This window comes from Eumetopias jubatus, unplaced genomic scaffold (assembly GCF_037043125.1).
Source record: "Eumetopias jubatus isolate StellerSeaLion01/CBP00866 unplaced genomic scaffold, mEumJub1_p1.0 scaffold_4, whole genome shotgun sequence".
Lineage (NCBI taxonomy): Eukaryota > Metazoa > Chordata > Mammalia > Carnivora > Otariidae > Eumetopias > Eumetopias jubatus.
Window position 1 is genome coordinate 119,376,451 of NW_028274810.1, and position 288,358 is coordinate 119,664,808.

Here is a 288,358-nt window from a genome sequence, read left to right on the forward strand (position 1 = left end):
CCCCCTTGCCACTTTCCTTCTCGGGGAGCTGCTTGCTGTCTCCTGGGTTTATCTCTAGGTGATGCTGTGGCAGCTTACTCTTTGTGTTCTTAAACCAAAAAAAAAAGGGGGGGTTTTCTGAGAGTCCCCTTTTTCTGATTTCTAGGTCTTTTTTCCCCAAGGCCCGGACATTTCCCCGAGAACAACTTGCTTCCATTCTCTGTTTTGTAAATCTGGTAAAAAAATTTGAAAGAAAGAAAAATAGTTCTTTATGTAATGTAACTGGAAGAGATAGGGAGAGGAGTTCGGAGAACTGTAGTATGGTGTTTTCGTGTGCACGCATGTGGTGTGCACACACTCCCCTGCAGAGCATGGGCTGTGTGTTGCACACACTCAAGCACAGAGCTTGTAAGTATGCTTAGATGGTTCTTAAATTCCCATCTTTCTTGGACACCAAGCAGTTCTGTGATCATGATTTGAAAGGGAATTTTAGAGGTGCCCGGCTGGCTCAGTCCGTAGAGTGTGTGACTCTTGATCTCAGGGTTGTGAGTTCGAGCCACCCGTTGGGTGTAGAGATTACTTAAAAAATAAAAAAATAAAATAAAATTTTGGGGGGCTGCCTGGGTGGCTCAGTCGGTTAAGCATCTGCCTTCGGCTCAGGTTATGATCCCAGGGTCCTGGGATCGAGCCCCGCATCAGGCTCCCTGCTCAGCGGGGAGCCTGCATCTCCCTCTCCCTCTGTCTGCCGCTCCCCTTGCTTGTGCTCTCTATCTCTCTCTCTCTCTCTCTGTCAAATAAATAAATAAAATCTTAAAATATATATATAAAAAATAAAAAATAAAAAAAGGGAATTTTAATCCTTACTTATGGAACCAGAACAACAGGAAAACCTGTGCTGGGAAACCAGAGGAGAGATGGGAGGAGGAGGAGCACAAGGGGTCGACCTGATCAGCCCGCAGCATCCTCCTACCACAATCAGGCTCAGCCCCCAAACCTTTTGTGAATAAAGCGGGGCTGGTGGAATGGTTTCCTGTGGTTCAGCACCCGATGAAAAGCACAGAGAACACGCTAAGGCAGCTAAAGAAGTAATCAAGATAAAGACCAGAAAAAGGCATTCTGGTTCTCTTACGCACAATTGTGTCTAGACGCTGCAGACGTTGCTGCTCTCTTCACGCTCCTGCCAGTGACGGTGCTCCGTGGGATGTTGGTTAACTATGGTTTTATGAAAACTCCCTTTGATTCATAAGTTTCTGCTGCTGCAGGAGATGTTGAGGGTGACAAGGACAGGGTGCTGTACGTGTTTGTTTTCCTTTCTCAGCCAAGAAGAAACCTAACACAGGAAGTGATTCAGGGATAGAATGATTCAGACCAGATCAAACTCAAGTTGGGCTGAGTATTTTGCTGGGACCAGGATATGCTGTTGTAACTCAGAGTTCCAGCGTCCTTTATCTTAGAATTCTGAATTTGGAAGGACAGCCTGGCCCCAACCTTGGTCCCTTGGACCACGCAGTCCAGCCACACCGTCCCTCAGTTACAGGATTTTGGTTTGAGTCTTTGCTCTTTATTCTGCGGTGCAAACCATCAGCAAGTTACTTAATTTCTCTGAATCTCCATTTTTTTTGAATCTCCATTTCTTTATTTGTAGTACATAAAACTACTTTTAACATTAAATGAGAAAGATGTTTGCAAAACATGCTCTGTAGACTTTAATGATCTGAAGAAATGGAATGTGGAGTTGTTATTCCCAGACTGTCTCTTTGGTATGGGAAGACTAATAGTGGCTAGCATTTACTGGGGGCTTACCATGTGCTCAGGTCTGTTGTTACTTTTTTTTTTTTGTAACCTTTTGTTGTAACTTTTGTAACCTTTGCTGTACCTCTGTTTTGCAGGAGAAGAAACTGAGGCCTGGAGTTTGAGTTATTCATTCAAGGTTACCAAGTTGGTAAGTAACGGCGGATTTGACCGTGGCGGTCAGCCTCAGAGCCTGTGTTCTTCACCACTTCACTGTGAAGAAAAATTAAAGTGGATGGTAATATCAGGCCAGGACATGGATTTCAGTTCAGTAGAAAGAAGAACCTTCTGCTTCTGTTGAAATTAGAATCGATGTGCTTTCTTTCATTCACTCCATGAATATTTAGAGAACCTACCAGGTTATCAGGTTAAATGATTAATTTAAATGAGATCCTTGGAGGGCAGGAGACACTCTCGGCCTCCTGTGATCAGTAACAGTAATAATAGTTGACAGTTATTGAGCACTGTTGAAGAGCTGACCCTGTGCCAAGAGCTTTGTCTGAATTATCTTGTTTAAATTTCAAGAGAAAGTTGAGGTTCAAAGAAGAAAAGTAACTTGCCCAAATTCACTCCAAATGCATGGGGTTGTCTTAGTCCATCTGGGCTGTTATAACAGAATACCACAGACTGGGGGGCACTAAACAGTAGAAACTTGATTCTTACATTTCTGGAGGCTGACAAGTCCAAGATCAAGGTGTGGGCAGATGCCGTGTTTAGTGGTGCCCGCTTCCTCGTTCACAGATGGCCGTTTTTTTCTGCTATCACCTCACATGGCAGAAAGGGTGAGGGAGCTCTCTGGGGTCTCTGGCATCAAGGATGCAAATCCCATTCATGAGGCTCCATCCTCAGGACCTAATCACTCCCGAGAGCCCCACCTCCTAACACCATCCCATTAGAGCTTAGGTTTCAACATAGGAATTTGGCGGGGACACAAACAGTGCGTGGCAGGGGTAGAGCCAGTATTCACATCCAAGCAGTCTGGATGGAGAGCCAGGGCTCTTAACTGCTGGGAGGCTCTCATGGAAAACCAATTTGGTGAGCCTCAGTGCCCTCTACCTCTGCCAGGCTCTTCCTTTTTCTGCCTCTTTGGTCCCTCGTCTTCCTGGTCTGCTCACTGCCCTGAGTTTGGCTGGCTACCTTCTGCAGAGCTTTAGCCGTAGAATGGTGATCAGGTGGCAGGATACTGTGCATCAGTCTCTCATGCACGCTTGTAACTTTTATGTTCATGGAGGTATAACTTATATACTGTAAGATGCACAAATCTTTTTTTTTTAAGATTTTATTTTTAAGTAATCTCTACACCCAACTTGGGATTCAAACTTACAAACCCAAGATCAAGAGTCACATGCTCTACCAACTGAGCCAGCCAGGTGGCACTTGATGAATTCTTAATATGCCACCCCACCTTGTCCCCACCCAGACAGGGCATTCAGTATTTCCATCTTTCCAGGACATTCTGTCATGCCCCTTCACAGTTAGTCCTGCCCCAGGGCTAACCACTATTCTGACCTACAGAAGTCCTGTCTCCATCCTATCATAGATTCCTGCTTCAGACTTATCTAGATCCGAATATACTTACTCAACAAAAACAAAGTACAGATAAAAATAACACATTAAATAGCGTGGGTGTTCCTGTCATTCCATCTAACAGGCGTCTCTCTTGGAGTGAGTGTGAATGAGAGACAGATCTGCTGTTCCTTCTGTCACTCTTTGTTCTAATGGCTTTTAGAGTGTGAGCATGTTGTGCCATCAAGGGTGTTTCTTATATTTATAGACTTTAATTATCCTACAACACAGCTCTGAAATCCAAACCAGCTCTTTCTTCTGGTACTCAACCTAAGAAACCACATCCAGTGCTGAAGGGACGCTGCCTGTATTGGACCTGTGTTGGGAGTTGGTTTGTCAGTCTCCATTGTGAGATCTTATTGTGGGATTTTCAAGGAGAACTTTGATTCCTTTCAGTTTTCATATTTGTGCTGACTTTGGAAGCTAACCCTTGGGTAAGCTGCCATTGTGATGTGGACAGAACTCAAGCCTGCGTAGGTTATGTTAGACTTGGAGACCTAGAACACTCTGCCAACATGGCGGTCTCTGCTGATTTGTGCGTCTTTCCTGACATGAACACAGAGTGGGCTGAAATAGAAGATGTGCATCTAGGGGAGCTCATCAGAAAGGGAATTCCACAAGAGTCAGAAATGAAGAGAGAATATTAAGCCAAATGGTTATGTGGGCTGAAGCCATGACCGCTTGTGGGGCTTTTGTACCCAGGAAAAGGCCATAGAGTCTGGGCGTTCTGATTTTAATACCACAGTGGGTCTGAAATGAGATTCGGGCTCAAGGTGGAGTTGAGCACTGGGAGCCATAAATATCACACTTCTTCATGTAGAGAGGCTAGAAAAACTCTACTGTCTGGCAAAATAGAGAGGAAGTTTGCCTTGAGTGGAAAAAGTCACCAACAAGAAATTAAAACCCATACGTAGTTGTGGAATCTTCATTTTTATTGTGTTTGAGATTATGAGACCCCCTCCAGCTGAAAAATGAACATAACAGCTGGTCTAGTGCCATGTTGATTCCCAGTGCAAACACAAAATCACCCCATAAGGATATTCAACAACCCAGACCTAACAGGACTCCCACAGAAAGAACTTCTGAGCATGAGTTCACAGTTAAAAAATATGAGCCATCCAGGAAATGAACTGCTTCAAGTTGGAAGTAATAGAACCATCTAAAAGAGAGTATAAAATAGCATATTTAAAATAATTACTGACTGAAGATGATATTAAGAGAACAGTAAAGAAAGATGAAAAAGAATAGGTTGATTTGTAAGGCAGCCAAATTCAAATGAAAAACAGTCACCCATTAAAACCCAACAAAAGGGTTAACTGACACATTAGATACAGCCAAAGAAATAATTAGTGAGCTGGAAGACAGTGGTAATAGTTTACATTTGTTAAGTCATTAGTGTGTGCCAGGTGCTATGGTGTGTACATACATGAACTCATTTAATCCTCAGAACGAAGTTAGAAGGAAGGCACGATCAGTATCACATGTATTTTATGGACGAGGAAGCTAAGGCATGGTAGTATATGCCACGTGCCCAGGGTCGGCTGGTAAGGATAGAGCTGGGATTTGACCCCGGGCTGCCTCGTGTAGTCTGGGGTCTGGGTGTGTCATTATTATCCTGTAGACTGTCCTCAAAAATAAGCACTAAACAATAAAGAGATGGGAATACACAATATTGGTAAAGAGATATAGAATAGAGAATGAGAAGCGGTTGCTTATATTTAAACAGACGGGCTGGGGAGAGGCAGTATTCGAAGACACAATGAAAAAAAAAAAGATGTCACAATGATTTGATGTCCCTTCAGATCTCCTCCAGTCCTTAAGTTCCAAGAATTTGTGACCAAGTCACAACAATTTGTGGCCCTACTGAGGGCAGAAATATTCAAAGAATGATGGCAGAGGCTCAGTTTCCACTGTAGTTTACACTGATGTGCTGATATGTTTGACAAAGATCTCTCTGGGGGGAAAAGACCTTGCTTTGTAGCATTTGCTGATTTCTGTGGTATAAATATTTCCCATGACCAGTTTCAGGCTACCCACCTGATGTCCCTGAACCCAGAATTGGGAAGAGATATGCCCACTCAGCTCTCTTGAGTTGGTGTGAGCCAGCTTCAGCACACCGGTGGCTCTGATGTGTATTCTGTTTTTTTTTTTGTTTTTTTTTTTTTTAAGATTTTATTTATTTATTTGTCAGAGAGAGTGGGAGAGAGCATGCGCATGCACAAGCAGGGGGGAGCGTCAGGCAGAGGGAGAAGCAGGCTCCCCACTGAGCAAGGATGTGGGACTCGATCCCAGGAGTCTGGGACCGTGACCTGAGCTGAAGGCAGACGCTTTAACTGACTGAGCCACCCAGGCGCCCCATGCATTCTGTTTTTAAACTGTGATTTCTGGGTTGTGCATCCCAGGGTAGAACTTACAGATGGTAGTAATGTCATGTGTGATAGCACAGAGGCAGGGAGAGACAATGGGACAAGAGTGGAGCTCTGGCTCAGTGCTCTCACGCCCGTACACTGTGGGTTTGTCCATTGGTAGGCTCTGCCTGGACCCTAGCAGTTGCCCAGTGCACGTGTGATCCACGGAAGTCCCATTTGCAGGAGAGGGGAGGAGAAGTCTTTGTGCAAGGTCATGTGGTATGCAGCAGAGGAGGTGAGAGTCACAGCAATCTTTCAAGTGTTTCAGAGCAGAGGTGACCCAGCTGCTTCTCAGAAATCGAGGTTATCTGGAAGGGCTCTCAAGCCTGTCCTGCCTCTAGTCCCTGGCACCTCTCTTGAGACCACATGCAAGTGTTCTGTCAGTATTAATTTTTCCATTTGTAGGACTCTTTGCTCTGGAAAGTTGGAGCTGTTTGTGGACCAAATGAATCACTGATGTGTTGAGAAACAGCAAAGGCCAGGAGATTGTGTCCTGCGGTGTCCTTTTCTGACTCATTATTATCTTCCCAACTCTTGTTGTGTATGCATCGGAGGGCTAAAGGACTCTAGCTTTGCTCCCTTAAAAAGGCCACCTTCAGGGCCTTTCTTAGCAAAAGAGATGTTCCCAGAGGTACTTTTCCTGTTGTTTCCTGTAGCCAGCCACATTTCTAACCCATCAGCGAGTGTTTTATGGAACAGACGCTTGCTCTCTTCTCTCTTCCTTATCATTTGGTAACAAATGCTGTAAACAGGTTATTCATCTCAAGAGGGCTGTTGTTACGATGTTGTGATTTGACCAGCTGTAATCCAAATGGGCAAGAGGACTGGAGTGAAAAGTTTATAACATCGAAATCACAAAAACGGACCTGAGTATTCTTTAAGAGTGTGACATCATCTGTAACATTCAGATGAAATTCTTGCCAGTGAGGACTGTTTGACATTGGCACTTTGCTGTGTCTCGAGACGCTGTTGTGGGCTCATTCAGAGAGTGCCCTTAAGTACTTTAAGTATCACTGGCCTTGTGTGATGGTGTTTTAGTTTACTGGGAGCTGGATGTATACCAGCAGTGTTCTCCTAACTCCCCAAATAGTAATTCTATCTCCCCTGCCTGAGTGCAGATGCAAAGTTGGTTTCACTGCTGTTTCTTGTATGAGGCCTTTCCTGGTTCCCCCCACGCTATGCTCCTCTTGTTCCGTGTAGTATTTAATCAAGGCAGTTATCTTACTGGCTTTAAATAATTGTAGCTGTTTGTAGCCAGCTCCACATCAGGCTGAGTGCCAGGAACGATGGCCTGGATCATCCCGCTTCCTCTGTGCATAGCCAGTGGGCAGCATATGTCGCAGCCCTTCAGAGTTCATTAGCCAGGATTCTTTTGACCTCCAAGTAGAGCCCCAACTTGAACTGCCTTCCACAGAAAGGGGATTTATGCCATTGGAAAGTCCAGGGATGGAGATCCAGGCGTGGTTTAAACGGTGTTGCGAAGGTTTACACAGTTTTTTCCATCCCTCAGCATCACCTACCATTTCTTTTTGGGCTGTGGTGGCACGATGGCTGTCAGCACTTCTAGCAGAAGGGAAAAAAAGGCCACTTTTCCAACAGTTCAAGAAAAGTCCCAGAATTGAGTCTCCATGTTTTTGATTGGTCTTATGACCAATCAGATGATGAGTCACATGCCCATCCCCAGACCAATTCCTGTCCTAGGCAAACGCGATGCTCTGATTGGCCATCCTGGATCAAATGCCCGCCCCCTGAAGGAGCTGGGGTAGGGTCTGCGCCTCCCAGGGCGCAAGGACTGAGGTGAGGGGAAGTGGATATTCCCCCAGGAAAGCCTGGGAACCGTTTGTACATGGAGGGAGGGGTGGGTAAAGCAAAAGCAAGGATGTCCAATAGGGTAGGTTTTTTAACCAGTGTTTACTCAGTGAATGAATTAACAGATGAATGAGCAAACAGGGGCGTGCTGCTGATTCTGTGAGCTGGTTATACAATACCCGGCATGGGGTTTTAACAGATGGAGCCTTTGCACGGAGGAAGGATAAAAGAGAGCCTTGAAATCAAGTCCTGTGAGGATGGCGTTAAATTAGTTGAAATATTTAACAAAAAATAGGAGACATATGAAAGCCGTTTCCAAACGTCTGAAGGGCCTTCCTAGAAAGGGAGCCTTTGCTGGGTCCCCACTTTATGTCTTAGGTGCTGGGCTAGACACTTGGATCAGCATTTCCCCACTTTTATTTTCATTTTATTGTTATTAGACAGTCCATTTATGCTCATTATAGAAAAGCCAAAAATGCACACAAAAGAGAAAAATAAATGCCCTCCTATAATCTTACCATCGAAGGCTCGTTGTTATTATTAACCTTTTTCCCCCTGTTTGTAGCTGCATTAAAAAAAATTCTGACTTAATCTTGATAATGGCGCTTGTCGGAGAAAGAACCTGTGGCTCGGACCGAGGCACTGGAACCCTTGGGCCGGAATTCAGCCCCCGTGTGCCCGCCTCAGAAGTCCTCCCTCATTTCTGGGCTTGGGTTTGCCTGCTACATAACCAGCAGCGTGTGCAACAACAGGGTCTTACTACCGTTCTAGTCGAGAGTCCTGCTGTCATCACTCCCTGTTCATCCACGCACCCCTTCATCCACGTACCCAGGAAGTCTTTTACTGGGTGCTGGGGGCATACTGGTGAATGAGGCGAGGCTCCTGCCCTCCTGCAGCTGACTGTCTAGCTGAGCTCTACCTCCTCTGTAAATGGTTAGATCAGCAGCCCCCAGGGCTGTGCCAAGGACTACGGATTCCTCCCGTCCCCCGCCTCTGTTGGGAAGCAACCAGCAAAGCAAAGAGGAACATCACAGCCAGAGGCCTAGTTGATATATGCCCTCCGCCTAGGATCCCTCTCCTGAAGGGAATGGGTGGATGTTGAGGGATGGGAGGCTCCGGGCATGCATTACCTCTCCTCACCCTTCCAGGCCTGGCTCTGCTGGGTAATCTGGGGTTTGGCCCATATTGTATACATATGATGATCCTATTTTTTGAACCCCAGACTAGGACTCCCCCTATGAAGCAGGGTTAGCCAAACAGAAGGAGGGAAATACATATTCCTTGAATGCGACCTTAGGTACTTTTGCGTGGCTCTCCTTGCCTGGGAAGGTAGGCATTAACATCCTCATTTTGTAGGGGAGGACTCCGAGGCTCAGTTGGATCTGTGATTTGAGCTCAGGCCTGTCTGATGGCTCCCAGTCCTGGGAGCTCCCTCTTCATGTTCCTCTGTTCCAGATATATCTGGGGAGTAGGGCTTTAAAAGGCTATGGAATGAAATGTCAGTTTCATTCCGTTCACCTATTTAAAAAAGTATTTATTGAGGGCCTTGTCCGGAAACTCTGTTAAGCCGGGGATACTGGCTGGCCAAGACCAATGAGGGCTCTTAGTCCCAGGGGACTTGAAGTCTGAGTCAAATTGTTAGAAGAGTGATGATATCTCTGCATACTCCCTTGCTCGGCGATTCATTGAGCCATGCACGTGGATGTGTAAGTTAGGGTGCTTTGAGTTGTAAGGGACGGAAAACCTAGTTCAGACTGGATAATTGATAGGAGCAGTTGAGTGATTCACAAAGAGGATAGGTTTCAGGCACACTTTGGTCAGGGCTCCGGCTTCATTTCTTGGTGATTCTCTGGCCTCCACACTTGTGTCTGTTGGCTTTGTTCTCAGGTTGACTCCCTTCATAGTAGTGAGAGGGCTGCTAGCGGCTTTGTTCAATGGTAGCAGACATCGGGAAGAATAGGTGTGCTCTAGAAGGGTAGAGGAGAGCTGTCCAATGTGGTGACCTGGCTGCTGGTACCTCTCAAACCACATGCTTGTTGGATCACATCCAGGGGAGGAAGAGCTACCATCTCTCCCCAGGGCCACCGAACAAAATTTCTGAGCTTCCCTCTGATGGGATCATCTCAGGACGCGTCCGTCGCAATCCATCGTGGTGGCAGAGGAAATGGGCTAACACTGATTGGCTTAGACCAGTCAGGACTCATCATCGCTGGAACTGGCAAATGAGGACCAAATGACTGAAGGATGCTGCTTGGTGGGAAGAATAGAATGGATGCTGAAGACGCAGCTACAGTCCATAAGGGGGTGGTGTGTAAGACATGGGTGTAGGAAAATGAGCGAGGTCCCTTCTCTTAAGAAAAGGCGGAGGCAGGGAGAGGAGTTTCTCTTAAAAAGCTCACATTCTAGTGAGCTTCCTGAGACTTTGGCAGTGATCAGAGGAAGGGCATTTACTACATTTACTGAACGCTAGGCACTTTACGTTTCCTTAGTTAGTTCTTAAAACGCCCCTGTCAAGTAGGTATTTCCATTTCACAGATGAAGAAACAAGTTCAGAGAGAGGCTAAGTCACCAGCAGCCACATGCCTAAGAGAGCAAGGTGTTTTGAGGCTGTGCATCCCACATTCCTTCCTCTCCTTTCTGTGATGGTTGTAGAGAAAATAGATGGTTACCAGAGACCCTACAAAAGTTCGTCTAATAGCACCTCTACAACAAGTAGGGCCTTGGGAGTAGTTACTGCTTTTCATTTCAGGCTTTTATTAGTGGAATTCTGCCTGCTTTTTTTTTTTTTTTCTTTAACTCTAGAGGGGAGGAAAACTCCTCCCCCAGGTCCAGATAAGCAACCTATAATTGAGCTTCTGAGAAGAGCAGAACCATTGTCAACTCACAATGCATCAGAAGAGATGGTTGCATTCAGATAATTTTACAAAAATGATTTCTGTCTGCTTTTAACTTTGCTGCCTGAGGCTTCCATTTGGTTTTAAAGTAATAGAGTAACTATTATGTAACCGTATACAATGTTTCTTTCCCCTGGGCTCAAGTTCACTCATGTGTTCAAAATACAGAATATATTTTTTGGTGAAGAGTTTATGTAAAGCCAGTGTGATTCCTAAATTAAACTGCCAAAACAAGGGCATGCAAGCCGGATTCTCTGGTTTTCTCCAGACTCTGCAGGGATAGAACATCCAACAGAGCAGGAGATGATTTACCAAAACTCACGCGTGTGCTGGTGGGGAAATGTCTGTGTTCACACTGCCCCCTGCACCTACCCTGCATGTCTTGAGCTTTGCTGCCCATGGGAAAGAGCACTGGTTTATTCATAGATATCCTGACCTCATTTACTTGCACCCCGCTGAACATGGTTTCATCCTGGGAGAAATTAACAAAAATGGGGAAATCAAAATGGTGGCTGGTGACAAGTTGACACATAAGACTTTCAAGTTAGATACTGTTTTTTGGAATTCTTGTGTCTGCCTTCCATTTTTTTCAGGTTATTACTGATGACAATGAATTTACCTATCCAAATTTCTATTAAATTGTCTACCACGTTTTGGGTCCTCTGGGATAGAGAGCCGAACAAAGCATACTCTCCGTTACCAGTAGTCTTCAGTGGTCCTCCTCTGGACAGATCTCCTCCCAGTCTGTCCATACCAGTATTTTGTTTGTTTGTTTGTTTGTTTTTTGGTTCTGATTTACTCTGGGCCTGGCAAACTCATTAAACTGGGCCTTGGAAAAAGGATGAAGTATAGAAGAGGAAACAGGAAAGTCCTGAGGGTAGATGCTTAGGCTTAGGTGTCAAGAGGGATTGCTGAGCTCATCTCGTAGACTCTAGAGGGTGACTACCGTGGTTGTCATTAGGACTAGTATTTAGGGGTTTTTTTTGTTTTGTTTTGTTTTTTTTGTTAACCACAGCATAACCTAACTCATCCTGACTGATGTGACCACCACTCTCATAGAGGGGGCAGGATTCCTAGAATCTGGCCAGCTTGTATATGTACTTGTGAATGCATGCACATGCAAATATATATAAGTATAGATATGGGTCTGGTGCCTGTATATCACAGTGGTTCTCAAACTCATCTGCATATTCGAATCACTTGGGGATCTTTTAAAGTTCCGAATCCCAGGACATAGTATAGATGAATTAATTCACCAACTCTGGGGGTGGGCCACAAGCACTAATCGATTTTAAGCTCTCTGGGTGATTCCAGTTTGCAGACAAGCTCAAGAACCACTGGTCTATGAGAATTATAATAATAACATCCCTATTATTATCTGAAGAGGAGTAGGGATAGTGGTAATGACAATGGTACTAGCCATCATTATCATTTACTGACTGCTTCCTATCTGCCGGGCAGTTTTCCTGGGTGTAGACCAAACATTGTCACATCTAATCCATACTGCAGCCCTGCCAGACGGCTCTGTAGGCGGTTGGAGAAGGAAAAGAAGGGGGTCATATCTTTTAAACTGATGTCAGCCACAGAGCTGCTTAATCCAGATTGTCAGGTACAGTCCAGAAAGATGGAGTTGTTGGGCTCATCCTGTTGACCCCAGAAGGACCACTGTGGGCATCACTGGGGCTGAGACTCAAGGGTTGTTTGTTACCACAGCATAACCTGGCCCATCCTGCTGGATGCAACCGTCCTTTTAACAACCACAGTGGATTCAGGAGTCGATAGGCAAAAGCACATTTTGCCAAGTTATAAATTGAGAGTGAGTTTATTTTGGCTTGTGGCTTAGAAAGAGAAATGAGTGTAGTAAATAAACCAAGCTATTAATCTTGGGTTGGTTGATTCATGCATCAAAATCACTCAGTGTTTCAAGGAATCAGGTTAAATAAATTAATAAAACATTACCTTGTGTGTTTGTGGTGCTTTTCTTAATGGGATACATGGTGCTATAGGAACGTCATACAATTGCTAGTCTTCGTGACACATCCTAGAGGGACTGTTGGGCATCAGTAGGGCCATGTGTTACTGTAAGGTAATAACAGGAGCTAAGTGATAGTGAAACGCTTACCCAACATCCATAGGGATGCCTGGCTGGAGTCTTGGTGGGTAGGTAAGAGTTTGGCCGGGAGGTGTGGTGGTGTTGTGAAGGGTGTTCATAGCACAGAGAATAGCCCGGGCAAAGGCAGAACAGCAAGAAGCAGTATTTATAGGAGCTCTATAATCAGTTTAATATTAGTACCAAGAAAGGCATCATTTCCCGCTCTTACGGGTGATTGAGAAGTCCCGTACAACCTGCATTTCCACTGTTTCTTTGTCATTTGGTACATGTCTCCTAACATTCCCCCCCCCCCCACTTTGGGAGAGATTTGTGTATAATGAAGGACCAAATAAGCATAATGCTTTAATCCACTTCATTTACCATAAAAGATCACACCAGACACCACACCTAATGTTGTACAAATGCTTATTAGTAGAGGTTTTTTTTTTACAGGACTCTGTTGATGTCTCAACCTTTGGACCCAACCATTGGAAATGAACTCAGCCCATGTCTGACTCTCACTCTGAGTCCAGGCCTTGGGGATTGTGTTCCCGGGAGACCCCTCTGAGCCCCTCTTGGGCCTTCAGTTCTCTTCAGTGTAAAATGTCGGATTGAAGGTGATTTCCAAGGTCACTTACATGTCTAAAATTAGGTGATTCAACAGGTGCTCATTAATGCAAGTGTCCTGTTAAATAAAAATGCTAAGTAAATACTGAAATGGATACTGCAGACATTTTCTCCAAGGCTGGGGATGTAGACAGACCAGAGCTTGGGCAAGGTAGCCTTCTCCTCTCTACTTTGGTTTGTGCATTAAAATAGAAGGAGGGATGCTTTCTCATTAAACCTGTGCTCTAACATGAAATCAGCACCAGGATTTTAGAGAGCAAGCTAGCTAAACCAGCTAAGCTGCTTCTTAACTTGGACCATATTGGTTCTCTCTTAGAAAGGTGGCGGGGTTTTTTTGGTTGGCTTTTGGTTTTTTAAATCATATGCAATATCTTTTCTTCTGTAGCCTCAAAACTTAAAACTTTTTCACACTGTAAGCTCATGTTAGACATCCCTATTGTTCTGAATTTCAGCTAGTTGGACCTAATCATTTTGGCCACTTGGGTGGGGAGGGTTTATATCTCACCTCCTTGTGTTGCTCATCTGTCTGGTTTTAGGGCTGTGTCCATGTTGGGAGTCTGGAGGAGGATGATGGCCCTAGGACTGGGATGACTCAGGCTGGACCAATGCTTGACCAGCTTGACCAGGTTTGACCAGCTGCATCTGTTTGAGTGCATGCCTTATGCCGGGACTGTGCCCAGCTCTGTGCTAGCACTGGGGATACAGTGGTGACAAAACAGCATGGGCTCTGCCCTTGTGGGGCTCCCAGTGTTTAAGGAAGTACACAAGTCACTGTGTGATTATAATTATGTATGGGCTATAAACAAGAAGCACAGAGTCCTGAGCACTCTCATAGCAGGGCATCTAACCTAGTTTGCTTAAAGTTCAAATGCATGGACATGATGAAGAGCTCAGGAAAGCAGCTGGGGAAGCTGGAGGCATTGAGTCATGTACGATCAAATGCAAGATGGGAACAGGTGGAGGGTTCAAGATTGAGCCTGCAAACAGCACTAGGGTCCCTGTGAGTTGATAAAGTTCAGGACACCAGGCCTTCCTCGGACAACTTCTTGCCCCTTCCCTTCTAATTCCCCAAAGCCAAAGGAATTATTCTTTCCATTAAAATCTCCAGGCCATATGTCTGTATCATTTCTTTGGCAGTTGTGTGTTGCTGGGTATTATAGTAAGGCAGTGTGTCTTTTATCCCCCAGAAGGGAAGGCTGTTTCCTATCCTCGGTGTCTCCTCCCACCCCAAAGTGGGTATGGAATTGTTGATCAGGTGGTTAATGAAAAGGCCTATAGCTCACCAGTTACCCTTAGTATGTGGGACTCGTCCTTCTTACATCCAGAGCAGCCGATCAAAAGAAGGCTTAGGACCTGTGGGAAGAATAACAGGTAACAGGCCCAAGTGCCCCTTTGTGCTCAAATTCACTAAAGCTTCCATCGATTGAGGCAATTAATGGGGGAAGCCTATCAACTTGGGAATAGTTTAAGAGATACTGGCTTGTAATTAAAAGTCCAAGATAAATCGGCTTTTCTTTTCTGCATCTTATTACCTAGTTTTCTTTCTACCCCTGTGATTCTGTTTCCATTAAGAGAGCCTTCTGTTCGCTTCGGCACCACCCGCCCTTCCTTATGCCCTCCTTCAGAGTCACTCCCCGCCCCCTTGGCCACTTCTTCAATTTGTCTTTTATCTTTCTTCTGGCTACGCACTTCCCTTTTTGAAGGCCATCTTTTTAAACAAAATTGTTCAAAACAATGAAGGAAAATTTAAAAAAATAATTCATCCCTACTCTCTCCTTTTAACGTCTGAGCCTATCTGCCATTTCTCCATGGGGTTACATATTGTATGTTAATGGCATTCTATTATATATACAGTTTTGTACTTTGCTCTTCTAGAATAGTCACAAATTTTCAACCAGCAAATATTAATTGAGCTCCTACTATGTGGCTGGGCATCGTTATAAAGGCTAGGGTAGATGCATCAGTGAACAAACCAGACATAAATCCCTGCTTTCCTTGAAGCTTCCACCTGGTTCATGGAGAGAGACAACATGCATAATACAAACTCTCTTAAGAGGTGACCACTGTTGCAGAAAGAAACCAGAGGATTAAAGAAGGTCGGGAGTATTTATAAAATATTTTCTCATGTTGCTACCATCTTCCTGTGTACTTAGGGGTTGTATATTGCCCTTGATGTTGATGGATTATATTTTATTTAGAGGATTTAGAGCCTTAGAACTATAAACTTTAAGTCTGGAAAGGACTTATGAATCATTGAGAGCAAATCCTTCGTTTTTGAGGTGAGGAAAAACAGGCCCAGAGAAAAGAAATGACTTGCTTAAAATTATACAGCCCCTAAGTGGCAAAGCAGGGGCTTTTAAATTTTAATTAAATTGATTTTTGTTAATTCTAGAGACAGTTCTTTCAGAACCCTGCTATGCTGTTTCCCTCTTGGGGGGAAATTGAATTTGTTTCCGGTTTTTATTATAAATAATGCTAAAGTGAGCAGCTTTATACCAATACCATCTTAATGAAAGCAAGTTAATAATAACAGTAATAATAATAAATAATAGAAGAGGCTAATTTTATCGAGCCCTTACATTTGCCAGGCACTGTGCTAAGTGTTTTTCATGAAATAACTTAATTCTGACCGTGAGTACCGTTACTTTCCTATTTTTCACAGATGAGAAAATGAAGGGAGTCAGATTCAGGTCCGAGTACTTAGTCACCATGATGGACAGCCTTCCAAGTTTGGGTACAAAAGCTGCAGATTTCAAAAAGCAAGATAATCAGTAATGCACATTTATTTAGAAACTTAAGAGTTTTCCAAGAATGTTGACATATTAGGTTTAACTGTATGTAATTGCCGTTCTTAGGGTAGAACGCGGGTGAATGTTAGCAGTTTCTTAGGTTCTGTCTGTTATTTCAGTTAATCCTCACAATAACAGTGAATTAGGTGGTATTGTGCCTGTTTTATGCATGAGTAGCCTAGCATTTTAGCTGGAGCTTGGACACTGAGTGGTGTAATGAATGTTTGCAGAGAGATCTGAGGAAGTGGGGACGGGAGGCAAGGAGAGCAGTGTGACCGAGGCCAAGTAACCAGCTGCTAATACCTGGCTCAAATCCTGGTTCCATGTCTTGGTAGCTTTGTGACCTCCCACGAAATACTTAAATTCCTTGTACCTCATTTTTCATCTGAAAACCGTCATTATAAAGATTGAGTTTATGAAATGGGTGGAAATCACTTTGTTCAAAACCAGCAGAAACAAAGCAATCGATGCGAAGGGGTGGTGGTAGTTCCTTCTGCCATGATGTTTCAAAGCAAACCCATCTCTTTTCTCCAACCGCGGTGTTTCTGCAAAATGCGCCAAGAGGCTTTTGAAAATGGCACGGATAACTTGATGACCCTTGACACCATTGGGGAGTCTCTTTCTTTACAGATAAACTTGTCCTCTCACCCGGTTGGGGTGCTATATAAAGATGGGTGGAGCAACAGAGATGAACCTCGGTTTGGGTGTTTGGGTCACCACAGGGTGAGGCCCAGGAACAGATGGCCCACCCAGCTGTTCCTCTCCCTCCCATTGTCTGATGCCATTTCTAATTTGACGACATCTTGCCCCCCTCCTTCAGGTGATCCCCTCCTGGGCCTGTGCATCTTGATAAGTTGGCCCAGCCACAGTGGGGGCGGGCAGGTGGGTGAGACAGCGAGTGCCCTTGGGCACTGAGCCTTCCTGCTGGAGTGGGGTCTGCTCTTCTGGTCTGCTTCACCAGGTGGGCCTGGGGAGGCCTTTCCTCCTGGAGGGGAGTGACTGTCAGAGCTGAAAATACGAAGTGGCTCCTGAAACCCCACCAGGGGCTGAAAGTGCTGCTGGTGGGAAAAGGCAGTGCATCCTGACGTGCCCTCTTGGGTTTTTCTGCAGCCATCTCTTTGTCTCCAAATGGGTCAGTGGGCTTTGCGCTGCGGACTGCTTAGGACATCAATAAACCCTGTGAGCCACCAGCCTGTCCCTCTAGGGAAAAACTGTCTCAGGGCGGGGCTGGGGGAGGCAAAGCCATGGCTTGCAGAAAGTCTCTTTCTCTTTTTACATTAAAATCTTGGCAAGAAACTGCACTCTTTATTTCTGTCCCCTGTATCAGCAGCAGATTCCTCTTTTTTTTGTTTCTTAAATAAAAATTTATTGACTTTAAATACTGAACTCCGAGGCATCATCTTGGCTTCGTCAGACGTCAGCTTTTCCGGTTGCAAACAATTTTGCTTCTGCAGTTGACGGGGACTCTTAATAACTCCAGGTGGTGAATGGGCGGTGGGGAGTACGGTTCTGTAGAAATACAAGCTCTAAAGCAATACAAACACAGAGGCAAAAATGGGAAGCTTGTCAAGAGGGAAGTGCTGTATTAAAACATGTTACCTTTATTGGCATTAAAGAAACCTCCCCTTTAGCTCAACATTAGGAGATGTGTTACATCCTTTATGGTATAGCGACAGGGCTGAGTGGTATAGAGCCTTTCACAACAGGGCAGCTGAAGTACTTTTATTAAGGAAAGGTGATTAAGATATACCGTGAGATGAAACGCAGCAGATTAGTTTAGAATATGAACCATTTTTATAAAAATATATGCATTATCTTTATATAGATATAGAAAAAAACACTTGGAAGGGTGTCCACATGGTGGGAGGTTGGATCGTAAGTGTTTATATTTACTTCCTTTTGCTCATCTGTGTTTTCAAATTTTTTCTGCAGTCAACATGTGTTATTCGTATAGTTAGGGTGAAAGGAAGGTGTGTGTTGGGGGCTGGGAACCTCCCTTTTTTACCCACTCATTCTGCATACTTACTGAGGGTCTCCGAGGAGCTGGGTGGGCACAGTGACGGGTGTTGGAGTGGGCAAGATAGCCCCGGCCTCTGGCTTCACAGAGGTGGTGTTTTCGTGGGAGGCTCTTTAAAAACATTTTTAAGGGGCGCCTGGGTGGCTCAGTCGGTGAAGCGTCTGCTTTCAGCTCAGGTCATGCTCCAGGGGGGTCCTGAGATTGAGCCCTGCGTCGGGCTCCCTGTTCAGTGGGGAATTTGCTTGTCCCTCTCCCTCTGCCCTTCCTTCCTGCTCTTGCTCTCTCTCACTCTCTCTCTCTCAAATAAATAAAATCTTAAAGAAAAAGAATAAAAACATTTTTAAGCTAGAAAATAAAAATATTTACAGGGTGTAGTAAGTACTGTGAGGGGAAAAAAAGCCAGTGACGTACAGGAACGAGTGACAGGATGTGGGGGTGGGGCGATGGTGAGGACCACTTGGAGGAGGTGACCCTTAAACTGGAAGGCCAAGAAACAGCCACTTGAAGAGGCTGGAAGGCGTATTGGAGGCACAGGGAAGGACCAGCTGTGAGAACTTGCCACCTTCCCGCAGGTCGCCCAGAGGGCTGGCCAAAGTGGATGTTGTGGAACTCCCCACTGCTGTGAAATGTTGCATTTGGGAACGTGACAGAGGCTCATAGACAGAGCCTCTGGGGAAATACGGCCCTAAGGACAACTTTATGACTCCTGAGAGGTTGGTTAATGTTTTGCTAGATAACAGGAGTGTCAGGAGTGTGTTAGGGTTTGAGTTGTTGCCTTTGTACTCTGTGGCTTTTGGGTAGGAGCTCTGATGCCATCTTTCATGCTGGACAGGCCTTTAGTGCTGCCCTGGGGATGCCCAGGCCTCCTTCCCCTGTCTTCTTCTGGATTCGTGAAACTATCGCCCATTGGTGCTCAGGCTTAAGGCAGGACACTAGAGTCTTAGTCCTTAGCCTTTGGACCCCTGGCCATCCTGGAAATGTTTGGGAGGGTGCCTCTTTCCTCAAGTATTCATTCCTTCCACCAAGAGGATGAGGGAAGTAGTTGATAGAAGTCCCTGAATGTTAGGTTGAGGACTTATACAGTGATTTTGAGTTAACTGCAGTAGCACTATTCAGAGTCCTCTCTAAGAGCAATCTGAGCAACGCAAATCAAGAACCATAACAGTGGTCAGATCCTTTAACCCAGAAACTTCGGTCCAAGGAACTCATGTGGAGGGTGTATATATAGATACATATCTAGATAGATAGATAGATAGATTTTTTTTTTTTAATGGGGAGAAACCAAGAGTACAGCGATGTCTATAACAGCAGTAATAGTCATTAATGACATTGTGCTTTGGGGCTTTGAACATATTTTCCTATATAGTACTTAGGAGAGCTTTGCAACATTCCTGTGAACGAGGTTCTTAGGCTGGTTTCCCAAATGGGAAATGAAAGGTTAGTGAGGTCACATGAGTGGCCCTGGTTCACTGGCGGATTCAGGCTCTGACCTCTAGTACATGCATTGTTGCCTGGAGGGTTTGCTGAGAAACTCAAGAAAATCATGGGAGTCAAGAAAGCATAGGGAAAGGACCAAGACCGAAAATCATTATTGAACTTAATGCATGCTTAGTTCCATCCCAGGTGTTTTGTAAATTTTTGCCAGGTTCATCTTTACAACAAACTTGTGGGGAGACAGGCTCTGAGAGGTTGAGTAACTTCTATAAGGTGTAGAACAGGATTTAGACCCTGGCTAGGCTGAATCCGGAGCTTTGAGGGGGTTTGGGCTCTGCTGTATTGTCCTCGGCATCAGGAGAATGAATTGCTGGATGAGTGAATAAATGGTAGGCTGATGTGTTCTTTTGCATAGCTCTGCAGTTCTCTGTGCAGTGCTTTTGCCCAATCGTCTCCCACGAGAGTTGCAGCTTCGCTGGCCCTTGTGGCCACACTTTTCCAACACCCTTCACCTAAAGGCTCTCTTCCCTCGCTCAACCCATCCCTTGCAGAGTGCTCAGAACCAAATGAGTCTAGGGTAAACCAGGCATGCAGGGTGTGAACCTTTAGTAACTGAAGGAAATGGAGCTATTTCAACATGATGCAATGTTCTGCAGCCATTAAAATGATAAATGTGACTAGAACTATGAAACAGTATTGGGAAACAGTTGCATGTATCTGATAGTAGTTGAAGCAATGTGCCTTCACATGGGTCAAGGTGGGAAGAGGACAGGAGTGAAAACTATGTGAAGGTACTGGGGAGAAACCAAGAATACAGCGGTGTCTATAACAGCAGTAATAGTCATTAATGACATTGTGCTTTGGGGCTTTGAACATATTTTCCTATATAGTACTTAGGAGAGCTTTGCAACATTCCTGTGAACCTTCCAGTGGCTCTGCTAAGCTAGAAGTGTCAGGGTCACGTCCCACAGCTTCTGCTGCTTTTTCCCCCAGATTCAACTAGTCACAAACTCCCGTAGATTCAACATCAGTATTTTTTTTTTTATTTAAAGATTTTATTTATTTATTTGACAGAGAAAGAGAGAGAGAGAGAGCACAAGTGGGCAGAGTAGCAGGCAGAGGGAGAGGGAGAAGCAGGCTCTCCCCACCCCGAGCAAGGAGCCTGATGCGGGGCTCAATCCCAGGACCCTGAGATCATGACCTGAGCCAAAGGCAGTCGCTTAACCAGCTGAGCCACCCAGGTGCCCCTAAACATCAGTATCTTAATTCTGATGCCCATTCTTGCTCTCCACTGTCAGTTTCCTAAAGCAGGCTCTCATCTCTCCCCTGGACTGCACAGCAACTTCAGTGGTCTGCAGGCCCCCATTCCCACTGTAGTCCATATTGGACGCTGTCATCAGAGTGATCTTGATATAAAACACAACTAATTATGTCTCTCCCTTGCTGAGAAGCTTCTGTTTACTTGCTATTGCCTTCAGGAGGCAAGTTCCAAATTCCATAGCATGGTGGTTGAGGAGATCCTTCACCATCTCACCCAGTCTTCCCTCCAGCATGTCATAAACTCCCCTTCCTCTGCCCATGTGCCTTCTCTTCTCATCCCTTCCCTGATCTCTTCAAGACCAAACCCATCCTCTCTGAAGCCTTCACAGCTGTCCCAGGGATTGTTGGTTCTTCCACTCTCCTAGATTACAATGAATCGTGCTGTGCTGTAATTATGAGGTCACAGCTCTTTCACTAAATCCTGAGCCCCTCCAGGGCAGGTACCTGCCCTGTCTACTGACCTCCACTTTAAACCCTCGGCATGGTACCTGTGACATAGTAGAGGGGCGGAATTGTGTGTTGATTGAATGCATCAGTGATTAAGTGAAACAATTTATTCTTTGTAATGTTTTAAAGTTGATTTAGTAATGCAATTTTCAAAGGAAACAGCATTTAAAGACGGCATCAGGAACTTCTGAAATTTACAAAAGCAGAGTCAAGTTATGTAAATGGAAAGCTTTGACCTCAGCTGAAATGGGATTACATTCATGCAGGATAACGAAGGAAGGATCGGAGAAGAATAAATTCAGCACTTCTCTTAAGGTCTTGTTTTCTATTCCTGTTTTCAGGATATCCCGCATGGGGTAATGGTCAAGCTTACGTGTGAGTTGTGACGCAGGCCAGGATGGGTCTAGGGCTGACAAAGAGAAAGGTGTCTCCAAAAGGGGCTGATCTTTTTTTTTTTTAAATGATTTTATTTATTTATTTGACAGAGAGAGACACAGCAAGAGAGGGAACACAAGCAGGGGGAGTGAGAGAGGGAGAAGCAGGCTTCCCATGGAGCAGGGAGCCAGATGCAGGGCTCGATCCCAGGACCCTGGGAGCATGACCTGGGCGGAAGGCAGACGCTTAACGACTGAGCCACCCAGGCGCCCCTAAAGGGGGCTTAACTTTATTTTATGGTTATCATTCATCAGTGGACTTTTCTTGGCTGGACTGAAAGCTCCCTCAGGCTGGCATCATATCTGTGTTGCTCTCCATAGATAAAATTAGGACCAGTGGATGAAAATTGTTGGGTATCAGATTTTTGCTCAGTGTAAAAGAAGAGGTTCCTCACAATGAGAAGAGGCTGATCAGTGCGGTAATGAGTTCCCCATAATGGGAGATATTTGAGCTAAACTGGATGGGGTCGAGAATACTATGAAAGAGATTTCTGCTTTTGTTGGGATATTGAGGTAGAGGTGTATGGTTACTCAGAGCACATATTTAAGGGACGGGGCAGGTGTATGAACTCTCTTCCTTGGTACAAATTGAGGATAGTGGGTTTCTACGGAACAGGGTTATTTAAGGATGGGTATCAGTGTGTCAGAAACATGGACCACAGTTCTTGAATTGTGAAGACCGTCTGCCAGCATCAATGTTGGCAAAAAATTGGCTCCCTCAGTTTAATTGAAACTGATGAAGATTATAATAGATATAGTATAGAACCCCTAAATCATCCTAAAGTATGATAATTAGGGCAAAAGTCTGAGGCCTAGGACTCTTGCCTTTAGTGTGTGCCTTCAAAAAGCCATCTAATCTGTGACTCTTTTAACACATTTCTATATAGTATGGCTCATACCATGTAGTCTCCATGTAACTCAAGAGGAAGACAAAAGGCTAAATAAGGTAAGGGTTGCTCTTCTGTATTTGGGGCAAGGAGTGATTTCTTGGCCACATCTGGTAAGGCCTGGATAGTTCCTGGCATTTTACCTATTTGACCAGGAGTTCATAATCAGGGTTTCATAGGTAAGCTTCCTGAGACCATAAATCCCCTGACATTGTATGCAAATTTGTGTGCATTCTTCTGGGGGGAGAAAACCCCCTACTTTTGTGGGATTTTCAGTAGGGCCCATGACCCCGAAATATTCAGAACCATTTACCTCCATGGTAATGATGTGCTCAAACCAAAAATATTCTAGAGAAAGGTAACATTGTAATCATTTACATTTAGTGTTAATGAAAAAATCTGAGAGTTTCATAGCAGGATTAGGATGAACCAGCTAGATAGATGTTCTGGTTTTGTATGTGAAGAGGGAGCATTTATGTTTAAGGGTGAAGGAGGATGAGGGAAATAAAATGCTGTGCCCTGGGCCACATCCAAGTTCTCTGACCTCCCCCCCCGACATTTTTTCTCAGAGCGGAACCGTAGAACAAAATCTCATTTATCTGAAAGAGCCATGCGTGGCAAGGTACAAGTCTCAAGTGGCGCTTGATTTCTGTCCTCAGATTGATCATTTAACACCTCCCCAGGGCGTCTCCAGGATACCATCACAGGCGATAACGGTGCACCTCTAAGCTCTGAGGAGCCTGCCAGCGCTTCTGCCTTAACGGGGAGCGTGAGTGAGGTTCAGTACCTGGCGGAGAGGGAAAGGCGTGCTCACCAGCCCAGCCATTCCAGGCGTGGAGAGTGGTGGGAGGTGGCGGCTTCGCTGAGTTCAGTACAGAGAGTCCTGATCTGCGAGTTCCGAGTTCCAGTTCCTGCTTTTCCCGAGCTCGCTGACCTGAGACAGCTCCCCGCTACCTCTGAACCTCAGTTTTCCTTCTGTAAAATGAGAAGGCTGCAAGACTCGGACCCACCCAGATGCCATCTCCGCGCGGATGTGCTGCCCCTTTAAGGAGGGCGGGGGCGCGGAGGCGGTGGCCGCGCCCCCTTCCTCTCCTCCCTTCGCCACCGGACCACCTGTCTCAAGCCTCGCCCCGCCCCCTTCAGGAGGGGCGGGGAAGAGGGGCGGGGAAGGAAGGCCGAGGATTTACCTTGCGGGGCGGGCGCGCGACGCATGCGCACGGCCGGACAGGTCCGCTGCGCCCTCACTTCCTGGCATTCCCCCCTCCCCCTCCTCGCCGTTACCCTGTACATCCGGGTCACTTGCCCTCCCCACTCGGAGCCGCCGCCGCTGCTGCAGCCGCCGCTTGGCTCGTCGCGGCTCCGCCACAGGGGCAGGTGCGGAGGGGCTCCCGGTCCGGCCGCCGCCGCTGCCCCGCTCCGGGCCCGGGGCTCCCTCTAGCGCCGCTGAGGAGCCGCCGCCGCGGCTCGAGGAGGGCGGAGGAGCGGGGCTGAGAGAGCCCGGAGGCTCGAGCGGAGGGTGAGTGATTTATTTTTACCATTTTCCCCCTTACCTCACGCCCCTCACTTTCCTGCCCCTAGACCCCGTTTTGGCGGAGAGGCGGGCGCGGTGGGGGCCGCGCCGGCGCGGGGCTTCCGCGGCCCCCGGCGCCGTGGGCCCGCCCCGGCGCCCACCCCCGGCGCTGCGGTTGCACCTCTGCGGGCGCCCCCCTTCCTCCGGCCCGCGGCTCCCCAGCCCCTTCCTCCGCGGCCCCGGCCCCGCCAGCGGCTCATTCATTCGGACCTCCTTTCTTCCTCCCCTTCCTCCCACCCGCAGCTCCACGCGCGTGCTCGCCGCGCCGTCCCACCCCCAGAGCCGGTCGCCGCGCGTGATCTCCGGCTCCCCGGCTTTTCCCCTCCCGCGTCGGCGCTCGCCCCCCACCCCCGGCGCCCACCTCCCTTTCCTCCTCGCGGCCGCCTTTCCTCCCTCCCTTTCTCCCCGGGCTCAGCCACAGATCCACACCCCCTTTTCCCTCGGACTCCGCCACGCCTCGCGGCGGCAGCCACTCCTCCTAGTCACCCGCGTGGAAGTTGGTGTCTTTATTGCCCCTCTCCGCCCTTCCACCTGCGCGGCCAGATCGTCCAACTATACACCGCGTTGACCACTTAAATTCCCAGCATTTTAAAGTCCGGATTCTCAGTCATAGGGTGTGGTCTTAGGGTGTTTCCAAAACACACCATTTCTACTTTAATTACCCAAATCTGTGACTGTCAAACTGTAGTGGAAGTGGCACTTGCTGTGTGTGTGTGTGTGTGTGTGTAACTCATGGCTATTCTAGGCTGTACCAAATATCTTTTTTTTTTTTCCTGGAGGGCTATCTATGATGGGTTAATTTTCTCAGAATGTAAAATTTGGCGGAAGATTGTTACTCTTTTCTACACCTCCACCTTCCCGCTCGCTTGGTTCCATGACTGATTTGCAACATTACCTGTTACTACCGTTTGTTGGTGAGACTTTTTCTCCTCTAATTTGTCAACAACAGTTACCGAGTGTCCCCTGGTGTGCGGAATACTGATGAAATGCCTGAATTCTTGCAGTACCACAAAGTGCCGTTCTGGATAAGACAAAGATTTTTGGAATTTGTTTACACTTTGTTCCCCCTCCTGCAGATTTATTGCGTTTGTCATCATTTTACTCCGTAATCTTTATGTGGAAAATGTGTATCAGTCAGTTTTGTGTTCTTATAGTCTTGCAGTTTGGCAGACTGACATTCCAGAGGAGTGTTTTATATAGCTGAAGGAATTTCAATCACTTCGGTCTTTGGGGACTTATTGCAAATCATTTCAGACAAATGTACCTCAAGAAAAACACACTGATCCTTTTAATTCTTTAATTGTATTTAATAATAGAAACAAGCTTTGTGTCTAGAGCACTTTGATAATTGGGGCTTATTTGATAACCCCTTGGTAAGTGTTGTAGTTGGCTAAAAGTGCCCGATCAGCATTCATAAAATGATATGATAGGGCCCCCCCCTTTTTTTCACGTGACCGTGGTAGTCTGTAATAATGAAGTCAAAGGAAGGTTTTTAGTCCTGTAGTGAACCTACCTGGATATCAGTATGATACAATTGCTTTCAACGTTAATATCAGCATTTTCTAATAGCCCTTCTGGGGAGCTAGGTATTAAAAAGGCACTTGGCCCTTTGTTCTCTTTTAGGTTTTGGATAACCACTCTAGCAGTAAGATTTCTTAACTCATAGTTAGGATTGCCTCTCTTTGGCAGAGCAATTTTGTTAGATAACATTTTTCAATTCCTTAAAACTTTTAACAGTTACATAGCTGCTTCAGAGGAAGCTCTTGGATCGTAAGATGCTGGATCTATATAGTATGAACTCTAGATCATTTGATAATTAGGGCTAGATTTTTTCTCCTGTGAAATTGGTTCATCAAAGGGAGACATGATTAGTAAATTGATTCTAGTTGCCCCAGCAAAAATATAATTTCAGATTTTAAGATTAAGCGAATGTAGTTTATTTCTGATAGATTACAGGTGATATTTTACATAATCAGATTTAGAATTTTTCATTTCTCTGAACTTTCCCCATAAATGGGTTAAAAAATGTGTTACATAGTGTCAGAACTTGAGAATTATTAAATTCGGAACTTGAGATTATTAAATTCATATTTGGAATGGTCATTTACCATAGTGAGTGACTGAGGAGTATAGAGGGATGCTTATTTTATTGCTGGTTTCCTTGGGGGAAAATACTGGACTGTCGCTTATATGAGGCTACTTAAATCATTAAGTATTGATGCACTTAACTGTTAGGGCCTATAATTTGCTCTTTCACTGTTTAAGGAAAACAAAATTACAATATTTGGAAATATTTAATTACATCGTTAGTGACATTCCCGCTATTATTTTTGGTCTCTCCTTTTCTTTTACTGCACCAGAATTTAGCCTGGTGCACAGTGGATACTCAGATGTTTTGAATAATTGAAAGAATGGCAAGGTCAAAGAGTTTTTGACTATAGCATCATTTTGTAATTATGTGGCAAAAGTTTTGGGAAAAATGTTGATTGCTCTCAGCTGCAATTTTCTCAAGTTCGTGTATTTTGAGGATTGCTCTCTTTGATTATTTAAAGTGCTTTGAGATCTTGGGGGAGAAAGTACAAAGAAAGTACAATAGGCATGTCATTTTGTCTTATGCTTTAGTCCATTGAGTAGACTTGTTCACTTAGAATGGATATTTGATATCTTCTCAGTATTCATGAGCAGCAGTCAATTCAGGTTATGTCTTGTGCATTTAAAGTCACCATAAAAATTCTTAGATGTGTAAGCTCATCCTGTATTGTGATCAGTTCACCAAAATGAGGTTAAATTTTCAAGAGGTATTTTTTCAAGTGGCAGAAATGGAAGGTATCATCAGTCATGTGACAGTGGTTATGTAATTTTTTTTTTTAATGATCTTATTTATTTGAGAGAGAGATTGAGAGAACGAGTGAGGGGGGAACAGAGGGAGAAGCAGACTCCCTGCAGAGCAGGGAGCCCAACGCGGGACTTGATCTCAGGACCCTGGGATCATGACCTGAGCTGAAGGCAGATGCTTAACTTACTGAGCCATCCAGGCACCCCAGTGTTTATTTAATATTTCAGCAGTGGTGGTCATAATGCTAATAGTAACTAGCACATAGTGTTTACTCCTTGCCGGGTTGAGTTCTGAAGAAATTCAGTCTTTACAACAATCTTGTTAGGTGTTAGTATTCCCGTGTCACAGACTAGGAAATTGAAGTTAAGTAATAACTAAAGTGACACAGATACTGAGTGATAGAACTTGGTCTTGGCTCTTTAATTATTATGCTGTGGTAGTGAACACCTACTATACACCAAGTTCTTTATATACATTAAGGTAGTTTTATGACAACCCTGCATGGTATAGTTTAATTCCTAGTTAACTACTCATTTTAATTCCTAGTTAACTACTAATTAACAGGAATAGCAGGCTCAGAGAACTTAGGTAACTTGTCCAAGTATGCTCCCAAGTAGGGTGAGGAAGGCTGGCATAAACCCAAGCCTCTGTGATCTGTAGTCTTTACTAAAATTCTATTTCAAAGTACTGATTTGAGGTCTTGTATTTTATATTATATATTTAGAAGGCATACTTAAAACAGCCAATCTAAAAACTTTTTCAACTGACACACAGGATGGAAAATGTTCACTTCTCTACTCTCTTGTGAGTATATACAGGATTATAATTTCCTGCTTACTAGCTGTAGCTTCACCCTTTTACCACTCATATAAGTATATTGGAATGCAAATGAGTGACATTTGTAAAACTTTTTAAACAAGGAAATCATTCTTAGAAGGTTGATTCTTTAAAAACACACGTTTCTTGTGACATAGCCTATGTCCTGATAGTGGTACCATTGGTGAGAAAGGCTTTTTTTTCAAAGATATTGGGTGATTTTGTTTAAGTAGAAGACCTTATGCAAAGATATATTTTTGTAGCTATTTAATTTATTTTGAAAAGATGACGTTCAGTGGTACTGTTTTATGCAACTCTGAAGTTTTCAATCCTGTGCAGTTATAGTCTGCCATGGGAGTAATTTCTACTTGATATATTTTAGTTGGTACAATATGTCTGGTATTGTATTATAAACCTAAACTAATACAGACACTTCACTGTGCTTAGAATATTTCTTCCAATCATAAAGTGGCATGTTCTCAGATAATTCAAGTTACACTGAATACTAATTCAGGTCAAACAATTTTAGGACATACTTGCTATGAAAAAAGTTATGACATATTCCCAGATATTATTGTTTGGGGATTATTTATGCCATTTCTCTGTTCTTTATGAGAGTAATAGAGAGTTGAAGGCACTAAGCCATGATTTACTAGGTGGGTCTTGAAGTGGACTTTTACAGTTTGCTGATTTGTGCTGTTATTGAGAGATTCTACTCATTGTAAGATTTTAGTATGTATGGACAAAACCGTTGCATTAAAGCCCTAATTTGCTTTTGTCTGATAGTGTGAAGATTCTCAGATTACCTATGAAATGGGAATAATAATGTCTCTGCTGTGTGCCTCACAATTCTTAGGAAATTTTTATATTAATTTCAATGCAGTGTGGTAGGGAGGGCAAAATATAATTTTATTAAATTAACACATTTCTTTTTTTGGGGGAGCACAGGGAGAGGGGGAGAGAGAATCTCAAGCAGACTCCTCACTGACTTGAGATTCTTTCTCTCCCTCTCCCCCCCCACTTTGCTGTCTCTCTCCAATAAATAAGTCTTAAAAAAAACAACTTGTTTTTGATAATGTATTTTTTGACAACTAGTGTAATACTTGGTATGTGGTTGTTATGAATCCCCCAAATAGTTAATGAACACATGAGCACGCTTATAATAACAGTGAATAAACTACTAGCAGTCCCTCCTTAGAGTAGAAGAGCGAGAAAAATAGACGATGTGAGTTCAGTGCTGTGTATTCCATAGGTACCTAATCTTATGAGTCAGGGTAAAAGCCCATGTTGTCATGCCCTTTAAACTAAAACCTGAGGAGTGGACTAGTAGTCAGACAAAAGGGAGAATGCGGGGCGCCTGGGTGGCTCAGTTGGTTAGGTGTCTCCCGTCGGCTCAGGTCATGATCCCAGGGTCCGGGGATCGAGCCCCACATTGGGCTCCTAGGGAGCCCTCTTCTTCTCCTCCCAGCTCCTGTTCTCTCTTGCTGTCTCTGTCTCTCTCAAATAAATGAATAAAATCTTAAAATAAAAAAGCGGGCAGGGGGGGAGAATGCACGGGCCTAAGATGAGGGAGAGGTAAAAGCTTTGAGATAAGAGAGGTCAGGTACATTTTAGAAACGGCTACTGGTTCTGCAAAGGAGGTGTGGGAAAGAGGTACACAGTAAGTAAACTGTAAGCCTGGCTGTGTGAGTTGTGTTAACAAGTTCAGGTTCAGTTTGGACTGAAGGCTATAGGGAAACCATTATAGGATTTTTTTTTTTTTTTTTTAGGATTTTAAGGGAGGGGAGAGTGAAATACTAGCTTGTTCTGACAGCTTTTGGAGAATGGATTGAAGATGAGGTAAGATTCAATACAAGCAGGCAAGTTAAGAGGCTATTGTTGCTAAAGTCCAGGAAAGAATTGATAGTGATCATGATTTGAGTACTGACAATGGAGGAATAGTATTAAATCCGTAAGATTTGATGATTTACTGGATTTAGGCTCTGTAGAGCCTGTAAGTTTGCTTCCGGTTTTCCCCAAAGGTCCTATTGCTACTTTTTCATGTAAAGTTGAGATGCTGTTGGGGCTAAGACAAAGCCGGATGTATTCTCGAATATACATTTTCAGTTGACTCTCTACATTGTTAGTTATGGAGTTGACCCATCCTAAAGTGGGCATATCAGACCAACGTGGATATTCCTGGGAGGTCACTATCCCTGGGCTTTGTCCAGGTGGCGTAGGGGAGCATAGGGTTCTGCCCCATGATGTACAGTCCATTTCCACCATGCCTTGAGTCCGCACCTGCATATTCCTACAGCTTCTCAAGAGTCCTGTGGATGATGACAGAGGAGACAAACAATGCGGGTAACAGCTCTAAGAACCCCCATCTGGAGCTATGACTGGAAATGAAAGAAAATCTTCTTTTATCAGCTGCAGTTCTCCTGGATTAAGCTCTTACCTACCTCTTTTGCAGCGATTCCTCAGGATTCCAAATAATTTGATTTAGGGAGAGAAGAGCCTCGCCTGACACTGGCAGTTGACACTTTACACTATTGGGTCCTTTATTTGGCAGAGAGAGTAGGTAAAGTTAATGACAAATGCTGTTTTTATAAGATAAGCCTGGAGGTTTGGAAGCTGGGGCACATTTGACCCCCTTTAAAAACTGCCCTTTATAGTATATCAAGGGGGGACCGTAGGTTAGAAAACCAAAGTAGGAATATCAGCCTGTGGACTCAAGAGGTCTCCATGAGTCAGGGATTCAGTTTCCACAAGAGGCCAGTAGCATGGTAACAATTGCTTTAGAGAAAGAGCATGCCTGATAGTTGTGTCCGGGAGGCAGAGTGCAGAACCCCCAGGGGCACCTGCAGGTGGAGACTGCCTGCCTCCCTTTGTCAGAAGCTCTAATCAATAAAATCATATGTCACAGAGACTTGTAACCAAAAAACGGTCATTAGGGTTGTGGGGCCCCAAAGGTAGTAGTATTTTTCTACATGCAACCCTTCCTGATTGGGAGAATCCCCTCTGGCACTTACATGGTGGGGAAGTACAACCATGTAACATATCAACTCTTAACTATACACTGGGATGTAGAGGCAGCAACAGGACATTGAACTGGCCCAAAGAGTCCTGTCCTTTCATCACATTCGTTTTTCTTCCCCTCTGTAAATCCTGCCCAAACCCTATTAATTGAATCTGGATGTTCCCTCTCTTCACGGGACCAGGCAGGGTGGTGATGACATGGGTGCCTATATCTAAAAGAACCTTAAAGCTTTGAGTCCCTCTCTAAAGTTCCCTGGGCAGCCTATTGGCTCTATGGCCTTCAGTCCTTCTTGGGAGTCAGGGAGACTTCAATCCCATACTTCATCATTTTTTTCTGTAAAGCAAAAGAGTTTTGGGGGTAGAAGTAGAGCAGGGTAGGAGATGGGAGCATGGAGGCAGAGAGCACCTCTACCAGCAGTCAAAGCTTTGTATTCCCTTTTGGTCATTCCCTCATAGTTCAATCAAAGGAACTTCTAATAATTTTGGTCCAACTCAAACTTCATTTTGGCAGCAAGGCCATCATTATTTACATAATCCATTTTAGTTTTAGGGATTCTGAGGCTCAGTAGTTACAGCCACATTGCCTTTCACCTGGAGACACAGGGCTTTTGCCCCATTGTCTTGGCATATCCCTTCCTCTGCCAGCCCAGAGGAGAGTGAACAACCACCAAGTCACCATTTGGGTGGTTGATTTCAGTTCCACTTTTTACTGCTCAGTTTCTAAACATTAATCCAACTCCTGTTCATTAACAGGTAGGGTGGTAGGGATCCATATTCTCCCCACCTACCATCAGGACCACTCTCAGATCCCAGGGTGTCTTCCCATTTCCTAGACCTCTGCCCTTGGGGGCCTTTATCCTCTGTCTTCTAGAAGGTCATGGGTGGCTCTGTCAGCATCCCATCCTTACTGCCAAAACTGTCCAGAAGCATGATGGTCTGAGATTTTACCCTACTTGCAAGCTAGTAAGTTACCATGCCACCTTTTCTTTTTCTTTCTTTTTTTTTTTTTTTTACCATGCCACCTTTTCATGGATGCTGATAGAAAACATGAGACTCCTGTGTAAGAGATGAAGGACAGTATTACTCTCACTAATAGCAGTAGCCAGAGCATCAGGATTCGAGATGTATTTTCTCCAAGGTAAATTGGTATCTGGTAACATTTACTCAAAAAATAATGACTAACATGTCCAGACATCTTTTAATTTGAAAAAAATCACACATGGTTTTTTAGGAATTTCAGGGACATTATGTTAAGGTGAAGCACAGGAAGACCACCTTGGGTTGCAAGGTATGAGATTGCTTTTGTTTATGTCATACAACAATTCTCTACTTAAAATTCTGGAAAATTCTAACAAAACAATATAAGCACATTTTTAATGAGGTGTTTTTTTTTTTCCTTTAGATCTTGGGACAGTATATATTTAGGGGCTAGCATAGGGACCCCTGGGTGGCTCAGTGGGTTAAGCATCTGCTTTCAGCACAGGTCGTGATCCCAGGGTCCTGGGTTCAAGTCCCACATCGGACTCCTTGCTCAGCAGGGAGCCTGCCTCTCCCTCTGCCTGCCGCTCCCCCTGCTTGTGCACATGCTCTCTCTCTGTCTCTGACAAATAAAATCTTTTCTTTTAATTACAAAAAATTTTTTTTTATTATTCATTTGAGACAGAGATGCAGGGGGAGAGGCAGAGGGAGAGGGAGAAGCAGGCTCCCGCTGAGCCAGGAGCCCGATGTGGGGCTCAGTCTCAGGACCCTGAGATCATGACCTGAGCCGGAGGCAGATGCTTAATCATCTAAGGCACCCAGGCACCCCAAATAAATAAAATCTTAAAAAAAAAAAGAGGGGCTAGCATAGTTGGAGGAAGGTTTAAACTTAGAATTTTTCATTTTTTTAAAGGGGATTGGGCTTCGTTTTATCAATCATCATTTTCTAACTCCTGTCCAGTTAGTTTCTGTAAACAAACGTGAGAAATGTTATTTCGAACTTTAACTTTGCTTGCTGAAAATTGTTACGTTTAAGCTTGTTTTGACTTAAACCTTTGATATGTTCTGGTATTACATATATATTATTTACCAAGTTGTTTTCTAAAGTACAGAAAAGTCAGCTTCATTTATTCTATCCATTTGGGTTAAAGTGTACACGAATGTACAGAGCTGGAAATGTAAAGAAATCTAGCTATGGTGGCGCCTCTTCTAAGTCGCTAGTGGATAAAAGCTTAATGTTTGAGAATCAAGGGCTAAAGCATTTTGGAAATACACTTTGATAATTGGGACTTCCTATATTAAAATGTGAATATAGTTAAACCAAAGCTTTTTATTTATAGAACAGTATGTTGAAGCAATAGTCAAAATATGTAGCCTGTGGTTGGCAACCCTTTGAAATGGGTGTGCCAAAGTTCCATTATAGTATGTGTCATAGTGACAACTGGCCAGTGTTCTGTCTTTGGTATGTGTCACTGACCCCTTCTTAGTAGTCTATTAGCATATTAAAAGTTCATTTAAGAACTTTAGCTGATTTTCAGTGTTCTTAGCAGCTTTTAAAAATCACGTATTTTATTAAAAATCAAATTTAATTTTTTCAACCATTCTCAGTTTGCCTAATTTGGGTAGGTAGATAGCCTGTGATTTTAAATAATTAAAAAAATATTTAAACATTTCAAATTTTCCTAGTTGAGGTATACAGGCAAAACTTTAGTGAAGTCCTTTCCCTGCCTCTGGTCTCTCAGATCCTTTCTAGGGTCTTATTTGGGTCTCACAAGTAAGAGATGAGTGAGCAATTTTCTTAAAAAAAGTATAGCTAGTTTACAGTGTTACAGGAAACTGTCTTCAAATCATAAAGTAGAGCTAAACAGGTGCTGTGAGACAGTTTATCCCAGGCAGTTATAAGTCACATGATTAGCAAATATTTTCTCCCAGTCTGTGCCTTGTCTTGTTATTTTCTTAATGGTATCTTTTGAGATGCAAGGGTTTTGAACTTTGATAGAGTCTAGTTTATCTTTTTCTTTTCTTTTAAGAATCCTGCTTTTGGCTAAGGTGAGCGCTGTGAATTGTGTAAGACTGTTGAATCACAGACCTGTACCTCTGAAACAAATAATACATGTTAAAAAAAAAAAAAGAACAGTAAGGGAAAAATGAAGGGGGGTGGAATCAGAGGGGGAGACGAACCATGAGAAACTATGGACTCTGAGAAACAGAGGGTTCTAGAGGGGAGGGGTTAGCCTGGTGATGGGTATTAAAGAGGGCACATGCTGAATGGCGCACTGGGTGTTATACGCAGACAATGAATCATGGAACACTACATCAAAAACTAATGATGTATGATGTAATGTATGGTGATTAACATAATAAAAAATTAAAAAAAAATCTTAAAACAAAAACTTATGATGTAATGTGTGGTGATTAACATAACACAATAAAATAAAATTAAAAAAAAAAAAAAGAATCCTGCTTTTGGTGCTGTGTCCGTGAAGTCTTAGTCCAACCCAGGGCCATGAGATTTATGCCTGTGTTTTCTTCTAAATGTTTTATATTTTATCGTTTTAGTTCTTATGTTTGGGTCTATGATCCATTTTTAACTTTTTTTTTTAAGATTTTATTTACTTAGAGCATGTGAGCGGTGGGAGGGGCAGAGGGAGAGAGAATCCCAAGCAGACTCCATGCTGAGCGCAGAGCCTGTCACGGGGCTCGATCCCACGACCCCAAGATCATGACTGTAGCCGAAACCAAGAGTTGGACACTTAACTCACTCAGCCACCTAGGCACCCCTAATTAACTTTTATGTATAGCATGAGGTGAATTTCTTAAGTTGATCTTTTTGTATGTAGATAGCCAGTTGTCTTAGTGCCACCTGTCGAAAAGACTGTCCTTTTCCCCCTTTGAATTGCCTTGGTATCTTTATTGATAATCAGTTGACCCTAGATACATGGGTTTATTTCTGGACTCTCTTCTCTGTTTTATTGGTCTACATGTCTTTCCTTCTGCCAGTACCACATGTCTTGATTACTGTAGCTTGTCATGCCATATTTTAATAGTGCAAATAGCATTCTTTTCTTGTAAAAGTATACGCTCATTTATTTTTAAAAATGAAACAAAATAAAAAAGTGAAAGAAGAAAGCAAAAATCACCATCTAAGTAGTCAGTGTTCTAGTGAACATCTCCCCAGATATCTCCTCACATACATGCATGTTGTATGAATGCACACACATCCTCCACAGTTATACATAAAGACACGTCAGTATTTGCCCCACGCTCATTGTTCTTGTGTACTTTTTGAGTGAATACATTTATTGTCAACTTTAAGAGAGAACTGATTATTTTTCTTTCTTCAGGCACTTCTGTAATTCTGTGAGTTTTTACTGACATATGCTTCTGAGAAGAGCAGAGATTCTTTGGGCTAAGAACTGAGTGCTTTTTTTCTTGGTAGCATGTTAATTGGAATTTATTTCTCACTTCATCTGCTGAAAGATGACTTTAAAACAAATTTTTTAATGTGTTCTCTGGGAATGGATGGCAGATTATGTGTGGAACATTGACAAAATCAATCCCCAAATCCAGTTTTAAACATTTAAAGTTTCCATAAATCTGCTCTTGAGCATTAGATTAACTTTTTGGCAGTTGTGATCATGAGTGTGAAACCGGTAAATATTGTATGTGTGGTGATAGAGTTTTATTTGCAGTCACATGAGGACTGATCCCCGCTGCAAGTTTGTTTTTGCCACGTTAATATGCTCTGTTGCATTTCGTGGATTCAGCCTGTCTGTAATCCTGGTAGAGCTCCATCCTGTGATACTTTCAGTAATCACTGTGGAACTGTGACCAAACCCTGAAACACTTCTCATCTTGAGTGTAGGTCAGACAGATCCCATGGTTGGAAACTCCCCTGACATTCACATGCTTCTTGTAGTATGATTTTTATAGGATGAATACAGGGCTTAAAGTTAACATTTAGACATGTAACATGTATAGGAGACCATAGAGAATTTAAAAGATTGAAGTTTAATCTCTGGCAGTGGGGAGCCATTACAGGTTTTGAGTTTGGGGAGTGACAGTGTGACAAGTTTCAGAAAGCCACCTTTACATTGGCATAGTGGAAATTTGGTGTTTGAAAAAGGCATGCTGAAATTCTATGGGAAACTGGATTGCTTGATGAAATTATGTAAATGGGGTGTTTTTGTACAAGATTTTAAAAAGAAAACTTAAATTGTCAGATGACAAATGGACTCTTTATAGAAAGGAAAACAGCATGCTAAAGTGTTAACTGTAGCTAACTATGTGGTGGGATTATGGATTTTTCTTCCTACTTTTTGTGGAAAATTTAGTAAAGTGCTAAATATATCATGTAATAAGATGTTAAAATGGAACTCTTTTATTCTGAGTTTGGCCCTAAGTTGAGAGGTGCACATTTCTAAAGAGAGTTATAAGCATACCATGCAGGCCTTGCAAAATAAAGAGCCAGAAAATGGATTTGTGACCTCTAAATACCTACCCCATCTGTTAGTATAAAGAATCAGGGAGCTGGAAATTGGAGTAGTTTTTGAATTGAGTTGCTGGAAAATGGAAAAGTGTTTTTAAACCAAGTTGTTAGTGTGCTAGGAGTTTCCTCTAACCTCCCCCCTCTCTTTTTGATGTGCTCCCCCTTAAGTACAGGAGCTTTCTGGTAATGATTTGAGAGCTGAATATGTAACTTGTATAGTTTAGAGGACACAGTGGGTTGATGTCTGTCTCACTGTGCCTGAGTGAAAGAGAAGCTATCTGCTGTGACAGTGCAGCAAAGCAAGGTTACTGTGTGGGTGGACTGCCCATCCTCCCTGAGTTCTGAAGGGGTACATGTTTCCCATAGACTGGATGAGGGGCACTAGTGAGAGGAAGCTCATAGGATCAGGGTGGTATGAGGCAGAGGGGGAGGAAGAAATGGCTGGATTTCCACAGGAGATGCATTATTTTGCATCAAGAAATTGTGGTGAGAGATCCCCGGTGGTGGAATGGGTGAGAGCTTCCAGGGAACTCCAGAAAGCATTCCTTGACAGGTCAATTTTAAATACTTCTTGAGCTGAGAGTGCTCATGCCCTCTAATGACACTTAACTGCTACACCCAGGGTTAGTAAGGTGGAAGGGAGAGCAGGTAAAGCACGGTGCTCCTGTCATGCCTAGGCACGCAGGCTGCAGGCAGAACTGGGACATGGGGAGAAGCTATAGTCCTGGATGACAAATTTTGACAATTATACTAAACTGGGTCTATCACTTTCTAAATTCTGACAGTTTTTATAACTTGAAAATGACCAAAGTCATAGGCTTGCCTAAATAAAAGTTCAGGGACATTAAACTGTCAACACAGAATAATTTTAAAGGACAGTGGTAGATAAAACACTGCTTTATGGTTACATCCCACAGGTTTTGTTTGTTCAGGATAATGGTTACAATTGTTTTTCTAATAAGAAAACTATCAATGAAAACGAATTTTTACAAGAAGAATGTGCCCATTGAGGCATTTTGTTATGGATAAAATATCATCTTTGGGACCAGTCAGATCTGTGCTTAAGTCAGATCAGCCCTTATTAACACTGACCTGAGATAAGTAAACCAATTTCTGAGGTTCATTTTCCTCATTTCCTTTTTATGGAAAGGGTAACATCATCTGTTTTGCAGTGTTATATGAAAAAATTACAGTCTATAGCAAAATGCGTCGGACACAGTAGGTATTCACAAATATTAATAACCCTCTTCCCTCCTTACAGCAAATGCTTCCTAAAGTTTTAAATATGTTCTTACTCTCCTTAATATGTGCTTTGCTTCTTCTAAATGTATTCCTTAAAAAAATACCAGATGGATTAGGGGACTGAGTATGACTACAGGATATTACCCAGAATGTAAGAAATGCTGGTTTTTAGTATAGCTAAAAATTGCACTTTTGATTTATGAAATATTTTCAGAAAGAATGAAAGGTAATTTCACATATGTGTTGTTTTTTTAGTGAGGAAACATATGAATTAGGGATCTAAAGAAACGGTAGGCCCAGGTGGAGAATCTTTTCATTACTGTTCTTGGAGCAGTTTAGAATATATAAAACAAAAAGGAAGGCATCTTATTACAGAGAAAACAGTTTGTAAAAATCAGTATCATTTAGTGTCCTTTTTTCCTCAAAATGTGTTTCATTGTTCTTTTTCTGGGAAGTTTTTAAATTCTTTATTAGACTAATATATTTTAAAGTGATCTTAGTATTTTGTCTTCTTTCTGAATGTTCTCTTACACTTTTTTAATGTTCATATTTTATACTTTGAAGCTTAAAATTTTAATAATATAGGTACCTCTTAAAAGTCTCAAAAAATGATTTATGTAATCTTTAATTTCAGAGTATCTTTACTGTCTATACTCTGAACCCCAAGTTACATTTGTAACACAGTTTTGGTTATTTGTAGGAATGGCTTTAAATTAGGGAGGGAGTTAGAGTTAGCTTTCTGTATGACTCCAGAATATTCTTTATAATTCATTCAAGGGTCTTCATTTAAAAGTTGGAGAAACTTACAAGGTAATTTGAATGGAAAGGGAATTCATTGGCATGATGGCAGGTAGCTCACAGAATTGGTGGTGGAGAGATTAGGAATTCAGGTTCAGAAAGTGAGCAGTAACCACAGGAGGGCAAGAAGCAGATTATGTTACAATTACAGTCTGGTTAGGACACGGTGGCACTGGTCTAGTTGCTATTTCTGTGAACGATTCTCAAGTATCCTGGGTCTTTGGACCATTCTCACAAGATAGGAAGTCATGGGAGTGGAGGGGCAGTATTTGTGGGCTGACCTTCCCTGACTTCCACACTTGTGCTCCATTGACCCTCCATATCTTCATTTGGAGGCCTCGGCCTGGCAAATTTAACATGGCCAAAACAGTTCCTAGTTTGGAGAAGTTTTTATCTGTTGATTTGCTTTCTATTCTTGTGTTTATGCTGTTTCGAGAATAAAACATTCAAATACACTGTTTTGAGCATGTAGCACAAAATAGTATGTATGCATGTTGACAATGATTTCAGGAAATGAGAGTCCCTTCTTATTACATAGAAGGCAACCTGATGCAATATATATACACACATATGCCAAAATCTGCAAATACTGAATGTTTTCCACTTGATTATCTCTGCACAACCTCTAAAAGTTAGGAGAAACAGTTCCACTAAAGGATTACCAGCCCTTGGGGTGCCTGGGTGGCTCAGTCGGTGAAGCGTCTGCCTTCAGCTCAGGTCATGATCCCAGGGTCCTGGGATCGAGCCCTGAGTTGGGCTTCTTCTCCCTCTCCCTCTGCTGCTCCCTCTGCTTGTGCTCTCTCCCATTGTGTGTGTGTGTGTGTGTGTGTGTCTCAAATAAATAAATCTTTTTTAAAAAAACGATTACCAACTCTTTTGAGAAATAAAGTTAACCTATATGATGTGATGCTTTTGTAGTTGTGTGTTATTGATGTTTTTATCTGTTAAACACATTCGGTAACCTGTGGCTACTAGTGGACATTTCATTTTTAGGAGGAAAGCCTGTAAGACATGTAAGGTTGTTTCTAAAAAGAGAAGAGAGCCTCCCCTCCACCCCATACCCACCCCCCTTCATTCCAGGAACTGTAGCATGTTGAACTATTTTAAAGATAAACACATACATAGATAATCTTTGATCATTAAAGAGTTAAAATAGTACATGTCCTTTTTTGAAAATGTTTTCCTGTCATCTGGTTTGTAAATTCAGACTTGAGTAGTCAAAATCTGGAATTATCTAAACTTCAGTACGTAGAAATAAAATAAGAGCAGACAGATTTAAGGTTCAGACATGCATGGCAGATGGAATAGTAGTTAAAAAATTGTGTGTGTGTGTGTGTGTGTGTGTGTGTGTTTAGTCACACTGAAAAATCTTACCCATTGTGTGTGAAGTTCTTGATGTTGCCTCAGTTTCGGTTTAGCAAGGCCTTTTTCTTAAGGACTTTAGTGTCAATCTATCATGAACCCCTTGTTAATAATCAGATAGCGCTTAAAATGTCTCTTTTAGGAAAAGAGAATATTCCCCTTTTCCAGGTTAGTGGATATGCTCATATTTATCCTAAAAAAAAGTTTACTTAATTTAAAGCTTACTGAATTTAAAAAATGTCTTTGAAAGTTGTGATGGTGGTATATTTTTTTATTATGTTCTGTTAATCACCATACATTACATCATTAGTTTTTGATGTAGTGTTCCATGATTCATTGTTTGTGTATAACACCCAGTGCTCCATTCAATATGTGCTCTCTTTAATACCCATCACCAGGCTAACCCATCCCCCATCCCCCTCCCCTCTAGAACCCTCAGTTTGTTTCTCAGAGTCCATAGTCTCTCATGGTTTTTCTCCTCCTTCCTCCAGTTCCCCCCCTTCATTTTTCCCTTCCTGCTATCTTCTTCTTCTTTTTTTTTTTTTTAACATGTAATGTATTATTTGTTTCAGAGGTACAGGTCTGTGATTCAACAGTCTTACACAATTCACAGCTCTCACCATAGAACATACCCTCCCCAGTGTCTATCACCCAGCCAGTCAAGAAAACCAAAAGACAACCGACAGAATGGGAGAAGATACTTGCAAATGACATATCAGATAAAGGGCTAGTATCCAAAATCTATAAAGAACTTATGAAACTCAACACCCAAAGAACAAATGATCCAATCACGAAATGGGCAGAAGACATGAATAGACATTTTTCCAAAGAAGACATCCAAATGGCCAACAGACACATGAAAAAGTGCTCAACATTGCTCGGCATCAGGGAAATCCAAATCAAAACCTCAATGAGATACCACCTCACACCCGTCACAATGGCTAAAATTAACAAGTCAGGAAACGACAGATGTTGGCGGGGATGCGGAGAAAGGGGAACCCTCCTACACTGTTGGTGGGAATGCAAGCTGGTGCAGCCACTCTGGAAAACAGTATGGAGGTTCCTCAAAGAGTTGAAGATGGTGGTATTTTTTTAAACATACCAGGCAGACTCAAACGTCGTTGCTTTCTCTGAGACTGTCCTCTAGGTATAGTTCAGTTATTCCCCTGTTTTCCCATTGCAGTTAATCCAAAGAACTCCAGTTCTACAGTATTTTAGCTATTGTATTGTGGTATTTATATATTTGTTTGTTTATTGAGAGAGCACGCATGCATATGGCGGGGAAGGGCGGGCAAAGGGAGAGAGAGTCTTAAGCGTGGCTCCATCTCACCATGCATGAGATCATGACCTGGCCAAAATCAAGAGGTGGAGGCTTAACTGACTGAGCCACCCAGGTGCCCCATTGTAATAATTTTTTACATGTCTTCTTAATAGACTAGGAGCTTCTGGAGGGTAGGTCTTGTTTTACTCGACATTTTACACTCTGCATTGCATAACATATCTGGTCTGTTGGAGGTCCTCTGATCTTTATAGAATTGCCATAAGGAAGCAGTTCACATTTAAGATTGTGGCAGAGCATTTTAAATAGTCTTTTAAAAATCTATTATTTGATTGCTACCAAGACAGCTGTGCAGTAATACCACATATCAGATGTACAATATCTCCCCGAATATACTAGATCTCCAGAGATCAGTTATCCACATTTGTTGCCGTTATTTTGTCAGCCTGGAAAAATCATTATCTATAAAACGATGGTGGACACATTAGTGTATTTTATTTAAAGTCTCTATCACTTTAATTTTTAATAGGAAAATCGCACATTTTTTCTAAATTTTTGTCAGTTACTTGCTACCTGTATATCGATCATTCCTTATCACTCATTTTTCCCAAACAAATCCTGTTAGCAGGGTGGCCAGTCTTAATGGGACCGTAACTCTGAACTAGTTGTATTTATGCCAGGCTGCTTACATATTTTATCATGTTGTTTGCTAAATCCACTCATTCCGCATTCGCACACTGGAGACTACAATGTTTCAAGTATTGTGCTTAGTTCAGGGGCTATAATAACAATGAACAGGCTGTGATAACTGCTTTCAGTCCTGGGAAAGAGCTAGGCATTTTGATGAGTGAAATGATGTGCTATGGGGCCCATTTGAAGATACTTAATCCATACTTGGGATATATTCTTCTTTCACACTGTCCTGTTCTCCAAATTTCTATTATTGTAGTCCGTAATGATAGTATAGTGTGGACAGAATTATTATGGACTTGTTACTTTTTATATGTTCAAGTATTATTTCCATAGCAAGTCATTAATCTCTTTCAGGATAAAGATTGTCTTATTACGTTGTATCATAAGCACTACTGGAGATACAAACTTTTTTTTTTAAGAGTTTATTTATTCATGAGAGAGGAGGAGAGAGAGAGAGGGAGAGAGAGAGAGGAGCAGAGGGAGAAGCAGGCTCCCAAGGAGCAGGGAGCCCGATGTGGGACTCGATCCCAGGACGCTGGGATCATGACCTGAGCCGAAGGCAGACGCTTAACCATCGGAGCCACCCAGGCGCCCTAAACATTTTTAATAATACTTGTGGAATTGACAAACAGAGACTCTAATATTCTGATGTTGGGCCCTTAGACCTACAAGGATGATAGGAACAGCACCTGTGCAGAGCGAGTAAGGTTGGCCTGATGGGATGGGTAAGACCTGGGAAAAGAGCCAGACAGTGTAATCGGTACCTCTCATTCTCTGAGTCTCTCAGTCTTAGGGGGGGTAGGTATTAGCTTCCTTTCTACAGATGGAGAAATTGAAGCTTTGAGAAACTTAAGATTCTTGGTGAGAGTTTAAACACCAATGGACTCTTTCTGTCAAAATACAGTATGTGTGGATGCATATTTTTGCTAGGAAGGTGATTAAATATTTGTTTTGGTCATAGAACTCTCTGGAATTAGGAGAGCAGTATATGACAACCCAGGCACAGAGCTTCTCTCTGAAGGTCCATAGTGCTGCTCCTGCTTGACATCATGCTGCAGTATCCTGAACTAAATGCTACACTGGCTTATGTTATTTGTGAACAACACAGATTGCCTTTAAACCAGCCAGATTTTGCAAATTACTTCTCTAAATTTTAATGACATGTTAAGAATTAGGAAATTTTAAGAGTGGGATGCGAGTATTGAGTTTATTATTATTACGAGTATTGAGTATTTGAGTTCTTAGTTTTTTTGTGCATATGTTGGTTTTTCATTCTAGTATTGGAATAGGCTTTTAAAAAAAATTGCATAGTTGACTCAAGATTCAACCATCTGTCTTTTGAAATTTGTGGTACGCAATTCAAACACAGAATGAGAACATGTTGGGGCACCTGGATGGCTCAGTTGGGTTAAGCATCTGACTCTTGATTTCAGCTCAGGTCATGATCTCCAGGTCATGAGATCCATCCGAGACCAGTGGGGCTCTGCACTCAGCGGGGAGTCTGCTTAAGATTTTCTCTCTTCCTCTCCCACACTCCCTGCTTGTGTGTGCACTGTCTCTCTATTAAAAAAAAAAGAATGAGAGTATGTTACACTTAAAACATGTAAGAGCATTATGTCTGTTTTAGCACTTTAGGTTATTGCTACTGAACACTTGTTTATGTTACATGTTCCCCAATAGAAAAAAATGTCTGTGGCAAATTAAGATGTGAAAACTTAGCTTTTGGACTTGGTATTTCCCAACCTTGAACTTGTCTGTGTTTTTGTTACTTTTAGGTATAATTCAGAGGTATTCTGCAAAGTGTCACAATTGTAGAGAAGGACCTGAGTGGATGGACATTGTATTCTTTGCTTCCAAAAGACACTGTTTTCCTTTTGTTTATGTAGGTTAGATATATTGATATTTGTATATAATTTTACATAGGTTGCATGTAATTAAAAGTGAGCAATCGCCTGCTTTCTTTTTCTTTGTTGTATAACTTATAATTTGGAGTGAACATTATTTTTATGCCTTGGCCACACTGTCATAATTCTTTCTGAGTTTGGATTTGCTTCCAAAGTTTTATCTGTTGTATTCTCAATGTCTTGAAATATATCCAAGAATTCCTGTTTTCCTTAAAGTAATCACTGTGCCCAGTGTGGGGCTCTGACTCACAATCCCGAAATCAAGAGTCACATGTTCCACTGACTGAGCCAGTCAGGCGCCACCCCCCAAAATTACTTTAATATGATTTTTTTTTTTTTTTTTGCTGGTGTTACTTCCTCTGGGACATCTTCGTCCTTTCATCCTTTTCATCATAACCACTTCATTTATGGTGATGAAGTTCACCCTGACAGTTCCTCTGACTGGCATGCTTAGTTTCTCTGATGGCAGCAGTGTCACATTCTTGCAGTTAACCCTTTCTTCCGTAACTTCATTTATGTTCTCTTAGAGTTTGACTTTCAGGGTTACCACTTCCAGTTTTTTGCTGCACTTTTATCTTTGTTGGCAAATTCCCTCATTTGGTTTTCCATTTTTCTAAAATGTCATCAGGTTTGTCACCAGGAGACAAGGGAATAACACAGCAACACACTTTGTAGTCTGTGCATGACCTAACAGATGTTCAGTGAACAGTCACTGATAGACTTGAAAGAAATGATGTGATTGGTCACTAATAATGATGTAAAAGATGGGAAAAGATGATAAAACCATTAAGCATTCTGTATTTACAGTATTTTCATCTTTAATTACATTTTAAAGAGACTAGACATTTTAGAAAAAGCATACGGGTATGGTTTATATATAGTAATGATGATGATCATTAAAACAGCATTATATTTACAGAGTATTTATTGTGTGTCAGGGACTGTTTTAAGTGCTACACATACAGTAGTAATCATGGTGTAAGAAGACATAAAAGCCTGAGATTTGTATTCACGTGTTTGAGTTCTAGTGTGTCTCAGACATGGATATTCTTACATGTACTGTGCTTGAGATAGAATGTCAAAATAGATAGCTCTATATATATATATTTTTAAAGATTTTATTTATTTATTTGACAGAGACGCAGCAAGAGAGGGACACAAGCAGGTTTCCTGCAGAGTGGGCTCGATCCTAGGACCCTGGGACCATGACGTGAGCTGAAGGCAGACGCTTAACGACTGAGCCACCCAGCACCCCAGATAGCTATATATTCTTGTAATTTTAATGTTAATAAGAGAAGTAGTGATCTTGTTCAATAAAACTGGCATTTCTGTTAATCTTCACACAATCTTTGAGGTTATTTTTGCTCTTTTACAGATAAGGAAAACTGATGCTTAGATAAATAAATGGAAATCTCATTTTACAAATAAAACAACTGCTCAAAGAACCTAATAATTAAATAAGTGAGAACTCAACCCAGGTTTATCTATTTCAGAATCAGTGCTCTAAACCACTTTAATTATATTATATTTATTTCCTTTTTATTATTAGGGAATATAAAGCTTTTTATATATGTTTACTGTTTTCTTGCTCTTACGAATTACCACGTTTCCTCTCTTGATATGATTTTTAATACATTATGTGAAAATTAAACATTAAAATATTTTGGATTTCCTTTATTTTTAATTTTTATATGATGTGACTCCCATCTTTCCATTTTAAATTTCTTACCATGCTTCAAATTACTCCTCTAAAAATAAGTAAGGTATTATTTTTGAGATTTAGTTTTAAGAAACTACACTCTAATCTACCTAGAATATATAGGGTGAGAAGGTTGTATCTCAGTTTTTCATGGGATTATTTCAGTACCATTTATTAAATAAAGTTTTCTTCATTGCCCTATATAGTGATTACTTTATACATTCCTCATCTGGAATATTCTTTTTGAGCCTTCTACCTCCTTTTCCTGCTTGTCCAAATCCTGTTCACTCTTCAAATCTATCTCAGCTGCCGGGGCTTCGTAAAATCTTTCCAATACCCGATTTCCCTGCTGTATCCCTACCTGAGATATCTTTTTTTAATTGCCACAGATCTATATGTAGATGTTTCTCACGATACTTCATTTTTTCCTTGAATGTTTTAATTGCTACAGGAAGAATAGATACTTCTAGAGAGTGCAGTCAATCTTTTTCATCCTAGCATCTCCTCAGGTATTTATTTTGGTACTATATACATAATAGACTTTCCAGTAAATACTTGGTGTGAGATTTTTTTTTTCTTTTTATTATTGGACCATTGTGATTTCTCTGGTCTCTTCCCCTGACTCTGTATCTGTATGAATTCCACTCAGTTTTAATTATTAATGTGTAGGACTGGTTCTTTTCTTCTGTTTTTAAAAAGATTTTTTATAGACTTACCTGTTTCTTTTTTTCTCAAATGGATATAGAATAACCTTTTCAAGTTCTTAAAGCTTACTAAGGGGGCGCCTGGGTGGCTCAGTCAGTGAAGCAGCTGCCTTCAGCTCGGGTTGTGATCGCAGGGTCCTGGGATGGAGGCCCACATCTTGCCTCGGCTCCCCGCTCAGCAGGAAGCCTGCTTCTCCCTCACTCTTGCCCCTCCCCATAGCTCTTGCATGCATGCTCTCTCTCTCAAGTAAATAAAATCTTTTTAAAAAAAAAATAACTTAGATATTTGCTGGAGTTATATAATAATGCAGTTTCATAATATTGTCTGATCTGGGAACGCGGTCAATAGGCCCTTTAATTCAAGTGCTCTTTTTCGGTTTCTCTGATGGCTTTAAGATTGCTTTGTGTATGTCAAGGGGAGCTTAAACAAATGGAATTGAATTTGATTTTATCATATAGCCAAATGAAGGAGGAATGCAGTGTAGGTTGCATAACCAGTTAGATTTATGTGTCATCATATTAAATGCTGCAAAGCTATAAATGTGGTTGACAGAATGCTCTGAAGTCATAGCTTTTATGTTTAATGTTTTGCTGGAGGCAAAGGAATTTTAACACTTACTTGAAGAACCTTTAGGTTTGCGGATTTTAGATGCCTGGATTATCTAATTTACATCCTATCTAATATTCAGTACTTATGGCCTGACATTTGATTTCTAAAGGTAAAAACAATTACAAGTGTTTTCTTATTTCTTGATTTATTAAGAATTAGACAAAACCAATAGAAGTTTTCCCCATGGATTTATGCAAGTGGCACCGGTTTTGCTCCTCTGGTTAATGAGAGTGGCCAGCCAAGCCACTTGTTTTGTTTATTTCTGGGTGGCTTTGGTCTGCCTTAGGGAAGGAAGTTTGTTTTTGGCAGAAAAAGCAAAAATGTGTTTATTCATTCCATTTGTAGTAACATTGATCCAAGAGGAGCTTTTGAGGAAAACCAGAATGGTTAGGCTTTGAACATAAATAGCTCCCATTCATCTCCTACCTGATAGAAAAAAAGTAAAGATTAGGATTAATAATATATAAATTATAGACAAATCCTAGAGCAAGAGTTGCAAACTGACATTTCATCAAACAAAAATTAACCCTTAGACTGTTCTTTTGGCCTACTGATTATTTCTAAAGCTTAATTAGTTGATAACATCTAAAAATTGTTTTACCTGAATATCCAGCCCCGGATCACCTGTGTTTTTAGCATGGCATGTTAATAGCCATGGCACCCCTTAGATTAAGCATAGACATTTGTTTGCCCTAGTTAGCCCTTCTAATGTGGCTCCACCCAACCCAGATGCATTTAACTTTGCAGCCCCTGGAGGCTGTTGGATTAAGAAGTAATAGTAGACCTAAGACTGCTAATGCAGCTGAACCCTCCACTTTGAGTTAACAGAAGATAGAATAGTAGGTGTGAAGACTTTAGGTAGAGAGAGCCGTAGTGGAATTTGGGACGTGTGAGAGAGAAGGTAGTTGCAGAGGAATCCAAGGTTTTTACCTGAGCAACTGGAAGGATAGAGATGCCATCAACTGAGTTAAGGGAGACTAGGTAGATAGGTTTAGAGAGGGAAGATGAGTAGTTTAGTTTTGACATGTTAAGTTTGAGGTATCTATTAAAACATCCAAGAGGAGATACTGAGTAGGCAGTTACTAGGAGATGGAGACAAATGTCTAGACTGGATAAGTAAATTTGAGATATGTAGTTGATACATAAAGCCATGAAATGAAATCACAAAGGGAGTGGAGGACCTAGGACTGTGTTCTGGGCACATCAGCATTTGGGGATCTGAGAGAGAAGTTCAGCAACAGAGGTTAAGAAAGAGCATCCAGTGAGTTAGAACGAAAAGGAAGGGAGTATGGTGTCCCAAAGGACAAGTGTCCTGATCTGGTTTCATCCCAAAAGCAGAGCTTGAGACAGGGATTTTTTAGGCAGATAATTTATTTGGGAACCTGTTAACAAGAAACAGAAGTTGGCGGGGTGCCTGGGTGACTCACACGGTTAAGTGTCTGCTTTTGGCTCAGGTCATGATCCCGGGGTCCTGGGATCAAGCCTTGCATCAGGCTCCCTGCTCAGTGGGGAGCCTGCTTCTCCCTCTCCCTCTCTCAATATCTCTGTCTCTCTCAATAAATCAATAAAATCTTAAGGAAAAAAAAAGAAACAGAAGTTGGAGAATTGGGGCACATGAAATCAGGGAGGAAAGAAAGTCAGTGCAAGGGTCTGTGATCGACCTGGTCACATCTCTGAGTACATGGGGCTTGATCCTGAGGAAGTCCTCTGAGAAGACACGAAGTATATGCCTCTGGATGGGAAGGAGGGGGTATTTATATACCAGATCCCATTCCCCAGTGGTCAGGGGTTGCTCATAGGGTGTTGATGTTAACATCTTCACCCTCCCAGGTTGGGGTTCGTACATTCCAGGATGGCTGAAGAGTTCCTGTAAGCATCTCTTAGAGCAAAACCTGTGAGCAGAAAGTGAGCCCCAGTAGTGCAGCTAAGGGGAGGTGCCTCAGCTGGAGTGAAATTGTGAGGCAGCATGTTAGAGGTATCCCATACAGCCTTGTATGTTCCATTAAGCACTTGTCATTTAGTCCATTCTACTGCTAAGTTTTCAAGATGGTGGCTGGCCACAATCACTACAGTAGACTTATAATAGGAGGGTTAGTGGAATAATGTTCATTTTTGCAGTCCTACACCACTCATTCTAGATTTGCCTTACCTTCAGCCAGCACTTGAACAGGTCAAGGCATTGTCCTGGTTCAGTGACACAGACCTTCTTCTCCAAGGGATCAATGCCTGTAGTTGATTTATCATTGTTGGGTCATAATTGTTGCAGCTGCTCATTTATAGTTATTACTGAGCATGGCAGCCCCAGTCGAATCCCCAAGGTTCTGGATAGATTTCCTCCTGTCCGCATTGTGTGGCAGCAGCCGTAAGTTGTTAGGTTCACTTCACAGGACTCCACAATATGGTAACCCTTTCCTTAGCATGCTGGTTCAGTAAGGAGTCCAAGATAACCAGGTGATAGTTGCTTCAGAATACTTCTGTGTCTTTTGGCAGAAACCACTGTTCTCCTCCCCCACTATCAGAATTTCTAATCCAGTGAACCTGAAGGTTCTCAATCCTGTTTCCATGTGTTGGTTCCAGGGCTTTTTCCTCCGTCCCTTCCTCCTTTATCTGTCAGAGACACAGCACCACATTTCAGCCTTTAGAAGACAGTGTAAGAGTCAGATCACTTACCATCTTGGAAGGCAGTGCCCCGTCCCCTCTAAATGTTACTAAGCACATAGAAATTATGTGTTTGCTAAGTCCAGGACTCTGGTCATAAAATAAACAATTAGGGAAAGAAATTTTTATGTAAAGGTGAGTAGTTACATTAGTCATTGTCCCCCCACTGTATGTGAACTCAGCTAGTTTACTGTAGTGGCTGTAGTTGCTTCTAGTTGTAAAGTTAGAATAAAATCATTTTGAAGATTTAATTTTATCTAAAATGTTTTAGGATTTGCAAATACCATAGTAGTATTAGTAAACCAGTCCTACAGAGGACTTGGTGGTTCCCTTGAGTTTTGCCAGATGTACGTCTGGCAAATAATAGGTTATTGTCATGGAATATAAGGATCTTAGTACCTTTAGCAAAACTGGTATTTTTAATACATTGAAAGGAAAAGAACGTAAACTATGATAATAGTATAGAAATATATCTCTTTTGGTAATTCTGGCCCCTGTTATAAGAATAAAGACGAGTGGGGCGCCTGGGTGGCTCATATGGTTAAGCGTCTGCCTTCGGCTCAGGTCATGATCCCAGGGTGCTGGGATCGAGTCCTGCATCGGGCTCCCTGCTAGGCGGGGAGCCTGCTTCTCTCTCTGCCTCTGCCTCTCTCTCTCTCTCTCTCTGTCTCTCTCTCTCTCTCTCTCTGTCTGACTCTTAGGAATAAATAAATAAAACATTAAAAAAAAAAAGAATAAAGACGAGTTACAAATTTTCTTCCCTTGCTGTTCCTGCTGCATGATATGATGAGATCTATGTACTTCTCTTGATAGAGATTGTAGTCTTTGAGTGTCTTGAGGGTGGCAATTAGGGTGTCTTATCTAAGCCTATTGGTATTTCCCAGGGCTTAACATAATGGCTTACTCTTAGTAGGTTCTCTATAAATAGTTGTTGATTTAATTCAAGGAGGTATATGTCCGTTGATATACATACACACACGTGTGTATAGCATATGTATGTGATATGTGATGGCATTCATAAACTTTATTAAAGTTAGTTTTAATAAAATTAAACATGTTTTAAAGTATAATATGTTTTAGACTTTCTTCCTTTTTCCTTTCTTTAAACAGATAGAAGGACAAGAACAGAATCACCAGCACTGGCTGAAGGTAAATATGTCTTTGGAGGAAATGATAATTCAGATAAAAATGAAAAGTTATGATTTAAAAAACTACATCGGCTCAATATAATTTAAGGAAGATGTTCTGTATATAATATTGAACTGCTAAAAATATCTTTAGGAAATACCCTATACTGTTTAGTTTCTTAGAGTAGGAAATAGTGGGGAAAATGTAAATTAATTAGAACTTTTTTTTTTTTACAGCTTTCTTTCAGTAGGAGAGGTATGTGTTTTTCTTTGAATTCCTTTTTAAGTCATTTTAGTTATCACCAGTATAGTAAACAGGAAAGGTCTAACCCATAATTCTAGTTGTTTAATATGTATTTGCTAGAAGGGAAGACACTTTTACATGCTTTCTTCAATAAGAATTCTAGCTGTTATTGATTTTGGTCCTCTTGAAAAAGTCTTAGAAGAACACAGTAGCCACCACAAAAGTTACTGATACAGGGGTCCTGAGTACTTAAACATTTATAATCCTGTAATTGTTTTAATTATAACAAGTTAATAGGTATTTAAAAATGTAATTTTTCTGTAGGTATATTTTGTGTTCTTCAAGTGAAAATGATCGGCTTAAAATCTCTTTCTGTGCTCTTTCTAGTTATAAAAAGAGATACTTACATTTCAAAACTTGCCTGTCATTTTACTAGAACTGATAAGACCGTTATTGCGATGGTCTTTTGGAACTGTAATTACCTCACCTGCTCTGTGTATGTTAGTGCTGGAGTTCTCAACCTTTTTTTTGTGCCATGGGACCTCTGGTAATCTGGTGAAGCCTGTGAATCCCTTCCCAGAATAATGATTCTAAAAATGATTCATGATTTTATGAAGTAAAACACATAAGATTAACAAGGAAATTAGTTATATTGAAGTACAGCTAACAAATATTAAAAATACAAATTTTTGATAGAGTAATATATATGCTTCTCACACTAGAGAATAAGCTTTAGCAACAATTCTGCTAAATACTGTAATTTTAAATAGTGTTAAGTTTGCAGTAACTCTAGTATAATATGAAAATACCTGTGATTTCTATTGATGATAAGTTTATAGGTATTTCTGATACTACTGTGCTTTGTTGCCTATAATCTTTATTGAAGGAATTGCAAAACTTCACATAGAGGTTAGTGAAAAGGTTCCCATCCAAGTTCACAGGTCACTGAATTCTTTCTCTGGACCCCAGATTAAGAACTTCTGTTAATGAAAAGTCAGACCTTTCTTCCTCCATCATATTTGAATAAGTGTAGTTTTTTATGTTCTGTATAACTAATCTTTTAAAAGTAGAGTTACATAGTCGTTTCTTAAGAAATATCCCAATGGTATAGGCTAGAAGTTCTTGAAATAGCTTTGAAGAAACTTCTGTTTGCTGGTCAATTATCAGAGAAACAGTGGCATATTCTGTGGAAAAGGTAGTCGAAGATAAGTGGTAAGCCTTGGAGAGTGCCCACCTTCAGAGAATTCACATTCTGTTTCAAGGAACATGAAATTAACATGTAAAAAATAAAATATCAGCTTGAGATGTTGAAAGCTTAATGAGAAAAATGTCATAATTTCCATAGGAAGGATGCACATCATAAGGTCTGATGCTTGTGTTATGGAATCACAAAAAAAGGTCAAGACTTGTAAAAAGTCACCAAATGTTTTACAGTTAATTAAGTAGTATGAACTGTACAATGATCATGTACCAGCATAAGCTAGGAAGAGCCTAGAATGGTGTCACGAAATTTGACAATTAAATGGTCATTCAGCACCTTGTCACCAACTACCAATAAAGGGACTGGAAGATCTGTTGAAGCTTGGCTGATAGCAAAAACAACACTATTGTTTTGAAGGGGACACGGTGGGGCGTCTGACTGTGGGGTATTTTTTGGTTGTGGCACTTGATTTGTTCTGTCAATGTGATCTGCCCGGATGGCATATTTCAAAGATGTTCTCAAAGGTTTCACTGTCAGGGTCGTTAGATTAATCACCACTTTTAAAAACTAATTTGCTGCTTTTGCCAAGTCCCCAAGTTTCTGTAGTTCTCAGTTTCTTCCTATAAAATTAGAGAACTGAGCTACATGATTTCAGGTCCTCCCATGAACCCTGTATTCTGGGCTGATTTTCTACCTTTTCTGAGACCCTTCACTTCCTTTCTCTTTCTCCCTACCAGCAACGTTTGAAATACGGTAAAAATACTCAAAGTTTTTAAGTAATTTGAACTTTGGTTTATATAAATATTGCCCTAGTAAAAGCTATACAGAACTTTAAAAGCTGTCATTATTAGATTAGTATACTTAGTTCAAAACGTTTTTATGATGTATACATTCTGCATTTTGCTCTACTGGAGTCTTTTTAGCCTTATAAGCGATACTGATTTTTAAATGTAGGAAGATTATTCGAGTACGTATTTTTAAGATTATGTGATTACCAGGAAGAGGAAATTTATATTTTGTTTTTGTATTCTGTTTGATTATGATAAGTTTGGAGGAGTTATATTTAAGAGAATGGTTTTAATTGAAGTTCAGGAACTGTTAATGTCACTGTACTGAATTCCTTTAGCATGCTGGGCTCAAACAGAAAGACCTGACAAATGGTAGGAAAATATTTAAGGACATTTCTTAGTTAGCATCTGTCATCTTTTTCTAGTCAATGTTGTTTTTCTTAACATTTTTTTTCTGTGAGAACTTTATTCCTAATTTAGAAATTTTAGTGCTAGTATTGAATCAATTCCTTTCAGGAAGACTTGAAAGTTTTAGTTTTCTTTACTCTTTTTGGCCAAATTATGTGTATTTTCATTTATGACTAAGAAGCAAATGGTGGCAAAATGGCTAAGAGAACTGTTAGGAGCCAGATTTGCCTGAGTGAGAATTCTGGCCTCATTTGTTGACCTTGAGAAAGTTACTTAATCCTTTTGACCTTCAGGTTGTTCAGAAGTAAAATGAGGATTGTAGTGCTAGACAACCTCCAAAATGGTGGAGGATTTTATAAGATAATATTGTGTATATATTACTTAGCATTGTGTGTGGCACACAGAAAGCTCTCAGTCACTCATTTTTACTTTCATTTAGTCCTCAAAATGTTCAGGGACCTCTGTAAGGTGCTTGGGATACAAAAGTTAAGTTATAGTCACACTCAGGGCAAGATGGTTCTGTTGCCTTTTGTTCCTTCAGTCTGAAATGTTTAAGAAGGTCCTTATGATGAATATTCCTGAATATCCCTTTCTGAACTTCATTCTCTTTCAGAAGCTAAATCCTCATAATTACTAGACAGGAGATAGCTTGTCTGTAATTTTTTGCATATGTGAGTATATGTATATAGTCTAATGGGTAACTTTCTTTTGACCTCAGTTTAATATATTTTAAGATATTTCAGTTATTTAATGGGTTGTCAAGTGGCATAGGGACTGTTCAGTTCTCAGAGGCCAGCGAGAACTGAGACCAGTGAGGAGAAATTAACAAATGGGCAAATAATCAGCTTAGTATAAGTTTTGTGTGATTCTTTGTAGGATTCATGTTGGATTAGTTGTGCATCATTTAATCATCAGCTGAAGTTCCTAAAAAAGTTTCTAAAAATTGAAGTCTAAAATTTTTTTATAAAGATTTTATTTATTTATTGGAGAGGGAGCACAAGCAAGGGGGTGGGGGCAGAGGGAGAAGGAGAGGCAAACTCCCCAGTGATCAGGGAGCCCGACTCCGGGCTTGATCCCAGGACCCCGAGATCATGACCCGAGCCAAGGGCAGACACTCGAACCGAGTGAGCCACCCAGGCGCCCCTGAAGTCTAAAATTTAAGTCATTTGAGAATAGAATGAGTCACTCCTGGGCATAGTCATGCAGAATGAAATATTTAAGCAGGGGCTAGTTGGCTGCTTCGCATGGATGTTGTAGAAGAGATACATCCAAAGGCTAGATGGTCAAGTTTGACTTCCATGTTAGCACATGTTGTATTTAGTCTGGGCTGCTATAAGAAAATATAGTAAACTAGGTGGCTTTTAAATAGCAGAAATTTATTTCTCACAGTTCTGGAGGCTGGAAGTCCCAAGATCAACATGCCAGCATAGATGGGTTCTGGTGAGGCCCATTTCCCGGTTCAAAGCACAGCTGTCTTCTTGCTGTGTCCTCACCTGGTAGAAAGAGCAACTGAGCTTTTGGGGTCTCTTCTATAAAGGCATTAATTCCATTCATGAGTGCTCCACACTGATGACCTGATCACCTCTCAAAGGCTTTAATCCCATTGGGTTTTAGGATTTCACATGTGAATTTTGAGGGGACACAGACGTTCATGTTCTATCTTTTATACTTTGATGTAGACAAGAAAGAGCTGATATATAAAGTTGGCATGGTAGCAAAACCAGACAAGAATAGAGAAAAAAATGATATGTCAGTCTTACTTATGAAATAATCTAAAGTGAAATATTAGACCAAAACATATTTTTAAATGACTATATAGAGTTGATACCAGAAATGCAAGAATGGTTTAACAGTAGAAAATGTAGTCATGTAATCTTACTCTTATAATCTCATATTTATAGATTAAATGAAAGAATGGTTGATATTATAAAGATGGGAGTTCTGCCTCAGAATGGTATGTGTATTTGCGTGTGTGTATTTAATGCAAAATCGAGTCAGAGTCCCATTAAGATTTTTGCAGAACTTGACAGTTACATGGGTGAACAAAGGACCAAGAATAGCCAAAGCACTTTTGCAGATGAATCATTACTTAAACGGTAAGCATAGACCACAAAGAAAAGTGGATTACATGTGACAGATGGTACCATAGACAAAGTTAAGACTAGGATACTGCAGTATTACAGATTAGGAGAAAATATTTGCCATGTGTATAAGCATCAAAAGATTGGTACCCAGAAGTCCTACCTAGAATTCCTAAAGCCCAACTGTGGGGGATAGCAGAGTGATATATCAGCTGGATTTGAATTAGGAAAACATACCACCCTGGGTATTTCAAACAGGGAATTTAATATAGAGGATTGGTTATGAAGGTATTGGACTAGAAGAGCAAAGAGGAAGAAGAGACATAGAGTGGCAAAAAAAAAAAAAAAAAAGTGGGATGATGGCTCTGCTACCAGAGATAAGCTGCTCCCTCCACTAGACTGCAGCCCACGGCTGCACTTGCTTCTGCCTCTGACTGGAGCAGTGCATACTGGCCTCACCTCATCTGACTGCTGTTAGAGCAGCTACTGGTCTGTCCTGGCCAGAGACGGAAAGCTTCTCTCTCTCTCCCCTGCCTGCTCACCTTCCAGTGCCTCTTACTGACATAACCTAACTAGCTGGCAAGGATGTCATTTACCGATGCTGGGCCCCTGCAGTACGGAGTACAGTGTATAGAAAGGGAGGTGTGGGAAAGATGGTAGAAAAATAAATGGCACAAGTTACAGAGGATATGAATATACGTTTTACAGGTGGCCGGGAGGCACATTTTTACTGATTGATAATCAAGAAAATGTAAATTAAAGCATCAGTGAGATATTTCACAATCTAAACATTTGAAGCTTGAAGTTTTGGAGGATGGGAGAGAGGAGAGCTTTTACTAGTGGAATAGTGAATTGATAGAAGTACTGTGGAGAGTAGTTTGGCACAATGTAGTAGAGTTACAGTTGCCCTTTAATTTCTAGATTGCCATCCAGTGGAAACTCTTCTGCGGGGGCACAAGTGTATGTAGTGTGTGAAAGGATATGTGTAAAGCATACTTTGTGGTTTTTTTTTTAAGATTTTATTTATTTGAGGGAGAGAGAGCACAAGCCAAGGGGAGAGGCAGAGGGAGAAGCAGACTCCCCGCCAAGCAGGGAGGCCAATGTGGGGCTTGATCCCAGGACGCTGGGATCATGACCTGAGCCGAAGGCAGACACTGAACCGACTGAGCCACCCAGGCGTCCAGCATACTTTGTTAATAGAGAAAAATTGAAAAGGCATTGCCCCTCAATAGGTGAATAAGTAAATAAACTGCTTTCTTTGAACCATGAAATACTGTACTGAGTGAACATGGATAATTCTCAAAACACCAGTGAGTGAGAAAAGTGAGTTCTAAAGGAATATGGACAATAAATCATGCAAATTGAAAAGCACAACAGTGCTGTGTTGTTTATGAATACAGACCTTCACGGTAAAAATTCTAAAATATGTTTGGAAAGGAAGCATACTTTAAAGATTACCTTAGGACATGGAGGAGAGGAAAGTTGGTTGGGAAACGTTGGGAGGTTAACTGCACAAAAACATAGGGAGGACTCTGAAGCAACATATGGCAAAATGTCATTGCTTTGATCTGGTGGTAGAGTATATGAATATTTTTTTTTTATGTTTAAATTATTTTCTAATTTAAAGAAATAGACAGCAAGAAGTACTTAAGAATCAGCCCCTCTGGGAATCCTTTGGTTAGGTGTTCCTTTTTCTGTATGTTCATTGTGTTGTTTGTATGCTTCTGTATGAAGCATGCCGCACCGTCTTGTCTCTTCCACTCGTCTGTGAACTCTTCAGTGCCAAATATTCAGTGTCTGTCACAGTAATCGGCAGACAGGAGCTAAGGAAAGGTGGTTTGATTTTGAACAGCAGCAACTATCACCAGGCACTGTAAACACCAGCTAGCTGTGGAAATACTCAAGGTTTTACATGTGTGAGGGTTTTTATTTAGTGGCTTATCCATGCATTGTTGCATGTGTATTGCAAAGCGTTCAGACACCTGAATTCCAATCCAGTCATTTTTGTTGGGCATCTTTGAGTCATATGTGTTCTTTGAATATCAGTGACTTTACATTTAAATTTTGTTTTTAAAGGGCACCTGGGTGGCTCCGATGGTTAAGCATCTGCCTTCGGCTCAGGTCATGATCCCAGGGTCCTGGGATCGAGTCCCGCATCGGGCTCCCTGCTCCTTGGGAGCCTGCTTCTCCCTCTGCTTCTCTCTCTCTCCCTCTCTCTCTGTCCCTGTGTCTCTCATGAATAAATAAATAAAATCTTTAAAAATAAATAAATTTTGTTTTTAAGATTGAAAGAGTGGGGGACAGGACAGAGGGAGAGGGTAAGATAATCGCAAGCGGATCCCCTGCTGAGCGCAGTCAGACGCGGGGCCCCGTCTTCTGGGGCGCCGTCTCAAGGGCCCTGAGATCGTGGCCGGAGCTGAAATCAAGAGTCAGACGCTTAACGGACTGAGCCACCCAGGCGCCCCTCTACATTTAATTTTTTTTTAATTATTGGTACATAAAAAAAGAATACCTTTATTTGTAAACGTGAAAGCCTAAAATCCCTGAATCCACCAGTAACTGAGGAACTGGAATGTTACCCACACCTTTGAAGTTGCCTGGTCCTAGGGCCCTGTCTCTCTCCAGAGATAACCAGTATCTTAAACTTTGTGTTTATCATTCACTTGCATATTTATATATTTTACCATACATGTGTAGGTATAATTTTTTATGAATTGCAAAATAGTGGTACTTTTTTTTTAAGATTTTATTTATTTGAGAGAAAGAGAGTACGAGCGGGGGGGGAGGGGCACTGGGAGAGAGAGACGCAGACTCTCCTCTGAGCAGGGAGTCTGATGCGGCGCCCGATCCCAGGACCCCAGGATCATGACCCGAGCTGAAGGCAGCCACCTAACTGACTGAGCCACCCACGTGCCCCTAAAATAGTGGTACGTTTTAAGAAAGTGAATTCACAGTACTATTTCTTGTTTAAAGATCATATTTTTTCAAGAAAAACCTTCTTAATCCTTGTAAAATAGGTAATTTGGGGGTTCAGTGTTTTTTTTTTTTTTTCAGATTCCCATCACCTTTCTGTACATTCTTAAACTACTTGCCTTGGAACTTTATATTAGCCCTTCTAATAACTTATGTCTTTACCTGATGTAAGGCATTATAGCAGGAAGCATGTCTTTGCTTTCTTGTTTTAAATTTGCAGCTCAGGCAGTAATTTGCGTTGGTGGTTTAATTTTTTAATAGCTGGAGGCATGGAAGAGTACTATTACTAGTAATCTCTGAATCAAGTTCAAAGATGCCATGACAATCTGATGTGGTACTAATTTATGATGGTTCACTTCCATTTAAGAGATAGTATTGGTCTCCTAATTTATTGTATTTATTGTACATGGCCAGGCATCCCAGTGAGTCTTTTATTTAAAATAGTGTAAATAAGGTTTGTCATTTTAACATACTAGATCTAAGTGTATCCACTAGATGTCAGCATTAGGAGAGATGCAGTGTAACATATGTAGAGTCATGGCCGAAGCAATGTGAGAGATTCAGTCTAACAAGTACTGACTTGGGTAAAGTCACATATTTTGTGGGAGAATCAAGACTAGAAATCAAGTCTCCCAATTTCCATTCTATTGTTTGTTTGTGTCACATTTCTTTAAGACCAGTAACTGATCTCCATGTGATCACTAGGCTAATATATTGCTCTTAACATCTGCTAGGGATTTATGGTGAGATTTTAATACTTCTGTTGTGGTGGTATGGCTGGGCACCCAGTAGTACCTGAATCCTGCTTCTTCTCCTCTACATTTTGCAAAGGAAGGAAAATCAAAGGATTACTTTATTAATAGCTACACTAGTATCTGATGATGATAGATCAGATATTGTGGGTAAGGTTAAGGATTAAGCTACTGTCTGAAACTTCTGTATCAGATTTCAACCAAGATAGCAGAAACCTTGCTAGGTATTTTTAAGAAGGGATTTAACATGTGGATTTATTTACACAAATGTTGGAAGCCTGAGCAAAAAAAGGATGCTGAGATGTGCATGTTTTTACTCACAACACTGCTGACATTAATTCTGAACTGTTTTCTAACACCTGTACCAAATGTGTGGGGCTTTTTTTCCCATACCAGTCAATTCTCCAACTCTCCAGATACCAACTGGGTATCCTACAATTCATTCTGATGCTGACTCTAACTATGTAGAGTTGGTGCACAGACCTCACAGGTTAAGGGCTTAGTCCCACAAGACTCCCCTCCACTCCAGATGCCATTCACAGGTCCCAGGCCTCCTGTACTCCTGACCATCCAGCTGTGAAGGGGCGGGGCTTGTTCCCATGACTCCTTCCTCAGGTTTGATAATCTGCTGTAATGGCTCATAGAACTCAGAGAAGCACTGTACTTACACTAGTACCAGTTTATTATAAAGGATTTTATAAAGGGTACAAATGAATAGCCAGATGAAGAGGTACATAGAGTGAGGTCCGAAAATGTCCTGATCATAGGGGCTTCTGTCCCCATGGAGTTGGGGTGTGTTTCCTTCCCAGCATGTGGATGCATTTACCAATCTGGAATTTCCTCAGACTCCATCATTTAGGGGTTTTTATGGAGGTCCCATTATATAGGCATGACTGATTATAAATCATTGGCCATTGGTGATCAATCTCCAGTCCCTCTACCCTCGCCAGAGGTCAGGAGGTAGGGCTGAAATCTAAGTGTGCCTTGGTCTTTCTGGCAACCAGCCCTCATCTTGAAGCTATCTAGGGGACTCATTAAGAGATGCTCCTGTCACCCAGCAAATTCCAAGGGATTTAGGAGCTCTGGGTTAGGCATGGGGGTGGGGTGGGATAAAGACCAAATACATATGCTGTTCTATCACATGAGGTAACTAAGATATTAATGGTAACCACAGGAAGCAACTTTCACTTCTAGAGCTGGGGGGAAAGAAGGGAAAAGGCAGGGTAGGCAGAATTTAGGACCTCAAAGGAAGAACTCTAGAAGACTGGAAGCTCAGACCTCTGGAGGGGCCAGGCACTGCAGTGCTGCTTGGCATTCCCCAGGAGCTGGAGCCTAGAGCCATAGCAAACTTTTGTTTGTTTTTTAAGATTTTAGGGGCACGTGGGTGGCTCAGTTGCTTAAGTGACTGCCTTCAGCTCAGGTCATGATCCCAGGATCCTGGGATCAAGCCCCACATCGGGCTCCCTGCTCAGTGGGGAGCCTGCTTCTTTCTCTCCCTCTGCCCCTCCCCCTGCTTGTGCTCTTTCTCTCACTCTCTCTGTAAAATAAATAAAATCTTTTTTTTCCCTAGAGGTAGAGCATGTGTGAATGGCAGGGAGGAGCAGAGGGAGAGAGACAAGCAAACTTTTGTGCTGAATGGAGAGCCCAATGCAGGGCCCAATCCCACAACCCCGAGATCATGACCTGAGCCGAAATTAAGAGTCTGATGCCCAATCGACTGAGCAACCCCAGGTGCCCCCAGATAGCTAGCTTTTGATGACAGGAAACGCTGACAGGACTTGAAAAACAGAGACCTTTTTTTCCCCTAAGTTTTATTTATTTAAGTAATCTCTACATTCACTGTGAGGCTTGAACTTAGAACCCTGAGATCAAGAGTCACATGCTCTTCCAACTGAGTCAGCCAGAAGCCCCCAAAGAGGGACCTTCTTTCTTCCCACCTTCCAATTTCCTTGTAGTTGGTGGGGCCCAGTGAGAAGCCAGCTGACAAAGTAGTCTAGGAGATAGACTCTTCAGCGTCTTAGTCCTAGCATTAAAAGATTACAGAAGGATGGGCTTAGTGGTGGGCATTAGTAGGTAAATAACTGTCACAGTCTGCCTTTTTGACCACACAGTATTCATTTATCTTTTTTAAGTACAGTGCCACCATTTTCATGCTTCCTTTTAGAATTCTAGTACTTGGATAGTGCATGCTCAGATGGTCTTAGAATCTCAGAGGGGATGCTCAGTCTACTTATTTTACCAAATGCTGTGGAACCAGGAATGGGGAGAGAGTTGAAGTCTTGGGAGCTTAGATTCTGCTTAAACATATTTACCACATAAAGATCAGAAAACAAGGAGGGGCAAGAGGAAAAGGGAAATCTTGGTTATGCCATTTACCTGTTGCCCAGTCATTGTCATTGTGCTAGAACAAAGATTCTGTTTAGCAGCTTCTCTTGTTGGGAAGAAAGAATTAAAGACGAAGGTACAAGAAGGTTAGGGTGTGATGTGCATTTGTACGGCAATCAGTGGAGCAGATAGTGCAATGTCAGGATAATTATTATAGGTGCTTTATTGGTAGGCTAGCTTGAGTTGGTTATTTCTCTCCATTATAAATGGCACTCAGCTAACTATTGGAGGTTTCCCACTTCGTGCCCAAAGTTGGTATGTTCAGTACAATCAACTGTTGTGTTTCTAAAGTAAGTTGTAACCATGTTAGAAGCTAAGAAGGAATTGTGATTATACCTTTCCTTTAAATTATTGTGTACCTGATTCTTCAAATAGAAGAAATGCCACTGGATTTCACCTATTTACAGTTCTTAACTGAATTCAGTAGGTATTTATTGGATATTTACTCTGTACCACTTTGAAGATTTACTTTGTGTGCTTGTATCGGAGGTGCATCAAATACATATTTGGCCAATTAAGTCAATATTCAGCTAAAGCCAGAGCCAAAAATCATCATAGAATACACTTCTGGGATATATTAATCAGAAACTTTATTGCAATGTAATTATTACAATGTTATTAATTTGAACAGTCAGATTTTAAAAGTTTGACCTACTGAAAATAGTTTGTTCTTGTACTATTGTCAGCTGCTCAATGACTCCTGGAGTCACTCTGCTGTTCATTTGCAATCTTAAATCAGCATTTGCTTTCAAATGGTGATGATGTAGTTTCATAGAAGTAGTTCTATAAACAAGACTTTGTGCAGTGTTTGAAGGGGATGGTGCCTGAATATTTTTAGAAGCAGATGTGCTAAGTGAGATTGTTGATACCATTTGAATTTTTTTTGAAGTTTCTTCTATTTTAGCTTGTACTTGCTGCTTTATGGAATCACTTGAGAAATGTTTATCCTTAATAAACCTTAGATCTAGAAATATGGCATTAGAGTTTTGTAACTAGCTTGTAGGATAGCAAAACTGAATTTCTCCCTGCCTTTCAACTTTGCATTCACCTAATTGCAACATTTGCTATATAGTGGATTGATTAGAAGGATCATTCTAGCATATGTCCTATAGTATTTTTGTAATTACTAAGAGTCTGCTAACTTATTTTTTCAACAGGTTCTGGTAGGTGAAGTACTTTGTTTGAAAGAACCATTGCTTATTAGTAATTTTGTTTCTGTTGGCATTGTTATTCAGAGTGTAATATTAATTTTTTAAAGATTTTATTTATTTATTAGAGAGAGAGAGACAGAGGCAGGCAGAGGGAGAAGCAGGCCCCCCACTCAGCAAGGAGCCTGATGCGGGACTTGATCCAAGGACCCCAGGATCACGACCTGAGCCGAAGGCAGACGCTCAACCGACTGAATATTAATTTTTTTTAATATTAAAGTAGATTTTTTAACATGTATTTAGCTGCTTGATTGAATATATGACAAAGCAATTCCAGAATCTCTGGTATATCCGGTGGTTTGTTTTTGGAGAGTTATGAAAGTGATTCACTATATCTTTGCTTATGCAAAATATATTTTGTTATATTACATTGTGTCATAATTAGTTTCTGAACACACAGCTGAAGAGTGTGAATGAATAAAGCTTAAGCTTGTGATTCCTCAGCTGCTCTTGGCCTTCATCATGTGTGTTCTGTTGTCATTGTAAATTGAATCATATTTTTCATTACTAATTTTCCATTCTGTTAATATTTCTTCAGATTCATGATTCATGTTGTATGAGAACCAGAAATTTCTTGGCAGACAAGTAAAGCAGAAGTGTGGTTGAATTCTCCATTAACCCACCATCTTGTCCATTTTAAAGGCTTCCCATTGCTTCTGCAGGTCTAAATGTCTGATAATACAGAGAAATATCATATTTAATATTAAGTAATGTTTTTATGCACAACAGAATATAATTCAGCAACATTATGTGGTAATATGTTTTCCAGAAGACTTTTTGCCTAGAATTTAGAGCTTGGATAAAGTCAAGAAGTTCTTTGTCTTCAACATTAGAATGGTTGGGAGGGGCGCCTGGGTGGCTCAGTCGGTTGAGCGTCTGCCTTCGGCTCAGGTCATGGTCCTGGGATTCTGGGATCAAGTCCCACGTCGGGGTCCTTGTTCAGCGGGGAGCCTGCTTCTCCCTCTGTTGCTCCCCCCTGCTTGTGTTCTCTCTCTGTCTGTCAAATAAATAAATGGAATCTTTAAAAAAAAAGAGCAAGGCTCATACATTCCAACTTCAAAAAAATATAAAAATAAAAATGGTTGGCAGTTTTTAGTCACCGTTTCGATAAGTTTTTTCACACACACATTTTTAGTCACTGTAAATTGGAAGGTATGGCTTTGTAAAGCATTCTTCTAAAATCGGTTGTGAAGTTTTTTTAAAAAGAAAAAGTATGTTTTTCAGAATCTCCTTTTCTCTAACGCTTCATCATATTTCTTTGAGTTCTTTATTCAGTTATCCGGGTTGAAGATGATATGGATGTTGGCTTTTCGGAGTTCTTATAAAATTTTGATAGCACAGGATCAACACTCTGTTTTTAATTCTTCTTTCTCAGATTTGAAGAATTCCCAAATAGGGCTTTTGGGGGAAGACTTATGGTCTAAAGGAAACTAAATAAAACTTAAACCCACATTTCCAAGCTTTTTTTTAAAAAAATGTTACGAATGCTGTTCAGTTTTACAAAGATTAGAATTATGATGTAGGCTAGTCTCCATTCTTACTTTGGAGCCATATTTATGGCTGTAGAAGGATATTATATTCTTGCTTAGTTAGGTGGGCATACTGTATAGACTTTTCGTGATATTCATATTTTCTGTCACTTTATTTCTCTAATTATTTAATATTTCAGAAATTCTTACTAGTTGCTCATAAGACTACTGGCTTTTACTGAGAGAGTGAGAGAGACAGTTTCTTCATTGATCTGACTGGGAAAACATGCATGCTTTCTAAAATCTCAGGCCTTTTTTTTTTTAAATTCAATTTTCAATTGTCAATATTTGTTTTCATTTTCCCTCCCCCTCCTTCTTGGAACACTTCTATAAAACTTTACAAATTTTTGTTTTCTGTATTTTCAATCATTTGTTTATTGAGTCAATATTTATGACTACCTAGTACATCCCCAAGCATTGTTTCAGGTGCTAGAGATAGAGTGCTGTCCAAAATAGAGCCCCTGCCATCTTAAAAGTTTACCTTGCAGTGGCAGACACAAATAGATAAAGGTACAGGTATGTTTAAGATGGTGATAACCATCAGTTTGAGAAGAGGAAAGAGGAAGAGATTTTACAGGCGTATTAGTCAAGGAAGCCCTCTCTGAGGTGGTGTGATTGAAGCTGTGACCTCAGTGAAGTACAGTAGCTTGCCATTTGAAGGTCTGTGACACAGCATTCCAGGCTAGGAAAAAAGCAGGTACAGAGGCTCCAAGGAGAAAGAAACCTTGCTTTGTTAGAGAAACTGCAACAGGCTGTTGTGTAGAGTGGTGGGAGATTGAGACCAAAGGGAGTCAGGGACAGATCGTGTAGGGTTTTGTAGGTAGGACCTGGTAGGAAGTTTGGATTTTATTTGATTGCATCTGTAAGCCATTGCATGTTTTTGAGCAGAAAAGGGATGTGGTTGATTTATATTTTTAAGAGATTGCTTTGCTTCTTGTAATAAAAAGACATTATAATAATAGGAAGCAAAAGTAGAAACAGGAGGCTTTCGAAGTAATCCCGGAAAGAAATGATGGTGGCAAGAACAAGACCGGTGTAGCAGTGAAGGACGTGAGATATGGGGTGTCTTTTAAGCTAATGAGAAAAGTGTATTGAGGAGGAGGAGAAAATGTCAGTTATGTCAGATGCTCCTGAAAGGGTAAGTGAGGTGAGGACTTGAGAATTGACCATTGGAGTTAGCATCATGGAGGTTATTTGATGACCTTGCCAGAACAATTTTGGTGGTGTAGGGTTGGCCAAAAGCCTGGTTGGAGAGGAATAAAAGACAATGACTGTAAGCAACTCTTCGTAAGGAATTTTGCTGCAAAGAGAAGCAGGCAATAGGGTGGGAACTGGTGAGGGAAATACAGTCAGGGAAAGTTTTTGTTTTAAGATGAAAGAAGGAACTATGGATGCCAAAGGGAAAGATATGGAAAAAGAAGAGCCATAAAGTAGAAAAGAAACTCCGGAGAATGGATTGTTCTAAATGTCAGATGAAGACGGGCACCTGGGTGGCTCAGTCGTTGGGCGTCTTGGGTCATGATCCCAGGGTCCTGGGATCGAGCCTCGCATTGGGCTCCTTGCTCAGCGGGAGGCCTGCTTCTCCCTCTCCCACTCCCCCCCCCCCCACTTGTGTTCCTTCTCTCGCTGTCTCTCTCTCTGTCAAATAAATGAATAAAATCTTTAAAAAAAAAAAAAAAAGTCAGGTGAAGAAAGTATTTCAGGAAGGAGTGAGTGATAAACTGGGTCAAAGGCTATTAAGAGATCCAGTAAGTTGAAGTGTGAAAATTGCCCTTTGGAGTTAGCCAGATGCAGGTTTTGGTGGTCTTGACAAGGACCAGCTTCATCGTATTGGTGGGAATAAAAGCCAGATTGGAACAAATTGAAAGAATGGGAGGTAAAAAGTAGAAATAGGGGCGCCTGGGTGGCTCAGTTGTTAAGTGTCTGCCTTCGGCTCAGGTCATGATCCCAGGGTCCTGGGATCGAGCCCTGCATCGGGCTCCCTGCTCCGCGGGAAGCCTGCATCGGGCTCCCTGCTCCGCGGGAAGCCTGCATCGGGCTCCCTGCTCCGCGGGAAGCCTGCATCGGGCTCCCTGCTCCGCGGGAAGCCTGCATCGGGCTCCCTGCTCCGCGGGAAGCCTGCATCGGGCTCCCTGCTCCGCGGGAAGCCTGCATCGGGCTCCCTGCTCCGCGGGAAGCCTGCATCGGGCTCCCTGCTCCGCGGGAAGCCTGCATCGGGCTCCCTGCTCCGCGGGAAGCCTGCATCGGGCTCCCTGCTCCGCGGGAAGCCTGCATCGGGCTCCCTGCTCCGCGGGAAGCCTGCATCGGGCTCCCTGCTCCGCGGGAAGCCTGCATCGGGCTCCCTGCTCCGCGGGAAGCCTGCATCGGGCTCCCTGCTCCGCGGGAAGCCTGCATCGGGCTCCCTGCTCCGCGGGAAGCCTGCATCGGGCTCCCTGCTCCGCGGGAAGCCTGCATCGGGCTCCCTGCTCCGCGGGAAGCCTGCATCGGGCTCCCTGCTCCGCGGGAAGCCTGCATCGGGCTCCCTGCTCCGCGGGAAGCCTGCATCGGGCTCCCTGCTCCGCGGGAAGCCTGCATCGGGCTCCCTGCTCCGCGGGAAGCCTGCATCGGGCTCCCTGCTCCGCGGGAAGCCTGCATCGGGCTCCCTGCTCCGCGGGAAGCCTGCATCGGGCTCCCTGCTCCGCGGGAAGCCTGCATCGGGCTCCCTGCTCCGCGGGAAGCCTGCATCGGGCTCCCTGCTCCGCGGGAAGCCTGCATCGGGCTCCCTGCTCCGCGGGAAGCCTGCATCGGGCTCCCTGCTCCGCGGGAAGCCTGCATCTCCCTCGCCCACTCCCCCGTTTGTGTTCCCTCTCTCTCTGTCTCTCTCTGTCAAATAAATAAAATCTTAAAAAAAAAAGTAGAAATAAAACAGGCAACTTATATGACGAGTTCTTGCTGTAAAGAGGATAGGCAAGATGGTGTATGGAAGACATGAAGCCTTGAGTAGGAGAACCAGGTTTCTCAGGAACAGGTGCAGAGGGCAGACTAAGTGGTTACGGATGAAGAAAGGGTAGAAAGAACAGTAGATGACTTTCTTTCTTTCTTTCTTTCTTTCTTTCTTTCTTTCTTTCTTTCTTTTTGTAAACAATGTAGTGAGGTCATTTCTTGCATGTGAGGATGGAGGATAGATTGTTAGAGGTGTGAGGAGATTAAAAATTAATAAAGCCTTGTGGAATGGTCACCTGGTGAAGTAGGAGAGTAGACTGATTGGAGATGCATAGTAGGATTGTGGGGCAGAACTGAGGATGCACTTCATGTTAGTGGCCATACGTTTAAAGTAGTGGTTCTTAACTGGGGCAATTTTGCTCCCTAGGAGATAATTTGACAACATCTGGAGGCATTGTTGGTTGTCACAGCTGGGTGCTGGGGTGATACCAAGTATCTAGTGGATAGAGGCCTGGAATGCTCAACATCCTACAGTGCCCAGGACAGCCCCCACAACAGAGAATTATATGGGTCAAATGTTAGTAATGCCAAGTTTAAGAAACCCTCATTTATAGGGAAGCTAATTGGTCTATTTGAGATTTCCCTTTTTCTCATCCCCCACCCAGAAATACGAAGTTTATAAACTGGATATGAAGCAAACTGACAAACAAATAGTAATTCAGATTATGTTAAGTATGCTGAAGGAGGAAGTTGAATGATGTGATCGAAGATAATGAGGTAGGGACAACTACTATGGATAAGGTTGGCAGACAGAGCCTGTCTGAAGAGGGGGCGTTAAGGTGGGTCCTGAAGAATGAAAAAAGGCCAGCCATGGGAAAATGTTGGGGACTAGCATTCTAGGCAGAGCCCAAAAAGGTAAATGAAATCACAGCATCTCTTAGGAATTTTCTGAAAAGGGAGTAAATAGTATATTAACTGTAACGTATAGTTGTGTTTCTTTTGGCTTCTTTTATTCTAATTAAAGAAAGCTGCTTTTGGGAAAATGGTCCAATGTATTAAGTGCCTTTTGTGAGCTCAAAAATATATTCCACAGACTCCAGGCCAGGAAGAGCAAGTACCTTTTCAGGTAACTCACCAACTTTGAAACAAACATGTAACATAAGAGCTCACAGTCACAAAATTTTACCATAAATACCGTGAACACTTGAAGTGACCTATATCTGGTTTCTGTGTGTCACATTTCTTCTTAGCTTATTTAGTAAATATTTATAATATTTAGTTTAATCCAGGGGTTACAATAATATAATTTGAAAGAGAATCTTTAGGTTTTTCCTTCTAAATTCAGATTATAAGACAGTTTATTATTCTAAATTATAATATTTATTACTTACTTTGAAATAGTGCCTCTAAAGTATAAAAAGCATCTTGGCCCAAGTTTTATATAATCTGAAAACTCTTTTATATGTCTTAGTGTCTTTTGTATCACATTCATTAATCTGAAACTTAGAAATGTTACTAGTCAGAACTTTTTTAGATGTAAATGACAAAAACCCACCTCAACTAAACAGGTAAAAAGGAAATTGGTTGAAATAAACTAGGCTATCTTACAGCCGGAGAAGAATCTAGCAACTAAACTGAGGGAAATGGCAGCTAGAATTCAGGAACAAATGGAATTAGAAATTCGTGACTTTAGGACACTTTGTGTAAAGCATGCAGGCTTTATCCTTTTGTGACAGGCTGGCTTCCTCTGTGGCAGGAAATATGGCTGCCACACACCCTGAAGCCTCATGTTCCTTGGGTTCTGCTACTGGGAACAGATCCTCTAACATAGCCATAGCAAATAGATTGCCAAGCATGGTTTCTAAATGTTTTGCTTCTTTTAACCCATTTAATGATTTTATGAACCCTCCGCAGTGGATATTAATGTTATGAACAAATTTACAGATGAGGCATGAGGAAATTAAGAAACCTGACTATAGTTGCAGGGCTTAGTGACAGAGCTGGGGTTTGAACCCCAGGCAGTCTGGTACCTACCAGACCTGACAGCTACCATATATCGTATTCTTTGAAATCAGAGGATGGAGAGGTTCTGTTTGTTGTGATTTTGGCTAAAGAGTTAAACCATGTAAAGAGAGGGATATGGTTTTGATTTATTTGTTTACCCTTATTAAAAAGATATGACAACTGATGATATAACAAACTGTTGAACTGTTTTCAGATCTTTGGAAAAATTCCGTGAGTTTTATTTATTTATTTAAGGAATCTGTACACCCAACGTGGGGCTTCAACTCCTAACCCTGAGGTCAAGAGTCTAATGCTCCTCCGACTGAGCCACCCTAGCACCCTGAATTCCGTGAGTTTTTGTTCAAAGAGACACGCATAGTGTGGTTTGCCTACATAGATTTTTCTTGAGTGCTCTATGGTAAAGAAACTTTCTGCATTGGACCCCAGTTGTACTACATTCAGTGTTCTCAACCGGGGATGATTCCCTCTGGGTACATTTGATAATATCTTGAGTCATTTTTGGTTGTCAAAACTCGTGTGTTGGATTACTGGTGGCCTCTAGTACATATTAGGCCCAGGATGTTGCTAAAGGTCCTACCGTGTGAGACAGACCTCTCTCCACGAAAGAATTACCCAGCCCCAGATGTTAATAGTACTGAGGTTGAGAAACCTGTACTAGATAAGCTGAGCCACTTTTGATTTAAGTGTCTGGGTTTGGGATGAAGAGATAAGAAATTCTAATTTTTGAGTACTTGTTGAGGGGATTAAGGTCACATTAGGCTAGGGTACCTTGAAAGAAGGACCAAATAGTGGAAGAAGTTTATGGAGGGGGGGTGTAGGAAAATGGAGGAGACAGACTTGGCCAATTTTGAATATTTTCCTTGAGGATCGACTGTATGCTAAGTAAAAAGGTAAGGAAACCTAATCTCCCTTCCTCCTGTACCTGATGATGATATCATAAGACTGATTTTAGGATAGCATTTCAGCAATATTCTTGACAAAAATGGGGAAGCATTGGCTTTGTCATTTACTCTGATTTATGATATTGAAATTCATTAATAAATTGAAGACTGGTTTATATTAAAGAAGTAGAGCTATTACAATTTGTTTAAAAGTGATTTTGTAATTTTAGGGTTGTAGTTACAATAGCCAACATTTATTGCATGCTTTCTGTGTGCCAGACACTGTTCTAAGTTAGAGCTTAATTTCATCGAACTCTCCTAATAATCCTTTAAAATAGTTTCTATGGTATGTATATTTTACTGATGAAGAAAATGAGTCCCAGAAAGGTAAACTAGCATCCTCAAGGTTTGACAGCCTGTCAGCTAGAGGTGGAATTCTGGTTTGATTCCATAGAAGTACACTCTTTAACACCGATGATGTGCTGCCTTTTCCCTCTTAAAGACAATTTCAGTCCTTTCTTGTGCTTATTTTCCAAGTGTAATTGAAATTTTGATACCATTAGGTAATTCTTTGTATATTTGGTCTCAGTTCTTGTTGGTAAAGGAATTTATATATGTTTGGAAACAGATATTCCATGTATATGTGAAAGCTTTTAAAAATTAAAGCTGTGAAATACTCTATTTCCAAATGGTTCCAAAGGGAAAAAACAACTCTTGAATAAATTTGGTAACCAATTTGAGGTCTTATTTGGGTGTGATTTTGGGAAAATGCTTATATTTTCCCTGTATAAAAAAGCCTAGAATTAAACTTTTTACAGTGTATAAGATAATTAAGATGAAATATTTCCCTCTTAGTTTTACTCTGTTTATCCATGCGTAAGACATTGTACGAAATCTTTCCAGTGAAATTCTGTGTAATAAGGATTTTAATATCAAAAATAAGATAGATTCTGACCTCTCATTGGAGGAATAATGTTTTAAAAGAGAGAGGACTTTTCAGTGTTTATCATTTGTGAGTAAATTTAACATTTGTGAATTTAGCATTTGTGAATAAATTTTAACATTTTCTAAGAAGTATGTGTGTCAATCTGCCACACTTTGACCTATAAAGCAAATAACTGTTATGCATATACTATTACTTCCTCTTTGGGAAGCTCAAAGTTAGATAATGTATGCCACTGTCCAGGGCGTAGGTGGAGGAAGGGAGGGGAATGGACAGCACAGATGGCCAGAAGTCCTAACTCTTTTCAGATTGTCTGTAATGGGGGTGAGTAATAAGATGTCTTCTTTCACTGATAAAAAATATTTTTACTTTTATGCTTTGTTTCATTTACATTTGCTAGCAGTTCCATATTTGGAGAAAAAAACAATTGAAACTGGGAGAGGGGAAGGTGTGGTGTGCCTGTGCTATCTATCATAGTCTGCCTTCCCTATAGTTACTGCCACTTCACAGTTTAAGCCTGGTTTCCTGGATGTTCCTGACACCTCCTTCCACCTTCATCCTCACTGATTCATGGCAAATTTGGGGGCAAGATTTATGCCAGTGCCTTAATTTTTACTGTTTTTCCTCTGCAAACTTACTAAGTTCTGGTGGTTGCTGGCTCCCTTTTGCTTGTTTGCTGTGTTAACTTCCAAGTTATATACTTTGTATGTTTGTGTATAGTTGATATTGTTGAATTATCAGTCTTTGAGTTAAATAATGAAAAATCTGATTAATTTTAGGAGTATAGAAGATGTAAGAAATACTGGTTTATGTGTGGTAAAACTTCTTAAATGGGTCATCAGTTGATAATTCCCTTCAGTCTTTAATGGTTAAATGTGGTTTGAATACTGTCTTCCTAGTATTCCCAATAGGGTTTGGTTCTGCAAGGAGGAAAATATCCCTGTTACTTAAAAATAATAGTTTCAGTTTTTACTTATTTGAGAGATCTATTTTTGATGTTAATTTAAGTTGAGAATATATGCCTCAAACATTTTAAAGGAGTAACACTAGCATAGATATTAATCAAATGTAAATATTGCAAGTTATATGTAAAAATATCTTTTTTCCATTCTTGCTTTATGTAACTTTTTTGATATGTGGAAAAGAGGGAGAGGGCTCTAAACTCAGAGCCAAATGTGCTTTTGTTGTTCCAAATTTTCAATGCCAGAAGTATATAAACCTGCACCTGTTGGTAATTATGAGCAAGCCAGCCTTTGCCGAATCCCAGGCCTCTGCTTAAAATTTTTTTTACTGGAACTAAATGATGTTGCCATTTTTATTTTTAGGTTTGCTGGCATGGGTAATCTCATTAAGGTGCTAACCAGGGACATAGACCACAATGCAGCACATTTTTTCTTGGACTTTGAAAGTAAGTCTCTTTAGCCCTTCACAGCTGGTGCATAATGGTAAAGGTGAAAGATGGTCACACCGCAGTGAAGGCTGGCCCAAATATTTGTTAATAAAATATGGGGATCAAACAAAGTTTGCATGATTTTTTTCTTAATCGTAGGCAAACATCACCATCATATGTATAATTCTTTAGTTTTTCATTTGCTAAAATCATGTTGAGTCTGTAGCCAGTGCTGTCCTTTCATTAGTCCATGAAGCAAGCAGCCTTATGATGAACATTCTAATAGTATGCCTTGGTGACTACGCCCAGCAATGTGTTTGCTCACAATCCTATGATAATCTTACAGAAAATCAGTATGGTGCTGCATATCCAGAATCAATACTTTAAACAACTTCCACAAATTTATTAATAATCCAAATTTAAGTTGGATGGAAATATATGCTTTATTGAATGGCATACAGGAAGTAAGTTGAATATTCTGCTATGTTAAGATGAAATGCAAAGGTGAGCTGTGGCCAAAACTCTTAATATTTGGCTTTGAAATAAATTTTTGTTTCAGTGCAATATTAAGCAAGATGACATGTGAATAATTCTTGATAAGAAATTTCTTTTTCAGAATACTAGCACTATTGGAATACTTAAAGAATTTTTCATTATAAGGCCATTAATGAAACTTGTCTTGGGAGAATTTTGAGAAGAATTAGAGCAACAGTTGTGCCATTGTGTACAGGAAAACCACATTTCACCTCTAGGTCCTACATACCAACACCTTGAGAACCCGGTTTGCTGTCTGCCAGAGCACAGTCTGGGTAACCTGAAGGACGAATTCATGGCCTAATGAACATTTTCCCTGTTACTATTTTTTAAAAAAATAAATTTCAGATGTTCTTTTTTATAAAGGGATATTTTCTCTTTTCTTATTCTTGTCTTGACAGGTACCTTAACATGGGGAATCTTCTTAAAGTTTTGACATGCACAGACCTTGAGCAGGGGCCAAATTTTTTCCTTGATTTTGAAAGTGAGAAGATGATTTTATATCTATTTCTCTTTGCCTGCAGTAGACTGCGTTTGTCTTGCACTAAATGAATGTTTCCACTTTGCCATCTTTTTAACTGCTTTGCATGACTGAGCTATGAATTGTTTGAGTAAAATTTCTGGTGCCTTCTAGAACTGGAAGTCAAGATTTTATAGATTAAATTGTGATAAAATGTTTTTACTTGAATTTTTGTAAGAGAGTCTTATCTCCTAGTTGGATGTTATTTTATAATTGGAGATACTCTAGTGAAAACATTTTTATGAAAAAATTTTGGTGGAAAGGACAACTGCTATTTTGGGATTTGTTAATAGAAGCAATATTTGGGGGAAAATTGATTGCAGTTGAGAAAAATTGACTAGGTGTTAATTACTCTATGTATATCTATTGAAGTATTTTAAATACAAATCTGTTCATGAAGGCCATTCAAAGCTCAGTAATTTGGGCATAATATTAAAAGGTAAGTGTGAACCTTAATTATTTAATCTTTACAGCTAATTAATTTGAAAAGTTAAACTCATTATATGTATGTATTTCAGGAATCCTTTTTTTTTCTAACTCTAAATAAAAAGAAAAATAATGGGTTCACAGACCTTTAAGTAATTTGCCTTCTGTTTGTTTTATGTTGCATGACCTATTGTAATATGGTCTAAGAGTGGCAGGTAAGTGTCATTGACCCCTGTGCATGTTGGAAAGCTTTTGCTTTTTGGCTGTCTGTATTGCTTTAGCTTATCTGGTTGTCAAATTGAGAACAATGATATTAAATTGGTTGTTTCACTGTGAATGTTGCTGTTTTAACTGATCATTATTAGAAAATTGTTAGGAAAGGGTGAAGAGATAGAAGTTTATAAGTTGTGTGATCCCATGCATTTTTATCTGAGATTAAAACATTTGAACAGATTTTTAAATTCTTAAAATTTAAGACCTTTTCTGGTTTTAAAAACAAAATAAATCCCTTAAAATCTATCCCCAGAGAGTCATTGCATTTTCCATCAACTTCAGTTTATGTGATATTATACAATTCATTCTATTTTATGAATAATTTATATATTTTTTCTTTAAACCAGGACAGTTCATATGAATCAGTTTGTAGCTTATCTACATTTTATTGAAATAATTTGTGGTCTCTGATTTTTTTTTTTTTTTTAATTCCTAGAAATGTTCTGTTACAGTTTGGGTCCTGTGTACAGGCTAGCAAAGAAGAGTAATGTGAATATCAGGACCATATTAAATTGTTGGGTTTTTAGGGGAAGATGTTATTAAATGAATATTAGTTTTCTTGACCCTTCTCAACAATTTAACAGTGCCATTTTAAGTGCATGTTCAGCATGAATTTTAATCAGCTTGGGGTTGTTAAGCAGAGTGCTGACTTGAAGATTCTTCTTTCAGATGAGGCAACTTACATTAGAGCTGTATTTTAGTTTGTTTGCATCTGTTTCAAACTGGTCTTGTATATTTTTCTGCTATTCTGTCTCCTTTTTATTCTGTCTCACATTCCTTACATTTGCAGAATCTTGGCTTTGATACAGTCAAGATCTTGTTCAAGACTTGGCACTTGATCTTTTTATAAACCTAGCATCATGTTGTGGTCAAGTGAGAAGCATGAATTTACTGTAGTATTTTAAATATTCTTTGGTCTTGGCTTTACAGTCTTTGGGGGTTTGAACCATTATCCTTAAAATTTAAATAGCTAATTTAGTGGCAGGAATAGGTTAAAATTGCTGACACCACCACCAATAACAACCAATAATGAAGTACTATACATGAAGTGTTAACTTATTAAAGGCAGATGTAAAGTAAAGGTGATACTTGTTGACCTTATCAGCCAATGTAGAACTTTCAGTTTGACACTGGATATGCCATATACTTTCCCAGAGTTTGCCCGTTGTTACTTCTTACGTAGGTTTTTAAATGTTTTCTTTTGATTCCAACATTAGAGTACTCTTAATCAGTTTTTGTTTCATCTATTGCATATTTGCTTCTTTTTGGAAATATGCGTTTGTAAAAGTTTATCTTATCATTAGACTACTTCAGTGACTTTAGCCCAAGCATGGGTCCTGTCTTGAACAGCTGTATAGCAGACTAGGAATTGTCAGTATAGTTGATTTGCCAGTTCCTTGTGATTACTGAGAATAAAGCCACATTCTTTTATTAAAGTAGCATATTTAATACTACATTGTTTGTTTCTGATTGAAGAATAATATTCAGGTTACCAGAGTAATTTGGCTTTACCATTCCTCCATTCCTCTTTTTTTTTTTTTTGAAGATTTTTTATTTATTTATTTGAGAGAGAGAGACAGATAGTGACAGAGATAACGAGAGAGAGCACAAGCAGGGAGGAGAGGGAGAAGCAGGCTCCCGCTGAGCAGGGAGCCTGACGTGTGGGCTCAGTCTCAGGACCCTGGGATCATGACCTGAGCCGAAGTCAGACGCTTAACGACTGAGCCACTCAGGCGCCCCTATTTCATTCTTACTGGTTAAATCTAGCTCATTGTATCTCCATGATTGGGCAGCTAGAGAAATAATTTCATACAGATAGATATACTGGCATTTTGTATCAAGTTGTGTACAAATTAAGTATTTTTATGCATATAAAACATGATCTAATGGAATCCTGTAGTTTACAGCATGAAGATGTCTTTAAATCATGACGCCTTTAGTTTACATGCCTGTACATACATGGTTTTTCAGTTCAGTTCAACAGACATTTATGGCTTGCCTCCTGTATGCCAACCAGTAGATGCTGAGGATTCAGAGATAACGAAGATACAGCACCTTCCTTTCAGGAGTTCTCAATATAGTAAGATAGAAACACAAACTAATAATTTCCTTGACATCCTTTACCACTCAAAAGTGTGGATCACAGGGGGTTAACTATACCTAGCAGTTAGTAGATGGGTTATCATGGAAGACTTTCTGATGGTAACCTTTGAGTTGGGTTGTGGAGTCAGAATGTTTTAGGGTAAGTTAGTGAAGGAAGGAAGGAACAGCATCTACAAAGCCCTTAAGGCATGAAATGACATTCTATATTCAGTGAAAATACTGTTATCTACTCTTGAGGTGTACTAGAAAAAGGGACTTCTTCTTAAATTGTACCTATATGATAAGATTTTATTTTAAGAATAATGGTTCAACTAAGATATAAACCCAGAATTGCCCCATAAAATTTGACAGCAGTTATGCTAATGGCAGCATATAAAAAGCACTGAATTGGGGGCAGTATAGCCTCTTGTACTTTTTGGAATTTCTTATTTGATAATGACATTTATAGCTCATTCTAATGGCACATCTTTAGCCTGAGTAACTACTGTATCTCTTAGTCCATTAAATTGTGGTTCTTAGGAGAAGAGGCACTTCTGTTTATTTTTATGTCCATTTCCAACCTGCACAGTGCTTTGTAAATGATAGAAGTTCAGTATCTGTTAGTTAACTTGACTTATCTCCAGGTAGACCAAAATAGGAGAGTAAATAAAGATGGTCGTTTGTAAATGAGGAATGGAATCTTACTTTCTCTGATTCTTTGTTAAAGTGCCTTTCCATTTAGTCATACATTCCCTCTAATTCTTGTGTCTTTTGTGTGACTTGTCCTCCGCAATCTTGTAAAACTATTGAGATCCACTCTTTCAGTTTAACTTTTTTTTCCCATATTACTTCTTGCATATTTTCAGTTGCTTTTGCCCTGTACTTTGAAATATCTTTATTCTGGTGGCATTTTCTTATATTTATTTTTCTAAAATGATGGAGGATTATAGTCATACAGAGCTAAAAATGCATAATAGTTTCCTTTAACTCATGCTGGAGGCGCATTTATATCTCTACCTTCTCATTCATTCACCAAACACTTGTTACAGAAAATCTACTTGGGACAAGTTTACATCCTGTACAGTGTATGTGCTATACACTGAGGTCCCTGCCTTGATGAAACTTAGGGAGATAGATCGTAAATATTTACCGAATGAGTGAGTGCAAGACTAAAGCACAATGGCCCCTTATCACAATTACAGTTTTTCTGTGACTTTCTTTTTGTTATTTTTTTTTTGTAGCTGATCTTTGCCCCCTTTTCTATTTTTTATAAAATTGTATAAAATTCAGATTGAAATTTAGCAATTATTTTCAGTGACTCTTAAATAGAAAACCAGTATGAAATTACGATTATTTAATTTTACCTTCAAATAATAAGAGCAACTGAAACATGCCTTAATTTCCCTTGAACAGCTATTAAAACTAATCTTGATGAGTAATCACTGCTCCTGCTCTAAGTAGTAGATACTTTATTTTGCATTCAAATGAATGTCCTTTTGTCACCTGGTTAAATGATAGTTTTTTTCTCCAAGTAATAAAATTTTTCATTCTTTGCCATGAAAAATCACAGTGACAAGTCTTGGTTGTATTATATGATACCATTTTTTGAAAAAAAAAATGCTTTATTTTATAATCTTTTCTCCCTCCCTAGTATTTCACCCTTTTGCATGACTTGCTCTCAGTAAAGTAGTGCTTATTACCTGTCTGCTACTTTCTGTTTGTCTTCATTTCTACAGCAGTCTTCAGCAGCTTTCAAAATTATAAATGTGACTTTCCTGTGACAGTCTAAAAATGTTTAATCAGTGTGGTGCTGGGTATTTTTTCCACCCTTAGGGGGAACTGGAATCTTCTCTTTTATTTTTAAATTTCTTGGTACTTACTAAACTTTTAATAATTATTAACCACTTCCAAGGTCTACTTAAAGCTACTTGATAATGTTTCTTCTGTATGTAAGTCTCAGTGTCACATTTTTCTGTTAACAGCTAGGTCACCACACCAAAACAGTTTAGTATTTTCAAACTTCACAAGTATCTTTTGATATATAATAGTCAAAATATTGTCCTTTGTCATGAATTCCCACTTCATGAATTAAAACTATGATATGTGTCTACTATTGATGTTATGTCTGTAGTTTCACAATTCCATATGAAAAAGTATAAAACTGCTGTTTGCATGTTAAAAAAGTATTTTTCTCTATTGCATCTGGTGTAAGTATAAAAGTTATGAGGTGTACTTTTTTTTAGTGTGTGTCTTTTAGTTTGGAGAATATGGTCTGGCTAAATGTGAGAAATTATTACTGCTAAATGCAAACCCTGATTTTTAAAAAATCATTTAGCTTCAGTATCAATATTTGCTTCTAGTAATACCTTTACGGCTTTGGACGCAGAGTATTTTTAATTTGGCTCCTCTTGTGTAATTATTTTGTCAGAGTATTTTTATTAAAAAAACAGATTTCTGAAAGGAGATTTGGAAAATAAGGGAACAGATACAAGAACACAAATTCTTGAGTTGGCTTTGCACATGAATGTTATCTATTGTTGCCATAGTACTGTTTAACTATGTTGAAGTTAAAATTTGGTACTCTGTTGATTTTTTTAAAAACTGGTATATTTTTGACTAGTTTGCAGCCTTAATAGGTGGAATTGAATTATGACTTGCCCTATGTGCAAAATAAAGTTACAGTTCTTAGGCATCTGGACTCCTAGTTTCATGTGTGAACTAAGTTTAAATTTTCAAAGGAAAGAAATAAATATATTGTATATTTGTGGGAAGGTAAAGTGGGTGCAGAAAAGTCTAAGTACTAGTTTTTATATGATTGGTAGACAAAGGGATTTATTAGAAATGTTCTCAGTTCATATTATCAATTTGGTCTGCCTCCCCTATCCCTGTAAGAAAAATATTTGTGTGGAGGAATTCAGCCAACACAGTTCCTCTTTCTAAAACATTATGATGTTCATAACGTTTATCATTTTTAGTGCTTTATGCCTTATCTGTAGAATCAAATGTGGTCTAATTGGAAAGATTTATGAAAAACTCCCATTTCACACAGATTGCCCATTTTTCTCAAAAAAAAAATTGTATTAAAAAAGAAACAAATGACCAAGTTATTAAAAACAGGGTTTCTGCTACCTCAAATTTAGGAGCGAGAAATCCAGATTTAGTCATCTATTAGCATATGCTCTGTGGCTAACACCACAGGTGGTGGAAGTGCCCATATGTTTGTGTTCCTGATTGTGCTTTTTATGACTGTAATTCTCCCTTCATTTTTCTCTCACTCAGTCCCAAGTATGTGGGGAGCCCGTTTTTGCTTTAGTATTTCAAAACTTCAGTGACAGTATTATAGCTGCAAGTATCTGGTTTTCAGTCTAGCTGTTCTGAAACAGTGTCATAATTTGAATTCCTCTGCACAGGAGTTTTGACCTTGTGCTCATCAGCAGAGAAGTTCATTGGCACAGAATTTAAAGTGGTCCCTAGTAAAGGGAAACATCTAACAACTATTCTTTTAAAATAGTTTTTATTCTATATTGAAACTCAAGTCATTAAAATGAACTTTATAGGAAAATAAAGTAGTTTCAGTCTTAAGGTGTAGATGAACAAGATATATTAGTAGGCTTTCCATTTCTGTTGCTTTAAAATAAATCATTATTCATGCATTTGCAGTTATTACTGGTAATGATTACTATAGTAGTAAAAGTGATTATTAACACTATCCCAAATTTAAATTTTGAATTACTGTTCTCAAGTTCATTTAATATACCAAGTCATGGTTTGTAACTTAAGATAAATAGTAATGTTTGATGGTCCCTTGCTCCTTTGTGATTTTACAAACTTGAGGCTAGCTATTCAAATGTAGAAGTATGGAAAAGTTATCAGTCTTTTCTAAGAAGTGCAAAGTTAACATTGAATAAAATGTGAGCCATCTTTAGAAATTGAGATTGTTCATTGCTTAGAGTTATACATGTACTAAAAAAATCATGTGACTGTAAATTTTTTTGTGCTTTCCTGCTATTTAGATGCCCAGCCTACAGAGTCTGAGAAGGAAATTTATAATCAGGTGAATGTAGTATTAAAAGATGCAGAAGGTATCTTGGAGGATTTGCAATCATATAGAGGAGCTGGCCATGAAATACGAGAGGTAAAGCATGTTTAAACATTTTCCAATAAACTAAAATTTACTACGTCCCTCCTCTTCTTAATCTCTCTTTTGTACATACTTTTGAATTCTCTATTGCATGTTAAGTATTATATTTAAAGAACGATCACTTGCATTATTCCAAAAGTGGTTGTAGTGATACAAGGGTAAAAGGAAAACAATGTTCTGTGAATATGTAATTTATGTATGTTAAAGAAAATTTTATTTATTTTTTGGTTGCTCTCACACCTGAAATTTACAGGATCCATGGGGGGTACTACTTATACTTTTTATACTTATTTATACTTTTGGAGAGGAGGAGAGAACATAACTTTCTGAGGCCTTGGGTCCTGCTAGTCTTATTTTTTCCATTCCTCCCATGCCTTCCGGGAGAAGGCTGCTGTCACCCTTGCAGTCTAGACTCCCCCAACTCTGTCCGATGACTTTACACCATGGGGCCAATCTTTGGTGTGGTCTCCATGATTTTCTCCTGAGCCTCTGAACTCATCCAGGTTTCTGTCTATCTCTTATTCCACTTCTATTTTTCAGAAAAAACTGTGTCTCCACTTGTTACCAAGACTAATGTCTCTACCTTTGTTCTGCATCTTCCTCTGGAACTTTACTATTTTAATTATTCCTTCTCTTAATTACATCTTCTATGTGTTTTCTTCTATTGACTTCTTCCCCTCAGAATATACACATACCCAGGTGTCCTCTACCACCCAAAGAAACACCCTAGCCTCTGGACCTATGTCTTTCTCATTACTGCATTTCTTAAGGGCATTGCCCTGCTTCTTCATTTTTTTCCCCACCCTTCTGCTTCTCTTATTCTTGTGTATAACTAACAGTGCAGAGGTTGTCAAGGCACAGTCTGTGGTTTTACGGTCCTTATCCAGCTCCATTCCTCTAATGACATTTGGAGTATTAGTGAACGCAGAATTAAGTGTAGGCATCAGAAGATGATTCAGGATGTTTTAGTTTTGGACTAAGGGGCCACAGGTTTTGGTGATTGACTGGATGTTTAATATAAGGGAGAAGGGGAGTTAAATGATTCCAGGGTTTCTGGTTTAGATTAGCCATTGGTGATATCATTAGCTTAGGGAAATCAGAGATAAGGTGAATTCCATTTTTTAACCTCTCCTAGCCTGGACTGTTTGTACCTTGAATGTCTTGCACACGTACACTTTTCCTTCCTCCACATCCCAGTAATTACTTCCCCCTTACTCGGCTGCCCCAGTGCTTTCAACACATTTCTTTTATTGAAATTTAATGTTGATAACTCCCCCACCACCTCCAGCTTGAGGAGGAGAGTAAACCTGGTTTCTTACTGATTTGTGTGTCATCAGCACCTAAAACAGTGCTTAGGAAGCACTTAGTAACTGTTGAAGAAATAAATACAAGAGCTTAGATGAATCTTGCCAATATCATTAGCTTAAGTGAAACCTTAAGATTTCAGTAAATGAAGGCATGTAACCCTTCCTGTGAAATTCAAGTCCTAAACATTTAAACATGTTTTGAAAAATCAAACATTTGTGGAAATGGAAGATTTAAATGATTAAGCAGGATCTTAATTAACTAATTGACAAATTCTTTTCCTATAGTTCACAACAATTCACAATTTGTTCTAAAAATGTTTTAGTGTCTTCATATTGATAATCAGTGCTACAAATTATTTTTAATTGTTCAGTATTATATCATTAAAATCTTTAAAATTTATTTTACAGTTGAATTCTGATCAGCTGGTTACAGTTGTCTCCCATAAACAATAAAGAAAAAACTATAGAGATATAGACTTTTACCTTTTGCCCTTAGGATTTTTAAAAAAAAACTTAACCAAATGAAGGGTAACTGCTTCTTTGTGGGAAGGCTCACTACAGTCTTTATATTGACTTAATTGAATGTAGTTGTCATCTTCTAAAAGACAGTAAAATGATAGAAACCTTACTTAGGAGCCATTTCAAAGAGGACTTGTAAAAGTTCCTGTAAAAACCAGGAACTTTAGATGCAGTGACCAAAGGTTGGAGTTCACCGTAGGACCCCTGTGGTCACCCAGTTTAGTGCTGTGGCCACATTCAGTGCGCTCGTGGCGTTCCATGGTTGGTCACACGGGAAAGTAAATAAATGTCACAAAGTTAAAGTTTACATAGAAAAATAACACTAAAAGGAAAGGGGAGAATCGCAGGAGATAGTAAGAGATTCACCTTACCAGGCTTTGAGACTTACTATAAAGGTACCTTCATTAATTCTTTGGTAAAGGAATTAAGGACAGAAAAATAGGTAAATAAAATAGATAAAAAGTATGTAAGCTAGAAGACTTAAAACGGCATTTAAATCTGTAGATTAAGGTAAGTGTGTAACTATTCAAGCATTTGAAGAAATTTTCACTGAGGAATGCATATTGATGTTTGGGTTTAACTCTATAAGCAGAAAATATTTCTGAATGGTAGGAAAACAAATTAAGAAAGGAAGGTACAAATAAAAGCTGATTATATACAAATATACAGAGAACAAATACAACTATGGTAACTGTCAATAGGAAGACTTAAACTAGGTAGAACAACCATTCTACCAATGAAAAAGCACAGACAATAGGAAAAAAATGTTCAGATTTACTAATAAATGCATATCACTGTCAAGCAGTTTTACTATATATGATAAATTGTAAAAGCTCAATATTGGTTTATGAAGGAACAGGTAGTTTTAATGCAAGTGCTAATATAAAATGGTTGCCATTTTTGGAGGTCAATTTGGCCAGTTGTAAAATGAGATCTATAAAATTGTACTTCTGTACCCGATTACATTTTAGAAAATACTCTCTGAAAGAGTATCATTCAAGAGCAAGGTAAATGTAAAAACCTATGCTGAGGATGTGGAATTTACTTACATTTTTGTTTAAATGGCATTTTATTAAACATGACTGAAATAGAATAAAATTTGATTTAATATAGAATCTATTAAACAAAGCTTATTCTCTAGGATAAACCACTGGTGAGGGAAATAAGAGCTCTCCACTACTGTTTTGATAGATCTATACCAGTTGTAACACTTTTGAAACTGAGAGTTACCATATCTGCTCCATGACAGTCTCACCGCTGACCTGTACTAAGCGTCCTTTGCATGTTGGGCTGTCTGGGTGCTGTACCAAAAGTGTCGCCTAACACAGTGAAACTGATGTGAAAGGAGAAGGAATCAGAATTACAGTGAGAACCATAACATGTTGTCATAAAAGAGCAGCCAGTGTCCCGGTTCTAAATCCAGGCGGGGCAGGGTCAGGGAAGTAGTTAACTCACTCAGTTTTGAAAGTGGGTAATGTTTGCCAGACCATTTTGATATTATGAGAATGAGCTCTTACTTTGAAAATAATTTTTAGATCTTGCAAGAAAAGTTGGCTATGCTTCTCAGGAAAAGAAAAGAAAATTTTAATTTTTATCTGTTTGCTTATTTCCTGAATAATTAACAGATTTTTACCACTTGATATAAAACATTGCTGAGATGGGGCTTGAGACTAAAAGAACTGTTTCGTATTTGTCAGGGTAGTATCACAGTCCCTTTGAAATATTCGTATTAATATGAAAGGATTGTTTTATGTAATGTCAGATTTTCTTTAATATTAAAATTCTAGGTAGTCACTTAAATGGGATTCACTTCAGAATCCTACTGTGTTTGAATATCATTTGGGGCGCCTGGGTAGCTCAGTTGGTTGAGCTTTTGACTTAAGCTCAGGTCGTGATCTTGGGGTCCTGGGATCGAGCCCTGCCGTCGGGCTCCCTGCTAAGCGGGGTAACTGCTTGTCCTTCTCCCTCTGCCCCTCCCCCTGCTCATGCTCTTATCTGTCTCTCTCAAATAAATGAATAAAATCTTTTAAAAAAACGTTTTATATAAAAAAATCAAGAAAATTTGCATGTAGTGGCAAGCTTATAAGGCACATTGTATAAATAATATATAGCCCATTTGTTTAATTTGTAGCTTATTGAGAGCATTCCCTAAATCTGTCTGGTTTCAGTTTTATTTTGCTTTCTTGTTTTTCAGTTTAGTGTGGATGGAGTCAGAGTACTAGTGCCTTTGGAAAATCTAAACATGTCGATACCTCTTGATAATGTTTATAAGAAGAACCCCCATACACTCCCCCATCTTGATTATGAGTTTCAACTTTCAGATAGCATGTTTAGCTTGTTTGAAGATGTTAGAGAAAACAAACCAGATTGTTGAAAAAAAAAAACATTTAAGTTCCATAAAAGATTAAGAGAAGCAAAAGAAAGATGAAAGCAAGAAAATACCTTTCTTTGGGAGTGACCCTCTATATTCACAAAAGATTGCCTAATGGTTTGAAAGACTGGTCGTATTTTATTGAGTATACCAGGGTTTCCTGTGTTTGCCGAAACCTATATTTTAATGTAAAAATAATACTGTTTTGATTTTTAAAACTCTAACTATTTTTATTCTTTGGATTTTGAAGGCAATCCAGCATCCAGCAGATGAGAAGTTGCAAGAGAAGGCTTGGGGTGCAGTTGTCCCACTAGTAGGCAAATTAAAGACATTTTATGAATTTTCTCAGAGGTTAGGTAAGTTGAAAGTTTTGTAATTATGACTTCCCTAGTGAAAAAGACATTTATTGATAAGGAATTAATGTAGAGTATCTTATGTTCACCTTGCTAAATCTGTATGCTACATAGGTACAGCAATCTTGTTAGACTGTAAGATTATAGGATAATCTTATCATCCCTATCAACCCAGGTCTTTAATTTATTTAGACCATTTCCCCAATAAATTATAACTTCCACAAGGAAATGTTTGAATTTTTTTTTTTTTTTTTTTTTTTGGTAGCCTAAAGGGTCCTAGTATGAGAAACACTTGGTAGAATTTCTCTCCAGCTATACAGCAAATCCTGTCCCATATGTGGGAACTAATCGTCAGGCCTCTGGGTTATTTAGATTGTTGTATTCTTAAAAATCATTGCTGATTATGGTTAGTTCATGGATCTAAAATGGTACAAGATGAGAAAATAGCAAGTTGATGTGCCCAAAGTTATCTAGGGAGTTATTAAAACAAAAAGCACTCAAAACCATTAGCTTTTTTCCTGGCAAGGGAATAATTACTCAGAGATCAGAATTATACCTTCCATACAGTGAGTCAGCAAAATTGGAATTCCCTTTCTTTTGAAGGAGGAGGAGGCAGAGCAGGTAAGATTTAGGCAGTTAGCTGTTGGAGTAATTTGAAAGACATAAGTTGGCCAGGTGTTAAAAATTGGCAATTATTTGGGTTCTGTGTTTTGTTGTTTTTAAGTCTCCAGATGCCTTGGGAAAAATCAGAGCTTAGGCAGTTGATTGGTCAGTCTACATCTCAGTTGGCTGGAGTGATCTCTGCAAAGCATCTCCGTGTCCACTGGTGTAGGGCTTGTGCTTTCCAGTTTGCAATAGGTCCCTGTCACTTCCTAGTTTTTCCTTTCTGGCTCTCCATACCTTCGTATTAGCTACTAGGCCACTTGGGTCTGCAACCTACTTGAAAGCTGAAGTTCAATTTTTTTAAAAACTAAGAGAACTGCTGTTTTTCCTTAGATGAAGGACTGTTAAAGGTACAGATCGTTGAGATAGAAGTGTTGGTATAAATTATCCTTTTCTTGCTAGAAATAAGAATCGTAGCTTATTTTCTCAATAGGGACAGTCAAGTTCTTTCATGCTGCTGACCTTTTGATCAAGTAGTTTGTAGTCTGTAGTTTTGTAACCTCATTGAACTGAAGTCTTTTAATCGTGGTTATCTTGATTCCTTCATGCGCTGCTAGTTCCTAGCTGCACATTAGAAGTTATATTGCTTTAGATGGTGCTCAGGCCTACTCAGACTCATCTTGGTCTCTTAGCATTTGCCACTGAAATAAAAAAGAATAATTATAAAATAGGCCAAACCATTCACGCTTACATGTTTTCTTATGTTTTAACTATCAGAATTAAATCAGGCTAGTGGTGTGTGTTCCGTTTCAGCAGAGTGGTATTATAACATAGGTAATAGCAAGAAGCTATCATTTTTCATACTCTGATGTGGGAGCCTGGAACTTTGATTACTCTAGGGACTTCTGTAGAGTTATGAGCAAAGTACAAATTTAATATAGGATAGTTTACTGCTCATCTCTTCGCCCGTAACCTGGTTAGTAATGTTTCCAGTTTCCTTATTGACAGTAACATATCCTTGTTTACATATGCTAGGAACTCACTGTTTCTTGAGTGAGTGAGGGATGAATTAATGAATACACACATCCTGGGGTCGCCTAGGCAGCTCAGTCGGTTAAGCATCTGCCTTCGGCTCAGCTCGTGATCCCAGGGTCCTGGGATTGAGCCCCATGTCAGGCTCCCTGCTCAGCAAGGAGTCTGCTTCTCCCCCTGCTTGTGATCTCTCCCCCCCACCCCCCGTCAAATAAATAAAATCTTTAAAAAAAATTAATACACACATCTGATGTATCAGATATGTATTGGGTATTTAGGAGAAGCAATAATAATGGATTTTAGGCTTTGGAGGCATAGCTTCCTATTTGAAATCTGAGGTTTACCATGTATTAGTTGTGTGGTCTTGACCACATGACTTAAATTCTCTGAGTTTCAGTACCCTATCTGGACTTCGGAGTCTGGTGAGCCATCTGGTTTATATCCACTAAACCTTTTGTCTCTTTTCTTCGTGCCTGAGCTACAGGTGAGGATAAACATTATAAATAGCCCACAAAGAACTACCTAACTGTTAAGATACATGTGGTCCCTCAGAATCTTGCAATCCCAAGGAGAGGGTGGTTGGCCTCAGCACCACGGATACACTGTGATGTGTACTCCAGAAGAGGGACCCTGATCCCTTGCCAGTTTGTAAACTTATAGAGAGGCAGGGAAGGGATCACTTGACTAATTTGGAAGATATACTGATCTTTGTTGACAAGGTTAGAGTCTTTGATTTAGGTGTGGATGGCAGTGTTGATAAATGCTTGTTTCTAAAGGGGAACTTTCCACAGGGGCCTCCTCTTAAACTAGGCATCCACTGGTTTCCCCTTATTGTTCTACTTTGTGGACTAATTTGTCTTTATTATTTCTCCCAGTTGGTCTCTTCCTTGTAACCTTGTGCACTGATCTACCAGCTAATTTCTTCTAGAATTTAGGGCTTAGTAGACTGTTAATTTCTTCTTATCACCTTTCCTAAGAATCCTAATCACATGGTTTTGTTTTAGGAGCTCCATCAGGAAGACCAATCCCTACATCATCTCCTCCTTGACCTCCCTTTCTTTCCAATTCAGCCAGAGACCTGAGCCATCTTCTGGGATCTTCTGTCTCTGATTCCTTTCTTGACACAGGGCATTATAGACTAGTAGGACTGTTTTGTATCCACTGAGTCTCCCAAGATGAGAGGCTGGTCTAGGTCCCCCAAAGGCAGATAAGCAGTGCCATTGTCTTGAGATGCCCTTTTTTCACAGATTTGCCCTTGAGGGCTTCAAGCAGAACAGAAGTTCTCCAACATGGTTACTGGCCATCCCAACTCAGCCAAGTGACTGGACTGCACTCCTTACGCGGGAGAGGGGGGGGTCTGCCATCCCCCAAAGTGGTAGAGCACCTTGAATGTTAAATTTACCCTGAGACTTGATAAAATTTAGGAAATGCAAATTTCTTTTTTTCTTTAACAGCCTGTAACAGTATTGGTGTGTGTGTTTTAACAGTTTTTACTATTTTCATGTCTCTTAAACTTTGCTTTCCACTTTATATTAATACTGACAGATGGAATGAATCTTGGGAGATGAGTAAACCATTTTTCAAAATAGCTAAAACGTGTTTTTCCTCTTAATTGACCTTCGCGTCCACTCTTGCACTTCTGTAAGCTATCCATACTCCTGCAGTCCATTCTACACATAGCAGATACCATGGAGTTTTTATAAGTGTTAATCTGATGGTATCACCACCCTGTCCAACTAGTTTCTGCAGGGACATTAGGATAAGACCAGAATACTGGATATGGCACATAAATTATATGCATACTGTTCTAGTCTTGGGTTCCTCTCTTCCTTGTGCTCTTTTCTGCCTGTATTGGTCTTCTTGCCATTCCTCTGCTATGTCATGCTCTTCTCAGTTCAGGATGTGGCTCACTACCCTGCTTGCAAACTCGTGCTCATCCTTAGTGCACACTTCACCCTCAGCCCAAATGTCACTCAGAGAGGTCTCTTCCTGAGCCTTCAACTAAGTGAGGTTCTATTTTTATATTTTTTCATTGTATCATGTGCTTCTTAACACACATCACAACTAATAATTTGTCTTCTCTGTATAATCACGCTCCATGTGGGCATAGGGAGCATGTCTGCTTTCATTTGTGTTACCCCAGTGCCTGGCACATGGTAGACAATCAAGACTTTCTGACTTGCTATAAAAAAAAAGATAAGAACTATCGTTTGGAGTTATTGTGTAGGTGACAGATAACATCTGTATAGTGTCTAGCTCAGTACCAGCACATATTAGACATATAAGAAGTACCTTCTATGTAGTAATCCATAGATTCATGTTTTATAAGGTTACAGAAGGCTAGGTAGAATGTTGCTTTATTTGAGAGGCAGTTTATTATGTATTAAGGTGGAAAGAACAGGGCTGTAGAGTTAGAAACATCTGGCATTCACTAGCTGTACCCTTGGGGGTCTAAAATCTTCGAAACTGAGCGTGTACCCATCAATGCCCATGTCCTAGTTGATGGTGAAAGTTAAATAAGAGACTAAGTCACGTGCATAGTAGGGATGTTAGTTCATAGTAGGATCTTCATAAATAATAGAGCTGGTATTTTTTTAAGTTAAGGGTTGTTGATCTGACAAATTTATTATTAATAAATATTTACTTAATAATCTGACATTTTTTCATTAATGTCAGATCACCATCTACTACCATAAGCTCCTGTTTTCTTTGAATAGAATCTGGCATTTTTTTCTGATTCTGAAATCTGTGAATGGATTAATTTGATTTCTTTGATTTTTTTTTGAAGTGAAATATCAATATTTCCATTTTTAAACAGTATAAGTCTAGCATTCCAAAGAGAGCACTTATTTCGAAGGGACCATGTACTTACGTAATGAATTAGAATATTTATATTGTGATTCTAAGATGCCAAGCTCTAAGACACTCAGGAAGCTAATTATTAAACCAAATACTTTGTTTCCTTTAGTATCTGAAAGAAAGCAATTTATGTTTATAAATAAGCAACATATTCAAAGTATGAGAAGTTGGTAATTTATTCCCAGCCATGTAGAGATTTGACTGTGTGGACACGATGCCACTGAAAAAGTTATTCAGCTGTAGGTAACCCTTACCGGTTCATAAAAATCAACACTGTGTAGAATGGTGAAAATAATATAAAATTTGCTGTTTGATCCTGGTATTTAATTTAGATTCATGTTCTGCGTTATTTTAAATTTGGGTTTATGGAATTATAAAACTGAATTGGTCCCTTTAAGTTTTTATTCTGTTAAACACTATTCAGTTTCAGTGATTATATTTAGATAATCTGGCTTTTGAAGAGACCTTATTTTTATGGGAACTAAAATCATAACATTTATAAATTGCTCATTTTTAAATAAAAATCAGTGAACTACAGCTTAATATTTTAATCTTCCTTTCTTTAGAAGCAGCACTAAGAGGTCTTCTGGGAGCCTTGACAAGTACCCCATACTCTCCCACGCAGCATCTAGAGCGAGAGCAGGCTCTTGCCAAACAGTTTGCAGAGATTCTTCATTTCACACTCCGATTCGATGAGCTCAAGGTAGGACTTTGTGCTGGCCCTGAGGTGCATGGATGTTGTGAGCCTTTCAGTGAGAACAGGAGGAAATCCCTGGAGACCTTGTCATAGTGTGTTTATGTGGTATCTGTTGGTCCTTAGTGAAACGTGGTAAACTGGATTTAAAAGTTATGGCAGGTCTTTTGATGTATTACATGTGTAGCAAATAGCAAATTACTCAACACTCAGTCTTCGTTTAGCTTCATTTTTTTTTTTTAAAGATTTTTATTTATTTATTGAGAGAGAGAGAGAATGGTAGAGAGAGAGCATGAGAGAGAAGAAGGTCAGAGGGAGAGACAGACTCCCTGCTGAGCAGGGGCCCGATGCGGGACTCGATCCTGGGACTCCAGGATCATGACCTGAGCCGAAGGCAGTCGCTTAACCAACTGAGCCACCCAGGCACCCCGTTTAGCTTCATTTTTAAAATATCTCTGGAACAATATTGACCTTTTCTAATATTATTTTTTCTTTTCTGCTCATCCCTAATTTTCAACATCCCTTCGTATAAAGATGTTAAGATATTTCCTTCCTTTCTTCCTGCCTGCCTGCCTTCCTTCTTCCTCTTCTATCTATCTTCCTATTTCCCTGCATACCGCCCCCCCATTGTTGGAAGGACTGAGTATAAAGAAATAAGTAGTAACTTTCATGTGAGGAGACCTGATCCACTTGAGGCTCTGTCACAGTAACCAGGTGTGAGGCAGGTCCTTCGACTTCCCAAGACTTCGGGGACCTTATCTGATAAATGGAAAAGGTGGATTCGTAATTACAGCCTTTTATGATTGCATAATAGGAAACTATTCTCCTTTTTTTTTTTTTTTAAGATTTTTATTTGAGAGAGAGAATGCAAGAGAGAGAGAGCATGAGAGTGGAGAAGGTCAGAGGGAGAAGCAGACTCCCCACTGAGTAGGGAGCCCAATGTAGGACTCGATCCTGGGACTCCAGGATCATGACCTGAGCCGAAGGCAGTCGCTTAACCAACTGAGTCACCCAGGCGCCCAGAAATTATTCTCTTTTATTAATACTTTGAGCAGAAAGGATTTGTATATAAAATTTTAGTCTGAGGATTGCCCTGTTGACCATATACACATTTATTGTAATAATTCAAAACAAGTGCCTACATATTTCTTGTTTTTGTTTATTTGGTAATACTGGTTTTTGGGAAACAACCTTTTAGTATGTTACCTAAAATTATTGAAAAGAAGAAGGGAAGTATACGGATCACGACTATGAAACAGTCTACATGGTTTATATGTTCAGAAGGACTAAGTACAATGTTATGTGATTTAGGGACCAAAAGCTATCTTGGGTGATGCCAGTTTTAGTTCTTAAATTGCTATTACAAATTAGGGAGTGTCACTTAACTAGTTAAAACTGTATTTAGGAGATTTTTCACTTAATTTTTACACTATCATTTAGCATGCATAATACATTTTTCATTTATAATGTCTTCTTTAGATGACAAATCCCGCCATACAGAATGATTTCAGCTATTATAGAAGAACGTTGAGTCGTATGAGGATTAATAATGTTCCAGTAAGTTAAAGCTTTGATTCAGGGGTATAGTAATGATAGCTGTTAATTTGCTTGTTCATGTGCTCGTCCATTCAAGTGAAGTTAAAGCTGATGGTAAAGTTGGTACCCCACTGCGGGCTGCAGCTGTGAGAAGAAAGGGCAGGATGCCGCAGACCACACGCAATGCTGGCCTGCCCTTCCACTGGGTCCCTTAGTCCCCACAACTCCTTCCTTCAGTAAAATTGCTATCTTTCCATACAACATTGATACTTAGAAAATTTCTCTGTGTATGCTCATTTTTATTTTTTAATTTTTTTAAAAGATTTTATCTTTAAGTAATTTGTACACCCCACGTGGGGCTCGACTTCACAACCCTGACATGAAGAGTCGCACGCTCTCCTGACCAAGCTGGTCAGGTGCCCCATGTGTATTCTCATTTAAATTGCACAAAAACTTCGTGAATTCGTAGTTGTGAGTTTTTTGACCCCATAGTCTTAGAATGGAAGAGTCCTGGAGAGAAGTTGACCTGGAATGAGAGGATACTAATGTTGGCAAGAGGCGAGAGCAAGGTCATGGGCCGTGAGCACTCCTGTGCCTGTTCCTTGGCTACAAAATCGCTCTTCTGGTTTACTTAGGCTTGATTTCCCTTGATTTCTCCTTGTCTTTACCCTTTTCTACCTCCAGGGAGTCAAATACCGTAAGTAAAGCCTTAAATAGAAAGAAAATATTCTCTTTTTCTTCGGGGATTTTGAGGACCTACATTGTGCTAATTGGTGTGAAAAATGGGGAAATTTCTAGGATCAGCCTTATAGCCTCAACTAGATAGTTTAATAAAGACTACATAAATCTGTAAGGAGTGGTAAGTGGCATAAGAGGTTAAAGAAAGTGCCAAAGGAGCGACTGGTCTTTTTTTTTCTTTTTTCATTGAATCAGTATTTCCTGAAGTGGCTGTTCTAAGACAGGCCTTGGTAGGAAAAGGATTTCTCTTCCATGAAGCATCTGTTATTTACATTACTTTGGTTTTGCGTAGACCAGTTCATGCTGTGAGATTGACCTTATCATTTGTCTTTTTCATACCCACCATGTCAAATCAAATCAAATCAAATCAAAACATGTAACACCCAGTCAGTCATCCAGGATAGCCATCCTGCTACCACCTAAGGCCAAAGACCGTAAAATCACCTTTGCCCTATCTTTCACCCTCAGTAATCACAGGTACATCCAGCTGTTGTCAAGTGAAGTAACTTTCACATCTCTTCCTCACCCCCCTTTTCATCTCAGTTCTTCTCTTCCAGTTGAGAGCCTCATTCTCACTCTCTTTGGCAGGCATTCTGTAGGAGAACTCATTTTGTGACCTATGGTCTCTTTCCTTTTTGGCACACTCTGCCTGACACCATCAGTCAGTTTGCTTTAGATAATTGACTTAATTGTTGTTCCTTTCTTCTAACATGCTCAGGGACCCCCCTGTCACATGCAGAAGAAAAATAAGAACTTAAGCTAGCAGCTAAGACACTCTGCGGTCTGACCCCAGCCTTCCTTCCCAACCTTGCTGTCCACCGGCCGTTGCCCCTGATTACACCGAACACACTGGATTACACTCTAGGCCACTTGAAAACATGCTCTTCTCCCCTGACTGGTTGGAATGCCATGCGTACCTGCCCATCATCACCTGCAAAGGCTAAGTCTTCAGAGTCCATTTTAGTTTCTTCCAGTCTAGTGTAGTCTTCCTCTCACCTCCTTTTTTGGTCATCGCCTCTTAGCGTGTTGTGGGTACCTGTGTGTTCCTGAAACGGAGGCCGGGGCAGCGTCCTCGTCGTCTCCCTGTCTTCCCTTGTGACAGGAGGCAGCCCATTCAGGTTTTACTCAATTGCTTAATATTATTTACCATATTTTAAAAGAGGTTAATCTTTCTGAAAAATAGCTTAGTATCATTTTTAACCTGTTTTTAAAGAATATTTAAGTATTATGTGTACATAAGGGTCTAAAATATAATTTAAGAGTATTTAATAGAGTAATTTAACAAGCATTAGCAAAGCAGGCACTCTGCCTAGGCCCTTCTTTTATAAATGTTATCAGATTTAACAGTTTATGAACTGATATCACATGCTGTTATTTTCCATGTAGGCAGAAGGAGAAAATGAAGTAAATAATGAATTGGCAAATCGAATGTCTTTGTTTTATGCTGAGGCAACCCCAATGCTGAAAACCTTAAGTGATGCCACGACAAAATTTGTATCAGAGGTAAGTAAGTGTTGCCTAGATAGCTGGTTACTCTTCGTGTTGTTCTTCTTCCTATCTACAGCCGTGGTGACGTCCGCAGGCCTGTGACGTTGCCATCTCTAAGTGCATACGCCCACATGCATACATCTGCCTGCCTATCGGCAGCTTCCCTTTAGATGTATAGTCAACAACACCTCAATGGTATCGTGGCCAAACCGAGGTCTTGGGTGTTTTCTCCCAGCCCTGCCCTTTCTCCAGTCTTTTCTGTCTTAATTAACAGTACCACTGTAAAGGCGAGTGACTTAGGGGTTATCATCCTGAATTCCTTTCTTTATCTCACTTCTTATATCTCCTCTGTGAGACAGTATTATTGACCCTCCCTCCAAAATAGACCCTGAATCTGAAAACTTAGCTCCTCTCTTGCTCTACCTCTCCAGATCGGCCCACTGTCCTCTCACCTCATACCTGGATTATGGCATTCGTGTTCCTACTGGTCTTAACTACTGCTCTTGCCCCGCTATAGTCCCTTCTCCAAAGAGCAGCCAAGTAATCTTTTTAAAAACCACATGCCCTTCTTTCTCTGTTTAAAATGTTTCCAGTGACTTTCCAGTCTCCTTAGGATAAAATCCCCCTACCTCATGGCCTGTGAGGCTCTGTCTGCATGTAATGGTTGTTTCCACTCAGCTACAATGTAAATGACTCTCAGGAGAGCAGGGTCTTGCTTCTCTTGCTTATAGCCATATCCCTAGAGCTTAGAACAGTATCTAGAATCTAGTCCATTTTTTTTTTACAAAATTAGGAGTAGGAACCAACATGTAAAGTTGTCAGTTTTCACATTATGTTAAGTTTTAAATTATACTTAAGTAATAACTATTACTTTCATTTTTTTCCTCCATACACTTTTACAGAATAAAAATTTACCAATAGAAAATACCACAGATTGTCTAAGCACCATGGCTAGTGTATGCAGAGTCATGCTCGAAACACCGTGAGTATTAGCTGATTCTTTTTCGCTTTAACAATCCTCTTGAAACAGTTGTCTAGATATGAACAGGTCTTATTTGGAAGGCGGAAAATAAGTATATCTGAAGTATCCAGTGTTACATATATGAACAATATTAAAATAATTTGGAGCTTAATGTAACTTCTGGTTAAGTAGAAAGTACGGTGGGTTTTCAGGTCCCTAAGGCCAGTCAGACTCACTTATTAGACTCTTTGGAATGGGGAATTTTGTGGTGCTCTTACGGAGATAGGGGAAGAGCTTTGCTGTTTTGGTTATGCTTCTCATCAGCATTCTCTCTCCTTTTCAGTAAGAACCTTGCCTTTTTGCTAGAGGACTAGAGTTACTCTTCTACTTATCCCTTTCTCTCAGTATTAGTTCAGTCTTTATTCATTCATTTATTTACTTATTTAGTTAGTTTTTCCAACACTAACCTGAATTCTGTGCTGGGTTTCCCTTCACTTTCAAGCCATTTATCATATATGCCACAATATTGTCTGGCTGGATATCTTATCAGTAGGCAGAAAGAATCTCTCCTGGGTTCCTAAATAACACGGTTTTATTAGATAACTTTTGTTTTTGTGTAGCTTTTCACTTTCCAAAGCAGTATTTACACATCATCTTATTGGAGAACCTTATGAAGTAGGAGGGCAACTATTCATTATCGTTGTCATTTAGGGGAGTGACGTCCGGGGAAGAGAAGGGACTTTAATGCCCAGTGGCCAGTGAGCCACACATGTCCTGGATGCCCAGTCCTGGTTCTGGGTGCTTTCTGCTATGCCATGCTGCCTTATATATAGATGAAAGTTCTATTTCCCTTTTTCCCAAATGAGAGAAGAATATGAGTGAATTTTAGTAAAATTAGAATCCAGTAATACAATAGTGTAAATGCTTAGATTAAGTTAGCTTCTAAATAGCAAGCATATTGCTCTGTTAAGCTAGTGGCTTTTTTCATCATGTTGATGGGAACAACCTTTACAAAGCTCCTATCCTGAAACCATTACTTTGGGGCTAACTTTTGATTTCTCTAAATTTGCCTCATCTCTGCCAAGCAGAAGGGGTGATACACCAAGGAGGGTGCATATAGAGATCAGAATATGTACATGATAACTGCTGCACCCACCTCAGTTCTCTGGGAATCTCACCATGGAGAAAGGGGGGTATAATGTTAGCATTCCTTTTAGAGATCAACAGGATACATCCTTCAGCATCAACTGAATGTTGAATCAGCTCATTAAGTAGTGATGTGTCTCATCCATCCATATCTTTTCTACCCTCCAGGGAATACAGAAGCAGATTTACAAATGAAGAGACGGTGTCATTCTGCTTGAGGGTAATGGTGGGTGTCATAATACTCTATGACCACGTACATCCAGTGGGAGCATTTGCCAAAACTTCAAAGATTGATGTAAGTTATATTGCTTTATTTAATTCCAAACTATTTCCGTAAGTGGAACTCGTAGGCGTTCATTATTTTAAGGGTTTATTATTATTATCATTATTTTGACAGAGAGATAGCAGAAGTAGGCAGAGCAGCAGGCAGAGGGAGAAGCAGGCTCCCCGCTGAGCAGGGAGCCCGACATGGGGCTCGATCCCAGCACCCTGGGATCATGACCTGAGCTGAAGGCAGCTGCTTAACCGACTGAGCCACCCAGGTGCCCCTCATAGGCGTTTATTTAAAAGAGCTGCAGGTTGCACTCTGTCACAGACCTCAATTTTATAGTTTCTGATAATGGTGGGCTTCTGTTGCCTTTTGTCTTGTGTTGGGTTTTTTACAGCCATACACAGTGGAGTAGAACGACCGGAGGACAGCTGCAGTCTTCTAGCATGCCTCCTTGTCCCTCTTGCTCCTCAGCAGTCCTGCATATTTGGCAATATAAGTAAATGATTAGACATAAGAAATTTCCTTTTGTTCTTTGACCAAAGGCCATTTCAAACAAAAGATTTATTTCCAGATGTACATAGAAAGTCAGTAGAGGTGCTCCTAGTGAAAAAAGACTATATAATATAGATTTTCTCCTCCCTTGTAATCATAATAATTTGTGGCTCTAGTCTGGGTTCCCACTTTGCTTGTCTCTATAGAAGTTCATATTAGGAATAAAGCAGGCTCCTGGTTTCTCTGTTTTGTAATTTCTTTCCTGACCCTGTTCATCAGAATTATAACCAGTATTTGGTGAGAATTGTCTTCCAGTTTCCTTTTCATAGCTAGCTCAGGCTCTCAGCATTTTGTGTCTAGATTACTGATGGCTAACCAGCCTCCCTACCTTTCTTTATTCATGTCCATCCTCTGTGAAGAGAAATGAGTTACCATTTATTGATTACTGTGTCTCAGGAATTTTATGCTTGTTTCCCACTTACCTCTGAAAATACTCCTAAGATGTAGACGTTATTTCCTCTGTACTAATAGAGAATCTAAAATTTAGGGAAATTACATAGTATAATCTCTAGTGAATTGTGGAGCGGGATTTTGAACCCACATCTCCATGGCTTCCAAAGCCTGTGCTCGCCTTTTCTTTTCTTTTCTACTTTTTTTCTTTCTTTCCTTTCTTTCTTTTGATTTTATTTATTTAGAGAGAGTGTGCGCTGTAGAAGGGGATTGGGTAGAGGGAGAGAGAATCCCAAGCAGACTCCACACTGAGCACAGAGCCGGATGCAGGGCTTGATTCCAGGATCCCGAGACCATGACCTGAACCAAAACCAAGAGGAGGACACTCAACTGACTGAGCCACCCAGGCGCCCAAGCCTGTGCTGTTTCTACTATACGTTTTCACAGTCGTCAGGCTCATCTTTCTTACATACCATCTTTGCTAAGTTGTTCCCTTTCTATAGCCTGTAACAAGTCCCTACCCCATTAGTTACAGTTGAGTCTTCCTTGGCTTGTGAGGCCCTCTGTAGACGCCCCTATGCTAGTCATTTCAGCCTTGCAAAATTCTGTCCTCAGCATGTGGTGAGCTTTATTATCTTTGTCAAGGTGTTTGTCTACTTGGAAAGGCTCCTCTGTTCCTTGGCAGCGTGTCCATTCTGTCTTCTCAAAAGCTGCTCCACGCCTGTTCGGAGAAGTCGTCCCTTAGCCGACCCTTCATTTTCTCATTCGTGTGCGTGGTGCTTCTGTTTGACCGATTCGGTTCTTAAAAAGTTTTGTTTGACAGAGAAACTGAAAATGACATTTGGGTAGATTTTTTCCCCTCTTTTAAGAAGATTTTGACATTTCAAGAATGTAATTTCTCATCAGTTCCATAGTTGGGCTAATTTAAGTACTACTGTTTTGAGATAATGAATGTTATATGAGAAAACAAACATTTTTATCTTTTCTGTTTCCTTTTCTCCTTAGATGAAAGGTTGTATCAAAGTTCTTAAGGACCAACCTCCAAATAGTGTAGAAGGTCTTCTAAATGCTCTCAGGTGTGTATATGTACATGTGCATATGTATAGAAAAAAATCTGTAAGAAAATGCTTCAAAATGTGAATAGTACAAAGGAAATACATATTTCATATTAGAAATGGGAAGATCTCATTTTGCTTACTGGCGATTTTGCTTTCAAATACTGGTTACAGTATTTTTACAATAAAGAGAGCGTGCGTGTCGGGGGGGTGCAGTCACATGAAAATAGCAGCTTTATTTCTTTGCCAAAGATTTTGGCTTTCATTTTTTTATTGTCTTGGGATGTTTACTTTTTAATTTTTTTAATGAATGTACAACATGCTCACTGTAAATAAAATTCAGTAAACATAGGAAAATTTAAAGCAAAATAAGGAAATCACATGATCTCACTATTTTTGAAATAAACCGCTATTAACATTTTGATATATAGTCTTGCAAAGCTTTTTCTTTACACTTGTAGATAGTCACAGCTCTGTGATGCTTATCTTTTTACAAATATAATACCATAAAAACACTTCTACGAAAACTAGCTCTTTTCCCTTAATATAGTGTGATTACATTTCTAGTTTCACAGATATGTTTATTACTTTTGTATATTTCTTACAGAATTTCTCGTAATAAAAGTAAAGCAGTTATTTGCTGTCTTTTCTCAGCTTAGACCGACTTGATGTTGTTACTGTAGCTCCTAAGAATGCTGGAATTTTTTTTTTTTTTTTTAAAGACAGGCTTCTTTTTCTTTTATTTTTTTAAGTAAGCTCTGGGCCCAGCATGGGGCTTGAACTCACGACCCCGAGATCAAGAGTCACATGTTCTGCTGACTGAGCAGCCAGCACCTCTTGAAGGCTGGAATATTAATTAATTAATTAATTTATTTATTTATTTATTTTTAAGATTTTATTTATTTATTTGACAGAGACACAGCGAGAGAGGGAACACAAGCAGGGGGGGTGGGAGAGGGAGAAGCAGGGGTCCTGCGGAGCAGGGAGCCCGATACAGGGCCTGATTCCAGGACCCTGGAATCATGACCTGAGCTGAAGACAGACACCTAACGACTGAGCCACCCAGGCGCCCCTGCTGGAATATTTTTAAATGCAAATTTCAGCATACTATAACATCTTGGACTTACAGAGATTTAATTTATAGTATAATTTCCCTAACATAAAAGAGAATTTGCTCATTGCTCAATTATTTTGTGTTTAAACACAAAATTACACAAGCACAGAAATATTTCTATGGAAACTTCTTGGGGTCACAGGCCATTTTGCTTTGCACTGTAGTGCACTGTAGTTCACATGATACACAAAAATGATTGCCAGTTCAGTATTAAATTTCTCACGTTTAATGAGCAAAACAGGTTGTTATTCCTCTTGAATGCTTAGTCGCACTTGGTGCATCATAAAGCAGAATTCTATGCTGTATCATTTCAGTTGAACCATCAAATGATTTTATTAGGATTATGAAAAGTATTCTGTAAGCAGTGACTACATGAGTAAAGGAGGTCAATTCTAAACAAATATAAGAAAGATTCAGGACCATAATATAACAATAAAAAGCCTCATAATGTCAAACTATTTCAACCATAAGCCTACAGAAACCATAACTTTTGGGAATTTTTTACTCTGGAGGTTTTTACAACATAAACCTCATTGGTTTTATCCATATTCATGGTATTGTGAATCTTTACCACTTGACCCCTTTCTGAAGACTCCCTGGGTCCCAGTCAGCCTGGGTTTTCTCCCAAGACCCTTCTTTCTTACTGTTGAGACATTGTGAAGCCAGCCAGTGACAGGAAACCTGCTTTGAAAAGGAAGAGGGAATCAAAGTCTAGGAGGGCCTGGTGTTGTTTCTTTTTATTTTTTTTTAATTTTTTTAAAAAGATTTTTATACTTAGAGCACAAGCAGCGGAGGCATGGCAGAGGGAGAGAGAGAAGCAGGCTCCCCACTGAGCAGGGACCCCAATGCAGGGCTCTATCCCAGGACCCTGAGATCATGACCTGAGCCGAAGGCAGTCATTTAACTGACTGAGCCACCTGGCGCCCTGGGCCTGGTGTTACATTTCTTTACCTTGCAGGGACAGTGCTCCACACATTAAAAACTCAGAGTTTGCTTTTGTTTTTCAGAATTTAAAGGTAATTGGGCCTCTTCTATTCTATTCTAGAATTAGAGCAGCAGCAGGCAGCGGGGCTGAGAGGTGGGATTGAAGTCTCACATGCAACAACCTGTGTTTGAGGGAAAGGGGAAGTAAAGCACCACTGAGGCAAGAGCCACCTACCAGTTTTCAGTTTTCGTTTCACGTATCTAATGGAAAGTAGAAAATGGAGGTTTTGTTGCAGAGATAAGTCTTGAACTGTTTTTATAAGTAGTGAACGTGTTGTGTGTCAGGTTCTTACTTTTTCACCTGGGAAGTTTTGTAAGGTTCATTGGTACACTTGATGCTTTATGGTAGTGGTCACAATTAGTAACATTTTTATATCACTGTACGTTCATAAACAGTTTCATATGTATGACTTTATTTAATCCACACCACAGCTCTGTGAGGTAGGTGATGTATATGAGGTGCTGGGGATGTCTCCATTGTACAGACAGTTACCTTGAGTTCTTGAGAGACTCTCAGATCATATAGCTAATAAATGTCGGAATCTGTTTTCACATTCAGGATTTCATTCTTAAAATCCCATATGCTTGATGGTATATCATTGAGCCTTAGGTTTCCTACATGACTGAACTCTGGAGTGCTTTGGAATAACTAGGAAGGAGGTGAAAATGCAGATCCCCAGGTCACCATCCCCCAGAGAGTCTCTCTCTTAGGTCTGGGGTGGGGCTCAGGCACCTCATTTTATAAGTAAACACCCTAGCTGATGTAATGCAGGCGCTTCGAGAAACACTGCTCAAACTAAATCACCGTAGCCCTTAATGTGCTTCACTTTAAGAGCAAAGGAGATACTATTTAAAAAGCATTTCATAATCCCAAAAGTGCTATGCAATTGTTGTTACTTACACCTCTACAGAATGGGAGATACTTTTGTGGAATTACTCTCTGAGTAACTGCTTTACTAGAGATGCTCACTCCATCATTTGCCTCAGAGCCAACAGTTAATAATTAAAAAATTTTATTTTTATTTTTATTTTTTTTTAAGATTTTATTTGTTTGACAGAGAAAGACTGCACGTACAGGCAGGGGGAGTGGCAGGCAGAGGGAGAGGGAGAAGCAGGCTTCCCGCTGAGCAGGGAGCCTGATGCGGGGCTCTATCCCAGGACCCTGGGATCATGACCTGAGCCAGAGGCAGACGCTTAACCGACTGAGCCACCCAGGTGCCCCAATAACTAAAAAATTTTCAGTTTTAATTGCATACACATATATATGCTGTTTATTTTGAATGCTTCTCCGTAGCTATTATATATAGTGCCTCCAACTTACAGTATGTGATTACAGAAAAGCAGCAAGTCATGCCTACATTTTACAGGTGGAAAAATGGAACCAAGGGCCTTGATTATGAGAGAGCAAGCTAGAGCTAGGAGTTAAGATTCAGTGCTAGATAACTGCATTCTTTATTAAATTTCAGAGTAAAGGTAAATAATGGTTGATTTTCTTCGGTAGAAAAGTCATAGCACTCAGAGGAACTTTAGTGTTATGCACAAAGTGAGATAATGCCATACGTGTCCATATGTTATTTTCATACATGTTAGGTGTTCCTGCCCTTTCTGCTCTTCCTTTCTTTTCTTTTTTCTTTCTTTCTTTCTTTCTTTCTTTCTTTCTTTCTTTCTTTCTTTCTTTCTTTCTTTCTTCTTTCCTCCCTCCCTCCCTCCCTCCTTCCCTCCTTCCTTCCTTCCTTTCTTCCTTTCTTGTTTTGTTTTGTTTTGGTTTTGTTTGTTTAGAGACAGAGGGGCAGAGGGAGAGGGAGAATTCCAAGCAGGCTCCACACCCAGTACACAGTTGGACACGGGGCTCGATCTCACAGCCCCAAGATCGTGACCTGAGCTGAAATCAAGAGTCAGATACTTAATCGACTGAGCCACCCACATGCCCTAATTCCTGGCCATTTCTTGAGAAGAATGAGGTGATGTGACAGGCCTGCCTCCCAGTCAGCATCGTTCAGGGCAAGGATCTGAGAACTGCTGGAAGTGCATGATCACATCCTGCAGAAGCAGCAAGAACTTGTGTCTGGTAGAGAGGAAAGCACTCAGAACTCCTGGAATGTCCCAGAACATTGCTGAGTAGTGGTACTTAAAACCATCTGTGTGGAAATGTTGGTGTGCCCCTTGTGTGGCCCTCTCCCCTATTCAGGCGCATAAAGGAAAGGGGAAAAAACAGAAATGAAGAGAAGGATGTTAAACATTTTTCTTTCCTGACATCAGTAGGATTGTGTGCAGCTAAATATACTTTATCTGCACTTGGAAAAGAAAACAAGGCTTTAGTGTTGGCTACATCACCTGCCACTTAATGTAAATATTCCTTTATGGATTGTTTTTCCAGCCTGGCTGCTTATTTTCTTGTCTTCCTTCCACAAGTACCAATTAATTGAGCACCTATCACATGCCACGTGCTCTGGTGTCTCTTTAGTAATATGTGAACAATTTGGAAGTACTTACAAGTAAAATTGTTGAGAATTTATCAGGTACTTAGTAAGTATATGTTTGTGTCCTTACCTCTCCAAGGATTTGCATTCAGGTGCTTTCTTCAATTTTTAAATTGATTTGAAATGAAACTAACAAAAATTGGGTTTAAATTTCTTGAAGACACAAAGACCATCTGTGTATACTTGCTTAAAATGATATATTCCTTAAAGATTACATGTGAAATTCTTATAAGCCAAATTAACTGATCCAGCATTAAGTTCTGTCTGAACTGTCCCACATCCACGCACTGAACATCTGTATCCATAGCTTCTCATCTGGTCCAGGCCTTGGTCATCCCTCCCTGAGGCCCCTGGAACAGCGCGCTGCTTGGTCCCTGTGCTGTTCCTCTGCTCCCTACAGTTCTTCCTCTGCAGCCAGAGCAGCCCTTCCGGAACCTAAGTGAAATCCCACCTAATATCCTCCACTGCTTTCACTGCACTTAGAATAACCTGTTTGTAAGGCCCCACTTGGTATTTTCCTCCTTTGCCCCTGGTGTGAGTATATTACCATCTGTCTGCCCTGCCAGGTCGTAAGCTCCTGGAGCAGAGTCGGACACGCAGGCTTACTCACTGACTTTGGGGCTATTAAAGGGCTCCTGTGGTGAATCTTCTCATAAACCAGTGATCACTCTTTTTATGATTCTTAGGTTTACATGCCTATAGCAAAACACATCTAGCTGGAAACAAGGCACTTAGAGTATTGAGACATTTTGGGATGTGACAGTTTGGGACTAGAAGGGAGCTCAGCATATTTCTCTGTAAAGGGCTAGAGGGTAAACAGACATTTTAGGGTTTGGAGCCACATGGTTTCTGTCACATCTACTTTGCCACTGTAGCAAGAAGGTAACCATAGGTAATACCGAAGTAAATCAGTATGGCTGTCTTCCATTAAAACTTCTTATAAAAACACTGAAATTTGCATTTCATATAATTTCCATGTTAACATGAAATATTATTATTTTGATTTCTTTCCGCATTAATTTAAAATTATTAAAATATACTTCACTCACAGCCCATACAAAAATAGGTAGTGGGTTAGATTGGGCCACCGGCTATAATTTGTCAATGCCTGAGATGGAGCAAGGACTGTTTTCCTCTGAGTGAGAGGTGCAGCTTGAGTGTTTCCTTTAGAATTTAACCACTTGTGACTCAGTTACAAAGTTCTTGGATCTTCTGTTTAAAAGCTGGTAGGGAGGCTAAGCAAGGCAGAACCTGAACCCAGCTGAAGCTAGAAATCAAGGGCACGATTCTGTGAGGGAAGATTGGCCTATTTGCTCATCTTGTAATACTAGAAACCAGTGAGTGCAGATAATGGTTTTTTTTAAATTCCCTAAAATTGCTGTTTTTGTTTGTTTGTTTACTTTTAGGTACACAACAAAACATTTGAATGATGAGACTACCTCCAAGCAAATCAAGTCCATGCTGCAGTAACAGCCGTGGAGTGCGCACCTGCTGTGGATGGAAGACAGTATTCTGCAGTGACTGGGAATGCTCAGTTTTTAGTGATTACAATTACTATCTCATGTACTCTTGCTTTTTATTTCTTGCCTATGTTCCCTCTTCCCTCTTTTTTAATCATGTTCTCGTTCTTAAGACTTCTTTTCTGTGCCAAAATCAGTAAAGTTATACTCTGAAGGGATATTGTCCTTTCAAACCGGCCATCTAAGGCAGCTAATTATGCATTGCATTGGGGTCTCTACTGAGAAAAATTCTGTGACTTGAACTAAATATTTTTAAATGTGGATTTTTTTTGAAAACTAATATTTAATATTGCTTCTCCTGCATGGCAAAACTGCCTATTCTGCTATTTAAAAACCCTCAATGACTTTATTTTCTACTGCCGCTTTTTTCATGTGCAGCCAAAATGAAAATGTTTAAATTAACTTGTGTTGTACAAATGGTACCCAACACAAACTTTTTTTAAATTAGTAAGACTTTTGTTTAAAGTTTTAAGTTTGCATTTGACTTTTTTTGTAAGGATGTATGTTGTGTGTTTAACCTTTATTAACTAACGTTAAAAACTGTGATGTGTGCGTAGAATATTACGTATGCATGTTCATGTTTAAAGAATGGCTGTTGATGATAAAATAAAAATCAGCTTTCATTTTTCTAAGTGTGGCTTGGTTTACTGGCGTTTTGTTTTTAAGCTTGTAAAGCCTTCCCTGTGTTATTTTAGTGGAGTACATACACACATCAAATACTTCCTCTTCTTTGTAATAGTATTTTTCTTCATTATTGTCTGTGTAGGTAGTTTTGATTGCTTTTAAAATCTTGCTAAATGCAGTAAGACCGTTGATCTTGTCATTAACTGCCTCGTACTCTTGATTGACTCTCGTATGGTTGCAGTAATAGGGGGAAAACTGCACTTGCCTGACTCACAGCCTCCAGGAGCAAGAGGGCGGCAGGAAGAGCAGCTCTCAGCACTGGGAGGAGCGTGTGCGTAAGAGGGGCTTGAAGCCACAGGCCTTGACACTCGTGGTAGAAAACCAGCGTGTATGTTATTTAAAGATCACAAAACCTTAATCATGAGATCGAAATGTCCTGACTGGGAGAAACAGCTTAAAGCTTGTCTAGTCCCACTGTGCTGGGGGTGTGATGAGTGTCTTGAGTGTCTGAGCTCTGGTGCATTTGAAGTGGAGGGAGTCCCAGAGGCTTCCACCAAATCCTTCTGGCTTAATAGTGCTGGGTCCTGATGCCCACAGTGCCACCATGGACTCCCTGCTGACCTCCTTGGCCTTGGTCTCACATGCTCCTGGTGCATACCCTGCTCTTCTTCAGCCAGGCTCAGCTGCCTGCAGTTTCTAAGTTGCATTGCGGCACCACACCTCCCTAACTCTGGCTGGTCCCCAAGCCTGCCCTTTCCTTCCTCCCTCATGTCCATCCAATGAGCAGCAGCTCTCATTTTTTAAGACCTTCATGAAGCCTTCAGGATAACATTAACCCCAGTCTTCTAAGAGTATTGTAATGGGTTAAATAGTGGCCTCCTAAAAGATATGTCTACCTGGAACCTGAAAATACAACCTTACTTGGAACAAGGGTATTTGCAGATAAAATCAAGGGTCTGGAGATGAGACCATCCTGAATTAGAGTAGGCCCTAAATCCAATGACAAATCCTTGTAAGAGAAAAGAAGGGGAAACACACAGCAAAAGGCCATGTGAAGGTAGAGGCAGATAGGAGCAGTGCATATTGACAAGCCATGGAACTGAGAATGGCTGGCAATCACCCGAAGCTGGAAGAGAGTCATGGGACAGATTTCTCCCTCCAGAAGAAGGGAGTCTCCAGAAGGAACCAACCCTGCCGCCGCCACCTTGACTTCAGACTTCCGGTCTCCAGGACCGTGAGAGGACACATTTCTACCACATTTGTAGTAATTTGCTATGGCAGCCCCGGGAATCCAACACCGGTATCTTGTTCCAACACCTCTACTTGACTGCACTTGTGGGTGGCTTTTCTGATGCTGTGAGAACTCGGATAAGAGCCATGTCTGATTTTTCCCTCAGTGCCCCAAGGATCCTGCGCAGTACCCAGATTGGAGTAGGGGCCAAGAGAATGCTTGAATGGAGTGAATGAATACAAGTAAAAAATAATGAGGCAGCTGGAAGAGAGAAAGCAATACTGGCCTTTGCGGTCAGAACAGCTCATGTTCTGCATATTGGAGAAGTAGAGAAATCTCTAACTCCAGACTGAGGGCTAGCAAACTGGTCTGCGGGCCAATCTGCCCACCTCCTATTTTTGTACAGCCTGTGAACTAAGAATAGTTTTTTACATTTTTACAAGGTTGAGAAAAATCAAAAGAATATTTCATGGCATATGTAAAGTATATGAAATTCAAATTCCAGTGTCCATAAATAAAATTTTATTGGAACACAGCCTCACTCACTTGTTTACATATTATTTTTGGCTATTTTTGCACTACAACAGCAGAATGGAATTCTTGTGACAAGCCATACAGCCCTCAGAGGCTAAAATACTTACTATCTGGCCCTTTACAGAAAGAGTTTGCCGACCCCTCTGCTAGTTACAAGAGCAGGTTTATTCGAGAACTGGGGGTGATAGAAGTGCAGTGCTGCAGTGTGATAAAAGGAGCCATCCCTGCTGCCGCGGATTTAATTTCGGGTCTAAGAGTTGCCGTTCAGATGGCCAAAGAGAAAAAATCGTCAACTTCCCACCTACCAAGTCTGATCTCTTATTCGTAACATCTGTCCTAGAGTGAAGGATTATGGGACTGACCATGGGCTCATCAAGAAAGAGGGCCAGGGTGAGTTGGCAGGGTCTGCCCTGCGAACTGGAGGGAGCTGGAACGCTGCTCCGCGTCGGTATATCTTAACGTCACTAGAAAGCCGGCCTCCTCTAGCCCCATCTCCCCTCGAAAACACAGTTCTGCTCAGTATCTTTCTGCTCCTCTCAGTCCAGTGCCTGTGCGTCTTCCCTCATGATACAAAGTACCCATTGCATCATGACTCTGTTCGCCACTGCCCCATTTCTACAGCCCTCAATGTGAATGACTAGAACATTTCAATCAGCTATTTTCCCCTTACAGATTGGGATTAAAAAGCACTCGACTATTTTAAGATTGCTCCAAATATTTTAGACTTGTCATAAAGATAGCATTTTTGCTCAAATCTAGGTCTTTTGAGTTAAAAATGCCATTCTGGTTCCATTTGAGATTGCAGTCAACTCCATCCCATAAATTCTTATGAAATAATCCCTTACCGAGCATATTTCAGGCTCTGTACATTGTGATGCATAGAAGGATCTGTGCATGAAGAGTCAGGAAACCCAAGCCACATAATTTCTTTGGAACTCTGCCTCATCAGTAAAATGAGAGAATTGAAACAAAATCTCTAATGTTTGATTCCACATCATATACTACATGTCTTGTATATACTATCTGCAAAAGGCAGTAGGAATGTGAACAGTTAAAACAGACTTTGGAGTTGGTGGACTGGAGTTTAACTCAGTGTGACTTTGGTTGAGTCCACGTCCTCATTTACAAAATGGGTAACACTCGAGATACCTACCCCCCTACAGTGGCCCTGAGGATTATGCCAGATAATGCCTGTAATGTCCTGTACGTATCAAAAGTGCTCGCTGTCAATCTCATTATGTCCATCGTGACATTTAACTATTAAAAACAATGCAGTCTATTCCAAGTGTCCTGTCCATTAACGTGTATTGTTTTCCATTTCTAGAGTAGCCAACAGTAACAGTTCTACTTCCCTCAGTCAGTGAGGGTGCTAGGCAAAGCTGCTCAATTTTAATGAACCCTTTAAAGATCCTATAACTAATAAACACTGTGATCCTATAACTAATAAATGGAGAGGCAGTGAACTGCCTATTTGAAATGAAAATTAGCAACACAATGATTTTTAAGCATCAAACTCCAGTGTACTGATACATTGCTTCAGTCAGTCTGTTCACAAGCACATCTGTATGTCTGTCAACATTTAGTAAGTACCTCTCCAGAGCTCACTTAGACTGTGTCTTAGGACTGTAATGATGGGTTCCGGGCAGGGCCTGAATGGAGGAGGGCAGCATGTTCTGGGTGTTCAGAGGGGGTATTCGGATAGAAGAAGCCACAGTAAAAGCAAATATTGGGTGTATATTCTCCATGGTGTGGTCTGAATATTGTGTTGACACAAAACACCAGGATCATTCAAGATTTTTTTTCTTTGAGAAATTCCTCAATAATGTGTGGTTATAGGAGAAATAATTTGTATGGCTTTTGTAAGTGTTATAGACTTAGGTTCAAATTTTATGTCATTCATATTTATTCTTCCATGCCTTTACCCAAATGCAACTTCCTATATGCACCATTCCACATTTTGCTTTATTCATTTAATATGAATTGGAAATTGTTCCATATTTTTATATAAAGAGTGTTTTCATTCTTCTTGAATGCTGTGTAGTATTCCATTGTATGGATGTACTATAACTTACTTAACCATCCCTCTGTTTGATGGACTCTGGTTCTTTCCAGACTGTTGTAAACAATGGTGTGAGGATGAGCCTTCATGCATGTGTGCAAGTATCATGTGTCTCCTTCACTTCGCGTCCATCACCCCTGGCCAGGCTAAGCTTGCTGTTCCTTGAGCACAGGGTGGTCACTCCGCTGTCCCAAGTCCTTTGCAGTGGCAGGTCCCCCTACTGGGATTGCGGGTGGGTTATGCCCTCTGTCTTTGTGCAGGTGTTACCTACCAGGGAGGCCTACCTTGACCCCTGCTGTTGAAAATGACAACCTCCCAGACACTCCGCACTACCCTTATTCTGTTTTTGTCTCTGCTTCACTTATCACTGAACCTGCTGTTCTAGCCTGGGCTGTCCATGGGAAGCAGAACATAAGCAAGGGCTGTGTGCTGTGGGGTAATTGTGGGAGGAGGTCCCAGGGAGCAGAACCAGGGGCCGGGCAGAGTGAAACAGGCCAGGAGGGAAAGTCAATACAAGGCTGGGTTCTCATGTTGGGACTCTGTGCCCCTGGCCCTTCTGGGGAGCTTTGTAGAAAGCCCCTTGGATCTGTCCTTCTGGAGGCAGACAAGGGTAGTATTTATCCACCAGTGCCCATCTGCGGTTGGTCTAAGGTTACAACAATAGCAGGCCTGGGCCCTGCTGTTCTTGCCACCCTTGTCAATCCTTCTCCCTCTGCCCTCAGACATATCTCCCAAAGTAGCACATTTGTCAGTGACACCTGGGAAAGTCATGCTGTTGATCAATGTGCTTGATCAAAGTGGAATCCTAGGGCATGTTCAGCTCTGAGGAGGCCCTAGATTCCCCTAAGCAGTGTCGGCAGTCTCCTACACATCATCATCATGGCGGGAATCAGCAAAGGGATCGTGGAACTTTTGTTTAGTGCCTGTGTGTCACACCCCGGATGGTCAGTTCCATTCGAGCAGGGCCAGGTCTGTTCCCTGCACTGTTGTATTCCCAGCGTCTAGATGTAATTAATTACTAGAATGATTTCAATCATTATACAGTACAGTTGAAGATACTAAGGCCTATGGGAAAATTAAGGGAGACTGGGCGTGCTGGGCAGAGGACCAGTTAGCAATTCAGTAGGGTGGACAAGGGTAGGTGTCGTAAAGAAGGTAGCATGTGAGCCGGGACTGAAGGAGGGAAGGCAGTTAGCAGTGAGGGTGTCTGCGGAAAGGGGTCCTGGATAGGCAGAGCTGAGAGCAAGTGCAGAACCCTCAAAGCAAAACAGTGCCTGAGGGGCAGTGGGGGCCAGGGAGGGAGGTGCGGTCAGAGGGGTAATGGGATCGCATCACATAAAGCCATAGCAGCCACCAGAAGACTTTGGCCTTTGCTCTGAGTCATCAGAGGGCTCTGAGTGAGGACTGATATAAACTGATATCTTTGGTAAGGTTTAACTCTAACTCTCTAACTGCCAAGAACAGACTGAGATGAGGCAAGACAGAAGCAAGGAGACCAATTAAGGAATTGCAAGAGGCAATTAATCGAGGCAAGAAATAACGGCAGATCATTGCAGTGGGTGTGGTGAGAAGGAATGAGATCCGGTATATAGTCTGAGGGAGAGCCACAGGTGTCCCCAGCAGATCGGAGTCAAGAATGATCCAAGTTTGGGGCTTGAACACCTGCAAGGAGGGATGGGGTGGGAAGGAAGTGGGAAGGAGGTGATTGGCACATATTTTGCAGGAGCAGGGAGATTATCTCTGGCTCAGTAAGCACTAGCATTTTTCACTAGTTGAGGGCTTTTGCCCTGAGATTCTGGCCCCGTTGGCCCAGTGCGGGAGTATTTCTCCAGGAGCATTAGGTGGCGAGACGCTGGGAGATGGGAGGGGCATGGAAGGTGGACACCAAAACGGTTTGGGTAGGGGAAAGACTCCACTGTATGGGTTCTGGTCCCCCTTCTGCCTGTCGGTGGCTTTATGACCCATTCTCCCTATTTCTAAGGTCTCACCTCAGACCTGGAAAAGCTGCTCAGGCAACACTGGCCTCCAGGCTGTGCCCTATGTGCTTTTGGGAGGTCCAAAGAAAGGGGAGAGCTGCACGGGGATGGTCAAAGGCAGAGAGATGCTTCTTCTTTCAGACCCCCATGGCTACAAGGCAGCTCCACTATCCTGCTCAGACCCCCATGGCTACAAGGCAGCTCCACTATCCTGCTCAGACCCCCATGGCTACAAGGCAGCTCCACTATCCTGCCTCCTCTGCTGGCCACAAGCTCACAGCTCCTGGGGACTCTGACTTAGCTGCTGAAAGGGGATTTTAGACAAGGGCCTTCCTGTGAGAACTGTTAGGGTGGGCTCTCTACAGGGTCCTACAAAGGGAGGAAAATAGTTCTGAGGGGCCACTGCATGTGAGCATGTTATTGAAGGGGTACAAACACATGGAGTGCTGGTTCACAACCCTCTTGGGAGCTTCAGCTTCCTGGGTATGATCTGAAACTGACCCCTGTAGTGAGAGGGCAGGGAGAGAGCCCTAAGAAAGCGGCAGGCCACTCCAGGGGGTTAGTTTTAATATCAGTGAAGGGAACTTACATACGGGTCTTGCGTTGGGCGGCAACAAGACGAATGGATCCCTGCATCTGCCCTCCAAATCTTAAAAGTTTATAAAGAGGCCCTAACTGTGCTCATTTATACACCATGTAGGTGTTTTCAACATCACATCACCATCTCAAGGCTATGTCCTTGAGACAGCCTCTGAGAGCAGGAAAAGCAAGCGTAACCTTCATTCCAAGGACAGGGTACGGGGTGAGGCAGAGCCTGGGAGTGCCTGGGTCCAGGTCACAGGTCAATTGGCAGTCACGTCTTTTTGATGATATTCTCTAACATGGAGATATTTTTACCCCTGCATTACAGGAGAGGAAACAGAAGTTCAGAGAGGTTAAGAAACTTGGCCTAAGTTCACACAGCTACCTGCAAGATGATTTGTATGAACGCATGGGAATAACACTGATGGACAAATGTTACCAAAATGTCAATACTGCTTATATCTGGGTAGTGGACTTAGGAGATAGAAGCGTTCTTCATACATTTCTGAGACTTTTGTTAATTTTTTTTTACAAAGGCCATTGTTAGGTAAGTTTTATCAGTGGAAAAGAACATACACTGTGACAGCGGCGCCTGGGCAAAACCAGGGGCTCTGTCCGGGGTTTTGTTTCGGCTGCGGAGGGCTCCGCCAAGTAAAGAGAACCGAGCACGGCGGTCCAGGACCGGCAGCCCCCAGGAGTCCTCAGCTTCTTCCTCTCCCTCGCCCTGCGCGCGCAAGGCACGCACACGCACGGACGCACGGACGCACGCGCACGCGCACTCCTTCACAGCTCCTCCACGTCACGGCCATGTCGGGTCGTGCGAGTTTTGGCGGAGATGCTTCCTACCGTGAAAGGACTCCGGTTCTTCGCTGTGCGGCGTCGCTGGCAAGTTCCCACCACCAGACAAGGCTCTGCGGAGGGCCCGGCCCAGGAGTCCCAGCCCGCAGGCCCGCGCCAGCCAAATGGAACTTTCCCCCATCTTCCTCATCCTGCGCCGGGAAAGCAGGCCGGGCTGAGCGTTAAGGGGAGACTGTCAGGTCCTCTGTGCAGCTGGGGAAAGGTCCTGCAGCTTCCTCCAGAGTAGCCAGACGACCCGTAATAGCCACGTCACGCAATAATAGCTGACAGCCGAGCACTGTCCTGAGCACTTTCTCTACAACTTTGAAGTCTTCGCTACGGTCCTGTGAGCTAGGGATTCTTAGCCCATTTCATAGGGGGTTAAGGTTGCAGGAGAGGGGAGTAACTTGCTACAGATAGAGCTACACAGCTGTCGGTGGTGGGGCGGTGGATGGAGCCCCGGTTCTTCCGGAAACAGCTTCTACTGCCTCTCAAGGAAGAATTCTGATCCAACGTGAGACTCTACACTAACGTGTGCCCCGCCCCCTCGCATCTGGATGGGTGACTAATGTCTGGAGACCAGTCCTGAAAGGGATGGAGGAAAGCGTGTGCGCCAGTCCTGGTGGAGCCCATAATCACCCATGGCTGCCTGGGCCAGCAGCTCCCTGGAGGCAGGAGGACTGGAACCCTGGGGGAGGATGTGGCACCCTTCCCAGCCACTGGCCTAGGGGGCTACGGGGCTGGGTGCAGCCAGCATCTGCAGCCCTGCAAGGGACCCCTAGAGTGCAGAGAGCTGTGGTACCAGGTCAGGGTCCCACATGAGTCGCTGGCTAGGCCCCTGCAGCTCCAGTCCACAGCTCTCCACCAGGCTCAGGGAGAGGGCTGCATCCTCACTCTGTAGGGATGAGAGGACTTCTAGTGGGAGAGAGAAGGTGGTTTCCTCCATCTGATTAAAGTTTGGCTCTAAGATACTCGCCACCTGCAAGGAACCACTCAGAATGAACAGGCAGGTCTCCCAGGTCCTGCATCCGTGGAACTCACCCTGAGGGTGGGAGCCTGGGGCCAGTGCTCCCCCCATCTCCCACTACAGCTGAGGCTTGGCAAAATAGTGTACCCCCAACACTGCTCTTCACACACTGGCTGGAGTCACTGGTTTCCAACACTCCCTAGTAGCTCCCAGCCTCTGCCTGTGCTGTTCTGCCTGGATTCTGCCTCCCACCTCCCCCATCTTTTCATCCATGAATTCATGAACTGCATGGAGGGGTCACCCCCTGGGAAATGCCCCTGAACCCTGTAGTTGGTGTCCTCATAGCCACCAAAGCCACCCCATAGCTGTCTGAGCTAAAGCAGGCACTCTCTGTTGTCACTGGTTTGCATAGTCCCTTAACCAGACTGTGAGGGGTGGAACCTCTTTCACTTTGTATTCTCAGCCCCAGCAGAGGGCCTGGTGGCACAAGGTATGGATTCAGTATAATCAATAAACCCACATGTGAGTGAATGTGGCCCACCCAGCAGAGGTTGCACAGGCCTGGGCACTCAGAAGTCAGAGCCAGGGAGTGCCCCCTCTGTGAGTCAGTGCTGATAAAGGGCTCTCAAGGGACTGCGGACCGGACCCCCGACAGACCACTTGGGATATTCCCCCAGATATCTTCCCTCCACACCCTGTCCTGGCCTCCAGGCTCTCACCAGCTCCAGCTGCTGGGGCATGATCCTTCTCTCCATGGACTGGGTCAGCAGGCAATGTTGGGTGTCACTGAGCACTGTTGAGAGATAGGGGTTGAGGGCCACTGAGCATCTGAGGCATCTTGCGTGTCTCCTCGTGGGCCCTAGTAACCCAGGAATGGCTGGGATGCTGGAGCCCTAAAGTGGAGACAAGCTCTACTACATACCTCTTGGGCCATCCTTCCTGAGAAGGTTCAAGAAGGCGGGAACTGTGCCTGCCCTGGAAGTGCTGAGCAAGTTGCCACCCCTTCCAACCCCTCAGTTTCCCTAAAACACAACCCATGAAGAGTGGATGGTGGGCTTCACTTTACGAAGGGTTTTCACATTAGCTCATTTGCTCCCCAGTGGCTTTGTAAGGTGGTTATTAGCCAGGATAAGGTGATTCCTCATCCTGTCAGGGGCAAAACTACAGTGAGAACCCAGGTTGGCCTGATTCCAAACATGAAGCTCCAATCTTGGGGAATAGCATGCCTCTAGCCCCATGGGGGCATCTCTGCCCCTCAATCTCCTTTTCATGCATGGGGAGGGACCTAATGGATGTTGGGCACCATGATGTACAGACATGTGTTCAGTAGATCGAGCATATGAGTAATACAAACCATAACACTTGCTTTCATGGCACTTATATTTCTGGCAGGAGGAGGCTGATGATAAACAGTAAACACAGCCTTGTGAATATTTGGGGGGAAGAGTATAGCGGGCAGAGGGAATGCCCAGTGCAAAGATCCCGAGGCAGAGTAGGCTGACTTGTTCAAGCAACGACAGCCCGGGGAGTGCCATGGCTTGAAGTGCAGGAAGCAAGGTGGAAAGTCGTGAAGGCTAGTGGGAAGGGGACTGCCAAGAGGCAGCTGGTGGAGGCTGATGGGGAGCTGTGGCCTCCGTGTGTGTGGTGACAGGGCCAAGGCCTTTCTAGTCAGCAGCACGAGCAGTTGGAGGAAGCACTGGGAATCTGTGGGCACTGCAGCACCTGTCCATCAGGGATCCTTCAGAGATGAATGGCTGCTACTTCACTTCTGGCCCCCAAATCTCATGGTGGTTCCTCTTTTGGGGGATTCTACCCAGAACCCAGAGAAGGAGGCTCTGGGAAATGAAGATCCCACCTTCCTAAGGTGACAACAGAACAGCCTGGCCCAGGCTTCAAAGCCTCTGTCCTGCCTGCCGCAGCACTTCCGTCCACACTGCAGGCCACCAGTGAGGGGATCCTATTTCTACCTCCCTCTGTGGGCCTTGCCTCCATTCTGGGTTGGACAGACACTCTCATGCTGTTGGTAACTCTGTCTATATTGGTGTGAGGTCTGTCCCCACTCCAGACTGAAAGAGGAGAGCGGCTGCCTCAGTTTTTCCTGGTGCCTTGTTGACACACAGTGGGTGCTCAGTAAATCATCACTGAAGGAAGGGCTGGAGCATCCTGCAAGGTGAGTGCCGATTACCCTCACTTAATGCGCAAGCAAAATGAGGAAATGGGGGCTGTGCTTTTCCATGCTGACTTTGGACGGAGCTTGGACAGAGAATCATATGTGAGTGGGAACGGCCTGGGACCGTCCAGAGCACAGAACAGACAGGAGAGGGCTCACTCAGAGAAGGTGGTCAGGGAACACAAGGGCTGCTGGGCAGGGGCCTTGGGAGGACTTCCCTCTGGACTCTCTTCCTCTCCACCCCAGCCCCTTGTGTATCCCTCTTACCCACAGGAGCTCCAAGAATGCAGAGGATGGCCCTGCCTTTCGAGGTCAACAGCCTGCCTGAGGGGTTCTGGACGGTGCTTAGGATGAAGCCCCCAGGGCCAACCAGCTGTCCCAGCACCCCAGTGTCCAGGGCCTGTTCCATCTGCAGGGCAGGGGCAAAGGGGAGCAAGGACAGGCTGTGGGTCTCGTCCTCTGCCCCCTAGCCCTGCCCCCAATCCTCCAAGCTCCTGTTCCCCACCCCCTGGCACTGTGCCCCCTCTGATGCCAGTGAGGATGGAATGAGCCTGGGTTCTGACGCCAGCAGTGCTGAGCCAGGTCCCTCATTTTGGCTTTAGTGAGCAAATGCTCAGCGAGTGTCTGACACAAAAGCTGGCACAGGCCCGTGCTTGGTCACCACAGGGCCGTCCTCACGCTGCCATCCAAGGTTGGGCGCTTCCGAGACTCAGAGCACATCCCTACTCCTGCTTCTCATTTCCCTGTTCCGCCCCCCTTTCCTGGATCCCAGTCCCCAGCCCCTGGTCCAGGCTATGGGCCCCTTACCGTGTCCTCGAGTTCCTGCAGGGCCCGAGGGTCTTGGAGCAGCTCTTGGAGGGCACTGAGCAGCGGGTGCCGCAGCTCTGCGGGCAGCGTGGCCAGGTCCTGCAACTGGACACCCACCTGCCTCTGCAGGCCCTGGAAGTTGGGCTCCTCACCGGGGGCCCAACTGTAGGCTGAGGCTGTGGGGAGAGGATAGGTCCGCCTGGGCGCAGGCCCCCTGCCCAGGGCTAGCCTGCCCAGTTATTCCGCCTAACCAGGAGGCCCTGGTGTCAGTCCTGGCCTGGTGAAGCGCCCACCTCATGCAGAGCCCTCTTGTCTGTGCCTACTTTTCATTCCTCCATCCCTCCCTCCCTCCGTCCATCCGTCCTTCCCTTCCTTCCTTCCATAAACATTTACTGAGTACCCACCGCATAAGCAGGTAGCAGTCATGAGTCTTACCCCTGCCTTTCCCTATTTCCTGCACCTCATTCTCCTTCCTCCTTCTCCCCCTCCTGCTCAGAGCCCATGCTTCAGCTGGAAGATGGCCCTCCTCGCCCCTGGACATGGGGTGATGGCATGGTAGAGGGAAGGGACCCCAAGAGCAATGTCAGGGCATTCTCTGTGGGAAGGGATGATTTCTGGTTGGTTTCCAGGCCCTGGGCAGGACTCCTTACCTCCACTAAAGTCTCGACCGAGCTTTCTTTCAGGCAGGTACAGAACAGCCGTGTGGGAGCACAGGTGGGGCAAAAGAGGAAAGTGCCTGAGAGGGAGGCAGACAGTTAGCAATTATGGGGCTCCTACGGTGTGCAGGCCAGAGAGCCAGGGGCCTCACAGCTTCATCTCCTGTGCCTCACAGCACTCTGTGGGCAGGCAGCATGAGCCCGTTTACATACGAGGATGCTGAAGCTTGAGACATTTGCTGACGCCTCCAGGGCCACACAGAGGGCAAATGGCAAAGCCGCCATTCAGACCTCAGTGCACTGGACTCAGGCTCCTGCTCTTTTCAGAGGGCAAGGGTGGCTGGATCCTCCTCCACCTCCTCCTCCTCCCCCTACCCAAGGCCAACCCTGCAGATTCAGTGGGCCAGATCTGAACATCAGAGCGGTCCCACCCTGGGCTCAGTCCCCAGCCCATCTCTGGGCTGCAGCATTGTTGGGAGAGCAAACCCCCCACCTCCCACTGGTTGCCCCTGGGCTAAGGATGGGCAGGACCGCCCAGTCCGCAGGATTCTCTGTGCTAAGTAGATGACACAGCCCTTTCTCCCATCAAATGCAACCTCTCCCTGACCTCCCCCCCACTCCTGGGCTAAGTGGGGCGCAGACTGGGTTGTAAGCCCTCCTGGACAGCAGACCTCGGGGCCCCTCCCTGCTCCTCAGATCCTTGTAGAGCTGCCAGAAGGTGGAGCTGTCTGGCTGAGTGCTCAGGCCACTGGGAAATAGTCTTGTCTTCTCTCGCTGCTCCACATGTGCAGGTAGCCCTGCCCCTCTGCCAGCCCTCCCAGAGGCAGTCCTGTCTTTGCTGCCCCTGCGCCTCCAGCCTCCACTTACCCCAGCAGTCCTCTCTCATCCCCAGCTGCAGCACCCTGTAGGCCAGGACAGTGCCCTGGGTGATGGTCACTGCCTTCTCTTTGGCCATGTGGCTCTGACCCTGGAGCTAGGAAGGAGACAGGGAGAACAGGACCTCAAGTCCACACAGGACTCAAGGACCAGCAGGAAGCTGTCTTCAGGGCAGACAGGAGCAGGGGACGGGGAGACGCAGGAGGAGGGACGGCATGGGTCTCTCTTGGTGATCAGTGTAGGGGTTTTAGAGGTTGGAGGGGAGAGGAAGATCCACAAGCAGGGGATGGGGAACACTCAGGCAGCAAGAACAGCAAAATAGGTTGCATACAAGATATTTCCAGAAAAAAACCCCAAGGCGTTCTGAGGTCAAAGCAATACACATTGGCATGGTAAAAGCTCTAAAAAGTCCCAAAGTAAAGAAACGGTTTCGTTTAGGGTTGTTAAGCACTGTCCAGAGTTTGGGGTACCGGCTTTGGGAAATGCTGAGCTGGAGTCATGAGGCACCGCAGCCGGATCCCCTCCAAGTGGTCTTTGAGTCATCCCCTCTCACTCAGAGGTGGAGACCCCGGCGCGGCGGGCGGGGGCAAGCCCTGGGAGGCGCAGGGCCCCCCTGCTATCACCCTACTCCCACAGGGAAAATGCAGTTTAAAAGCAACAGTAAGATGGGGCGGCTGGGCGGCTCGTTAAGTCAGTTAAGTGTCCCGACTCTTGATCTGGGCTCTGGTCGGTCATGATCTCAGCGTCCTGGGATCAAGCCCTGCCTTGGGCTTTGCGCTCAGCGGAGAGTCTGCTTGTCCCTCTGCCCCTCCCCCCACTCATGCGCATGCACACGCGTTCGCTCTCTCTCAAATAAATAAAATCTTAAGAAACAACAACAAACCAACACCTCCTTTCCCCTGGCACTTGTTTGGCCTGAATCCAGCTCCACGTTCTGGCCAGTGGGGTGCACACGGATGGAGGTGGAGTGTGCACATCCTTTTCTCCCTTCTGCCGGCTGCGTTGTGGACATGAGTAATGGGGCTAGAGCAGCCATCTCGCACCAGAAAGTGGCAGAGTGACAAAACAGAAAGAGCTAGGTCTCTGATCACTACGATCCGCCACTGCAGAGCCACTACCTTAGGCTCCTACCTGGACTTTCACCTAAGAGAGAAATCCTCTTCTTGTTTAGAGCCACCGTCATTTCAGGTGTCCGTCACTCACCACCAGGCTGGCTCACTGTCCTGGCCCTTCCCACGGAGAGTCCCCTGTCCCAGGACAGCCCTCGCTCCGGTAAGCTGGGAAGGCTGGCTACCCTATACTGACCCCAGTCCCATGACACACCTGGAGTCCCACAGAGTAAGAAATCAGCAGCAAATATGTAACCCCAAGATGGTTCCCTGCCCCTCAGCTACTCCCTCCCTCCCCTTATATTGTCCCCTGTCCTTCCCACAACTGGCAAGTGGAGTGAGGCTGCATATTTTAACATCTCAGTGACATCTCAAATAACCCTTGATTAGAAGGCCAGCCATCTGCTGGGTTCAGAGGTGGTATTATAGTGTAACCGGTTTGATTAAACACATGGGTGTTGGAACCAGGTAGGCCCAGTCTGGATTTTGGCTCTAGCACTTGCTTGCTGTGTGCTCCTGAGGAAGGAGCTTAACCTCTTTTCTTCCTTCCTTTTCTTTTTTTTAGAGAGAGTGAGAGAGAATCTCTAGCAGGCTCCACCCTCAGCACAGAGCCCGATGCGGGGCTCCATCTCAATCCTGACATCATGACCTGAGCCAGAATCAAGAGTCAGATGCTTAACCAACTGAGCCACCCAGGTGCCCCTTAACCTCTTTGAGCTCCAGGTTCAGCTCCCAGAAAACCTGACATATAGTACCCACCCTATAGGATCATCAGGAGGGATGGATGAGAAAAATCGATAGAGAACATTTTGTACTGTGTTCTAGCTTCTAAACAGTATTCAGCAATGGAAGCTAGAGATTGACTGATAGGTGATCCATACGCACCTGCATTCCTGTGAGGCTGAGTCACACTTAATTTGTGGGAGACAAGAGTCCCAGAGCCCCAGGATACTAGTGTGGGTCCCACACTTCCTATGTCACCATGGGGACCTGAGGCCCACAGGCACTAAATGACCTAAAGACTGAGCTGGTGAGGAGCAGATCTGGGACGTGGAAGGCACATGGAAGGAAACGGAGTGTCCCTGCACCAGTGTCTTCAGCAACTTCCCCACATTGCTGCCTAATCTCCCTTGGTTCTCCTCCGGGGTGAGAACTGGCAAACTCAGAGGGTCGAGTGACTTGCCTGAGGCCACACAGCTAGCCAGGGGCAGGGCTGGGATTTGTACCCAGGTGTGCCTGGTTCCAAAGCTGATGCAAACCCCCTCCTCGGTGATAACAACGCTGGCAGCACAAAGAATCATCTGGAGGGAGTTAGAAGATACCAGCCAGTGGGGCCCATTCTAGACTGATGAAAACAGAATGGGGCGGGGAAGTGTTGGGTATTTTCAAATAAAAACCAAAACAGAGGGCACCTGGGTGGCTCAGTCAGTTAAGCATCTGCCTTCGGCTCAGGTCATGATCCCAGGGTCCTGGGATTGAGCCCCGCATCGGGCTCTGTGCTTGGGATGGGGGGGGGGGGAAGCCTGCTTCTCCCTCTCCCACTCCCCTGCTTGTGTTCCCTCTCTCGCTGTGTCTCTCTCTGTGAAATAAATAAATAAAGTCTTAAAAAAAACAAAAACAAAACAAAAAATCAAAACAGCTTTCCAGATGACTCTAACGTGTCATCAGAATTGAGAGCCACAACACAAGCACCCAGGAATCCCATTCTTGTTTAGATGGGGCGATTTTTAGTGGGGCAGCCCTTTAGCAGGAGTTAGGGTGGAGTGGGAGCTCTTTGGTGGCTGCCAGCATCCCCAGCACACCCGAATTTGCACCCCTGGGGCACACCCTGCACCTTTAAATGGCCCGGCCCAAGGAAGACCAGCCGTCCTGCTTCCTCTGCGTTGCTGAGGCTCTGAAGCACGGTGTCATGCGTGGTCTCCACGGCCTCGGTCACCACATACAGGCTCTCCTTCTCCTTCCGGCGTTGCAGCTCCCTGAGGAACGAGGGCTTCGGGGTCCTCAGTTTCCTGTAAGGGTGTGTAGGGGTGGGGCAGGCTCCTGGGACCAGGCCTCCCCTGGTGTGACTGGCCTGGACTTAGGGACTGCTTGCTTAAGGTTGCTTGGGGGTGGCTAGAAAGGGAGAGAAACTGAGGGGAGTGTGACATCTGTCTTCTACAAGGTATAAAATGTCCAGACCAGAGGCCACCATGTGGCTTTCTACAAGCTGAGTTGGATAAAAGGCTTATGTTTATTTGGCCCATGAGATGTTCAGAATTTTTGAGAAAATATTAAAATTGGTAGGTTTCACACAAAAATCTCAATTTCTAGCTTCTCTGAAGAAATGGTGCCACCCAGCTCACAGTCCTGCCAGGTAAAAGCCCCAGCAGCTGCGGCTCAGCTCTAGGCAGGCTGGTGTCCGCAGTTAGCCATAGTCTTCAACACTCCCTATTGCCTCCCACTCAGCAGCTACCACGTTTCTGTTTTGTTTTTTTGTTTGTTTGTTTGTTTGTTTTCCATCTAGGTTGAAATATCTGACTTAAAATAAGCCCTTCTCACCACCCACCCCCTTGTCCCTGGGACCCTGGGCTCTCTGCTAATGGTGGACTCTCCCATCCCAACCCACTCTTCAGAGGGGCTTCGTTGGAGGTCCTCAAGCTGGCCGGAGCCTTGGGCTTTTCTCTCCTGCCCTCTGATCCCTACTCCAGCCCACAGACCTCAGCCAGGAGAGCCCCGCCGGCCTGGTTGGCCCACCGGACTCTCACGTCTTCATCAGAGTTTCCCAGGTGTGAGGGGAAACCATGAGTGTGTGTACAGTCAGTGTGGAGCTGTGGATCACCCCACTGTTCCCTGTCACCTGCACCGGCAGCCCGGTGCCCACACTCATGGCCCCTGTCACGGCTCCTGCCACCATCTCCCGGGTCTGGATGGATTGGCTCCGGTTCAACTCTGCGGGAAGAGAGGTCCAGGTGGCGAGCAAGGCAGGTTTGAGCGTGGCTAAGGCCTCAGCCCTGGGGTCCAATTTGGCCTCCACCACTTACTGGCTGGGTGTGACCCTGAGCAAGCCACTTAACTCTTGGAGCCTCAGTTGCCCCATTTAAAAAAGGGGAGGGAAGAGTGACAGGGTCTTCCCCCAAGGGTGGTTGTGAGGATTAACTGAGGAACTGTCAGCATGGGCTCTGACACACAGCAAGCACTTGACCCATGTTAAACCATTACTGTTGTTTAAAATTATCATTACTTATCACACAACTGGGGACGGGAGGAAGAAAAACATGGGTTCATCCTTCCCCTACATGGAGGATAGGTGTCCACGGGGTGTCTGGGCAGAGGCTGTCTGCTTTCTCAGCCACGCGAGTCTGTCTTTTTTGCAACACTCTGCTACCCACAGGCCCCACCTGAAAGTACCTGGGATGGGGGAGCTGGGCTCCAGTGCATCCATGAGGGAGAAGTCTGTAGGGATGAAGGGGGTGTCCCAAGGCCAGGGGGGGCGTCTGTGCTTCTTCCTCACCAGGCAGAAGGGGCGCAGGTGTGGGGCGCTGTTCAGGCTGTCGGCGGGCACCAGCTCCCCTCTCCTGCCCAGTTCTCTGACCACACTCCCGGCGTCCCTTGCAAACAGGGACGACATGTTCCTGGAGGAGCGAAGAGAGGGCAGGTGTCCTACAAGGCTGTGGGGACCTTGGTGAAGTCTCAGCTGAACTGAGTTTCCAGCAGAAGTGTGAGGAGTGGGGAGCCCTGAGCAGACTTCTCCCAGGTGCTTCTGACCCAGCGCTGGGTTCTGAAGTCTGCAGATACGTGGAAATCCCACGTGGTCAAAACCACCCTGGAAATAGCCTTTAAATCGCTCCCCTCCTGCCAGTGTGGGACCTGGAGAAGCTCCAAGGCTAAGGACTCCCTTCTTAGTTTTAGAACAGGTGTTCTCTTGGGAACATTACTAAATCTCTCTGCTCCTTGGTGTCCTCAGCTGTAAAGTAGAAATTTATTCATATTTATATAAGATATAGACAATCACTATAACAGTACATCCTCCATTGGACTGTTATGAGGACTAACAAGTTGATGTTGGCATATGTTGATAAGCTGTTACCCTTTGTGTTCTGGCCTTGCTTGCTTTGCTGAGGTAGTGGGTGCCCAGGTGGGCGGGAGGAGGGAGAGGAGATGGGTGTGGCATGAGAAGGGAACAGGGATTCCTCTCTCTCCTTGCTCCTCTTAGCACACATAATTGAGTTTTCTGGGTAGAGGCATCTAGAGTGAGCCTCTGTTTCCCCCTCCGGTGGGCCCCAGTAGCATTTTGTTCCTACGTCTTTGATGGAGTTTGCCATTTCTGTGAGCACCTTCCTGAGGTGGGCCCTGGCAGTCACCGAAGGCTTGTGAGCAGGGCAGTGACACTGCAAGCCGGTGCACGTGTTTTAGGACCAGCACTCACCGCCCACTGGAAAGAGGAAACTGCAGGAGCTTATGACTACCGTCCAGGGGAGTGGGACCCAGGGCTCCAGTGTGATGTGGGGGCCAGCCTTGTCTGCAGCCCCAGGGAAAGGAGGCAGCTGAGGGACCCGCTTCGCCACTAGGCACGGTGCCCAGGGCCCACGCTACTTTTAGGGCCCATGAAAATGTTTTAATTTACTTTAAAATCAGAAGAAAGAAAGAAGCTTTTAGGTCTAAGAGAGTGTCTTAATACAGAATATTAATATATTCGTCTTTATGCCAATAATCTTTTTTTCCTTTTCTGTCCAACTTAAAGTCAAAGAGAAACTTCCGTGTTGTTGGGAAATGGGCCAACACAGCCTTAAATGACAATATTTTCTATTTCTACGGAGGAAGGGGCCCCACAAAGTAACTGCGGCCTGGGGAAGCGCGGGCCTGCACAGGCCTGTAGGGGGCGCCAGAGGCGCGTCCACACGAGCGCGGAGAGGGGCGGCTGCGGGGGCGCCGAAGGGAGTTGGTGCTGGCTCAGGTAGTGACCGAGAGGACCCTGGGGGACCGTCTGAGGGCAGCGCCAGCGCCAGCTCGGAATCGGGGAGGGGAAGTAGACGCTCTCCAAAGGGTGGGGGGCGGGTGCAGAGAAGGACAGGCCGGGAGAGGCCGGGGGGGGGGGGAGGGGGGACTGCGGGACTGCTCTCCTGCCTGGGGCCCCCTCCCTGCCCCCCAGTCCCGCCACCCCTCCAGGACCCGGGATCCCCGGCCCCCACACCCACCTGAGGCCCTGGGTGGCTGCCCGTAGGGCGGTGGCTGGGTGACCGTTCCGGACTGTAGGCTGTGCCCAGCGCAGGAACTCTCTAGAACCTGCGTCTAGCACTACAGGGTTTCCAGCCCGGCCCCTGCCCCGGTGTCGTGGTACCCCACCCTCTCCAGCCCTGACCCTGACGCATGGGATGAACCTCCAGCTTTCAATAACGGCGCGTGGACTTACATTAATGCTTAGGCTTTGTGTTCTTTAATCAAAGCTGATCCGATCCCACCCCCTCTTTCCTGCCCCCCCTTTCTTCCATTGCTTCTCCCCAGAGACAATCACTTTAAATGTGTTGCTTGTTTTGGTAATTACCTCCCTTATTTCTTGCTGAAAGGGCATTCTTGAGATATAATTCACAAGCCATACAGTTCACCCCTTGAAAGTGTACAAATCAGTGGCTTTAGTATATTTACAGACTTGTGCAGCCATGACCGCAGTCAGTTTTAGAACATTTTCATTACTGCCCACCCTAACCACTGTGATGTACTTTCTGGGCTCTCTGGATTTGCCTCTTCTACGTATTTCATATGAACAGGATAATATAATATGTGACCTTTTGTGTCTGACATCTCTTAATAATAACCTTGCTCAGTTGTAGGCATTGTCCGTGGACTTACACCAGGGAAGATGAGGATTTAGGGTCTCCTTGGCTCTACACCACACCACAGGTCCCATCACAATTATGACTATGTAAACACTACTCAGCTCTTAATAAACCATAATTATTTTCCTTCTCCTGTAGGATTTTTGTTTTGTTTCTCATGGTCATTTTTTGTTTATTTTTCCTTCTATTTTCTATGTGTTTGTATCTAATTAAATCCAAACTGCCAGTTCCTTAAATCTTGTATTTAATATCTCAGATTCGAGGTATTCTATCAATTTGCTCTTCCTGGAGAAATCTCCCCCTAAGCCTTCCTATCTGCTCAGATGGGGACTACTTGTCCTTTGCCCCCCCCCCCCCCCCAGCTGTCATCCCGGGAATGCCCCTGTCTCTATTCTGCAGTAAGTCTTTTCCCTGTAGCCAATATCTTCCTCCTGGGTCTCTCTTCATTTTGTTGTATCACATCCTCTCATAGTTTTCTGGGAAATGGAACATAGACAGTAATTTTTAAAAATTTTTGTCTGAAAATGCCCTTATTCTACCTTCAAAGTTGATGTAGACTTCTAGGTGGAAATAATTTTCCATCAAAATATAGGAAGTCATTGTTCCATTGCCTCTGGTTTGCTATGTGTGGTTGTAATTTAAAGTTATTCTTTTCTTTTTCTTTCTTTTTTTTTAGAGGGGGAGGGGCAGAGGGAGAGGGAGAGAGAGAATCTCAAGCAGGCTTCATGCCCAGTGGGGAGCCTGAGGCAGGGCTTGATCTCAGGACGCTGAGATCTTGACCTGAGCTAAAATTAGGAGTCAGACACCTAACGGGACTGAGCCACCCAGGCGCCCCCTATATGTGATCTTTTGTAAATAACCTTTATTCTTCTCCCTGGATTTTTACTTTGTCCTGCATGTTCTGAAACATCACACAAATGTGTTTTGGTATGGTCCCATTTTCATCCATTTGTGTCAGGTATGTGATGGGCTCTTTAAATCTGGAAACTCATATTCTGGTTATGGGATATTTTATTGAATTATTTTGTTGATGGTATTCTCTCCATTTGTTTGTGTGTGTGTGTGTGTGTTCTCTTTTTGAGAACTTGTTTTATCCAGCTGTTAGGCTTCTAAATTCCTTATTTTTTTCTTTCTTATTTTTCATCTTGTGACTTTTTACTTTACTTTTTGGGAAAGCTCCTCAACTTTACCTTCTGATCCTTCTATTGAGTTTTTATTATTATAGTTTTAATTTTTTTAATAAAAAAACTAAAGTTTAATAGACATTGAAGGGGTAACAGTCACTTGTAGTCTACATTGAAAAGTAATTTTATTTTTTTAAAGAATTCATTTATTTATTTGAGGTGGGGGGGAGAGCACGAGAGCACAAGCAGGGGGAGTGGCAGGGGGAGTGGCAGGGGGAGTGGCAGAGGGACGGGAGAAGCAGGCCCCCCACTGGGCAAGGAGTCCATCAGTGGGGCCAGATCCCAGGATCCTGGGATCATGACTGGAGCCGAAGGCAAAGGCTCAACTGAGTGAGCTACCCAGGTGCCCGAAAAGGAATTTTAATCATAGCAAAAACATACTAAAAGAATTCTATTAAGAAAGAATAAAAATTATAAACATTTAATAACACCTAATATGTAGATACTTAAGATCCTAAACAAAAGTAGTAAAAGGGCCTTGAAATTTTTTCCCAACAATTCATCTCATAAAATCAATTTCTGAATAGCTCATATCCTTTGCTTTGGTGTTTTGTCTGCTATCAACCAAACATTAGCACAGTAGAAAATCACTTATATTCTTTTAAAATGCTTGGCATTATAATGTGATCTCATATCTTTCCTCAAAGTTTGCTCCACGTATTCCACATGTATGCAGATAAACATCCCTGCGCTGTTCCAGCTGTTCGTATTTGGGATTATCCGAAAGCAGACCTGGCATTTAGTCTCGCCAGCAGTTAAATGAGAAATCATGTGCCGTACATGGTCATGTTTTCTGAGGTTTCCTTGATCACAGGTGGAACAAACATTCCCGGCCATGCCTTTGTGCATTCGCAACTCATGTTCTCTTAAAAACTGCTTTCCACGTGTCCGACAAATGAACTGTTTTTCCTTAGTATGAACAGTGTAGTGTTCTCTTAAGTCGCCCCTCTGATAAGATCCTTTTCCACGCAGATTACAAAAATGCTTTCGTCTGTGATCTCTTTCGTTTTCTTCATGATGGCACTCTTAAACACATCCTGGTCTAGGCAGCTAGACATGTGTTCAAGCACTAGATTTTCAGTTTCAAAACACTGGCCACAATTAGGACGTTGAAAAGGACAGGCAGAATGTTTAAATAAATAACTGCTTTTGGGGGGATACTGTTTATCTGGAAATGATTGTCCCTAAAGTCATCCAACATTTCCACAGACTTATCTCTTACTTCTGACTGCTCATCAGGATTCTCTTCCATGTCCGTTTTCTCCTCTGTATTTCCTAACCCGTTCCTTGTCAGATCTTGGGGTTCTCCACCCCTTTGAGCATGATCCTGACGCTGCCTCCCCTTAACAAGGACCTGTCCGCATTTCCCACATGCACAGATATGATCAATGTGTTTGGCTAAGTAATGAGATGACAGGTCCTGCTCGGTTATTGTGAATCTGCACGGCTCACAGGATGCATTTTCATATCTTCTTGTACTGGACTGCTGTTGTTAGGGGGCCTCATGTTTTCTAGACCACCTCTTTCATCAGCATTTATCGACATCCGAGGTTTTAGAGTTTTCCTACCACTTTTCTTAATACCAATAACTTCTTCAATGTAGTATCTATGAAATGGCTTTTCAAGTTCATCTAATTCATCGTTGTTAATGGATTCATTACAGTCTTTATCAGTAACTTTAATAGTGTTAAAGTCTTTCAGTTTGTCTGTAGGAATATCTTCTGGCTCCGTCTTGGTAATGGTTCTTTTCCTCTCAGCAGCTCTGCTTTTTTCTTCGCTGGCTAGTTCAGACTCCGCTGTGCTACTCTTTCTGCTCACCATATCGTTGAAGTCGAATCAGCAGCAGCCTGGCTGGTGTCTCCTCCGTATTCGTCTGTCTGTGTAGAAAATGCTTTGGAAGGTTCTTTTTCACCACATTCAGCTTTGATAGTACCATCTTTTCCATCTCTAATATCTACTCTTTTGTGATAGGATCTTGTGTTTTGTTACGAATCTCTGTTAGTACAGGTTAGCACAGGCTCACCTAATAATTTTTCACAGCTAAAGCCAAATCCACAACTATCACAGGTAAAACTCTGTCCAAAGTGCCGTGACACATGTTCTTTTGGAGCTGATAATTTGGATGCTGAACTCTTTTTTACATACATCAAATCGTGGTTTGGGAAAATTGCCTAATTGTAAAGACTCCTCATCAAGCTCTTGATTGTGTGGTGTATTTACTGTTGAACTTGGCTCTGCACACCACCTGTTGGCTTCACTGCCATTTCTAGCCACTGTGTCTTACACCAAATATCATTTTTGCTGTTCACTTTGCTAGAAGCAGAAGATGAAAGTTTTGAACCAGAACAATCTGCATCCTGTATGTCTTCTAAGCACTCAGGAACGTTGTACAGCTGTAGGGAGTTCATTGCCACTTTAAACTGCTCAAAACTGGAGGGAGCAGTCATAATTTTACCTAAATACATAAATTGCAAAATGAGATCAGAACACTTGGCACTAATTTTCATGTTGCTGAGATTCATTTGTGCTGAAGGTTCAGGAAAAGCATTCTCAAAGAGGGGCTACAGACAGCCAGAACAGCTTTACGTGCTTCAAAGTAAATGCCATCGATTGCAGTACCACAGTCACACAGAAAACCCCACTCCCTTTGGTGGTTTAACTGCTGAAGGATGGAGCTGCGTGGCTGGGCTTTGTCATCATCTGTCAATTAGAGACCAGCTGCAGCAGGAACTGGGGCTGTGGAGGTTTTAGGGAGTTTAAGGCAAATTGGCCAGGGGAAAGGCGGGTGGAGGCGAGGGGGCCCTCGAGTTTTAATTTCTAAGACCTCTTCTTTTGTTCTCTCAGTGTTCCTTTTAATTGTTTTTTTAAGATTTTATTTATTTATTTGACAGAAGAGAGAGACAGCGAGAGAGGGAACACAAGCAGGGGGGAGTGGGAGAGGGAGAAGCAGGCTTCCCGCTGAGCAGGGAGCCCGATGCGGGGCTCCATCCCAAGACCCTGGGACCATGACCTGAGCCGAAGGCAGACGCTTGACGACTGAGCCACCCAGGCGCCCCTCAGTGTTCCCTTTAAAATAGCTCAAAATGCATAATTTGGAAAAGTAACATATAATGATCAATACACAGGTATAATTTTGGGGGGGTTAATTTTTTTTGAAGCAATTCTAGACAAACGAAAATGTTTCAAGAATAAAAAAGAAAAAAAAAACCTCTTGTTTTTAACATTTTACCACCTCTTCTTGGTCACATATCTATCTCTCTATCCCTTCATTAATCACCTTATTTTTTGATGCATTTCACAGTAAGTTACAGATTATCAGTACACTTCACCCCAAACAATTCATATTGTTACTAGAGTTCAGTGTTTGTTTACATTGTTTTGGAGTAGCATTAATATACAGCAAAATGCTCATATCTTTAGATACTATTTGATGAGTTTTGACAATTGCATGAACCTTTAGCAAGGTACAGATCTATCACTTCAGAACGTTCCCTCAAGTGTGCCGATCCCTGGCTCCATGCTACCCGGAATGGCAAAAGTCGTGGCCCTAGGTCCCCTGAGCTCATCAGGGGCACTCCCAGCATAGACTGGGGAGGGGCCAGGCCTCTCTGGACTGACTGCCAGCCACTGCAGCATGGAGAGGGTCCCATACAGGGCAGACAGGGGCTGCTTGGCTTCCAGATTCCAGGTTGACTGGGGCTACTCAGCTCCATATTCAGGCCACACTCCTGCAGCAGGCCATAGGTGATGGCCAAATCCTCATCCTGGAGTGGGGCAAGGAGCTTGGGTTTGAGGGTGAAGGGGATGTTCCCAGAGTAATTGAAGTTGGGCTCCAGGAAGCTCCTTACCTAAAATAAACAGTATCCGATGTTACAGGTCAGCATTTGAGGTCGGAAAGAGAAGATTTGTCCCCAAGAGGGTCATGCAGGGTAACTGAAAAGGACAAGAGCTTTGGAGTCAAGGGGGCCAGGAGTCATGTCCTGGTCGTGTCCTGTGATCAGTGTGATTGTGGACACATTATTGGAAAATGCTGAGCATTGGTTCCTCAGCTGCAAAATAGTTACGCTAACATTTCCCTTGTAGAATAGTGGCATCTGGAGTTAGATGTGTATACATGTACATACACGTGTGCAATGTGTGTATATGTATATGCATATGTCCGCACACACATACGTACTTATATATATGTATGAGGAGAGAGAAAAGAGAGAGCAATCCCCAAATGGTAACTGTTAGTAAAGCAGGGATATGACTCTGAGCCCCTGAGTTCCCAAACCTGGGTTCCTATATGGCTATTTTAGAACTGGGGGGGGGTAGGGGGGGACCTCTGCAGGGGTTGCCATGGAAACAGAGACCCTCCTAAGGTAGCCTCATACCCACTGGGTGTGTTTCCCTAGAGGCAGATGTAGCCAGGGATTTCCCAGTTGCCAAAGCAGGATCCTGTCTCCCTTCCTGGCACAAACCTCCATTATCTCTTTTTCCTCAGAGTCATTCTTAACTCTGATTCTTTCACCGTCTTCCCTGGATGTTGGCCGTTGGGGATTTCTCACCAGCTCCTGCTGCTGGAGCAGGATCCTCTTCTTCATGAACTAGGCCAGCAGATCATGTTGGGTGTCACTCAGCGCTGGGAACGGGGACATTTGGGGAAAGAGATTGGTGAAGAGTCATATTTTCCTCTCCCCACTGTGAACTAGGAGACCCCATAAGAGGGTAACTCTGAGGCAGAGGAATAACCCACTGGACTTGAAGGTCAAGTTCCCTGTACTGGAAAGTCCTCCTTCTGCTCTTGGGATGGTCTCCAGGATGCTCCATGGCATGGTCCAGAGGATGGGATCCCGAGGCTGGAGCCTGGAATAATCCCACCCACAATGATCTGTTGGATGACCTTAGGTGAGTCACTTTCTAGACCTCAGGCTGGGTCTCTGTTCACACAGTAAATTTATCTCACTAAAGCCCTCCAGACTTTGGAGGGGGGTGATGTGTGAGGATGAAGATCATGATATTTGAAGGGCTTTGGAGAGGTGGCATCTAACCCATGGATTTCATGAGGTCTGCAGGTCAAACTTGTGACTTTCCTACATTTCCCCCAAATCACCCTTACCCGTTATGGCTTCAGGGAGGTAAATGATGTGGAATCTTTCCTGGATCCATAGGTCTCTTATGTCCTCTTGCAACTCATTTACGATTTTGCCACCAAAGTCATCCAGAGGATCCCAGGGGATCCCATCCAGCAGGAGGAGACTGGTATTATTGGTAATATGATATTACTAGTACTACAAGGAGTATTTCTTTTTTGTGTGTGTTTTATTTATTTATTTTATTTTAATTTTTTATTGTTATGTTAATCACCATACATTACATCATTAGTTTTTGATGCAGTGTTCCATGATTCATTGTTTGTGCATAACACCCAGTGCTCCATGCAGAACGTGCCCTCTTTAATACCCATCACCAGGCTAACCCATCCCCCCACCCTCCTCCCCTCTAGAACCCTCAGTTTGTTTTTCAGAGTCCATCATCTCTCATGGTTCGTCTCCCCCTCTGACTTACTCCCCTTCATTCTTCCTCTCCTGCTATCTTCTTCTTTTTCTTTTTTCTTAACATATGTTGCATTATTTGTTTCAGAAGTACAGATCTGTGATTCAACAGTCTTGCACAATTCACAGCGCTCACCGTAGCACATACCCTCCCCAATGCCTACCACCCAGCCACCCCATCCCTCCCACCCCCCACCACTCCAGCAACACTCAGTTTGTTTCCTGAGATTAAAAATTCCTCATATCAGTGAGGTCATATGATACATGTCTTTCTATGATTGACTTATTTCACTCAGCATAACACCCTCCAGTTCCATCCACGTCATTGCAAATGGCAAGATATTCCCCGCTCCTCAGTGCGCCCCCAGAGAAAAGCAGTCACTCCCGTCTCCCCGGTCTCCGGCCGCTCTCCGTGCTCACCCGGCCTGTGATCGAGTGTTTCTATCTCTGGCACCCGACCCCGTGTGGAGTCTCCAAACCCAGCAGATCCATGCGGTGCGCTCCCACACCACTCCTCCGCGGGGAGGAAGGGGAGTCTCCCCGGATCTGCTTCTTGTTGGGTCCCTGCTGGAGGAGCAGTGGCCTGTGTCGTGGATCACCGTTTATGGCCACCCCGAGCTGAGAACCCGCGCCTCGGCTCCGTCTCTGCAGCCGGCTTCCCCGCTCCGATACCTGGGAGCTCTGCCGCACTCAGGCACCCCCGGTCTCTCTGTGACCCTGAGGGTCCTGAGACCACACTGTCCCGGGAGGGTTCCACCCCCCGCTTAGCCACTGCAGCGACGTCCCTCCGCCGAGCCAACTTCTAAAAGGCCCACTTTTGTGCTCCGCGGCTCTAGCACTTTCCAGAAGCGGCCAACGGAGGCCCCCCCCCCCCCGCCGTCTATCCTCCCGAATATCACCTCGGATTCACTTCTCCGCATGCCCTACCTTCCAGTAAGTGGTCGCTTTTCTGTTCAGAGAGTTGTTGCTACTCTCCTGTTCGATCTCCTGTTGAGTTCGTAGGTGTTCAGAATGGTTTGATCCCTATTCAGCTGAATTCCTGAGACCAGACGAAATCCAGGTCTCCTACTCCTCCGCCATCTTGCTCCGCCCCCTACAATTAGTATTTCTAAGTAATTTTGCCTGTGTCCTTTAAGTCTGTAAGTGATTAATGAAGGTGGGAGGCTAGGGTGCTTTACCTGCGCCAGGGGATTCCTAGCAGCTTCAGTATTCGGGACTGCACTCGCTGGCCCTGTCGTGCCTGGGGCCAGTGTCCTGCATCTCTCGCATCCTCCTCTTTCCCCTGGCATTGCCCCATTCCTCCTCCCCCATGTGCCTTGGTAGCAGTATCTCCTAAACCTGTCCCCGTTACCACTTTTGATCAGCCCTAGGTAGCTGTAGGAGCCCCTCACCTCATCCATGAGGTTCTGCAATGCCTCTCGGTTCCCAAGCATGTTCAGGATTTTATGGAATATGGCATCCTAAGCATCCTTTGAGAGCTGGGCGAGGGCCTCCGTTTCCTGGAAAATCTCCTCATGTAGGTGCTCGAAATCTGCCCTCAGGAATCAGCAACAACGAGAAAATGGGTACAATTCTTTGATTAGAACATTCCTGGGATGATCAGCCCTTCCCCATCAATAGGAGCCCTTTTATCAACCAAAAGCATCTCTGTGGATGGCATGTTTGAGCTCTGGGAATAGGCTAGAAATAACAGACTAGCAAACAGACAATCATAGTGATATGAAATGGGGGGGCTAGAACACAGGGAGCAGAGATGGGAGATTCTGGAAAGGGGTCATGGGAAGTGGAAGAAAATGACCAGGTGCTCATTTCTTGGACATGTCTGACATAAGTGGATTCTAATGTTGGGCTCTTTGAGATGAGGATCTTAAGTGCCCTGGGCTCAGTTTCTACATCTGTTAAATGGGGATGTTAAAAGGATAAAAATGTGTTTATGTATGGAAAATGCTTGGGGTAGTACCGGCTGCACATGAGCTGTCCTTCTTACTGTGTAATTCTGCCTGTATTGTCTGTATCCATAGAGAATTAACCAAGGAATTGGGGCACCTGAGTGGCTCAGTCAGTTGGACATCTGCCTTCGGCTCAGGTCATGATCTCAGAGTCCTGGGATTGAGCCCCACATCAGGCTCCCTGCTTAGTGGTAAATCTGCTTCTTCCTCTCCCTTTGCTCCTCCCCCTGCTCATGCTCTCTCTCTCTCTCTCTCCCCTCTCTCTCTTAAATAAATAAGTAAAATATTTTTTTAAAAAAGAATTGAGGAATGGATTCAGTGGCTCTCTGCTTTTGCTAGCAGACTTCAGGTGGCCTCAAGATGATCTGAGAGGCCAGTGGAGTGGAAGCTGCAGTGAATAGGCATTTCTGTTTGGTTCACTGCTGTATCCTCAGCGCCAGAATAATGCCTGATGCCCACTAAGTTCTTAATAAATGTTGGTCACAGGCATGCACAAATGAATAAAAGAACGAATAAGCAGAGCTGACCAGAGCATATATTTGGAAGTAGAGCTCGGTTTTCTGAGTTGCATGGAAACTCCAATTTGGGTTCTCGGCTTTGCGGCTCCCTACCCTGGAGGCCCCTTAATTCTCTCTTAATAGACACTCACCTTGCGGGAGGACTCTCCATATTCTTCCTGGAAAGAGAAACACAAGTGATCATCTCTTTTCTCATGCACGAATTTGCTTTTGAGACACTTTGGAGGGTTCTGTCCTCTACCACTTCCTCTTGCCAAACCTCTTCCTGCCCCAGTCTGGGTCCATCCGTCCATTCCCGTGGCCTTCCTGAACCCTTCCTTTTGCACAAAAACTAGGGCCAGACCCCAGGGCCTTGGTAGCAAAGGCCAGGGCAAGCTGCCCTGCTGACCAGATGTGTGCAGGATGGGACCCTCAGCCTTGCCTCCAGCAAACACATACCTGTTGGGGGGATGGGACCTCTTCTGAGGGTGTCTTTTAAAAGAGAAAATACATCCCACCCAAGATTAGCTTCTGAAGACATTCAGTTTCTCTGACCTTCGGCCCCTGACTTCCTTGACCCCCTCTTTTCCATCTGCTCCTGCCCTTTGCCCAGGGGCCAGATCTTCCTGCCTCAGGTAAGGACAGCAGAGGCAATCATGGGGGGTTTTGTGCAAAGTGGTCTCATGGAGGGATACAGTCCCACCTTCCTGCCTCGAAAACCACCCACTCACCTGATGATGGTAGGAAACTCCCAAACCATTTCCCTGGAAAGAGAAACAGAAGTGCTCATTCACAAAGCCTTATTCTCCTCTCCCCTTGCCTCCTCCCCACCGCTCTCCTTCCTCTTCCCAGATTTCTCCTCCTCTTCTTCCTACCCGTGCCCCTCCCCCCCGGATTTCTTACCTCTTCCCACTACTTCAGTTGACTTGGTGCCTAGGCGCATGGAGACCCAGGCAGCACCCCCACAACCCTATCTCAGTGTTCAAAGGAGAAAGGTGACTTTCTTTGTGCCCAGAGGCCTGTGCCAGGGTCAAAGGCAGCGGAAAGGAGGAGGTGGTGGAGGAATCTTGCTGGAAGGGTTTCCCTGTGGGTCTGTGGGGGCTGAGCCCTATGCATGGCTCTTACTGGTGCCAAAAGGGGTTCAGGGCTCAGCAGTATAGGCAGAGAACCTGCCCAGCTCTGGAGCTCACCTTTTGGAAAGGCTTTTTTGTTTGTTTGTTGTTTGCTTTTTGTTTTTAAGATTTTATTTATTTGAGAGAACAGAGCGAGAGAGCACAAACAGGGGTGAGGGGCAGAGGGAGAGGGAGGAGAAGCAGGTTCCCCGCTGAGCAGGGAGCCTGCTGTGGGGCTGGATCCCAGGACCCTGAGATCATGACCCAAGCCGAAGGCAGACGCTTACTTGGCTTATTCACCCAGGCGCCCCTTGGAAAGGTTTTGTGCTTGTCATCTGCGATGAATGTCTGGATGGGAAGAAGTCAGGCCAGGACAGCTGAGGTTATTCCGGCTGGACTCTTTCATATCCCTGCACCTGCAGCCCCAGACTTCCTGCTCCAGGCCAGCTGTGGCAGCTCTTCTCAGTGGGGCCTGGAGACCCCTCCCATCGTAGTCCCCCATGCTGCTGGCTAAAACTCAGAACCCCTGACCTGACTCTGAAGAGGACCCTGGAGCCTGCCTTTTGCATAAGCACCTTGGTTGATCACTGTGCTCTCTGGCATTGGAGAACTGTCCCTGTAAGGTAAAGGTAATTGGCTTTGTCCCTCCTTCTTTGGGTAGGATTGTTTGTGCCTGGTGCCCTTTGTCTTACTCTCCTGAGGTCTCCTCCCTTGCTTGTTTCTGCTCCCAATCCTGCCCCCTTCCTGGGTGATTTCATACTGCATATAAGAAATGCTGAGCCCTGGGATTTGCCCAACACTAGGATTTAAGTGTTGGGCCAGGGACCAGAGCCTGTGAAGGAGGCCCAATAGAAATGATCCCATAAAGGAGATCCCAACGACCAGGGTGTCCTAGTATCTAGGGGAGAGAGAGCTCCAAGGATGGAATAGTCACGTGTGTGTTCTTGGTGACATCCATGGAGTAAATTCACTGGGAGACCGACTTTGGTGGGTTGAGGTGTGAATGCCAGGGAGGGGTGAGTGCACAACGTGTAAATGGTTCTTTAAGGAAGCGGTCTATGAGGGGACAGTGGTTGGGAAGAGGCGGTCACTAGAGGAGACACTTGGGTGAGGGCATTTATGAGAGGACAGGGACCTGATCTGGTTGTCAGGTCACAGGGAAGGATGACTTTTGTCAGTCACCTCACCACACATTTATCGCTACTTCTCACAGCCACTCTGGAGACGGGCTCATTTCCATCTTATAAACGAGACGGCTGACAGAGTCTGATTTTCTTTGAAATTGCACAGCCAGGGCCGTGACAAGTTACTGAACTGTTGTACACTTACGTTCCTCTCTGATTTGTCACGATGATTACAGTAGTTCAGCTAAGTCCAAGGTCTGCTGCCCTGGGCTGCGCTGAAGGTTCCTTCTGGTCCCCGGAAGCCTGGAGTGTGTAAACAGCAAGTCCCACTCGCCCCCTTGTGGACCTGGTGTGACTTTCAGGCGCTGCTGTGAGAGCCTTTAACTTGGTTCAGTTCACGCTTGCCAACACTTATAAAACATGAAGTGTTGTTTTCTCCCCCCTCCCTAAATATATTGCACGTTTTCATGTACCATGAGCTTGATAGCACTAGCATCTCCTCGTGGCCTCAGCAGGAGTCTCTGACCTCTCAGAAATGTGAGTCCTGTCTTCGTTTGTATCCCTCAGGAGAGAGCAGCTTTCGAGAGGGGAAGGAGCACCTGCATGCACCCAGTCACTGCTCTGCCCGTTCATGGAGGAGGCCGGGGACATTTCCCAGCTGTGGGGGTACACACACCCTACCACCCACCGCCCCCTCCCAGTGCGCCTGAAACCTTGCTGCGGGGAGATACAGACACAGTCTCCCAGGTGGAGAGGGACAAAGGGGGACCCAGACAGAGGTGTCCTTAGCACTGGGCAAAGTGCAGCTCCAGTCCCACCCTCTCTAGTCATTCAAGGACTCACTCAAGCCACTCTCAGCAGCTCACATGGGGGAGCCACAGGTGCTCCCCAGGTTACCCACAACCGCAGGTCAAAGCCTCTGGGATATCAGCATGATCCCAGGCAAAACTGCAGGCATAATGCCCTAGGAGCATAATGCAGGGTTTTATCTACACCTCCCCCACCCCCTCACCAGCCTCAGGCCCCCAGCACACTGACACTCTGGGCTCTGACTCCACGGGGGGGAACCTTCTGTATCAAACAGCAGCTGCATCCCTGGGTGGAATGGTAAGTGCTGGGGACACAACCAGCTCAGAGTCCTTGGCCTGTCCCTTCCCAAATTGAAGTCCCAGTTAGAGGTGAGCCTGATACAGCTGGGGTCCAGCTCCTCAAGGATCAGGGAATGCCCTCACCACACACACACACACACACACACACACACACACACACACACACACACTCTACTCCCTATAGTATCCTTATGGCAGCATTTTATCATGGAGCATCCTGGTGTCACTTACCTCTTGTCAATGGCAGTAGATGGAAGGAGCTAAGCTCTCCAAACACACATAGTCAGTGGACTTTGCTTCTGAAGAAAGACCAGCCCTGCCCAAAGCAATTTTCTACAGAGGGGTAGGGAGAGGGATGGGATTCACACTTTAGACGGAGGTCAGAGACTCTGTTGAGGGCAGAAGGAGAAGCTACGAAGGGTCATGGAGAATAATAAAGTGCTTTTAATTTAAGGAGGAGGAAAATGGGGCGAGTGGGGCTTGTGGACACACTTCAGGCCTAAGGATGAAGAGACTGAACCTTTACAGTGGCCCAGTGCAGTGACCACTGGATTTACTGGATCTGACTTAATCCTCATAACAGATCAGAAAGGAAAATAATATGCAGAACAGCTTGATAATTTGCTGTAGCACTTGCTGTGTGACTTTGGAGGAAGTTAGAATGCCTTTATTGAGATTCAGCTGTTGGGGAAATAGAATGAAAAAGAAATTCTTCTCCTAAGCCAAGGAACCTGCCCACCAAGGTAGTCAAGAAAGAAGAGAGTGTCATTACCGAGTCAGTGTTAAACTGGAGAGTGGTGCACATCATGCAACCCATTTGGAGATTGCAAAGAGAAAGAAATTTCACTTTTTATTATAGCCATGCAGATACAGCCAATTTCATACATACTGGCAAGATAAATGAAAACTAGTTCTCCAGGAAGCAGGCTTCACAGCACCATCTATCACACAGAATTATTTATCCTGACTTTACCTGGTAATTGGGGTGACCACCTCTGTTAGTTAATTAGCTTTCCCTAGAAGAAACGCAACTCTCCTATTTTTATGAGGGGAAGTAGATTTGCAACTTGGAGGGCGGTACCCACTGAACGTGGGCTCCCGTCCTTCCACGGCAACTGGGAGGGGTGATACCACTTCATTTTTACCATTCAAAGAGTGGTTCTCGGGTCCTTGAGAAAGACATTCCTGAGTCCTAAAGCTGAGTTTTCAAGAGGATGTATATGTATTTCAAAGAGAGGAGAAAGTACTTCAAATCACTTGTTTCCTAAAATTAGCATTCCAGTAATGAGACACCTGTCAGTACGAAGCGCGTGGTACGCCCTGAAGAGCAGAAGGCTGGAGGGTGCGGGAGTGTGTGCAGGGCAGTGCGAAGCGGACCTGGAGGTTGGAGGAGGTTTCCTTGGGCTGCGGGAAGGGGACTGAAATCGAGGGATGAGGCAGGAGGTGATCTGGGCGGGGGAACATATGCAAAGATAAGGGAAGTGTGTGTTCAGTAAACTGGAAGGTCGTGGGGTTGGAGGCGGAGAGGCAGGATGGTGGATGAGGCTGGAAAGAGAGGCAGGGGCCTGACATGTCGGGGGCTGTGTCCCTGAAAACCCTGCAAATGGGACCGTAGCGGCTCACTGAAGCCGCTCTCGGCAGGAGTGCAGGGGTCATCAAGGATTGATTTGCACAGAGATATAATTCATAGTACCTAAAACACACCCTTTCTGCGCTTTTTATGAGGTTCGGCAAATGCCTACAGTTGTGTCACCACCCACCCCAAGGACCCTTGTGGCTTTTTGTAATCAGCCGGTCTCCTGACCCTCAGCTCCCCGTAACCACTGATTGGTTTTCTGCCTCGGCATGTAAATGCGGTCCTACTGCGTGCACCCTTCGGAGTTTGGCTTCTTAGCGTCGTGCATTTGAGTGTCATGTTTCATCGTCTCATCTTGTGATGTACTACTGCTCCGTGTATCACTTGTGTGTCTTCCTTTCTGCTGCTGAGGACGCACTTACCTGCTCACCAGTGCGGGACGTTTCAGTTGTTTCCAGTTTTTGGCACTTCTGCATAAAGACTCATTTGTGCACATTTTTCTGTGAACATAGGTTTTCATTTCACTTGTAAACACTTAAGAGTTGGACTGCTGGGTTGTATGGTCTGTGCTCTTCAACGTCACAAAAAATTGCCAAATTGTTTTTCGAAAGTGGCTGCCGTATTTTGCATTCCCAGCAAAGTCCCGCCGTCTCCGCACCCTTGATTGCGCTTGGCCTTGCCATGTGCTCTGATTTTCGCCGTTCTCGCGGCTGCGTTGTGGTATCTCCCTGTGGCTTCAGTGTGCTTTTCCCTGATGATGGATGGAGTCGAACACCTTCTCCCATGCTGGCCTTCCACCCAACCTATGGATCTTCTTTGGTGAAGTATTTATTTAAATATTTTGTCCATTCAAAAGTTTTTTTTCTTATTTAAAATTGTGATGGTTCTTTTTTCCCCCCCATTTTATTGAGATCTAATTGACAGCACCGTGCACGTTTAAGGTGTGCAGCATAATGACATGACTTACATCTATTATGAGATGATGACCACAGTGAGTTTAGTTAACATCCATCATCTCCTATAGATACAAAAAGAAAAGAGAAAAACACATTTTTTCCCCTTTGTGATGAGAAACCTTAGTATTTACTCTCTTCACAACTTTCAAATATACCATAGGCCGGGACATTGGCTGGCTCTGTCAGTGGAGCGTGAAACTCTTAATCTCGGGCTTGTGGGTTCAAGCCCCATGTTGGGCGTAGAGATGACTTAAAAAATAAAATCTTTAAGAAAATACTGTACGGCGGTGTTAGCCATAGCTATGTTGTACATTTTATCTCTAGTACTTATTTATCGTGTAACTGGAAGCGTGTACCTTTTGAACACTCGGTTCATCCAATTCTACCTGTCTCCCCCCCCCCCCGCCCCCATCCCTGGTTAACACAAAGCTGATCTCTTTTTTCTGTGAAGTTTTTTTTTTTTTTTTTTTAAGATTTTATTTATTTATTTGACAGGGAGAGACACAGCGAGAGAAGGAACGTAAGCAGGGGGAGTGGGAGAGGGAGAAGCAGGCTTCCCGCGGAGCAGGGAGCCTGATGCGGGGCTCGATCCCAGGACCCCGGGATCATGACCTGAGCTGAAGGCAGACGCTTAACGACTGAGCCACCCAGGCGCCCCTGAATTTTTTTTTAATTCCACATATAAATGAGATCATACAGTATTTGTCTTTCTCTGTCTGACTTACTTAGCGCAATGCTCTCCAAGTCCATCCATATTGTTGCAAACAGCAGAATTTCATTTTATGACTGCGTAATATTTGTGTGTGTGTGTGTGTGCCCCACAACTTCTCAAACTTCTTTACTCATGTATCTGTCAGTGGACACTCATGTTTCCATGACTTGATTGTTATAAATAGTGCTACAAGAACATAGGGGTGCAGGTATCTCTTCGACACAGTGTTTTTGTTTCCTTTAGGTAGATTCCCAGAGGTGGGATTGCTAGATCCTATGATAGTTCCACTGTTAACTTTTGGAGAAGGCTTCATCCTGTTTTCCATATTTTTTGTACCAGTTTACTGTCCCACCAACAGTGCACAAACCCACCAGTACTCGTTGTTTTTTGTGTTTTTGACAATAGCCGTTCTGACAGGGGTGGGGTGGTATCTCATTGTGGTTTTGATTTGCATTTCCCTGATGATGAGTGCTGTTGAACATCTTTTCATGCGCCTACCTGTTGTCCATCTGGATGTCTTCTTTGGGAAATAGTCCTTTCAGATCTGCCCATTTTCTCATTGGGGGTTTGGTTTTTTGCTACTGAGTTGTAGGAGTTCTTTATATATTTTGGATAGTAACCTTTTATCAGAAATATGATTTGCAAATATTTTTTTCCATTTTGGTGGGTTGCCTTTTCATTTTGTTGACGGTTTCCTTGGCTGTGCAGAAGATTTTTGGCTTGCTGAAGTTCCACTTGTTTGTTTCTGTTGCCTTTGTTTCTGGTGTCAAGTCTAAAAATTCATCACCAGTACTCATGGCAAGGAGCTTCCCGCCTTGTTTTCTTCTACAACTTTTATGGTTTCAGGTCTTACAGTCAAGTCTGTAATCCATTTTGAGTTAATTTTTGTGTGTGGTGTAAGGTAGCGGCCCAGTTTCATTCTTCTGCACGTGTTTCTAACAGTGTTGCAGAGACTGCCCTTTTCCCCAGTGTATATTCTTCGCTCCTTTGTTGTAAATTAGTCACCATATATGCTTAGTTTTATTTCTGGGCTCTCTATTCTGTTTCATTGATGTATGTGGCTGGTTTTTTTTTTTTGGTTGCTTTTTTGTTTGTTTGTTTGTTTTTTGCCAATGCCTACTGTTTTATTATAGATTTATAATATAATTTGAAATCAGGAAGCATGATGCGACTAGCTTTGTTCTTTTTAGGATTGCTTTGGCTACTTGGGGTGTTTTTGGTTCCACACAAATTTTAGGATTATCTGTCCTATTTCTGTGAAAAATGCCATTGGAATTTTGATAGGGACTGCATTGAATCAGTAGATTTCTTTGGGGTAGCATGGACATTTTAACAATATTAATTTTTCCAATCGTGAGCATGGAATATCTTTCCGATTTTTTGTGTCTTCTTCAATTTCTTTCATTAATGTCTTATAGTTTTCAATGTACAGATCTTTCACTTTCTTCATTAAATTTATTCAAAAGTATTTTATTCTTTTTGATGGAATTGTAGATGAGATCATTTTCTTAATTCTCTTTCTGATAGTTTGTCATTAGTGTATAAAAACACAACAGATGTTTGTGTATTGATTTTGTATAAGAGATGTTTTTTTCCCCCACCGAAGGCTCTTGGCACCCTTGTCAAAAATAATTTGATCACGTTTGTGAGGGTTTATTTCAGGGTTCTTTATTTTAGTAGAAGATACAGAAAACAAATAATGTCTGGAAGTCTGACATCAAGGCTCTTGGGGAGAATCCTTCCTTGCCTCTTCTAGCTTTTGGTGGTTGTTGGCAATTTTTGACATTCCTTGGCTTGAAGATGCATCACTCCAATCTCTGCCTCTGTCTTCACATGACTTCTCCGTTGTGTCTTTGTCACTGCGCCTGTTCTGATAAGGGCCCCAGTCATATTGGATTTAGGGTTCAGTCTAATCCACTGTGAACCCTTCTTCACTGAGTATATCTGCAAGTATATCTGTTTCTAAATAAGGTCACATTTCGAGGTTCTGGTGGATGTGGATTTCCGACTGAGCTTTCCTGACCTTAGGGGTGTGAAGATGGGTGCATATCTGTATAGGGTATGGTGGAGGTTGGCAGCTGACTGAAGAGGTAGGGAGTGCCCCACTTAAAGCACTTGAAAATGTTGCTGTCTGCACACATACATGCACAAACACACACACACACAGAGCTGTTGAAATTGGGCTTGTAGGTGGCCAGCTTGGGATCCCTCATGGGCCAGAGCAACAAGTTTGTCCCCAAGTAAAATGAAAAGTCACTGGAGGCTGTGACTGCTGGGTGAAGCAACGGATTGGAAGGGGGGCAAGCATGGGAGTCGGGAGAATATTAAAGAAGTTTCTCTAATTGTCCGGGCACTAGATGGTATATTTGAAAAGATAGGGGCCTGAAAAGTGAAGATACTTGATTGTAGTTTAAATAGATCCCAGTAATTGGGGGTAATTTTTTTTTTCTAACTTTATTGGTCTATAGGGATCACATCTTTGTTGGCTTACCTATTGAATGGTAGTGACTGGTAGTATTTTCTCATGAATTTTCACTTTGTGCCAGAAGATGGCAGCATTGTCAAACAGCAGGAAGCTTGCTGGCGATGCCGGGCACTCTTCCCTTTCTTTGCTTTGGGACCTAGGGAATGAAAGGCAGTCTTCCTCTCTTCCAGCTTGGCTCGGCTGCCTCCCCTCCCCCACTCCTCCATTCCTTCCCCTTCCAGCTTCCTCCCTGCTGGGTTAACATGGAATAGGCTGGGAGAAATGGGGCAATGGCTGAGGGGGTTAACACTGGGTTCTTTTTATATCCTCACAATAGAATCTTCCTCTTAAACCCTACATTGATTGTATTATAAATGTCCCCCTTAAAGATCTCTGGGAGGTAAGACCTGAATTATGGGGAATTTAGAGCTATGTTCAATGTTTCAGAAAAGCTATACCTTAGTAAAATATCAGCGGTGTGTGCCAGAACCATTATGGATTCTGTGATAAATCTGATTGTCTCATGCTGCGCAAAAGCCCAGATTAAGAGTTTTGAATGTCTCTTAATAAGCAGCGGTATATTATTTCTAAATAAATTCAGCCAAGCAATTAGACTCTTGGAAAACTTTGGAAGCTTGGTCAACACATGTGAAAGCAGAGGGGGCAACAATGTGGGGTTCACTATTGTGATGGAAACAAAGCTTGTCTTCACACACTTAGTAGAGTATTGTGATTGGTTAGTGGGGACAGCTGCAAGAATCTGGGTTTGGCGGTTGACACCTCTCTAGCTTTGTGACCTCTGGAAGAGAATTCAGATTCTCTGAGTTTCATTTTTCTCATTTATTGAAGTGTTATTGGACCAAATTAAATAATGTATGTCAAGAACCTACCACAGTGCCTAGCAGGTAGCCGATACTCAGTAAGCTTTCCTTGAAATAACTAAGGGCAACAGTAACACATTAAGTTTGGGAAGCCTGCCTTGTACTTGACCTTGTGGCCCTAGGAAGACTCAAAAGCAGTGCATGACAAGAGGAGTGGGATTCTCTGGTCTGGGACATTTATTTTATTTTATTTTATTTTTAAAGATTTTATTTATTTATTTGACAGAGAGAGAGAGACAGTGAGAGAGGGAACACGAGCAGGGGGAGCGGGAGAGGGAGAAGCAGGCTTCCCGCGGAGCAGGGAGCCCGATGCGGGGCTCGATCCCAGGACCCTGGGACCATGACCTCAGCCGAAGGCAGACGCTTAGCAACTGAGCCACCCAGGCGCCCCATGGTCTGGGACATTTAAATTACTATTTTAATTTTGAGGTATTCTTAGGCAATTGGGCATATTTAAAAATGTCCCCTCTGTTGGGAGTGGGGTGATAAGTTCCTCGGACTCCGGGCTAGACACTCCTTTCCTTGCTTACTTCACAGCATACGGTAGAGTACACGGTATCCTTTGTTAAAAAGAAATGCAAACATCAGTGGGTCTTTGCATTTGAATCCAGTTAGCCCTCCACTGTCTGAGGTTGTCCTGGAGGGCAAATCTTGCTTTTAATCTGCATGGCCCTAATTGTCACAGAGGAAATAAGGTAGTGATTTGCCACCGTTAGTCACTCTCATTTCTACAGAGGCGTATGGCCTGCCCTAAAACTGATAGTATCCCGTGATGATGGAAATGGGGAACATGTGAGCCTGAATGTGGGCCATGTTGCTGGCAGGTCTTCCACTTTGGTTCTCTTTGGGCCAGCAGAGGGCAGGCGTGCCCCCCACCTGTGTCCTAGGTGTTCGTGGAACACGGGCAGCAGGACTTCCCATCCTAGCAGCTCAAGACAGCTCAAGACAGAAACGTGCTGGAGGGTTACCCACTTCACCGGGTCTTTGTATCCGTGAGCTCCCTTGAGGACATTGCTTCAGGAGAACGACAAGAAAATCCCCAAGTGGGGTCTGAGACCCACCGTTGCCCCGGTGTCCTGCGCTGTAACGCTTCCTCCTTCTCGGGGAAGGATGGACTTCGCAGGCTCTGCCCTTCGCTGGCCGTTCTTACTGCGGATACGTTGTATTCCTTGTACGCCTTATACATTCCCTCTAGTTGGAGCTCCTTTCCAGCCCAGTACCCAGTAAGGGAGGAGGATTATGCAGCTTCTTACAGCACTGTTTCCACAGTTTCTAATAGTTCCTTTTCATTAAAATTTTTTAATGGTCTTTGTTTCTATAAAATTCAAGTTAATAGTTCCTCTTTAAATAATTAAGCTCGCTCATGGTTCTTTGTTTAAAAGTCTCTTTTACTGGTGAAGCATGCTCCTGTTTCCGGTGTGTGAATCTATAAGTATAGGTTTCCGTAGAGGATTAGGGACAAGCTTGCCATTAAACGAGTTGCTCCCCATTGTTTACTGAATGCACAGAAGATGCCAGGTGTTGAGGATGCAAGAGTGAACAAGACACCCTCAGGGAGCTTCTATTTTAATCAGCTGTTCTGTCCAGAAAGGAAAAAGAGGTTTATCTATTGCCGCATAACGAATCACCCCAAGACATAGTGGCTTAAAATAGGACACATTTAATTTATATTTCCCTGTTCCTGTGGGTCAGGAGTTTGGGAGTGGCCTTCCCTGCGTGCTTCTGGCTGGGGGGTCTTTTGTGCCATTGTGCTGGGAGGTTGGCAGAGGCCACAGTCATCTGAAGGCTTGTTTGAGGCCAGAGAATCCGTTTTGAAGATGGTTCTCTCACACTGCTCTTGGCAGGAGGCCTCAGCCCCTTACCACGTGGGCCTCTCCATAGATGGCTTGAGTGTCCTCAGGACATGGCAGGTCGCTTCCCCAGAGTGAGTGATGCGAGAGAAGGAGAGAGGGGAAAGTTTCAGTTTTTTTCTATGATGGAGTCACATGCTGTGAATTCTGTCACATTGTATTTCTTAGAAATTAGTTAAGCCCGACTCCCACTCCTGCTTCATCTTCTGAGGGGAGGAAGACCGAAGAATTTGTGGACTTATTTTAAAACCATCACATAAATATATAACTTTGTGTGTATATATCTTCCGAGGCCATGACTCCTCAGGATGCAAAAGCAGGCCTTGTGCCCAGATATCCATTCATTCGTTCATTCTTGCATTCATTCAACAAATATTTATTGAGCACCCACTACTTGCCAGGAATCCCAGCACTGAAACATTTTTCTTTGTTTCTTTATTGGGTCTCTGGGAAGAGTCAAAAATACTTAACAGCTTCATTAAAAATTTGAAAGGCTATTTCCTAGAGTAACCCAGAAATAGACCATCTAACCAAGGTGAGGGTACATTCCAACCAATTGCAAATTAAGTGTGCAATTGTACGTGATTCAAGTGTATTCTGGGTCACTTTTTATTTTGGAAATTCTTCTTCTTTTATAATGGTTGCCTAGCAGCCAGAGCTTTACTCAGTTCATACCAGGAGTGTTTGAGCTGAGTTGCTTAATAGCATTAAAATTCACTGGGTTTCCCAAGTAGAAGAGAAACTGCTGGATGCTGAGCCTGGATGGCCACCTGGCGGGGCCGAAGGTGGGCGTCGAGGCGGGAAAACCCTGGAAGGAGCAGAGTTTGCCTGGGGGAGGGGGAGGATGTGCATACGTGGCCGTTATTCCTCCGTATAGGTGGCGAAAAATGACATGATTTATATCGGAGAAAAGATAATATTTGTTTTCAGATGTCCTTGACACTTGCTTCGGCAGCCCCTGCAATGAAACGGGAATGACACAGAAAATAGAACATGGCTTGTTTGTAAGTTCCTCACATCTGTGAATGTTCTACAGTTTTATGATTAGAGGCTGTAAATTTTAGGGATGCTGGTACAGAGATAACTCAAATCCAGCTGCTTCCCAAAATTTGCACTGGCCCCAAACAAGGAAATCTGATTAGGATCCTTTTTTATATCTTTTGGAATAAATTAGATCCGGCAAACATCCACTGAGCCCGTGCCATACACAAGACTCTGGATGAAGTGCTGTCACAGTGCAAAAAAATAATAATGTTTGGACCGTCTGATTCATTCATTCAATCAGTAAATATTTATTAAGGGTACAACTTGCCAGGTACTTGGCTAGGCTCTGGAAATAGAGACATAAATAAAATTGATCTATTCCCTGTCCTCATCGTATTACATTCTAGTGGGGCTCATGACGTAGTGAGGAGGAAAGAAAAACTGTAGCTCTCTTGAGGAAGGAGGGAAAAAAGACTCCGGTAGACGGCGAGCGTTCTGACAGGTGCACGGGAAACCCAGGGCTGCCAGAATCCGAGTTTCTGCATGCTTTGCTGGGAATGCCATCTTGGATGTGTGGATTTTTATGTCACAGACCTGTTTACAAGCACTACCAGCCCAAGGTGTCCAATGGGACCACAGGAAATGAAACAAAACCATAACACCCTCCCTCCCGCTCTCCCTCCCAGTGATTCTGTCATGAAAGCTTCATCTCTTTCCAAGTTTCTTCCTCTTATTCAAGGAGAGCTCTGAAATTTCTCATTGTGCTTGTGAATTGCCATCCCTGGACCCTGCAGGGCCTTCAGTGGGGCATCATTAGAGGCTTGGGGACAGAGGAAAGACATTGTCAGAGATATTTTTAAGACGAATTGAAGTGGAGTGACATTGGAATTAAGAAAATCCATTAAGAGGCATATAGGACAGATGTTTTATTCTATTTATCTATCTGTCTATCTGTCTAGTTAGCATTCCTTACCTTAGGGTATCAGCTCCTCAGTGGTGCTTTGGGGAGCCATCCCTCCCACTTGTAGACATTATGATTTAGATGGAAACCCTCCCCCACCCCCCACCATGGCTGGGGTCAGTGGACTGGGTCTGACTGTTGAGAGTACACACAGCACGTTATTCTCGAGCCACAATTATCACTTGTATAGGATGTTTGCTGGGACAGTGGATGAAGCACCTTGTCACCAGTGGCGTTGCTAATTGGTAGGATGTGAGCCCAAAGCTATGTTTGCCTTTACATGAGGAGAGCCTGACTGAGAGTGAGGTCAACTCAGCGAATTTGAGCAGAGCTATGGAGAGTGATATTTGGTAACAGTGAGGCCCTGGATTCAGCCTTGCCTGAAGCCTGATTTCAGTCACATTAGCCAACAAACTACCTTCTTTAGTAAACGTAGTTTAACCTGGAATTTCTGCCATTTTTGCAAAAAGAGCCCTTGGTAATACAGCAGAATACTTAATACAGGTGAACAATAACAAGGCTTTAATAAAGTAATTGAAATTAGGGAAGTTTTTGAGAAGAACTGTAGAAGAATATGGTGCATAAAGGAGAGAGGGAGGAGCCAGTAAGGTTTCAGCTTCTTGATGATTTAAAGGATGGTCGTGTTCTTAACTAAAATAAAGAAGTCAGGGGGCGCCTGGGTGGCTCAGTCGTTAAGTGTCTGCCTTCGGCTCAGGTCATGATCCCAGAGTCCTGGGATCGAGCCCCGCATCGGGCTCCCTGCTCAGCGGGAAGCCTGCTTCTCCTTCTCCAACTCCCCCTGCTGTGTTCCCTCTCTCGCTGTGTCTCTCTCTGTCAAATAAATAAATAAAATCTTTAAAAAAAATAAAATAAGGAAGTCAGGACAATGATCTGGAGTGAGACAAAGTCGGGAAACCCATCATAGATTGTGTTGAATTGCGAGTGCTGGCTGGGCATCCCGTCTGGCAGCTGGACATTTAGGACTGAAGTAGAGGAGAGAGACCCTTTCTAAAATGGGAGGCAGTAATTAAAATAAGTAGTGGTGAAATAACCAAGGGAGGGCTTGAGGGTGGGTGTCTAAGTCTGCTGGGACTGCCATAACAAAATGCCATAGAGGGAGTGGCTTAATAAAACTTTATTTTCTCACAGTTCTGAAAGCTGGAAGTTCAAGATTGGGGTGTTCGCACTGTCAGATTCCTGGTTTGCAGACTGCTGTTTTCTTGTTTTTCCTAGGTGCTTGTGCATGGAGAGAGAGAAGAGAGAGGGAGGGAGGGAGAAGGGAAGGAACGTATCTTTCTTTTCTTATAAGGACGCTGTCCTATCAGATTAGGAATCCATCCTTATGACCTCATTTAACCCTATTGCTTCCTAAAAGCCCTATCTCCAAATATAGTCATATTGGGTGTTAGGGCTTCAATGCAGGAATCTGGGTGGGGGGGGACACAGTTCAGTTCATAGCAGGTATAGACCCAAGGAGAGGTCCCAGGTTGGGGATTTAAGAGCAGGAAGAGGAATGAATGAAGGTGATATCTTGTCGCCATGATTTTGTGTGTGGTCCTGATTTCCTGGAATCCATGACTTTTATGTCAGTCACTTCTTTAAGACAGTCCAGACGGCACCTCTTCCAGGCAGTCCTCTCTGTCTGTCCCTCACAGGCACCTGAAGTTGGGCTTCTTAATGCCTGTTCCGGTTTCCCACCACACCTACCACATTTTATTATCATGATGTCTGTGAGTTTGCTTCTGCAACAGACGTGGCTAGGATTTCAAACCAAATCTTTCTGTCTCTAGAACCCATGCTTGTCCCATTATGCTTTGCTATGGTGATTTCTAGCCCTACTACGGTGTTACACAATTGGGGACCTAAAATGAAATGGTGAATATGAAATTGCCATGTAAATTATAAGTTAATATGTGAATATAAGCTGACGATACTGTTATAAGCCTGTAATCAACTGTGTGTGTGTGGTTAAGGTGGCATCATTGCAAATGTATGTAATATTTGTGCCTGTGTTCATTAATATGTAATAAATTATGTATATATATAAACACATAATATCATCAGTGTTTTACGTGTTTGGAATTACTCCAAGCGTCTTCATGCACAGCATCTGTGTGAGATGCACGATACGTGTATGTGAGTGTGAATGTGTGTGTACTTATCTCAGTACTCAGGAAACAATGAGGTTACTGGCTTTTAAAATGTTCTCTGTTAAACAAGAATTTAGGCCAAAAAAGAAACGTATGTGCTATGTCCTGGTATTGGAACGTCATAAGTACTCACATTCATAATCTCGGATGTTGATATTACTAATAGTGATTAATCGTTACATTGAGTTGGTGGTTTTTAGCCTCTTAAAACAGGGTCATGAGCCTATCCTGCTCATTTTCACTGCAGCCCCGTGAGGGTATCTGATTTCTGTGTTGGGAGAAGCACAGGCTTTGACTGTTGGCTCCTGCCAACTTACTGGCTTTGCTGTCTTTCTTTCTTTCTTTTTTTTTTTTTTAAATTCTCCTGGTACTGGGTAGTGTGTTCTGTAAACGTCATTTGGGTCCAGTTGGTTGATACCATTGTTCACATCTCCTGTATCCTTCCTGTTCTCTCAACTACTGAGGGATGGGTATTGGAATCTCAGAATATAATTGCTGACTTTTCTATTTCTCTTTTTGGTTCAGTCAGCTTTTGACTTTGCAGAGCTTTTAGTGGCAAATGGTGGGAGAGATAGGCTGCATTCTGCTTACTCCATTGTGCCTGGCTCTGGAAGTTTTCGCTTGTCTGTTTCTTCTATTAGATAAAAAGTTCATGAGGCAGAGGCTGTAGGTCATGTATGGGTGTTCTTTTCACACGGTGAACTGGGCAGCTGTGTTTAAGGGTGTGGCAAAGACCTTCACCTGCCATCATGAACTCCTTTTCTACCCTGAAGATGGACACTTGATTGCCCCATGTGGACACAAGTGCAGTTTGTATGGATGAAATAGCACCGAATGCATGAACTTTTGGCCACTTTTAGGGAGAACATTTGAGGTTTCATTCACAGAATCCATGGAAACAGAATTGTCAGATGTTTTACTTAAGACTAGCAAATAATTAGTACTGAATAGATTATAAAATAATACGATTTTATGGGAAGAGAAGTGTTTTCAGAACCTCCACTCCCGTGAACGTGCCCCAGGCACTGACTTTTTGACCAGCCTGCTCATGGGTGATGCTAATCAAGGTGAGCTCAGGTCCTCCCTGCTCACACTTGGGCCCCATGTCCATCGGGGTAGGTGTCTGCCATTATCTGCACTCACATCTAAACCTGTTGTCGCGGCGCATCACGAGCAACGTGAAAACGATGCAGAGTGTAGTGACTGTCTCAGTCTGCTGGGGCTGCCGTGCTCAAGTCCACAGACTGGGTGGCTTCAGCAACAGAAAGTGACTTTCCCACAGTTCTTTTTTAAAAAGATTTTTATTTATTTATTTGAGACAGAGACAGAGATAGTGAGAGAGAGCGCAAGCGGGGACGAGAGGGAGAAGCAGGTTCCCTGCCGAGCAGGGAGACTGACGTGGGGCTCCATCCCAGGACCCCAGGATCACAACTGGAGCCGAAGGCAGACGCTTCACCGACTGCGCCACCCAGACTCCCCTTTCTCACAGTTCTTAAGGCTGGAAGTCCAAGATCAAGGTGTTGGCGGGTTTGATTTCTCCTGGGGCTTCTCTTCTGGGCTTATAGATGCCTGTGTTCTCCCTGGGTCCTCACGCGGTCGGCTCCTCTGTGTGAGCGCACCCCAGGTATCTCTCTGTGTCCAAATCCCCCTCCTCTCCTTCTTCTCCTTCACCTCCTTCTGCTGCTGCTGCTGCTGCTTTTCCTCCTGCTCTTTCTTCTTCTTCTTCTTCTTCTTCTGAGATTTATTTATTTATTTGCGGGAGAGAGAGCGAGTGCATGCATGAGTTGGGGGAGGGGCAGAGGGAGAAGCAGGCTCCCCGCTGAGCAGTGAGCCTGATGATGCGGGACTCGATCCCAGGACCCTGGGATCATGACCTGAGCCCAAGGCAGATGCTTAACTGACTGAGCCACCCAGGCACCACCTCAAACCTCTCCTTTTTATAAGGACATCAGTCGGATTGGACTTGGGCCACACGAACACACTCACTTTAACTTCTTTAAAGCCCCTATCTCCAAATTAGTTCTATTCTGAGGTACTGGGCGTTAGGGCTTCAACACATGAATATGGGGGCAGGGGCACAATTCAGTCCCTAACAGTGACAGAGTTTAGAAAAATAACAAATAATAGGGTTGTACCGGTGACAAACAACATGAGTGAAAAGGACAGAAAATGTCAGTAAGTGTGCAAAGAGAAACTTTGAAAAGATGTAACTTCCTTGTGGGTGCTTTTCACCTTGGACTGTACTAACTCCAGAACTGTTTCTAATCAATAAATGTTTGTTGAATGTGGTACTCCCCAAGGTTTAGTCATTCCTGTGCCACCTTTAAGATTTTTTGCCATATCCTTATAAAACCTGTGCTATGGGGCGCCTGGGTGGCTCAGTCAGTTAAGCGTCTGCCTTCGGCTCAGGCCATGATCCCAGGGTCCTGGGATCGAGCCCTGCATCGGGCTCCCTGCTCCGCGGGAAGCCTGCTTCTCCCTCTCCCACTCCCCCTGCTTGTGTTCCCTCTCTCGCTGTGTCTCTCTTTCTGTCAAATGAATAAAATCTTTAAAAAAAGAAAACAAAACCTGTGCTATGATTTAATTGAATGTTTTTATTTCGGTTGACTCTCTACTTTTATATGAAGACATCTGAAGACAAAATTTTTGTATCACTACCACAAATGGCAAATCAGCATCGCTTACTCTATACAGATGACAATGATAAAAAATGTATGCATGACATAAAACATTATTAAAGGCTCTCTTTCTGGCTGGGCACAAAGTATGTGCTGGTTGTGACCTTTGGGAAAGGCTGATTGGATGAATAGTTGGGGGATGGATGGATGGATGAGAAGAAACAGACTGTTTATGTCTGTCCGTTGAATTAAGAGTTACCGAGTGTCTGGTCCACGACGGGCACCAAATCGTCTTGCATCACAGAGATGGTGGAACAGGTGAGGTCTAGATCCTCATGGTGCTTTGATCCTAGCAGCTCATGTGAAGGAGGGGAACCAGCCTTGACCCCAGAGTGGGTTTGGATGGGGCCAGAGCTGGGTAGGAGGACAGCTTGAAAGGATGTACAGCGGGGAAGCCGTTAGAGATCAAGGCCGGCCACCAGCTGCTGGGGACTGCCTCCCTGTGGCAGCATCCCGGGTTGTCTTCCCCTTCAGCTTGACCTCGGCCGGGATGGGTAGTGTCAGCTGCTTCCTGTGATGTGTTTGGAACCATCTCTTAGTAATATAACTGTCTGTTCCAAACATCTTTGCTTAACGTTTAGTGAGAGCCTGACCTTTTTCCACCCAAGGCCATCACTTATATCAGTGGCCTCTGTGTGTGCTCTTAGCTAGAATAAATCCCCCCTGAGTCAGGGGCAATAGATCATGGGCTCCATCATTTACGGCCTATAAATTAAGGGGTGGCTGGCAAATCTGGCTTCTGTGCCTGGCTGCTCACTCCTTAGATACACAGTGTCACTCTTTTATCGGGGGGTAGTGGGGGCAGGCTGTTTGGTCTCCTTCTGAGCCCCCTGAAAGACAGTATTTACGGGCTATGGAAATACCTTCACCGCATGTTTATTTCTTTGAGACACTCTGCCCCAAACTCATTGGCTCCTTGTTCCTGCCTCTGTCCCGAGCTGTCTGGGCATTTAATGGCTTGGGTGGTGCGCTCTCCACATTTCCAAGGCTTCTCAGTGGTAGCAGAATACGCTTTTAAAAACCCCACCACACCCAGAGTGTTTGGGGTTTCATAATGGCAAAGAGTGGCTGTCCTCAGCGCTCTGAGGTTGCATTCCTGAGACAGGGTGTTCCTCGCTTTCCACTGAGGCCACAAAGCTCCATTGATGGCTGGGACCCTCCCATCCCTGCTCCTCGAGAGACTGGGCACCACTCTTGGGGCTCCTGCCTCCTCACTTCACCTACAAGAACAGATGTGCCACTGTGGACTCTTAGATCTCGGGACGAGCGTTGACTTTATAGGGAGATTGTTCTCAGAGACATCTCTGCCAGGCTCAGATTGTGGAGAATTGTGCTGTCTCCGTATTTGAAACTGAAGTGCAATCACGTATGCAGTCCCAGTTTGTCTTGGTTGAGCCCAAAGATGCCTCGTGGTAGTGGTGGGGGATGGGGGAGCGGGAGGGGTCGAGCCTGCTGGAGTCATGGGATGGCAGAGTGGGAGGTGTGTTAGGGGTCGTCTGATGCAACACTTTACCAAATGCAAGAACCGCCCATCCAGCGGCAGTCTGGGCGTGTTGGGCCCTGCCTGGTCGCCGGCCTTGGTGGGCTTCTTCTGCCCGCTGGAACCTCCCAGCCTCCTTCATACCTTCCCCCTGTGCCAAGCTCTCAGGACCCCTGCTTGTCCCGAGGCAGGAGAGCTTTAAGAAACTCTAGATGATCTGGTGCATGAGGCTCAACTTCAGGTCCCCCTTGGGCTCTTCCTCTTTTTTTTCTTAAGATTTTATTATTTGACAGAGAGAGAGCCAGAGAGCACAAGCAGAGGGAATGGCAGAGGGAGAGGGACGAGCGGGCCCTGCACTGAGCAGGGAGCCTGACGCGGAGCCCGATCCCAGGCCCCCGAGCCGAAGGCAGACGCTCAACCATCGGAGCCGCCCAGGCGCCCCTGGGCTCTTCCGCTTGCCTCCCATTTTTGCCCAGTCCCTGGGACGAAACTGTCCTGACTCCAGGCTCCCACCCCTCTTTTATTCTCTGTGCCAAGTCCTTGTTTTCCTGATGTAGATACTTCTGAGCCCTGCCTTGCCCTAGTGACATCTTCTCCCTGGGGCCTGACACCTTGTCTCTGAGCCCCAGCCCAAGACTCAGATCTTGCCGGCTGAAGACAGTGCTCCTTGAGCTTCAGAGTATAGACTCTGGCAGTCCTCCTGTACTTCAGAGTATAGACTGCTCCTGGTTTCTTGTCGCTGTGTTCTGTCTTCCATGGCCGGTGGTCACGCTGAGCTAGCAGCCATCCTGAGTGAAGATGCCCTGCCCCAGAGTCAGCCTGCAGGTGTGGATGCCTCCCCAGGACTTGCAGCTCAGCTCATGCACAAAGTGTCCGACTTCAGATCCTGGACCCCTCTACCATCTGCCTGTATCATCCACCTGCAGCTGATCAGGGTATTCATAAGAACCTAGTAAAAAATGAGAATGAATCTCCTGAGGTGGGAAATTCAGTTAACGATAAAATGTGCCTCGTATTGAATAAATACTACAGACCACTTTGCTGTGTACTTTACATGCGTTAGATCCCCAAAGCCTGTGAGGTAGGCGGTGTTATCATTAGTAATATTGCTGCATCCAGAACACGGACGCTATAGCTGGGGCACCTAGCTTGGAGTCCCAACTCTGCCATTTTCCAATTGAGTCCCTGGGATAAGCTGCTTAGCCATTTTATGGCTCAATTTTCTCATCCATGGGGAAGGACTAGTCCTGACCACCTTAAACGGTGGTTATGCATCTAAAGCATTTAGAACCATGCCTAACCAGGCTAGAGATGTGGAGTCACTTGTCCAGCAACACACAGTGAGTGGTAAAGCTGGGACTTGCAAAAAGGCCCCCCGGCCTGAGGCCTGGCTCTTCCTCAGCCTATCACTGCCCCCGTCCTCGGCCTTGGAATTTGGGAGATTACCTGGGTGATGCCTTAGGTGGCACTTCTTGGCAACAGTCAAATGCCTTGCTCTCATTGATTTTGAACTAGTCACTCTTTGTCTGTAAAGACCATGTTATTCATCTGCTTGTCAAGAAAAAACCAGTGTCTCTGGCATCTCAACTAAGATCATGGAATTGGCTTTGGCAACTACTTGCATCTGGGATCGGGCTCTGCCACTTCCCAGCTGGGTGATCTTGGGCAAGTCAGCAAATCTCTCCCCCGTCATTTTTCTCCTCTGTAGAAGAAAGAGAATGACATTTACCTCGCAAGGCTGCATCCAACTCCTTTCGATGACCTGAATCAGAGCAGGTGTGAAAGCACCTTGTAAACCTCTTTGCATTCCACCTGTCTCCTCTGGGAAGTGGGATGGTCATAGGTGCCCTGCAGAGGGGCTCTGTACATCGCCTGGCCCACGGTGACTGCCCAGCAGCTTCAGCTGTCATCGTCACGGTGCTTACGGCGTCCTATGTCAATGTAAGCAAGATCTCGGTTGCTTTCCTCTGCTGAAGCGTTTCACCTAAGCCATCCCTACAATTACCCTCCCCTCCCGGCTCCCAGGCAAATGCTTGAATTTGCAAGATTGTTGCCCAGCGTTAACGTTAGCGCACAGAGTATGGCTGTGAAGCAGATTTTTCCTGTGCCTACAGATAAACTAGTCTCCAGGGAGCCTCAAACCTGTGACCCTGGCTTCATTAGCCCTGTGAACTGGCTGGCCCAGCCTGCCCTTGGTAATAATTCCTGCCAGGTCACAAAGAATATTTTACCCCATGAGCCTTGGGTTAATACCAACCTTTGACCCTATTCACTTAAAAGGTAATAAGCAACAGAAGCATTCATTCATTTATCCAGCAAACATTTATCAAGGGACATTCTTGAGTTTCTTAGTTCATCCCAACTCAGTGTACCCGCTGCCGACTCTTTGAGGCTGCGCATTCTTGCTGAGATAAGAACAAAGTCAGGTATCTGGGTTTCCTTGTCTTGGGGCCATTCATCACCTTTTCTCTTCTCTCCACACCCAATTGAGTCAGGAACTCACATTAAAAGGGCTTTGAGCTGATGACTCTGAGAAAGCCCAGGACCCAGATTCCCTTTCCTTTATGATCCCATTAGCAGGCTGATGGGTGACGGCCCTGGGAGGGAGCGGAGCGCAAGAAAGCCCCGCTGACAAATGCAGAACACATGTTCGCTGTCGCAAGGATGTGGCACTTCCTTTACACGTGCAGGTCTCCTTAATTCAGTTCAGTCCAGCAAGTTTTGGGTAAGTGCCCGATTGCTCATTTATTCAATGATTTATTCATTCATCCATCAAACATTTTTTAAGTGTTGTGTACAAGCGCTGCACTGTGCTGCACGCTGGGCTAGAGACAAAAGCAATCTATAACGCTCACCCCGCCTGCATTCTGATGGGAGACACGATTTGCATTTGCAAATCACCCAGAAAAGACTTGCCCGCACAGGGGAGAAGAAAAAAATATTTATTTCGTCTATCACTCATGCATTAATGCATGAACACGTCCTTATTAATTACCAACAGTGGGTCACGCAGTGTGCTAGATGCTGGTACCCAGAAATGAGCAACAAGGTACTGCTTCTACCGCCAGGGTGGTGCGGAAGACTGCCTTAGACTAGCTGATGAAGGAACACCGCTGGTAGGCTGAGGTCTCAGACGCGAGAAAGAGATCGCCGTGCCAAACGTGGGGAAAGGGTCTTCCAGACAGAGGGAATGGCATATGCAAAGCCCTATTGTCGAAAAGAGGTGGACATTTTCCAGGAGACATTTAGAAAACAGGCCAGCAGATTGGATAGTCACAGTGGAAGGGGGATGAGATCGGAGAGCTAGGAAGGGACCAGATAGTGCAGGAGTTTGGATAGATCGACCATCCTTCCCTCCCTCCCTCCCTCCCTCCCTCCCTCCCTCCCTTCCTCCCTTCCTCCCTTCCTCCCTTCCTCCCTTCCTCCCTTCCTCCCTTCCTCCCTTCCTCCCTTCCTCCCTTCCTTCCTTCCTTCCTTCCTTCCTTCCTTCCTTCCTTCCTTCCTTCTTCCTTCCTTCCCGGGTCACAGAGAAACTGTTGAAGAGTTTGAAGTTGGGCATCATCCTGGTTCAATCTGCTGTGTGTGTCTCTGGCATGTCAGGCTTTTTGCCGAGGACGTTCCTATTAAAACAAATACCGTGAGCTTAGGAACTCTTCCAGTGCTATTTTTTTCCCTTTCCGGGAGCATCAGCAAGCTGAATGTAACCAGTTGCTCCAGTGCGTGGGATAGGAAAACATGCTTCTTGAATGTCTGGAGGGGGAGTTCAGTGAGAGTTGGAGACAGAAGTCCTGTGGATGGTATAAGACTTGTGTGAGGTTCTCTGGGATTCGGAGAATGGGGAGTGCATCCTGGGCAGGGAGGACAGAAGAAGCTTGAGGAAAATCCTTCCTCCCTCTTTCTTTTCTCTGTACATTGTTTCTTCATTTGTTCTCCCCCACACCCCTAGGGAGCAGGAATGATTATCCCTATTTTCAGATGGGGAAACTGAGGCCCATAAAAGTAATTAGCCAAGGACACTCAGCTAGTTGGTGGCATGGACACTTGCCTGGAGTGGGAAGGGTTTTCACATCTCGGTGGTGTACCAGAAGGAGAGCCAATGGTTCTACAGCTGGAGAGGGGTTTGTGTTAGAAGAGCAATTTCGGCCATTTTTGTCAGCCGTCGGTGAAGGATGGCATCCCACAGCTCCATCTGGCAGTGCTTGAGTGAAGGCTAGGAGTGGGCTGTGTGGTGGCGGTAACCCAGCTGTCTGCATGGCCAGTGCTCTCCCACGGCTGCGGCTCTCACCGTATGGGCATGTGACCCGTGCAGGTGCACAAAATCCATGCTTAGAAAGGCCCCGTGCTGCACTTAAAGCTGTGTTGTCACAGTCTCAAAATTCTTACTAGTTTTATCCTTGAACTTGTACTTTGAAAGTGGATCTAATGGGACAATGAAGCATGCACAATGTGATGTCCTTGGTGCTTTCGTGTTCACACGTAGTGTTTGTGGTGCGCACTGAAGTCTGATGGGCATGACATGTGGGAGGTCAGCATGAGTCCGAGTGAGGAAGGTGGACGTGCTGTATCTACGCCTAAGGAAGTGGACGTGCCGATGGCCTCAAGAAGCCAAGCCTCCTATTTGAGCTAGAACTTGGGTTGAACATAGAGAGAAGGCAATGACGTTCTAGAAGCATGAATCGCGGAGGAAGAATCCAACCCTCTCATATCCATTGTTGTGTTACTTCCTGGTGTTCACCAGCCACTTAGGCCCAAAGTGATGGCATAGAACGAAAGGTGTAGATAGGTCATCCCGTAGTTCCTTCCTTTATGTCCCTCCTTGTCATCTGGGAGCCAGGGGCAGAGCGTTGGTAGAGTATGTGTGAATCCTTTACTTTTGTAAAAAGTGCTAGATGCTGTTTCCACCATGCTGGCAGGAATGGGACACCAGCTACCAAATTTGAATTGTGTAGTTTCAATGACTCTTCACGAGTTCAGTGTGCTTATATTTGCATTTAAAGTTGGCATTGCACGATACAGAGACAAGTAGTTCATGCCAGTTAAAGTTTTAAAATTTTTCCCTAAGAATGATATTAAATAGCAAATAAGAAAACACCACGACTAATTGAAAGAGAGGCCAGGAAAGAGGAAAAAGTTTTATATTTTAGTTGCTGTAAGGACACTTTTTCCTTCTTTTTTGAGCAAGGGGCCCTATATTGCTCTTTTGCACAGGGTCCCGCAAGTGATGTAGCTACCCCTGCACTCAGGGGTTATTTGATCAAATATTTTTGCAGTGTGTCACCTGAACAGCCACCTGACTTATCTGGGCTGAGAAGCCAGCAGAGCTGCCTTGGCGCTTAACCACTGTCTGATTGTGAAACCCTTCCAAGCACCGGGCATCCAGAGACAAATAGATCAACAGGGGCTGCAAGTCCCTGCTCTTCTAGGAATTTATGGTTTAGCGAGGGGAGCACAGAGCAGGTGCCCTATTTTGTCTTGGCTGCTGTGTGTCCCAGAACCGAGTTCCTCGCTTGGTACATCGTGGGTGCTCCATAAAGACTTGATGAATGAATGCATGAACATGAAAGCATCTGACTACTATGGCAATGGGAGGGTTGTTGTTAATGGGGGCGGGGGTCAGCGTGTGTGCTAGAGAGAATGCAGCTTTCCAAGGACAGTCAGAGCAGCCCACACAGACTCTGCTCTGTCCTCATGAGTTTGGATTGATTTTTCTTCCATGCGTTTTTTAGGGCTGTTGTACGGTGTCCTGCTTCTGTGTCTGTCCAGATGAGGTTTTATCTTGGGAGGAAGGGTAGACGGGTTCCAGAAAGCCAACTTCATGAATTTAAAGGGTTTTCTTCATTCTGAGATGGTGTTCTTCCTTCTTGTTAAAATGTATTTTTGGTGGGGAGGCAGCGGCAGGGTACCACTGCTGGTAACAGTGATGGCTTATAGGATTTCTCTGTGTGGCCGTCAGCGTTCTAAATACATTACATCTTCAGGAACCCTATGAGTAGATACTGTTATAGAAGGAGAAACTGAGTGCAGAGAGGTAAACAGTTTAGGCCTGTGTCGTTAGGAGAAGGGGCATCTCAAGAATGCGCAGAGTGTGTGGGAGAAGCAATAAAAGGACTTGGCTCAGCCACGAGACCAGGATGGGATTCTCCCGGGCTGGGGAGTGGAGACGGTGTCCGCAGGCTCCAGAGCAGTGAGGATCCCGCAGCACACCAGGGAGGCAGCAAGACCCATGGGAGGCAGAGCTGGCTGGTTGTCACGGAGCTGCGACCCCAGACTGCTGGCGAGGGATTCCCAAGGCGGAAGCCTGGCTCAGAAGCAGCAGAGAGCTGTCCAACCTGGGGCACTTGGGGACAGGGACAAGGGCGTCTTTGCAGTCCCCCGAGTGGACAGGGGATCATGAGCGAGGCCGACCCCCCCGAGTACTCCACAGCACATAAGACCTTCAGAACCTTGAAGTGACCCTAGTAGGGGGGCATGCCCAATGACGGCGGTGGCAGAATTGGGGCTTACCATGGAAGTTGTTTGCTTATGGTGCCTTGTTTGTGTGATGCCAGAAGGAAGGAGCAAAGAAAGAAGGAAGGAGGGACAGAGGCAGGGGAGGTGAGAGGAAGGGAGGAAAGGAGGAAGGAAGGTGGGAGGAAGGGAGGAAGGAAGGAAGGGAGGAAGCCGGGGAAGAGAGGAAGGGAAAAAGGAAGGTAGAAAGGAAGGGAGGGAGGAAGCCGGGGAAGGAAGGGGTGAAGGGAGGAGGGAAGGGAGGGAGAGAAGGTGGGAGGGAGGAAGGTGCAGTGGGCAGGGGGTGGAAGGGAGGGAGGGAAGAGGGAAAGGAGGGAGAGAGGAAGGTGAGGGGAAGGGAGAGAGGGAGGGAGGGAAGAAGGGAGGGAGGAAGGTAGACAGGAAGGGAGGGAGGAAGAGAGGAAGGAAGGGCTGAAGGGAGGAGGGAAGGGGGGAAGATGGAAGGGAGGGAGGAGGAAGGCAGGCAAGGGAGGAGGGAAAGGAGTGTCAGCCCAGCCTCCCCGGGGCTGTCCCCTCTCTCCTGGTTGCCACACTTCCCTCAAGAATGGCAGTGGCCTCAGCTGTCTCGGTGGGCGTGTGAGGGAGAACAGGGCTGTGTGCTGTCGGTCATGGGGAGCAGAGACCATTAGCAGTGGTGACTGATTGCAGGTCAGAGCGCGCCACTTTCGTGTCTATCACAGAAGCCCTTGAAGCCTCATGCTGAATTGGAAACCAGGTGCCCCGAGGACAGAGCCCAGGCCTGGGGCCCAGGGCGAGGTCGATGTCATCTTGGCTTTAGACCATGGGCCGACATCTTGGGGCAGATCGCGTCTCTCTCGACCCTGTTTCCCTACCTGTAAAATGGGGCTGAGCAAGATGATTTTGTGCAGTGGGGGTGGGGAGGTGGTCCGTTTCCGGGGCTTCACTTGTTCTGTGCTCGTCCGCAGTGAAAGCCACGCCCTCGCGTCCCACCGCACCTGTCCGCGTCTCTTCTAGGGACCGGTGGTGGCGAGTCACGCGTCTCTGTCACATCGTCCTCGAGACCTTCCTTGCTTCCTTTAACCTCCTATGTCTTCACCTTCCAAGTTTGTTCCGGAGCTGTGGGGACGCTGGCTCACGTCCTGCTCTGGCTCCTTGCTTCCCTCCTCCCGGCAGCCCGACTCGTCTCACCCCATTCTTCTGTGCATCTCTGAGGAACGGATCGGACAGTCTGTATCATGCCGGAGTGTTACTTCTGTAACTTCTGTAATCGAGTTATGCAGTAGACACAGACACAGATTAGTCATGAGAGGGATTTCTTCACTCCCCACCCCCCCACCTGCCTTGGGCACAACTGATTTAAAACATGAACGATGTGTTCGAACCGACACAGGTCTCTGATGGAGCAAAGCACAGTTCATATAGGACTTTGAGGGAGACCAGGCACTTCAGAGGAATGTCCTCCCTCCAGGAGGCTAATGTGGGCTCCCAGGTCAGAATTCCTCGGTGACCTATCCACATTCTCCTGCCACTTGGCCTACTTCCTTCGCCAGCTCTGAAAAGCACTTACTTGCTCTATTTCTCCTTCCTGCCAGACCACATATTTTCATGATGCCTGAGAACTTGTGGAAGTCTTCGGGGCTCTCTCCCCTGCCACGGAGCCTTGGTGGGTAAGAAGTACACTGAGATGAAGTTCTTTGGGGTCAAGGCTGGATCAGAAGGGGTTGGGGTGAGGTTGGGAAAAGACCCAGCCTAGAGAAGAGAGACTCGAGTCAAGGGATGGAAGAAGGGGAGCTGGTGGGGCAGGTCCAGAAAGCAAAAAAAAAGTAGAATCCAGCAGGCAAGACCAATGTCAGAGAAAGGTCCTGTTGCAGGCAGGTTTTCTCAGGTGTCTCGTGAGGTTCACAAGCCGAACCAGTACCTGCTGGCTGAACCGTTGGGCTGGCCCGGATGTGAGGGCAGCAGCTTGGAGATCTGAGAGCAGGGGCGCCAGCACCTCACGCTAGTGGCTGGTCTGAGAAAGGAGGCTTGGAGAAAGGAGTGGCCCTTCAAAGCATAGTCTGGGAACGATCCCCCTAAAAAATGACCTGAGGATTCTTGTGAAACATGCAAGCATCCTTCTGTCTGGACCTATGAGATCCGTGATCCTTATGTACGCTAGAGGTTCAGGACCAAGGTGAACTTGGGAGGAGCAGCCCCCAAATGGTCTCTTGGGGGACATGAGAGAAAGGTCCAGGACAGGCCTGAACTTGAGCTCAAGCAGAGCTGTAAGTGGAGGAGGTTTGGGGCCCGCAGCAGGCTGGTGGTGGAGCGTCTGGACCCGGAGGAGCTCTCCGTCTCACGTAGCACCTGGGAAAGCACACAGCGCGGCGCCTGCCACACACACCGGGTGCCCTGGGAATGTGTGACCCTCCGTGTGGGTCCTGGGACGACTGGATGAGTGTGTACCGGCCTGACTTCCAGCTACGCCCAGAGCTCCCATGGCCTTTCTGCAGTCCTCCAGCCCAGGGCCACCTTCGCTCAGCAGCTGTCTGGCATCTGTTGCCACCCCTGGCCCACGCTTGTGCAGACCGCAGTGCCCGCTCTGTGCCCTGGCCTGCTTCCAAGACCCCGAAGCAGATAGGCCTCCTCTCAAAGGACAGTGCTGCACGGAGAGGTGATCTTAGCCTGCCCCTCAGCTGGGCCCAGCTGTTTCTAGCTTGGGAAGGCCCTTCGTTTGTTCTGGGATAAAACTCGATGCTTGCTTCAAGGTTCCTAGACCACCCAGGGCTTCAGGCCGGTTGGAAGAGGCCCTGGAGATGTTCTTGGCTCTGGACGCCGTCGTGGGGAGGGGAAGCAAGGGCCAGCAGCAGCGGTAGGGCAGCGCTGGGAAAGAGCATGGGCCTTGGAGTGGAGTTTAGAGCTGGTCTGACTAGTGGTTACCTTGGACGTGTTGACCCTTGGGCATCAGCGTCTCATCTGCATTATGGGAATGACAGAACTATCTCAACAGGTTCTCGTGAGGACGAAGTGAAAGCATGTGTGTGCGCAGTGACTCCGCTCTGTCTGCAGAACGATGGGAAGTGCGGCTCATTCCCGTGACAAAAGGCATGCTGTTGGCTGACCGTGTGTGCGGAGTCTGGAGGAAGGGCCTCAGGGAGCTTGCCTCTCAGCCTGCCGTGGACGTCTGTGAGCCCCTCGACCCTGATACCCCCCTTCATTCTTTCCCAGCGCCCCCATGGTGCACCCCTCTCTGTCTGTCTCACTGTCCACCCAGAATTCACTCTGGTTTCGTGAGTTCTATCTTGCTCTCCTTTGATCGTGTTTAGGGGCGAATGAACACTTTACCTCCTGTAAATCCCTTTGGTAGCTAGAGGTGGGGCAGAGATGGAGAGGGGTGGGGACTGGGGGGCTTTTCTCTTGTCTTCACTCTTGTAGAGTGAAACATCTACAAGGCAAACTTTCTTGTTTGCTAATATTGACCATTGACCACCTTTTACTGCAGAATTCCGGTAGGTCATTTTTTAACGAGGATGCATTTTTCTTCTTCTTACTGGAACACCCTCCCAGGAAAAGACTGGGAGGGCTGAAAGACACCCCCCCACCCACCCCGAGTCTTCTACGGTCTCTAGTGCAGTGTGGGCAATTAGCGTCTGCTAGCCATCTTGTAATCGGCGGAAATGATAGTAGCAGTGGTATTTTCAGTGGGTATGTGAATGTTCTGACCTTCTTTCTCTAGCCTTCCGGACTAGGGTGAGGTGATGGTGAGCTGGTGGGCTGATGACAACATAACCTAGAGCAGAGGGCAGACTCTCAGCCAGGGGTCTCTGACTCACAAGCAGGGGTGGGGAATGTGGCTGGGTGGAGCTCAGGTTATCAGGAGGCCAGCAACAGAACCCAAAATGTTATCTCTGGCGAACACAGGGTAGCTAGGTCAGTCCCAGCCTCTGACAACGGAGAAGTCGAGTACTTAGAAATTTGTGTACAAGTGAACACCTTTAATCGAAGTGCAGAAAAGCTAGAGCCTTCAAATAGTCAGCTGTTTGCGGGGGGAAGGGCACTGTATTTTTCATGGAAAGAGCGATACGGTTGTTGAGTGCCTACCTTGTAGTTTTGTAGCCAACACTTGAAATCATTATCTTTATTTGAGAGATGGAACAATGAGGCTCAGAGAGGTTAAACAACTTATCCAAAGACACACAGTAATGTACAGAGGCAGGATCTAAAGCCCAGGCCTGGTGCTCTTTCAGCTTCATTACGCTGTCTTTCAAAAGAGATGCATTGTAAGGAAATACACTTTTGTGTTTATTCAAATCTGTACTAGTTTTCTACTCTGCTGTGAAAAGTTGCCATAAGCTTAGTGGTCAGTAATAGCATAAATTTATCCTCTTATAGTTCTGGAGGCCAGAAGTCCAAAATGAGTCTTCATTGGCTAAAATCCAGGCTTCCATTGCTTCTGGAAGTTTCCTTGCCTTTTCCAGCTTCTGGAGCTGTCCACGTTCCTTGACTCGGGGAGAAGGGGTCACATCACCAACTTCCTCCTTCCCTCTGTCATCATATCACTTCTGTCTGTGACTCTGACCCTTCTGTCCCCCTTATAGGGACTGTGTGATTGCACTGGGTCTGCCTGTTAATCCCAGATCGTCTCCCCCCACCCCCCCCACCCCAGATCCTTAACTTAGTCACATCTTCACAGTCTCTTTTGCCATATAAAGTTCCAGGTGCTGGGGTTGAGGACATGGATGTCTTGGGACCGTTATTCTGCCTGCCACGATATCTAAGTAAGGCGTTAATAAGTCAGTGCCCTCTCAGGGTAATCTCCTCCCCTCCTAACACCTATAATCTGTACTGTTCAAGACAGTTACTGTCCTAGGATGAAGGCCCTTAGGACTTGCCACATGGTAATAATTGCTCACATTTATTAAATGTTTATCATGAATCTGGCCCAGCTTTAAGCTCAATACCAGCTTTATTAGGTTGGTACTAGTATTACCTGCATATTTCAGGTGAGGAAAATAGTAATACGGAGAGGTTAAGCAGTCTGCCCCAGGTCACTCAGGTCGGACGTGGCAGATGGGAACACCGCTGTCTGGTCCCAGAGTCTGCGCCCCTGTCCAGGAAGCTGCCTCCCATGGCTGCGAGCTCCCAAAGGACGAGCCTGAGCCCGGTTCACTGGCTGTTGTCTTCCCGGTGTGGGTCTGTATGCTGTCTGACCACAGTAGGCACTAAACAAACACACTGTATTAATGAAAGCATAAAACCCCAAACACCGATGATTTGGTAGTTTCTGTGAGTGGAATCATTAAGTGAGAGCAGAGAGAAGAGGAATTAGGTATTTTGGGCATTTTTGCCTACCCCACCAAATCAGACCTTTTCTTTTATGCCAGAAATTTCTATTATCTGAGTGTTGTGCTTCACAGATGATCTAGTATGGAGCAACCCTGAGGCTGAGGTTGTGGTCATGACTCATGGGTGTGCACTACAGGCTGGAGACCAGGCCCTTCAAACAATGGGTAGCGAGGGTCCCCCGATCTCCTCTCTCTCTCATCCTGGCCTTTGCCAACCGCTTGCTTGGTGATGCCAGTTCTGTCCTGCCCTCCTCCCTTGCTGGAGGCAGCTGTTAGGCTCACATCTGTTTACTTGGCTGCAGTCCAGACCCAAGAATCATATTAGTTTCAGTGCTAATATGAAACCAACCCCGGGAGTTTGGGGCCCTGAGCTCCCTCTCTGGGAACTCTCAGCCTCATATACTCTGGGGCTCTCAGCAGGTGAGCTAGGAGAAGAGAGAGAATAAAACACATCCCATCTTGGAGCTACAATCAGAGGCTCAGATGTGGCAGTGTTGCAGGGCCTGATCTTGTGTGTGAGCAGGTGGGGAGTCCCGTATGTGGAGGTCACAGAAAGGGGCAAGGAAAAATCTCGCTCCATATAACTTCTCCCAGGGGGCCCTGGGGAGAACCCTTGCTCCCGTGATAGGCTTTGCCTGGCTAGGCTTGCTTATTTATTTATTTATATTCTGCAGATACTCTCTGGGAAGATACAAAGTTTGAGGATGCTAATTACACCCTTTTTTTCCACTCTGTGTCCAGAGCTTACAAAGAAGTGGAGAGACAACAGGCAGTTGGAGGCAAGACAAATCAACTTAATTACTGTTAAGAACATTGCCGTGATGTCCGCCCCAGATGCTCCTCTGCTTGGTGGCAAAGCCCGTGATCTTGTTGGGTGGACCTGAGTCTCCCCACACTGGCGGCAGCATTGGCCTGGGACCTGGGAGTCCATTGCTATTTTTTGCTACAGAAAAGGCTTAAATCGCACCCTGTCCCACTTGCATTCAGACCCCAATATCCCCTGGTATTGTGTTCGATTCTTAATTCTTTGTGGCCATGGGGTAGTGGAGTGTTTAAAGGGGGCGGGGGCGGGGGAAGGCACGCCTGGGTTAGGCTGTTGCAAAGGTCTGGGCGCCTCTAAAAGCCGGTGCTGCCCGGTGATATCATCATGCCCAGCAGATGGCGATGTTACTGCGTGCAGGAGGGGTTTGGGCGGGTGCGCGCAACGGCCACCACCTCCCTTCCCAGAAAAAAAAGTAGCAAACTGGTGTGGTTTCTTTTCTTTTTTTTTTTTTTTCTCTTCCTCTTTGAAAAATGGGAAGAGAACTTTCTAAAAAGGATGTATACTTCTAAGCTTTAGGTAGGATTTAAAACAAATTTGAAAGAAGCCACATTCTCTTCTCAGGCTTCTGTGGTCGTTCCCCCTCTGCTGGGGTCCCCTGGATCTGCAGCCCTTCTCCTGCCACTTGACTCCTTCCCTCCTTCCTTCCCTCCCCTCGTCCCTGCCGGTGTTGGCACCGCTTCATTTATTGAACAGCATGGAATTTTAAAACAATGTAACATAAATTAGGGAAAATCACATTTGTGCTTGTCAAATGCAGATACGATTCTATTTCAAAAAATGCCTGAAAAAAAAAAACAACAACAACAACAAAAACAAGACCAGAAGGACGTATGCCACAGCGTTAGCAGTGGTTTCCACGGTTGGTAGGTGGGATCTCAGAATGACTTTTTTTTTTTTTTTTGCATTTCATTGATTTTATTTTTAAATTCAGCATCTAACAAAATTGACTCATTTTGGTGTACAGCTCTGTGAATTTTAGCATTTGTATAAATTTGTGTAACCGCCGTGTATGGCTGCTTTCTCTGGTCCTTTCCTTCCCCGGCCCCTCCCTGCCTGACCTGGTTCTCCTACCGCTCAGCCCACTCCTCCCTGCTCCCCTCTGGAGCCTCCTTCTCCAGGTGCCTCTGAAATGCTGGTGTTTAAGCCTTTTTTTTTTTTTTTTTCCAACGGGAATTCCATCCCAGGGGTGCTCTTCCCACTCCTGTGGATTCCGTTAGGCACCTTCCTACTGTCTCCTGGGGTCTGTCTCCACTCTAGACCCATCTGATCACATCCCTTTTGGACAGCACCATGTGTCACACATCAAGCTCCTTTTCTCTTCCTGCTGTGGGTGTGTCTCTCGCATCCAAAATCTCCGTCAAGGGTGACGCTGGAAACCTGGCTTCCCAAGCTAGACCCCTCAGAGGCATTTTCACGCTGTTTCCACTGCCTCCCACATAAATCAACAGGCCGACCCGTGTGTGTGGTGTCTTTGGCAAACCCCTTGATCCACTGCCGCCTCTCCATCTTCCTTGTCCTTTGCCCTGACCTTGTCTTGCCTGGGTCGTCTTGAAAACCTAAGTGATCTCTTAGGTCTCTGGTTCCTCTTCTCTCCTGTCCGTCCTTTCTGTTGCCAGCCTGGGCTGCCACTGAAACACAGACGATGTCATTTCACTCCTGCGTGTAAAACCCTTCCAGAGCCACGGGATGGCATTCAGAGGCCTCCTGGTGACACCCAGGACTTTCACAACGGCCCCGTGACACTTCCTCAGCCCCATCTTCCTCTGCTGCCCCAGCCCACCTCCGAGCATGGGCTCTGTGGCCCCGGCTGGGGCGCGCTGAGGACCCCTGCACGTTCTTCCACCGGGCAGCCTTCCCCTCTGTGGTCCGTTTAGTTCAGAATTTCCTCTTCTGCTCAGCTGTTCTTGGTGCTCTCGGGAACATGGAGTCGCTCTTTTGCATTCTCCTGCATGCTGACCATTGGGAGGTGTGAGTTACTCCCCAGAAGCAATCAGAAACCACAGGACCTTGATGATAGGAGGAAGAGTCAGAAGATAACAGGATGATATAGACCAAAGGAGGCTCCAACTAGGAAATGGGGGGAAAACAAAGGTTTAAGGACCAGAGCGGGGCGCCTGGGTGGCTCAGATGGCTAAGTGTCTGCCTTCGGCTCAGGTCATGATCCCAGGGTCCTGGGATTGAGCCCCACGTCGGGTTCCTGGCTCAGCGGGGAGCCTGCTTCTCCCTCTGCCTCTCTCCCTGCTCGTACTCTCTCTCTCTCTGTATCTCTGTATCTCAAATGAATAAATAAAATCTTAAAAAAATAAAGACCAGAGCGGGGACGAGGAGAGCTATCACAGGATGCACGCTGCTTGAGTGCCAATAATGGCGCTGTGTGGTCCGTCTGGTTTGTCTTCCCAACAACCAGAAGCATCTATTTTTCAGATTAGGAAGGCGAAGTTCAAAGCGTTTGGGTAACTTGTCCCAAATGATACAGTCGGTGTCAGAGGCAGTTTTGTGTGAGTCTAAAACCTCGTACTTTCCAAGGAAGGAGCTTGGCTGGCAGGGTGCTCCCCGGTGCTGCTTGGAAGGGAGCAGTTTCTGAGTCTGATGCATCTTTCCTTCAGGGGTGTCCACAGAACCCTGAAAACCCTGCAGGTCAAATGAGGGGCCATCTGCTAATGGTGTGCCTCCTCTGTGGTAGCTGCCGTTCCACAGAAGCCTCTTCATTGCTAGGCTTCTAGAATGCCTTGGGCCAGGAAAGGTGTCAACACAGGCTCTGCGGGGGTGAGGGTGGTCACTGGCATCCAGTCTCAGACTGGAATAAGGAGCAGGGCAACAGGGACCAGAAGCAAGACCACCTCCTGGTCCTTCTGAGTCACTCCTGGCAAATGGTGTGGGTTGCCAGAGCTCTGGGCCCATCAAGTGCAAGAAAAAATCCAGGCCAGGTTGAGAAGGACGGGAGGACAGAGAGTAGAAAACCGTCTGTGCTAGGATTCAGGAGACCTGGATTCCAGGTCCAACACTCACTAGCTCTGTGGTTTGAGCAAAGAACTTAATGTCTCTGAGCCTCAGAGGCCCTCTTGGTCAAATGTGGATCATAGTGCTTACCCCACACAGGAGGATTCACTGAGAGTGTGCTGTTTGTCATCTGCGGATGCCACATCTGGTTCTCCAGTAGCCCGTGAACTCCTGAGAGCGTAGAACTATCTTCTTCATCTCTATCTTTTCCATTGAAGAAAAGGAACAGTTAACAGGGCGCCTGGGTGGCTCAGTCCGTTGAGCGTCCAGCTCTTGGTTTCAGCTTAGGTCATGATTTCCGGTCATGAAATCGAGCCCCGTGTTGGGTTCCGCGCTCAGTGGGGAGTCTGCTTGAGATTCCCTCCCTCCCTCTCCCTCTGCCCCTCCCCTGCTTGTGCACGCTCTCTCTCAAATAAATAAATAAAAATCTTTTTAAAAAGGAAAGGACGAATTAGGAGACAACGTGTTAAGCGTGTCATGGCTCTTAGTAAGTACAAAGCTTGCTCTTTTAGGATTCTGACAGTAATACTCTCCTATATTCGGTAGTTAATGAATTCATATTCATGATACTATTCATTTTATTCAACAACTATTTTTTGATCTCTTCCTATGTATCAGGCAGCATGTGGATTCTTGACAGTGATGACAAAAATGAGCAGCAGCCTCTGTCACTATGGGATCAAAGTATGGGTGAGGGACATGGTCATTACGAGGACACACACATGGACACACACGCACAAGTGCTCGTCAAGTTCTGAGAAGGAACACACCCAGGGGAAGTGGATGAGTGGGTCTACGGAGGGCGGCGTATCTCATCACAGAAGAGACCTGAGGATGAGTGGGGCTGGCGGTGGGGGGCCGTGGGCAAGCAGATTCATTCTAAGGTGGGTGTGTTCAGTTTCACTCCAGGGAGATCAGTTCTGGAACAGCCATTTATTAGGAGAGCTTCATAGCATGTGCTCCAAAAGGAATTGCGGAGTGAAGCTGTCAGGCTTGTGACAGTGACAGGCAGGCTGTCATAGGGCATCCATACGACTGATGTCAGGTTCCCCCAGAGGTCCCGGGACGGGGAGCTCTCTGCCCGGGGTCTTTGGGCCTTGTGCAGGAGCTCCAAGGAATGAAGACTCCCGTTCCCCATGGCCTGCCCTCCACCCTGGCCCAGAGGCATGGCTGTTCGTTTGACCTCTCCTTCTGCTGTGTGTGTGTGTGCGTGTGTGTGTGTGTGTGTGTGTGTGTGTGTGTGTGTGTGTGAAGACCCCCACTCCAAACTACTGGCAGGAGGCAGCCAGGAACAGCTGGGGACTGTTGTTAGCTTCTGGCAACGTGCTGAAATTCCTTCCTTGTGGATCCTGTGCCTCTGAACTGCTGGGGGCCCCTGACTTGACCTGAAGTTGAACTTAGCTGAAGGGTCCAGGGCTAGGAGTTGCCTCCATGTCAGGCCTGATAGCAGCATGAAATGGCACCATCCTTCTGAGAAGCCGAGATGGCCTTGCTAGCCATTCCTGGGACGGGAAGACTATCAGAGGCCAGGTATTCTGCAAATCCGTTCTTGTTTTCCAAGGGCAGGACGGCGTGTGAGAGACTGACCAGATAAGACTATTGCTTTTGTTCACAAACACCCCAGGAGGTCCCCTACGAGATAGCAGCTCCTGGTGGGGATGAGGCAGAGAAGGGTGGTTTCAGATAAGACCCTGGTTGGAGAGAATGGCTGTTTGCAAGGGTGGAGGTGCAAACATCCGTTAATGGGTTTGTCCAAGGATGAACTTTCCATTCACAGAACTGGAGAATGGGGACTTGCAGCAATTATAGTCTTTTTAAACCTTTTTTTTTTTTTTTTAACACAAGTACAAAGAGCCCAGGAGAGAATAAGTGACTTTTCCTAGATCACAGAGCAAGTCAGGGATACAGCTCTGTAGAATTTGGAGCCTCTGCCATGGAACCCACTGCTTTTTGTACTATACAACCTCTTAACCCCTGTGTCCCAGTATTTTGCGTTTCCCTCCTTTTATCCCTCTATACATTTATTTGTTCATTGATGAATCCGTCTGTCCATCTATCATCCATCCATCCATCCATCCATCCATCCATCCATCCAACCAGACATGCATTCCTGTACGTGTTCGCTCATCAACATTTATTAAGAATACAAAGATGGTCATGACAGCTCCTAAAGGAATGGGTAACGTCACGGAGCAGACGCCCACAAGTGTGGAGCAGAGCAGCATGGAGGAGATGAAGAGGGAGATTATCATGGTGAAGATGGAAGCCTCCACGGGGGAGATGGTCTTGCCCCTAGCTGTGCCTTAAGCAGGAAAAGGAGCGCATTTGTTGAAGGAGACAAATGCTTTGGCACAGTACCTCTAGAGGCAGCAGGAAGGGTGGATTGAAGAAGATCGAACTGTGGGCACTAAAGAGATGACATGACAGCTCATCCAACAAGCCAGCAATCCATGCTCAGTGTCTTCTGGGGCCATCTGTGGTGTTGGGCGCCGTGGGGGTGTCAGGATCGTAAAGGTCTCCCCTTTTCTGTGAGGAACCTGCCATCTAACGAGGGGGAAAAACAAGCGTACTCAAAACAACAGAAGGCAAAACGAACATTGACCCAGAGCTTGTGAGCGAGGGATTCTAGCTGCACTCTGCCATTTTCCCACATGGTGTTTTGCGGCCTAGACTTCCTCAGCTGGGAAGTGGTGAGACCGGGCGCACCCTCCTGTCCTAGCGAACAGGAGTGGACGGTGTCCGGTCGTGAGCCTCTTCGCTCTTTGTCCTGTCACCGCGGAGCTCCATCCTTCATCTGTGACGTTGGAGGAAGAAGAACCACGGCCCAGCGAGAGCAAGGACTGTGTGGGACAGCTCGGCGGTGCCTGCGGAGAACAGATCTGGAGCAAGTGCTCCTTCTTTGCCCCACACCCCATCGTTCTGGCAGAATGGAGAAAAGTAATATATATGACATCCTGGAAGGGAAATGCCCTCATGGATGCCCGGGGAAGCGCACGTGGGTTGCTACACAGGAAGTCTGGAGGCTCTTGACACCGGGCCCTGGGCCTCTCCTCGTGTCTGCTCTTTGTCCCTGTAGTGAGCTGTGGGCAGACCGACCCCTGGCCCCAGAGAATCCTTCCCGGAGGCACACGGAGGGCACCAGGCACAGACATAGCGACAGACTGCCCTTGCCTCTCTGGGGCAGCCCCAGCACCAGGCAGGCTGCCTCCTTCCTCCCACAAGGACCCGTGAGCCTGTTCCGTGGGTCGGAAGGTGGGTCCGCCATAGGTGAAACTCGCCACCGCCGGCAGCACGTACTCTCCGCACCACGTTCCCCTATTCTGTTTTGTTCTTTCTTCTCCATTGTTGTCATGACCACCTCCACTGTTCCTGTCTCTCCGGACCTCCCACTCAGTTTGTGCCTTTACTGCTTCCTGCTCCGGGCTCTGGCCTCCCTCTGGCTCCCCTTCCCGGGCACCTTCCTCCCCGAGAGGAGGATCCTTTCGGCTTCCATCACATGAGGAGTGCAATGCAGGTGAAAGATGCAGAGGACTCCCAGGGGCAGGGAGGCTGCTGCCCCTTTCCTGCCTGGACTTTGTTCTTGAGGAGATCTTCTCTGCTCTCACTTTGTTTTTATAGGGACGATGATTTCGTGGGTTTTTTTTTTGTTTTGTTTTGTTTTGTTTTTTTCTGCAGAAGGATTGCACCTGCCTTTCGAGGCAGTGCCTGCACTGAATCCAGCCTTTTCAGCTTGTCTACGGCGAACTCTTTCAAGTATAACGTGTGATTAAGAACATGGACTTTCAATCCAGAATGTGTTCCAATCCTACCTCTGCCACTTACCAGCTGTGGGATCTTGGGCAAGTTACTTAACTTCTCTGTGCCTCTGTATTCTCATCCCTACATGGGGAATGATGATATTCCATACCTCGCAGGGTTATTGTGGAGGTTAACTGAGATGATACGTACAAAGTTCTTAGAATTTCACCTAGCGTAGCAAGTCCTCAATCGGTATTACCCATTCCAGAAACTTCCATCCTAGCTCAGTCTCTTTGTTAATGGCTTTGGGTGTGCTTTTGACTTTTCTGCCTCTGATTTCAGATGCTCTTTTCACCTGCCTGGAATGATGTCTCCTCCCTTTTGCTTGTACCCAGAGTCTCCTTCCACTCCCTGGCTGAGCACACTCAGGAAGCAGCCGGGCCCAGGCAGGCCCTCATTCCCGCTCCAGGTCCATGACTGAGTTACCTTTAAATTTTTTTTCTTTTTCTGCTTGGAACTATTACTGGACTATTCTTAACATTTAGATTGCAAATGCACCTAGTATCCTGCTCACCGCCCTGGGTGTCCCTTGAGGGAAGAGGCTGCACAAGCATGTCGAACTTGACTACAGTTTGTCGTGAGTCCCCTCCGTGCCAGAAGCCTCACGTGGGGCCCGGGGCCCGGGGCTTACATCTGCTGGTGCTTCATTGTCTTTTCCCTCAGGCACAGCAGTGGGGGGTGGCCCAGGGCTTTGAGGCCACAGCTCTCTTGATAATGTTTATTTTTTTTTTGCATCTCTATTTTTGTGTGCTAGGCTCTCTCTCCCTGGCTTGGGCTTTTCCTGGCTGTCCCATTGGTCAGGCTGGAGGCCGACACCAGCGCCTGGGTCCAGACCTGGGGCTGAGCAGATAAGGGCTCATTCTCAGAACCAGCTCGGTGGTAACTGGTGGGTGGCTTCTCCTCTTCGTTTTCTTCGCGAAAACACGAGCCTTGCAACTGTGTTCCAAGAAACATTTTAGCAGTCCTGAGTGCTAGATGTTTCCTTACCTGAGATAAGGCCTGGGTGTCAGCCCTCAGGAAGGAGAAAGGTAGAGTGGAGAGGAAGATTTCGCAGACACTGACACAATCTCCGGCTCAGTGGCCTGGAGGCTGGACCGCCTGGGCATCCCCACCCTTCCCAGGCGCGGACCTCCTGAGAGGTGTCGGGGCTCTCGCACCTGGAAAGGGGCCCCAGGGCCGGCGGTGGCCGTGCTCAAGGCCTCACGGTGGGGATGGGTGGCTGTGGCTGGAGCAGACGGTCCCTGGATAAAGTTCCGAGTCCAGCCTTCTGGTCCTGGCTCTCAGTCGCTCCCTGAGTGATCCTGAGCATGCCACTCCAGCTCTGCGGGCCTCAGTTTTCCGCCTGCAAAGGAAGCGCGTCCTGTCAGTAGTTTAAACGTATATTTTTAAAAAAGCATCAAAGTGCTTTAAATTTTTTTTTCCAAAAAATAATCATATGCATATTCCAAGTTTATAAGATATAAAAAGAGCAGTTTTGTGTGAAGGAGGTAGGACTCCCAGGGTCCTGTCTGGCTCTTTCCTATCATTCTCTGCTCCCGCCTGCATTCCCCAAAGCTCCTCCGTGCAGACTTGGCTTCCCCAAACACAGCTTGAACCCCCTGGACTAGTTCCTCTCCGCGGTCTGTTCTAGGTCTACCCCACACTGCAGTGACGCGCCCCCTTCCATGGAAATGGAAGAGCAGGGCCTGGGGGGCAGGGGCGAGGTTAGGAATAGGTACCCATTATGACCCAGTCACAAACTGAGCAGAGAGGATGCTGGCCAGTGTGCTGGTTGAATATTAGTCACTTTTTGTCTTAGAAACATATGTGATAAGATACCGTATTAATAGTATTGTGTTCTATTAGTAGTACTATGTTGTATAATGTATTTTAAAGTACATTCTTTGGGTCCCATCCAGATTCATTTGAATAAAAATTTGGGGCTCTTATTTTGAACGGTGTCCACAGGAAATGGGTAAATAACAAGAAATAAACAACCCTAAGTGAAAACATGAAAACCTTTATTCTGGATTTTTGGTAGGGTGACAGTCTCCTGGAGGAATGGCCAGAATGAGCTGGGACTTGAGTTGACTCTGCGCACAGTCGGGGCAAGAATTACACCAATAATATAATGAAGGGCTAACTCCAGGATAGGATAGTTTCCATGCCTAGCAGCCCATGAAATAGGTGTGTTTCTTAGGGCTGTGTTAACAAATCATCACAAATTTAGTGGCTTGAAAAAAACCTCCAGAAATTTATTTTCTCACAGTTCTGGAGGCCAGAATCTGAGATTAAGGTCCCAGCAGGGCCACACTCCCTCCAAAGGCTCTGGGAGAATCCTTTTTTGCCTCTTGCAGGTTCTGGTGGCTGGCTGTAGGCATTTCTTGGCTTGTGATTGTAAATCCTATCTCTTTCTTTGTCTTCAGGCAGACTTCCCTTTTCCCTGTGTCTTCTTCCTTCCTGGGATCTCTCATGGAAGATCCTTGTTGGATTTAGGGCCCACCTGGATGATCCAGGGTGATCTCAAGATCCTTAACTTCCTTACATCCGCAAAAGCTCCTTTCTCAACCAAGGTCACATCGATAGGTTCTGGAGGTTACGATGTGGACATATTTTGGGGGGGGGCACCATTCAGCCCACTGCAAAGTATTAACCCTGCTCTTAGGTATGAGAAAACCGGGCTTCGGTTCATGCAGGTCATTGCCCATAGCTGCTCAACTGGTGGGCGGCAGACCTGGGCTAGGACTCCCCCTGAAGCCTGCTTCATGCTCCATGTACTAAAGAGCATTGTGGAACGTCAGGGAAGGGACCAGGCAGATGTAGGACAGTCCCTACCAACCCAGCTCGGAAGGCCCTGCTTTGCCTGCAGAGGGTGCTCCAGGTCAGTCTGTTACGGAGGTGGTTATGGGTTCTGAGGCCTCGGCCTGAGCTTCTGGGAGGTGGCAATCTGACGTACCTGTCTCTGTATCCCTAGCACAGTGCCGAAAATGTTGGGTAAATGAAACTGAATGCCTGTGTGAAGATACTCTGCCCACATGTCCGCGTACCTTCATTGTGTCTACAGCGTGTAGTGGGTGGGAGTACCTCAGTGCTGTGGGAAAGGCTGTGTGGGGCCAGAGCTCCCTCTGGGAGGCCCAGGGCCTGCCTTCCCCACAGTCTCCTGGAGGGGCTTCAGATCGGTCACTCGGCCTTGCTTTCCAAGTATGTAAGGTGGTCTTAGTAATACTCAGATTTCCTACAGATCTCACCGGGTGTTTCTGTGTTATGTTCATTTAGTGGGCTGGGTGTCGGGGTGGGTAGGGGAGCATCCTGGCTGAAGGCAGGAGGAAGTACAAGATAAAATTTCCAAGCCCCTTCCAGCCCTGGGGTTTTGGGAAAAAATTTAGTCATGTTTTACACCACCAGATGTAAGCACATATTGTAACTGTGGGGGCAACATGAAATTGAGGACAATCGTGCTCTTTCACGTTGATGGGGGCAAGAAGCATTCTGTTTAAACTGTGATCAGAAGGATGGAGGTCAGACAGAAATCCCTTTGTGATGGCAGCGGATCTGTTTCATGGGAACGGGGCCCGAGGCCGGCTTCTCAGGGGGCAGTTTGGTAGCTGGGAGGGCTGTGGTGTGCAGAGGCAGGGATGAAGGGTGACGAAACATTTTGACATAAGGAAAGCTTTCCAGAAGTTCAGGCCGTGAAACCTTGTAATGGGTGGTTGAGAATTGAGATGGTCCTGGAATCAACAAAACAGAGGCCAAATCCTTAATGCTCTTCTCTTGATTTGGAGGTCTTTCTGCCTGGTAGAGGGCTGCGAGGCCTCTTATCACTGCAGCTTGGGCCTTGGAGTCAGGCAGACTGGGTTAGGTTCCTCCATTGTCAGTTACCCGTTGTTGACCTTGTACAAGTTACTTAACCGTCCCAGGGTGCTTGGCTGTAATAGTGATACTGATGCCTCGCTCCTGAGCTTAAGTGTGAGGATTAGATGAGTCAGGGCATGTGAAACACTTAGCACCATGCTTGGCACACAGTAAGCGTTAAGAGGCTCTGACATGTATGTGTGAAACCCTGTCATCCTCATCTGTGCCGTGCGGACAGTTTGGAAAGACTCCAGGTTGGGGCAGGAGAGCCTCTGTGCTGTTAGATGACAAATGCTGTCTGTGTTTCAAAATGAAGGCAAATTGAAACTTGATTTTTTTTTTTTTTTTTTTTTTGATCAAGGCAAGGCTTAAGTCAAGGCAAGGCTTGGTGGAGCACCACAAGTCCCGTTTTCTGTGATCGTGGGTGTCGGGTCAGGGTGTTGGATGCCTCTGCTCCCCCTGACTTCCTTCTGCTGCTTTGGTGACTGCCCGCAGACAGGCCAGCCTCCCAGTCATCTGAAACAGAAGGCAGGAATTCGCAATCTGTTCCAAGCTGGAAGTGACTTTCATGTGATGGGGCCTCACTGCTCTGTGACTCTGTAACCAATTCTCCCAGCACTGGCGCCTCTCCAGATGCCTGGGATGTAATCAGTTGACCAAACAACTTCAGGTCCCATTCAGGAGAAGCCTGTGTCTGGCTTCTGGTCCAAGAGCTCCCAGCACGTGCAAAACACAAGCCCCAAGTTTCTCTATGTTTTTTTCCCTGTTCGTTTCAGGCAGCTCTTCTTAGGTGAGAAACCTACAACCTAAAATGTCGAAAGAAGTTAAGGTAGGTTCGGTAGAACAAATCAGGGCTGGACATCGATGACTGAGGAGGTCACCCTATATGGCAGATGTTCATTTTTTATTGCACCAAAGTAAACGGAAATGAACTGAATTGCCTTCCACCCATTTTTGTGAGCATGTTGGGGACGTTCATCGCCTCCAAGGGGGCCTTATAAAAGGAAAATGGCCCTGGGAATCCCAGTGCTGGCTTCTGGCGCTAGCTGGGCTCCTAACTCATTGTGAAACTCTGAGCCGACCTCCTAACTTCTCAGGAAGTCAGTTTCCTTATTTCTAAAATTAGTTGGCTTCAGAGTTTCCTTCCCTATTTAAAATTCTTTGATGTATTTTCTAGTGTTAGATAAATTCTCTGTTGATAGATCTGTAAAGGAATTTATAAGGATCTCTTATGTTTGCATAGTGCTTCATTGTTTCATTTGTTGTTTAGAACCTTCTGAGCTTGGCAGAGCAGGTTGTGTTAGCCCAGCACAGAGTTGAGGAAACTGAAGTCCAGATAAACTGAGTGTCTTGGCTTGGCCATGACTTTTTGGCGGGTGAACGGAGGAGGTGAGAACGAAACCCAGACCTCCTTATATCTAGCCCAGAATTCTTCTCCAGTCTTGACACGTACGATTGTTGACAGAGCAAGAAACCATATCTGATCCCGGCTGTCTCCATCAGAGGCAAAAATCCTCCTCAACTTGTTCTTCTGGATAATGGTCATCAGCTACCCCAGGTGGCTCTTCTTGGGTTCTTATTTGGAGTTCAGCTTATGATCAAATGTGCTAATGTTAAAAATTCAGATTTTCAAGGTGAGTCTTACGATCAGGCATGAAAAGTCCACAGGGGTATGTGGGAGTTTCGGTTGGAAACGAGCTTGGTGGGCATCTCTGCTCCACCATTAACTGGCCACTCATTTACCTTTGTTTTTACATCTTTAAAATGGGTGATGCAATATCCAACATTTAGGATACTCAATACATTAATTCTCTTGCTCTCCTCATGTCATCTTACTCATTTGAGGTGAAGTTTTGGTGCTCATTACGGTTACATCATATAGGAACATAGAACGACAGAGTGGTTATGATATGTTGCTATGGGAAACAAATGATACAAAGTGGGGTGTTTTGTATGTACTTATTTTTGTATAAATAATATTTGTGAAATAGGGACGCCTGGGTAGCTCAGTCAGTTAGGCGTCTGCCTTTAGCTCAGGTCATGATCCCAAGGTCCTGGGATCAAGTCCGGCATCGGGTTCCTTGCTCAGGGGGGAGCCTGCTTCTCCCTCTGCTTGTTACTCCCCCTGCTTGAGCTTTCTCTCTCTGACAAATAAATAAATACAGTCTTTTAGAAAATGTGAAATAAGGTAAACAATGAAGAGAGAAGGATTATCATGTGGATTAATAATGGTTTTTGTATAAATGGTGGGACAGTAAAAAAGTGCTTTTTACTTCTTTTTGCTTTTCTGCTTTTCCTTAAGTATATACACTGACCATACGTTAAGGTGGTAGTTTAAAAAAGTTTTACCTTTAAAGGTGTACAGGTGATGATTTTATTTTGTTGGGGAAAAATTGGACAACCGATGTACTTCCAGGTGGTATAAGACTCATTCCCAAATATTTTCAAAACAGACACAAATTGTGTCATCCGCAGTAATTGCTAATTAACCCTCTTTTTGTTCAATTAAGACAGCCGCTCTCAGCTGCTGGTGGGTCAGTGGAATTGAGGATACTGCTGCCAAGCGCAGTTGGGGCCCGGGCTTCACATCTGCTGCTCGCCTTTGCCAAACAGCTGTGTTCCGAGCAAGCAGCATGATGACACTCACCTGCAGGAAATGTGGGTCGTGGCGTTGGTCTGCAGGCTGGGGGACAAAGAGCTGACAGTTCCACTCCAACAGGTGGGCCAGCCAATCGAGAACGGGCTAGAGCAACGCAAAAAAATGTCTGTTGCTCTTAGTAATGCGTGAGGGTGACCCAGCTGTTGGATAAGAGCCTGGGCAGGATGCTGTTGCAGTCTGGCTGAGAACCCACAGTCCCCAGGCCCTGGACTTACAACACGGAGGATCCTGACGGGCGTGTTCCCCAGAAGCCCTGGAGCGGGGCTGGAGAGAGACGGAACCACAGAGGGCAGAAATGGCAGACACACACAGGGGCGCCAGTTGAACACACATGTCGCTGCTCGAAGGTGTATTTTTGCTGCATTCTCTCTCAGTCTCGTCAGGAGCAGAGAGGAGTACTTTCTTTGCTCTCAGTAAGCAATAGCTCCAAAACTGAAAAATAAAAGAGCTTTATTTCATACACGATTGTACATTTTTAATTTTTGTATTTAAGAGTACTTAATTTTATGGTTGAGTTTTGTTTTGTGGCAAGTGGATACTGCTTTTCCGTCTCCGAAAGTAACAGTGTTCCCTTCAAAGCATATTGATTTAAATAAAAAAGGGGTCACTTACAATGTTATTAATATAGTTTGAGCTGGAATTGGCAAAAGTCTTTAAAGTGTATGCAGACAGTTGAAATGTGGGCAGTACTATTATTCAGGGCCTGGCACGGAAAGGCCTGGGATACTGTTGTCTCACCTGCCAATTGAGTGAATGTAAGTCAGCAGCTCCCAAACCCGTCTGTATGTTGGAATCACCTGGAAGGCCGGGGGCGGGGGGCGGGAGGCGGGGGGCGGGGGGTGGGGGGTGGGTAGGCCTTCAAAACTACTGTCGCCTGTCTCCCATTCCCAGAGATTCTGGTTTGATAGGTCTGGGGTATGTCCTGGGCTTTGGAGCTTGTCAACGATCCCCAGGTGGTCCTCATATCAGGCTCCTTGGGACCTCCTGCCACAGCACATTCTTTGATGTCCCCAAGACTTAGTCTCCTTGTCTACAGTATGGGCATGTTGAGTGTCTGCTCTACAGGATCTGCTCTGGCCTTTGTGTTCTTAACAATATAAGCAAATGCCTTCAAGTGAATGGTTTAACATTTTGTCTCTGATAGGGATTGCTGGGCAGGATGAGTCATCTAGGTTCTAGATGGAGAAGATGTCAGGGCAGGTCTAGTCCGGGGCTGTTGGTGCAAAAGGAAGAAGAAGGTGGAACAGAAGATGGAGAGGAGGGGGTGCCTTAAAGAAACTCTCTCCGCCCCAAGCCAGCTTCACTGATCATTCATATTTTCGGATAGAAATGGTATGGCATGGGGCAGAGCTAAGATCTGGATCTAGGAGGTATGGGCTAGGCATAGACAAGCCCCTGTACCTCTTGGTGCCACAGTTTCCCCATTTGGAAGCTGGGGGGGGTGGACTAATTGGTCAGTAAGGTCCCTTCCATTGTGTATGGGGTAATTGAAGGCTCCTTTCTCTCAACTGTGTATGGGGTAATTAAAAGCTCCTCTCTCTCGCCCAAAGTCCTTTTTTGGCTTTTTGCCAATGGAATCCCCCAAGGGCCAGTAGATGGCAGTAGAGACTTTTGAATTGGGATTTTAGTGCTTCTGGCCCACCTGATTAGGCCTCCTACCCTGGCAATGCTGGGAATGCTGCCCCAGAACGGTTCTCTGCTGCTGAGCTCAACAGCTGCTGTCTGAATGTACTCATTTGTGAGCCACAAAGGGGCAAAATTTAAAGGAATAGTATTTCTTTGGCGTTCCCAGCCCAACCAGAGCTCGGCACAATAGGACCAACCTGGTGCTCAGAGCCCTGTTACATCAGACCTCCCTTGGGTCTGATGATATTGGGTCCCTCTTCCTACAGTGATGCATGAGTAAGGGAGCGTGGAAGAGCACAATTGGACTTTTGTGGTAAGAGAGAAACTTGGGCCATTTTTAAGGCAGAACCAGTTTCTGGGAGGGACTTAAATGTGTATATTACTGTATAGTTTTAAAGGGCATTCATATATGTGAACTCATTTCATCTTCGAAGCAACCCTTTGAAGTCGGTAGAAACAATTTTCAGCTTTGATTGTCAGGTGAGGGAGCTGAATCTCAGGGTAAATGGGAAAGGGATTTGTTCAAAAGCATCTTGCTCTAAGGAGGTGATTAGAAACTCGAACTGAAGTCATTTGACTCCTAAGCCCAGTCTTCTTTCTGCTGATGGAGGCACGTGGGCTAACGTGTCTCACATTTGGATTCCTGGAGGAACTTGGGGGATATACATTTGATAAATCTTCATCATTCCCTTACTGTGCGTCAAGCACTGAACTGTGTTCTGGCAATGCAGAGATGAAAGATAAGTAACTACCCTTACCTATACGTACCGCTTTATATGTTCTAGGGGCCATTCTAATTACTTTAAAAATAATCGCCCAAAATAAAGAAAGAAATAGCAATAATTGTCAATTTCCTTCTTCATAACAGCCCTTTGAGGTAGGTATTGCTTTAACCCGATTTAGAGGTGAAGAAACTGAGACACAGAGAAATCATGAAACTTACTCCAGATCACAGGGTAAGCAGAGAGGCGGGGATGCAGAGGCAGATAGTAGTGTTCTCACTGTCTGTCTTTTCAAAAACACCCCCATCGAGATATAATTCACATACTCTTGCAATTCGCCCATTTAAGGTGGACAGTTGAGTGGATTTTAGTATATTTGGCGGAGATGAGAAAACATCACCACAGTCCATTTTAGACCATTTTTTATTACCCTAATAGGAAGCCTTGTTTCCATTAGCAGTTGGGCAGTGGTGTTCTCAACGGCTAGATGCTATATTCCATCTCGGTGGATGAAGCATGTCATTGTCTTTTGTCTTCCAGGAGCTGTGCAGGCACTTCGAGAGATGAGTACATTGCAATGCAATCAACATGACAGTAGTCGAGGCCCAAGGAACACGCGGCCTGCAGCGTAATGCAGAGCTTCAAAGCCGGGACTTCTACCTAGAGAGGGAGAGAGAATGGTTTTCTGTATGGGGCCCGAGTTTTCTGTTTGTGACTGAGCTGTAGGTTCATACTCCTGGAAATTAAAATGTGATTTGTAGAGGGGACACTTAGCCTTGTATGCCAGGGGTTAGTGACCGTGATGGCATCAGATTAGCTAGAGAACCTTCAGTTCTTGTGGGAATGTGCTGGACGGGGTGCAGTCTGGGGTGAACAGAGGTAGGTTAAGAGCCCTGAGCTCCTGGCATGTGGGTTGCTACCAGGAAACTCGGTTGGCTTCCCTGTTATCCCCGGGGTCAACCTGGTGTGCTAAACTTTTCCAGCGGTGAAGCCGATCTAGGATAGGCCTTATCTTGGGAGTTGCAGAAACTCTCAAGGAGCAGCCGGAGGACCAAGGAGCCCACAGCTGGGTTTCACTTGCTCCGTCTATAGTGCAGCCTCAGCGTCTCAACGTTTCCGGTGCTTATGAAGATCCCTACCAGCTGGCTCCAAACACAGCTCCGAGGAGAGCTGTTTCTGGGAGGACTCTGAAGCGTTTCAGCTTCAGGAACGATGAGAAAAGTGCAGTCGAAAGTCTCATTTTCATAACTTCACAGGAATAATAATAGCAGCCATTGGTGGAATGCCTTCCAAGTGCCAGATGGTATGTTAAGGATTTTTTGCTTATTTCACTAAAATCTCCTGATAAACCTGTCAGGGCCCCATTCTTACACCGACTCTAGTGGAGAGGAAGATCGGAAGTGGGGGAAGCAGTGTGCCCCAGGTTCGTAGAGCTGGCACGCTAACCGGACTGCCCAGCTTGTCCTGGTGTGCCTGGGATTTTCCTGGTTTCCAGACTGAAAGTCCCACGTCCCAGAAATCACCTCGGTCCTGGGCAGGCGAGGACAGTTGGTGGGCCTAATACCCAGGACCATTGGCTTCCCTCTGCTGGGCCTGCCACCTAGGTGCTGAGGTTTCTTTGGCTGCTTTCTTGACAGCAGTATGTGGTTTGGGCTCCCCTTCAAAACCTACTTAGGGACGTGCCATGCTCCTCCCTATCTGTCCCTGAGTGCCTGCTCCCTGGCCCTGCTCGGAGCCTTGTCTCCTCCCAGCTGTTTCCTGGCTCCCTCACTTGCCTAGTTGTTCTTGTTTTGAGGCAGGCCCTTTACCGTTTATCTGAGTTCCAGCTGAGCCCCCTCCTAGCTATGCCTCTCGGGGAAACCACCTCCCTGGAGCCTTTGCTTCTTCCTCCAAGGCAGGATGCCTACTGTACTACCCTCTCAATGCTGCTATAGAGCTTAACTTACATGCAAGATAGGAAAATTGATTTTAAACCTGAAAGGCATTGTGCACATTGGCTGCCATTACTGTTGGTGACTTCCTCCTTGCCCTGCGTACCTCAGGAAGGATAGGATGAGCTCAGCGACTGTGTGGACCTGATTCAGCATGGGAGCTTTTGGTGCTCGCTGGTCGGGCTACCCACGCCTTCTGCGTCCTCGGTTTCTTCTCTGCATTTTGTGAATTGAAATACAGGGTTTTGTGAGTGTCCAAGAAATTAGCTTGCGGCTTGCCTAGTCTTGCGTCTGGAGTGGCTTCAAGCTGGAAAAGCTTGAATCGGGAGTCTTCCAAGTCAGCCGTCAGACCCAGCACTTGGAACAGGGGCGCACAGTGTTGTCAATAAGTATTGTGGCAGGAAGGGATCAATGAACGAACGGGGGACAGCGGGTGCTGAGTAAGTGATAGTCTGCTTCATGAGGTTAAAAATGCTCAGTGCAAACAAGCGCTTTCTCACAAACCACCCTAAATTTTTCCTAGAGCAAGGTGGCTTCAGAAGAAAGGCATCGAATGAAAAGTGTAAAAACTGACGTGGTCCCCTCTTCTTTTCACACGTTAGCTTCTCTTGGCTCTGGCCCTTGCTGCTGCAGTCCTGCGCTGGCCTATCGCCTCTCATCCACTGAGCACAGAAATGAGCCATTTTTGTTATATCTAGTTTAGAAGCATTTATAGAGGTTGGTTTTCCCTCTTCTCCACACCAATCCAGAACTTGTGGCCATTGTCAGTTATTTCTGTTATTTCTTCTCTTCTCACTTGTTTCCCTCACCTCGGGGTCCTTTGCTGGTTTTTTTCTTTTTCCCCCCAGACCTCTTATGTTGGAAGGCCCTGGGCCCCATACCCGGGCCCCCTTTTTCTTAACTACGCTCCGTCCTTTGGTGACCTCATTCGGTCTTTTGGCTTCAATTATTATTATTTTTTTAAGATTTTATTTGTTTATTATTTAGAGGAAGAGTGCACACATGTGGGAGCAGGGGCAGGGGTAGAGGGAGAGAGAATCTCAAGGAGACTCCCCGCTGAGTACAGAGCCCGACATGGGGCTCCATCTCAGGACCCTGAGATCATGACCTGTGTGAAAATCAAGAGTGAGATGGTTAGCTGACTGAGCCACCCAGGTGCCCCTTCACATCTCTGTCTCTGGTCTAAACCTCTCTTGAACTCACATAATCTATTGCCTACAGGCATTCTCACTTGTATTTTTAATAGATACCTAAATTCCACATGTCCTGAACTGTTCTGATCAGCATCTGAGCCAGCACTCCCAGTGGGCCCCTCCTGTGCTCATCCTCATCATCATCTCAGCCAGGGGCAGCCTTCTCGCTGTGCAGGCCACACACCTCGGAGACATCCTTGACTCCTCTTTCCCTCTTACCCCCACTTCAAATCTGCCAGAAACCCCCCAGTTCAACTTAAAAATACCGTGTTTCCTGGGTACCAAGATACCGATTATGTCACCTTTTAATATTTCCAAATTAGGAATGTGTCCCACAAACTGGCATCTTAAGCTCAATGAGATACAGTGTATCGAGAATTTGGTGATTGTTCGGCTCTTCACTGTTAGCAGGTCGAAGTCACCGTCATTTCCCACCTGGATTGGGCTCCCTTCCTCTCTTTGCACAGTCCGTTGTCTATTCTCAAATGATAGCTAGGGCAACTCATTTACAGCATAAATGAGATCAAAACCTTCCAGGGACTTCTATCTCATACTAAGAAAAAGCTGGTGTTCCCATAACATCCTAAAGACTCTGTGACCCAACCCTTCTTTCCTTTCTGATCTCATCACTACTCTCTTTACCCCTCATGCATGCTGCCCCAGCCCCACTAGCTTCATTGCTGTTCTGCAGGAAATTCAGACACGTTTCCACCTTTGGGCTTTTGCAATGGGTGTTCCTACTCCTTAGCGCACTCTTCCCTCAGATATCTGGTTGGCTAACGCCCTTATTTCCTTCAAGTTTTGCTCAAACATCATCTTATCAACGAGGCTTACTTCGACTGCTCTAATTAAAAAAGATTAAAATTGCAACTGACCCCTTACCCCAGTACTTTTCTCCCATTCTCTGCCCCCCCCCATAGCACTTAGCACCTCCAGCATAATTACAGTTTACTTGTTAATACCTAGCTTCCGTTACGAGACTGTCAACTTTCACCAGGACCAGAGCTATTTTGTCTGTTTTACTTACTGAAGTATCGCAAGCACCTAGAGCAGGTACTCACAGATATTTGTTAAATGAGCAAATGGCTTTCAAATTCAAGAAAAGCAGCAGTGATCAGAGAATGAGAAGTCGAGCGCACAGACTTGTCAGAGACTCTGGTGTGATTTCCGTGATGACAATGAATGTTTTCCCTCCCTTCCTTTCAAAATAAGACTCCCAGAGCTGAAGCCATTATTGAAAGCAGCGGTGGGGAAAGGGGTGGGAAAGATGGCCCATGAGAAACTGCCAAGCCAGCGACTTAAGTGAGCTTAGGTAAGTCAGAAGCTGGGCAGCCGTGTGTGACTTTCATTAATCATCCTCTTCACACCACATCAACACAAGTGATGACTTTTTTCTGCATCTGTTGCCTCCAGTGCCATGATATATGGCCTGAGAAGGGTCCTGGGCACTAATTGTTGAAGAACCCAAAAAGATGAATGCTCACATCCTGGCCTGTGAAGGAAGAGGGAATCATAGTGAAGGGTGGATGGGCTATACAAACCTGTGTTGGCTTTGGCCTCCCAAGCCTGACCTGGCTGTTCTCTCCATACAGGGGCCTGGCGGCTGTTAGCCAGCAGAAGAAATAGCCCTTATGTATAGATTTGTGCCCCCTTGGTTGCATGGCTCCCTAAGAAGTCAATAGAAGAAGAGGACCGATGAGGGCAAAGTTATGAGATCAAGCAAAAACAGTGAGATTTGGAACCCCTCTTCTGTGCAAACCTTTCTGCTCTTTCCCTGACTTTCTACCCCAACAGAGGGCTCCAGGTGAGAGTGTGTTAATATAGACAGAGATGAGAAATTGGATCAAGAGTCTCATTTTGCCATTTCCCACACCCTTGGGCAAATTATTGATTCTGGTTTTCCCGTGATTTATAAAGTGATAATCTCTTGCAGCTGTATAGAATTGTAGATGTCACAAAATAGCTCTCACACTTATTAACTAATATGAGCCTCTCAATACTGTAAGGGCTGGAGGGGGGATATAATTATCTCTATTTTACAGATGAGAAAATCCCCACGATCCAGAGAATTCAAGCCAGTTGTCTGAGGTCACAAGGCTAGTAAATAGAGATGAAATAAAAATTCAGCTCTTTGTTTCTTAGTTCAGTAAATTTTTTAAGAGTCTCTTAGGCATTTGAATCTAACTCATTGACGTTGAAGTTGAGTAACCAGTGATAACCCTACCAAGGAAAGATTTCCTTAAAAATAGAAGATAAAGGAAGGGCATAAAGACAATGGTTGACTGAAAAAGGTGAATCCTGTTATACTTCTTCATTCATTCATTTCACAGGTTTCTTTTGAGCATCTGCTTTGTGCTATGAACAGTTCTAGGTATTTTACATCCCATGGCATCTAAATCTTGAAATAGCTTTGTATGGTAGGGAATAAGATATTTCAAGTGCTGCAAAATTTAATCACCCCATATGGGTATTCCTTATGGCTAGTGAATAAATCATAGAGAGTTTGTGGTTCCTAGAAAAAGCCATGCCTTTGTTCATGCTGTTCCCTTCATGTGTGATGCCCTTCCCTCATGGCTAGGGGAGCAGAGCATCTACCTCTGCTCCCCTTTGAAGATTCAACTCAAGCATCACCATGGATGAAAACTTCCTTGATGCCTCACCACTTCTCATAGAATTGACAGGTATGAACTCTGAACTCTGCAGACATTGTCACATATGTGCAGTCCTTGCCAACATTGGCTCATACATCTGTCTTCCTCTACCAGGCTCTGAGCATCTCAACGGAAGAGATAGTATCCATTCAGAAACTAGAAGCAATCCAGAAATAAGCATCGTTTTGAAATTTGTCATTATATTATTTTTTAAAGACTTTGAGAGAAAACGCACGAGTTGGGGGAGGGGCAGAAGGAGAGGGAAAAGCAGACTCCCTGCTGAGCAGGGAAACTGGGGCTCCATCCCGGGACTCTGGGATCATGACCTGAGCCAAAGGCAGCCACTTAACTGACTGAGCCACCCAGGTGCCCCAAATTTTTCATTATATTATTGTCTAACATATACTTAAATACATTATTTTTCTAGATTTGAAATCATGTAGTTTTATTTTCTCTTTTCTAACAAAGGTGGATTTTCCCCTACATTTTAATGCTTCCTAAACTGGGACATATTTTACAACCAGTATTATTATTAATATTATAGTGTTTATCAACACCCAAATGTGATGTTAATTTGGCTAGTGAGTCTTAAATTGCTACCATCTGGAATTAAAGGAGTACTGTGTGTGTGTGTGTGTGTGTGTGTGTGTGTGTGTGTGTGTGCGCGCATATACTGTATTTTCCCAAATATATATGTATTATTTTCTCAAATATACATACATATATGTATATATTCATCTATTCTGTAATGTGTAGTAAACCACATAATATTATATTGTGAACATTTTCTCATGACAGTAAATATTCCTTGAAAACATAAATTTTAATGGCTGCCTAGTTTCCTACTCTATGAATGAGCCACATATTCTTTGATTACTGTTGGCCCTTGGAACTATTTCCAGTTTTTTCTAGTATATGTGTGTAATTCTGTTATGAACATCTGTGCCCCTATATCTGATTGCATCCTTCGATAAATCCCACAAGTAGCATCACCCACTCAAAGACAAACACCTGTGTAGACTGTGTGTCCGGGACACGTTGTCTGAGCTGCCCTTCCCCGGTCCCCGCAGCTTTGGTCTGCCCTAGTGCCGCCTTCCAGGGGCACAGAGAGAGATAGATGGTAGTTATAGACCCCTAGGTGGCCGCCTGAGGACACTCAAACCTTCTTCTACAAAAAGCACACCAGCCGTTTTAAGAAATGCATGGCACCCCTATCTTTTTTGTTTGTTTCTTTTATTTATTTTTAAAAATTTATTTATTTTAAAGATTTATTTGTTTTAGAGAGAGAGTGGGGGGTGGACACAGAGGGAGAGAATCTTCAGCAGACTCTGCGCTGATCGTGGAGCCCAACACGGGATCTGAGTGGAAACCGAGAGTCGGACACTTAATGGACTGCACGACACCCAGGTGCCCCGGTGTCCCTATCTTTGAGCCCAAGTTACTTGAGTCCTAAAAGCCACAGGCTCAGTGTCGTCCCAAACTCTGATGTGAGGCGGCTATGGGAGCAGCTCATCCAGACTGATTTGGACCAATGAGAAATAATGAAACGAGGGAGCAGCAGCTTAAGTTTTCTGAAAGTGTGTTCCATTCCGGCTTTTAAACATTAAGTAAGCACCTTCTGTATGTTGGCAGTGTGCTGGTTTGGGGAATGGAATGCTGAAAACGACCCAACTCTTACCTTTAAGAGGCTCGGAGATGAGCGGGGGCGTCCGAGTGGTAAGCGCATTATTTAATAAAGTATCACAACTGTTTTGTCGGGTTGACAGATGACGGCAAGGGCAAGTGGGAGGCACAGTTAATTGCAGGCGAGAGAAGAGGAGGTTCCGGAAAGGTGGAGTGAAGCTGGAGCCAAGACTGGAAAGCAGAGAGGCGAACACACAGAGATTGCTGAAGAAAGGTGATTTTCTTGCCTTTTGCTGAACTACCAAGTACCAACTCCCCTCAGCATTTTTCCTGAAGGCCCAATTATGCTTTTTCCAGGGAGGACACTTTCATATACTCATCATTTTAACACCCTGGCCCAAGGGGAAATGCAGACCAATGGCTGCCTTTTTTTTTTTTTTTTTTTTTTTTTTTTTTTTAGGTTGGTCAATGAGAGTAAAGTGGGCAAATCTCAGAGGCTGGGATGACACTGATTATGAATGGCTCCTTCTCCCAGGATGAGAGGATTGCGCCTTGCCCAACATATTTTTTGTCCTGTAATAATTCAGTTTTGCTAAGAAGGCAGAAAGGGAGAGAATAACTTTCTGGAGAGCGCCCCTGAGGTGTGGGAGCAGATGTGAACATGAGTCTGAACAGTTTAATGAGCCCGCGCTAGGGGATCACACCCAGTAATTTATGAGAAAATTGATAAGACCTTCCTCATTCAGAGGTCACTTCTCTGGCCACCTTGGCTATGTGACAAACACCTGAGAACCAGGAAATGGGCACAAAAAGACTCAGAGATGTCAAAGCTAATGTTGAAAAGCCCATGGAATAAAGCAAAAATGCTTCCTGGCTTTGGTGCAGAACTTATTTTTTCTTACTTAAGAAACAGTTCTAACTTGGCAATCTGGTTTCCCAAGACACAGCAGATTAGATACAGAAAATCAAAAGTGGGAAGAGGAAGGGGGTGCAGGGTTCAGCTCAGGCAAGCTGCATCAAATCCAGAGGCCCTGGCAGAGAGCCACCGGGAAAAAGTAAGAGAAAATGCAGCAAGGGGCCATTTTCTGGCATTTCATGGAAGGACTACGGTGTGCTGTAGGTCACTGATTCCCGTGGCTGTAAGGTGCAATGCGTGATGACCCTTGGTCACCGAACAGGACTAAAATTATATTTAGTGTCCTCAATTTATAAAGCCCAGAGAGGTGGGACACCTTTCTTTTCAAATAGCTAAAATATTTAATTTATACTTAAGTTTTTTTTTTAAACTTGGAAAACCAATTATTTGAAATTCCTCTTTCTTAGTAAAACTAGGTTAACGAAATACTAGTGTCTCAAAAGGCAGCTACTGTTAAGGAGCAAAGGAGAAGTCTGTGCGTAAGGAATCTACGGGGCATGAGAAAGGAGTGAGTTATGGCTTCATAGAGGTTTCCAGGGAGCACAGGGGGACCGCAGTTTGGAGATAACAACAGAGGTCAAGTCATGGTGGGCTTCGTATGGCAAGGGGACACAGTGCAGGGTGTTAGGAAGGGGAGTCGAGTAGGCGGATATATATTTAAGAATAATCATGTTGACCACCACAGGAGGGAGCATGGCCTGAGTGTATTAGACATTTGACCATTCTGTCCATTCTCCAGAATGGCACTTTGCCCCTGGCTAGAGTGACTAGAGAGATACCCATTTCTTCCCTCGTGGTCTGATCAGTACTTGGGTGAGTTTGGATACCCATGTAAGCATCATGACATGGAGCTCCATCCACTGCTGGTCCTGTTACCTTGGATAAGACATTTCTCCCCCTGAAACTTCCTTTTTTGATCTCTAATATGGAGACCATAATCCTTGCCCTTCCTTTCTCATGGGACTTTTGTGAGGATCAAATAAACAAGGGATGGAAAAGTGCTTTATAAAACAAAGTATTCTTTTTTTTTTGCCCCTGTAAAAAAAATATCTTTTGTAGTGCCAGGTCCTGAGCTGGGCATAAAATAGTGTGATAAACAGACTGGACTCACTGAATTCTGAAATCCTACTTGGACCTTATGTTGGATAATCTTGGTTTGCCATCCACAACCACTTTCTGTCCTCCATCTGCTCTGTTCTGGGAGACTGAATTCAAGGAACTGTATCTCCTGGGCTCCTTGCTTTCCAGCTTCTGGTTGGGTTTTGCCAAGGGAAGGAACTAGCTGGAGACCAGAGGGCAAGAGAAGGAGAGAAGCCAGGGTATCTTGCCATGATTTGGCAGGAGCTCTGTTCCATCATGGAAGTCTTGCAGCTCCTGTTGGATGGTCCCTCTCCCATGGTTTAACTCTCACTGGATTTTGGTAACCCATCCTTGTCAAGCCTCAGTTTTGCCAGTGGCTCACCACTATTGTTAGACTCTGGGCCGTCCTCCATTTTTTTCTGGTTCTCACTCTGCCCACACCTTTGAAAACAGTCCCTTCATGAAAGCTGTCTTCCATTTCTCTTATGAGTATATCATCTGTCTTGTGATTGGACTCTAGTTTATGAAGATGTTATAGGACCTTGTAGAATATCTCAGTTCAAATTCACAGGAACTATTAAAAAGGCTTCTTTTGTGGTTGAACTTTCAACCAGTTTCAACCAGGTTGGGGCTTCTGTACTGCTTCCAGTTCTCCCTAAGTCCGTTTTATTGGAAATGTGTACATTCTCTTCTAAAAGCCCCACCAAACCAAGTATCCTTCTCTTCTTAAACATTATTTAAAAAAAAACTTTATTGAGGTATAATGTCCATGCAAGAAAATGCATCTATTTTAAATTGACAGTTTGATGCGTTTTGAAAAATGTATATGCCCATATAACCACCATGACGGTCAAGATATGAGCATTTCCATCACTGTGTGAGATTTCCTTGTGCCCCTTTCTACTCAGTCCTGGCCCTAGGCAACTGCTGATCTGCCATCTCTCCCTATAGATAAGGTAGTCTTTGCTAGTGACTCATATTAATAAAAATCATACAGTACTTAGTCTTTTGTGTTTGGCTTCCCTTACTTAGGATAACATTTTGCAGATTGTTCTGTGGCATGTATCAGTCATGGTTCTTTGTTATTACTATGTGTTGTTTCATTTACCCACTGGTGGCCATTTGGGTTCTTTCTGGTTTTTGTCTCTTGTAAATAGAGCTAATATGAACACTCATGCGTAGGTTTTTGCATGAATATGTTTTCATTTCTCTTGGGTAAATATCTAAGAATGGAACTGTTGAACTGTATGTTAAGTGCATGTTTAACTTTATAGGAAAGTGCCAAATAGTTCTTCAGACTGATTGTTATCATTTTACACTGTTGCCAGCAATGTGTGAGAGTATTCCTTACTTCCTTGTCAGCACTTAGCATTGTCCGTCTTGTTAATTTTAGACATTCTAATGGATGTGTAGTAGTGTCTCATTGTGATCTTAATTTGCATTTCCATGAGAACTAATACTTTTGGGCATTTTTTTTCATGTACTTGTTGGCCATTTGTATATTTTCTTTTGTGAAGTGTGTCTGCTCAGATGTTTTGCCCCCTTCCTCCTTTATTTTTTCAATGTCACTATTTTGCTTATTATTGAGTTGCAAAGTTCTTTATATATTTCTGAATGCAAATCCATCATCAGATATATGTGTTGTAAATATTTCTTCCAGGCTTGACTTTTCATTTTTTCAGTGGTATCTTTGAAAAGCAGTTTTCAATTTTGATGGAGTCTAATTGATCAATTTTTTTTCTTTATGCTTCATGATTCTTTTTTCCTAAAAAAAATCTTTGCCTAACCCAGTGCTTCAAAGATTTTCCCTTACATGTTGTTCCAGAAGTTTTATAATTTTAGTGGTTAAATTTAGGTCTATAATCCATTTCAAATTAATTTTTGTGAATGATGTGTGGGAAATATCAAGGGTAATTTTTCCTATGTGAATATTCAGTTGTTCTAGCACCATTTGTTGAAAAGAATATTCTTTTACCATTGAAATGCCATGACTTCTTGGTCAAACACTATATGCCAGTTTAAGGAATCTTTTTTTTTTATAAAGATTTTATTTATTTATTTGAGAGAGAGAGCAGAGTGAGAGAGAGAACAAGTTGGGGGTGAGGGGCAAAGGGAGAGGGAGAAGCAGGCTCCCCGCTGAGCAGGGAGCCCGACGTGGGGCTTGATCCCAGGACCCTGGGACCATGACCTGAGCTGAAGGCAGATGCCCAACCGACTGACCCACCCAGGTGCCCCAAGGATTCTTTTTTTGACTCCCTATTCTTTTGCTTTGACTTCTGTGTCTATCCCTGTGCCAGTACCACACTGTTGTCTTGATTACTGTAACTGTAAATTTCTTGAACTCAGGTGTTACCAGTCTCCAACCGGGTTCTTACTATGACTGTGCTGACTATTCCAGGTGCTTTGAATTTTCATATAAGTCCTAGAATCAATTTGCCAGTTTTTACAAACAAAAAAGTCTGCTAGGATTATGATTGGAATTGTGTGGATCTGTTGATCAGTTTTGGGGCGAATGGCCATCTTAACAATATTGAACCTTTCAATCTGTGAACATTAGCACATCTTTCTATTTATTAGGATCTTCAAATTAGAGTTTTCAGTGTACCAGTCTTGCATATAGTTTAAGTTTATCCCTATGTATTTCATGTTTGTGATACTAACATAAATGGTATTTTAACAGCTCCACCTGCAGTTATTTGCTGCTGGTGTATAGGGTACAATGTATTACTATTATTTTTTAATGCTGACCTCCTACCTTGCAACCTTTCTAAACTCCCTCATGGGTTCCAGTAGCTTGTTATTTTTGTAGATTCCTTAAGATTTTCTTCAGTATGATCAGGCCATCTGCAAAGAAAGACAAATTTACTTCTCCCTTCTTCTTCTTCTTCTTTTTTTTAAAGATTTATTTATTTACTTGGGAGAGAGAGAGCACATGAGAGGGGAAGGGTCAGAGGGAGAAGCAGACTCCCCGCCGAGCAGGGAGCCCGATGCAGGACTCGGTCCCGGGACTCCAGGATCATGACCTGAGCCGAAGGCAGTCGCTTAACCAACTGAGCCTCCCAGGCACCTCTACTTCTCCCTTCTTAATATTCACGTTTGTTGTTTCTTTTCTTAACTTTTCGCAATGCCTGTTACCTTTCATAAAATGTTGATTAAAAATGGTGAGAGCTGACATCTTTGCCTTGTTCCCAAATGTAGAGGTAAACATTCAGTCTTTCATTTTTATGTATGATGTTGGAATAGCTTTTCACCGATGCTCTCTGTCTCCTCGAGGAATTTACCTCTATTCCTGGTGTGTCGAGAGTTTGTTGTTGTTTTTTTTTTTTTTATCATGGGCAGGTTTCAACTTTTGTCAAATGTCTTTTCTGCACCTATTGATTTGGTCATATGTCTTGTTGTCCTTTATTCTCTTGACATGATGAGTTGAATTGATTAATTTTGAATTTTAAAGGGGTTTTGAATTCCTAGGATTGCAGTTTGTAGATCCTGTATTAAATTCCTACCAAGCTAAGGTCCCAACCCCTCTTTAATTCTATTTTTTCGAACCTACAGTTGCACCCATGACATGAAATGCTACCATTTGTATGAAAGAGACCAGCTCGAGTTAGGTACTCCTCATTGTCCCTGTGGCACTCTGTTCTTCCTTTTAGCAATGCATGTTTTACACCAAATGCCGATTGTTCCTTTCCTTTTTCCCAACTAGATTTGAACTTTCCAAGAGCTGAGACTTTGTCCTTTTATTTCAGTCACCCTGGTGCCACATATATGATAAGTTGAGAAGAAGAAGAATAGTTAGGAGCAGGTACTTTGTCCCTATAACTTTTCTTTCTCCCCCCAGAACCCCACTAAGTTGGCCTTCTTAGTCCATCTTACAGATAAGGCTCAGAGAGTTGAACTCCTCTGTCCCAGGCCACCTAGCTGGTAGGCACAAATCCACGATTTGGAGTGTCTTCTCTTTCCACCTGTTGCAGAATCTCTTAAGTGGTAGGCTATTAAATAATTATTTGTCAACTGATTGGCTGAATGAGTAAATGAGTGAATGAGTGAAAGTAGCCTTTCCCCCTTTTTTTCATGAATGGAACAGGTCCACCTAATGAGAAAAAAAAAATCAGCTTGGAAACTGGCATGTTGGCAAGGCATGAGGGAGGGGAATGGCAGGGGTAGGGAGTACTTGCTAAAAAAAAAGAAAAGGAAGTGTAAACTATAAATTTACTTGACAGTGTTGCATCTCTGCGGCTCAGACGTTGGCCACTTCATCTTGGCATGATTATTATATAACAGGGGGATGGAGAAATGGCCGGAAAGTATTGCTTCCTATTACATAACCCTCACTGTGTGCCTGACAGTGTTTCTGATAATGGGAGAACAGAAAGTGTGCCACTCTCCGAGTGAAAGACTTCAAGCTTCTTGCAGTGGGATTGGCCTGGTCTTCAGCCGTTTAGAGCGTTAGAGCGGTGACCGATTTCCTCAGCGGCCTCGGCCTGTCTCTCCCATCTTGTGTCTCCGCACGCCCTGCCCCCCACAGGAAGTTTCCTGTATTCGCATTCCTTACAAACACTTTCCATATCTTCTAACTCCAAACTCCATGGTCCTTTTGAGCCCAACGAAGGATTTCTGGTGGACAATGCGCTGAATTACTGGAGTTTTTGTCACTAGGTAAATGGGCCCCAGTTGAGCTGGGCTGCATATTTTTGCTTCCTCACCGTTTAGTGTTGTGGTGATAAGAACTCAGAACAGTATTTGGATAGTTCCTACTTGTCTGTTTTACATGTTTCAAAATGTGGCGTGAAACAATAGGCATTACCTACCTGGCGGGCTCTGCGGTGGCCTCTTTGAGGATTGTCCTGAGGTGAGCCGTCTTGCCGGTCAGTTAGGGTCAGGCTTCAGAGCACCCAAATCACTGGTGCTTTCTGTTTATGCCTCTCCCTTGTGACCTACACAGATTCGGCTCAATGCCCAGCAACTGTTCTGTGTCCATACATCAAGCCAAGTGAACACATGCTTGCATCCTCCATTGTCTCTAGTCCTACATGCAATCCTCCAGCAACTTCTGCTGGCTCCACCGCCTCTAAAATCCCTCTGTTCTCCTACCCCAACATGGAAGCCACGTGCCTGCTTTTCCTCCTTTCGCTTTGCCATCTCCAGTGCAGTGGCCAGAATTAATAGTTTCAAACTTGTAAATTAAAGCATGCCACGGTGCTGCCAAAAACCCTACAAACGCTTTCCAATTGCACTTAGAAGATGCTGCATGATCTGGCTCTGTGCAGTCTTTGACTTTATCTCCTACTGTTCTTCTTCTTCTTCTTCTTCTTCTTTTAAGATTTATTTATTTATTTGTCAGAGAGAGAGAGAGAGAGAGAGAGCGCACACAAGCAGAGGGAGAAGCAGGCTCCCCGCTGAGCAGGGAGCCCGATGCGGGACTCAATCCCAGGACCCGGGGATCATGACCTGAGCCGAAGGCAGATGCTTAACCCACTGAGCCACACAGGCGTCCCTATCTCCTACCGTTCTTGTTCAGACATGCTGGCCTTCCTTCTGTTCCCTAGGCACACTCTGTCTGAGGCTCTATGTGCTAGCTCTTCCTACTACTTGGAAGGCTCTTTCTCAGGATCCTAACATGGCTGGTGTGTCAGCAAATGTCATCTCCTCCCTCCACCCAATCTAAAGGTGCCTCTCATTCTCTCTCATTACACTGCTTTATTTTCTTCAAAGACCTCACTTTTGTGCGTCCACAAAATGCCTTTTGTCTCCTCCACTTACGTCCATGTTTATTGTTTGTCTCAGGGGTTGGCAAACTACCACGGGTCAAATCAAACCTGCCTATTCTTGTAAATAAACTTTTGTTGGAACACAGCCATGCCCATTTGTTTATATATTCCCAGCGGCCGCTTTGGCTCTGTAAGTACGGAGCTGACTAGTTGTGACAGAGACAGTTTGGCCTGCCAAGCCTAAAATATTTGCTTTCTGGCCCTTCACAGAAAATGTTTGCAGACCCCTGTTCTCTCTTTCTCCACTACCTGCTGTCTCGCTCAGTGCCGGTTTCCCAGCTGTTCTCTGCACGTGACGGTGCTCCGTGAATTTAATGAATGTGGGAACATAGGACATTGTGTTTTTGACTCTGAGTGTGTGTATCTTTTGAGCCCCCGCGGGCAAAGGAGAACCAATAAGGGCCACGTCTATGTTTATGTGCACAGGCCTATTCCTCTGTCTGGGAGGGAGAAGGCAGTGAGGCAGAAAGGACATCATGCAGCTTTTGTGTCCACTCAAAGCAAGCATTCCAGACCCGGTCCTGTCACTTAGTTTCTGTATGACCTTGGAAAAAACCCTCAACTTCTTATGCTTCAGTCTCTTCATAAAAAAAGGAGAAAGTGATACCTCCTTTTTTGGGGAGGCCATGGAGTGCTTAGCGGACCGTGCTTAGCTTTAAATAAATGCAATGGGTCCAAAGTACAGACACTGCCAGGTTTGCCGTTCAGTTCAATTCAATCAGCTGACCCAGTGAGACGTTTAGTGAGTGCCTACTGCCCTCCAGGCACTATGCTACGTTCCAGGAATGTGGAAACTATCCAAGAAGAGAGCTTACCAGCTCTCCAATTCCAGGGTCCCTCCTGTGTACCAAGTTGAGTGTGACATGCTGGGGCATGCAGAGACAAAACAAGACACAGTCCCACCCATGCAGGCCTTCTGATGTTACAGAAGAGATCAGAGCAGCTCACCTGCTACACCTTAGCAATGGAAGGTTGTTAAGAACCACAAGAGACACGCAGGCACCAAAGAAGATCTAAAGAAGGAGATAGGACTACATCAAGTTTATTTTTAGGTTCGGACAGAAAGACCCACAGTATCGTAAGCCTTTTTTGTTTGTTTTAAATAGAATCTCCAGGCCCCTCTGATTTTATTTTTAAATGGCTTTTATTTATCTATCAATTATTCTGATATCTCAAAACTTGTTTTATTCCTAAGTAGGTGAGCCATATATAGTAAATTAAAAAGTAATAATACAAAAGCCTAATCTTATTGTAGCTGGAGGGGAAAATAGGCAAATGTGATTATGGGTAGCACACCAACTTTTTTTCTTATATAAGAAGAAATCTGAGGGATTGGCTTTGGGTGTGATTTGGGTTAGTCACATGTGGCTCAATTAGGCAGGCACATCTCTGTCTATGTCTTTCACTCTGGGTTTTATGTATTAACTGAAGTACTGGTATGATCTTGGACATGGACACTTCTCAAGAAAACTCTATTTAGTCCCTTTCTTTTGAGAACATATCAAATGCCTGTAGATGTAGTGCCAGGACCTGAAGATACAGAGATGAACAGTCAGTATTTTAAAACTCTGAATTCTAAGCTCATTACATGCTGTCTACCTTTCTTGTAAATGAAAAATTAAGAAAATCAAGAAAGCTGAGCAGCTCCAATCTCTCACCCATTCATTGAGCACAAACACTGTGTGAGACACTAGGTGTTGGAGAAACAATCAAACAGGGTCCCTGCCCTCTAGGAACTTAGTGTTTTGTGGGGATCTGGATTGGGGAATAGTCAATTGCTGCAGAATTTTTAAAGTTCTCTGATTTAAGTTTTATGATTGAGAGTCAGTATATTATAGTTCCTGGGTTCAGATCCCGGGTTCACCTCTGACAGTCTGACCATTGGCAAATTATTTAATCTTTCACTATCTCTGTTTCTTCATCTGTAACATGGAGATAGTAATAATTCTAACTCAGTCTTGTTAAGAGGTTCTCATGAGAAAACCATGCTTGGCACACAGTAGGTGATTGGTAGATGTTACTGATGATGGTAGGAGTCATAAGGAGCTCAAGGAATATAATGTAGTGGATGGGGTGCACAAAGGTGGGTTTGCCCCTTTTCAGAAAGGATCCTTCCTAAAAATTTCCCTTGAGTTCTTCCCTTGAGAATGATGTTTGCCTCCTCTGTCTTGGATCGATTCTTTGTGACATCCATTCACTCATTCTCCTTGTGCTTTGTTTCTTTCTTTTTTTAATTTTTTAAAAATCACTTTTTTTTTTATTATGTAATGTTATGTTAGTCACCATACAGTACATCATTAGTTTTTGATGTAGTGTTCCATGATTCATTGTTCGCGTATAACACCCAGTGCTCCATGCAATATGTTTGTTTCTTTATTTCTCTCTCACTGGATTTCCAGTGAGTCTAACAAGTCCAGCAGATTTCTGATTTTGCCCCGTGGCACACGTCTATGACACAGAAGTGGCAGCAGCTATTTAAAATGTTGAGTGGTCACTGTGTCATTCAATTCCCATTGAGAGAGTCATTTGAAACTTTAATATTCTCTAGATGGGGAGGAGTTGTGGGAAGCATACTGTATTTGCTTTGTATGCAACGGGTAGAGAGTAACCGTAAAGTATGTTAGCTCCAGTCATAGTTTATTAAGCCACGGGAAAACATGATTTTTTTTTAAAGATTTTATTTATTTATTTGAGAGAGAGAGAATGAGAGATAGAGAGCATGAGAGGGAAGAGGGTCAGAGGGAGAAGCAGACTCCCTGCTGAGCAGGGAGCCCGATGTGGGACTCGATCCCGGGACTCCAGGATCATGACCTGAGCTGAAGGCAGTCGCTTAACCAACTGAGCCACCCAGGCGCCCATATGATTTTTTTTTTTTTTATATTCTATACAATTGAGTTCCATATATTTCTAGCAGGCAATGACAGAGAAGAGAAAATGTATTCATTTACCGGGTTGCACCTGTGTGCAGGAGGCCTGTAGAAGACACTGAGGATCAGGTAGTAACTGAGATGTGTTATGTCTCTGCCCTGACGGAAACAGAGAAGTCTAGTCTATGTTGTTGGTGGGTAAGAAAAACAAAAGATGTTCATTTACTACCTCCTGTGTTGAACTCATAGGTAATTTTTAAATTCAGTCCAATCCAGTTCAACTGATTTCAGTTTGGTTCAACTCATTATTGATTGCTAACTTAACCTGATCTACTCGGAGAGTGGTCCAGTTAGAGTTGAGGCAAATGTGCCTCTGGGGGCTTCCCAGGGACTTGAATCAGGTAGGGGAGTCTCCTTGGATTACAAGAGGTGGAAACCCAACCCCCTACAGTTTTAGGCCAAAAGGGGAGTTTTAGGGATGACTTACATAATTGAGGGGAGGGCAGCATGTATTCAGGCTAAGGATAAGTGGACTGTCACCAGAATTTGCTCTCCTTCTGTGTTCTCTCTCCTCTCTGCGTTCCAGCCTCACCCTCTCCTCCTTAGTCTGGCTCTTCCACCTAGTGAAGGAGTGCAGCACTGGAATCCCGCTTCCCATCACCGGAGAGCACCCGAGGCTTTGTCTCTTAGGTCTCTCAGGTCGTCAGATACCAGGCAAAGGCTCTGATTGGCGCAGCTTTGGTCGTCTGCAACCGACCATCCAGTTCATCAGATGCCTGAATTGACTTGCTTCTATAGTTGTCCTATAGACTCCTGCTGGCACTCACACAGGATGCTGACATGTGGGACAGGAGAGGTTCCCAATTAACTTCTGATTATGTAATGAACCGCTTATCTGGTTTAAAAAACAATGCATATTGACTCTAGAAAATTTAGAGAATGAAGTTTTAAAAACACAAAGAAGCACACCGTCCAGAAACAGCTGCAAAGGTAGTTTAAAAAAAAACTTTTAATTTTGGAATAATTTTAGATTTACAGAAAAGTTACAAAGATAATATGGAACATTTCCATATGCACTTCACCCAGCTTCCTCTAAGGTTAGCATCTTGCATAATCATGGTGCCTTTGTCAAACTAAGAAATTAAAATAGTACCCTACTGTTAACTAACTCAAGTAGATTTCAACAGTTTTGCCACTGATGTCCTTTCTCTCTCAGGGTTTAACCTGGGACACATTACATACAGTCATCCTGTCTCCTTTGTCTCCCTTGATCTGTGACAGCTTCTCTGTCTTTCCTTGTTTTTCATGACCGCGACAGATGTGAGGAGTGAGAGTCAGGTATTTTGATGAATGTCCCTCAGTTTGGATTTGTTTGATGTTTTTCTCATGAGTAGATTGGGGTTATAGGTTTTTGGAAAGAATACCACAAAGCTGAAATGCCCTTTGCATTACATCATTTCAGAGGTGCATGCAATCCACGTGATTTATTCTTGATTGAAGGGTTCTCCCCTGGAAGTTAACTAAATCTCTCTTTCCAGGGATGCCTGGGTGGCTCAGTGGGTTAAGCATCTGCCTTTGGCTCAGGTTAGGATCCCGGGGTCCTGGGATCAAGTCCCACATCAGGCTCCTTGCTCAGCGGGGAGCCTACTTCTCCCTCTGCCCCTCGCCCTGCTCATGCTCGCTCTCTCAAATAAATACATAGAATCTTTAAAAAAAAAAATCTCTCTTTCCATATGCTGTTCTTTGGAAGTGAACCACGAAGCCCAGCTCACGCTCAAGGAGAGGGCAATTAAACTCCTCCTCCTGGAGTGGGGGCTGACCTATGTATATTAACAAAGGTAGTTTTTAATATAAATTCTTTTGACCAAAAAAGAATTATAGTGCACGTGCTTTTCTATAATCTGCTGTTTTCCTCTTAATAATATAGCATGAATGGATTTCCACATCAAATATTCTTTTATAATGTGATTTTTAATAGCTATTCAGTATTTAGCTGTCTGGATATATCAGAATTTAACCCGTTTTTTAGTTTGGACATTTAAATTGTTTCCAGTTATTTTTCTTGGATATTATGAAAATCATTATGATTAACATCCTCCTAGCTAAATCTTTGTACAGTTACTTATTTCAAGGTAAAAATTTGAATAAAATAGATGTATCAAAGCATATGCATGTTTAAAAATTTGCAGGTATGGATTGCCTCCTAACAATTACCTCTGCCTGGTTTCTGCTGGTTTCTCACAGGCCTCCGTGGTGGGAGCTGGGCAGGGAGAATGTGATGAGCAAACGTGGACAGGGCTGCCATTATTCAGGGCGGCTTGAAACAGAAGAGGTGAGCATGAGGGCTGAGCTCTGCTCCTCATTTACCAAGCTCGAGATCATTTATTAATGCTAAGGATGGCACCTCCTTAATGAGGACAGCGACACAATTTATTTTTCCATTTAAAAACATTTTATTAAAATACATATCGCAAGGTAAAACACACATTCGAAAAAGGTGTATAGAACAAATTTAACTATTATAAGTAATTTTAGAGTGGACATGCACGTATCTCTGTTCATACTTACGGTTAATGGCAATGGGCAAATCAGGTTCTTTTGCTGAGCATCTGTGCCCAAACGTTCCGGTATCAGTGTCCCAGTCTTCCCTTTCCCCAGCGCACGTAACCATTATCCTGGGTTTAGTGGTAATCACTTCTTTGCTGTTCTTTATTTATATTTTATTTTTATTTTTTTAAGATTCTATTTATTGGACAGAGAGAGACACAGCGAGAGCGGGAACACAAGCAGGGGGAGCGGGAGAGGGAGAAGCAGGCTTCCCGCCGAGCAGGGAGCCCGATGCGGGGCTCGATCCCAGGACCCCGGGACCATGACCCGAGCCGAAGGCAGATGCTTAATGACTGAGCCACCCAGGTGCCCCCTGTTCTTTATTTTTAAAGTTGTAAATAAGATACACCTTATGGCAAAATTAGCAAACAATGTGGAAATTTACAAAGCAAATATTGAAAATGTCTCCCAACAGGGGTCTTCTCCCCAAGGGTGTCTTTTATTAACCACGGGGTGTGTACTCTCCTGGGTGGGTGCTCTCCAGTGGAACTTTCTGCAGTGATGACACATTCTGTTTCAGCACTGTTGAACACAGTAGGACCTAGGTACGTTTTAACATCGAACAGTTGAAGTGTGGCCAGTGTGACTAAAGAACTGAATTTTAAATTTTATTTAATTTTAATTAATTTAATGTTTGGTAGGCTCCTGTGGCTAGTGGCTACCATATTGGAAAACATGGCTGTATGTTTTTAAAACCCTTTCTCTCATCCTGGCATGTGGGATCTTCACAGAGTTGTATGTTTGAGGAAACGTACCTCTCGGCAAGACGAAGGTGTCTGGGCCAGCAGTGGCAGCGACCCCTTCTTGACGTCATGCCCTCCACTCTTTCCGTACTGCCCTTCTAGACATAATCAACAGCACTACAAAGGTCAGCTGGGCTTGAGTTGTTTTTTTTAAAGCATTTGTCTCAGCCTACAGTCTCAACTGCAATTTAAGCAGCCCGCTCAGGGTGCTGTGTGGTGTGGTTTCAGAAAGGATGGGTAAAGGTGAGGCCTCCCCTCCCCCAGTGGCCTTTTTTCTCTGGGTCTACGTTTCCAGGCAGCTATTTTTGAAAGCTGAATTTTGCAGCTCTGTAGACTCGTGTTATCGCCAAAAGGATCTTACTTTAAAAATAATCACTATCTCTTTTGTTTGTCTTTTGAGACAGAAAAATAAAAACAAGGAGGACAGTTCCTGTTTGAACATGAATTAAATAACATCTTCTGAAATCACGGCTCATGACTTCCTAATTTTCTGTCATCAGGCGCGTGTTGAAAGAGCCTGGACCAGGAGTTACCAGACATGAGTCCTGGTCCCAACTCTGCCCTGGTGGCCTGGGATCATCTCAGTAAGAATGGTGAATTGGAGACTCAGGGACTGCTTAGGAGAGCCCCAGTGGCATCATCTAAAACACTAACATTTATGGATCCCTAGCCTGTGCATAATTTCATCTTGTGCCTAGGTTTTATCACACAACTGAAACTGCCTCTTCATTGGACAAGAGAGCAGAAGGGAGTAATACTTTCTTTGGCAACCTAAGCTCTTGGCAAAATCACCTGCTCACGGCAGGTGCTGAAGTGCGTGTTCTATTGAAAACAAGAAGAAAGGAAGGAAGGAAAGGGAAGGAAGGCAGGGAGGGGAGAAACAAGCACCCTTGTTACCCATGAATTACTTTCCATACCTTATCTCATACTTATTCCTTTCTACAGTTGGGTAGGAGAGGTACGAGCCTGTGAGGTCGAGTAACATGTTGAAGGCCACACAGCCACCAAGGAGTGGAGTCTCTGTTCTTGTGGCAGCTCACAAAGTTAGAATCCAGATTCCCAGAGCTTTGTTCTCATTTCCCAGGTTGTTAAGAATGGTGAAATTGGTGTCTTTGCTGAGTACCTGCGACCCAAGCAAGCCCCACGGGTGACTTGAGAAAGACAGAGGTTTTAGATCAGTTCTTGCCTGCAGCCCTTTCTCTTTCTGACGTTAAGCATATCTTAAACCAGGTTCCTGGGCTGACATTCTCATGCATATGGATTTAGGAGGGGAGCAGCTTTCTCAGCAGGCCTAGGGAAGTATATTAATTTCACAGAGCCCCCATCCCCCTACCCCCCAGCAACTTGGAGGGGCCCTCCTCTGGACCATTTAATCTCATCTTTTGTCTGCATTGAGAATGGGCATTTCCCCCTCTTTAAATATCATCCCCCCCATCCCTCTCCCCCCTCATCATACTCTTTGTTGTAGATGATCAGGCCAGGAGGGGAGAAGGCACTGGCCCACCAAGCTTGGGAAAGGCCAAAAAGGAAGGATTTGCAGGAGGTGACCCAGCCTTGGGGTCCCCTGAACTCTGAGGCCTAATCCTCTGTAATGGCCTGTGTTGGAGAGTCTTTGTGAAGCCTTTGAAAGGAGGTACGCCTGGGAGGGGCCTTGTCCCTCTTACTCACGGTTCTCAGAGGGGCTTCGGTTGCTTCTAATGAGTGGGTGGGGAGAGGACACACCTAGCTGGAAAGCTGCTGTCTGCCACAAAAATGGGGTGCCAAGAGAGGCAGCAAGATTCCCAATGTTTCAGGTTGTGCCCCTACTCCCCTCCCCTTTGGGACACCCCCAGGCCTCCACCCTGGTCCTTTGTAGGAGCCACGGGAACCGATACCTAGATTCCCAAACCTGTAACCTGGACTGGGCGTCACAATCCAGGTCTAGCAGGGATCAGAAATAAGTGACTTATTTAAAAAAGAAAAAATTCAAAAAATGATAAGCTAAGAAAAGAGCAGATATTTTCAGGTAGTAATGTTTTTGGGGGCAGTATACTGTCACACAGCCTGGGGTTTGAACCCAGACTTCATCTGGCAGAGACTCGGGTCTCTCAGTTTGTAGTGAGAATGGGAGCTAAAAATTGCTGGCAAAGTATAGGTTCTTACCAAATGGTGGCTACTGAAGGAGTGTACGTAATCACCTAGCTCTCATTTCTTGTGTGAAGAAAGCAAGTCCCAGAGAAGGGAAGTAACTCGGGGAAGGTTGCACAGCAAGTTAAGAGCAGGGCTCAAATTAAAACCCTTTCCTCTGGCCACTGGATCAGGGCGCCATCAGGGGAGCTCCGTAAGCAAAGTCCATCTTTATTTTTATGTATTTATTTATTTATTTATTTTTAAAGATTTTATTTATTTGACAGAGAGAGACACAGCGAGAGAGGGAACACAAGCAGGGGGCGTGGGAGAGGGAGAAGCAGGCTTCCCGCCGAGCAGGGAGCCCAACATAGGGCTCCATCCCAGCACTCCGGGATCGTGACCCGAGCCGAAGGCAGACGCTCAACGACTGAGCCACCCGGGTGCCCCCATCTTTATTTTTAAAAGCCGGATTTGTGGTGTGCACAAACTGGGAAATGGCATTTATCACACATGCCTGAGAGATGAAAAAAATGACTGCACATTCCCTTTGGAATATTGTGATCATATTTCTGGATGGTGTTTTCTGTGGAGCAGAAATGAAAAACCGTAATTTCTAACCCAAGAGCTGACATGCTGGGTGGTTATTACTGCTTCAGCATGGAGGGGTGTAGAGATGAGCTCTGTTTCTGGAAAGAATTAATTGGATTCAGAAGAGAGCTTGAATGAGAGCTAGAAAGGAGCTGTCTGTTCTTGGAGTCCGAGACCACCGAAGTCAAGGGGATCTCCATTTTGTTAGAAATGAATCTGATATGGTTTCTTTAACTGAATTCTTGACTGGTTGAATTTGGGGGGGGTGTCTTCCATTTTGTATGATGAGTCAGATACTTTGCTCAGTTGGAGGTCATGAGAGACTTTTCTGGAGTTTAAATGACTATTGATATGACCATTAAGTAATATATATTAATATAGCCATTAATAAAATTGGCAATGCCTTGCCCTCGCATGATCTCCTATAAATCTTGTGAAACTTTGAAGAGAGAGGTTTTTTAATCACTTGTATTTTTCAGATGAAGAAAGAAAGGCTCAAAGGTAACTTGCCAGGTATCATTAGCCCAGGAAGTACTATGGTGGGCACTGGACATAAGTCTGAGATGTGAAGCATTCTCTGAACTCACCTCAAGAACACTCAGGCATGGAGTTGGTCAACCCGCTGCTTGCTTGGGGGTTAGGAGAATAGAGTTCACCCTGTGCTTCAAGGTAATAACTCTGGTGGCAGCTGACTGATTTTTCTCTTATGCAAGCAGCCTGGTCCCCCTTCTGCCACTCCTCTCTCATTCAACAGAGGGCAGGTATGTCTGCACATTGTGGTCTACACATTCCCCTCCTATAACCCTTTGTGAACCCGATATCACCTTAATTTAGCCACCATAATGGAAATTTTTCTTTGCTCCCAATTCCTGGGGTTTTGGTTCCTGCTGTGTCCCCTGTTCCTATCATTGAGGTTCAGCTTTGCTCCAGTCATTGTTGGCTGCCATTACCCAATGGCTGTACCCTTTCTTCTTTGCTAACAGAACTCTGATTTTCCTCAGGTGTCCACCATCTATGGCCATCAAGGGAAGTTGGCCCCATACTCAGGGAGTGACTGACTCCTCATTGGTCCAAGCCAGTTATCATGGGACCAGTCCACTTCACAGTGACTGATTTAGGTGTGGGCTTGTAACTCATTTTGGCTAATGAGACATGAGCAAATGATGGCTCAGGGCCTTGTGGAGAAGGTTTTCCTCATATTCAGAAGGGAACTCTGGGTGCCGTGCTGCTGCTTCTGGATGTTGATGTGCCTACCTGTGATGGCTAAGCTGCAGCCACTGTTTTGGGGACCACAAAGGGTCTGAGCCTGAGAACACACTGATCATGGCAGCATGGAAGGTTGGAGTAAGCCGAATCCTTCATGAAGGCCCCACGGAATTAACCAACCTTCTTAACATCCCTCTTTCAAGCATTCCCTTAGTGTTCAAGCCAGTTGGATTTTTTCCCCCATTACTTGCAGCCAAAAGCATTGTCACTGATAAAGTATGACCTCTCAATAATCTGTCTACTTCCCCAGTCCCTTCCTAGGACTTTGCTTTCAACCCTTCCAAACTCCCCATTTCCTGAGACCCCTTTCTTCCCAGAAGCTTAACCCCATTTAACATCCCAGGCAGAGGAGCTGGGAGTTGGGCTGGGGAACATTGAAAGGTCACAAAAAAATGCCGCCCTTCTACTACTTCCTCTTGTGTCTCACAGTCTGTTTACCCACACCAGTTGCTTGAATGTCTTTTAACTTTAAAAAATGCTACTTTTGGGGGTGCCTGGGTGGTTCTGTTGGTTAAGACAGAACTGACTCTGGATTTCAGCACAGGTCATGATCTCCCGGGCTGTGGGATTGGGCCCCGTGTCGGGCTCTGCACTCAGTGTGGAGTCTGCTTGAAAGATTCTCTCCCTCTGCCCCTATGCCCACTCTCGTTTTCTCTCTTAAAAAAAAAAAAAAAGTGCTACTTTTGGAGCATGGACCTTGGGTAGAAAACATCACTGCCCCTGTTATTTCTACCTACTGTTTTTTCAAGGAAACATTTGCCTAGAATTTTAACAAGTCCTGTTAGAACGCAGTACCTTCTCCCACCCTCCATGCATCTTACTGCTTTCTCACTCTTCCTGGTTGTGCACGCGGATAGAGCGGTCTACCCTCTGATGCATGTCCTCTCCTGCCCAATGGGTCCTCCACTGTTACCTCTGTGCTAGGTGCTCTTGCTGCCCAGCCATTTATGGCCTGATGCCAGGTATCTCCCATCTACCTCTTCTGACTGAGAGAATAGGCTCAGTTCATGGACTTGTGGGCTCATGGATTCAGTCCAATTCATGCCCATATGTTGAAGCCCTAACCCCCAGTGTGACTGTATATGCAGATGGGGCCTTTACAGTGGTAACTAAGGTTTAGTGTGGTCATAAGCATGGGGGCCCTAATCCGGTATAACTGATGTCCTCATAAGAAAATGACACCAAAGATGCACACACAGAGAGAAAAGGCTGCGTGAGGACACAGCAAGAAGATGGCCATTTGCAAGCCAAAGAGAGTGGCCTGGAAGAAATCAACCTTGCTGACACCTTGATATTGGCCTTCCAGTTTCCAGAACGGTGAGAAAATTAATTTCTGTTGTTTAAGCCACCGAGTCTGGCATTTTGTTCTGGCAGCCCCAGCAAACTCATGTATTGGTCATACCTCATATTCCAGATCTGATCCCTGGGGTTTATCAGATATCATTCAATTCATTCCTTCATTCATACTTTATCAGTCAGAAAGGTAGTAGAACATAGTACGGGATTGCCCAATATGTGAGCCACCTGATTCCTAGTCCTGCAAGACCGTCTGTGAAGAATGGCCTCTGAGGTCGTACAGTACATCACACCCCTATTTGCGGATTCATAGTGTTCACTTTGATAGTAAAGATTCTGAGCAGTACTGCGGGAGAGAAACTTGTCTGAGGTTATTTAAGTGGCCATTTACAGCCTTGAGACTTGACTCTGTATCTGTCTCTTTATTGACTAACATCTATTAATATCCATGAAGCTTGTGGGGAGAAATGCAGAGCTTGTTTTTCAAAGCAAAGTCTTAAGTCAGGTGGTTCTGCCACATAATTCGTGAAACTTAGTTTTCCCATCTGCTAAGTGAGGCTGATAGTCACTATCTGGGTTATTGCTTTGAGGATCCAGTAAGAGAATCTACGTAAAGGGCCAACACAGTATCATTCCATCTCTGTTCCTTCCTCCTCTTCATTTATTCAGAAATTCAGTAATTACAGATTTATTGAGTACGGAGGTGCACAGCTCCCGCTGGATGGAAATACTCTGAGTGTCTCCCTTTCCTTCTGCTCTGAGCTGTGCTGAGGCCTTACAGACTTGGGAGAACCCAAGCCACTCCTCCTACAGCTTTCCCCTGTTCTGTTTTTATAAATGACCTGATTCCAGGACTTCTCTGCCTTCACGCTGGTCACTGGGAAGCCAGGCTAGCCTCACACCTAGAGGGTTTAGGTGCTGGGTGGGTAACCTGGCTTCGTGGAACGTGCAACTCAAAGCTTGCAGGGGCGCACCTGGGACCAAGGAGCAACTTGCCATGTTAACCCAGAGCATCAGCCATGTCAGCACCAGACCAGTCAGCTGTGGGTCTCTTGGCTTGAAAGTTCTGAAAACCCAAGGCCTTTTGTAGCTTTCATTTGGCAATAATCAGAATTAACTCCCTGTGAGTAGGTAATGTTCCAATTGAATCGTAATGCAGAGAAAATTCCAGTAAGTCAGAATTTACCAAGAGAGTCAGTTCTGCCAAGGACATTCTGTGTGAGAGGCTCTGTGTTCAGACTTTTACTTACCTTGTCTCATTTAATCTTCACAAATGACCCAATTATCCTCATTTTACAGATGAAGAAAAGGAAGAAACTGAGGCACAGGGAGGTGCGTGTGCTCAATCCACACATCTCTGAAGTCCTAGAGCCAGCATTTGACTATGGGCAGTCTGACTCCAGAGTGCAGGCTCTTCTTCACCACTGTGGTCTTCTCCATCCAATTAATTACTACCTTAAGTTGACAGATGTGGAAACTGAGGCTCAGAGGTGAAATTATTAGACCAAGCCACACAGCTAGTAAATGCCAGAGCCAAAACCTGATCCCAGCTCTCTGGCTCCAAAAGTGTTCACACTTTTTATAGGGGAACAGCTCCTCCCTGCCTGTGGTTCCACACGTGGCACTGCATGTGTAATATGTAGGAGCCGGCTGCTACAGCCCTGTGGCCCATGATTCGCTAGTCCCCCACCTACAGGTGATCTGAATAGAGCTGGAGTAACTTGCCACCACCACATCCCAGGCCTCATCCCACGGTTGGCCTCTGGCCTGAAAAACCCTTCCCCTGTCCTCACTAAATTCTTCTCGTCTCTCAGGTCTCAGATCAAATGCCACTTTCTGGGGGTGGCTTCTCTGGTCCTCCAAATGAGTCCAGTATCCCCTTTGGGAGATCTATAGAGCATCCCTTAGTTTGCGTTCTCACTTTTAAATTACCTACCTGTGTGATTATTTTATAAGTACCTGCCTTGCCCTAGATTGTCCACACTATGAGGCCAGAGCCCACAGCAGGGTGGTAACAGTAACACCTCCCATGTTTAATTCAGTTTTTAGCCTATAGCTAAAAATGGTAGTTATTATTCTGTATAACAGATATATCTGTGTCGCCATGTATGTTTACATATATACATATGTGTATATGTAAATACACACATATATAAATACACACATATTTAAACGATACTTAAATGTCATTAGGTCCATCCCCTTCTTCCTCCTAATGCATCAATCACAGAAAGGTCAATTAGTCGTGGGATTGTTGCAGCCCCCTGATTACTTGCTCTTGCAGACATTGCTAATCAATCACCATACTCTTTTCTCCCGAGTGTCTGGGGAGCCTCAAAACCCCTCTCAAGGCATTGCTCCAGGCAGCCATTGTTGATTAATTGGACTTGGCCCCCAAAATTAAACTTGCCCATCCCAGAGGGGGAAACTATTCTCATGGATTCCATATAGTCGTTTAATCCTAGTTTTCTGCAAGAATTAAAAAAAATATAGGGATGCCTGGGTGGCTCAGTCGTTAAGCGTCTGCCTTCGGCTCAGGTCATGATCCCGGGGTCCTGGGATCGAGTCCCGCATCGGGCTCCCTGCTCCGCGGGAAGCCTGCTTCTCCCTCTCCCACTCCCCCTGCTTGTGTTCCCTCTCTCGCTGTGTCTCTCTCTGTCAAATAAATAAATAAAATCTTCAAAAGAAATATTGATGTTTGAGGTCCTATTCTAGAGATTCTGATCAACTGGGCCAAGAACCACTGGCTGGCCAAATAGTGTGAATTCTGGCCAGTTCTTGTTTGGATTCCGTTTTCCCTTGTGTCATTTATTTACTTTTAAGTGTAGTATATAATAACTCCACAGTGGCAGATACAGAATTGAGGGCATTGAGGATACGGACATGATGGAAAGATCGGTTTCAGTTCTCAGTAGCTCTCACACTAACACAGGAGACAGATTGGCATGAAGAACTCTTTTTTTTTTTTATAAGATTTTATTTATTTATTTGACAGAGAGAGACACAGCGAGATAGGGAACGCAAGCGGGGGGAGTGTGAGAGGGAGAAGCAGGCTTCCCACGGAGCAGGGAGCCCGATGTGGGGCTCGATCCCAGGACCCTGGGATCATGATCTGAGCTGAAGGCAGACGCTTAACGACTAAGCCACCCAGGTGCCCCAAGCATGAAGAACTCTTAAATGAGGCAGATTGTTAGGAGTTCATTTATAGGTGCCTGAAAGCACAGGGGAGTGTGTAGCAGAGGAAGACAGAGAACTTCTATGTGGGAGGATCTGGAAAAATGGTCTGAAAGGAAGTTGGAGTTGCACTAATTCTTAAGGAACAGGTGGGCTGGGGAACCCATGGTGAATCCAAATCGTGGAAGACTTTGAATGCCAGACAGAGCCATGTGGAGTCAATGACGTAAGGAAAATGATTTTCAGAGTTGATCTTCAGGAAATAAACATTGGCAGCAAGATGGAGGCTACTTGGAGAAGGGTGGAAGAGGAGGCTTGGTGCAAAGTCTCTAGTCTTAATTAATTCATGGCGGTGGCAGAAGTCACATACGTGAATCGGAGATGGAATGAGATTTTGGCAATAGGGGAGAAACATTGAATATGACTCAAGGAAAAATCTATGAAAATTAATTGTATACTTGCTCTTATTGCTTTGCATTACATTGTGAGCTCTTTGGAAAAAGATTTGCATTCCTAATCTGGGCCAGGTACTGTGTCAAATATTTTACGTAGAGCTTCTGATTAATCCTCATAACAATGCCACAGAATTATTTTCACTATCTGGATGAGGATCCTGAAGTTAGAAATATATTAAATCATTTTCCCGGTGTTACACAGCCAAGAAGTTGCAGAGTCAGGATTCAAATACAGATAGTTTAACCCTGGAACACAGGCATTGAACTGTGTGATGATTCTTTCTTAATTACTGCTCTATTCTGTAGTTTTCAGCCAGGGAGGATTTTGTGCACCTCACTCAGGGGAGACATTTAGCAATTTCTGTAGACAGTTTTGGTTGTCTCAACTGGAGTGGGGGGGATTGCTTCTGCATTTAGTGGGTAGAGGTCAGATATGCTGCTAAAAATCCTACAATGTGCAGGATGGTCTCCACACCAACTCCTCTCCCTGCAAGGAAGAATTACCCAGTCCCAAATGTCAGTGGTGCCGAGGTTGAGAAACCCTGTTCTATTTCTAGGGCCTAACTCAGTGCCTGGCTCACAGTTAGTTGAATGTTTGTTGAATTAAAGAGAACTACTGGGAATATGCATTCATACTTCTGTACTTATATAAATTTAAATTTATGTGAATATAGCTCCTTACAAATATATACATTCTTTAATCCTGATGTATTCTCCTCATCACAGAAATTTCACTGTGTGTGTCGTCTTTATTTCCTCTCGAATCTGTAACTTTGGGGCAATGTTTCTAATTTATCCTATTCCAAGTCTTACCTCCTGTAATTATGGTGTCTCCTGGCTTGGCCATCGTCCCATGGATTGGAATTTCATTTTAAATCCTGCAGTTGCCAAGCTGACTTAGAAAAGATTTGGAGGTTTTTGTGTGTTTTTCTTTCTTGTTCCTGCCCCATCCTGTTGGAATTCATTGCATCACCCTATACTTTCCTAGCGAGGGGCTTAGCATCTGCTTCAGGGGATGGGCTGCCAGTGAAACTCCCTGAGTAATCAGATCCATGGCTCACTGAATGAAGTGGTTGTGGCTGGCCACCTCAGTTCCCATCCAGAAGGCCACATATTCCTGAACTTGGGTGATGTGGGCTTGGAAAGTTCCATCCCTTGTTGTAAACCAGCTGAGCTTTTTGCATATCCATCCATGATTACGTTGCCCTGTATCCAATTTCCAGCTGACAGCTGTTCCTCAATCTTCTCCTTCCCCCAGCCCCCGATACACTCCAGGATTTCCTTCCTTCCTCCCTCCATCCCTCCCTCCCTCCCTCCTTCCCTTCCTTCCTCCCTCTCTCTCTTCTTTCTTTCTTTCTTTCTTTCTTTCTTTCTTTCTTTCTTTCTTTCTTTCTTTCTTTCTTTCTTTCTTTCTTTCTTTCTTTCTTTCTCTTTCTCTCTTTCTCTCTCTCTCTCTCTCTCTCTCTCTTCCTTCCTTCCTTTCTTTCTTTCTTTCTCTCTCTCTCTCTATTTCTTTCTTTCTTTCAAGTGATAGCCATTCTAGAGCTTTTCTCATTTCCCCAGTTCCTAAATTCCACATTTTCAGTCCATTCTGTCATAGTTGCTCTCAGTGCAGCTGTGATTAGGGAGAGGGATACCCAGTTGCATTGCCTGTTTTAGCAACAGGGTCATGATTAGGAAAGAGCTGGGGAGTAAGGGAGTCCTCTAGAGATGCCTCTAGATGAGAGGTCAGTTAGTGTCTCCAATGAGCCCTAAAGTCTGGTTGTAGGGGTGGTTGGCCCAGCCAAGATTCTTTAAAGATGCCTAAGAACAAACAAGTGAACAGAGAGAGTCCCTACAGTTGCTCATACCTACATCTTTACTTCCATTTGACCTTCATGACCATTTACGTTATTGACTACTGTTGTATGTCATTCGTCTACTGTGATCATGGGTTGAAGTTGAGGTGATTCCCTAAGGACCACTCTCCCACTTATTGCTCCAGATGTGATTTTGTTTGATAAGCGATGATGATCTCAGTTAGGAAGCATTACATTGTAAATAACAGGAAAACAACTGGCTGAAAAGTTCAGAGACAAAGCTTCAGCCTCACAGAATGCTCTCACTAAAGACTTGATTTTTCCCCCCACCTTTCTTCCTGACTTTACACTAAGTCTGGTTCTTTCTTTGTTCCCAAGATGCATACCAACAGCTCCTGAAGTAACACGTCTTCTTGCCTCATCCAGCAGATGTGAAAACTTCTTACCCTGAGATTTCTCAGCATAAGTCTTGAGATTCATGCTGAATTGGCTAAGGTTATAGAACTGCCCTGGATCAACTTTCTGGCTAGGGGGTGAACTGGGCTGAGTGGCACGGCCTAACTTATGAACTCTATGCCAGGAGAGCACGTGGAAGTCAGGCCATTAGCAAAGAGGGTGGTGGATGGCAAAGAGATAGCCAAGCAGTGTCCATTATAAGACTTATGCTTGGTCTCCTTGACATTTGAGTATCAGCAATGTATTAAAATACTACTTTGACCAATTGCCTTCCTTTGTATTTGAGGAGTCTCTGCCACCAAATTCCTGACCTATGAAACCCATTCACTACCACTGTCTGCATGGCTGCCGCCCCCAAATCTAGACCAATTCTTTCCAACAGGGCAGGAAGGGTGATACGGTTTTGATAACAATCTTAACTTTAAAGCACCTACCATTCGGAGAAATACTACTAGTGCAAATGCATTTGTGAATGCAACCGTTCATATTCATTCCTTTATTTATTCTAATATCTTTTTACTCTTCACTCTTGTGTCTATATATCCATCCCATTGGAAAACATATATTAAATATCTGCCATGGGCCAATCACTGTGCAAGATCCTAAGATCCAAGGATAAACAGCATACTAAACTCAAGGAGTTCAAAACAAAATAAGAGAGACGGGCACATAATTAACAGTCATAAAGGATTTTTTCTTTTTGGTAAAATTATTAAAAAGTATTTAAAAACAGCTACTTCCCTCAACTCCAAACCACTGTGTTCTGTGTGCGTGTGTGTAATGTCTGTGTATGTGTATGTGTGTGTATTGCCAGTCAATTTCCATTTCCTACCTACTTTCCTGGTCTAAATGTCCTCAACATGTCGCTCTTCCTCACCCTGTTTGTGACTGCTGTCTTTCTTTTACTTGTTGAGGTCATCTTGTCCTCTCCTCCCAGGATTCCGCAAACTTAGCAACAGAACCAGACAGTGTCCTATACACCTACAGTTGCCTGAACAAATACATGGTTGATGACCAGAAGAACATTGGTGTTTTCTAGATAGTTTCTCAGTTTCACTGGGGCATAGATTTCTTACACAAGGAGTTTTTGATTGTACGGTTGCTAGGAAAGGGAGACCTATATTTTTCTTTAATTGAATTTAGATGTTTTAAAAGTAAGCTCTTTGCTTCCTTTCTCTTAACAAAAAATGTTTCCCACATGCTTTAAGGGCCATAGGAGTCCCATAGGAACAGCCATGTGGGGGGAAGGGAGAGAGATTTGGCATCAGACCGGCCTAAATTTGGACCCCTGATTTGCCATTCACTGGCTCTGCTACCTTGAGTCTTAATCTCTGTGAGCCATAGACTGTTTTCCTGTCAAACAGGAGGAGCACAATTCCTACAGCACAGACAGTGGAGAGTTACACGTTAGGTGTGTGTGAGAGCACGTAGCACAGCATTTGGGGTGTAGCCAGCTTGCTTGTGGCTCATTTCCTCCCTCTGTTTCTCCTGCCCTGTTTCTTTCTTCCTTTTGACCCGAACAGTCTACTGTCTGTATAAGAATGGGTCACAGGGTCATGGGGGGAGGGGGTGAGAAGGCTTTGGGCAGGGACTTTTAACATGTTTTTAATGCTGCCATTTGTCTTATGACGTCAATGATTATATGGCTTTTTAAAAAAAGTTCTTAAAAATATGCTGCCAATATAAATTTTATCATTAATCCAGTATGTTGCCATGAAAGTGAATATAGCAAATGACGGACTACTGTCATCTCAAGAAAAGTGACATATTCTGAACACATGTAGCTAATGAAGCTCTCAGTGTCCTGGTGTGTACTTGAGTGGCTTGTGATGTTAGTAGACCCACAAAGAAGTAACCATTGTCATCAAATGTAATGAAAGAAAACAATATTTATGCAGCCTCTATGAGATAGGGACCGTGCTCTGTGCTTTCTGCCTTCACATATATTTTTTGATCCTCCCTAATCAAATACCCCAGATTCTTAGGCTTCAGTGTCAAGGGAAGAATGAGCTATTGCTGTTGCTCTTGCAAGCTTTCTGTTTCATCACTGCTCTCTTTAGCAGTTGTGGGAAATCTCTCCAAAAAAAGCCAGGCGTGACAATTAGTAATGCTTCACACACAATGGGCCTATTTGCAGATAAGGTTACAGTTTGCTTCTCCCATCCATCCCAAGAAATGCAGACTTTTACATTGCCTGTTTATTTATCTGGACTTTCACTTCCACGTTCATTATACAAAATCTGAATTCATAACAATTTCCCAAAAACCACTCTGTTTACAAAATACTATACTCTCATCAATTACGATTTTGACATCTTTTTGACTGCTTTCCGACACATAAGACAAATTCTATAAATGTAGCTGATGTGAAAGTTCTGTGGTTCTTGCCACCAAAAAGTCTCCTAAATTCACCCACATGTCTCCGTCTTCTGTGCTGTAGTTCTGCTCACTGTGAATTCTCACACTGCGTTGCTACAATAGTGAGAGATTGCTTTGAGTCCTCTGCCACGTACCAGACACTGTGTGAGGTGTTTTATATGTATGATTGCACTTAATTGCTCCCGAGAATGTCTTCAGAGATAGGAAGTATTTGTGAACCTGTCTTCAGACGTGGAAACTGAGGCAATAAGAAGTTCAATGTTTTGCCCACAGCATGAAAGTGACATAGCTAAGATTCAAATCCTGGCAGTCGGACTCTAGGGCTCATGCTTTGGACCACCACCTGCTTTTATCACCTCAGCTTTTACTCAAGAGTTTCCTAATTGGTTTCACTGCATCCACTCTTGACCTTCTAGGAATCTCCACCCTGCAGCTTGTTCTAAGCTCATTCCGATCATAACATCCAAATCCTTGAAACTCCCGATGCCTTTCCCCTGCCTTAGGTATATAGTCCAGACCCATCATGGCCCACAAGGCTCTGTGTGTGGTCTGGCTTCACCTTCTCTCCAGCCTCATCTTACTATGGTCAATTTTACTTTTTTTAGGACCATCAGCTGTGTGATTATGTAGTGGATTATGTAGTGCTCTGCCCTCCTGCAATGGCCCTGGCGAAAGCAGCTTTCTACATGGATTTCTCTCCTTGTATACTTGAATTCCGAGATTTAGATATTACTGGCATTAGACCTTGATGACTCCTCCCTTGTTTTCTTCCTGCCTCCCTGATTCTTCCTTTTCATCTCCTTATGGGCTTCTTTCCTACTTCCCCTGTACCTCAGGGGGTCTACCTCCAGTTCCTGGTCCCCCTGCAACCGCCCCCAACCCACACCCATTCTCAACATGTAAAGTTTACTTTGGTTAAGCAAACGTAACGCTGCTGTGGATTGTTGCCAAATACTATTCTCAAACTCCATGCCAGGATTTAGATTCTTGTATTTAGCTGGTTTCTAGATGTCTCTTCTGGAAATGTACACAAGGACTTCAAATTCAACAGGTCCAAAGCAGTGTTCATTGTCTTCTCTTGAAAGCTGCCAACTACTCTTGTATTTCCACAGTAGATGGTTTTTCCATCTACCCAGTCATCTGTACCAGAAACTTCAGGGTCATCCTTAACATTTCCCTTCCATTTGCCGGGTCAACTCAATCTTTAAAATGCCTATCTAGTGTGCTTTGTCTTCTTCATTCCTGTTCTCTTTGACCTGGTTTAGACATATATTATCTCTTATCTGAAATATTGGAAAACCACCCTAATGGTTTACCTTCTTGTTCATTCTCCATTCTATTCCTTGCAGGAGGAATCACATCAAAGGGCTTAATTTAGTGTCATCAGTGTCTCTGAGAAGCAGGAACACCCCACTAAACTAGAAGTGGCATTGATAGACCATCAGTGACGTGGTGATAAAAATCACCTGACCTAGTCCTGACTACTTCACAGAACCCTAGCAATTTCTAGGTTAAGACTGACAACAGCAGTGGAAAAAGCATCAGGACACTAGCTGCCACCACCACCTTCCTACAACAATCTCTAACATTTATGGCACATTGACCATGAGCTGGACTCAATTCAAACCCGATGTATACCTTATTTAATCTATTCATTCATCTGAAAGTGACTTTTGATGTAGCAGTGGATTTATAAGGAACTCTATACCTTTTTAAAAAAGCTGTTATTTATTTGACAGAGAGAGAGAGAGAGCACAAGTAGGGGGGAGTGGCAGGCAGAGAGAGAAGCAGTCTCCCCCCTGAGCAAGGAGCCCAGACATAGGACTTAATCCCAGAACCCTAGGGTCATGACCTGAGCTGAAGGCAGAGGCTTAACCAACTGAGCCACCCAGGCGCCCAAGAACTCTATACCTTCTTAGCAAGACTCAGATTCTCTTTGGAAATCCAACCTCATCGGAGGGTGCAGTTTTGGGATTTTAAATCAGTTGCCCTGGCAAGGCCAGTGTGCTTTCCACTGGGACTTTAAATCTTAAAGGATGACATAGAGTGGAACAAATTTTGGGGGCTTATTTACTTTCCTAGTGGCATCTCTATGAGATAGTTTAGTAGTTTTTTCAACCAGACCCTGAATGCCAGGCTGATTCCTGTCCTGATGCATGTTCTGTTTCCAAGTCTGGTTCTCTAGCCTCTAGCCTTCTGTCTGTTCTATGCACTGATTAAATATCTTGCTAACGAATTCTTCCTTGTTTTTTTTTTCCCTCTTCCTTCTTTAACTTCACTTAGCCAAAGTGGGTTTCAATTGCCTGCAACCAGAGAAACCCAAGTGTTGCCAAAATCATCCCACGGAAAACCTGTTTTGTTAGAGGTAGGAAAATTGAGGTCTCCCTGTAACTTGCCTCAGGTCACCTGGGGAGTTAATGGCAGAATCTGGACTCAAAGGATATTTTATCATTCCTGGTCTAGTGTTCTTTAGAGTGCACAGTGGAGCAAGAGTGATCCTTCGGCCCAGAATTCCTTGAGTTTGAATACTTGGTTCCATGACATGTTTATCTGTGTGACCTAATCTCTTTCTGCCTGGGTTTTCTTCCTCGTAAAATGGGGAGAATAATAACACCTACCCTGTCGGGTGACTGTATGGATTATATCGCTTAATTCTATACTCCATGCCATGAAGTCTGAATGGACAGTACCTGGTACATAGTAAGAGAGAGAGAAATGTAATTACTATTGTTGTAACTTTCACTGCACCCACTGGCCGCTTCAGGAATATTGTTGTTGTTCTAAATAGTTTGTCTTGCAGCACTGGTAAAGGATGTTTTAACTGTATTATCCAAGTCTTTCTTAGTTAGGAAAGTCTAATTCATCTATCCAAAGTGCCCCCTCCAGAGATCACCAGGAAGGGTGCTGGTGGCTTGGTAGCTGAGAGTTTATTCTGTCTCCTTGTACTCTGAAAATAGTATCATTAAAAAGGACTGTGATTTTCTTCTTCTTTTTTTCTAACCAATGAAATGGACATCAAAGTACAGAGTGTTTGACAAGAGGACCAGTTGGTTCCATTCAGGGGCACATTATGAATTGTTCGTTTTTGACAAGGGGAACAATTCATTACATTTTGTTTATGTAGCACCTCCCGAGGGTCCATTTCTAAGTGGTTCACAAAAGGCTTGTTCTCACTGGAACACACTTGTCCTTCAGGGTTCCCAGGGACTGAAGATCATGTGTGCAAATAAAATAAACTCACCCTGAAGGCCAGTAATTTAGATTAATAAAGAGCTATGTTTATACAACTCCATTAACAAAATTCTACATGGCAAGTTGAACCCAGTTTTCTCAGGCAGCACAACCATTTCTAAACAAGACTTGATGAAGAATGGCTAGTTTCTGGGTATACAAAATAAGGAGAAAGTCTTTTCATTGTCCTCAGGCCCCTGAGATGATTTCTGTGACCCCTGATTCTCAGGAAACCCCTCAGAAGTTGAAGCAGCCTGAATGTGGAAGATTCTGTATCTGTAGGAATTAAGTCAGACCCCTCTATCCATCCACTCATCTTCACCTTATAGCATACACATACTTATTTTTTTTAAAAAAAACTCTCATGTACCTGTTAGGAGTAGCATCTCAACTCTTTTGCCTGTATCTGGGTCCTCCAACAGGAGAACCAGGCAGGGAAAAAGCTCTTCAGTGGGAGAGATTCATTATAAAACACCCAGTAGGTCCTAATAATGACCCTGTGAGATCAGTAGCACTTTAATTCTCTCTGCCTTCTAAAAGCATGAAGACCCAGAGCAGTTACAAGGCTTGCCCAAAGGAAAGGAAGCTCCCATTTGCTGGGTATCTGTTATGTACCAGACGTGATGTGAGAGGTTTTCATATTCATAGTTTTATTGCCTTGTCTAGAGAACACTGTGAAATGTGTGTGTGTGTGTGTGTGTGTGTATGTGTGTGTGCATTTGATAGATGTGGAAACAGAGGCACAGACAAGTTACAGAATCACTGATGTCACTAGGAAGTGGGAGGCTGAAGAGTCTGGTCTTCCTATGGCCTCATGTTGCCTCCGTGGAGACCACCTAGGGTCAAGGCCCTTGCCCTCTGCCAACCCCAATCCTTCTGTGACATCCTGGCCTTCTTCCCGTTTTCTTCCAAAATTTCAATAAGAAGGGTCAGAAAGGAAAACCACAGCGTGCACACAAATAGCCGAGGAAGGGCTAGGGTGAGAGAAGGGTCCGTGGGAGTGTGTGGTTGTATGAAGATAACATTTTCCACCAAGGTCCAGAGCCCAGGGAACATGTGCCTCCTCCAGAGCCGCCTTTCACACTGGTGTTTCCTGACCCATGGTTGATCAGCCTTTCCCTCCTCATCTACACCTCAGCTCGCTGGTGATGGAGCACACGCCTCCTGAAACTGTGTTCTCGCCTGGCTCCCGTGCTGGCTCTCGGCATTTCCTTTCTTTTCTGGATACTTGCCTCCCTTGACTTTGGGTCCTGTACCTGACTCCCAGACCTGGACCTACAGCCTAGGTTTGTGTCTTGAGTCCCACCCCTCCGGTTCACGAATGATCGAGTGATCACCCTCTGCATCTGGGTGTTGCCGCTGCCCTTCGCCACCCTTACACCCCGTTCCGGATAACAGTGGTGCACCACAGCTAGTGCCTTCTAGGCAAAATGGATTAGGCTGGTGATCAATCCACTTAGTCCACAGTCTACTGTTTTTAAATTTTTTATTTTTTTATTTTTTTGAGTACCTACTTGAGTATCAGGCAACGTGTTCAGGGCTAGCGTCAAAATGTAGCAAACAAAGTCCTAGTCTTCCGGAAGCTTCCAGTCTGTGATTGGATATTGTTATGTGTATCCAGCTGGGGGGAGCGGGGTGGGGAGAGGGGCTACTGATGGAATCGGTCAGATTTCTCTTCTTGCAGGTGCTCATGCCTCTATTACAACTCTGCTTTCTTCCTCCTGTTGTGTGGTCTGTTTGCCACACATTTGTCACCCCCTTTTGGGTCGGAGCCCCCAGATACTTTCTTATTCATCTCTGTGGCCCTCTCTGCTCCGGCACGCTGGTGCAGTACTGAGTGGGTGCTCCATAAATACACTCGAATAAATGAGTGAATTTCGAGGTCGGCGCAGAGGAGTAGAAAACCTATCCCCTGCTAACTGCTAGAGTAAACACCCTCTCCCTTGCTCATTAGTACTGTTAGTAGTGCTGCTTAAATCTTGGTTGTACTGTAAAACATGCTGTACATTTGAAACCAGTTCCTTGGAATAAAGGAAGAACTGGTAATCTATTTCAAGGGTTTATCCTTATGCGAGGCATTGTCTGAACACTCCTTTGTAATCTGATTTCATCTTTCCATAGGTCCTGGGAAGTAGTGTTATTATCCTTGCTTTAGAGGCGAAGATACTGGAGCTTAGAGAGGTTGAGGTACTTACTGAAGTTCGTATGGGTAGTACGCAGCCTAGCTGGAGTTTGAGCTATGGCCTCTCTTAATCCAATGCCTGTGTGTTTTCAGAGCCCGCCCTATAATATTTCCAGTTCATTAAGAGCCGTAATAAGTATCTCGCTGAAGTGTCAATCATCACTTCATTAATGTCGTTCAATTTTCTATCATCCCCAGGCCTCCAAAAACCTTGAATTGTCACAGTGAAGGGAATCTCCAACCTTTTCGACATGAGTGTATTCTTTCTATATTTTGACATGTTTAGGAAACAGACTTCCCGGGGAAGAAGGTGGACTTTTCAGCTCTTCCTGGCAGAGCCGAGCATTGGTCAGGACGGTGCTGCTCAGTGAGCGTCCATGCATTGTCAGCTCTCTCCACAGGCTCCTATCTGTCTGCGGCCACCATCAATAAAGCCCTGTAAACAGATCTGTACATTCGGGGCCCGGCTGGCGAGGCACGTGCCATGAAGCACCCCCTCCCCAATAATCGAACTCTTGTAAGCTGCGTTGAATGAGATTCTTTCTCCCAGGAGAAGTATATGTTTGTTTGTTGGCATGGTCCTAAATGACTTAAAGAAAAATGCCGGAAACCAGGACCGCGCTCTTCCTTGAAAGGAACATTGGCCCTTTGTTCCAGAAATGCCTTTGCAGAACGGCTTCTGAGTAAGTCCTTGGAATTCCTCATGGTTTATATGTCTTTGTAAGCTCCTGGCATTGAGGAACTGAGGTTTTTCTTTTGCTTTTTTCTCCCCAATGAATCCAACATTGTATTGAACACACTCTCACTCAATTTCGATAAAACCAACAACTCACAAAGCCAACTTGAGTGGAAAGAGCAGGATCCTGAGTAAAATTCACTATTGTTGGAGGCTGTTTAGTGTTAAAAGGTTAGAAATATGGGTATTGAGGCTGGAGCCCCAATATTTTCCTACATTCTCTTTGTTCGGGAATAGCATTACATTTGTTTTAGCAAACCGCAATGCTGTTCAGATGTACAGTGTTTAAAACTATTTTTTTATGGCACTTGTACGTCGTTTACCTTCTGATTTTCTCAACATGTCTCTGGGCTGACTTTGAGAGAGTCAGTGTGGTGTAGCCTCAGGAGCTTAGGGCTTTATGGTAAATGGAGGCAGTTATAGACTGGTTTCGCTCTTTGACTATGATCTGGGGGCAGTTCTTCATCCCTCTGATCCTCACTTTCGTCTATCTGCAAAATGGACCTACTGTAGCTGTTTATTCTACATGGTTGTGATGAGGATTAAATAAGATTAGGTGAGTTGCATACCAGAGGCACGTAACAAACATCTGCCTGCCACCTCCCTCACCTGCTTTGAAAGGTAAGGGTACTGAGTGTGAATGAAGTTAATAGACAAGGTGTATTATTCTGCTCTGGCTGCCATAACAAAGTGCCACAGACCGGGTTGCTGAAACAACAGGAATTTGTTTCTTCACAGTTCTGGAGGTGCAAGTCCAAGACTAAGGTGTTGTAGGGTTGCTTTCTTCTGAGGCCTCTCTCCTTGGCTTGTAGTTGGCCACCTTCTCCCCTCTGTCCTCACATGGTTTCCCCTCTATGTGTGTCTCTGTCCTGCTCTGGTCTTATAAGGACCCCAATTGGATTAGGCCCTGCCCTGATGACTTCATTTTATTAATTAGCTCTTTAAAGACCCCATCTCCACATACGGTCACATTCTGAGGTCCTGGGGGTGATGACTTCAGCATATAAGTTTTATGGGGATACATTTCAGCTCATAACACAAGAGGAGCCTGGTTGGCACCAGTGAAAATATATGGTTGATTCTGCATATAAAAGAAGAGTTAGTTCCCCCATTCTCCCTTCTCCGGATTCTCTGCATGAGTTGTATGCAAGATGACATCTGATTGTTCTCCCCTACTTCTTATTTGCTCTGAGTCCCATTCTAAGTCTTATTATCCCAACCAGGTAGAGAGCCTCTTGAAGCCAGAATGTTTCTGCCACCTTTGTGACTCCCAGCTCATGTTTCACCATAGTGGGTACGTGACAAATACTTAGAGTTTGTTTATTGCATTTACCATGTATCCTGGAATACATGGCATTGTGTGCCTTGAGTATGGCTAGGTTCTCAGTAAATGTTCATGTGTTCTTTCAGCAAACATGTACTGAGCGTGAATAACAGCCTTTTCTCCCGAGGAGCTCGCTCTCCAATGGGGAACAGACTAGTAAATGTCATTTCGGGTTAATAAACCTAATTTCACTGAAGTGGGACAGAGCTAGGTGAGAGAGTGTACAGGAGCATAGATAGGATGGGGGTTGGAGTTTGGGAGGACAGGCAGGTGGTCTAGGAAGGCTAGCCTTCTAGAGTCTCATCATGGGAAGCATAGTCCACAGATCGGCATTGTGGCATCCCCTGGAATCTTGTTACAAATGCAGAGTCTCAGGTTCACCCTCCGACTGTGGAATCAGAATCTGCTCCTAGATGTGCAGCCCAGACAGTAGAAACAAAAGTTCCCACAAGGGATAGAATATGAATGACTACAATAGGTGAGTGTAAGAAAAATCACATAGTTCTTCATCTGTATTTTATTTTCCCACATTTTCCCTAGAGCTATGGTGTGGCAGAGACCGATGGCAGCAAAACTGAGTGTCCCCCTTCCATGCTGTAGAGTTATTGTCAGAGGTGGCTCTATATTTCCCTGACCACCTGGCATCTCGTGGGGCCATGTGACTCGTTCTTACCAATAAGAACACACCAATGAGGTGTGTGAGGAAGTGACAAAAGTCCCTTCCAGGCTGGAGCTTTTAGTAAGCAGATAGGGTTTCTCTACTCCCCTTTTGCCCATTCTCTGGCTGAAGACCAAATATCAGAGCCCTTGGGGATGGCAGAACCACAAGATGGAAGGGGCTTGGGTCCCTCATTCACCATCCGGAGGAAAGCCATCACCACTGACTGTTACAAGACCATGAAATAAAAGTTTATTGCATGAGGTCACACCCATTTGGGGGTTAATTAGTTACAGCAGCTAGTGTTACCCTCAAATGCATGGACAGAATGTTTACTATAAGGACAACAGAAATCTGATGACAGTCTAATGACACTGAGCTGCAGTGTTCAAGAAGCAACAGGGAGCAGTGGAGACTATGGTGAACTGGAGCCTCTGGTCTTGCAGAAGGAGGAAGTCTCTACCCAGCTCTACTTGACTGCTCCCTTGTACAACGGTAGCCTCAATATTGTCAGAACTTCCAATTTTAAAATCCTGGCTCACTTTTTTAAAGCTATGTGCCAAATAAAACATATCGATGGGCTCAGTCTGGCATATTGACGGTCGGATGGCATAGTCTGCCCCAGCTGGTAGATACCAACTACCAGCTGGTGGTTGAGGCTGCCTCCCATCTCCCTGCCGATGCCACCGATCATTTTGCAGATGCGGAAGCTGTGAAGGTTTCTAGGATAATGCATCCTTCCTGGTAACACACATGGAATGCTTGTTGTACGATCGAGCGAGTAAAGGACTGCTGCTCAGGCCACCAGGGTGGTAGGAAGATCACTGTCATCCCTGCTGTCACTGTCCTTCCTATCAGGATTTATGCAGCTCTACTGCTCCAGTGTCACTGGAATTACTGCTCTGCCCTCCAAAGCCATTTGTTTTGTTTTGTTTTCCTTTAATCCTTCCAACACCCTGGGAGGTGTTACCAGCATCACCATTCTATGGGAGAAAAAAAATGAGGCACAGAGAAGTGTCTTGCTCAAGGTCAGTTGGGTGGTCGTTCCAGGTCAGCCTTGCTCCCCGAGGCTGGGGTTTTCCTAGGCCACCTCACGTTATCCAGCCAAGGCCAAGAGGAATGCATTGGAGATGCTTAGGTTCAGACTGTTACAGTGAAGAAGGCCAGGGTCAGCCAGGTGACAAACTCCATTTTTTATGTGAAGGGGCCTTTGGATATTGAGTGTGAGAAGAAGGGATGTGGAATGAGGGTGAGGAGAATCATTACTTCCTCCTTCTCCTTCCATGGGAGGAGAAGGAAGCACGGCACACAGCAGCTAGACTTGTGGGCGTTATGGTCCTGCCCTGTTGCTTGGCGGAGGATAAGATGTCTTTGAGGAGGTAGCATCTCTGAAACTATTGGTGCTCGATCTCTGTAACTTTAGCCATGTGGCCCTGTGCAAGTCACACTCTGTCTTTTTCGAGACTCAGTTTCCTCAGTTGTCAAATGAAGAGACTGGAATGATCCCCACGGTGGAGCCTAATCTTCGGGCTCAGGGAGATCACAACTGGCGAGGGCTGTGCCAGGCGCAGAGTAGGTCCCCTGTCAATGGTAAATGAATGAGCCAGCAGCTCTGAAAGCATTTTGTAGATGGACTTGAATGAGCTGCACACACACGAGCAATAATAATTCTCCACGGGCCGGGCCATCTGCCAGCTCGCCCATGAATCTGTCCCCAAACTAGCGGGCCCGGGCTGTGGATGCATTTCTGGATGTCCAGAGGCCGGCTTTGCAAAGAGGAGCCAACAACACCATCTATTCACAGCCTCGCGGGCTCCCCCTGCCAGGGCCCACGAGGGGCTTGGATTCAGACAGCTATTGAAGGGAAGCCACAAAGACACGTTTTCTCCCCTGCGGCCTGGAGTGAAGACAGAGCGGCCCAGGCACAAGAAGACGGTTGTTTTGCATCAGCCGGCAGCCGGCAAATTCTGTCAAAGCAGCTGAAGGAGAGAAGTCGGCAAAACACCCAGGAAAAACAAGAGCTCTGGCACAGGCAGGAGATAAGAGACAAGGAGGGCCGCGGCCGCGGCACACAGGCCCCCTTCACGCAGCCCTGGCAGCCGTGCTCCTGCCATTGTCTGCCACCATGGGCTCTGAGGACGGAGCCTCTCTTATTTCTCCTCTTAAAGGAAGAATTTATTTTGGGGGAAAGGGACTTTGTGTTGTAGGAACAGTGGCTGCCAAATGAAATCTTTGGTGGTTAAAATGGGGAGGCACAGATTCCAACTGGCCCTTTGTCCCTGCTGGTGGAGAAGGTGGGCGGAGTGCCCCCTCCGTTCCAGAGCTGGCTCCCCTCTTGGCTTTGCCTCTCCAGTGTCCCTCACGCTGCTGCTCTTGCAGTCACAAAATGGAGGCCACATGCTTCTATGGCAGAGAGTCTTGGCAGCTCTCACGAAGACTCTGCTCCCGTCCCCGGGGCTTGCAGTCACCCACCTCTCCATGCCCGGGCATCTTCCTTGCCTTTGTTTCTAGTGTCCCTTTGCCCCTTGCCTGGAGGGGCTAACCTTCCCCTACCTTCCCCTGGCACGTCCAGGGGCACCTCAAGTCAACGTGTGCCCAATGGACCTTGGTGCCTTAAACCCCGTGTGGTGCATCGGAAGCGTTTTTCTGAGTTTCTTCTTTGGAGAGGATCAAAGGAGGCAGTCCAGATTAGTGAAGAGGGGACTGAGGAACCAGGGGGTCTATCCTAAATGTGAATGTGCTTATTACTCTACAGTTGTCCATATCAAGGCATTGCGGAAGGGCTGATGGGAATCACAGGGGGAGGAACTAATGGATTCTTCCCAAGAAGTTCCTGGGGGATGATCCTCCTGTCCCTATCATTGCTCCTCCCATGCTAGTTGCCAGTGTTGGTTTGTTTGGAATTCGTGCAGAAGTGATATTATTTAAAATAGCTCAGTCCCGTTGCTTTGCAGTAAGCATTGAATGAAGGCATGCTGTGTGCAGCGTCATCAGCCAGGTGAGACACGGCAGGCAAGCTGCTAACACACTGCAGAGAACTGGAGTTGGAACCAGCCCTGTGGACCCATAAACAGGACCTCAGCCCTCAGAGACTGAGGCCCACTCAGCTGCCAAGAGGGGCTGGTAGATGTGATCCAGCTGTGCCTTCAGAGGCAGTAAGAAGGCTCCCTTCTTAGGAAGCAAGGAGTCCTGGTGGCTCCATCCTGTTTCCCTGTTTATGGAGAGCCAAGCCCTCAGACTGACTTACCTAAAGTCACTAATACTCCCAGGATATGGATGGTGGAGCTGTCCATCCAGGTTGAAATAAAGCTCTTACTTTAAATCAATAAACAGAACTTATTTTGAGACTGGAGCTGTACAAGTCACTTTTATATTTAGTATTCTATATAATTCTCAGCATAAATTTTCCAAATAGATATTATGATCTTCCTTTAGCAGATGACGAAATAGAGTCTCAAAGAAGCTAAATAACCTGCCTTAGGGGCACCTGGGTGGCTCAGTCGGTTAAGCATCTGCCTTCAGCTCAGGTCATGATCTTGGGGTCCTGGGATCGATCTGAGCCCTGAGTCCGGCTCTCTGCTCAGGGGGGAGTCTGTTTCTCCCTCTCCCTCCATGCGTGCACCCGCTTTCTCTCTCTCTCTCAAATAAAGAAATAAAATCTTAAAAAAAAAAAAAATAACCTGCCTTAGCATCACAGGGACACCAAATGGCTCAGTCAGGATTTGAACCCAATTCTGTTCACTTCCAAGTCCCATGTTCTTTTTCCTTCTTTAAGACAAAAATCCGTTAATGCAACATACTTACATATTATTTGTAAAGCTGTATGCTGAATTTATTATTTATACTTCAGCTCTTTCATTTTCAATTTTGCCCAGAGCTCCCCCCTCACACAGAATCCGGCTTTGTTCATCAGGTCGAGGTCAAGTAAGTCAGGCAGAAGTAGAATGATTTAACTTTTGTGCTCGGAAGGCTCTAGAATAGCTAGTTGTAAATTTCTTCCCATCCCTTTCCCCTCAGCCCTCTTTGGCAAATAAAAGGATTGCAACCCGATCCTGCCTCTTGCGCTTTGATTCTCATTGCATTCTTTTTTGGATTAAGAGTGTCTGGTTTCCTTGGGAGGGATAAAATATGGCCATCTAAGTGAGGGAAGTCCAAGCCCGGAGAGTAAACTCCTTCGTGGGAGTTTTTATGGGAGGTATTTTCACCTCATTGAGCTTTTTATTTCACTAAGATTCTTTCATCCACCCAAGCAGGTGAAGAAAATGGGAAAATGATGGCAGAGAATAGACGAGCTTTAGGAACTTGAAAAGGAAGAGTAAACCAAAAGAAGCTGTCCCCACATTGTTTACTTAATAAGGTCTAACAAGCCAGCAGACCAGTAACAAAAGGGTAGAAATCTTTATCCTCGATTAGCAGTGTGCCTCGAAAATAGGTCGTTTATTAGGAGAACTGGCTGATTAATTAGCCACTCATTTTATCATTTGTTTACGCATCACTGTGCATGCATTCATGGATTCGTTGATTCATTTATTCATTTAAAAGGTTGAGCATCTATATTAGAAGTCCTGTCTTTAACATGCGCAGAACCTGTATTTGAGCAGTTAATCAAAAAGATTTTAAAAGAGGGGAATGATTTAAATACGTGTATCATTAATTTTTTTGTTTGTTTTTACTTAAAACTTACGTCTGCATATGCATTCATCTGTCTTTTGCTACAAGGCATTTGTGTGTTGGTTTTCATCTTTCTTGCAAAAAAAAAAAAAAGCTCAAGCCACTCCCATAATGCATCAACCATATTTTGAGTTCTAGTTTCTTTAAAGTGGATCAGGAGCTTAGAGATATTTTTGAAGCAATGTGATTTCAGATTTCTACAGTTTTCTCCCCCAGTATTTTATGGTTGTTTTGTCCATAATTAATTTCAACAAAGAATTCTTTTTTTTTTAAGATTTTATTTATTTATTTGACAGAGCGAGAGAACACAACTAGGCAGAGTGGCAGGCAGAGAGAGAGGGAGAAGCAGGCCCCCCGCTGAGCAGGGAGCCTGATGCGGGGCTCGATCCCAGGACCCTGGGATCATGACCTGAGCCGAAGGCAGACGCTTAACCAATGGGTTAAGCGTTTCTCTGACTGAGCCACCCAGGCGCCCCCTCAACAAAGAATTCTTAATACCAACTGCCTTTATTAATTTTTTCCAAAGAATTCAATTTAGTTTTCATAGAGACAATAATTTTTTTATACTCAGATGGCACAAGATTATAGATTATGTCACCAAATGACATGCATATTGTTAGCTGCCTTGGAGGACTATGCTTTCCAGTTACTTTTCAGTGCTTGACCTGAATTCACTAATTAATCATTTCAACAGCCTATAAGGCCAGTAATATAATTATCCCCATTTCCCAGGGTAGATAATGACATAAACTGGTTTGAGAAAAATACCCCGATGACTCCTGATGAGCCTATACCTCAGTGGGTCCCGAAGTGTGTGATATAATAGCAGGTAGCCTACTAGCTATGGTTTTCAGGTTTGTGAGCATCATCCACTTTGTGTGCACAACCTAAGAGGAAGCCAGTTAATCCGAACTAAGAAAGTGCAGTTAAGAGGACTCCTACTGCAATGGTGGGGAGGGTGGAGTAATGGAAAGAACATGCATTTTGAGATCAAACCAATTTGAGTTTGAATAATAGTGCTGGCAATTACTAGCTACTTAACTCCCCAAACCTCATTCTCCATTCATAAAATGGGAATAACTACAATTTGGGGGATTTTTTTTTCTTTTATTGATTTATTCAACAAGCTTTTCTTTTTCTTTCTTGTTTTTAAGAGGCCTTTCCTAATTTCTCTCAGAAAATCCTTTTTTTTTTTAAAGTTTCTCTTTCTCTTTTTTATTTTAATTCTAGTAGAGTTAACATATAGTTATATTACTTTTAGGTGTACAATATAGTGATTAAACAGTTCTGTACATGACTCAGTGCTCATTACAAGTGTACTTTAATCCCCATCACCTATTTCCCCCATCCCCCACCCCCCCTCCCCTCTGGTGACCATCAGTTTGTTCCCTATAGTTAAGAGTCTGTTTCTTTGTTTCTCTTTTTTTCTCCTTTGGTTTTGTTTGTTTGTTTGTTTGTCGAATTCCACATATGAGTGAAATCATATGGTATTTGTCTTTCTCTGACTGATTTATTTCACTTAGCATCATACTCTCTAGCTCCATCCATGTTGTTGCAAATGGCAAGATTTCATTCTTTTTCATGGCAGAGTAATATTCCATTGTGTGTGTGTGTGTGTGTGTGTGTGTGTGTGTGTGTGTGTGTGTGTGTTCTTTATCCATTCATCTGTCGATGGATATTTGGGTTGCTTCCATAGCTTGGCTATTGTAAATAATGCTGTAAGAAACACAGGGGTGCATACATCTTTTTTAATTAGGGTTTTTGTATCTTTGGGTAAATATCCAGTAGTGGAATTATAGGATCATATGGTAGTTCTATTTTTAATTTTTGAGGAACTTCCATTCTGTTTGCCACAGTGACTGCACCAGTTTGCATTCCCACCAACAGTGCACCAGGCTTCCTTTTTCTCCACATCCTCACCAACACTTGTTTCTTGTGTTTTTGCATTTAGCCATTCTGACAGGTGTATCCAATATCTCATTGTGGTTTTGATTTGCATTCTCCTGATGATGAATGATGTTGAGCATCTTTTCATATATCTGTTGGCCATCTGGATGTCTTCTTTGGAGAAATGTCTATTCATTTCTTCTGCCCATTTTTAATTGAATTGTTTTTTTTTGATGTTGAGTTGTATAAGTTCTTTATATGTGTTGGATACTAACCCTTTATCAGATATGTAATTTGCAAATATTTTATCCCATTTGGTAGATTGCCTGTTAGTTTCGTTGATTGTTTCCTTCGTTGTGCAGAAGCTTTTCATTTTGATGTAATCCCAATAGTTTATTTTTGCTGTTGTTTCCCTTGCCTCAGGTGGCATATCTAGAAAAATGTTGCTATGGCTGATGTCAGAGACATTACTGCCTGTGCTCTTTTCTAGGATTTTTGTGGTTTCAGGTCTCACATTTAGGTCCTTAATCCATTTTGAGTTTATTTTTGTGTAAAGTATGAGAAAGTGGTTCAGTTTCATTCTTTTGCATGTAGCTGTCCAGTTTTCCAACACTATTTGTTGAAGAGACTGTCTTTCCCATTCATATTCTTCCCTCCTTTGTCAAAGATTAATTGACCATATAGTTGTGGTTTTATTTCTGGGCTCTCTGTTCTTTTGATCTATATGTCTGTTTTTGTGCCAGTGCCATACCGTTTTGATTACAACATCTTTGTAGTACATCCTGATACCTGGGATTGTGGTATCTCCAGTTTTGTTCTTCTTTTTCAAATAACTTTGGCTATTTGGGGCCTTTTGTGGTTCTAACCAGATTTTAGGATCGTTTGTCCTAGTTCTGTGAAAAATGCTGTTGGTATTTTATTTATTTATTTAATATTTTATTTATTTGACAGAGAGAGAGTGAGAGAGCAAGAGCGGGAACACAAGCAGGGGGAGTGGGAGAGGGAGAAGCAGGCTTCCGGCGGAGCAGGGAGCCCAATGTGGGGCTTGATCCCAGGACCCTGGGATCATGACCTGAGCCGAAGGCAGATGCCTAACAACTGAGCCACCCAGGCACCCCTGTTGTTGGTATTTTAATAAGGATTGCATTAAATTTGTAGATTGCTTTAGATAATATGGATATTTTAAAAACATTTGTTCTTATCCACAGGATGTCTTTCTATTTGTTTATATCATCTTCAATTTCTTTCACCAGTGTTTTATAGTTTTCAGAGTACAGGTCTTTCACCTCCTTGGTTAAGTTTATTCCTATGTATTTTATTATGTTTGGTGCAATTGTAAATGGGATTGTTTTCTTAATTTCTCTTTCTGCTACTTCATTATTAGTGTATAGAAATGCAACAGATTTCTGCATATTGATTTTGTATCTTGTGACCTTACTGAATTCATATATCAGTTCTAGCAGTTTTTTCGTGGTGTCTTTAGGGTTTTCTACATATAGTATCATGTCATCTGCAAACAGTGAAAGTTTTACTTCTTCCTTACTGATTTAGATGCCTTTTCTTTCTTTTGGTTGTCTGATTTTTGTGGTTAGGACTTCTAATGTTATGTTGAATAAAAGTGGTGAGAGTGGGCATCCTTGTCTTGTTTCTGGTCTTAGGGGGAAAGCTCACAGTTTTTTGCCATTGAGTCTGATGTTGGCTGTGGTTTTTTTTTTTAATATATGGCCTTTATTAGGTTGAATTATGTTCACTTTAAACCTACTTTGTTGAGGGCTTTTATCATGAATGGATGTTGTACTTTGTCAAATGCTTTTTCTACATCTATTGAAGTGATCATATGGTTTTTATCTTTTCTCTTGTTGATGTGATGTGTCACATTGATTGGTTTGTGAATATTGAACCACCTTTGCATCCCAGGAATAAATCCCCCTTGATCATGGTGAGTGATATTTAAAATTTATTGTTGGATTTCGTTTGCTAATAATTTGTTAAGGATTTTTCCATCTATGTTCATCATACCCACAGTTCTCTTTTTTTGTAGTGTCTTTATCTGGTTTTGGTATCAGGCTAATGCTGGCCTCATAGAATGAATTTGGAAGTTTTCCTTCCATTTCTATTTTTTTGGAATACTTAGAGAGACATAGGTATTAACTCTTCTTTTAATGTTTGGTAGAATTCACCTGTGAAGTCATCTGGTCTGGGACTTCTCTTTGCTGGGAGTTTTTTGATTACTGATTGAATTTCATTGCTGGTAGTTGGTCTGTTCAAATTTTCTCTTTTTTCCTGATTCAGTTTTGGGAGGTCATACGTCTCTAGGAATTTATCCATTTCTTCTAGGTTGTCCAATTTGTTGGCATATAATTTTTTGTAATATGCTGTTATAAATCCTTTGTATCTCTGTGGTGTTGGTTATTCTCCTCTCTTTCAACAAGCTTTTCTTAAGCATCTTCTAACGTGTCAGGTACTGAATAAGGTTTTGTTAATCAATAAACAGAAGTTTCCCTACTCTCATGAAACATACATCCAGGGTACAGAGAATAACGATGAACAACCAAAAATGCTGGGAAGGAAGACAGGATAGGATGATAGAGACATGGAGCATATGAGGATTCATTTGTTCACTCATTGATTTACTCATTCACATATGTTGTCAAATAATATTTACTGAAGTCTTACTATGGTCCAGGCTTCATGCAGTGATGAGCAGGATGACATGGGCAATTAGACAAGACAATATAGTATCAGGGATTTAAAGATGAAGAGTCAATACTTTCCTACCTCCCAGAATCTCAGTGTAGCTAGAAAAGTCACTGATTAAATCTTACAGTACCATAAGTACTCTTGTATCAAAGGAAGTGCAAAAGCTATGGGAGCTCAGTGCAGGGAGAGATGGGTATATCTGAAACAGAAACAAAATGGTTGAGCATTTCATGTGAGCTGAAAAAGCAGCCTCTAATGGCTACATAAGATGTCACAGGTCTGCACAGCACAACTCCAGGAGGTAATTTTCAAGGAGGCTGTGATATAAATGGTGGCCTTTAGAATTGTGCAGTGTGCCACCTTCAAATCCATACCCTGAGGTCCTATCAGAAGCTTTGGAGGTATTGATTTTGCTTAGTATTGTTTTACATTGAATTTTCAAAGGGGAGAATGATGGCCAGAAACGTGATCTCTTTGGAGTTAAGGACCTCTAGAGGAATAATTCTGGTCCATTAAAGTAGATGGCAAAGGAAATAATTATAAATGGACCAATACTTGCTATCACAAAGGAAAGCATATGATGCCATTTAGGAGTGGACTCAGTTTTGAGGGGCCTAAAGCATTCATTAAAAAAAAGAAAAGCAGAATTATTTATGAAACCAAATATTAATTTAGCATGAGAAGAAATACTACAACAAATTACAATTGTTCAATTGTAGCACACACTGTCAGTGACCTGGCCACATTTTCTGAGCGCTCGCTATTCCAGCAAATGCCTCAGGTTCCTACTGCAAGTACCTGCAACCCTCCTCCCAAGGCCCATGATTGGGGTGGTAGGGATGAAGTGTGGGGGAGTTACTGCCTCCAGGAGCCAGCTACCCTTAGATGGTAGAGGTTGAATACCTTGTTGGAGAAGAAAGAAACACTTTGTTGGGTGGAATAACTCCAAGATATTTTCCACACAAACTCCCAGAGTTGCCTGGAGGGATTGAGGCTTACCCATGGCAGTAATTTGTCCAATAACACAACCTTTATCAGCTTTCTTCCCTTCTTTCCTGCTTCCTCATTCCCCTGTGGGTACTTTCTGGTCAGGCCCAGCGACATAATTTGTGAGGTCCAGTACAAATTGAAATTGGAGCGCCCCTTCTTGAAAAATTGTTATAGTTTCAAGATGATAATAGTTAAACCAAGTAGAAGACCCTTTGGAACACAAGCACGGTGTGATCACACAGGCGGTAGGCCGATAAAGCTGGTCCTGGTCCTTGGTAGGGTCCCCTCCCAAATGAACTACTTGCACCTTCCCTGCCTTAGAATTTGCATCTGGGAAACCCAAATTATGATGCAGAGACATTCCACAAATATCTGAGAAGGAAGACAACAGCTACATTTTCATTTATTAAATTCCTAACCCACCTTTAATATTTTTCCTCATTTTTGGCTACATATTTTTTTTTATTACTTTTACATGGCAATGGTTTTGTGACATTTTTCTCTAATGAGACTGGAAAGATAATTCAGTCTTCTAACATGATTGCACTAAAATTTTTTAAAGCAACTCGTAGCTTAGAAAAGTTATAACTTCATAGTCCACTATTAATAAATAACGTCTTGTGAATTTCTGGGGTTCCTACCACATTTTGGAAAAGCCTTATCAAGTTTTCTTTATATATGAGCAATCAGATTTCAGGACACTTCTTATGCACTGGCTAATCTTCATCAGATTTCAGGACACTTCTTATGCACTTTTTTTTATTACTTTTCTAGTGCTGCTATAAAAAACTTAGTGACTTAAAACCACAGAAATTTATTATCTTGCCATTCTTTAGGTCACAAGTCCAATACCGGTTTTACTGCAATAAAATCAAGGTATCAGCAGGGCTGTGTTCATTTCTGGAGGCTCTAGGGGAGAATCCATTTCCTTGCCTTTTCCAGCTTCTAGAGGACAGTCACATTCCTTGGCTGTGAGGTCTAGCCCCCTTTCAATATCTTTAAAGCCCAAAATGTTCTCTAGTCAGATTTCCCTCTAACCCACTCTTTTCCCATTTTTTTTTAAAGATTTTATTTATTTATTTGAGAGGGAGAGAATGAGAGACAGAGAGCACAAGAGGGAAGAGGGTCAGAGGGAGAAGCAGACTCCCTGCTGAGCAGGGAGCCTGATGTGGGACTCGATCCCGGGACTCCAGGATCATGACCTGAGCCGAAGGCAGTCGCTTAACCAACTGAGCCACCCAGGCGCCCCCTCTTTTCCCATTTTTAAAAAATGTTTGTGAGTAGCTTGGCCTCACTCAGATAATCCAGGATAATCTCTTCATCTCAAGGTCTATGCCCTTAATCACATCTGCAAAGACATTTTAGCCAAGCAAGGTAACATATTTACAGGTTCCAGGGATTAGAACGTAGGTATCTTTTTTGGAGGAGGAGAGCGGTTATTCTGCTGACAACACTCCTTTCCTTGACAGCATCAAAAACAGATTTGCCCTCCATGTTTTGTTTAGTTGTGTATTATGACTTTTTTATTGTCTTTGTCAATGTCAGTTAAATTAGCAAGAAACCTAAATATTTTTCCAGTGTGTTCCTAAGATTGACTGCTTTTCATTATTTAGACTATCAAATGATCTGAGAGCCTATTCATTACTCTATTTAAAATTGTTTCTTTCTCTTAGTGAATTACTACTTTTGGTATGGTCTGAATTTTTTTTCTTGGTAATTTACTTCTTGAGGTCAGGATAATTTCTATTGATTTTATTACTCTTCTATATTGCTTTTATTCCATACTTATTTTTTATCTGTGCTTTCTCTCCATTATTTAATATATAGAGATGACAAAGAATTATCTTTATATATATTTATGTAAAGAGCCTTTCATTTCTGACTTATTTGATAGAAAATATCTGTTTTGCAAATTAAATGACACATTCCCAATTTACCGTTCCCAGAGCTATTCTGCAAATGCTGGAAGCCTCAGTAATTCTATTGATATTAAAAAAAATAAAGTATAATGGGAAGGAAGAATTTCCTAACTGGTTCCAGTTAAAATATCTTATTTTTGCCAATTTTACAAAAATGTATGGCTATGTGAACACAGTGCCAGGGCTTCTGCCTGAGGCCTGGAAAGGCCCTGGCTTGAGCTTCTTTAGTTTAACGTAAGTATGTCTTGGGTGTTGTGCAGCACAATGGAAGGGAACCCAGTAGAGCCTGGAAGTGTCCAGAAACACTCGGCAGAGGAAGCCTAAGCTTAAACCAAGTCTTGAAGGACAGATGGAATTTAGTCAAGTATAGAAAGAAAAGAAAGGTCTTCCAGGGCAGTGGTCCTGATTTGCTCCAGCACAGAAGTGTGAGAGGGAGCAGGAAAATGCCTGTTATTCAGTATGGGTGGAGGAGGAGAGGGCAGCAGGATTCGGATGATGAGAGAGTGTGAGGAAGACCGTGGACTCTACCCGGAGGGCAGGGGAGTCCCGCCAGAAGCTATTAACCGAGAGGACGGAGGTGTGGGTCTGTGTTTTACAGTTACTTGGGTCCTGTCCTTTTTTTAATTTAAGCAGTATAATTTTTACTTGAATTAAAATTATATGCAGAAAAAAACAAAAGCCCGTTGCATTACAAAAACATTGTACTTCATCTTTGAGCAAAGACCAAGGTGACACTTATTTGGTGATTCTCTTAACTTCATGAATATGAGCCATGCAGTGATCAAAGCTATGTCCTACTCAATTTTTACCTTAAACATCACTTTTCCTAACCACTGGGGCTGACTTGATTCTCCTTTCTAGACACCCCCAACACATTCCTGTCTTGAAGAGACTTGGATGAGGGAGCAAGAGTGACTGCTTTAATCTTTTTTTTTTTTTTTCTTGAAGCAAATTCATTGTCACTATTCCTCTAGACCAGGGCTACCCAATCGAAATTTCTACGATAGTGGAAATGCACTGTCCGATATGGCAGCACCAGCTCCATGTGGTTATTCAGTATTTGAACTGTCACAAGTGTGACTGAGTGACTAAATTTTTAATTTTATTTAATTTTAATGAAAAAAATTAAATAGTGACACACATGGCTCTTGGCTATCATAGGGAACAGTATCCTCAAAGCCTCAAAGAAAGTGGGATAGACAGTCTCATCAGGCTAAGCTTAATGAAAAGTTTCTATTTTCAAGCACCCATTCTAGGCACTGAGGAGGAATTTAAGCACTTTAAGACACAGATGGACCCCAATTTAATGGAACTGGTGATCAGGACAAGTCTTGTTAAGAGGGATGAGTGGGTACTAAGGAAATATGCAGGATATAAAAAAAAAAGTGATGAGGATGGCTATTCATGGCAACACTGGTTGTAAACAACATAAATGTGCAAACATACAAGATTGATTAAGAAAATGCCTCCAGGCAATGCAGGAACCCCCAGCTATGCTTGGAATGAAATAAATAATGCAAAAGTATATTTATTTTAATACAAAATTGTTTATGATATAGTATCTAGTGGGAAAGTATATTATAAAATGGTTATAAAATTTTTAATGAAAATATGCTTAGAAAAGATCTGGAAGTGAATACATAAAATACATATACCCAGAGTGGTTATCTTGGAGTTTAAGGCAATTGCTTTATTTTTGTCTTCCTTTCTTTTTTTTCCCTTATGATATTATCACATATTTTTCTGTAATGAGAGTATATTGCTATTATAATCAGAAAAATAAGGGGCATCTGGGTGGCTCAGTCGGTTAAGTGTTCGACTCTTGATTTCAGCTCAGGTCTTGATCTCAGGGCTGTGAATTCAAGCCCCCCGTTGGGCTCCATGCTGAGCATTAAGTAATTTAAAAAAAATAAGAAAACAATAAAAATAACTTATTTTAAAATTCTTATAGGAATGACATAGAGATCAAGATTGATTGTAGTTCAGAGAGAAGGTTCTCTAATGGTGAGGGATAGGGTCAGCAGGGAAGCCCTCTCACTGAAGATGAGTCTTGAAAGGAAAGGAGCGGGGAGCAGAAGAAGGGAACACATATTTCTCGAGTACTTCCTCCGTGCTGAGTGTTTATGTGTTCCCTCTTTTAATCCTCACCATAACCAGATATGGTAGATACCATCATCTCCCATTTTAGAGGTGGGGAAATAGAGACTCTAAGTTAAATGACCCTGTAGGTACAATCAGAAATCTTGAAGACAGAGGACTGGGGATTTGAATCTTGTCCTCAGTGCTTACTACCTGTTTCATGACATGCTGGCTCTAATTTGTATTTTGACTTGAGAAATATCATTTTTAATGAAAATTAAAAGCTCCTAGACTAGGGGCTCCATGTGGGCAGGTGTTGTGTGTGATTAGTGCAGTACTGTATCTACAGCCTTTAACGAAGAACCTGACACACAATAGGCTCTCAATTAACATTGTTAATGGAAGGAAGATGTATCAGGGATCATTAATTCCTGTCTCTCCAAGAGAGCTGGGAGTGACTCAAATGAGATAATTGGCCTGACAGGAGTTTGTAAACCGTAGAGTCATGTACCCATGTCAGGGGTTTTGATTTCTGGAGACTTCCCTCTATTGGCTTTTTTCAAGCCAAATGACATTTTTTGGAACTGCTGATGATACTCCTGAAAAAGGAAACTTAATATAGAAATAATTGGAATATAGCAGGAAAACACAAAGCATTTATTTGGTCCCAAACTAAGTTCCTAAGAGACCTTTTTTTAAACATTTTTTTTATTAACATATAATGTATTATTTGTTTCAGGGGTACAGGTCTGTGATTCATCAGTCTTACACAATTCACAGTGTTCACCACAGCACATACCCTCTCCAGTGTCCATCACCCGGCCTCCCCATTCCTCACACCCCCCTCCACTCCAGCAGCTCTCAGTTTGTTTCCTGAGATTAAGAGTCTCTTATGCTTTGTCTCCCTCTCTGGTTTCATCTTGTTTCGTTTTTCCCTCCCTTCCCCTATGATCCTCTGTCTTGTTTCTCAAATTCCTCATATCAGTGAGATCATATGATACTTGTCTTTTAAGAGACTTTTTTGATTCTTAATGGGAACATCAGAGCTCATTAATGTATATTTTTCAAAATGTTTCTGAATCATCTCTTATTTCAAACTATAAGTTGAGCATGGCATGTGAAATCTATGTATTATTAGTTGCATAATCACTTATCATCAGCCCCTAACACAGATATTAGGAAATGTTGATTTTTCTATTTCTGTGGTCAAGTTAAAGTAGACTGATTATCCCCTTGCAGAACAGGGGGAGGGTGGAAGACAATTGAATACATCCTGGGTTCCCACAGGATGCTGTTTATGTCAACCGCTAATCACAGTTGGAAGTTTTTATTTCTATTTTTTCTTTGATGTAACAGCAAGAATATCATCTTTGTGTCAGGTCGAGTTGATTTGAACCCGGCCTGTGTGACTTTGGACAAGCTTCTTGCCTGTCATCAGCCTCTATTTCTCCAGTTTGTAAAAGAGGAACAATCACACTGACTTTGTAGGACTGTTAGGAGAGATGAAATGAAATCATGTGTATAGCTTTCCTGACAGAGTGCTTGGGGTCTGTGAGGATTAAATGAGATAACGAAAGGCTCTTAGTTGGGTGTAAGGTACTGATGATTCAGGTTATCAGCAGTTGTAGTTAGGAATGATGTTGCCAAATGGATAGTGACATCAGTAGCACTATTCAGAATATTTCTATGTTTTTGCTGCAGGAAATTAGGCAGATCCTGTTAAGCACAAAATATTGTGAAAACATGAACTGCATGTTTTACACATCTTTTGGTACTCTTAAATGAGGTTGCTAATTTATAAAACATTGGTTGAAAGTTTGTTGAAGATTTATTATAACACAAGAGTATAACACATGGACCCACAATTGTGGAGTGAATGACTCACATGAACGTAATGATTTATGGTTAAATGCTACCTAAGGACAAAAGATCTGATTACTTGTCAAGTACCTGTGCCACAGATGACCTTATACAGTTTCCTGGCACTTTTGGGCATGATACACCTTCTTTACGGCCACATTACTACAAAAGAATAAAAGATGTGTGTGATCTTGTGTGCTTGTGCCTGTGTTTCCTTTTCTTTCCCAGCATGATTTGAAGTCTGGTGGGGTTTGTGCTTTTACATCCGTACTCTAGGAAAATCCTATGGTCTTCCTTTTTCTTCTCCTTTGTGAGTTGTGGAAATGTGGTATTATGGATGTGATGTGGTAGAGGAAATGTTGCATCTCAATAATCCAGGAGGAAAGCAACTGAGCTCTAGGGTAATGGGTATACTTGCCAGGGGGCTGTGCATGGCAGGGAGGGACATGTTTTGGGAATATAGGCTTTGGAAGAGAGCATCATGAGATGTAGACTTGATAAGGTAGCAGAGTCCTGTGAAGTGAGAAATGATATTCCTCTGCTCTGACACCCCAAGTCTTCAGTGTAGTTTCTCAAATCACCAGATGTTTGGCTTCAGTGGATTTTTTTCTTGGCAATTGACAGAGAACTTAACTGATGTGACAGGTGTAGAAGAGGGAAGAGAGATTGATGGGGCCAAGAGGAAGAGAATTTGGGGATATCATAAAGAAGACCGTATTCAAATATATTTATATGTTGGAGGAGTGGTGGGGGTTTGAGTTAGGTTTACTGATGTCTCAAGAGTTCCTAAGGGAAATTTTTATTATGCTTTTTATAGTACTTTCACTTTATATACTGATTTCACATACTGCCACAAAAATAAACAAACAAAAGTATTAGATCCATATGACAGGGATTTCTTGCTCATATTGCAAATAAGTAAACTGAAGATTTTTTTTTTGATACATTAAGATGTATATAGCAAGCCCTGGTACAACCATTAAATTTTATTTTTCAAAAACTGAAAAAAATCATTAAAGAAATGACAATGCTATATTAGAAAATATTCACTTAATGAAAAAGAAAGCAGTAAGGAGGAATAGAGAAAGAGAAAAGACATGAGACACATAGGAAACAAAATGTCAGATGTAAAACCAATTATATCAATAATATCATAAAATGTGAATAGATTAAGCAGTCCAATCAGAAGGCAGTGATGTCAGACTAGATAAAAAAAATCCAACTAATATGCCATCTACAAGAGACGTACTTAAGATTCAAAGATACAAATATATTGAAGGTAAAAGAATGGGAAAGATGTATCATGTACACAGTGACAGCAAGAAAGCCCAAGTGTCCATCAGACAAAATAGACTTTAAAAGAAAAGTATTAGTGGAGATGTGGAGAGATATTTTATAATGATAACTGGGTCAATTTAGCAGGAAGATACAGCAGTTATAAATATATGTACATCTAACAAGAGAATATCAAAACACATGAAGCATAACCAACAGAAATGAAGAAATAAACAATTCAGAATAATAATTGCAGAATTTAATACCTCGCTTCACAATGAGTGAAACAAGTAGGCAGAAGATCAATAGGAAATATACAAAATGAACAACACTATAAACCAAGTAGACTTAACAAACATTTGTAGAACACCATACTCAACAACAGCAGAATAGACACTCTTCTCAAGTACAGGAGAGACTATAATCTATGCCATAAAAACATTCCCCAAAAGTGTAAAGGGACAGAAATAATACAAACTATGTTCTTCAACCAAAATGCGATGAAATTAGAAGTCAATAAAAGAATGAAATTTGAGAAACTCCCAAATATGTGGAAATAAACAACAGACTTCTAAAAACCAAAAAGTTAAAGAGGAAATCAAAAGAGAAGTTAGAAAATACTTGGAGTGAACTAAAACAAGAACACATGGGATGCAGCTAAAGCAGTATTTTGAGGGAAATTTATAGCTGTAAAATTCTTACACTAAAAAGAAGAAAGATTTAAAATCAGTAATCTAAATTTCCACATTAAGACACTGGGGACAAAAAGAACAAACTAAAACTAAAGCAGGCAGAAGGAAGGAAATAATAAAGATTAGAGTAGAAATCAAATGGAGAATAGAAAAAATAGAGATTTTCAGTGAAACCAAAAGTGAGTTATTTTGGAAACATTAACACAATTGACAGATTTTTAGTTAGATTGAGCAAGAAGATTGAAGACCTAAATTACTAGAATCAGAAATGAAAGATGGAATATTACTTCTGTACTTACGGAAATAAAAACTATTGTATGCCAAAAAATTAGACAAGTTGCATGAAATGGATAAATTCTTAAGAAGACACAAACTATTGAAACTGAAGGAAATAGTTTGAATAGACCTATAGCAATGAGATTAGTGATCAAAGTGATCAAAGAAACCAAACCACCACTCAAAAACCAAGATAAACAGCTCTGCTAAAAATAAGCAGAGGACTTGAATAGACATTTCCCTGAAGAATCTATACAAATGGCCAAAAAGTACATGAAAAGATTTTCAACGTTGTTAGTAATTAAGGCAATGAAAATGAAAACAATGCAGTACTACTTTATACTCACTAGGATAGGTATAATAATAATAACAACAACAAAAGGAAAATAATAAAATTTGGTGAGAATGTGAAGAAATTGGAATCTTCACACACTGCTGCTGGTAATATAAAATGGTTCAGCCACTGTGCAAAACAATTGGGTGGTTCCTCAAAAAGTTAAACATAAAATACAAGGGTGCCCATATCATTCAATGGGGGAAAGAATCATCTTTTATTTTTAAAAAGATTTTATTTATTTGGGACAGCATAAGTGTATGGGGGGCCGGGGAGAGGGGCCGAGAGAGGGGGAAGCAGATTCCCAGCTGAGCAGGGAGCTGGAGAACAGGGTTGATTGCAGGACCGTGAGATCATGACCTGAGCTGAAGTCAGACTCTTAACCACCTGAGCCATCCGGGTGCCCTGGAGAGAATAGTCTTGTATGGGAAAACTTGATAGCCACAAACAAAGGGATGAAATTAGACCCTTATCTCACACCATATAAAAAAGTTAACTCAAAGTGCATCAGAGACCTAAATATAAGAGCTAGAATTTGTAAGAGCTACATATCTTAGAAGAAAATGTAGGGATAAATTTGTATGACCTCTGATTTGGCAGTGGATTCTTAGATATGACACCAAAAGCATGATCAAGAAAAGAAATAGATAAATGAGAATTCGTCAAAATTAAAATCTGTGCATTAAAGGACACTATCCAAAAAGTGCAAAGATTAACTACAGAATGGGGTAAAATATTTACAAATCCTACATTTTGTGAAAGTTAATAAAAGGAAATCTCGTTTAGAATGGAGGTGAGCCGGGGAGCTCCTAAGGCCCTACCATACTCATCCATTGCAAACCGAACAGGAAGAGCTGATCTTGCCTGTTGTGCCTGTTTACTATCCCAGCAGGAGGAAGACTTTCCTCCTCCCCTGGCAACAGCTCAGCCAATGAGAGACAGTCACAATTCAGCCAATGAAAAGCCACTGCACTTCGAGGTTCCAGTTTCCTTCAATGGAATTTTGCTTATAACAGTCCCGCCCATCTTCCTCCTTTCCTACATAAAAGAGTATTTCTCTCCGTTATTCTGCAGACTTGCTTGTTGTTTAGCTGAAGCTTGCTTGTCCTGCATCCCAGTTCTATGCTCTTCTTGAATAAACCCACTTTTTTTAAAAATTTTTTATTGTTATGTTAATCACCATATATTACATAATTTGTTTTGGTGTAGGGTTCCATGATTCATTGTTTGTTCATAACACCCAGTGCTCCATGCAGAATGTGCCCTCCTCAATACCCATCACCAGGCTACCCCATCCCCCTACCCTCCTCCCCTCTAGAAACCTCAGTTTGTTTTTCAGAGTCCATCATCTCTCCTGGTTCGTCTCCCCCTCTGACTTACTCCCTTTCATTCTTCCTCTCCTGCTATCTTCTTCTTTTTCTTTTTTTTTTTTTCTCAAAATATGTTGCGTTATTTGTTTCAGAAGTACAGATCTGTGATTCAACAGTCTTACACAATTCACAGTGCTCACCGTAGCACATATCTTCCCCAATGTCTATCACCCAGCCACCCCATCCCTCCCACCCCCGACCACTCCAACAACCCTCAGTTTGTTCCTGAGATTAAGGATTCCTCATATCAGTGAGGTCATATGATACATGTCTTTCTCTGATTGACTTATTTCACTCAGCATAACACCCTCCAGTTCCATCCACGTCGTTGCAAATGGCAAGATCTCATTTCTTTTGATGGCTGCATAATATTCCATTGTGTATATATACCACCTCTTCTTTATCCATTCATCCGTCGATGGACATCTTGGCTCTTTCCACAGTTTGGCTATTGTGGACATTGCTGCTATAAACATCGGGGTGCACATACCCCTTCTGGTCCCTACATTTGTATCTTTGGGGTAAATACCCAGTAGTGCAATTGCTGGATCGAATGGTAGCTCTAATTTCAACTGTTTGATGAACCTCCATACTGTTTTCCAGAGGGGTTGCACCAGCTTGCATTCCCACCAACAGTGTAGGAGGGTTCCCCTTTCTCCACATCCCCGCCAACATCTGTCGTTCCCTGACTTGTTAATTTTAGCCATTCTGACTGGTGTGAGGTGGTATCTCATTGAGGTTTTGATTTGGATTTCCCTGATGGCGAGCGATGTTGAACACTTTTTCATGTGTCTGTTGGCCATTTGGATGTCTTCTTTGGAAGAATGTCTGTTCATGTCTTCTGCCCATTTCTTGATTGGATTATTTGTTCTTTGGGTGTTGAGTTTGATAAGTTCTTTATAGATTTTGGATACTAGCCCTTTATCTGATATGTCATTTGCAAATATTTTCTCCCATTCTGTCGGTTGTCTTTTGGTTTTGTGGACTGTTTCTTTTGCTGTGCAAAAGCTTTTTATCTTGATGAAATCCCAATAGTTCATTTTTGCCCTGGCTTCCTGTGCCTTTGGTGATGTTTCTAGGAAGAAGTTGCTGCGGCTGAGGTCAAAGAGGTTGCTACCTGTGTTCTCCTTTAGGATTTGGCTGGACTCCTGTCTCACGTTTAGGTCTTTCAACGATTTGGAGTCTATTTTTGTGTGTGGTGTAAGAAAATGGTCCAGTTTCATTCTTCTGCATGTGGCTGTCCAATTTTCCCAACACCATTTGTTGAAGAGACTGTCTTTTTTCCACTGGACATTCTTTCCTGCTTTGTCAAAGATAAGTTGACCATAGAGTTGAGGGTCCATTTCTGGGCTCTTGATTCTGTTCCATTGATCTATGTGTCTGTTTTTGTGCCAGTACCATACTGTCTTGATGATGACAGCTTTGTAATAGAGATGGAAGTCCGGAATTGTGATGCCGCCAGCTTTGCTTTTCTTTTTCAATATTCCTCTGGCTATTCGGGGTCTCTTCTGGTTCCATACAAATTTTAGGATTATTTGTTCCATTTCTTTGAAAAAAGTGGATCGTATTTTGATGGGGATTGCATTGAATGTGTAGATTGCTCTAGGTAGCATTGACATCTTCACAATGTTGGTTCTTCCAATCCATGAGCATGGAACGTTTTTCCATTTCTTTGTGTCTTCTTCAATTTCTTTCCTGAGTATTTTATAGTTTTCTGAGTACAGATCCTTTGCCTCTTTGGTTAAATTTATTCCTAGGTATCTTATGGTTTTGGGTGCAATTGTGAATGGGATCGACTCCTTGATTTGTCTCTCTTCTGTCTTCTTGGTGTATAGGAATGCCACTGATTTCTGTGCATTGATTTTATAGCCTGCTACTTGACTGAATTCCTGTATGAGTTCTAGCAGTTTTGGGGTGGAGTCTTTTGGGTTTTCCACATAAAGTATCATATCATCTGCAAAGAGTGAGAGTTTGACTTCCTCTTTGCCGATTTGGATGCCTTTGATTTCTTTTTGTTGTCTGATTGCTGTGGGAGGACTTCTAATACTATGTTGAATAGCAGTGGTGAGAGTGGACATCCCTGCCGCGTTCCTGACCTTAGGGGAAAAGCTCTCAGCTTTTCCCCATTGAGAATGATATTTGCTGTAGGTTTTTCGTAGATGGCTTTTATGATATTGAGGTATGTACCCTCTATCCCTATACTCTGAAGAGTTTTGATCAAGAAAGGATGCTGTACTTTGTCAAATGCTTTTTCTGCATCTATTGAGAGGATCATATGATTCTTGTTCTTTCTTTTGTTAATGTATTGTATCACATTGATTGATTTGCGGATGTTGAACCAGCCTTGCAGCCCAGGGATAAATCCCACTTGGTCGTGGTGAATAATCCTTTTAATGTACTGTTGGATCCTATTGGCTAGTATTTTGGTCAGAATTTTTGCATCCATGTTCATCAAGGTTATTGGTCTGTAATTCTCCTTTTTGATGGGGACTTTGTCTGGTTTTGGGATCAAGGTAATGGTGGCCTCATAAAATGAGTTTGGAAGTTTTCCTTCCATTTCTATTTTTTGGAACAGTTTCAGGAGAATAGGTATTACTTCTTCTTTAAATGTCTGATAGAATTCCCCTGGGAAGCCATCTGGCCCTGGGCTTTTGTTTCTTGGGAGATTTTTGATGACTGCTTCAATTTCCTTAGTGGTTATAGGTCTGTTCAGGTTTTCTATTTCTTCCTGGTTCAGTTTTGGTAGTTGATACATCTCTAGGAATGCACCCATTTCTTCCAGGTTATCTAATTTGCTGGCATAGAGTTGCTCATAATATGTTCTTATAATTGTTTGTATTTCTTTGGTGTTGGTTGTGATCTCTCCTCTTTCATTCATGATTTTGTTGATTTGGGTCATTTCTCTTTTCTTTTTGATCAGTCTGGCCAGGGGTTTATCAATCTTGTTAATTCTTTCAAAGAACCAGCTCCTAGTTTCGTTGATCTGTTCTACTGTTCTTTTGGTTTCTATTTCATTGATTTCTGCTCTGATCTTTATTATTTCTCTTCTCCTGCTGGGTTTAGGCTTTATTTGCTGTTCTTTCTCCAGCTCCTTTAGGTGTAGGGTTAGATTGTGTATTTGCGACCTTTCTTGTTTCTTGATAAAGGCTTGTATTGCTATATACTTTCCTCTCAGGACTGCCTTTGCTGTATCCCAAAGATTTTGGACAGTTGTGTTTTTCATTTTCATTGGTTTCCATGAATTTTTTAAATTCTTCTTTAATTTCCTGGTTGACCCATTCATTCTTTAGTAGGATGCTCTTTAGCCTCCATGTATTTGAGTTCTTTCCGACTTTCCTCTTGTGACTGAGTTCTAGTTTCAAAGCATTGTGGTCTTAAAATATGCAGGGAATGATCCCAATCTTTTGGTACCGGTTGAGACCTGATTTGTGACCTAGGATGTGATCAATTCTGGAGAATGTTCCATGGGCACTAGAGAAGAATGTGTATTCCGTTGCTTTGGGATGGAATGTTCTGAATATGTCTGTGAAGTCCATTTGGTCCAGTGTGTCATTTAAAGTCTTTATTTCCTTGTTGATCTTTTGCTTAGCTGATTTGTCCATTTCAGTGAGGGGGGTGTTAAAGTCCCCCACTATTATTGTATTGTTGTCAATGTGTTTCTTTGCTTTTGTTATTAATTGCCTTATATAATTGACTGTTCCCATGTTCGGGGCATAGATATTTACAATTGTTAGATCTTCTTGTTGGATAGACCCTTTAAGTAGGATATAGTGTCCTTCCTCATCTCTTATTACAGTCTTTGTTTTAAAATCTAGTTTGTCTGATGTAAGGATTGCCACCCCAGCTTTCTTTTGGTGTCCATTAGCATGGTAAATGGTTTTCCACCCCCTCACTTTCAATCTGGGGGTGTCTTTGGGTCTAAAATGAGTCTCTTGCAGACAGCATATCGATGGGTCTTGTTTTTTAATCCAATCTGATAGCCTGTGTCTTTTGATTGGGGCATTGAGCCCATTTACATTCAGGGTAACTATTGAAAGGTATGAATTTAGTGCCATTGTATTGCCTGTAAGGTGACTGTTACTGTATGTTGTCTGTGTTCCTTTCTGATCTTTGCTGCTTTTAGGCTCTCTCTTTGCTTAGAGGACCCCTTTCAATATTTCTGGAGGGCTGGTTTCGTGTTTGCAAATTCCTTTAGTTTTTGTTTGTCCTGGAAGCTTTTTATCTCTCCTTCTATTTTCAATGACAGCCTAGCTGGATATAGTATTCTTGGCTGCATATTTTTCTCGTTTAGTGCTCTGAAGATATCATGCCAGTCCTTTCTGGCCTGCCAGGTCTCTGTGGATAGGTCTGTTGCCAATCTAATATTTTTACCATTGTAGGTTACATATCTCTTCTCCCGAGCTGCTTTCAGGATTTTCTCTTTGTCTCTGAGACTCATAAGTTTTACTATTAGATGTTGGGGTGTTGACCTATTATTATTGATTTTGAGAGGGGTTCTCTGTGCCTCCTGGATTTTGATGCCTGTTTCCTTCCTCACATTAGGGAAGGTCTCTGCTATTATTTGCTCCAATATACCTTCTGCCCCTCTCTCTCTTTCTTCTTCTTCTGGGATCCCAATTATTCTAATGTTGTTTCATCTTATCGAATCACTTATCTCTCGAATTCTGTCCTCGTGATCCTGTAGTTGTTTCTCCCTCTTTTTCTCAGTCTCTTTATTTTCCATCATTTTGTCTTCTATATCACTGATTCTCTCTTCTGCCTCATTTATCCTAGCAGTTAGTGCCCCCATTTTTGATTGCACCTCATCAATAGCCTTTTTGATTTCGACTTGGTTAGATTTTAATTCTTTTATTTCTCCAGAAAGGGTTTCTCTAATAACTTCCACGCTTTTTTCAAGCCCAGCTAGTATCTTTAAAGTCATGATTCTGAACTCTAGGTCCGACATCGTACTAATGTCCGTATTGAGTAGGTCCCTGGCTGACGGTACTACCTCTTGTTCTTTTTGCTGAGGTGATTTTTTCCATCTTGTCATTTTGTCCAGAGGAGAATAGATGAATGAGAGAACAAAATGCTAATGGGTTTACAACATCTCCAGCAAATATACTGTATACAAATCAGAAAAGACCTGAAACCAGGGGAAAAGAAAGGGAAAGAAAGAAAAAAGAAAGAGAAAAAAAAAAAAGAAGAGAAAGAAAAAAAAAGATAAAAACAAAAACAGAACAATACAAAAAAAGCAGAATGTGATGAAATATGATCAGGCTAGTGCATAGATCAGTGCCACACACTAGATTTTGGGCGTATTTTGGTCTGTTAGAAAAAAGTGCCTCCTAAAATTTTAAAGGAAGAAAGAGATATATGTACAAAATAAGGGTTGATACAATGAAGGGATAGAAGATGAGTGTAAAGATGAAAATTATAAAAGATTTTACAAAAGGACTTGATAAGATAAGAAGTTGTTTGAAAAAAGAAAGAAGATTTAAAAAAAAAAAAAGGAAAAAGGGAGAGAATGTGATCAGGCAGGAGACTAGAACAGAACCATACACTAGTGATTTAGGGTATATTTTTATCTGTTAGAAGAAACTGTATCTCAAAATTTTAAAGAGAGAACAACATACATATATATGCCAAAAATAAGGGTAACTACTATGAAGGGATAAAATATGACTGTAAAAATGAAAAATAAAAATGTTTTTTTTTTTAAATGGGGATTGATAAGATGTTGGTTGAAAAAGGGAAAAAGAAAAAGAAAAAAATGTTAACAAAAATTAACTTTGATGAACTAATGAATCATGGTAAAAAAAAGCCATGAATTCTATGTGCAGTATTCCCCTAGCGCTGGAGTTCTCCCGTTCTCCTTGATCCGTAAACTTGCTCTTGGCTTGCTGGCTGTTCGTGCTGATCTTCTGGGGGAGGGGCCTGTTGCTGTGGTTTCCAAATGTCTTTGCCGGAGGCGGAATTGCCCCGCCCTTGTCGGTCAGGGCTAAGCAAGCTGCTCGGGTTTAATCTCAGGAGGTTTTGTTCCCTGCAAGCTCTCCGTAGAGGCTTGGAGGACCAGGGCAAAAATGGTGGCCTCCCAATCTCCGCCCGGAGGAGCTGAGAACTCGGGGCCCCGCTCCTCAGTGCGCCCACAGAGAAAAGCAGTCACTCCCTTATCCCTGGTCTCCGGCCGCTCTCCGTGCTCACCCGGCCTGTGACCGAGCGTTTATATCTCTGGCACCCGACCCCGTGTGGAGTCTCCAAACCCAGCAGATCCCTGCGGTGCGCTCCCGCGCTGCTCCTCCCCGGGAAGGAAGGGGAGTCTCCCCGGATCTGCCGCTTGTTGGGTCCCTGTTGGGGGAGCCGTGCCCCGACTGGGCCGCGGATCACAGTTTATGGCCACCCCGAGCTGAGAGCCCGCGCCTCGCCTCCGTCTCTGCAGCCGGCTTCCCCGCTCCGATACCTGGGAGCTCTGCCGCACTCAGGCACCCCCGGTCTCTCTGTGACCCCGAGGGTCCTGAGACCCCACTGTCCCATGAGGGTTCCACCCCCCGCTTAGCCACTGGGGCGACGTCCCTCAGCGGAGCTGACTTCTAAAAGGTCTGATTTTGTGCTCCGCGGCTCTAGCACTTTCCAGAAGCGGCCGGCGGAGGCCCCTCCCCCGCCGCCTATCCTCCCGAATATCGCCTCGGATTCACTTCTCCGCACGTCCTACCTTCCAGAAAGTGGTCGCTTCTCTGTTCAGAGAGTTGTTGCTACTCTCCTCTTCGATCTCCTGTTGAGTTCGTAGGTGTTCAGAATGGTTTGATCCCTATCCAGCTGAATTCCTGAGACCAGACGAAATCTAGGTCTCCTACTCCTCCGCCATCTTGCCTAAACCCACTTTTTTTTTTAAATTGGCAAAATAACTGGCAGCTTTATTTTTAAGGTTAACAATTTGGTGAGCAACTTGTATCTACAGTAAATAAAGAACTCTTAAAATTAAAACAATAATTCAATTCCCGGTCTCTCTGGGGGACAGCCGCAAGAATTGGACTTGGCTGTCGGTGAAAGGAGTGAATGCTCGCCTCTTCAGGGACTGGCGCTGGGGAGCCTGGCCAGCGAGAGCTGCCAAGATGGTGCCACCGGCTAGCGGGCCACTGGGTGCGGGCTAAATTGGATGCCTGCCCCTCAGGCTGAGGCTGAAGATTAGCAAGTGAACCTCGTTGCCTTCAAGTCTCCTAGCCTCTGGATGGCGCCTCTGCACCGAGCCCTGGGGCGGGTGAGTCCTTTACAAGCTCTTTCTCAGATGGCTGCCGTCTTACGAGGCTCCTCCTGTGGAGCTCCTTTGTTTTTTAGAGCTAGGTGTTATGGGGGCTCTGCTCTCAAGTGCAGGTCTTAAAAGTTGAGGTGCTTGATGTGGGGTTCAAACCCTTCACTCCTTAGGGAGAAGCTGCAGGATTTGAATTCCCTAGTGAGTGTGGGTTGTTGCGCCCTGGATGCGGTTTATGGCGAATTCGTGGCCCTGCCTCTCCTACCTGCTTCCATGTGGGCCTTCTCTCATTTGCTGGATGTATGGGAGTTGCTCTGTTTCTAGTTTGTTTGCAGGGAAAGTTGTTCTGCATGCAGATTCAGTGTGTCCCCGGGAGAAGGGGGCCCAAGATCCTCCTTCTTGCCATCTTGAAATGTTTTAAGTGGAGAGATCATAGACACCTCTGAAGGCTGGGCAGAAGATGGGTGCACGGTGGGCAGGGGTGGTGTAAGACCAGCGATGGGGCTTTGTAGCATGCCCTAAACTAGGTCAGTAGGTCAGTAGTGAAGGTGAACAAACACAGAGAGGTGAAATAATTAAAGATTTGGTGACTGAGAGAAATAAAGTAGATGATATCTGGGTGGGTGATGATGACTTCGGCTGGGATTAAAACGTAGGAGGATGGACAAGTTTAGTAACCTTGAGAAGCCTGCGGTATATCAAGCTGGAGGTGTCAAGTAGACACCTACATTGAATGTAGAACGTAGGCAAGATGTTCGTGTTGGAAATGCCAATTTAGGAGATGTCAGTGCCGACATGGTCACTAAAATTATGAGAGTAGGTTATAGTGCCTGAGCACAGCACCAATGGAGAGAGGAATATACCAGGGACTTAATTCCAGAGCTCAGAAGTGGCAAGAGGAGAAGGAGCCCATGAATAATAATAGAAAGGGTTGACTAGCAACATATGAGGAGGACGAAGCAAGGGAGAGAGAGTTTCAAATGAGCTGTGAGTCCAGTTGGAACAGGACAGCCCAGTGTTCATTGTTTTGGCAAGGTTGTGGTCACTGGACACCTTGAGAGGAGCATTCCAGTGGAGTGATGGGAGGCAAGGGAGATTGTCACAGCCTGGCTAGTGAATGAGGAGTGAGGAGTAGAGACAGCACGTAAAGAATACGCTTTCCAAAGCTTTCTAGAAGAAAAGTAGACTGGCAATAGGGTAGAGGTTGGAGGGAAATGTTAGATCGAGAGTGTTTATATTTTTATATGGAAGCCACCTGATTTTGTTTATAGGCTCCCGGGAGAGAGCCCATAGGGAATGGAAGACCTAGAAGAGCAAAGGTAGAGGCCCCGAAAGAAGGGGAGGGACAGAGACCTTGAGAAGGGGTGGCCATGAAGAAGAGGAGCTACACTCATTGTCTTTCTAGGCTGAATTAAGGCCCCCAGAGATGTCCAGCCCTAGTCCCCAGAACCTGCCAGTGTTACCTTCTGTGTTATCTTCCATGTCTAGTGACCACAAAGGGGACTTTGCAGATGTGATTAAATGAAGAGGATCTTAAAATAGGGAGATTATCCTGGATATTCTGGGTGGGCCTTAAATGTAAGCACAGGTATCCTTTTAAGAAGGAGGCAGAGGGAGATTTGACTATAGAAAAGAAGGCTGTGTGACCACATTAGCAGTGATTGGGTGGGTGTTGTGGTCATAAAGCAATGAATGCTGGCTGCCACCAGAAGCCAGAAGAGTCAAGGAATCGATTCTCCCCTGGATCTTCTGGAAAGAAATAGTTCTGTTGAAATCTTGATTTTAGCTCTGTAGCACTCATTTTGGACTTCTGACCTCCAAAATTGTAAGAGAATAAGATTTTTTTTTTTTTTTGGTACGAGAATAAATTTGTGTCATTTTAAGCTACGAAGTTCGTGGTGATTTGTCACAGCAGCAGTAGGAAATGAATACATCTAATACTGGAAGGGGAGAAGATGCGGGAATAGTTAACTCTGGGGAGGGCTGGACGGGCGCTCGTTCGTGCATACCTAATGTCCTTGTCTTTGTTGCGTTAGGAAGTCAGGTTCTGTGCTAGGATGGCGGGACTGGGTAGGGAAGCTGAAAGGAAAGGTGTTGGAAGTCAGTGGCAGGGCTGCTGCACTAGCAGAAGGAAACTAATTGACTAGTGACCTTGATTCTCTGAGCTTTCAGGTGTGGACCAGGACACTTGAAGGTGGGTGATGAGGGTGTAGCTTCCCAGCTTGGTGATTTTCTCTGGCTATGCTTGCAAAGCAGGCGAGTGTGAGTTTAGCTCAGGTTTGGGGTTTTGCCAGATTGCCATAATGGGGTGGTGGGAAGACAGTGATTCTGAGCAGGGAGGAGGGGAGGCTTCCAGGTCAGGTCTAAGTTGAGGTGCGGAGGAAGAATGAGCATTCCATGGAAAGGTTGAGGTTAACGGGAAATTAAGTCCTGGGGAAACAGTGGGGATGTGTGAGAGGGTGAACAGAGTTCTGAGTGGGGGACAGAGACCCTGATGGAGCTGGTGGGGGTGTGAGCACAGGAGAAGCGACTAAAGGGCTTGTCCTAGGGATGGGAGCCAGCACACAGGGAAGAGCCGTGGCTTGGCTTCGCAGCTGGTTGCAGGGCTCCAAATGGTAATCTGGCGTCAGGCTTTGGGATAGGCATGCAGAGATCTCGTGAAGGCGAGTCTGTCATGGTGAGCAGGGCACCAGTGGGATGCAGGGATGGCTAAATCTTGGCTAGCTGGAGGATTCTGACTGTGACATTCCAAGCCCCACTGTGCCTGCTTTTATAGGGTGTCAGGTTGGCCCAAAGCCCACTGTACACTGGGCAGAGCTCAGAACAGATGCTTGTTCCCTGTCTCCCATGGTTAGATGGCTTTTGATCCCACTATGCCCAATATCCTTTCCTCATGGACCATTACAAACTTCCCAGTTGCTCCAGGCAATTTTATGTCTCCATGCCTTTGCACTTGCTGTTCGTTCATGCCAGAACTGGCTTTGTCTACTTTGTCTGCCTGGTGAATTCACTTTTCCAGACCTAGCTTAGCTGCCGTCTCCGCCAGGAAGCCTTCCCTGATGTTCTCGCCACTCAGCTCCCTGGTCCCTCCAGAGAGATGCTTGCTGCCTTCTCTGCCAACCTATGCTTTGCAATACTCATCCTGTTATATGGAATCACATTTTCTTTTCTTCATCTACATTTTCAAAAAAAAATCTCTCACTAGACCCTAAGTTCATTGTGTTTTGGTCACCTCTTTTGTGCCAATGTTTAGGAGAGAAGATCAAAAAACAAACCCAAATAAGCATGGAGGGCTGCTTAAGTGAAGGAGTAATTCTGATCAGAGTAGTAATTGGGGATATGGGTTGATGGCACATTTAAGCCTCAAGCCTCTGTTAGTTTTTCTTGGGTGAATTACTTTCTTTCTCCAAAACCAGTTGCTTAAAAACTCATTGTCTAAAGTAAAAAACACAGTGCAGATTTGTTCCACCAAAGGCCAGCCCTGTCAGGTTGCTAGGAAATTTCAGTTTTTCAGTGGAATCACCTCTATGTCCTCACCCTGTACCAGTCCCCAAACCAGTTGCTTCTTTGCTTATTTACTTGCACCTCTGTCAGGGGGCTGCAATACCCCCTTCTTCACATTATTTTTTGCTCCTAGATCCTGCCACCTGTTCTCCTAGGCATGAAAGAGCTGAAGTCTGGAGAGAGGACTAAACTCTCTGTGAACCTCACGTCCAATCACATAGTTTCAGAAAACCCAGATGCAGTTTGAAATTACAGTTAAGATCCCATGGAAAATAAATGACATGAACAGCTGAAAACCCCGCCCCCGCCATCTTCAACTCCCCTCCCCTCTTCAGAACAAGCTTTGTTCACTGGGGATACGAAACCTGAGCCTTGCACAAGAGTACACACCACAGAGTGGGGCGTTGATTTGGTCCATCCAGGGCCAGCAGCTGCTAGAGGGCTGGCTGGTGGGGGTGTGTGTGTGTGTGGGGTGAGGCACTTGAAGTGTGCTCTGGAAGTCCTCAGGAGAGTTGCTGTTGGAGGGTCCTTGGGGGCTGCCCCCTCCTGTTTTGTGCAATCTATCTTTAGAGAACTGCAAGTTCATTTCTCAGAAGGGCCCCAGAGCTGAGATGACTTCTAAACGGACAAACCACTTCCTGCAATCTTCAACTGAATTGGGGGTGGGGGGGTGTGACCATTGGAGGGGGGGCTCCAGTTAGACTTGTCCACCCTCATGTCTTTCCACAGCCCACCCTTGGTTCTGGGCCCAGAGAGATGGAGAAAAGAGTGGGTCCGAGGGCATGCATGGGAGGTCACAGCCAGAAGTGCAGCCTTGCTTCCAGGGCTGGTCACTTAGGGGGCTCTGGAAGAGAAAAAGGGCCCTGTCTGGATACCCCATTTCAGGTTGGACCCTCCTGCACTTACTCTCTGACGGGCAGCCTGGGAAAATCCTTCTGCTCCCGTGTGCGTTCCCTCAGGCAGTGGTCAGAAAGGCTGTTCCAGAAAGGAATGGCTTGGAGCCATTCAGAAATGGCTGTAAGTCTCCTAGTGGGTGTCAGCACTGAACAGAGTATCAGAAAGCAAAGATCCCAAAAGGATACTTCTAAGCAGCTTGGGGCAGTGGAGAAAGAGAGACTTTAAGCATAAGCAGACCTGGCTTCAAATCTTGTCTCCATCATTTAGTATCTGTGTGGCCTTGGGCAGGTGTCGACTTCTCTGAACCTTAGTAAATTGCAATTAATAACAGTAACTGCCTTGGATAGTTGTTATGAGGTTTGTATGAGATAACACATATACAGTTCTCATTTCAGTGCTGGGCATATGCCGTATGTTCCATAAATGCTGCTTCACGTTCCCTCAGAAGTAAGAATAATAACTAAAGCTACCCTGGGGAGTTTGCTAAGTGCTGGGCCTTAGCACTAAACATAATCTCACTTGGTCATGGCAGTGACCACATGAGGTTGTTATATTATTATTGCAACATTACAGATCTCAAGAGGGGCAGGGGTGGTGTCTCTCTGGGGTTCTGGCTTCATCTACAAGGCCTCATTCTTTCCTTCTCTCCTTGCTGCTACTCATCATGCCTCTTTCTCACGTGCCTGGATCAGGTCTCCTGTGACTCAGGGACTCCAGAGCTCCCCATCTAGTGCCAAACTGTTCTTCCATTTCTGTCCCTTCTGCTCCCATCAAAAGTGGCCCATGATCCACATCATCCCAGTGACTTTGGGCTGATGAGGTAGATCCATGTTGGAGTTTGGGAGGAGGGCAGCCAAGTTCAGGGAAAAGAAAAATACAGGACACTCAGATTTGAATTTCAGATAAACAACGAATTAGTCTATATATGTCCTAAATACTGCATGAAATATACTTATGCTAAAAAATTATTTGTTGCTTATTCAGAATTCAAATGTAATGGGGTACCCTTCTCTGGGAGAAGATATTTGGGGGTTGAAGCAGCACAAGTCTTGAGGCAGAAGACCTCAGCTCTCTATTCTTAGGAGGGTCACTTCCTCTGTCGGAGTCTCAACGCCATCATTTTCAGAAGGGTCGTAAGAATCTTCCCTTGCACTACAATTTAGCGCCACGTTTAGTGGTTAAATGGTCACTTCATGTTGGTTATTACAATTTCAAGTCAGTGATTTCAATGAGCATTTTTTTATTGAATGATCTGTGCTGAGTGGTGGTGAGAAGCATTCAGGAGATGTCATGGCCCTGGCCTTTGAGCTAGTCACAATCTGGTTGGGGGATTATAGACAGGTGGACGAATGGTTGCACAGGAACGTGCCCCATGGAGTACCGGGGTGCTGGGAGAGGCCTGCTCTGAGACGCCTGAAGGCACTCAGGGGCAGCTTCCCAAGGAGACAGGCTTTAGCTGGGTTTTGAATGAGAATAATTTCATGCCCTCCTGTTTTCTATGAAATCCGTTCTCCCTCTTATATAATCAGAGCTATCCTCGTAACTATATTTCGACCCAGTGAACCCTTCCAGTTAATTGGCATTTTGCACTTCACACGTGCTACTCATTTTAGCCTCTGGGTATCATCCCCATTTCTACAGATGAGGAAATCAAGGGGTCAAAGAACTTGCCCAAACATAGCTGGGAAGTAGCGGAATAAGAACCAGACCTGTGAGCCTACCTGTGAGTTCACTAAACTTTCTAGTCTAGCCTGAAAACTATAACTAAGAGGAAATAAGACGACGAGGGTCTCGAAAACATAAAGCATAAATGCAAGTGGAAAAGCCAGCCGGATGTTGTCTTAGAGGCCAGCGCTGCATTTCTGAGCCAGCCTTAGCAGTTCAGCATTCCACAGACCCTTCCTCTGGTGTGGCCAGGTTGGGGTGGGGGGCTAGGCTCTGGTGGCCTTTATTGTATAATGAAAGGTTATCTGATCACATTGGTTATTTGATCACAAAGCTCTGCTACGTTTCACTTTAAGCCAAAACCTTAGAAATGCAGAGAATAGATCCAGTTTCAAACCTGATTTTTTTCTGAGCACCAAAGGCTGATGGAGAAAGGAACTAGACAATTCTCTCTGCAGTTCAGAATAAGAGCTGTCAGACGAGGTGTGGAGGGGGAAAATACCTAGGGAGCTTCCAGTATTTCCAAAGACAGGTGCCTGGCATCCATCTTGTCCCGAGGGGGCTGCTAAAATATTGCTGATTGCTTTTGTCTTGATCTTTTTTTTTTTTAAGATTTTATTTTTTTATTTGGGAGGTTGAGAGCAAGTGAGCACAAGCAGGGGGAACTGCAGGGGGAGGGAAAAGCAGACTCCCCACTGAGCGGGGAGCCTGATGCGGAGCTCGACCCCAGGACCCTGAGATCATGACCTAAGCTGAGGGCAGCTGCTTAACCAACTGAGCCACCCAGGTGCCCTGCTTTTAGCTTGATCTTATTCTCATACTATCTTCTCTTTGCATTTGTTACAGGTGCAGACACCCATACATACATTCATATTTGAAACACCCACATCACATTGGGAGAAATGTTTTTGACTTTACGAACATGAAACAATCATATTCCACTCCCCTCGCTTGTGTTCCCTCTCTCACTGTCAAATAAATAAAATCTTAAAAAAAAAATAACACCCACCTCACATTGGGAGAAATGTATTTTTGACTTTACGAACGTGAAACAATCATATTCCATGTGTTATGCATGTAACTGCTTAATATTTGCAATTGAATCAACAATTAGCTCATTTGTTGATTTATGGATTGCTTCATTCAACAGATATGTGTAAGGAGCACCTATTGTGTGATAGACTTTATTCTGGGTGTTGGGGGATGGGGCTGATGATGGGTGGAATTTAAATAATCAATATTAAACCCCACGCAACAGTAGGGGCAGGGGGTGTGGAAGAAACTGAGACATTGCAGCCAGGTATACCCCCTGTTTGAAACTGGGCTCTGCCACTCCTAGCTGTGTGTCCTTGGGGAATCCACTTAACCCTTTCAGGCTCAATGGACTCATGTGTAACCTGGGGCTAATGAGAACTATGTTATGGTTTTGTGTAACATGTAACTGACTACATGTTAGCATTATACCCATTTTACAGATAGCAACTGTAGATTAGAGATATTTACTGTGTTCAAGATCACACAACTAGTGAGTAGCAGAGCTGAGAGTTGAACCTTGGTGTTCAAATTCCAAGTGTAGTATTTTTTTTCATTTCTTCTCAACTCATTTTTTTTTTTTAGCCTGAATAATTAGTTAAGTACTCCCTCAGAGCTATTCAGGAAAACATTTCTTTATTTGGTACCATTAGCAACTATGAACAGATCTTCTTGGGTCTGCTTATTTTAAACTTTCAAGAGCACAACCACTACCTCAACAAAATTAACTTTATTTTTCACGGTGAGCACAGCCATTGTTCCACATCGAGTCTATGCAAACCTCCTTCCATGACTGATAAAAGCAATTTCATACCAGTATTGGGATTTGAGGGGGGAGGGTCTGTAGGCGACTACCTTCTCCCTACCCCAGAGTGCCAGCTCCTAGCGCGTCCTAGTTTGGTCCTTCAAGTTTTTCTGTTTCTCTCAGCAGTTCACCTCACGAAACCATAACTTCTTGGCTTTCTAATTAAAGAACAACGATTCTAACCATATTCAGCTGTGGAGGTAATCCCGGACAGCTGGATCACTGTGTCTGCCGATGTCTGTGTCTACCCAGAAGATGGGGAAAGCAGCAGACAGTGCACTGGGGACCCAGTTTGCTTGTAAGTGTCAGTCATGGAAACTATTCTCTTTTCCACCAACTCAAATGTCTCTAGGGGAGGAACGATGCATTTATTAGTGTGCTTCTACCATAGAGTCTCACCCCTTCCTCTCCCCCAGGTTAGAATGCTTGACCAGAGGACATGAGAATATGCCTCAATTGGGAGCAGGCTCATTTCACGCACCTGATTGGGAGTGGGGAATTTGTGCATGTGTGCATTATGGGGGTGAGCCTATTGGGTGGCAGTGAAAGGTGGAAAAGTCGCACCAAGTTTGAACGAGGCCCTCACATTGCACAGTGCACTAATACACACTTAGCACACTTAAGTATGTCTTTGGACTGAAAGGGACTTCAGGGTCCTTTTCCAGTCCAATCCTGACTGGTATTTGGGTCTGTCTTCCTAAAATCCTACCAACTGATTGAACTGTAAAGGGCCCCATTTGGGACAAGTTTTACCAGTTACTGTGGTTGGTCTGGGAAAAACAAAAGCTGTCCCCATGCCCCAGACACATTTGAGGTGTCCAGTAGAAATGTTTTGAATGTTAAGAAAAAATTAACTTTCCTTTGCATATCTAATACATAAATACATTGTTACATGGTAATATGAAACACTTCAGATGAGACTGAAGCCCCCTTTGGGCTGTCTTTCCTACTCCCTGAACTTTTCTCTGAAGAAACCATTATTAACATTTTGGTGCACCTCCTTCTAGGTCTTTATCTGTATGTTTGGGTATGTCCTTGTGTATATATGTCCTGGACCCATGCTCTGTGTGGCTTTTGTCTCCTCAGTTTTCTCTTCAGATGTGGCAGCCATTCCCATTCTGGCGGTTGTCATTGAGGGAAGGGAGGGAGAGTAATGGGTTCACAGGAAACCAGGAAGATAGTTCTAGATGGGTCACATCCCAACGTGAAAGTTCAGTTTGTATTTTTGACTTAAAGTGATGTCATTTTGGATGGTTTCTATATGGCGGTTTACCGGTTTCCCCAGTCGGCTTCATTTAAGGATGACCCACAGTCACAGAATCTCACCTGTGTTGTTGGGGGTGCAGAGAATTCAGAAGCCATTCTTTGCAGTTGCTGAATTTTAAAGATGGAGACATGGAGGAGAGTCTTCCTAACACGGGACAAGTAACCACGGTTTTTTCAAATCATTTGTTAGGGGATGTGATGTCACTGCTCTGCCTGGCTCCTGTGGTCATTGCAGGGATGAAATGAAATAACAAAGGTGAAATCTTATTGTAGATGATAAGTGATGGTGTAAAGAACAACTGTAGTATAGTGTTTAAAAATGGATGCACTGGAATCACGTTTTTATCTGGAAGGCTTGATTCTAAGTCCTCTTGAGATAGAAATGTGTACAGGGCCAAGGAGAAAGATTCCAGTTCTGGGCAGAAGGGGGCACTCTTGCACTTTCTCTAGATTGTCTTAACCAGGCGGAGGGAGGGGACAAAGTCTAGTCCCTATTGTCCTGTTTAATCCCTGCGTCACCGTGGGGGTGGTGGGTTACAATGTGCCCATTCTCTGGGGCTGGCCATTTCACGGCTCTCCAAAATGCAAAGGATCCATGCCTGGGCAGGTTTTACAAGTGCTTTTTCCAGGATGGATAGGAGCTGACCATAAGGCCCAAGTGGCATATGAAAAGTCCAGCACAACAAATAGTCATCAGATGGTGTAAATGGCACCAGGGACCAAATTGTCACCTGATTTCTGGATGATCTATGGATGCTGGCATGATGCATTGCAGTAGAGCTATCCTTCTGTCTTCCATCGGGAATGGAAGAGATGCAGTTGAACTATGGGTTCCAGGAGATAAATTTTTAAGACCCCAGCTGGCTCGGGAATGATAGCTAGTCCTAACGATGCTGCTCTGTTGCGTGGATGGGTAGTTATGGGAAACCATCACCGAGAGAATGGGCCCATTTAGCATCATCTCCCATCTTGTCATAAATATCAGAAACCCTGAAGACAGGGATGAAAAATGGGTGAAACACATTTGGCATCTGGGGTTTCCAGAAAATGCAGCCAGACCTTTCTGTAGAAGAGTACAAGGGATTCCCAAGTGTTGATAATTTACCAACTTTGGTTAATCCCTCCCCTGTTTACACACACACACACACACACACACACACACACACAAAGACATATATCATACATATATGTTTGTATAGAATTACTTACATATAATTGTTTTTCAGAATTATTTGAGAATAAGTTACAGGCATGATGCCCTCTACCCCTAAATACCTCTGTGTATGTTTCTTCAGAGACATTCTTTCACATAACTATTGTAAAATAATCACAACTAGGAAATTAACATCAATACAGAACTACTTCCTAATTTATAGAGCTTATTCAGACTCACTAGTTATCCCAGTGATACGCTAAATAGCAAAAGAAAATACTGGATCTGCCTTGCCTTTTTTTTGTGTCTGATGAGCCTCTTTTAAGGTGGAACAGTTCCTCCATTCCCTTTTCTGACAGTGACAGATTGGAAGAGTATAGGGCAGATATTTTGTAGAATTGCTCCGTAGTCTGGGTTTCTCTAAGGTCTCCTCCTGATGAGATTCAGGTTATGCATTTTCAGCTGGAATGTCACAGAAGTGATGCGTCCTTTTCCAGGCATTCTATCAGGAGGCATGGGATGTCAATTTCTCCCATTGTTGATTTTGATTAAGGTGGTGTCTGCCATGTTTCTCTACTGTAAAGTTACTGGTTTTTTCCTATGTAATTAATAAGTATCTTTTCAGAAGATACTTTATTATGTAACCATTCTGTTACTCTTTACACCTTAAGCCACTAGTTTTATCACCTGTTGATGATTCTTCCCTGACTTGATTATTATTATAATGGTAGCCCAATGTTGGTTTTCTGTTTCCATCATCCTTTCTACATTTGTTAGCTTTCTACTGTAGGGAAGACATTTCCCTTCTGTATTTATTTGCTCAGAAGACTGCTTGTCAGTGGTTCACATCGTCGAGCACAAGTGATACAAGATGGAAATCAGGTGCTGAGTTGTGCTTTGTAGTTTGTAAAGAATGTTAGCATCCATTTGTCCCATTTGTTCTTCACAGCTGGCCAGGGTGGAAGTTAATGGGGTCTTTCCATCACAAATGAGGAAACGGAGGCTTCAGAGGGAGCCCTTCAGTCATCCCATGTGTACACTGTAAGTGTAAGGTCAGGACTTAGTTTTGTGAGCTTCCTGAGGGTAGGGCAGGTGTGTTAGTCATATTTAGATCTTCTAGACACCCAGCCCAGTAGGTACTCAACAGTGGCTTGTTACATAAATTCGTGAAGAAAGCATTCTCTTGACTCAGATCCCTCCTCTACCTGCTTGTGATTCATGGAGCTCTTTTCCTCCTCTCTTATAGCAAAGCCTAATGCCAGAATTCCCCCCAAGAAAGGCAGCAAATGACCATGCACCGAATTCTAGATCTTTGCTGAAGGGTGTGAAAATGGGCAAGAAATGGAACAGGCTGGGCCTTTGCAAGTGCACAAGGGGGGACGGAGGCATGAACCAAATGGAAAGAGCACAGAGAGCCATGCCCAAGGGTCCCTGAGATAGGTTTTTCTTAGAAATTTCACCATTGGCTACCGGTCAGGCCAGGCCACAATCCCAGGGAGGGAGAGCAGCAGGCCGACTCATTCTGACTCCCATCCAGTGTCGAAATGCCCCTAATGGGGCAGGACAAGGGGTTTCCACCTAGGGTCCCTACTCCTCTTGGCTTGTTCAAGCCCTTTGCCACAAATGCAGCTCAGTGTAGGGCACTGATTGAAACAGAATCAGATCCAAATTAAAAATAATTCTGAAATATAACTAAGAGCCTCACCCCAGAGTACTATGGAGGCTTGGCCACCAGGTTGCATTAGGAGGAAGGAGTGGCCCATGTAAACTTAACTCATGTGAGGTTTTTCTTTTTAGCACTGGCATTTATTTATGACTCAAGACTCTATCATTTCCCTCCTCAGTCTTCTGTATTTTATACAGAAAGAATTAGATGAGATGAGGGCTTGTTAGGAGCTGTAATTTGTGAAATGGGTCAAAAGTAAGTAATAGTAAGTGGAAGGGGCTGGGGTGAACTGGGGACCATTAACCTGATGCGTGCGGAGAGCCACTATTAAGGTCCAGCTGTGATGGGATACAGATTGGCGTTGCTAGTCCCATGTATATATGCATTTGTTCATGTGTATTATATATATATTTATAGAACAAATGTGAAAATTTCTTTTTATTGGTCTTAAAAGGGATTTAAAAAAATTGTATTTGACCCAGTATTACATTAGTTTTAGGTGTACAACATAATGATTTGACAATCTATGCCTTCACCACAAATGTAGTTACCATCTGTCACCATACAAAGCTATTACAATACCATGTTTTTACATGTTTCACCTTTTTAAAGAGAATCAAGAAATACAAACTTCTTTGTGTGTGCTATAACTTGCAAGTACCGAAGAAATTAGGGGGGCAAAAAAGCCGTATAGTTCAAACAAAACATATCTCTGGCAGTTGGATTTGAACCCGTAGGCCACAGGTTAACATCAGGATTGGCCAGTGTCTAAATGACTTTCTTGATCCGAAACTCAGTGGTCACTGATATTAGGCTAATCTCTTGTACAACCTTACCTTCTTGCTATTATTTGTTGGAACTTTGGGGTGAGAGTGTCATTATTTCTGAGTGTCTTTTCTCCCGCTGGTTTCATGCCTTCAGAGCGACAAGCAATACTTTCTTCTATCAAAGAGGCTGGTGAACGTGCTCAAAATGAACTGATAAGCTTAAAAGAATTCCCCCAGTTTACTACTTCACTGAAATAATAGTGGGCTCACTATGTCATTATTTCTTTAAAAATGATTGCATTCCATGAGGCATTATAGGTGGCCAGTGTGGAGAGTTGAAGCATTTGTTAATGGTACCAAGGTCCAGAGTAACCATTTATCTTTGCTATATTCTGAGGGTATTAGACTGCACCCAGTTAGCGGTCCTTGGAATCTCTTTGGTTACCAAGAAGTTTGAGAAAGGGAGAGAGCAACGACTCAGAGTAAAGCCGTTCCTTTTACAGGAAAATTGTTTTCTCAAATATTAATGGGTCAGTTGAATGACTTAAACCATGTTGTTGGTTGGTAGGCTATTGGTGTCCCCACCCTCCCCTTTACTCCCACCAGTGAGGCTGGCGTGGGTCTGTAGGTCAATCTGACTTGATGTAGAAGCTTGTAGAGACCTCCAAGGCAGACAGCTGGTAATGATATTCAAAGGAACTTCCCGTGTTTGTTCTCAGTCCAGAGTGAGCACAATGGTGAATGGTCTGATTTTGCCCCTTCTCTGCTCAGAGCAGCCATGGCTAGCATTTATTCTGAAAGCCCAAAGCCTTACCATGACCTGCAAAGTCCTACCTGCTCTGGCCCTATATCTCTGCATCATTACTTCTCACTCTTCTTTCCCTTGCTCACTCTGCTCCTCCCACCCTGACCACTTTTGTTGTCTTTTGTACACACTGGGAACACACCTACCTTAGATCCTTGCTTTTCCTCCAGATAGTCACGTAACTGACACCCTTATCTTATTCAAGGCTTTGCTCAGATGACCTCTCTTCAAGGCCTGTACCCTGTACCTTGTTTAAAATTGCACCCCGCTACTTTCCCCTCCCCCATTGCCTCGTCCTTGCTCTGCTTTTATTGGTTTCACTTGTCACCTTCCAGCACACTATACAACTTATTGATTTACTGTTGCTTATTCTGTCTGCCTCCACTAGAATAGGAGTCTTTGTTTTGTTTACAGATAAATCCCAAGAACCCAGAATGGTGGGCACTCAATGAATACTTGGTGAATAAATGAGTGTATTCAGTTCTCCTGCCCTACCGGTCCATTGGGTTGTTGCAATGCAGCCGGCAGCAATGCTAAAACACAACCACGAGATTCCTGCCCTGCTTCTCAGGGGTGGGCAACCCATTCACCTTCTGATGAGAAACCATCCTGGAGGAAGAGGTTATGTAACCCCCAAGCTTTTCCTAATCAGTTGTACCGTAGGAGGGTGAGGAAACCTGACTGGTCGGAAGAGTGTCTCCCACCTAAATTTCTCCAGCTTCCTGTTCTAGGAATGAGTAGCCACAGAAGTCAGAGAGAAACCAACGGAAAAACAGTTTCCTCCAATCTTCCTCTGCACCTTGAGCGTTGAGGTTTATGAAGATTATGGTGAAGCTTATCCAAGAGAACTGTGACCGCTGCCATGCCCCGGCCCCTTCCCCTGGCTGGTGGTGAAGTAAGGGTCTGGGCTGAAAGGAGGGCACTGGGGTATCCGGAGTGGGGCACCTCAAAGAAAATGCATCTTGAAAAATATGAGCTGCTCTGAAAGATCCAGCCTCGCAGCTTCCTGAAAGTGTATACCACATTTTGTTGGTTTCCCACCCCTAACTCTGCCTCTCCTTCCCAAGCTTCTTCCTCTACTCTCCGCAACCCCCGCCAGAAGAGAGAATTGTCTCGTTTCCAGACTAGGCTCTGTTGCAAGTAGATAGTTTGGGGCTGAGGACCCAAAGGCAGACAGACACTTGGAATCCTGCCCCAGTGAGGTTCCTATGTTTCACATCTGCTTAGGATATCAAACAGCTGTGTTTAGGGCTGCCCACTGGGGTGGAGGTTGTGGAGGATTTCAAATGAAAGTTTGGTGCTCTTGTTGTGGCTTAGGTGCAGACAATAGCTCATTCTTTCACGCGCTTGCTAGTTGGCTAATGTGCACAGGAACTGAGCAGTTTGTAATTGAGGATTCGCCAGTTAATGAGCAGAAGAGATGGTTTTGTGATGTTACTGTGCTCTTGCTCTTTTCTTCTGAAAATTTCAGCTAGATCTGGAGTTTAATCTGGAGAGTTGAACCTGCATGTCCCTGGCATGTAATTCGGGGAAAAATCTCAGGAATTTTCTGTGTATTGCTGCTAATTTCCCAATATTTTTATTTTTAGTTGTAATATTTGTCTTAGGTTTTTTTTTGAGTCTTATTCTCCATGTTATAATAGTTGAAATATACATGATATTTGAGGTGTTCATTTTGCTTTATTTTAGATGGATACATTTCTATTCTTAAAAAAGGGGGGGCACCTGGCTGGCTCTGTTGGTAGAGCTTGCAACTCTTAATATCAGGGTTGTCAGTTCAAACCCCACTTTGGGTGCAGAGATTACTTAAAAATTAAAAAAAAACTTAAAAAAAGACAACCTTCTCTTGTTCAATAGCATAAGACTATGTCAGACATTTAATTAGAGTATCTCTCAGACAAGCAATGTTTAAAAATGGGGTGTGATATTGTGATTTATAAGAGATGTCTTTCTCATATATTTTTGGTCTTCATCCATGGTTCCCAAAACCCTTGGAATTTTTCTGAGCAATAAGAGCAATGGGAACATCTTTTTCCTTTTTTTTTTTTTTTTGAGTTTTTTTATTTTTTATTGTTATGTTAATCACCATATATTACATCATTAGTTTTTGGTGCAGTGTTCCATGAGTCATTGTTTGTTCATAACACCCAGTGCTCCATGCAGAACGTGCCCTCCTCAATACCCATCACCAGGCTAACCCATCCCCCTACCCCCCTCCCCTCTAGAACCCTCAGTTTGTTTTTCAGAGTCCATCATCTCTCATGGTTCGTCTCCCCCTCTGACATACTCCCCTTTTCTTCCTCTCCTGTTATCTTCTTCTTTTTCTTTTTTCTTAAAATATGTTGCGTTATTTGTTTCAGAAGTACAGATCTGTGATTCAACAGTCTTGCACAATTCACAGCGCTCACCGTAGCACATACCCTCCCCAATGTCTATCACCTAGCCACCCCATCCCTCCCACCCCACCACCACTCCAGCAACCCTCAGTTTGTTTCCTGAGATTAAGAATTCCTCATATCAGTGAGGTCATATGATACATGTCTTTCTCTGATTGACTTACTTCACTCGGCATAACACCCTCCAGTTCCATCCACGTCGTTGCAAATGGCAAGATCTCATTCCTTTTGATGGCTGCATAACATTCCATTGTGTATATATACCACTTCTTCTTTATCCATTCATCTGTCGATGGACATCTTGGCTCTTTCCACAGTTTGGCTATTGTGGACATTGCTGCTATAAATATTGGGGTGCACATAACCCTTCGGATCCCTACATTTGTATCTTTGGGGTAAATACCCAGTAGTGCAATTGCTGGATCGTATGGTAGCTCTATTTTCAACTGTTTGAGGAACCTCCATAGTGTTTTCCAGACTGGCTGCACCAGCTTGCATTCCCACCAACAGTGTAGGAGCGTTCCCCTTTCTCCGCATCCCTGCCAACATCTGTCGTTCCCTGACTTGTTAATTTTAGCCATTCTGACTGGTGTGAGGTGGTATCTCATTGAGGTTTTGATTTGGATTTCCCTGATGGCGAGCGATGTTGAACACTTTTTCATGTGTCTGTTGGCCATTTGGATGTCTTTGGAAAAATGTCTGTTCATGTCTTCTGTCCATTTCTTGATTGGATTATTTGTTTTTTTGGGTGTTGAGTTTGATAAGTTCTTTATAAATTTTGGATACTAGCCCTTTATCTGATACGTCATTTGCAACTATATTCTCCCATTCTGTCGGTTTTCTTTTGGTTTTGTGGACTGTTTCTTTTGCTGTGCAAAAGCTTTTAATCTTGATGAGGTCCCAATAGATCATTTTTGCCCTTGCTTCCCTTGCCTTTGGCGACGTTTCTAGGAAGAATTTGCTGCGGCTGAGGTCGAAGAGGTTGCTACATGTGTTCTGCTTTAGGATGTTGATGGACTCCTGTCTCACACTTAGGTCTTTCAGACATTTTGAGTCTATTTTTGTGTGTTGTGTAAGGAAATGGTCCAGTTTCATTCTTCTGCATGGGGCTGTCCAATTTTCCCAACACCATTTGTGGAAGAGACTGTCTTTTTTCCATTGGACATTCTTTCCTGCTTTGTCAAAGATGAGTTGACCATAGAGTTGAGGGTCCATTTCTGGGCTCTCTATTCTGTTCCACTGATCTATGTATCTGTTTTTGTGCCAGTACCATACTGTCTTGATGATGACAGCTTTGTAATAGAGCTGGAAGTCCGGAATTGTGATGCCGCCAGCTTTGCTTTTCTTTTTCAGTAGTCCTGTGGCTATTCGGGATCTCTTCTGGTTCCATAAAATTTTAGGATTATTTGTTCTATTTCTTTGAAAAAAGTGGATGGTATTTTGATGGGGATTGCATTGAATGTGTAGATTGCTCTAGGTAGCATTCACATCTTCACAGTGTTTTTTCTTCCAATCCATGAGCATGGAACGTTTTTCCATTTCTTTGTGTCTTCTTCAATTTCTTTCATGAGTATTTTATAGTTTTCTAAGTACAGATCCTTTGCGTCTTTGGTTAAATTTATTCCCAGGTATCTTACGGTTTTGGGTGCAATTGTAAATGGGATCGACTCCTTGATTTGTCTCTCTTCTGTCTTGTTGTTGGTGTATAGGAATGCCACTGATTTCTGTGCATTGATTTTATATCCTGCTACTTCACTGAATTCCTGTATGAGTTCTAGCAGTTTTGGGGTGGAGTCTTTTGGGTTTTCCACATACAGTACCATATCATCTGCAATGGTGAGGGTTTGACTTCCTCTTTGCCGATTTGGATGCCTTTGATTTCTTTTTGTTATCTGATTGCTGTGGCTAGGACTTCTAATACTATGTTGAATAGCAGTGGTGAGAGTGGACATCCCTGCCGCGTTCCTGACCTTAGGGGAAAAGCTCTCAGCTTTTCCCCATTGAGAATGATATTCGCTGTAGGTTTTTCATAGATGGCTTTTATGATATTGAGGTATGTACCCTCTATCCCTATACTCTGAAGAGTTTTGATCAAGAAAGGATGCTGTACTTTGTCAAATGCTTTCTCTGCATCTATTGAGAGGATCATATGATTCTTGTTCTTTCTTTTGTTAATGTATTGTATCACGTTGATTGATTTGCGGATGTTGAACCAACCTTGCAGCCCAGGGATATATTCCACTTGGTCGTGGTGAATAATCCTTTTAATGTACTGTTGGATCCTATTGGCTAGTATTTTGGTCAGAATTTTTGCATCCATGTTCATCAAGGATATTGGTCTGTAATTCTCCTTTTTGTTGGGGTGTTCGTCTGGTTTGGGGATCAAGGTAATGGTGGCCTCATAAAATGAGTTTAGAAGTTTTCCTTCCATTTCTATTTTTTGGAACAGTTTCAGGAGAATAGGTATTACTTCTTCTTTAAATGTTTGATAGAATTCCCCTGGGAAGCCATCTGGCCCTGGGCTTTTGTTTGTTGGGCGATTTTTGATGACTGCTTCAATTTCCTTAGTGGTTATAGGTCTGTTCAGATTTTCTATTTCTTCCTGGTTCAATTTTGGTAGTTGATACATCTCTAGGAATCCATTCATTTCTTCCAGGTTATCTAATTTGCTGGCATAAATTTGCTCATAATATGTTCTTATAATTGTTTGTATTTCTTTGGTGTTCGTTGTGATCTCTCCTCTTTCATTCATGATTTTGTTGCTTTGGGTCATTTCTCTTTTCTTTTTGATAAGTCTGGCAGGGGTTTATCAATCTTGTTAATTCTTTCAAAGAACCAGCTCCTAGTTTTGTTGATCTGTTCTACTGTTCTTTTGGTTACTAGTTCATTGATTTCTGCTCTGATCTTTATGATTTCTCTTCTCCTGCTGGGTTTAGGCTTCATTTGCTGTTTTTTCTCTAGGTCCTTTAGATGTAGGGTTAGGTTGTGTATTTGAGACCTTTCTTGTTTCTTGATAAAGGCTTGTATTGCTATATACTTTCCTCTCAGGACTGCCTTTGCTGTATCCCAAAGATTTTGAACAGTTGTGTGTTCATTTTCATTGGTTTCCATGAATTTTTTTAATTCTTCTTTAATTTCCTGGTTGACCCATTCATTCTTTAGGAGGATGCTCTTTAGCCTTCATGTATTTGAGTTCTTTCTGACTTTCCTTTTGTAATTGAGTTCTAGTTTCAAAGCCCTGTGGTCTGAAAATATGCAGGGAATGATCCCAATCTTTTGATACCAGTTGAGACCTGATTTGTGACCTAGGATGTGATCAATTCTGGAGAATGTTCCATGGGCACTAGAGAAGAATGTGTATTCCGTTGCTTTGGGATGGAATGTTCTGAATATGTCTGTGAAGTCCATTTGGTCCAGTGTGTCATTTAAAGTCTTTATTTCCTTGTTGATCTTTTGCTTAGATGATCTGTCCATTTCAGTGAGGAGGGTGTTAAAGTCCCCCACTATTATTGTATTGTTGTCAATGTGTTTCTTCGCTTTTGTTATTAATTGCCTTATATAATTGGCTGCTCCCATGTTAGGGGCATAGATATTTACAGTTGTTAGATCTTCTTGTTGGACAGACCCTTTAAGTAGGATTTAGCGTCCTTCCTCATGTCTTATTACAGTCTTTGTTTTAAAATCTAATGTGTCTGATATAAGGATTGCCACCCCAGCTTTCTTTTGGTGGCCATTAGCATGGTAAGTGGTTTTCCACCCCCTCACTTTCAATTTGGGGGTGTCTTTGGGTCTAAAATGCATCTCTTGCAGACAGCATATTGATGGGTCTTTTTTTTTTTATTCCAATCTGATAGTCTGTGTCTTTTGATTGGGGTATTTAGCCCATTTATATCCAGGGTAACTATTGAAAGGTATGAATTTAGTGCCTTTGTATTGTCTGTTAGGTGACTGTTACTGTATATTGTCTGTGTTCCTTTCTGATCTATGCTGCTTTTAGGCTCTCTCTTTGCTTAAAGGACCCCTTTCAATATTTCTTGTAGAATTGGTTTCGTGTTTGCAAATTCCTTTACTTTTTGTTTGTCCTGGGAGCTTTTTATCTCTCCTTGTATTTTCAATGACAGCCTAGCTGGATATAGTATTCTTGGCTGCATATTTTTCTCTTTTATTGCTCTGAAGATATCATGCCAGTCCTTTCTGGCCTGCCAGGTCTCTGTGGATAGGTCTGTTGCCCATCTAATGTTTCTACCAGTGTAGGTTACAGTTCTCTTCTCCCGAGCTGCTTTCAGGATTTTCTCTTTCTCTCTGAGACTCGTAAGTTTTACAGTAGATGTCGGGGTTTTGACCTATTTTTATTGATTTTGAGAGGGGCTCTCTGTGCCTCCTGGATTTTGATGCGTGTTTCCTTCCCCACCTTCGGGAAGTTCTCTGCTATTATTTGCTCCAATATACCTTCTGCCCCTCTCTCTCTTTCTTCTTCTTCTGGGATCCCAATTATTCTAATGTTGTTTCATCTTATCGTATCGCTTATCTCTCGAATTCTGCCCTCGTGATCCTGTAGTTGTTGCTCTCTCTTTTTCTCAGCCTCTTTATTTTCCATCATTTGGTCTTCTATATTGCTGATTCTCTCTTCTGCCTCATTTATCCTAGCAGTTAGTGCCCCCATTTTTGATTGCACCTCATTAATAGCCTTTTTGATTTCGACTTGGTTAGATTTTAGTTCTTTTATTTCTCCAGAAAGGATTTCTCTAATAACTTCCACGCTTTTTTCAAGCCCAGCTAGTGTCTTTGAAGTCATGATTCTGAACTCTAGGTGCGACATCGTACTAATGTCAGTAATGAGTAGGTCCCTGGCACACGGTACTACCTCTTGTTCTTTTTGCTGAGGTGATTTTTTTTGTCTTGTCATTTTGTCCAGAGGAGAATAGATGAATGAGAGAACAGAATGCTAATAGGTTAACAACGTCCCCAGCAAATATACTCTAAACAAATCAGAAAAGACCTCAAACCAGGGGAAAAGAAAGGGAAAGAAAGAAAAAAGAAAGAGAGAAGAAAAAAAAAAGGAAAACGAAAAAGAAAAAAAAAACAATAACAGAACAAAACAAAAAAAAAACAGAATATGATCAAATATGATCAGGCTAATGCATAGATGAGTGCCACACACTAGATTTTGGGTGTATTTTGGTCTGTTAGAAGAAAGTGCCTGCTAAAATTTTAAAGGAAGAAAGACTTATATATGTACAAAATAAGGGTTGATATAATGAAGGGATGGAAGATGACTGTAAAGGTGAAAATTATAATAGATTTTATAAAAGGAATTGATAAGATAAGAAGTTGTTTGAAAGAAGAAGAAGATTTAAAAAAAAAGAAAAGAAAAGAAGTATAAAAAGGGAGAGAATGTGATCAGGCTGGAGACTAGAACAAAGCCATTCACTAGTGATTTAGGGTATATTTTGATCTGTTAGAAGAAATTGTATCTCAAAATTTTAAAGAGAGAACAACTTATATATACATGCCAATGTAACTACTATGAAGGGATAAAATATGACTCTAAAAATGAAAAATAAAAAATGTTTTTTTAAAAAAGGGATTGATAAGATGTTGGTTGAAAAAGGGAAAAAGAAAAATAAAAAAAAAAACAGTTAAAAAATTAACTTTGAAAAACTAATGAATCATGGTAAAAAAGCCATGGAGTTCTCCTGTTCTCCTTGGTGGGTAAAATTGGTCTTTGCTGGCTGTTTGTGCTGATCTTCTGGGGGAGAGGTCTGTTGCCGTGGTTCCCAATGTCTTTGCTGGAGGCGGAATTGCCTTGCCCTTGTGAGTCCGGGATAAGCAAGCTGCTCGGGTTTGCTCTCAGGAGCTTTTGTTCCCTGCAACCTCTCGGTACAGCTTTGGAGGACCAGGGTGAAAATGGTGGCTTCCCAATATCCGCCCAGAGGAGCTGAGAACTCGGGGCCCTGCTCCTCAGTGCGCCCCCAGAGAAAAGCAGTCATTCCCGTCTCCCCGGTCTCCGGCCGCACTCCGTGCTCACCCGGCCTGTGACCGAGCGTTTCTATCTCTGGCACCCGACCCCGTGTGGAGTCTCCAAACCCAGCAGATCCCTGTGGTGCGCTCCCGCACCGCTCCTCCTGGGGGAGGAAGGGGAGTCTCCCCAGCTCTGCCGCTTGTTGGGTCCCTGCTGGAGGACCAGTGGCCTGATTGGGCCGCGGATCACAGTTTATGGCCACCCCGAGCTGAGAGCCCACACCTCGACTCCGTCTCTGCAGCTGGCTTCCCCGCTCCGATACCTGGGAGCTCTGCCTCACTCAGTCACCCCCAGTCTTTCTGTGACCCCGAGGGTCCTGAGACCACGCTGTCCCGCGAGGGTTCCATCCCCCGCTTAGCCACTGGAGCGACGTCCCTCCGCGGAGCTGACTTCTAAAAATTCTGATTTTGTGCTCCGTGGCTCTATCACTTGCCAGAAAAGGCGGAGGCCCCCTCCCCCGCCGTCTATCCTCCCGAATATCACCTCGGATTCACTTCTCCACACGTCCTACCTTCCAGTAAGTGGTCGCTTCTCTGTGCAGAGTTGTTGCTACTCTCTTCTTTGATCTCTTGTTGAGTTCGTAGGTGTTCAGAATGGTTTGATCCCTATTCAGCTGAATTCCTGAGACCAGACGAAATCCAGGTCTCCTACTCCTCCGTCATCTTGTTCCGCCCCCTCTTGTCTTTGTTTTAAAATCTAATTTGTCTGATCTAAGGATTGCCACCCCAGCTTTCTTTTGGTGGCCATTAGCATGGTAAATGGTTTTCCACCCCTTCACTTTCAATCTGGGGCTGTCTTTGGGTCTAAAATGAGTCTTTTGCAGACAGTATATCGGTGTTGTTTTTTTATCCAATCTGATAGCCTGTGTCTTTTGATTGGGGCATTTAGCCCATTTACATTCAGGGTAACTATTGAAAGATGGATTTAGTGCCATTGTATTTCCTGTAAGGTGACTGTTACTGTATGTTGTCTGTGTTCCTTTCTGATCTTTGCTGCTTTTAGGCTCTCTCTTTGCTTAGAGGACCCCTTTCAATATTTCTGGAGGGCTGGTTTCGTGTTTGCAAATTCCTTTAGTTTTTGTTTGTCCTGGAAGCTTTTTATCTCTCTTTCTATTTTCAGTGAGAGCCTAGCTGGATATAGTATTCTTGGCTGCATATTTTTCTCATTTAGTGCTCTGAATGTATCATGCCAGTCCTTTCTGGCTTGCCAGGTCTCTGTGGATAGGTCTGTTGCCAATCTAATGTTTCTACCATTTTAGGTTACAGATCTCTTCTCCCGAGCTGCTTTCAGGATTTTCTCTTTGTCTCTGAGCTCCGTAAATTGTACTATTAGATGTTGTGATGTTGACCTATTTTTATGGATTTTGAGAGGGGTTCTCTGTGCCTCCTGGATTTTGATGCCCGTTTCCTTCCCCAAATTAGGGAAGTTCTCTGCTATTATTTGCTCCAATATACCTTCTGCCCCCTCTCTCTTTTTTTCTTCTTCTGGGATCCCAATTATTCTAATGTTGTTTCATCATGTGGTTTCGCTTATCTCTCGAATTCTGCCCTCATGATCCAGTAGTTGTTTATCTCTCTTTTTCTCAGCCTCTTTATTTTCCACCATTTGGTGTTCTATATACTAATTCTCTCTTCTGTCTCATTTATCCTAGCAGTTAGAGCCTCCATTTTTTATTTTACCTCATTAATAGCGTTTTTGATTTTGACTTGGTTAGATTTTAGTTCTTTTATTTCTTCAGAGAGGGTTTCTCTAATTACTTCCATGTTTTTTTCAAGCCCAGCTAATATCTTTAAAATCATCATTCTGAACTCTAATTCTGATTTCGTACTAATGTCCGCCTTGAGTAGGTCCCTGGCAGTCGGTACTGGTTCTTGTTCTTTTTGTTGAGGTGATTTTTTTCGTCTTGTCATTTTGTGCAGAGGAGAATAGAGAATGAGAGAACAAAATGGTAACAGGGTAACAACATCCCTAGAAAATATACTCTAAGTAAGTCAGAAAAGACCTGAAACCTGGGGAAAAGAAAGGGAAAGAAAAGAAAAAAGAAAAGGAAAAAGATAAAAACAAACAAAAACAGAAGAAAACAAAAAAAGAAATCAGAATATGATCAAATATGATCAGGCTGGTGCTTAGATCAGTGCCACACACTAGATTTTGGGTGTATTTTGGTCTGTTAGAAAGTGCCTCCCAAAATTTTAAAGAAAGAAAAACATATATACAAAAATAAGGATTAATAGGATGAAGAGATGGAAGATGACTGTAAAGATGAAAATTATAAAAGATTTTATAAAAGGAATTGGTAAGAAGTTGTTTGAAAAAAGAAAGAAGAGGATTTAAAAAAAAAAAAAGGGAGAGAATGTGATCAGGCCTGAGACTAAAACAAAGCCATACACTAGAGATTTAGGGTATATTTTGATCTGTTAGAAGAAACTGTATCTCAAAATCTTAAAGAGAGAAAAACTTATATATATATGCCAAAAATAAGGGTAACTACTACGAAGAGATAGAATATGACTCTAAAAATGAAAAATATTTTTTTTTTTTTTTAGAAAGGGATTGATAAGATGTTGGTTGAAAAAGGGAAAAAGAAAAATTTAAAAAAAAGAGTAAAACAAAAAAGTTAACTTTGAAAGACTAAGGAATCATGGTAAAAAAGCCATGAATTCTATGTGCAGTATTCCCCCAGCGCTGGAGTTCTGCCGTCCTCATTGATCGGTAAACTTGGTCTTCTCTGGCTGTTCTTGCTGATCTTCTGGGGGAGGGGCCTGTTGCCGTGGTTCCCAAATGTCTTTGCCGGAGGAGGAATTGCCCCGCCCTTGCTGGTCCGGGCTAAGTAATCTGCTCCAGTTTGCTCTCGGGAGCTTTTGTTCCCTGCAAGCTTTCCATACAGCTTTGGAGGATGAGAGTGAAAATGGCGGCCTCCCAATCTCTGCCCCAGAGGAGCTGAGAACTCAGGGCCCCACTCCTCAGTGCGCCCCCGAGAAAAGCAGTCAATCATCCCTGTCTCCCTGGTCTCTGGTCGCACTCTGCGCTCATCCGGCCTGTGACCAAGTGTTTCTATCTTTGGCGCACAACCCCGTGTGGAGTCTCCAAACCCAGCGATCTCCCGTGCCACTCCTCCCGGGGGAGGAAGGGGAGCCTCCCCAGATCTGCCACTTTTTGGGTCCCTACTGGAAAAGCAGGGGTCCAACTGTGCCGGGGATCGCAGTTTATGGCAACCCGGAGCTGAGAGCCCACCCCTTGGCTCTGTCTCTACAGCCAACTTCCCCACTCCGATACCTGGGAGCTCTGCCGCACTCAGGCACCCGCGGTCTTTCTGTGTCCCCGAGGGTCCTGAGACCCCACTGTCCTGCGAGGGTTCCACCCACCCCTCCCCTTAGCCACTGGAGTGACGTCCCTCAGTGGAGCCAACTTCTAAGCAGCTCACGGAGGCCCCCTCCCCCGCCATCTATCTTCCCGAATATCGCCTCACATTCACTTCTCCGCACGTCCTACCTTCCAGAAAGTGGTCGCTTTTTTGTTCAGAGAGTTGCTGCTATTCTTTTCTTCGATCTCCTGTTGAGTTCGTAGGTGTTCAGAATGGTTTGATCCCTATCCAGCTGAATTCCTGGGACCAGACAAAATCCAGGTCTCCTACTCCTCCGCCATCTTGCTCTGCCCCCCCCCCAGCTTTTCTTTTTTTCTAATATGCTCCTTAGTTAAATGCTATGAGTTTTTTTCAAGTTTTTATTTTAATTTCAGTATAGTTAACATGTAGTATTATATTAGTTTCAGGTGTACAATATAGTGATTCAACAATTCCTTACATCTCCCAATGCTCATCACAGCAAAGGCAATCCTTTTTCTTTTTCTTTTTTTTAAACATTTTAATTATTTATTGACAGAGAGAGAGACAGCGAGAGAGGGAACAGAAGCAGGGGGAGTGGGAGAGGGAGAAGAAGGCCTCCTGCTGAGCAGGTAGCTTGATATGGGGCTTGAACAGGACTCTGGGATCATGACCTGAGTCCAAGGCAGATGCTTAATGACTGAGCCACCCAGGCGCCCCACAAATGCAGTCCTTAATCTCCATCACCTATTCCCCCCATCTTCCCACCCACCTGCCCTCTGGTAACCATCAGTTTGTTCTCTTAGAGTCTGTTTCTTGATATTTCTTTATCTCTTTTACCCCACTTTGCTCATTTATTTTGTTTCTTGAATTCCACATATAAGTGGAATCATATGGCATTTGTATTTTTCCGACTGACTTATTTTGCTCAGCATTATACTCTCTAGATCCATCCATGTCATTGCATATGGCAATATTTCACATCTTTTTTATCCATTCATCAATTGATGGATACTTGGGCTGTTTCTGTAATTTGGCTATTGTAAATAATGCTGCTGTAAACATAGGGGTGAATGTATTCCTTTGAATTAGTGTTTTTGTATTCTTTGGGTAAATACCCAGTAGTGCAATTGCTGGATTGTAGGGTGGTTTTCTTTTTTTAACTTTTTGAGGAACCTCCACACTGATCTCTACTGTGGCTGCACCAGTTTGCATTCCTGCCAACAGTGCACAAGGGTTCCTTTCTCCCTACATCCTCAGGAACACCTTTTGTTTCTTGTGTTTTTGATTTTAGCCATTCTGATAGGTGGGGCACATTATTTCCTTGTAGTTTTGATTTGTATTTCCCTGATGGTAAGTAATGTTGAGCATCTTTTTATGTGTCTATTGGCCATCTATATGTCTTCTTTGGAGAAGATCTGTTCATGTATTCTGCCCATTTTTAAATTGGATTATTTGGGTTTTTTTGGGTGTTGAGTTGTATATATTTTTATATATTTTGGACACTAACCCTTTATTGGATATGTGCTTTGCAGATATCTTCTCCCATTCTGTAGGTTGCCTTTTAATTTTGTTGATTGTTTCCTTCACTGTGCAGAAGCTTTTTATTTTGATGTAATCCCAAGAGTTTATTTTTGCTGCTTGCCTCAGGAGACATATCTAGAAAAATGTCCTATGGCCTATGTCAGAGACATTTTTGCCTGTGTTTTCTTCTAGGATTTTTATAATTTCAGGCCTCATATTTAGGTCTTTAATGCATTTTGAGTTTATTTTTGTGAATGGTGAAAGAAAGTGGTCCAGTTTTCCTAATACCATTTGTTGGAGAGACTGTCTTTTTCTTATTGGATATTCCTTCTTGCTTCATTGAAGATTTATTCGCCATATAATTGTGGGTTTATTTGTGGGCTTTCTTTTCTGTTCTGCTGATCTGTGTGTCTGTTTTTGTGCCAGTACCATACTGTTTTGATTACTACAGCTTTTCAATATAACTTGAAGTCCAGAATTGTAATACCTCCAGCTCAAATACCTCAAAATTTCTTTTGCCATTCAGGGTCTTTGTGGTTCCATATAAAGTTTAGGATTGTTTGTCCTAGTTCTGTGAAAAGTGCTGTTGGTATTTTGATAGGGATTGTGCTGAATCTGTAGATTGCTTTGGGTAGGGTAGACATTTTCACAGTATTTGTTCTTTCAACCTATGATCGTGGAATGTCTTTTCTTTGTATTGTCTTCAGTCTCTTTCAACAATGTTTTATAGTTTTCAGAGTACAGGTTTTTCACCTCCCTGGTTAGATTTATTCCTAGGTATCTTACTTGTTATTTTTGGTGCAATTATAAATAGGATTGTTTTCTTAATTTCTTTTTCTGCTGCTTCATCATTGGTGTATTGAAATGTAACAGATTTCTGTATATTGGTTTTGTATCCTGCGACTTTACTGAATTTATCAGTTCTAGCAGTTTTTTGGTGGAGTCTTCCAGGTCTTCTATATATGTATCAGGTCACCTGCAAATAGTGGAAGTTTTTTTTTCTTTCTTGCCGATTTGGTTGCCCTTTATTCCTTTTTATTGTCTGATTGCTGCGTCTGGGACTTCCAGTACTATGTTGAATAACAGTGGGGAGAATGGATATCCTTGTCTTGTCCCCAGCCTTAGCAGAAAAGCTCTCAGTTCTTCCCCATTAAGGTTGATGTTAGCTGTGGGTTTTTCATATATGTGAATGCCACAAGTTTTAAATATCAAATTTTCAATATCACTCAGTTAACATTTTTTCTAATATTCCCTCTGATTTATTGTTGAATGTATTATTTAGCAGTTTATGGTCTAATTTTCAAACATTTGAGAATTTTCTAGTTGCCCGTTATGTATTTTTAATTTATATCCAGTGCCATCATAAAACCTATTTCATATAATGTCAATCCTGTGAATTGTGTGGAAGCTTGCTTTGTATCAGACCATATGGTCAGTTTGGTAAATGTCCCTCACATACTTGAGAGTTACATACTTGTCAGCATGTTTTTTTTTTTTTCTCCTTCTGTGGAATTTCAGTTACATATAGTATTACTTTCCCACTATTGTCCATTTGTTTCTCATACTCTTTTTTTTTTAAATTTATTTTTGATGTTTTTTGTCCCTCTGTGCTTCAGTCTGGATAGTTTTTCCTAATGCCTCTTTTAGTTCTTTTAGTTCCCTCATAAAAATAAGTTATGTGCCATCCATTGTGTCTATTTATTGCATTTCTGATTTCAGTTATTTTTTACTTCTAGAATTTCCATTTGATTCTTTCTTAAAGATTCCATTTATTTGATAATGTTCTACATTCTGTCATCTCTGTATTCTTAAAAACATCAACACAGTTTTTAAAAAAATCTGTGTTTATTAAATCCAATAAGTGGGCCACTTGTGTATTGGTTTTTATTGTCAGTTTTTTTTTCTTAGTCCTGTTTTCTTATTCTTAGTAATTATTGAACAAATGGTGGACATTTTATGTGAAAAAAATCATAGAGGCTCTGATGGTATCACCATGTTGAATGTGGCTTTTCATTCTTTTTGCGTTGCTTGGCAATATTAATAATGAGCTTAGGAATGTTTCATCATGGCAGGAAGATGACACTTTAATCAGTACTGGAGGTACATTTCATGTTACCACCACACAATTCACTTCTTTCCATCTCTACTGCTGCAACCCTGGATTGGACCCTAATTATATCTTATTTAGAGTTCTGGCCAATAGTTCCATTTCTACTCTCTTGACTCATTATAATCTGACCATAGCCATTTGATTAAGATTTGTAAAATCCCCTCTTATCACATCCTTCCTATTCAAAACCTTCAATGACTGAAGTCAGAGAACTACGATCCAACAAGAAAAGCCTACCATGTTTTCTTCTCCAATGGATTTCCAAATAGAGGGCAAAGAACAAAACTGGAAATGGAACATAGGTCCTAACATCCTAGCTTTGTTTTTCCAGTGTAATCATGAATGGAACTCCACCTTGTTTGGTGATGACTGATGGTTCTTCCAATAAGAACATATTCTTATCAGGAATTATCCTTTAAAGGAAAAATTTACTTCTTAAATTTGTTAAAATGAGCATTATTTATTATTTATAACAAAATAAACATTATCTTTTTTATATTATTATGTTAATCACCATACATTACATCATTAGTTTTTGATGTAGTGTTCCATGATTCTTGTTTGTGTATGACACCCAGTGCTCCATTCAGTACATGCCCTCTTTAATACCCATCACCAGGCTAACCCATCCCCTCTAGAACCCTCTGTTTGTTTCTCAGAGTCCATCGTCTCTCATGGTTCATCTACTCCTCCAATTTCCCCCCCTTCATTTTTCCCTTTCTGCTATCTTCTTCTTTTTCTTTTTCTTTTTTTTAACATTAATGTATTATTTGTTTCAGAGGTACAGGTCTGTGATTCAACAGTCTTACACAATTCACAGCACTCACTATAGCACACACCCTCCCCAATGTCTATCACCCAGCCACCCCATCCCTCCCACCCGCACCACTCCAGCAACCCTCAGTTTGTTTCCTGAGATTAAGAATTCCTCAAAATAAACATTTTCTATTAAAATGTAAGAATACCTAACAATCTTTCTTAATTATACAAACAGTCTAGGATTCAGCATTGCTTGTTATTTGCATATAATATCTCAGTTTGAAAACCCTCTCTCCCCAAGTAAAAAGAAGAGTTATCACATAGGAAGAAAATCTAATTTGAGGTAATTTTTTTTTCTTTTAATGAAAGCACATTCTTCTCTTCACCTCTGTGAGTATAGATTTGATACTATATGTAAATGTGTCTTGTAAACTCTACACTTGATCTTAGCCAAAAGGCCAAGAAATGACGTGTCTTGTAAACTCTAAAGTGCTATAAAAATGAATGCTATTTTATTTAATAATTAACATTAATTCTAATAAAATATTGTCCCCCGTTAAAATGCAAATGCTCTTGGGAGACTGAGATAGTAAACCAATTATGCATGACTTGGTGAAAAATATTTCATCAGCAACATTCCTGTGCAATAAAACCGTGGTGTGATGGAGTAGAGGAGAGAGTGAGAGACAGGCAGACAGAGCCAGACAGGGACAGAAGAGTCAGGCCTAAATGTTCTTCAGGACAGAACTGCATTGAGGACCTGGGTGACTGGGCAGCAGATTATTATAATCACCTAGTGGGCCTGTTTTTGTGAAGCCATTGAGAAAGGAGGTAGAACTCATGTCCTAACTCTGACCTTTCAGTAATGTTTTCTGATGGGCTTCATTTCCCAGTCAATACCCTGAGAAGGTTGGAATAAGGTTTCCAACTGTGGAGGTCTACAATCAGAATCTGTGATGCAGTGATTCAAGGGTCCATGATGAGGTGCTTAGTCTTAGGGAATCGTCTAATGTAGTAGTCTTGGGATTTTGGTGAAGACTTCTCAAGGAAGGTGATACTAGAGCTGGCATCTGAAAATCTGAGGATGAGTTCTCTGAGTGGGGGTGGGGGGAACCAATGGGTAGAGCTTTTGATAGAGTGAAAGGGAGACCAAGGGAGGGAAGTGTGGCAGGGACAGGGGAGAATACACAATTATGTTTGTGTTGAGCATATGGTGTTACAGGAGGGCCTGGCAGAAAATAAAAGACAGGACAGGTAAGCAGGAATGAAATCACACTGGACACTTTGACTGATGTAAGGAGTTTAGTTTATTAGTTTAAAAGCAGTGGTGAACTTTTGATGAGTTTTAAGTACGGACATTCCAGGGGTACTGAAGGGGAATCAGAGTGACCCCGTGGAGATCTTTCATATCTTATTATTGAGATAAGATTGTTGTTCTTGGTCAAAGTTTAAAATTTCCTCCTTCCTTCAAAAATAAGAATTGAGGTCTTAGATGGGGGTCTAAGTTTCAAATGTGACAATGTATATAAAGCTTCTAGCCTGGTGCCCATTATGTAAAAGGCTTTCAATAAAAGACAGCTATGAAAGTGACCACGGTAAAGGTCATTCTTTTGCCCAGGTGGGACACCGCACGTCTTCACCCATCAGAAATTCAGGGCCGGCTAGATATTAAACCCTGCCTTCTTCTCTTGTGCTTCCCAGTACTTGTAATCTGTACATTTCTCTTCCTGCCTCTCCTCTGTCTTCCCTCCAGCTGAAGCCCTACCAGGAATTTCAGGTGAACCCTGAGAATTTCATTTCCAGATTTTCTGTGGAAGTCTTTTTTCCATGGTGCACTGTTTAGCTTTCTAGGAACACCTTAACTTTGGAACTGGGGAAGGTGCTCAGCAAATGGGTCTCCAGCATTATATCCCCCTGAGAGCCAACGTGATGGAGAGCAGTGAAGTCTGGGAACTTCGAGAAAAGCTATTGGTTCCTGTCTCCATTAAGCACATAGGAAACTTCCAGTAGAATTTTGGAGAAAAGACTGTATAAAGCGCCCAAATGAGGTGATAGATGTTTGAGAGATGTGAAAGGGAAGTGATATTTCTGATGCAAATTTATATGGGCCTTAACTATTTTCAGCTTTATTTGCTACTACCTCTAGCATTTATTTACTTTGTGGGTTTTAAATGACTGATCAATGTGAACTTATGGTCACAGAAGATTTTGAGTCCTGGTGACTCTTTGGGGGAGGATTGCATTTGAAAGACCCAACACTCAAATTCTCAGGTACTGTGTACAGCAGAAAGAAGGGCAGGAGGCAAGGAGGAGGGAAAGGAAATAACATTTTGTGTACCTACTATGGTGTAGAGTCTAAGCGCTTACATATATTAGCTTGTTTAATCACCACAGAAATATGCAAACTTAGATGTTTTTATCCATTCATTACAGATGAAAAAATTGAGGCTCAGATAGGTTAGGACATAGCCCAAATTTACACAGATAGGAAGAAATAGAGCTGGAATTTTATCTGATGGAGTAGACATCCATGTTCTTTCCATTCTCGGTTTGGGAAGAGCCATTTAGATACTAAAGATTTCTATACCAAATAGTGAGATAATGACTATAGTTATTCACATTTTGGTGGGAATTAATACCCCGTGATTATGTTTTATTTATTTATTTTCAAAGATTTTATTTATTTGAGATAGAGTGAGTGAGAGAGAGAGCATGAGCAGGGGGCAGAGGGAGGGAGAAGCAGACTCCTTGCTGAGCAGGGAGGGCACCGCAGGGCTCGATCCCAGGACCCCGGGATTATGACCTGAACCGAAGGCAAATGGTTAACCGCCTGAGCCACCCAGGCACCCCTGTGATTATTTTTTTATTCTTTCCTGCAAATATGACTAAGGTCATTGGGACTCTCTGGGTCTGTTTTTTGACTATGAAAAGATGTAATTGGATGAAATTAGTGATTAAAAAAATTTTTTTTTATCTCAAATTTCAGTTAGTTAACATATGGTGTTATATCAGTTTCAGGTGTACAATATAGTGATTCAACACTTCCATGCATCACCCGATGCTCATCATGACAAGTGCACTCCTTAATCCCCATCACCTCTTTCACCCATCCCCCACCACCTCCCCTATGGTAACCATCTGTTTGTTCTCTATAGTTACGAGTCTGTGTCTTGGTTTGTTTCTCTTTCTTGTTTTTTCCTTTGCTCATTTGTTTTGTTTCTTATACCACATATAAATAAGATGATATGGTATTTGTCTTTCCCTGACTGACCTATTTCACTTAGCATTATACTCTCTAGCTCCATCCATGTCATGGCAAATGGCAAGATTTCATCCTTTTTTATGGCTGAATAATATTCTGTTGTATATATAGATCACATCTTCTTTCTCCATTCATCAGTCAATGGACACTTGGGCTGCTTCCATAATTTGGCTATTGTAAATAATGCTGCTATAAACATAGGAGTCCACATATACCTTTGAATTAGTGTTTTGTATTCTTTGGTTAAATACCCAGAGTATGATTCCTGGATCGTAGGGTAGTTTTATTTTTAACTTTTTGAGGAACCTCCATACTGATTTCCAGAGTGGCTGCACCAGGTTGCATTCCCACCACCAGTGCAAGAAAGTTCCTTTTTCTTCACATCCTCTCCAACATCTCGTTTCCTGTGTTGTTGATTTTAACTATTCTGAGAGGTGTGAGGAGTTATCTCATTGTAGTTTTGATTTGCATTTTCCTGATGGTGAGGGATGTTGAGCATCTTTTCACGTGTCTGTTGGCCATCTGTGTGTCTTCTTTGGAGAAATGTCTGTTCCTGTCTTTTGCCCATTTTTAATTTGGATTATTTGTTTTTGTTGAGTTGCATTAAGTTCTTTTTATATTTTTGATACTAACCCTTTATTGGATATGTGCTTTGCAAATGTCTTCTCTCATTCCATAGGTTGCCTTTTAATTTTGTTGATTGTTTCCTTCGCTTTGCAGAAACTTTTTATTTTGATGCAATCCCAATAGTTTATTTTTGCTTTTTATTTCTCTTGCCTCAGGAGACATATCTAGAAAAATGTTGCTATGGCCAGAAATCTGTGATTTTTAAACTGTGATTTGTAGAATAGCAGGTCACCTTCTGAGGAACTCAGGCTACTGTAGGAACAGATGTGCACATGGGAGAGGTTATGGGCTGTGGGCTTAATGGCTTCACCTCGGCAAGAGTTTATCTTCTTTTATGTCCTTTGTATTAGACTTCTGTATACTTTTGAAGAAAGGATTTCATGGCTATTGAAAATAAAAAGGGAAGGAGACAACTAGTGTATGCTGCCTGGTTTGCACCCCTCACCCTTGTTATGATCCATACTCATGGCAATAAATCTGAACTGAAAAGTTTTAGGTCTCAAAGCCTGGAAGCTCCTGAGAGGTTCAAACAATGAAAGCATGTGATTATCAGTGGACTCATTTCTGTGTACAAGGAAAGAAGCTAGGAGGAGATAGAATATACAGGAGAAGAATTGAGTTGTTCACTGGCTCTCAGTCAGTTTGCTGTAAATCCATTTGCCAAAAAGGCAATTCACCAGAACATCAATTCCCTGTAAACTTATTCAGTGGAAATAATTTTGCCGAAACCTCAACTGGTGTAATTCCCTGAAAACTGTGAAACGAATGTTTAAACCAGATCTAGGACAGTTTGCTCTGTCTCCTAGTAAGGGTAGATGAGTTTTGCTTAAGGACTATAGCAGAGGCTGGGCTTGGGGAGGGGAGGGCTTGGGGCATAAAGTGGCAAAAATAGCAAAGTTGATAAAATTAAAATCTCATCTTTAGAATACAAAATGTTAACTATTTTGAAAGTTCAGAGACAAATGTAAAATGCAAGAGAAACTGACATTCAAATAAGCTAGATTAACAAATCCATATAAAAAGTATGAGGCGACATTTAGAGATTTTTCATTTCTTGGTTATTATGAGTAATGCTGCTGTGAACATTCATTTTTCCTTCTTTAAATTTTTTTTTTGTACACATTTGCTTTATTCCACTTGGGCAGATACCTAGGATTGGAATTGCTGGGTCATATGGTAAGTCTATATTTAACTATTTAAGAAACTGTGAAACTGTTTATAGATGTGGCTGTACCATTTTACATTTCACCAGCAATGTATGAGGGTTCTAATTTTTCCACATCCTTGTCAACACTTGTTATTATCTGACTTTTAAATTCTAACCATCCTACTGGGTATGAAGTGGTATCTTACTGTTTGGATTTGCATTTCCTAATGAATCATGATGTTGAGAATCCTTTCATGTGCTTATTGGTCATTTGTGAATCTTTGGAGAAATGTCTATTCAAATCTATGGCCCATTTTTTAATGGGGTTGTCTATTTATTACTGAGTTTTAAGAGTTCTTTATAGATTCCAGATACAAGTGCCTTACCAGGTATAGGATTTGCAAATATGTATTCCCATTCTGTGCATGTCTTCTCACTTTACTGAATGTCTTTTTTTTTTAATGTTAAGTCTGATTTTTTAGTTTTTTTCTTTTATTGCTTGTGCTTTTGTGTTGTATCTAAGAAATCATTGCCTAACCCAAGATCATGAAGATTTTTCTCTTCTGTTTTCTTCTTAGAGTTTTATAGTTTTAGCTCTTACATTTTGGTCTTTGATCAATTTTCAGTATGTGTGGTATGGTGTGAGGTAGGTGTCCAAATCAATGTTTTTGCAGATGAATGGTCAGTTGTCCCAGTAACATTTGTTGAAAAGATTTTCTTTCCTGTTAATTTTCTTGACAACTCTGTTGAAAAACAGTAGATTGCAAATGTGAGGGTTTATTTCTGGACCCTCAGTTCCATTGATTTAAGATGTCTATCTTTACACCAGAACCTTGCTATCCTGATTAGTGTAGTGTAGTGTAGAGTAAATTTTCAAGTTGGGAAGTGCACGTCCTCCAACTTTGTTCTTATTTTTCAGTATTGTTTGGCTGTTTCAGTTTCTGCAGAAAGAGCTGACACAGCCTTGTTTTCCTTTGACAAAAACCACTTGGTCAAGATGTTTAATTTTTTTTCTCTGAGTCTGGTTTGCTAGTATTTTGCTAATATTTGCTAATATTTTGGTTTGCTAATATTTTGCTGAGAATTTCTTTGCTAATGGTTTGCTAATATTTTGCTGAGAATTTCTTCATTGCTTTTTGGCTAGTTTTTTTTCACTGAACTATTTTCTCTGTGCTCTTAATACTATTCTCTTGAGGAAGTAGGCAAAAAAACAAATTAAGATTCATTGGAGATGACCACGTTGAAAGAAACTTTTCTGTAATGCCCATGAGCTTTGGGACAGGGTGGAGGTGGGGGTGAGACTAGATCATAATGTTTCACAGTCTACCTCTCTCAGCCATCTGGAATCCTGGCCTTTGAGGCAGCACCCTACAGTGTGTAAATGCAGGATGGTTAAAGAAGTGTCCGGGTGCCTTTGCCTAAAGATGAATATTAAGCAGAGGATTTTTCTTTTTCACGAAAACTTTCTCTTTTTTCTTCATCATTATTTAACTGTGGGCTAGGCCCTGCATGCTAAGTATTTTACATGTGTTATACAATAGAATACTTATGTTCATCTTGAAACACATGGAGGCCAAATAACTTATTCAAGATTACCCAACGTACACGCAGCAGAGCAAAGATGGCTGTTGAGTGTAAACCTTGTGCTGTTCTCCGTGCTAGGA

The 288,358-nt window shown here is 43.4% G+C and overlaps 1 protein-coding gene, 1 non-coding gene and 2 pseudogenes across 9 annotated transcripts; 2 read left to right on the top strand and 2 right to left on the bottom strand.

Annotated features, from left to right (window-relative positions):
* Positions 1–1,868: 1,868 nt before the first annotated feature.
* Positions 1,869–104,588, top strand: CYRIB (CYFIP related Rac1 interactor B). Of its 8 annotated transcripts, none has more exons than XM_028105546.2 (13): positions 1,876–1,921; positions 50,261–50,299; positions 50,515–50,533; positions 72,943–73,025; positions 79,856–79,977; positions 84,431–84,536; positions 89,594–89,730; positions 91,201–91,278; positions 93,382–93,498; positions 94,386–94,465; positions 95,759–95,885; positions 97,809–97,879; positions 103,843–104,588. In XM_028105546.2, the coding sequence occupies exons 4-13, from the start codon at positions 72,953–72,955 to the stop codon at positions 103,904–103,906; spliced, it is 975 nt and encodes a 324-aa protein (XP_027961347.1). In that variant the 5' UTR covers positions 1,876–1,921; positions 50,261–50,299; positions 50,515–50,533; positions 72,943–72,952; the 3' UTR covers positions 103,907–104,588. The 8 variants fall into 8 exon arrangements, with proteins under 8 accessions (XP_027961350.1, XP_027961347.1, XP_087878887.1 ...); XM_028105547.1 differs by lacking the exon at positions 1,876–1,921 and adding an exon at positions 23,882–24,010; XM_028105548.2 differs by lacking the exon at positions 1,876–1,921 and adding an exon at positions 29,536–29,555.
* On the top strand, positions 29,880–30,068 carry LOC114211209 (small nucleolar RNA SNORA73 family). Its single transcript, XR_003609712.1, has one exon. It is a non-coding gene; the product is annotated as a small nucleolar RNA SNORA73 family (small nucleolar RNA).
* Positions 104,589–112,523: 7,935 nt separating the features above from the next.
* On the bottom strand, positions 112,524–121,991 carry LOC114211133 (gasdermin-A-like; annotated as a pseudogene).
* A 3,981-nt stretch (positions 121,992–125,972) lies between these two features.
* Positions 125,973–134,307, bottom strand: LOC114211134 (zinc finger and BTB domain-containing protein 1-like; annotated as a pseudogene).
* Between the last annotated feature and the right edge of the window lie 154,051 nt (positions 134,308–288,358).

Coding starts and splice junctions, on each gene's coding strand:
- CYRIB (XM_028105549.2), top strand. CDS start 72,953: ATGGGGAATCTTCTTAAAGTTTTGACATGCACAGACCTTGAGCAGGGG. Junction 73,026..79,855: donor TTTTTTCCTTGATTTTGAAA/GTGAGAAGATGA, acceptor CCTGCTATTTAG/ATGCCCAGCCTACAGAGTCT. Junction 94,466..95,758: donor AGAGTCATGCTCGAAACACC/GTGAGTATTAGC, acceptor TCTACCCTCCAG/GGAATACAGAAGCAGATTTA.